The sequence below is a fragment of the Anas platyrhynchos genome, chromosome 13 (genome assembly GCF_047663525.1).
Source record: "Anas platyrhynchos isolate ZD024472 breed Pekin duck chromosome 13, IASCAAS_PekinDuck_T2T, whole genome shotgun sequence".
In the NCBI taxonomy this organism is placed as follows: domain Eukaryota; kingdom Metazoa; phylum Chordata; class Aves; order Anseriformes; family Anatidae; genus Anas; species Anas platyrhynchos.
Window position 1 is genome coordinate 19,057,129 of NC_092599.1, and position 288,358 is coordinate 19,345,486.

The 288,358-nt window shown below is 41.0% G+C and overlaps 1 protein-coding gene and 2 long non-coding RNA genes across 16 annotated transcripts; 2 read left to right on the plus strand and 1 right to left on the minus strand.

Moving 5' to 3' along the window:
• Positions 1–28,181: 28,181 nt before the first annotated feature.
• FBLN2 (fibulin 2) lies at positions 28,182–139,778 on the plus strand. 13 transcript variants are annotated; one of them, XM_038185839.2, is made up of 18 exons: positions 28,182–28,313; positions 62,821–64,288; positions 103,532–103,643; positions 108,123–108,252; positions 111,983–112,169; positions 113,675–113,881; positions 116,768–116,884; positions 117,332–117,433; positions 118,852–118,992; positions 124,828–124,962; positions 126,818–126,955; positions 127,273–127,416; positions 130,383–130,511; positions 131,030–131,155; positions 132,561–132,677; positions 133,501–133,629; positions 137,678–137,801; positions 138,853–139,778. In XM_038185839.2, exons 2-18 carry the CDS (start codon positions 62,908–62,910, stop codon positions 139,208–139,210), a joined length of 3,777 nt encoding a protein of 1,258 aa, XP_038041767.2. In that variant the 5' UTR covers positions 28,182–28,313; positions 62,821–62,907; the 3' UTR covers positions 139,211–139,778. The 13 variants fall into 13 exon arrangements, with proteins under 13 accessions (XP_038041767.2, XP_071900525.1, XP_038041764.2 ...); XM_038185836.2 differs by lacking the exon at positions 28,182–28,313 and adding an exon at positions 35,422–35,557; XM_038185840.2 differs by lacking the exon at positions 28,182–28,313 and adding an exon at positions 36,049–36,179.
• On the minus strand, positions 113,876–116,842 carry LOC119718212 (uncharacterized). Of its 2 annotated transcripts, none has more exons than XR_005269043.2 (3): positions 116,706–116,842; positions 115,730–115,848; positions 113,876–114,015 (listed from the first exon to the last, which is right to left on the minus strand). It is a non-coding gene; the product is annotated as an uncharacterized lncRNA (long non-coding RNA). The 2 variants fall into 2 exon arrangements; XR_005269042.2 differs by having other exon boundaries at positions 113,876–114,425.
• A 47,755-nt stretch (positions 139,779–187,533) lies between the features above and the next one.
• LOC140003609 (uncharacterized) lies at positions 187,534–213,270 on the plus strand. Its single transcript, XR_011812553.1, has 3 exons — positions 187,534–187,553; positions 199,640–199,781; positions 211,843–213,270. It is a non-coding gene; the product is annotated as an uncharacterized lncRNA (long non-coding RNA).
• Positions 213,271–288,358: the final 75,088 nt, after the last annotated feature.

Genomic DNA, 288,358 nt, shown 5'->3' on the forward strand with positions numbered 1-288,358 from the left:
AGCTTGTGAGCAGTGACCGGTTAGTTATAAAATTACTCGGGGAATCAATAACGCGGCATCGCCTCTGTTTGTGAGGAATTGTTAGCCCAGCCTCAGAGCAGGGTGTCTGAAAACACTGCAGCACAAATAGCAGGGAGTTCACAGAGGCAGCAGAAGATTTTCTGACCTTATGTAGCCTTACATGTTCACTACACTTCTTCACTTAAAACCTTGGTGGGAGCACTCTGCCCACAGCGGAAGTCCATCCTTCCCCCGCTACTGCTCTGCAAGAGGATGCTCTCTGTTTTGCTGCTATATGCTGCGTTCTCCTGGGTCCCTACCATTGAAGGAAAATAAATCTGTTTACAAGAAACAAACAGCTTTGCATAAACTACAGCTACGAGCTGCCAACTGCATGTTCTTCCAGCACAGAGATGCATACTTCCCCACCGTAAAGGGCTCAGTTAACAGCAGCCACGGTACAGCTCCAGGGGCGTGTGGTTATGAGATCATGTCACTCGGGACTAGGAAGCACCAGACTGTGCCCCATGTCTTACAAATACAGCTGTGTGATGATTATCTCATGATAACCATCAGAGTTCCTGCTGTAATGATACTCCTAATAATTTATCCTTCAGAAGTTTTTCATTTGGGATCCCACTGTTCGGAGCCTGAGCAAAGTGCTGTGTTCGGCATCCGCTCCACAGAATAGTCACTGAGGTCCTTGTCCTGCACATGGCATGGGAAGAAGTAGCTGTGATGTGTTGCTGAGCTCCAACAACGCGTGTAACCAGAAAGTCAGATAATTTCTAGTTGGGATGATGGATAGTAATGCTTAAACCACTAACATCACTAGATATGGTTGCAAGAGATTAAATAAGAATACCCTTATTGTCAACCATGCTCCGTTTTTTATTACCAGATTATTATAGATCTCTCTGCATGTTTCTTCTTTACATACGTTCCTCGTCTAGAGCCTACGATGGCTGCAGCTGCAGCAGGAGTGGAAGTGCACAGGGAAATGACTCACCTCCCATGGGCTAGACGTGGATTTTCGACCCAGCAAACCACAGGAAAACTGACATAAAGGTGGAGCGTTGTGTTGCTCGAGGAACAAAAATGTCACAGCAAATGACTGCTTTGGGTTTGGTCTATTTTTTAACAGACTTGTAGGCTGTGAAGTAAGTGTGAAGAAAATGTACTTATTGTCTCATAACAAAAGGTCAAGTGTACTAAACACCTTAAGCTGCAAGTGATCTAGAGGTTGCTGTACTTAAAGCTGATCTCTGTGCCCTGCTCTCTTCTGCTGGAAGGGCTCTGGCTCTGAATCACAGAGTTGAGGGAAGATTTAAGAGATAGTAAGAGTCTCGCTTTTCCTTTATGCTTCTGAAAAACTCCTACCTCTCCCCACCGAGACTGAAAATGTCCCATGAGGACAGTCAGACAGAGCCTCGATGCACGGGCTCTCCTTTCAGTCCCAGAACTGGGACTGCAGGAACCTACAGGATCCAACTCTGCTGAGGGTTGGTTTTTCACCGTTCAGCCAGTTGTGTGTGAATCTTGTCCTGGCTCCGTGATGGCACTTCTCCATGGTGCTTTGCAGTTACACTCAGCTGAAACAGAGATAGTTTCAAGAATTGGTTTGATCCATCTCAAGCCTCTTTAGACTTACAAAACACCCTCCTTTGGATGACAGTGAGTGCACGCTAGGGACTCTGGAGTGTCCCTGTACCTTCCCTATATTTTTAGTCTGAGCTTGGAAGTCAACTGAGGGCCCTTACCGTCTGCAGCCAGCAGCTGAGCTGCCTTTTGCCTTCCATTTCCAGAGCTGGGAGGTAGGAAGGAGGGCACTGGCAATGGCATTATAGCAATGCACCTCGGTTTTGGTCTCCACCCCTTTCAGCAGGCCCAGCCTTTTTGGGCATTCAGCAGCTTTTCTCCCTGTGGAAATACCCCACAGGAAACCGTGTGCTCCTGCATGTGATTCAGAAATAATGCAAAATTTCTGCCCGCTTCTTCCCTTCCCAGAAGTCAGGCTGTGTGTTTGCATGTGTGTGCGTGCCAAGTTTCAGCCCAAAGAGAGTTTTTACACCTGACTTACAGCCCCCTGAAATAACTTTATTGTGGAAGCAGTGACATAACTTCACAGTAACGCAAATACAGCGCTATCGTGCAAGCAGTTTGTAATAATTTTATGAGGTGTCTGCACGAGGTGATGTCCCCAGGGCCAGCGGTGCCCAGCTGGGACCCTGCCAGCAAGGGGCCAGGTGGCTGTGGGGATGGAGGGGCTGAAGTGGAGATGGAGGGGCTGAAGTGGAGATGACAAAAGAGTTTCATAGTTGCTGCTGTTGCTCAGCTTCAGAAAAGGTCAGTAAGTTAGTAAGTTAGTTCTTACTCCTCAGCCTCCTATCAAAGGTAGGCTTTATCAAAGGAAGAGAAGAGAACATCTGCTCTGTTTATCCCACAGACCTCCATCTTCAGAGCCCAGCAATAGTGGTGTTCCTGCTGCCAGAGGCCACAAAATGTTCCTGTGCTGGTTCAGGTGTGTTTGAGGGAACCTGGGACTCATCTCAGCAGTTGGCAACCACTGGAGCTTCTCCAGAGACCATATTTTAATTAAAACGTAAAACTGGGTCTGCTGTGATCTTGCATTATTGCTACTGAGAGGAGAAAATCTTTCATTACCGTGTTACTTCTGAATGTGCAGTCATAGCTAAAGATGGGTTGATGACAAGAAAGGGAGCTTTTGGGCTAATTGGTCACTAATTGATGGATGGCATTCAGCAATCAATTTGCATAGCAGAAGATGTAAGGCTGAGGTGCTATTCAAAGCTGGAAAACAAGTCTTTGAGTTACAGCACTTAATTCTGAAATAGTCCTAGAAAAGCATAAAAATACCTCTTTAAAGACGTTTTGTTGTTCCTATTGCACTTATCACCATCATGTGGGAATGCTGGCTGCTTTGCGATATTTTTTCAGTTACTTGAAGTTCTGAAATAATTGATTTGGAAATCCTGAACCAAATACCATTATGAGCAAAAGGGCAGTTTCAAGTATGCCTTCACTTACTTTTGCAGTGTATCTATCTCTGCTCTGCACAGATTGTTCACTCCACAAATACACACTCAAACATATCGTGTATCCAGTGGAGTGATGCATCTGCAACAAGCTTCTAATTTATTTAAAAAAAAAAAAAAAAAGTGATGAAATGTATTTAAAGGTATATGTGTAGACACTCTCAAGGAATGGGATGTCCCAAGGCAGAGAGTAAGGTCATTGTAATGAGTTCAAATCATAGAATGGTTTGGGTTGGAACCCAAGCCCACCCAGCCCCACCCCCTGCCATGGGCAGGGCCCCCTCCCACCAGTCCAGGCTGCCCCCAGCCCCATCCAGCCTGGCCTTCGGCACTGGCAGGGATGGGGCAGCCACAGCTCCTCGGGGCAGCCTGCGACAGGGCCTCAGCACCCTCTTTTTTTTTTTTTTTATTATTTTTAGTTTAAACCCATTACCCCTTGTCCTATCACTACACCCCCTGACACAGAGTCCCTCCCCAGATTTCATTTAGAGACAAGGATGTCATAGAGGACAGTGTCGGATGCTTTGCACAAGTCTGGGTAAAGTCTGGGTAGATGTGTAGTCTATAGGGTGAGAAGAGGAAATGGAGCCTAGTTTTGAAACATGAAGAAAACTGTGTTTTTAAAAGCCTAAGTGGGTCTTAAATACCATCCTCTGTGGCTTCTCTGGCATTCCTGTGGTCCAGTGCATGGCCCTTGAAAGCAGGCATGCAATTTGTAATGTGGCTGGGTAGGGAATGGAAGGCAACAATGCAGTGCTGTGTTCTCAGGGATAGCCATTTAAATTCTTTAATATTTTAATATTAAAGACAAGAAACACCTGTAAGCTTTGTTTAGAAGTTACACATTAGCTGAAACTGGAGTACTGTACAAATCCAATTTATTATTTTCTAATTGCTACTGTTAATTAGAATGGCAGGGTATAAAATTGCCTGAGTAGACTCATGAATAATTCATTACTTTTTAAAATTCAACATATTTTTTTTTAAACTGAAATTTGCAAAGTGAATGCAAACTGCTAATTAGAGAAAGGTGCTAGTGCCAGCAAGAGCTTTGATGGGGTTTTGAAGAACATACACCTGTTTTCATTCCTTAAGTGTGGGACTGGGCTTTGAGCAGGGATGTTGATGCTGTCTTAAGATGTTCAGTCAAGGATGATTAATCTTGTACACCCGTACTTCTTTCCTGTGTTAGTACTCGTGCTCCTGTGTGCTGTGCTGGTAGATTGTGAAGTGCAGAAGCCGACTGGAGGCTGGCTGCGGTGCAGAGGGCCGTGCTGTGGGGCAATTCCCAGGCAAAGTGAGCTGCTGAGCCAGGGACAGTACATAGGTGAAAGCAACTGCGCCAGACTGGGAAGAAATCAAGCGACGTTTATGCTTTCTTCACCTACAATCTTGTGTTTTTTAGTAAACTTCTAGAAAGCTCCTGGCTGTAGAAGAACGCAAACTCTTGCCACAACATTGTCTGGACCATGTTTTCCCACATACGCTGGCACAAAACGCTGTATTAAGAACAGTTGTATTTGAAGTAATCTTTGCATCTTTTGCTGCAGATCTTAAGACTTGTTTACTTAAGTCTCACCATATGGGAAAAGCAAAATACTGTGCACATGTACTGTGGTATTACAAAGTTACTTGTTTAACTCCATTTCTCTTATGGCTCCCATCTCTGCAGTTCTGCCAGCAGTTCATTTATTTCCAGTACAATGCAGTATCTCTGAATAACAAATTAGCTCTGAACGGGCCACACTTTAGTTATCGCATAACACACAGACCTATGGCTGTGGTTCCTCTGTGCAGCTGCTCATCTCTTAGCTGGGAGTGACTTACCAGGGTTTTAGGCACCCACGTGGCTCTCTTTGCATTGCTGGTGCACACATGTCAGAGGCCCTCAAACATCACCTCTTTGCAGAAGGGAATTTCCAATTCTTTACCTTAGCATTTTTTTGGCAGCGTGATAGGTAATAACAGGAGAGGTAGGTTCCAAAGTCCAGCTATGTAATTTTATTGTAAGACTAGAATGAAAATAATGAGGAATAATTTTGTTTTTTAACATGTGAATAGGGAATATTTTATAATCCAATTTGATTAATTTATAAAAAAATTGAAATAGATTAATTATACATACATAATATTTCTTTTCCCAGATGATCATTTAACCAGATAGCTATGCAAACCAACAATTATAGCATCATTTCCAGTGTCTTAGTAATATTCTCTAGTGTTCTAAACCTTGGCCTGCTTAGCCAAATGCTGGTTTGTGCAACAGCTGAACACACAAAACAAAACTTTTAACAGTGTCACGGAATGATAAAGCACCATCAGCGAGCGCTTGGCCTACTCCATCCAAAAGGAACTTTGCCAGAAGCATTTTGATTCAGACCAAAATTTGTAACAAACTGGTGCTTGTCACTTCCATAATCTTTTCCTACTGGCTCTTAAATAGTGTCCAGAGGATGGTGTTAAAAGGTTGTTGTGTGGTTTGCTCTGGCTTCAGTTCTCAAGTAGCATGTCACTGAACAATCTTGTGAAGCGAGTCTTTGCTATCATTTGATTCTTTAGCTTCTCCTAACTATTAATATGCTGGTCACTTAATTCCTAAGTCTTGTACTTTTACTCTTGGAAAGCTTAGGGAGAAAAAAATGCCATTTGGACTCAAAAATGACCCCTTCTTGGCCTCAAGGTGCAAACAGAATATTTCTCCCTGCTCTTCCTATTTGTCTGTGGTGTCACGGCTGGACCTGTGAGTCCCTTCCCACGAGGTAGCTGGTGCAGTGAGGACGTGGTGCCCGCTGCCAGCCTGCCCGGGCAGCAGGAGCGGTGGCGAGGCTGCTTCCAGGGGCTGGCACCTGTGAGGAGGCCTGGCGATGTGCAGCAAGAGCTTCTGATGGTTCCCTACATGGTGGGTGGAAAGGGGAAGGCGAGTACACAACTTGCCCTCCTTGGTCATTTCTCCAGTGGCTATAGACACCAACCTTCTCTACAGTTTTACATTTTCAGTCTGTATTTTTAGAATTACCTACACCAAGATGAAAAGTTTACCTTCTTTCACCTCTTAAAAAACATTTCCTGGTCGTGCCTGATTGTTGGTCCTGCTGTAAGCCCCAGCCCTGTCTCTGGCATGGTGGGAATGTGGAGGATTTCTGCTGGGTGCTTGATACCTGTACGTCTTAAATTTGGGGGGCTTGTGCAGAGCCATGCTTGTGCTGGAATGTAAATTTTTTCTTGAGTCAGCAAGATCAGCAGCAAGGATTTGAAGCTCCCCGTGGCAGAACCTGCATCTGTTTGGCATCTACAGCCATCTGAGGGATGAATATCAAGTTTCGATGAACAGGCTGCTGACACAGTGTTAAAACGTCAGCTTTTCCACAAAGGTTGGTGATTTCCATGGCTCAGCTGAGCTGTCTGTAGGTAAAGAACCACATATGAATTTATATTTTCAGACTGAGGCTTACTTTCCTGTGAAGTCTGTGCTTTATTGGCAACAGCAGCCTGTTTGTTTGATGGGGCCTCAGCTCACTGGAGGCACTCTTGGCATTGACCGAATGTCCACGTTCAGGTTGTGACTGTTGAAAAGTTTTTGGAGAAGCTGCTCGATGCTTTCTCAGTAGCTGTTTTGAATTCAGTGCTAAATAATGAGAGGTCTGCTGTGCTGCCATTTTTTTTCATGAGGTTTCAAATGGTGTGCTTTTGTGCTAAGATGAATTTTAATAATTGCTGTAAGTATGCCATTAGTCAAAATGAAACAGAAAGAAACCCAATTATTGAACTAGACTGCTGTGACTGGAATCTATAGCTGATATATTAAAGCCCTACTGTCATGCTTAATAATTGACTTGACCCGCTGGCAATTCTGGAAAAGAAAATGAACATTAATAATGAGTTAACTGGTCATTATTTCTTTTCCCCATACCATTTGAACAATATCCTGTAGTATATCAACTAAAAAAATACACTAATTTTACATCACATACACTCTGCTTTCTCCTGTGCTTTTCTACCTCCCCCATTCCTAACACCACTTTTATGCAATTACTGCTATTTTCAGTCTCCATTTGCTGCCCTGGTGTGCGTAAGTATGGAGAGAGGGAGCCTTTACGGGATGCAAATAGTATTTAAAACAGCTTTGTTTTCACCTGAATCAGAGAGGAATGATCAACATTCAGACAGACACGCGCCTACTTGAAAGCACTTTCTGTGCTTTCAGCGTGCTCTAATTCCCCAGACTGCTTTCGCAAAGAGATGGTGATAACAGAAAGAAAGGCCCAAATGAAGCTATCGGTGTATTACAGCACGTGAGCCTCTCTCTTATTAAGCTCCCAGCAATCGTGGTGTCTCAGTGAATTCTGGAGCGATTGCTGATGGCAATCATGGCAATTAACTCGTACAGGGCCCTGTATGCACCAGAGATTTTCTGCTCTCCTGGTGCTAGACCTATGGCCCAGGCTGTCTCTGATGTTCTGGCACCAGTTCTTCAGCCTGTGCTGTGAGTCTCTGGGGATGGCTCTGTCACCAGCCTGTGCTGCCAGCAGCACCAGCCAGGCATGGGCAGAGCATGTGTCCAGGTGTGGTCAAATCCCAGACTCTCAACACAGCTTGCTGACATCCTCAAGCCAAAATCCTGATGCTCAATGGCCACGCTCTTCCCAATTCAGTTGTGAAACAAACTTGCTTTTTTTGATGATAAATGTCTCTTGCAGGGAGGATGGATAGGCTTTGGTTAAACACCACCTCCAAGTACAAGTCTGCTGGAGCTACCTCAAAGGAGTCATTTTAATTTGGATCTTATCTCCCTCATCTCAGCGGTCTCTGCCAACCTCTTCTTTCAGTCCTTTCAAAAATTGCTGTTTTGGCTCTGAACTTGCTAATAATTGAGAGAATCTGAGATACGATAGAAACATTGCCCACATTCAAGGTATTATCTTAGCTGTTGTGAAGATGATGAATCCCTAGCCTGTGCCCAGGAAGAGGAAAGTGAGCACAGGCAGCAGAGGAGAGCTGCCCTCTGAATTATTCACAGCTCTTCAGTGCCCACCTGAGGCCTCAGGATAAGCTAGATCCTTGTGTACATTTACCTTTTCTGTTTGGTTTTGGTTTTTATCCGAGGAGAAGACTGAACTATTCAAACAGAAACGTGGGCTTAATGACGTCATAAGAGCTTATCAAATCCAGGGTAATGCCCGCAGCTGATTATTTGTCCCTCCTGGATTGATTTCTTTTGCTGCTGTTATTCATGATTAAGGGACTGAATTTACAGATATGCTTGTCTTTGAGGAATGGCTGAACTTCAAAAACATGTTTGTTGCTTGTGTCCTACAAAGGGTGGTGTGTGTTTGGGCAAGAGCCGTCACTGGGCCCTGTGTCCCTTTGTTATTTCTTTGCCTCACGCCCAGCCTGGCCTGGCCTCAGCTGGGCCTCGTGTTAGTAGGCCGATGTGGGGAGGTGAGGGCAGGCTGGGGCTGGACACTAGAGAAGAAGACAGAGATCTCAGCCTCCTCATGTGGGGTCGTGGAGGAGCCCTGCTGCTGGGGCTGCCACAGGCGGCATGTCCCCATGTCTCCCACCACCTGCACTGTGTTGCTCGCCCCTGTGGGATAATCCTGCAGGCTACTCTCGCAGTCTCAGGTGACAGAGACCTGCACAGTGCAGAAAGAAGATAAAGTTCATCTGGAGGCTTTGTGGAATGGAGACTTCTACTTTTTTTTGCCTTTTTTTTTTTTTTTTTTCCTAATTTTACCTCAAATTGGTTCAAGGAGCGGTTCTAATATGAGTGGTTCTTGAATGGATTACTTAAAATGGAGTCATAGACCAGATCAAAAGGGCTTTACTAGTACCATTATTAGTTAGAAAAATGAATCAAATGCAACTGCAGAGAAACAGTTTTTAAAAAAAAGAGAAAAGAAGAAAAAAAATAGGGGGTTGTGGGCTTGATAAGAAAAACAAAACAACAATCCACGAACAAACCCTCAAGGTGGAAGCATTTAGTTACAATCCATGCAAGAGAAATGCTGGGAGATGTCTTCTGATGTTTCCATCTGGTCTTGCAACTGAAAAGCCCCAAGCCCCCGCATGTGGCTTCCAGCAGAGCTGTGCACTCGCTGCCATGCAGCTGCTGGGACAGGGCTTCGTGCCTGATCCTGGGGCTTGTGCGTGCCCCTTGTCTGCATGTGCTTGTGGTAGGAATCAGTGCCTGTAAACTATCTCCTTGTGGTGATAATGATCTAGGTACAATTCTGTATGTGCGAGACTCTTTTTCAGCTCAGCACCTACATGTTGAGCTGTGTACATATTTTACTTTTGTATTCCTGGCTTAAATTTTCCTTTCTGTGGTGTTTTCTGAGACCTGATGCTGCAGACCTTGCTCAAACTGATAATTTTGAGTAGGACACATGATGGGACTTGTAAATAGAATTTTCTGTATGGCAGGGCAATTGTTTTAAATGTTTATTAAAAAAAAAAAAAAAAAAAAAAAAAAAAAAGTTGTCTGTGGTGTGCATTAAAAATGCAAGGATTTAAAGGGTTTTAGCATATCACATCACAATTTGATCTAGGTAGCAGGCATTTTTGTATCGTACTGCTTCTGGAAACCACATTGAACATCATTTGTTTGTGGTAAATACATCCATGTTGGACATGCGGAGCCGAGCCATGCTGGTGCAGCCCCTTTGCTGCAGGCACAGCCCCCTGTTCCCGGGGAACTGGCTTTGTTTGTGTTACATCGGTAGCACTTCTTATGCTTCATGTTGATAGAGTTGTCTTGGTCTCCCACCACACAAGGTCCTGAGCATCCTCCTCTGCCTTTTCCAGGTCTCCTCTAGGGCTTAGCCAAGGGGAAAGGGACTTGGAGTAGCAGCAGGGAAATGCAATACAGGGAATGTTGCAGCTCCGGGAGGGAAGAGCTGAGCTTGCTCCCAGAGCCACAGCAGCCCCCCTCTGCAGCCATCAACGAGGGGGTAATTTAATCAGTTTTCTGAGGGGCATTAAGCTTTAGCTCAGAGTTTCAGGTTTTTTCAAGGAAATCTCTCTCCCTGTGAGAGTGACCCTGAGGTCAGCTTCCTGTTAGCACAAAGAGTAATAGGAAAATGATTTCCAGTGTTCACCTTCTATGGTTATGATAAATTAAGTGATGAAATCCAAGAAAAGCACTTATAAAAGATGTTGTCCTGCACTTTGAGAAAGAAATGCTGAAACAAATTCCTGAACTTATTAATTGGTTGTAGGGCTGAGGGAGGAGACGTGTGGATGGATGTGGAGGATGTGCATGCAAGTGGAGGAGACATCAAGGTATCTTTAGAATGACCAGGATTAAATGTTACTTCTATGAAAAACTTTCTTTATACTGAAATTAGATATATTAATATCCCCAATGGTTTGAAGCAAGTAAATGACTCACTGCATTGGAGGGTATTTACTCACTAAGTTTCTTTAGATAAATCCCCCTGATGCCTACGTTATCTGACACTTTTTATTTTTCTATATTTAACAGGAACCAAAGTACAAGCCTTTACTCTGGGAACCATTGCCAAGGAGATGATTATTCATTAACTATGGGTAAGGAAAAATGGGCTTATAAACATTTCAGATCTCTGGGGGGAGTCTCTATGTTAATTTCCTGTCAAATTCCTCTTGGTATTCTGTGTAAGCATTACTCCAAATTAATAATGCAAAATAACTAGAAAGTAGCAGAAACCCCGAGGAGAACATTGCATTATTTTAAGCCAGAATGGGTTTAATTGATATTGTTTGATGCATCCATTGCCCCTGAAATCTGCTGAACAATTCCTGGTGCAGGTACCTGAGAAATTGTTTCACTGTAATTTGTATAGAAACTATAACTAAAGGACATTTTATCTCTCAATTAGAATTGGTAGAATAGTAATTGCTAATAGGGTGTTTGATTAATTTTCACCATCATCATTGAATATGTTTCTTATGAATAAATGCCTTCATTAATAAATCAGTTTTGTAGAAAATAAATTATTTGGGATCCTTCCCTCCATCAGTCACGGAATTAATTGTTCTTAAATATTGCTATTCATTAAGCCAGCTGCATTCTATTAGGAAAAAGATATGAACCATAGTTCAGGGAAAGACTCTATTTATTGTTTTTATTTTTTTAATCCACAGGGAAGGCTTCTCTATATCAAAGTGTTTTTATTATTATTATTATTATTATTTTTTTTTTAATAGATGTCTTTCAACCTGGAAGCCCTGCACTGTGAGTGCAGTTTGTGGAAACCAGCAGGGCTCTGGGGATGAACAAGTGTGTGTGTCTGGAGCCCAGCACTGTAGCGCGCTGGGTCTCGTCCCCAGTGAGAGGGAGGTGAGGGATGTTGACACCAGCCAGGGCTTTGCATTGGCTTAGTGGTCTAAAATAAGTGCTTTGCTCTACGGGGACATTTTAAAGTGCCTTCAAGTGCAGCAGAACTTGAACACATCCTTTTCTGTGGGAGGATCGTGGGAACTTGGGCTATTCAGAAATATGGGAGGGCTGGTGCTGTGTCCTTGTCCATCCTGGGGCTAGATTTCATCTTCCTCTTATATTTCAAATTCCTGATAGTAACTGTACAAATTAGTGACTATTTAGCAATAAGGGACAAAAGCAATTCCCCCTCATTGCTTAAAATCTTGGAAGAATGACTCGTACTAGCAGTAGGTTGACAGTATCTGCCAAGGACTGAGACGCATTGTAATTTTTTTTCCCCACAGTTAAGCAGGTTCACATTTGAATATTTCACAGTCTCCTCTAAATTTTGCACCTAACCTCTTAAAAAGAAGTCAATGTCATTTTTTTTTAACAGTAGTAATTCTCTTTTAATTTCAAGAATCTGTTCCTTCATTTTTACTCCTGTGACTAATTGTTCATCCATTTCTTGTTAATAAATGCCAGTTAGTGTGGTTGGTGGGAGGAATTAATGGAAACTATGAATTGTGTCACATCTGTTGATTCTTCACTTTGCAGCCCATCTGGTAGACAAAATTCCTTGGTGCAATGTTTCAAGAGATGGGAATGTCCCCGTTCCAGACAGCACCATGACCACTTCAAAGGTATGCAAGGGGTGAGCAGGACTTACTGCCCTGAGCTGCTGCAATACACCGCGGGAGAGCACCGGGGCTCACCAGCAGTGTAGGCAGGATGTGGTGGTGAGGTCAGGTACGAAAAGGGACAGATACCATTCGTGAAGTCAAATGCTTTTGGTTTACTGCAATCTCCATTCAGTTCAGTTAGGTAACTTAAGCAGAGGTGATTGAAAAGAAGTAATAGCCTAACTAAAGAACAAAACCTTGTATCTTATACCTAGGATGGCCCCTTAATTAGCAGGGGTGGGGGTGAGTTGAGCTTCGTCCCTGAGTTGTGTTTCCATGTGCACTGACTGGTTGCTGCAGCAGTTCCCTGGCAGCTCCGAGTGTCCCCGCAGCCAAAACAGGGAATCCTGTCTTGGTCTTCTAATGTTTATTAAAACATTGCTACAGCTCCCTGGGCACTGGCAAAATAAGTTCTTGCTGATGCCCCCTGTTTCAGTGGGAGCTGCTGGGAATGAACCTTGCCTTCCAGGCTGTCTTCATAAGCCTAACTGACAGTTAGAAACAACCTGGCTGTGGATTAGTTTTTTAAGATGGATGGTTGTTCAGGCTCTAAACACTTTCCCTTGTGCTCCCTTGCAAAAGCAGGGAGTGCTGCTGCAGCTGAGGAGCAGCACCCAGCAGTCAGGTCTCTGGAGGGTGCAGGGTTGTGTGGCTGGAGGAGGTAAAAGAAATTAAAAGTAAAGAAAGGCCCAAACGACTCTTGTCTATGAAAAGCTGTCTTGGGATCTCTAATACCACTCACAGCTATATGGGATGCTGGCTGCATGGACTTCCAGCTTTGTAGCACAAAATTGAAGTAGAAGCCTTGAAGGCATTTCATGAGCTACTAACTCAAAAGGAAGTGTATAACTTTTTTTAATCATCAAGGTTTTTCTCTTACATGTTTCTCATCCCCTAGGTACAATATGTTTAATATAAAACTAGACAGGAACATGGAGTGTTGCCCAAAGGTGGTAGTTAGTGATGACCACAGTCCTGTGCTCTGGCAGGTGTCTTTTTGTCCCCAGGGATTTGGAGGTTAGGCTGGTACACGTGTACACAATAGGCTCTTACAAACTGTCCTGCTGTGGTATTGGAACATGAAGTATCACTAGCCATGCGTTAATTTTTTAATGTACTTTCTACACAATTACATTCTATGAAGTATTTTTGTTATATCTCATTTGGATTGCTGTAATCATTCAATGAACATACTGAGGAAATTCTATTTATAATGGCCTTAAAAATTTAGGGAGACTACACTTTCTAGTGGATCCTAACATAATATTACATATGAGAGACATGAATCCCATCATTATGTCACTGTTACTGATCAGTAACAAAATCAACGGGACTATTTTTTTTATTAAAAAAAAGAAAAAAAGTCTATGTTGCATCTGTGTCTCAGGAATATCAAATAACATTTCATAAACAGACAGTTTTATTTATGTGTTTATCTTGCGTTTATCACTGCTGTTTTGTGACCTTTATTTGAATTGACATATCAGTGGAAAGAGCAATCAGCCACGCTGAAAGAGCTGATAGTTCTCTTTACCTGCCTACCTTAGAGAGGACACAGTTATTAGGTGCTTCACGAGGAGCTTAGGATATGTGATTATTATTTTCTTCACTCAGTTTTTTATAAGTGAAAAGGTTTCACTTATAAAAAGTGAGTGTTTCTCCCAAGTTTAACAAATCAGAATCAAAATTTTGATTGCTGGGAGAAAGTAAGGAAACCCCATTCTGTCATCTCTGAAGGTGTTCGCTGTGCAAAGAGCGCTGTAATCCAGGGACAACTTGTGAATGTGGGAGAGAAAGCAACCACCTAACTATGAATATGTAGTTGGCTGGCATGAAATTTCTTTGAGGACTGGAAGATGTTAAAAAAGTATCTGCTGAATAAAAAGAAATCAATTAAAAACAAAGCCCTTCAGTTGTATAGAATGCAGTGAAACTGCATTGCCCTCACTTTTTGAGGGGCAGGGAGGTTTAGGAGGCATCGCTTCTGCGGCATCCAAACTGTACTGCATGCTTCCATTTGTGTCTTCTAGAAGATGTGGGGGGAAAAGAAAGAAGTCTGCAAGATATTGTGGGTTATGCTGTCCTGAGAACTGCTGTAACAATAGTGTGACACAGACCTTCACCACCACTCCTGCTTCCCTCCTCTGCAGCAAGTGAACACATCCCTTGCCTTGTGGACTCGGCATGACCTCTGCTCCTTAGAAGCTGGGAGGCTGAATTTCAGACAAGTGCTGTCGGTCTGCTGCAGTCTTCTTTTTTGGGTAATGTCTAAAAAAGGACCTTGCTGACATGTTAATTTGATGAAAACTCTTAGACGAGTTTCCCAGGCAACAAGGAAACGGTTGTGCTGATTTCCAGTCACTGAAGACAAACCAGATATTTAATGGATGACTAAAACCGAACAAATATTTTAAATTCGTAAATACCACCGAGAAGAAAATAATTATGTAAAGTAAAAAGGCAAATTAGCATAAAATTAAGGAAAGAGGAAATTTACATTTCGTATCAGAAACATATTCACAGACTGACATATTGGGCTGTGACTAAAACTGATCAAAAGTCAGCACTTCCACTGCAGGGGAGGCAGCACAGCTCGAAATTCTTTTTTAGCGCAATTAACAGTTTTTTTTCTATTTCTGCATAGGCAGGAAAATACCAGAGACACCCAAAACATTCCATTTTGAAAACTGTGAAGGAAGACAGTACTTGTTGGGACCAGGACAGAGCTCTCATTGAAATACAGCACTGATGCTTCTCAGTCAAGGGTTCCTGCTTGCCCTGACCTGTCCGTGGGAATTAGGGCTCAGAAGTGATGGGGGACCGAAGCTGGCCGTGCAGGAGGCTGCAGCAGCCACAGCTCAGGATCAGTCCATAACACATGGCTGCCCCAGAGCCCAGGGAGCTGGGAAGTCACGGATGCAAATGTGTCTGTGTAGCAAAGCTGTCTTGAGGAGCGAGAAAAGCCTGAGGTCCCTCCCACCAAGCTTCATAGGTGAACTGGTGGCAGAATGGAGTTCTGGCTGCAGTTTATCCAGACAGGTAAATTTTTTACAAAGTGGATTGGTTTTGACAGAGAAGTCACTTTTGGACTAAAAAAGAAAAATGAGATAAAGAATTTGTTGGGGATCTCTGTCAGGTCCTTGCCCATGGTCCTGCTGAAGATAACAGGGGAGGCTGAGGGTTCAGATCAGCAGCACAGGGAGCGTGCTGACGGAGGAGAGAACTGTGGACTCATACAGAGATACTGCAGCAAACCCCCAGAGGCAGAGGCGTACACTTTTCACTGAGCCCTGCTCTGAGGGGGACTTCAGGAAGCTGGCTATTTGAATTGCCCACGTGGCTGAGCACCAAGCGCTGCTTTCCTGCAGGAAGAAGATGGGTTCGATGGCTTTTCCTCACCAAACTTTGTCACACCTGGGTGTGCAGCTCTCTTTGAGGCTTGCTGCTGGTTTTGACTGACTGCTAAGCTTTGTTGAAACAGCATCGTTAAAAATATAGCTGTCTCAGATTTCAAGTAGATGATATGCTGGATTAGTTGTTACGTGCCAACATTTGATAGCTGCTAGTATGGGAACTTGGAAGAGAAGCTAGAGATATACCCTCAGCCCCATTGTAGTGTTGCATTAAATGGACTCTTGATAATTTTTTCAGAGTGAATAAAAGTGGGAGGAAAACTGGCTTGCCAAGAGGAATAGTTGGCAATTAATGAAAAATAGCTTTGCTCTTTGTAGACTTCACAGATGCAGGGATGGGACAAACATTTTTTTGGTCCTGATTCAGCAGGTTCACGGGGGTCACGCAATTCACAGCGCACAGCATCAGCCTGACCTGCAGAGCACCATCCACTTGAGAGCCACGGAGCCGCAGGAAAGCCTTTGATCTCTGCGTGCTCCTGCCAGTTGGCCACTGCTGTGTCAGAAATGCCTCTGTTGTTAGTGGGGAATGGGAATGTGAGGAAGAATTTCAGAGCATGCTGAATGCAAAGCCTCAGCTGTCTCCTGCCTCCAGAAGCCGATGTGGCTCCAGAACCAGCTGTATGGTAAATCTTTCTGTAGCCACCTCGTTCCCCCAGACGTCACCCTCCTCCTAGATCCCCTTTCCAATATACCACTTGAAAAAATAAGCAGAAACAAACCCAAAGACCTCAGTCAAGTTGTGTTAAACCTTTTGCAGCCACAAAACATTTCCTCTGGCTGCCTGAACCCCAAGGGGACACTTGTAATTTATATGGCTGGGCTGGTGGCTTCACCACCAGCAGTGACAGTGGCGAGCGTGTCCTCCTAGTGCTGCCCAGGATGAAGGCTGGCTTGCAAGGATGGCCCTCAAGCAATCAACCTGCAACAAGAAAAACACAAGAAGGTGCCTGAGATTTGCCAGGAGGTGTAGGGCCAAGCACCACGTGTGCCCAAAGCACGTCTGAGAGGGGCTTGCTTGCAGTATTTCTGTCGGGGGCCCCACAGAAAGCCAGGAGCGCTGCTGGCAGCTGAGCACTGTCCCACGGCGTGCCAGGGAAGGTCTGATCCCGAGAGAGTGGTGAGGAAAGGGAAGTGCAAAGCACAGCTCACGAGGCTGCAGGTCTGATGAGGTCCCAGCACCCCACGCAGGATGGAAGCCTGAAGGCAAAAGAAGGAGCCCTGGCCTTTTCTGAAGCTGTGAGTATTGTGGTCAAATGCAACTGCTAATAAATACCCTTAATAGGGAGGAATGGCAAATGTCTTTTTTTTAATCTGAGTTGTTATTTGCTAAACCAACTTCAGTGCTAAATTGGTCTTTTGAAACTCTGTGACCGGCTGGACAAAAGGGTTGACAAGAGAGCCACTGCTGCCACTTGGCAAAATAACATTGGTATTTACAGTAACGTAGAAAATATTCTTACAGGTGTGGGTGAGAGGGGGGTTGTGCCTTTGAACCTCACCGCAGCAGGAGCTGCACAGCCCCGCAGGTGCTGGAGATTTCCACGCTGACACCAGAAGAAGATGTGAATGGCTGGATGGGCTTAACTGCAAAGAGGAGCACCCATGGCTAAAATTTTTGCCTATGGAGAGCAGCTCTGTAGCACAGCCACCCGTGTCTCCATGCTGAGTTCCTGCTTAACAAATCTGTTGGTGTCCAAGTGAAAGGTACATGGCAGGAGTGTGTGTCTTAGGTGATGCAACAAGTACCACATCTTTCATCTTTCCTATGCAGAGGTCTTTAGCCTGTCAAGTCATCAGGGTTTTGGGTACCAGCAAAGACTTCTTTTTTTTTTTTTTTTTTCTTTTTCCAATAAGGTTGGCATTAACCATGAAGCCTAAAGAAAAAATATATATATATATATCCAATTCTAGGTTTACGGTTGACTGAAATTTCTTTCTATTGCACAGTAGTATGGTGAGCTGCACTGGGATAGAGATGGAGCAATTTTTCATTTAGCTCTCTAGGAGCAGAATAAGCAACATATATTTTTCACATCACATAAGGTTTTATGTGAAATGTTGATGTGGTTATGTCTGTCTGTCAAGATTACAACAGCAGCTTCAGCATTTTTTGGACGCACCAACTTAAAATACAACTGTTTTCTGATTTGTCATTTTTGTCTTAGCACAAGGGATGGGTAATTTTGTTTCCCACCTCAGGAATCTATGCAACTCATCTCCCCGTTTATGAATACACTGAGGTATGATTTTCATACATATGTACTCGAAACCACCATCATATCAAGTGGTCATCTTATGGGAGCAATATCATCAGCTGATATACTGAATTCATATTTTTATGTTTTTTTATAGTAATTTTTATTCCGTACAAGGTACAAATCCTGAACTTACTTTCCTGTATACTTTCTATTGTGATACAGAAAGGAACTTTTTGCTCTGGAGTTTAAATTCAGTTTACAAAACTCTTCCTACTTCAACCAGCACTGCCAAGCAAAATATTTGCTGATGTACTGCTCTGACAGCCTGGCAGTTGGAGCAGAGTAGGTGCTAGCAGAGCTGCAGCATTTACCTTTGTAAAGGGTAAAGGGTTTGGCACAGGATTGCATATACAAAATGTCTTGCAGTCAGGTGGAGGCAGACCAGAGGGTCGAGAAGAGAGGGCTGAAGATCAGGGCAGTAAATGGCCAAGAGACTTGCTGCATTTAACTTGGTTAGTAATAGAGAAAGGAAAAATCAAAACGCAGGTCAGCATGCCACAGGTACAATCCCAGGGGAGTGGGGCAAAGGCTGTGTGGCTGGGACCAAAGCAGGGACACAAGGGAACTGAATGAAGCCTCTGGTTTTGCTCTGTTAAAACTTCTGCCTTTTACCCAGTTCAAATAACAGCGGAGAATCTAACAGTGACTCGGCAAATCTACTGAAATCATCTGAACTGTGCCTAGAAACAGTTGACAGTTCTTTCTTCCTTGCTGATAAACCCATGTTAAAAAAATATTTAGGATTACTTAAAACGCTGCCTAGTTTTCAAAGGTGGAAATTGAGTGAAGGCCCAACTTCAGTCAGTGCTGCTTGCCCTGCCCTCTCCTCTCGTCCCTCCGAGCTGCTGAGCACAAAGAGCTTCAGGAGGCAGAGCTCTGCATGGTTTTCATTAGGCAGAAGGGTTAAGTGAGTTTTTTCTGCAATTTTTACTGCTAGAGTTTGACAAGGAAGGAGTCCAGCTTGCCTTTCAGATCCCCGATTTGGTTTTGTAGTCTTAGCAATAAATTTAAAAGAAAAAAAAATAAAAAATCACCCTGTGAACTGTGCACACATTATCATTTCCCATGGATTTCCAGATCATTATGAAACCCCACCAGGCCAGCCTCCCACCATCAAGCTGCAGAGTGGAATTACACTGGAAAAATGAGGTTGGGCAGGCGAGCACCGCACTGCGGAGCAGCACCGAGGGCTGGTGGCTGGTCCTGCCCTAACCTGGGGCTCCTCAGCCAGCTTGTGTGGCCATCACCACCAGTTCTGCCACTGAGCAGTGTCAGATAGACCAGCCTAAAGAACTGCAAGAAAAAAAAATACATAGAACATTGCTAATACCTCTCAAAAGACCCAAATCTGTCCATTCTTCTTGAAAATATGCGTGCCAAGTTCATGCAGACACTGCTGCTGTCCTCACCGCAAAATTTAGCAACTGTCAGTGATGGCTGTGAGGGGAAAGAGGCTTGCAGCTGAACTGGAGGGTGATCGGTTAGTGGCTGTCTCTGCGGTAACTTGTGCTAAGTAATATTTCTCTTTTTTTCCTGGTTTCTACAACAAAGAAAGCATGTCAGGCTTCTGAAGCATCTTCTGCTGTTCTCCTGGTAAGAGACTTCAGGTTTTACAGAATTTGCATGTGTTGTTACCACAACCACATTAATGTTCTGGTGAGAGGCACTGCACAGCTGACAAACTCTATTGAGTGAGGCAGCCTAATGAAAATTATCTTAAAAAAAATCAACCAGCAGAAGCAAGACAAAACATGCAATTCATTAAGTAACACCATATGATCGTCTGAGTTCCAAAAGCTCTCCAACTCCAAAAAAGTGCAGATTAGGAGGAGGCTGTTAGTTAAAAGAAATCCTGTGGCTGACAAGACAAGAAAGCAGGGCTGCTAGCTGTCAGGCGGCGCGGGGAGAGCCTGGAGGCACCGCTGCAGAAGTGGTGCGAGCAGGCTGGCGCGCAGCTTCCCGTTGGGCTGTGTGGGGAAAAGCTCCTCTGCAAATTCAGAATTAATGCAAAGGGCTTGTTCAAGTGCGTTTCAGAAACCCCACAGCCTCCAGCAAGGTGCCTGTTATGGATGTGTCCTCCACGTTGCCTCCCCTGCACCTCCGGAGAGGCCGGGAGGGCTGGGGGCAGCCGCTGCTTCCAGGCGGGCAGCTGCCTCCGAGGGCTACCAGTCGCTTCCAGCACTCTGTGGGTAGTTAGGGAAATTAGGTGCTTGGAAAAACTCAATAATATGAAAGTATACTGGAACATTTCTTGGATCGGCCTGCTGCATTACTCATGCATCATTAATTCTCAAAATATTAAGGGAACATTTCTTAGTATTGGGCCCTAGTCCGTTAAAGAGACACCAAGCAGCTTGGGCTGAGCCACGATGCCGCGTGTGCCCACGGGAGGGCAGGTAGGAAACCAAGGCCGGGGTAGGGAAGACTTGTTGGACTTGAACTCAGGGAGAGCTTTGGGTTTTCTGGTATGCGCCGTGGCGTGTACATGTTTTATTAGTCCAGGACTGCAAGATCTCATTGTTAATGCTCGTATTGCTTAACTTTTATGTAGGCTTTTCTGTTGTCACAGCAGACCCATTTCAGCTCTGTTCGGCATTCCTTGAATAACTAAAACCACTGCTAACTTTGCCTGCGAGTCTGAGTTTGAAGAGAATGCAGCCTCAGTGCTCGTGGTATTGGGACTGCAGCTGCATTCATTAGCTCCATTTTTTAGTTTCTGCCATTCCAGCAGATCCTCCTCTTTTCCAGGCTTAAAGCTGCCCTGGCATTTTCTCTGCATTCATTACCGCCGTGCCAGCAGCACAAACAACGTTTTGGGCGAGCCTTGTTTCCCCTCTGTTCTCTGCTGGCATCCAATTGCCGTACCTGCTGCCTGACGCTATCCCCCGTGCTTTAAGGTCGCCTGTTCAGATGGAGCATGCAGGTGGCAGGAAGGATGATGGGCGCAGGCAGCGGCTGCTCTGAGCTCAGCGAGGCTCCCGAGCAGTCCCTGGAGGTCTGCGTGTGTGGCCGAGGCAGCGGCACCCCGTGCCCAGCAGCACTTGGTGCTTCAGCACAGTCCAAGCTGTGGGAATACCAGCTGGAGGCTGCAGCTGCCCTTCCAGTGCTTTCCAAACCTCCGTTCTGCTGCTCCTGAGCTCCACGGGGTGACTTGGCTGTCGGGGTGACCCTTGTGACACAAAGTGACTTACTGCAGCTAGCTCCCACAGCATTTCTGTGTATGAGCAGTGTACTGTTCGTGGCTTTCTCCAGGAATGACTCTTATGGATGGTTTGTGGGTAGCGAGACCCCATTTAAAACTACAGCTCAAGATGTACGCGGAAGGCTACAAGAATGACAGGGGCTATGTCCAGCTAGAGGATACGGATAGTGCCGAACAACGCAATGCCCAGGATGGAGGAGACCTGCGGTGCGTGTCCTGCTGCGCCCCTGTGAAGGGTGGGTGGCTTCTGCCCCTTTGGATGTGACCATTGATTTATGCAAACCCCAAAGCCCTCTAAAGAAATGCTCACATTTCTGCTTTATCTTCCAGAGCTAAACAGAAATTACTCTCTCAGCATCCCCCTAATTTCCATGGGACTGCTCAGCAGGGGTCGGACACAAACTTCTAACCCAAACTCCCCGAGCTCTGATGGGGCCTCTGCGTTGGAAGAGGCAGAAGCAGGAGGGAGCACGGAGCAGGATGGATAAACCAGGCAGTCCCTGGGCCCCGGGGACATTCATTCTGCTGCAGAGTGAATTTCCCTCTAAGAGTTTATCAGCTTCACTTTCTCTTGCATACAGAGGGGTTTATCTTGGAAAGGTTGTTTTTTGTTCTTTTATTTATTTATTTATTTATTTATTTATTTATTTATTTTTGGGTGGAATTATTATAAATATTCGTGCTGGCTATACACGGAAATTTGAAATGAGACGTATTTGCTTTTGGAAGCTGATTATTCTTTGTCACGGAACTGACTTCTTGAAACAAAAACATTTTCCTATTTAATCCTTCTCATATTATTTCTCTTTCTGCAGCATGCAAAGTAGTTCTGCACAGAAATTAGGCTCTTGTGTACAATGCAAAAGGTAGATTTTAAATAAGAATTTATTTTTTGAGTGGCCATGAGATGGAATTTGGTAAGGTGAGCTCTGGGATGTGTTGGGAAGCACAATGAAGGCAGGTGAAGAGGGTGGCTGATGTTCAGCAAGCCCTAACATCAGGGGCCTTACGGGAGCTTCAGAACAAGCCCCCTGTCCCCACAACCTTCTCGGTCTTTAAGGCTTGTCAATGTTGATGGAGCAATGGAAAGATAAAGCGAGGGACTTTTAAATGAAATTTGAAGAGGGGAACGCTGTTCCATAACGCTTGACAAGCTGGAAATTCAATTGCGGTATTTTTCAACAATTTTCTCATCTCTGGCATGCCAGGTGGGTGTTAATACTTTCATGTTGCTACCACCGCTGGGAGTCGGGATGAAGAAAAACCTCAGCATGGCACCGGGCTCTGCCAGCAGCCCACAGGTGTGAGGGACTGCGGGCACCGTACGGTGCAGGACCCTGGCTGGCAGGGATCCTGTGGTCCCACACCAGCCCATGTCAGTCAGTCACCCCTGGTGGGAGAACACAGGAAAGAGAAACACGAACAGCACGGGAAGCACTAACGTAAGTGTTTTACAAGGGAGGTAAAAAAATGCTTCATTATTTTTATCAATTAGATGGGAGTGGAAAGTAAGATGTACTCAGGGTGTTTCTGCAAGAATCTAGCAGGGCTGAGGTTGTGAACTGCTGGGCTTGATACTGCACTAATACATGGAAAGTGATAAATTTCCTAGACGTGTGAGCTCAGCTCGGAGTGTTAACTAGCTGCTGTACTATTTCCTTAGCACAGACAGCTACTCCCTTTTTCTAGGTAGCTTTTCCATGCAGCACTCCATTTCCCACCTTCTCTCTGAGGGGCTCAGAGGCTGTTGAACATCTCCAAGCACATGTTTCTTTTCAGTGTCCCAGGAGTTGGGCCTCAGTTCTCTAATAATTTTAAATAAATATATATAAATTATATATATGGATATATTTTTCCTTCAGAGATGAGAAAAGGTAAAAGATGTCATATTTTGACACTGTACAGGGTTAGAGGGAAGTTCCCAATGAACTCAGCCAGGGGATTAAGAGACTTGCACAGATTTCTAAGGAAAATTGTGAGGGATCTGAAATGCAAGCTAGAGGTGGCCATCGGTCCTACATAACAACTGCCCCAACTGTCAGGCTAAGGACTCCCAGCACTGATGGTGGGTGCTTCTCCTCTCTGGCATTTTGCCTGGTCACTCAAGCAGGGCACATGCTCTCACTGTCTGGTTGCAGAAAGAATACTTCATATGCTTGTAACTCTGTGGGTCTGTATGGACCCAAGACAGCCCACGTGAACCACAGATGCTTGGAGACTACGAGTTCCTCAGTCGGTCTCATGAAATATTTCCAGCTGTCCCTGTTGGCCTTCCCTCTCCAAAGCCTCTGCTTAGCAGAAAGATACCACCACACCTTACCTGAAAAGGGAAAAGTCAAGGTGAATGTCATTCATGAAGGTATTTAGCTAGGATCAGGGAATTAGTAATCAGGTTAGCCATGACATGGAAAATTTTGAATATAAACATAGTTCACCTAGCCCCCTGCTGCAGTTAAAAGCTAAAAAAGTGCCAGCAAGTGGATGAAGAATAAATAAGCTCACCATTAAGCTAATGAGACCCATATGCTTTTATAGTCAAATAAAAATGAGCTAAATGTACTGAAGAGCCAAGAAGCAGATGAATGAACCACAACAGATATCCTAAAATCATGTTTAAAATGCAAATATTGATATTTCTCACACACTTCTTTCGTTTATGTAAATCACACCTAAATAAGGCATCTGATAGAAGAAAACATATTTTTGCCTTTGAGCTTGTACTTGAATGAATGCAGCAAGCTCAACTTGAGAGAATACCTACAGGCTGCTACAGTTACTGAAGACTGCAGACAGTTGGGAGTCACAAATGAGATTTGCCATCTTGTTGGAAGCTGAGCCTGAAAGTAATTTATATCCAAATCTACACAAATTCATCTGAGAATCTTTTCCTTAAAAATGCAAACCACACACTTTTTTTTTTTTTTTTTTTTTTTTTTTCCTGGTATGAAACTGCAAATGAAGGGTTTGAGGAATCCAGAAATAGTTTTAGTCAGAAAGCACTTTAGCACCAGAGAAATTATTCTCTTCCTTTTCTTTTGTTTCCAGGCACTTACACAGAAGAAGAAAAAATAAAAGAAAAGAGAAGTCAAACCCCAGTTTTTATGAGCTTGATGTTACTTTTACTGAAAAGCTGTATCTCCAGGGAAAATTGTGGTTCCCTTGCTAAAGGTTTGGGCTGCTTACTGCTGCACTGTTGCTGGTCTAGCTGCTGCTGTCACCAGCAGTTATTGCTTTGCAGGTCTGACAGATTAGCACATCTTTCTCCATCAGTGATGTCATTTAATTGGGCACGTTACATCTTATAAATACTGCTGGCTGAGGGCTATGCATTTCAGGCTTCTCTCCAGGGAAAATGGTGCCCAAATTCCTCTCCTCCCTTTTGAAGGTGCCACTTTGAATCAATGAAGATACCAACTTGATTTGTGAGGGACAAACCAGCCTTCCTGCCTCTTACCCCAGATCAGACTTCTCACCTTACCACAACAGGCTGTTCTGGCTGAGATGCGAGGACAGAGCTCGTGGTTATGCTGAGTTTGGTCATTATAGCCTGTGCTCCTGGGTGACAGTGGTTACTATTTGGAGCAAAGTGACTGAATGGTGAATTTGGGTCCATTCCAAAAGGAGACAGGGGAAGAAGCTCTGTGTGGTGGTGGCTGTGTGGGCTGAGGAAAAGGGCTCTTGGTGAATGAGATAGTCATGGACTTGTGTAATGGATGTCATCTTCCCTAGTGATACTGCTGATTGGTCTGGGAATTAGCATTAATCTAGTGTCAGATAGTTTTCTTGTGACACCCTCAGATACCATGATGGACATGTAATGCACCAGGCACGTATCGCATGCCTGGGTCATACACACAAGTATGTGACACTAAATAATTCTTGGCTGAATGACCGTCAGATGCACTTTCTTATCTGCTTTTCTTTTCATATATATTTCTTGCCTTTTTCTGATACTCTTATTATTCTGACATCTCTTTTAGGGAAGAGAAAGAAAAAATACACACTTCCTGTGTTTACCTGCCTTCTCTGATTTTCCCCTCCTTGGATAGTATGGATTTCAATAACTAATCAGGATAATGCTCTGTTTTGCATGTCTGGGTTAGTGCAAATATTCTTTACCCAGCTGCAGCAGAGCATTGAGCTGCAGCACTGAGTCAATATGTTGAAACTGCCCATGCAGTTTCATGTAAGGCACTTAAAAATGCCTAAGAATTGCCTTGGAAAATGTTCCATCGCCAGAACTTTACTTGCCTTATCACTGTCATGGTAATTCTCATTAGGCTGACTTCCTTTTAAACTGTCTTCCCAAAAGCCAAAAAGCTGTGTATGTTCATCACTTTTACTTTAATTAATATTGAACCCTGAGGTGGAAGGCTTAAATAACCAGCAGGTGCCTTCCCATCAGAAACATACACTATACCAGTCCAAGCAGTGTGTCCATATTTGATGCACAGAGGCAAAAAATGACACTTGAGGGTTCTAACCAAGGATAGATTTTCACAAAACACAGTTTTAAACTTGTAGCTCAAAATTTTCTTTTTTTTTCTGTACCTTGAAGTATGAACGTAGACCTTTGAACTATGAACATTGAACTATGAAATAACAAGAACTGAACCCAGAAAAGAGATAGTGAGTGGTGATGTACTGAGCTAGGCTAGTTAATGCCAGCTGAGGATTTGGCTTTCAGCTTCTATGTATTATCTGCTTACACAAGTGGTTGTTTTATAGCTGGTCTGGGTTATTTTTGTTTGTTCGTTTCTTAACATTTGTTACAGGATGAAACTGCATGGCAACATCTTCAACTAGAAGCCTGTCAGAGCCTGCTGACAAAGGTTTGGTTGTGGTCCGCGTTACACCCATAACATCACTGAAACATAACCTAACATTTCTGACTGAGGAGAGTGCCCTGAGTGTAACGCAAGGGCTGATTACGTGACACTCCTCCTCTAGCTGAAACATGGCACTGTCATGTGCTGACATCAGCTGCCAGACTGTTACAAGCCATAATGACAACTTCCCTCATACCTGACTGTAAATGCATCAGTAGATCCAAACTGTAGCTCTTGTCTTGCTCACCAGATGAAAGGAAGTCATTCTCCTCCAGATTGACGGAGTTAAAATGGGAATGCCATTCCTGATTCACCATGACTAAAGCAAAGCCTTATTTTATGATTCAACTTCGAGGAGAATATCTGTATTTTCCTGTTTCTTTGCAGTAACCAAAAAGGTTCAGTTTGGGAGATCACACTAGCCATCCTCATGAGGTGTACCATATGCTTTAGTCTTTTTTAATTACTGTAGCCTTTACGATCTCAGATAAATGTCATACTTAGTGCTTTGCTTTACAATTAAGTCTTTCCTGCAGGGAGATCTAAAAAATCTCTTTCCCTCATCATATGTGAAGTGTAAAGGAGAATTGCAAATTTACATTATTATGGGCAAACAACAGCTCTGTTTAGAAAACAAACTCTAAACTACTATTATATCAAGATGCTTTTCAGTAACGCTGTGTTGATGCCACATAACAAATGCAGGAGATAAGACGTTCTTTTTATAGCAGTGTCTCACAAAGACAAAGCACTGGTTTATTTCTTGAAGGTAGAGGTCTACTTAAATAAAAAAAGACAACATAAACTCAGGTCTCCATGCATTTTTAAGATATCTGTATTAAGGTCTAACCATGAATTTACATGTCAGGCAGACTTTCGGTAACCAGTGAAGAACTCGAATCTATTCACAGTTTTCTCCCACTTCTCAAACCCACACGCACTTTGCACAGAGTTCTTTGCGCACAGATCTCTTGCATTAAAATAAATAATAAAAAAAAAGTAAATAACATCTTGCAAGCTTAAATTTAGCCCTGCCAAGCTGCTTGCGGAGACAGTTGAAGTTCTACTGGAAAACTTCTAATTGCGAGGCAGCACCTCGGTGCAGGGACAGAAGCGTGACCTCCTGCACCACAGGGCCTGGTGCTGAAGGGTCTCCAAGCGGTTCCCAGGCCCTAGTGAAACATCGCAGCTCCCTGTGAGAAGCAGAAGGGATCATCACCTCGGGGTGAAATTCAACAGCAGTGTGCTGAGAGGCAAGCTGCAAGCGCCTGTGGCTGGAGGGTCATGGCTGCCTCGCAGCAGGCCGTGCTCCCCCTGCTCCGGTTATTTTACAGAGCTGGAGCTGTAAGTGCAGCTCATTTCTCTTGGGAGACATCATCTTCCCAGTCATCTTCCCTGTCTGAAACTTCCCCCCATAGCTGGAGGCTGGCAGCTTCTGGCAGATGCTCCTCTCCTCAGTCAGCCCTACAATGCCTTCCCTTCATTCATTTTCTTTTCATTAATTAGTTCCCTGTTCTCCTACTCCAACCTGAAGTACTTCACAGTGGGCACCTCACTCCCGTCACCCCACAGAAACCCGAGTGAATCTCAAGTTCCCATCTTTGCCTGGGGCAGGCACCCAGGGTCACATCTCCTTATCCACAGCATTGAAACTGGGGGAGAACCAGATCCTTCTCCTTGCTCTGGTGGCAGAAGCTGACACAGGCTGGGCTCCAAGGTGGACTCCAGGTTTTTCGCTCTCCTCTCCAATTGACAGATCTCATCTTAAACTTACATATACACACATATGAGTGTATACATATACATATATTCCCTCTGTGATCTTTTCTTTTCCCATTCCTGTGAAGGTGCATGGCTTACTCTGGAGACCACCGGAGCAGGTTCTGCGGACAGCTGGGGATCTGCCCACTGCTGCCTGAAAACTTCTTCAGAGCAGCACTTCCCAGAAACCACAGTATGCTGAGGAGACAGACCCATCTGCTGCAGGTCACAACATCACTGTAGGTTTTTTTTTTCTTTTTTTTCTTTTTTTTTCCAATGGCTGTAAAACTAACGGGCCGCATTTCATTCTCTCTGGCATTGTTAAGGAGAAACAGGGATATCCCTAAATAGTTTACATCTGTGTTCTGAATCCTGAAGAAAGCACACAGCCAAATTTCAGGAGAAAAACTGGAGACAGCTGTGAAGGGGGCGTTGCTGCTGTCTGTTTTATGGGGTCATCTATTCCCTTCCGTGGTAACAGAAGAACCATGTCCAGGGCAATCATGAGTTGGTCTTTGGGTACAAATTAACCAGGGCCTCATAGCATTAGGGCCTTGTTACTTCCCTACCCAACAGCATTCATAAATTCAGGAAAGAAGTATGTTCTGTCAAAGGAATGCATGTTGTATGGACCCAGCTCCAAAGCTGCAGTTTCAGCTAAGGTGGAAAAAAAAAAGGAAAGAGCTCAGCTGGATTTTCCATAGCAGGTAACATTGGGACTACTTTTTAACTTTTAACTGAGATGATTTTGTTTGAACTAGGTGTATTTGTGCAGGATGACATCTCCAAATAGTCCCCATGGGTCTCATGAGATAGTTTTGCTAAGAACTTGGCTAGCTGTGTGTCTGTGCTGCCCAACAACAGGGATGTTTTGCCTCAGTAGATGATAACTTTCACATGTTGTTAGAGATCCATCATGGTAGAAGTCAGTACTAACCGGCTCACATGGCCCTCAGCTTTCCAAGATTTAATCATCGGGTCTCTAGGCTGATTCAAGTTTTTATTAGCTCCACACCTTATCCAATTTGGGAAGCCTCTAATATGAGGCCTTGTTCCTGGCTGGAGGAGGAGCATGGTCTGCCAGCACTCGGTGACAGTTGCCTGTGTCCGCACAGAAGTCACAACATGATTTTACTTGTTGCTTTGGATCATTTGCATATTAAAACAAGGGAGAAAAGCAGAAGTGACAATTGTATGCTTAAATAACAGCAGGTTAGTTCCTAACCCAAATAGTTGATTTTAATATAACACTAATTTTCTGAGGAGAAGGTGTCGAAAACCAGAGGCTGATGGTTTTTCTAGAGAATAGCTTTGGGGAAAAAAAAAAAACAACAGACAAGTACTCCGGTGATGCCTACAGCAGCCTGGTGGGATCATGAGGCAGCAGTAAAACCAGCAGGCTGTGCCACATCTGCTGCTGTATTCATGTGCTGCCGGGGGGCAGAGCCAGGTGCTGTGGCACGGCTCAGCCAGCGTCATGGCTGTACTCACACCTGAGCTAGGGCAGCCTCAGCTGCTTAAATGGTAATGGCTTGCAACAGCCACTGAAACGTGTTATAGCAAGGAATTGTCTATCATGCTCCTTCAGGAGAGCAGTGCAAACAGCAAGTGGTGCCCGGGGTAATGCTGAGGGAACAGCTATCTGGGCAGTTTATTTGTATAGCAGGTATACAAGTCCTTAGGAATCCAGGATGGTATTAACGTGAAGAGCCTGGTTTCTTGGTCAGCATACAAATGTTTGTATTGGATTTAGCCACCAGAGGAAAACCATGATCTTTGTGAACTTACAAGGATTTACATGCTTCTTTATCAGAGAGGACCATGGAGTATTTGGCATACCATGGAGAGTACACAATCGCAGAGGCTCCTCCTGCTCACACAGGCAGTAGCCTTGGCCTGTGTGGGCTCAGCTGCGGCCCCCGTGAGGTGTGGGGTCTCTGCCTTGTCCTGGTGGGCCTCTGTGACTGGGGTTATGCCAAAATCCTCACAAAAACTTGGGTGCTGGTTAGGACAGGCTCCTGTGTGCAACTCGTACGGGAGGACTAAGCAAGGCCTGCTGTGTGGAGCAGCTGAGACAAAGCAACAGCTCCAGTCAACAATGGGAAGTGACACAAAGTGCTGCTGGGATTTGAGATCGTAATGGAGGCTTGAACAGCATTTCCCTCTTTATTTGTGAGCACTAAAGATGAGACAGAGGTGCTTTTGTCTGTGATTCTGCCTGGTTTTGAAGGCCTGTGTGTTTCTGGCAGTTTTCTGATAACTCAGGGCGAGGGAAAAGTTGGGGGGGCAACTCCAAATAGCAAAGCAGAAAGTTGGGAAACAATAAAATGGTACTTCACATGCAATGAAACACAGAAATATCAGATGGAAGTACTGCCTTGTTTTGGGGATGAGGACACAATCTTCCCATGGTTGTTAATGGAGAGAGTGATTGGGACCTAGCTGGAAGTGTTCAGGCATACAATTAAATATCAACAAAATTCATTTATAATTTGGAAAGGAAAGAAGGGGATCCTGCATAGGCTGGTGCATATAAAAAGCATACAGATAACTAATGTTGTGGAGATGGGAGTGAACCCCAAATTTTACAAGAGCAGAAATACGAATGTATGAGAACATGCCTGCAGGGCTGTGTGTGCCATAGCATATGCTGGTTTTGGAAAAATTTTGTCTTGTGGGCACTGTACATGTGGGCAAAGACACTTGACTCCAGCAGCAGCAGCTCCTTCTGATGGTGGCAGGAGATAGATCTGTGCCCACCTTGGCAAATGGAAGAACTGTTAATTTGAAGGTGGTTGTGCAAATGTCAGTCAGCAAGCTGCTGGGAGCAGAAATATTAGTGTGAAGGGAAAAGCTCCTGGTAGTAGAAGATGAACAGGTAAAATTCAACAATTGGGAAGTAAGTAAACTAAACATGTAAGTAAAGGAATGACAGAAGATGCAATTTACTAAAAGCCTGGCAAGTCCTCACTTGCACTAAAGGGCAGGGGATTGGAAAAAAGCTCACACAGTGTTGAGGGAGAGCTAAAAGCTAGCTGCACTGTCTGCCTGGGGCTGACTGCGTGCCCCTGCAGCCTCTCCAATTTCATCCCTTCTCCTCCGCTGGAAGGTGGGGGTGCATCCCCCCAGCTCGGACTGTTGCCTTTCCTCCTGGCTTCACAGTGGCTGCTGAGGGCACGGAGATGGGGCAGACTCCTCCCTCAGGAGAGCTCTGCCCTGAGCTCAGGTCTTGGCCGGACCATGAGAGGCGATGGTCCCAGGCAGCCCAACGGGCACTTTGCTGCCTGTGTTTCCTTTGCCCTCAGTCCCTCAGCTGGGGTTACTGCCTGCCAGTTGCTCAGTTGATGCTCTTTGGAAGTTACCTGATGTTTAATTCCTCCTGTGCTCTGAATTGCTCTTGACTGTGCCACCTATTTGCCCTGTTAGTAAGTGCTCCCAAGTAAATGACCGTCTTGCAATATTAATTTGTTCCACACACCAACGTGGGACAAAACCACAAGGGGACTCCAGGCTTTGAAAAACGAAGTGGCTCTACAAGAAAAGCAATTCAGAGCATGTACAGCCTCAGAGGGTGTTTTGGCCCTGCTCACTATTCAGCTGCTGGACTTCTCCACAGTTACTTTCTTCTTCCAACCTGTAGCCACCCGGGCTTTCACACTGGCTGCCCTCCTGCATCCTACCTAGTGCTATATCCAGCAAGGCTGGGTGCAGTGCTGACAGATCTCTGCACCCACGGAGAGACCCGCTGACGCTAGCAGAGTTGGATGTGGGTGCAGAAACCCACATAAAAGGAGCCCACACAGAAAGAGCCCACAGGCTCTGGGTCCTAGTTGGCAACCTTCAGTATTTGTGATGTTCTGCTGACATTTCAGTGCTGTTACCCCTTCTAAATTAAGAGCATGCTGCAGAATCCAAATACAAAGCACCACTCGGAGGGTAACATCACACAATGCAACATGCTGGTGGTCATTCTTATCATGGGTTTTGTTTAGTTTACAGCCTGCATGTAATTTGCTGCAGCAAATCCGAAGTGGATTTTAACAGTCTGCATTAGTCAGTTCATCCACCACCAAAAGAGATAAAGCTGCATCTGTTTTCCACAAACTTTCAAGGTCATTACTGACACACTTTCAAAAAAGAAAACAACAAAGAGGAGTTCATTGTTTCAATTGCATCCTCGACTTCCTCACTGTCAAAATGTTCAGGTACAGAAAACCCTATGAGAGGAACTGGGATTGCCAGAAGGAAATGGGAGAGGCCAGCATGAGTGAGCAGGGAAAATTAAACTCTGCCTGCTCTCTGCACACATGTATGAGTGTCAGATTTGAGCCAGTACTGAGTAATCAGAAATCAGTCCAAACTGACCTGTGTTGGACATGCTGAGCTGGGGCTTCTCAGGAACTTTATCACACGTGATGACAATGAAGGTAACAACCCCTGGAAGGGGCCATGCCATACCTGCCTATGGGATGAAGGAAGAGGCTGACCTTGGCAGAGGATTTGTCCTGGTAGCATCCGTGGTCCAAAAGCTGATTAATTAGGTGACATTTGCTGGTGTCAGAGTGCTGACTTTGGACAGGGGCTCTGCACCCTGCGGAGCAGTAACTGCAGACATGCTTTCTTCTGAAAGGGTGCTAGCAGGACAAGCAGTCATGTCTGCCATGAGATCCATGCTTTCTTTTATTTATTTATTGATGGTGAAGTCTGAGAACAAGGAGTAGTTTCAAGACAGGTTCCAAGATAAAGATTGTTTTCCTACCATTTGTCTTGAAGAGCCTTTTTTTATTTGGTTTGGGTACAACTCTCAGATACTTTCATTAATCTGAAAGAATGGCTCATTGAATGCTGCTTATAAGTGCTCGTGGTTTGTCAGTACATTAAATTAACAGCAAGTCACTGTAGGGCACAGTTGCTCTTCACTTGAAGAATTATGCTCTACGGTTTCACATGTGCAACTTTATTTCCTCCAAGGGCACTGAATGGGTATAGCAGAGTAGTGAATTTGGCCAAATACCTGCAGAAAAACTGGCTGATGAGAAAGAAAGGGGGATGCTGTTTTCCTCCTAAACTCTTTGGGTAGCTAATGCTCACATCACATCTTCTAGTAAACTGTTCCTTCAGCATTCCCCTGCTAGGAGTTCAACCATACAACCATGGCAAATCTTTGTAAGCCCTGGCGATCAGAAATCCCCAGAACAGCATGAGCTTTTCTCCTCTGGGATGGTAGAGCAGACGCACATTGTAATTGATTTGTTTGGATTGGGATGGTTTTAAATTGTGCAATTTTCCTTTCCTTTGAAATGTGTTAGAATATTGACACTCTGGTATTTCAAAGCAGCCACGTCCACTAAAAGCTATTTCTATGTGACCTGCATGTTTCGTGTGCTTCCCAGCTGTACACTGCAATAACAGGCATGCTGCTGGATGGCCTGACTTTGGTCAAGAAGGCATTGTTTTCTGTTGCTTTGTGACATCTTCCCAAATTCTGAAAAAAACGTGGTTGGATGAGAACATGTGAGAAAATATTTCAGTCTGGGTCTGCCCACACTTGACAATTGTTCGGCTCTGTTCTGTGGTTATTCAGCCAAAGTAGTAATGCTTTAAAGTGGGAATGCTACAGCCACGTGGAAGAGATAGTCACGGAACAGATGTGGGGAAAACAGTTCCTACAATCTGCAGTGGCAGGAAGAAAGGGGCAGAGGATGCTGGTGATGTGGTTCCCACTGGTCTGCAATTAGGTAAATCATTGCTTAGGCCTTTTTTTTTTTTTTTTTTGTCTGGGATTCAATAATGCCACACCTTCTTTCCCCTGATTTGATTCCTCTTCTTTGGAGCTTTCATTTGGGAAAGCTCCCGCTGCTTGTTAGCGGGTCGAGCTCTGTAGGCTCAGCGACAGCATACAGAGAGGTTTCCCTGGGGGCCTGGGTTTCCTGCCCGTCTTGTGGAGGAGAGACTGCAACACCAGCTCTCTGCCCTGTGGTGCCCTGTGCAGGGCTCAGAGTTTGAGGATTGCTGAAGATGTGAAAAATGGGTGAATGCAAGTCCAAAAGGACATTTTTCCGCCCTGAGTCAGACTTCCAAAGCGTGAGTTCAGCTTTCCAAAGCTAGTCCCTGGGTGGGTATGTGCAAATCCCCCCAATGAGGGCCGCTCTGTATCCTGTGTGGATTCACACGGCCTGCCTTACCCTTTCAGTCCCCTAACAATGTTTTTTGTCAGCTTTGTTTCATTCAGAAATGATGGATATTTCCTTTTAGCTTCACTTTATAAACTCCTGGATGCATTATTTCTTCACTGTCACTTGGAGTCAAAGCAAAACATTTTAAGTGATCTTACAACATTAGAAAAAAAAATTGCTCTGTTTCTGAGCCACGACTTGGGAAGACTGAGTGAAGGCACTGCCTGAGGACAGGCCACCAACGTAGGACTCCGTCTTTCAGTTTGGGTTTAAGACTTCCCAACTTTATCCAGGTGAGTGGTGTTGTGGCAAGGCATAGCAGAGCTGAGCTGATGGGTTCATAGTGACCATTTTGCTCTGCTCTGCTGAGGAGATTCTGCCCTCCCTCTGGGGCTACGGGGCATCTGTTATTGCTGGTTTACACCCGTGTGTACAGGGACGAAGTGACTTGACCCTGCACTATGCCCTGCTCTGCCTGTGATTTCCTGACAGAGTCTGGTCCTTCTGTCATGGGTCTCTGCCCTGACAGTGCTGTGGCTCCACTTCAGCTCTGTCCTTGGGTGTAAACTTCTGGCTACAAGCCTGAGACCTTGTGCACAGCTTCCCTGCACCCTTCCTTGCCTGAAGGTGCACCAGTGAACGCTGTGTCCGTGCAGCCCCTGCAGCTACTCACTCATCTCTGGACACAGTGAGGGCACTGGGAATGCTGTTGTACAGGTGTTAAGGAAGACGTTTAGCTTCCATCTAAATGGGTCTGGCCATTGGGATCTCCTGGTGCCGTTGCCTGTGTTGGCAGAGCACAAGTGGAGGTAATGGTCCTTGGGTATTTTGGGGAGGGGAAACCTGAAAGATTTGACAGAGCCAGGGGTGCCCCTCTTAGACGTGACAGAGGATCTCTGCTCCTGGCTGCTTGTTGAGTGTCCTCCATGGGCGTGAATCACTCTGATGGAAGACATTAGCCCTACAGACCTGCTGAAGCTATCACAGCTGTTAACAGCAAAAACTGCTGCTGTGATTTCGGGAGTCCCCTGTACCTCCTGTTTCAGATTATCCCAGCTGTAGGGTGGACTCCAGCGGACTCTCCTGGTGTTTCCCAAAGCAGTGCGATGCAGGGCCTGGGGCGCAGAGCCAGCAGATGGGCGCTCGCACCCAGCCCAGCCACAAACTGAATGTGCAAAGCCCCAATGAAACGCTGCTGCTGGCTCTGCTGCTTCCCATCTGCTTGTGGCGCAGCTGGGTGGCAGCAAGTGGCACTCATGGACTGTCACCAGATGATTTAAGGGGGCAGTAAATGCCACCATCAGAGCAGCAGTGCTCACATCGCATCTTTGCTGAGGTGGAGAGAGATCCAAGTCCCCCGGCCTGTTATTCCCCTATTCTTTCTGTGCTTTCCTTTCTCCTTGGGATGAAATTCAGGACTGTGTAAGATCATTTTTGGAGGGTTGATTGTTTCCTCACAAAGTAAATAGCATTTTTTCCTCTTTGGCTAGAGTTACACAATAATTTTGTATAGTTGCAATCGCTTGAGGGTGTCCAGCAGCGACTGGCAGCGCCCCCGTCCCCACGCACGTTGCCACATTGCACAATAAGACAGTCCCACTTTCCCAAGCTTTGGCCGTGTCAGAGACAGGATACCACATTATTCAGAAATGGAAATTCTTACACTGCTACTTTTCCGTAATTGTGCACACATTTTGCCTGTGCAGATTTCAAACTTGCCTGTGAATGGGAGCTGCTGAGGGCCGGAGGCAGTGCACAGTTTCTGCGGGTGCCAGGTAATGCCGCGTTCTGCCTCTCACAGGCTGCGGGCTGGGCGGCGACTGCTGCGAGGAGGAGAGGAGAGGGCAGGAGGAGGAGAAGGAGGGCGCAGAGGGACCTCTCCCCTGCCATGGCAGCGATGGGAGGAGGTGACCAGGCGCTGCTGGGAGCCACCAGCTCTGAGCATGCAGTAGCTGCTGCTTCGTCTCCTGGTCCCTTGGAAGGTGAAGCCAGCAGCCAGGCGGTGGATGCTCAGCCCTCTGTGCTGGGTGGCTGTCCCCATTGCCTGTGCCTGGTTTGTGCCACCCCGGGGGCAGCTGGGCCCAGCGTCCCCATCAGGGTGCGATGGGTGCCCAGGTGTGGGAGACAGCTGTGCCTGAGAGCCTGCCGAGGGGGGAGGCACCTGGGGTTATTCTTACAGCCCTCTGAGGGGTGTTTTCCCGATGACACGGTGCTGTGGGGAACGTGTTCTTCCCAAAGACTTCTTCCCAAATAATTCTTCCCAAATCAGAGACTTCCCAAAGTCTCTGATTTATACCAGGACGGGTGTCAGTGAACAGTCCGTGTGGTCACATAAATACGCCAGCTGGGCCCTGCTGATGTAACGAGTGGGACTGCAGCCCCCGGGGCTGCCGCCAGGTAAGCGTGGGGCAGCTTCCACCCGGCAAAGCAGCCCGGGACAAAGGGAATCCAAAGGGAATCCCAAACCCTCCCTCGCCCGCCGTCGAAGCCCCTTTGGCTGGCCTGAGCGGGCTTCACCGGGGCAAACGGGGGGGCTGGGTTAGCAGCGGGGGCTGTACCCCCGCTCTTTGCTCACCGTTTCAGCTGGGTGCTGAGCCTGCCCCCGCAGGTGAGCGCCGCACACGGGGCGCTGCCCGCCTCCCGGCCCGGCCCGGTGCCGGTGCTCGGCGGCCCCCCCGGGCAGCCCCGCCGCAGCTTTCCGGCCCCTCCCTCTGCCTCCCGGGGTCCCCTCGCCCCTTCCCGAGCGGAGCGGAGCCGTGCGGTAAGTGCGGAGCCCCGGGCGCGGAGTCCCTGTCGCGACAGAGCAGCGCGGCGACAGCTCGCTGTCGGGGAGTCCCCCGGCCCCTCGGAGCGGGGGACGCGCTCCAGAGCCGTTTCCAGGCTACCGGGATAAATAGGCAAATATTTCCTTCCACTGCTTCTCTTCTCTCTGCCTCTCTTTGTTGTTGTTGTTGTTCTGAAAGTGGCAAATTGTCAAGGAAAAAAAAAAAAAGAAAGAAAAAAGTTGCTGTAGATGTTTCGGGGCTGTTGCTTTATTGAAAACAACTCCCTGGGTGGAGGCGAGAGCAGCCTGCGGTTCGGTGGGAGTGTTTGCAAATCAAATGTCACTTGGAGGTGGGGGAAATCTGGCAGACCCGTTCCGTAGGAGCCTTCTCCAAGTCGTGCAGGCTCGCTGGCCTCATGTGAGCTTAACGAAAACCAACGGGAAGTTTGAAAGGAAAGGGAGAAGATGGATGGGAAAGCAAAGGAAAGTGCTTGCTGCCTGCTTCTGCCGGCGTGCTTGGGTTCCTGGAAAGAGCGGTGCCGGGCATGAACTGGCTGCCCCCTTGGGAGAGCAAGGCAGGGTCTGTGGTGGGGACATTCTGGGGACCAGGCTGGGAGGTGGGCGCAGCAATGCAGCCCCCAGCAGCAGAATTGCTCATGGCATGGTCAGGGCTTGAGCAAGCCCCAGCCTGTTCCGTGCCCCCGTGCCTCCCCTCATCGTATCGCTTTCTCTCATCAATCCAAGCCCATTGGTCTCTGGAGCCAAGGCACCCGCGGGAGCGAGCCCGGAGGTGGCTGGGTTGGGCACACGGTCTGTGCCCCTCCGCAAGGCCCTGGGGGCTTACGGGTGTCATGCAGCGCTGGATTTCTCTTGGGACTTTTGGTACCACAGGAAAAGGTGCTGTCATTGCAGAGCTGTAGCAGTGCTGAGCCTCGCTGTTGCTTTCCACCCAGAGGTGATGAGTGGAGAGGTGGTGCTTGGGAGCTTGTCAGGTCCTCTGACTATCTAATAGGACCCCCTGCAGCCACATCCTCCCCTTCACTGCTCTTCCACATAGAAGTCTGTGTTTTGGGCATCCTTGCCCTTCTGCTGGCAGCGCAGGCTGTGGGCACAGCCCACATGCAGCTACACACAGCTTTACAGGTAGCTTGGTCAGGCTGTGTTTTAATGACAACAACAACTGGTATATGGCGAATAGGTACCCAGTTATTTGAGAAAGATGCAGCTCTGTAGTTAGAAAATACTAACTGCAGTAGTGGAGTGGATGAAACTATTTTTAAAATGAAAGATTTTTCCCCGAGTGGCAGAATGGGGCCTATAGAGGATAGAGGCCAAAAAAAAAATTTTTTTTTTTTTGAAAAAACAAAACAAAAAAAACCCTGCTTAGGTTCCCAAGGTGCATCAGCTGGACCTGTGGAATCGCTTTGAAGACACAGCTAAACCAGCATTAATAGGGCTGGTGTTGGCATAAAAATGTCATCCAAAAATCACACCCTTAATTGGCATTAGTGTGTTGGCAAACCTTTTCCAGTGCTGCTTTGTCTTTCAACAGCCATATTATTGTAACCGTTTCATGTGTTTTGTCTTGTGGCAAAGGCTCAGAGCAGGATTTGTTGAATTCAGTGCGGCAGCTGGAATCACAGAATGGCTTGGGTTGGGGGACCTTAAAGACCATCTAGTCTAACCTTTTACCTTCTCCAGTGAAGACAAGAAACCAGTGGCAAAGCAGTTGAGGCTTTCAGTCCTGGTGCCACCTCTGTGATTCCTTGTCTGTGGGCCCACTGCAGTAAGCTGCTTTGCAGGCTATGCTGGGACAAGGAGTAGGTAAATGCTTGCTTTAACTTAATCTTTTAATTCAAATTGGTTTCCATGATTGTAAAGATCCTTCACTCTTCTCCTTCCTTCTGTCCATTGACCTCTCCGTCCACTTTAAAACGTTTTCAGTTGCATCAGGTCATTGTGTGGGATTATAGACTCCTAAATTCATCTGACCTACGTGCAGCTGGAAGAAGCTCCCTTTACTTGGATTTGTGCACTGAGTGGTAGGTAGCCTTCCAAGGGTGATGGTGGGCGGTGGGACGGACATTTCAGTGTCATCAATACCCTCTGTCCCGCACAGCTGTGCAGCATGGAAGAGCAAATTTAGTTTTGCTGGACAGTTCCCCCAACAAGAGAAGGGCCTCACTGGGGCATTTCCATGTGGCCAGAACTGCCCAAGCCCTTGTTTTACATCCCTTGTGAAGCAAACCAAGCTTTCTTTTCACAGCTGCCTTCTCTCCTTTATTCTGGGAGGCGACAAATATTTACCATGTCGGTCTCTTTAAAACTGCTCTTTGGGAATTTTCTCATGCCTTGGAGTTTCTTCACCTGGTCTGTGGGTAAGAGCTGGCATTTATCTGCTCCTGGCAAAACCAGAAGTGTCCCTTAAAATATTCAGAGACTTTTGTGGTTGGTGAAAGGCTTGAATGAGTATGTGCTTTCCTACAGCTGCCTTCAGGCTTTCCAGTGTCATACCCTGAAGAAACCAGTGCCACTAGCTGGCCCATCAGTGCCTTGGGGCTGCTTGCCTCCTTCCTGCATCAGCAGCCCTCAGTCCCTGGCCGTGCTGTGTTTGTTCTGGAGGCAGCCCTTGTTTCAGGGCTGTAAGCTGCCCCGGGAGATGGCAGTGCCGTGCCTGCTGGGGCTCCCCTTCCTCCTCTGTCCCGAGGCTGGGCTCCATTGATGTGTTACTGGTCTGTATGCAGATCCCAAGTGGCACAAAGAACCTTGACCCTTAATGACTCTGCCTCTTATCTCTTCTTAGAGGCACCGACAACCCCTGTGTTTAGGATAAGGCTCTGATATAGTGATACGGTCCCATGCATTCACTTTTGTGTGGCTTTTCCCCTTATTCACTTGCATTAGAAATTTGGATTTCCTGCCAGCTCATTGGCATAATATTAACCTTTCTTTGCTGGATGTGACATGTTGCCTTTAATAACAGGGGCTTGGGTTTAATATCCCAGGAGGTCTTTCTCAGTTCTATGTTCGTGTAGTTCAGGAGCTAAAAGAAAGAGTCTTCTGAAAGGGGCTTTCCAAAGGCTGGTTTGTTTTCTCCTGGTTACATTGCTGTGGTCTTCTCTTAAGAAATAAAATGGTTGAAACAAACACATATCCCACTTAGATATGAAGAAATTGCAGCTCATTTGTGGCCTGGATCAGCTCCTTCTTCTGAACACGATTAGAGCAAGATCAGACCCTTTGTGTTACCCTTTCATTCTGGCATGTTACAAACCTAATATATTGTTCATGAAAATTAAGTTGTGCTAATTACATCTCCTGGTCTGCTTTAAGAGTCATACATTCCTGTCTGACTTGCTTGCTAATGAACTCTGTGGATCGAATCCAAACTCGGGGAGAATCTAAAGCACCGTCGATGATCTGAGCACGCAGCTCACCCGGGCTTCGTTGTCCAGATGTGACCCCCAGCCCAGGGGCAGCTGCAGAAACAAATGTTAGACTGGGAGATGCTGCTGACATTCACTGCTGGGTGCTCTAGATCCTGTGGCTCTCATCAGCACGGCCTCCTTTCTGTGAATGAAGGCAGGCAGCGACAGCCGGGCTGGCCGAACCGGTGCTTGAGGACAAGTCATGAAGGAGGGTAAGCCATGCTCCTCAGCAAAGTGAAGCTTTAAAAGTTGTCCCTCCTCACTCCAGAGGCTTCTGTCCTGCCAGTTTTGGTGGGAGTTTCTTTGTTAGAATTAAACTTTGGTTCAGTTCTTTTTTTTACTTGACTCTGGTGAACAAACCTTGGAGACAAGGAGCTCGTTTCTTCCTGTATCAGCAAAATGTTTTAGTGACTGCTAACCCCTTACACCTGTACATGGCTAGGCAAAGAAGGGTCCTAACCTGGTTTTGTCTAGACTGGCGATGCAGAGAGAGAGAGAAAGCAATTCCTGGGGCTCAGATACATGACTTCTTGGAAACAGAAACTGTAACCAGCAAAGGCGGTATCCCCAACAGAGCTGCAGAAGGGGTCTTGTGGGTGTTCTTAATCTACCTCACTGCAAAGCCAGCCAGGTTAGCTCAAACCACCTTTGTTTTGACTTAAATTAGCTGAGTCTGCAGTACAGCAGTGAATGTTCGCTCTGTCCGTCCTGCCAGACGTGTGGCGGGGGACTACCAGCCGGCTGCTGGTCCTCAGCCAGCTCCTGCTGCAGCCTCTCCAGGAGAGGCCATCTGGGCGTCCCCTGGGCTTCTCGGAAACGAGAGCCGAGCCCTTTGTCCAGCATCAATTTAAACGTGTTTGTCAGATGGGATCGGTTTAAGATGTGCCCCACACACTTGTGTTTGTGCTGTCCTTAATTTCAGCTTGACTCCTATTCCCCCTGCTCCTGGTTCGGGTCCTGTTAACAGTTCCTTCTGGGAAATTTCACAAGTCACCGGTGCCCTGCAGCAGCCACCAGGTCTGGGACCAGCTGGGCTCCTTAAGGGTGTCTCTGTGGTGCAGACAGAATAGCTTAGACTTTAATTTGCTATTTTACCCATGAAAGGACAGGCCTGCTTAGTTACCTGAGGGTTTGTGAACCGTTTAAGATGATACTGGATATGCATGCGTAGGAAGAGATTTTGACGATGCCCATGAGATTTTTATTCCCTTTTAAATTAAAATGCAATTTGTTGTCCATGTTTCTGTGACAGTCCCATCCTAAGTGTTTTATAGAAACAACTTCCAGGACTTTTGCTTTTCTTTACTATGCACGGGACTTTGGAGACCAGATTACTTACCAGAAGAAGAGATGGGAGCTGGAAAAATACTGTTTTGTTGGTGTCATAAATACTCTAGATACGAAGGAGACAGAATACCTTTAAAACTCTGCAGTGTTGCAGAGCCTGAATCCTTTTCATGGGAGAATGCTACTTTAAATATATGTCTGGAAAAAAAAAAAAAAGACAAAAAAAAAAAACCAAACACACAACTTCTGCAAACGATGTGTTTTCTTAAGGAATTAAAAACAACTGTTTGGAAATGATTAATTATTGTAACATGTGAGCACTGTAACGTTCCGTCCGTTCGCAGTAGTATTTCAAATGATTTAAAGTTGTTTGCTCAAGGTTTGCTTTTACCATGTCATTAAACGTCGTGGATTTTTTCCAGCTGTCCTCCACAAATGTATCACCCGTGATGGATTTTGCATGAGAACGGGCTGCCAGATTTTAATTTTGATATCAATTTTGTTTTACTTTTGATACAGTTTTGCTTTGCAGAACATACTGCTGGCTGGGACGATGCTAGCAGCAATAGTCGGGCTGAGATTTGGGGCCTTGTTTGCACCTTCTGAAAGCCCCGAGGATGAGGTCAGGCACGGGCAATTACCTGTCCCCTCTGACTGCCACCAGATCTCCCCTGGCAGTGGTTGTGGCCTCCAGCAGGAGGTGGCAGCTCTCCTATCTGCTGCCTGCATACTCTGAGCACTTCCTAAATTGCTTTGGGCAAAATCAAGTGGATTATCTCAAGCCACTGCTTAGACTATTGAAGATAATCCTGCTGGCTTTGGGCTTTGTCTTTTTGCTTCTTGAGGTGAGTTAGGGAAGACAGGAGGAACTGCTGTGGGGTGCAAGGCTGCTGGCAGGGGTCTGCTCTGCAGCACAGCTGGGAGGCAGGAGAGGCACGGCGGGTTTGCTAGTGGCTTGATGAAGTCATTCATCAGAAGAGATCTTTCTTGTTGAGCTGCTGAGGCTTGCCAGGGGCTCTTCCAGGCCCGCTGATTTTTTTTTTTTAACCACCCTTACTCAGTTTTTGTTGCCAGAACATTTACGTTTGGTCACGTTTTTCCAATTCTAAACTAATCCGCCTCAAGTGTGGAGCTCCATCAAATAATCAATGTAATCTAACATCCGATTATCTTGAAAGACTGGGTATGATTAGTGCATAAACCTTGGACGGCCACTTGGAAAAGATATAACCTGATACTGCAGAGAGCAGATTGATTTGGGGGATTACCTCTCAGCCCTGAACGGGTAAATAGCATAAATGGAGCCACTCGCTAAGAGGAACTGCTGCGTGCCCTGAAACATCACAGCGTGCCTTCAGAGCAAACCAGAGCTGCAGCCTGCTCCCTGACGTGCTGTTTGGTTTCTGGCACAGCTGCTTGCTTTGAGCCAGAAGGGTATGCCCTGTGGAAAGTGTATGAAATCATTCGTGGGCCTTGGTAAAATGCAGACGTTAACAGCAAGAGTGTGAATAAGCAATCTCTCTCTCTCTCTCTCTCTCTCTCTCTCTTTATTAAGACTTTTGCATTCTTTTCAAAGTGTTGACATAGTACACTATGCCCTGGGGTGTTGCAAGTGTCTGAATATTTAGGATGTGTAAAAGACCATGATCATGCAGTAACATCTCTTCAGTCTGGGCAAACAGGTTCATTTGAGTGCTTCACTTTTGTTCTTAAATTTAAACAAAATGAACTAAGATGCTGGTAAGCAAAAAGGAAACTCACTGGTATATACTTACTTTACTAACATCTATCCTGTTAACAGTGGAAAAAATAAATGAGCACTTTATGATGATAATCGTGAAGCTGAAGCATACCTCTAGACTAGACAGTGTCACAGTTGATTATAATTTTGGTTACATTGCTGTAGTCCCTGTCTGTCTGTCTCTGAGGCCAGAAATGCCTTTTTGTTACGTGACTGTGCAGGGCTGGGCACTGAGATACCCGCTGTGCAGCTAGGCTCCAGGTGCTGCCGTGGGTGAGGTACGTCTCTGCACTGGAAAAAGGGTTTTAATAGGCAGCGAAGTGTGTGTCAGGCAAGCATGTGTGTGTTTTAAATAAAGCAGTCTCCACTGGGTTTAAAATGAAATGTTTCCATTTCTTTTTAAGCCTGCTTTCCTAAAACTCATTTAAAGAGACTCAATAACATCTGCCATCAGTGACATCCTTATGTTTGGGCTCTAGCCCTGTGAGCACCAAGCCCATTTGTATCAGTCACTGGGACGGGGCACAGGGTTAGGTGTTCGCAGGCAAGCGTTCGGGCAGCAGCAGAGCCCATAATTGTGCAACAAGGCCAGTAACTTCTTCGAGCTGTTGTTCAATGGCATTTTTCCTGATGGGCAAGTTAAGTAGGTCTTGTTTCCTCACGAAAAGAAAAACTAAGTTAAAGGAGAGAAATGCTCTCTGCAAATCACATCCTGTTTCTATCCTTCAATTAGCACAGATTTGGGATTGCAGCCTGACTGCAGTCCATCTGACCTGCTTCCCCTCCCCTCCTTATTGACACTGATATTAGAACTATGGGAAAACTTAGCCTGCTGGCAAAATGGGTGGAAAATCAAATGTTTAATGTTTTGCTTGAACATTTTGTGGTTTCTCCTGAAATTCTTTGTCTGAAACAAAGGATGTTCTTTGTTCTTTTTCGGGAGGTTGTTTTATTATTTGAAAAAATCTGCAGTGTCATTGTAGATCGCTGAAGTTTCTACAGAAATGGTATCAGTTCTTCACATCTTATTTTTCTTTTATTTTTATTTTTTTTTAAATACCTGAAACAAGGAAGGACAGTTAGAAAAGATGAAAAAAAAAAATTGTCTGATTTGACAATGAAAGATTGTTCATTGGCAGATTCTTACAAATGCATTCAGAATCAAAATGTTAGTGATTTGGAAAAATCTTGAAATACAGTAATTTCACATGACCTCCCTCTTGGAAGCTTCTATGGTTTTGCATTCTTTGCTCCAGCACTATTCCCACTGAAGAAATGCTTTAAAAAATAAAGAAAAAAAAAAAGAAAAAAATGTATTTTTTAAAAAACATCATTCCTTGCTTCTTTGATACCGCATTAAGTTGTGTTTATATAGCTTAATCTTATCCTGATTTATATGATCAGAATTAAGCTTTTATGGGTTTGTTTGGAGTCTGGAGAAGATACGAACTGAAGCACAAGACAGTCACAGTCCCACGGAGCCGGCGGGCGGTGGCTGCCTGGGGACACGCTGACCCCTGGCCATGCAGCACTGCAAGCGCTCCCAGCTCCTCCTTGCCACTTGCAGGCCTGAGGAGCAGCGATGGGCACAGGGACAGGCTGGAGGCAGCAGCTGGAGCCCTCTTCAGAGCTGCAGCTGGGATGGGGGTGTCTGCAGCCCCAGGGTGCAGTGAAAAAGAGCGAAGCCCTGGGTGCCAGCAGTGGCAGGGCTGCGGGGGCTGCCCCTATGCCTGGCACGCTCCATGCCTGCACAGTGCTCAGAACAGGGTTTTGTAGCCCTAAGGGGCTCTCTGAGGCAGGAGAAAAATGGTGGCTTGGTGACAATGTGGGTGAAGGGACATCCTGGTCGCACCTTCTGCCCTTTCAGTCAGACTTGATTTTACCATTACGCTAGCTGGAGCTGTTAAGTAGCTATTAGTTAGCACTCAGGCAGCATCCTTTTGTTATTTCAGAATTACTGAGATACTTAATTAGCTGTTCATTAACTGCCTTAGACAAAAATAAGATCTGATTAATCATCATTTCAGCAAATTATAGCCTGTTCTGCAGGCTACTGAAATTAAGCACTGAAGGGCTGGCTTCCTGCAGCGAGCTGTGACCTGCCCCGGCTGCGCAGTCCTCTCTGCCTGTCACTGACCCAGAGGGCTTGAGGTCCGTGGAAATCGGTGGGGTCAACACCTGGGGGGCATGGATCCGTGTGTGAATGGGGTGAGGACCACGGAGCACTGCCTGTGACACAGCAGACATGGTGCCAGTGCTTGGCAGAGGGCCGCGCTCTGAGCGCACACACAACCAGCCAACAAGAGAGATGTCTGGTGGCCACCATTCATATCCTTTGGGATCACTTCCTTTTGCTTACTTTTTTTGTAAGCAATATCCATTGTAACTGATCAAGATCAAATTTGCAAGCTGATTGAGATCTTGAATGCATAATCGAAGACTATAGTTTTCTTTAAAGTAGTTCTATAGGGTATGTTATTTCTTGTTTTATCTCACATGCATTCTGATTTCAGACATAACTGATTTTAGTTAATTATTCACCGGGGAAGATGGAACTGGCACCTTTGTTTTAGAATAAACTTGCTTATCCAATGGCCTAGAGTTTGAAGAAAGGAAAACTTCAGAAGCATCATGGGATCATTAAAATCCCACACAAGGTATTTGCAGGTATTACAAAGCCAAGCCTATAAAAAGCAGGTTCCTTACAAGAAATTGCTTTGCATTCTTCTGGACAAGAATTAAAGCTCCCCCAGAACTTTCCTGTTATTGGCCATCTTTGTGTCTTAGATTCTTCCTTTTCCAAGATCCCTGACTGTTGCTCCCCTTTAATCTCTCCTAAGGGCTCCTTCTCAGCCTTTTGAAAGCAGCTCTAGCTGTTCCCTCCCGCTGCCCAGGCTTGTCCAAGACCGTAAATAGAAATCACCCATTTCTTTAGTGAGCCCTTGCCAAGTGGGGCTGGATGCCCCTTCAGCCTTCCTGTGTAATTTGATTTAGGAGCGTTTGAAACACTGACAGTATTGACACTGGGATTACATGTAGATTGCATTCAAGGAAGTTGGGAAATAACACAACCATTGACTGCTTGGGCTTTTCCCTTTCCAAGGCCTAAAAATTGAGGAGAAAGTTGCGCCAGGTCAGTACTGGTTGTAAATCACCCGGGTTTTGGTGTGCTGTGCTCAGGACCTGATGGTGTGGTTGGGACTGGATGAGCGGGAGTGACAGGGCTCAAAGACTGCTCTGTCTTCTGTGACCACGCTGCTCTATGTGTGTTTGGCAGCTTCACTGCTGGTTTAACTCTTCCCAGTGCAGACTTTGGGAAGGAGAGGCATTTTCTCCCCCTCTGCAGTGCAGACTTCTCATCATTAAGCATGGAGTGCCCGGTTCTGGGCTCTTCTCTACAAGATGGACATGGAGCTCCTGGAGCAAGTCCAGCAGAAGGCTATGAAGATGATGAGGGGACAGGGGCATATTCTACGAGGAGAGGCTGAGAGAGCTGGGCCTGGTTAGCCTGGAGAAGAGACGGCTGGGCAGGGATCTTATCAGTGTGTATTGAACTGGGTGGTCCTCAGAGGTCCCTTCCAACCTCAGCCACTGTGATTCTGTGATATGACTGCAAATACAAAACAAAAGTAGACCAATGAAAATAGAAGAATCTTAACAGAATAATTAACAGAAAGAAGTTTTGTTGCTGTGTGTGGAGAGCTTTCTTTTGTTAACAGAAGAAGCTGAGAGGGTTTCTCACTGAGCTGATGGCAGCACTGGAGAGGAGTGGTTGGGAGTCTTGCAGCATGCCCCGTTTAACGTCTTCATTGCCAGAGGTCCCAGACCAGATGCCCGAGCTTCACTGGGGCTCACTGGGCCTTGCCAGAGTTGTCTCTATGAAGGGCCCTGTATTGGTTGCGGGGACAGCGGTGCCCCCAGAACAGTGGTGGTAGCCCTGGGCAATGGGACTGGCTCCCTTCGATGTGGGGCATTGTGGCCCCTCTGTGTGCCAAGCACCCCAGGAAGGGGAACCGTGGTCATCAGTGGCTGGGTGCAGCCCCTGTCCTGGGATTTGCAATTTGGGAATGAGCTCTTTAACAGCCCCGTGCATGTGAAGGAGGCAGCCCCGGTGCTGCCCTGGCCATACCTGGGTCAGGCGGTCGTAGGCAGAGCTTTGAAATGCGAGGCAGCTTCCTCAGGCATCGCGGGGGGTAAAAAGTGAATTAACCATATCATAGGCACATGGTACTTCCCTGCTCAGATTACACTACAAAATCTGGGCAGTTCCTAAGATAGAGCTGGAAAAGGGGATTTGGGAGTGTGAGCAGCACTTGGAGCAGAGCACAGCTGACATGGCTGGGAACAAAAGGTGATAGGAAAACTCACTGCATCTACAGTGCTGCACATCCACAGGTCAGCAGAAATCTTTCCTAACTGGACGTTTGTTGCAAATTTGTTGGGAGAAGCGTAAAATAACTTTGTTTGAGGGCTGGCTTTGCTTTGTGCCTTATTTTCTGCTAGTTGCAAAGATTTTATCTGGCTGTGTTTACTCTTTGATTTTGTACTCTGTTTTCCAGATTTACTTTCTAACTCTTCGTGATACTCTGAAACTTTTGCTAAATATCTTCGGTTTAATTCAATTTAAAGACTTAAGTAGGTAGAGGCGGGTTTGCTTTGTTAGGTAAGACTGCATCTGCTCTGCGTATGGACAAAGCTTTTTGCAGTACGGTTTTCTGCGAAATACTCCATAAGCAACACATGTGTGCTAGTGCTGTTAGGCAGAACTTCACCGAGCTTTTTTTCACTTCTCGTCAGAAGTGAGCTTCTTACAAAAGCAATTATTTTTAATGCCGCTTCTGGCCTTTTGACTGTGGATTCGGGGAGCATTTTACCTCACATACTGAAGCAAAAGTTAGGTTTGTTTTTGTTAATGCAAGTCAAGAAGTAGCAATGATTCGGTGTGACAGGCTGAATGTGAGCCATATGAGCCGAGCTGCACAAGCATAAAGGATGATTGTGCTGCAAAATATCTCCAAGTAATTTGGATTTTGACACACTTACCACTTCTCAGGTTGCATTTCCCCCTCCCCACCGCTCCTGCCCTTCCCCCACCGCCAAGGACCTGATGGGATGGAAACGTCTCTGCATTGTCTCTGGGAACTGTAATGCTTGGGCTGGAAGTGCGCTGCTTCTGCAAATTTCATTGTAGCAATGTGAGAGCTTCACAAAGAGATGGTAGTAATTGTATAAGCTTACGGATGTAGTCTTAAGTAACAACTCCACAGACACAGCTCAAGCTTTAGACGCTAATTCTTACCGCTTTTAGAGTTTCAGGGTCGGTGGTTTCTCCGGTTCCCCAACAAGTCCTGAAGCACGCTGCCATATAGCACTTTTTTGATTCAAGAAGTGCAACTTGTGCACTGGGACGGAGAAGCACAGCTCACACGCAGCTCCCGGCGTGTGTGACGAGAGTTGCATGTTAGGGAGGACTGCTTGTCCCCAGGCAGCCCGGAGCACCGGGCACGGTGCCACTCAGCCCCTCTCTTGGGCGGAGGATTTTGCAGTGCCATTTTTTTCCAATTAAGCACTATTGATTTCTTTTGCGTGCTCCATTTTTTTTTTTTTTTTTTTTTGGTAGACTTCTATTTAATTGTGGTTTCTCTGTATGGATGGCAAAATAAGGCTGTTTTCATGTTAAATGATACATAGCCATAGTAGGATTTTATGCCCAACCCTTTTATTGATTAAACTTCTGCATTTTGAAGTAGAAAGGAATAACAAGTAACAGTACATTTCTGGCTAGGGTTTCTTACCAATAAGTGAAGTGGTGTGTGTGTGTGTGTAAGTGCAACATATGTCATATTTTATAGATGTTGCATTGATATTTTAATGGCTCTTAAACTTAAAGATTGAATTCTATTCTCTTAGGAAGTTTATCATGCAGATGCAACAAATGCAAACCAGGTTAAATGAGAACAGAATCTGTTTTTTCAGTGAATCTGTTCTAACCCATTGGACCAGTGCAACCCCCCTGAGGTCATTAGAAAGGATCCTGCTGACCCTGATGGAAGTGGGGATAAAGTCAAGCATTAGGATGGTCCTGGTTGTGACATGCCTTTGCTGCTTAATGTAGTATGTGATGTTTTTAAGGAAGCAAACCAAAAATAATACATTGGATACTATTTATAAGGCAAAATCCCAGCAAAATATCTGTCATCAGGTTCCAAATTATTCCTTGCTTCCCTTTAACAATGAGCTATCCATTATATGGTCTTAATTTATGGAATGTTAAACAGTTTTTGGCGTTACTGTGCCCCTGTAGGAAGAACAGATGGTACTCTGAATGAGTTTTGCTATGGGATAAAATGTTCCAGGTCTTCAACGGATCGTATCCATCTGTAAGAAAGGAATAGAATTTGTGTAAAATAAACAGGGTATAGTCAAACAACTTGAAATCCTCTGCTGAAGGAAAAACAGCGTCTGTAGGCTGAAGTGGTAGTATGCATTGGAAGGTAACATGGAAAGCTATTGCTTAACATTGCTTTAAAGGTGAACTTTTACTTTACTTAAATATCCCAAAGGGAAAATCATATTTCTGAGGATTTGGAAGGCAGTGGTGAGTATATAACATGGTCAATATATACTGACAGCAGACTCTGCATAAAAAGAACATGTTACGTTTATAATCAGATAGATGGGCAATGTCTTCATCTTGTCTCCATGCAATGCAGTTCTGCCTTATCTGATTTATAGAGCTTTGGCTCTCTGAGAATAGTGTGGAAGTGATGAAGACTCAAATCATGACAGTCATCACACCAGTGTGTAATATAGCTAAACTTACAGAACCGAGCAGAACATCTCCATCATGATCCACATCTTGCACCCCCCATAAAAGCTAGTCATACAGGTCAAACAGTGGATTGTGAGAATTGCCAGAAGTTGCACCAATTTCATTCTCCATTCTTCTAAATGACAGGATCTCTTAGGATGATGAACCTCCATCATTTTTCAGAGCTCTACTGAGATTCTGGCTGCTAGCATTTTGGGGAATGATGGCTTTCTTCTCACTGGCCTATGCACTTTGGTGGCCCAGGTCTGGTGAATGAATTTCACTTTCCCTTTATGTCTCTCTCTCAATTCTATAAACTTTGGTCTTGTTCCTTGTAAAGTTTTCCTTTGCAGATTGAAAAATCACAGGTTCCTCAGCTTTATCTACCCCAAAATAAGGTAATTAATTGTCTAAGGTCCTCATAAAGTGAATAAAGACAAGCACACTTCTAAGGGGCAATCTACACATCTTAAAATGGACTATTAGTAACACTAATTGCCCTCCAAAGTTTTACCCACCTCTTCACTGACTGTAGAAGAAGCTTCATCAGTTGAGGTAACTTCTAGAAAACTGAATTTAAACTAAAGCCTTGTTCTTTAGAGAATTTAGATTCATGGACCCCTCTGTTCTTGTTCTTTGCACTTTGAGTAGCTAAGATCACTGTACCAGCAGCTTCCATTTAGAAATGATTCTGCAAAATTTCTAGTACCCTTATAACGATTGGGTATCTGATGAAAATCCTCCCTCTCCCAATCTCCCAAATCAGTCAGATGGTTGTGAACGTCTGACTGGGCTGCCAGAGTGTTTAAAATCATCCTGGGGAGAGGTGAGGTCGTGCCACAGGAAGGCTCTCTGCAGGTGCCTTTTTCTGCTGGATGGCTGCTTGTTACTGCAGGCTCAGAGGCCGTGTTTGTGGCAGCACTAGCAGAGGAGTCTGAGGGAAGGCTGGACAGCTGGAATAGCTCTGCTCTCACTGCGAAGAATATGTTGTAGTCCTAATCACTTGTGTTTACTTTTTTTTTTCTTCTTTTTAACCAAATGTCATGTGATTTTTAGGAGACTTTGTTTTATCTTTTGCATATTAGTGACTTTGTCATCTTAATTTTTCTTGCCAGCCTTGTGCTGGACTGTGGAGAAGGGAGTGATTATCAGCTCATTCTTCATCCTTTGTGTTAATGGTTTCTTTCCCCGTGCATAAATCATCTTAGAGTTGTAGATTTTCTTTAGCTGGAAAATAAAATAGCTTCCTTCCCTTACAGGAGAAACACTGACCAGAGTACATATATAAATGTTAATGTACCAAGAACAGCATCAACAACAAATATGTTGTCAAAGGGAATGAAATATTCTTGTTACTTAAATGATATGCACCTCTGCAAGGTAACATACAGAAAATTATTCAGACTGTATTTTATGTTAGTGGGAGCAGCTGTATGCACATAATTTAATGCAGAAGTAGACCTCTAAGCAGTAGATTGCTCTGGATTCTCTCTCCAGCATAGGAGAAATACCTGGATGTCACCTGGCATGAAAAGCAAAGTTTACATCAATGTTTACATCATTTCCTCAGAATTCTATACGAGGAGATGGAGATAGGTTACCTTTTCATATACTTGAAAGGATCTGACTTTTTCTCATAAATACTGGAGAAAGTCTGGTTTGTTCCTTCAAAGGATGTTTGTTCCATCAAAGTGATGAGACTTGTTTTCTTCAGGGCAGCAGTTAAAATAAAATTTCATTTTTGCTAAATATCTTATAAAAACATAGCATGTTTCCTTCTAGAACAAACCCAAATTTTGTAGTATCAGCATTTCTGGATTGCTGAAAGTTTTAGTTTTTATGTTCTGCCTTTATTTGCAATTTGTTATAGGCTAACTTGTATTTGTTGATCATCAATAACTTGAAATATTCTGGAGTATGGGTTGCATACTTACACAGGAAACCATACTAGCTTCCTCTGGTAATAGAAAATGTAATGTATAACTTACAAAGTAAACAAAATTTGCTCTTCTAATATCATTCTGGTTCATAGGGTAAATATTGTACAGAACCACAAATCATTATGACCACAAGAAGAACTGCATACGTGCATCTGAGAGCAGAAGTTGAGTAAACGTATTTAGATGCAGAGCAAACTGTTTGTCATCTGAGTGTGTCAGTGTGAGATTCTCTACAGACTACCAAAAATAGACCCCAAAACAATGCTCTTAGCTTCAGGAAATTATCCTCATGTGTCACAGGAGTACAAGAAATACATGCCTTTATATGTTCATATGTATGTGTGTATGTTGAGCATGAAATAATACTAGATGCTTTGCTTTCATGAGTTTCAGAGTACCAGTCAGTGCTTTCTTTTTATGATGAACCCTAAATAGCTTTAAATCTGTTTGGGGTTGGTTATAAATGAGTTCTGATGAGGCTACCTCACCCAGAATGCTTCTCTAGGTTTTAGCCTTCAGTAAATGAGGTAGTATTTATTACTGGCCTTAGCATCTCTTGGAGGGTAAGCAGGGCCCAGGGCAGTGTCCATCCAGATGCTCTCTGGCAGGTCTGTCTGTAAGACACGTTCCTGGTCAGCATCAAGTTCAGTTCCTATGGCTGAGTGCTACAGCAGGTATGATTAAAGCTCTCAGGCAGCTGTACATGTGTTCTGGGTGCCTGTGACATGGGTTGCTTGTCACGTTGCCTCAAGGGCTCCCCGGCCCCACAGGAGCAAAGCTTTCCCTGCCCTCGTGCTGAGGCAGGGGATTAGGGGACAGGTTGGTGCCCAAAAGCAGGAGTCAGGCAGCAACTCCCAGCTTCTTTTACACAACTCTTCAGTCTTGAAGGATCAGCGAAGAATAACACAGGGTGGAAGATGGGAGGTATTGTGAGGGTAACTTCTATTAGTTACATCTGGCATTATTGTTGTCTCTGAATGGGGGGCTCCAAGATGAAATAACAGAGCAGGCATCTTTTCACGTTTCAGTATCCAGCAAACCAAATTAATTCCATTATCTTTTATGGAAAGTTTGCACAGGAACGATTTTGATTGATGGATTACATCTGTGGCTGCTGACTGATTAGCAGCATGATAGATGTAGGCTTCATTTACAGGGATTTGCTTTCATTCATGAGGAAAAATTGAAGGTTTCTTTCAAGCACGTTTTTTGCATTAAAACTTTTCAAAGTGCTCAACAAATGGTAGGCTTTGATTTCCGTTTGCTTAATGCCTGTGGTAATTAACATTTCTGTGAGAACATTTTAACCAAATGTTCTAGTTTTTTCTCCATTAAAATAATATATTTTTTTTTGCTCTAGCTAAAGAATTTAATTGGTATATATAATGACTCTTATTTGGGATTTCTTTTGTCACCATATGAGAGGAATCTGTTCCTGTAGGATTGATCGTTGTTTCTTTTTCTGGACTTTATTACTTTCTGGTTGGCAGTGTGCCTCATGGTACGTCTAGTCCACTCCGTACAGATGTGCTCTGTCTGCTGTCCGGTGTCTCGTGGCATGGGTGGAGAGAGGGCATGTATGTGAGTGCCGAAATAAACCCAAATTCGCCTTCCTACCAAAAGATGTCTGGGCACATGCTCTACCAGATTCAATAGCTGAACAGTTTTTGGTGGAAAGTTATAAGTCTGTAGCCCAGCCTGTCTTTGGGGTTGATTGCTAAACTCTGTGTCCTCCTTCATGGCTTGTAGAAACCCAAAGGACAGGGAAATCACAAAATGGGGCTGAGCAGAGGCAGGAAAAGGGAGATGACTGTTTAGCGATACTGGTACCAGTTTCTGTTGGGAGATGCATCCACCTTCTTGTCTTTTATGTCTTCATTTCATCCTGTATCCACGGTCCTTGTGTGCTGGTCTGGGCACAGACTGGCATCTGGCAGCAGAGGCCCTGTGCACCCTGTCCTGCATTGAAGATCTTGGTTCATGCCAGCTAACTCCTGACAAGCCTTCGAGACAGAAGTGGTGGTCAGGGCAGGTGTTTCTTCTTGCGATACTGATTCTTGTCCCTTCTTTCTGACAGAAAGACTTTCTGCTCACATTAGAGCACAGAAAACTCACAGAATACTCCCAGGAGTAATGCTTCCAAAACCTGAAAAGGATCACAAGCTACAGTGTGCTTGTGATGGGTAAATTTGAGCTAGCATTTCATCTGCTCCTTATTCCAGTTCCCCTTCCCCTCCCCAGCCTTTATCCAGAGGAATAGGGCAGGATAATGCCCTCTGTGTATGGAACAAAGGCAGCGATGGCCTTGTGTGCTGCCTTGAAGTGTTACTTGAAAGCTGGAGCACAGGCAGCTCAGGGTGTGCTGAAGTTCACCTACTGGCACACAAGTCTCAGCTAGGTGCGCTCTGCAGCTGGGGGAGCAGAAGATGTATTTTCTCAGCTGTGGAGCGGAGCATAGCTCATGAAAGGAGTTGGTTTGTTGCTACAGTTGGTTACTGAGAGTATGTTTGCTCTCTTGAGGGACAGATTTGGATCCTGTTGAGTCATAAAGGAAAGGAGTTTGATCTCAGACCCTTCTGGGGGATTTCACTACAATGTGAAAAACCATTGTGCATTTTGAGGGGAAAATGTCACAAGTCACAGCCTACTCCTAGGGAAATCCTGACTGGAGACAGCAGCTATGTGTGTGATGGACCTAAAGAGCTACGTTGACAGAGTGCTGTATAAATGTTGTGGAGGAACTGTGAACCAAAAATAGTAAGAGACTATAAAATGGTCACCACACAGTAAGGGTTATTTTCACCATGGCAGATAGAGATCCACTATTCATCATGACAGTGTCAAGGCCAAGACACGTTCACTGAAAAATTATTTACTACAAAATTACTGCATTGACATTTTGTTGTGACTGTCATTTGAAATTAATTGGTGGACTGAAGCAACCCCCCTGAGCTACTCCGGAGAGTTTCCAGTCAAGGTCCTCAGTTCTGAGGCTGAAGTTCAGGCAATCGAAGAGCTGCCATCCCAGCAGGGGAGCAGTTTTGCCTTGCGGGTATACTGCAGAAAACAGTGTTGCAGTTCCTTCAGTCTTTCCTCAATGGAAGCAGTTGTTAGTTATTTCCGAGGTGGCACATGGCAGTAGGCAGGTCAGGAACTGCCACTTGCTAAGCTGTCAGTTAAAAAGTGGGCTTTCTTTTGCCTAATTTCTATCTTAGGGTGGGGGAAACCTTTTTTTGTATCCTAGGGTTAGGGAAACAATGGGTTGTGAGGTGCAGAGTGCTGGCTGGACCCCTGTGCAGTGGAAGATTAAGAAAACAACTGGATTAGAAAACAAACAAATAAATGCGAAGCTTGAATCTGTTACTTAAAGAAAGTTGTAAGCAGCATTGTAGGCACTTCACTGAAGAAAGAAGAAATAGTGAAAGGGGGTCGGGGAGTGACTGGAAACAAGATGCCCAGATCTTGCATGCCGCTGTCCTTGCGACCGCAGCTATTTTGTGCCTTGGTGAGAGGAGCAGCAGCCCTGCAGATATGTGAGCTCTGGGGGACAGAAGCTGGATTATCTGGGAGGAAGTTAGGGAAAGACAGGGGAGAGAGAAGTGTAATCCAGGACCTGAAAGGATACTTTTTGAGGAGCAGGGTTATGAGACCAAACACAGGAGCAGGTTCTGCTTTGGTTGCTTACGGTGTTCACCAAAAAGTACTAAATAACAGGGAGTACTATGGGAAGCAGGGATTTATTTATCCTGAGTGGGAAGGGAGGAGTGTGACTCTTAAGGCAAATGAGAACAATTTATTTCCTTCGCTCATCAGCGCAGAGTATTTACAACGTTCACCTGAGCCTGGAGCACTGAACCCTGCTGGTGTCATCCCCTGGGGCACGGCTGTGCTGGAGCTGTGCTGCCACCTCCCCTGGGGCTGTCTCCGCATGTGTGCGGCTGCTTGAGGTGCCGTGGGACCCAGGGACACGCTTTGCCTGTATGCTGCCAAAAGAGCTCTCTCTGTGCAAATTAGTTCATAACTTATGTGCTTTGACAAGTTTTTGTTGGCTGCGCCTTGGGAAATGTTTTTGAATGGCTGTCGCTGACTTTGCTTTAATCTTTTCCCAGATTTTTTTGGCTGTCGTGGAAATAGCTGGATTAGTTTATTGTGTTTTGGAGGTGCATATACAGTCACCTGAAACTTGGTGATGTTAAAAATGTGTGTATATATATATTTATTATTTTTTCACTAAAAAGAAATACTAAGGTTTCTGCACAACCCTGGCCTGGCTGCAAGTGTGTGCCGAGCCTCCTATGCGTGGATGCTGCATTTGCATCGTCCTGAGGGAAGCCACATCTTCCCTGCTCTGACAGTCTCAGGTCTCTTGTGCTTGTTCCAGCTGCTCCAGTCCCTGACCATGCACAGCCCCTTTGCTGAGCCATCAGCATGTCAGAGCTGGGATGGGGACCAGCTCCTCCACGTGCATGGGGCGGGATGGTGTTCCTGTTCCCCTCCTTTCCCCCATGTGAGTCGTTTCTCCCTCACTCCCTGCAGCTGCCATCCTCCCACTGAGTCACTTTGGATCTGCTGCAGTGGCGCCTCCCAATGACACAGAATTTCGCTGCTCAGTGAGCCAAATACCTGCCCTGGTATTTTGGGCTGGGCTGGGGCGAGGGGGAGCACTGACACTACACCCAAGACACAACTCTCCTCTCCGCAGCTTTCTTTGCCCCGCCATTCGCTTGGAACAAGGCTGCCTTTACTCCCCAGTTCTTCAAAGATGGATTAAAAAAGCTGCACTTTCTAGAGGACCGGGTCCCAGAGCTGCCCAGTCACTGTTGCTAATGCTTGGCTACTGCAGCTGAAATGCCTTGGGTGATGCTTTTCCATTACTGCGGCGTGCCGGGTTCCTGTTCGGATTTGATGTGGGGAACGTCCTGGAGAGTGTCGGGAGCATCTCTGCCTGGGGTGCGTGTGCAGGGAAGGGAGGTCTTGTCGGAGCTGCTCTTGGGAAACTGCGTGAGTTTTGATCTCTTCTGCTTGCTCCTGGTCTGTCCCGCTCTTGAGTTCTCTGTTGAGTTAAGTAATGATCCTCCAGGCTCCCAAATGTCCATTTTTAAGCTTTTCCATGAAAAGGGGGTTTACGGTAACTGATTTCTTATTGAAAATAAAGCTGAGGGAAACCGTCTGCAAAAGCTATGACTTCTGAAAATTGGCTGATTTTGCCAAGAACTGGAGCGTTGACAACACTGAAGTGACTAAGCATCTTGTGCTCTACTTTCGATAAGAAAAGGCAAATTATTGGATTTGGATTTGCACTGGGGTTTATCCTACCCCTCTTTTCCTTCCCCCCAGCCCAGGTGCCCCGAGCGAGAAGGCTGGCTTCAGCTCATCTCAAGTTTCATTAATTAGCAGGCAGAAAGGTCTGGCTCTGCGCACTGCGTATTGCATAAGAGCAGCAAAGGAAATCTCTCCGCTTTTCATTCATCCGTCTGGTGAATAGCACTTCAGTTACCTCTGCTAGCGAGATGGGCTGGGAGCAGCCAGCAGCAATCCATTCCAGTGCTTGGTGAGATCACAAGTTTCCGGATTGAGAGGGTGTGAAAGGAAGAGCTAATCCACTGGCTGGCACAGCCGAGCCAGGAGTTACTGAGCTTAGTTTTTTTTTTTTTTTTTTTTCTTTTCTTCTTCTGTTTTTCATACAAGAACAGTCTCTCACAAATTTCCATTTTTCTCTTGCATTTAAAAGGGATTGTTTTAAAATTGATGTTTCCTTCCGTCCCCTCCCTCCTTCCTCCCTGAGTCTCAGCTATGACCGCAGCCATTTAAGAGCTGCTGGCAGCTGCAGCAGACCAGAGAGGTCTGGCTGGGGAGAGGTGCTAAAATACACAGACAGGCGAAACGCGTTAGCCCTGTACAGTGCGCCTGTGCACATGTGCTTCAGCTTCCCACTGTGCTTTTTGGAATGCTTTTACTGACGTGATAGAGAAGAGATTCAACATCACAGACCAGGGCTGTGGTTGGTCCCTCAGGTTGCACCTGGGAGCCAGTTTGGACTGGGTAGCACTGGGAGACTGGGAGGGATGGCATCTCTGTGTGCTGGTGCTTTGTGCACTGGTGGCGAGTGCCACTACTACATTCCTCATTTGCTGCCAGCTGTGCTAGTGCACGGGCAGGCTTCTTTCTCTAAGTGCATGAAACCTGGGCGTAGGTGAGTGGCCAAATGGAGTGGCCAAACCCCCCAGCTCCACCCTGCATGGGGCTCAGGAGGGACGGTGCAGCTGTCTGCCACCTTCTGCTTTCACAGCAGGCTTGCATCTGGCCCTGCACATTGTTCAAAAGGAGATGGATATCAGAACAGCCTTTCTGTTTTTACTCTTGTAGCAAAGGGCAATTTAGTGGGGAATTGAGAAGAATAGTTCCACCGAAGCCTGTTAGCAAGGATCTACAACCGGTTAAATCACAGATACTTCTTCAAAGCTGGACATCAGTGGGATCTCATGCAGTGGGATGTTCTCTGCAGTGGGCTGAATTTATTCTGTTTATTGGTTTTTGCTTAGAAATGTCTGCCTCTCTTTCTTCACTGAATGTTTGATCCTGCAGTATCTCTTTCACACATGCACGCCTTCTGCAGTTCTGCCATCTCTGGGACAGCCTTCCCAAGGAAAGGTGATGTTCATCTGAAGTCTTTGAAGGAAAGTGCCTCTTGTCACCTCTCCTTACCTAGAATAAGCTTTCTGGTTTAGTGTTGAAATGAAACCATCTGGAAAAAAAATCTCCCAATAAAATACTCCTCATAATTTAAAGATGTGGCGCATTTAAAATGTCTGGATCTTGTGTGGGAACACACTGGTTTCATCAGCATTTTCAAGTAATACTGAACTGTTTTAATCAAGTCAACATTCTTCATTTTGACTTTATGTTAAGACTTTGATTCAAGTAAATCACTTTCTGAGTATATTGTTTTGCAAAAATCTCTGAATTTATAACTTTCTGTCCCCAAATTGAATCAAAGTAAGCATTTTGAAATCTTATTTTGTTCTACCCACTTCCCCCCCTCAGGAGAAAGGAATTGATGGTTGCTGTCATTAGCCTTTGATGCCCTGTCACACAGATACTGGTTTCATCTGCAATGTGAAGCATTCTCATTTCCTTTTCCATGAAGACATGTGTCTATGCTTCATGTCTTACTTTTTTTTTTTTTTTTGAGCTGGTTCGCTATGAAGTGTATTTGTCTTGTTTCTCCTAGGAATTGATTTTAAAGAAGGGACTGACAAGGAAGGAATGCCGTTGTGGTCTGACCATCCTCTTCAAGCTCGCAGTTTTACCTCTGTTGGCTTTGATCTTAATGCCATCCAGAGCATTGTCCCTCTGTTGTGTGGGCACACATGCTTTCTCGGGATGCGCTGTGTGCAGGGGGCTGGTAACAGCTGCTTTAACAGGGGCCCAGGGGTAGCTAAAGCCAACACCAAAGCCAACAGGGGTAGCACTTGAACCAAAGCAGAGCAGGATGTGCAGCCCAGCAGGTTAGGAAGTTCCACGAAGGACACAAATCGAAGCCTGCTGGATCATGAAGCAATGCGTGAGGACTCGGGTGATGTTGGGTTATCTTGCTTTAGTGCTCTGTAAAAACACCAACACAGACTTTGGGAAAACCTTTGTGTTAGGTGTGTGGGGTTTCATTTGTTGTGACATCCCACCAACACAGCAGCAGCAAAAGCCAGTGAAATTACTAAGAGTGGGTGGAGGACAGAGCTGGGAATAAAAAGACCAGCTTGTTGTTCAGATGAAGCCCTTTCTTATCGTCCCAGTTACGTAAAAGGACATTGAAAAAAGCATTAAAATAGTTAACGGAAAGAAATTTCTGCATTAATATTTCCTGGTATTAAAACTCCTCTATCCTCTAGAGATGGTGCATTTTTTTCCCTCTTGGAACAGACACCTTCGTTTCGCAGCTCCAGCTCTTGCTGCCATTACCAAGTAATTAGCTGCTCTCCCCAGGGCCCGCTCGCAGCAGCGGGACGGGCGCAGATCCAGAGGCAGTCCCACAGCACTGCGTGGGCTGGGCAGGGCACGCATGCTCCACTCGGAGCTTGTTCTCAGTGGGGCTCAATGTCTGCGAGCTCTGCTCAAAGCTGCCTTTCTCTGTGCCTGGAGTAGGGAATCTTTCTTTGATATGCAAGTTTATGGGTTGGTGGGGGGGGAGCCATGGGTGTGGGGAGCAGATGGAGAAAGCAGAGGGAAAATGCCGTGCTTTAAAGGAATAAGAGATAGTTTTGTTGGGATCATTACACCAGAAACAAGGAGTCTCTGATGGAAGAAAGCAAGCCTGAGGATAGGGAAAACTGTGGTGTTATCAACGGAAAAAGGGTTTATAAGGATTTGGGCCTTATCAATTTGGGGTCAGCAGCATGAAAGCTGGATGTTCAGGGATGTGGAAACAATCAAACAAGGAAGGATACGGGAGGCTGACTGAGGCATCGAGCAGCAAGCATGACAGGAGGAGCAGGGACAGGGCTCACTGCGGGACAGGGCCCCGAAATCTCTGGGCCTCCCTGTGGGCAAGAGGAAAGGGAGCAAGGAGAAGAAGGGAGGAAAACTGGAGGCGCGTGGGACAAACATGCAAACCCTTGGGCAGAAAGGAGGTGGCAGTAACTACGCCAGGGAGGGTGGTCAAGTAGCACCCTCCAGGAAGACAGGGCTGTGCTTGTGAGGTGCTAGGAGGAATGCAGAAGGGGAAGAGCCCTGCTGCGGCCGGGTCCTGTGGTAAACCTGCAGCTGGATATAACTGTCGGTGGCTCAGGACAGGAGGTAGTTTGGGGGCTTCTTGTTTGGAGTTCAAGTTTCTGCCCGAGAAGAAGGTGTTTGTTTTGGGAAGCCTGAATGTACAAGCAGGGTGGGCAAACACCACCCACAGGAGCATCCTGCTCCGTTTACCTGAAGGGCTGCTCTGCACCAGGACAGCATAGTTGGCTGTGAGCAGGTGCTGTCAGGATATGAAGTGAATGAGGTGCTCGTCCCTTACATGAGGCGGTGCTGTGCCCTAGCTTCATGCACACAGAGGCTGGCCAAGCATGGGGCTACGATGCCCAAACTGCCTCCATCAGTGTTCTGGGGCTGGGGGAGCCTGGGGAGCATCCCAGGGGAGAAGAGCTGTGCCCAGCTGTCCCAGCAGTGCTCCAGCAAGCAGAGTTTGACCAAAGGACTTAATGTGCTGAAGCGCTGCATCCATAAGGTACCGCTGGGAGTGGATGGTGACAGCACGCCGCTCTGGGATCCTTACAGATGGAGCTTATCTTTAATTGTCCTTCTGTTCATTATTCCCCTGCTACCGAGATGTAATAATTACAAATTTGGATTACCTGGAAAAGCTGCTGAAAGTAGGATAAATTATTAATTCTCAGGGTGGACTCTGAAGAATTAATTTCAGCACCACATATTGAAAAATTCACCTTTGTACAGAATATCCTAGTTTGGGGAGCAGTTCTGAAAAAGTGAGATTCTTCCAAGCCATTCGCATACTTTCTGGTACTTTTATTTTTCATTCAGGCAGTATTCTTCAGCATACTGAACTAATATACTTAAATTAGTAGTAAAAAAAAAAAAAAGAAAAAGAAAAAAACACCCTACGTTTATAAGGCTTGTATCTTTGTACAACGTACTGAAGTAATTCAAATTCCAGGACAGAACTGTGGAAATTCTTAGCACAGTTTGTCCATATCTTATCAGAACAGGCACGCTTTTCCCACGGCCTGGCCGCTTTCCAGCAGTGCCTAAGCAGACTTGCTGGAAGCCCAGTTTGAATGGGAGAAGTAATCTTTCTGAATGGATTTTCTGGCAAGATTCCTGTTGCGTGTGTGGCTTATTGTTCTTGGTGATATGTCTACGTTTAACCCCCTAGATAAAAGATGTAGGGTCTTTATTTGTATTTTTTTTAATGATGGGAGGGGTTCTGGAAAAATAATCAGGTCACAAATTCTATAAAATTCTATACACAAACTTTTTTTTTTCTGTATTATCTACTTTTCCTTGTTATTTGTATATGTTTTTGAGCATGCTTTTGATGTAAAGTACAACGGCTGATTTCCTTTAACTGTTAAACTTTTCTATGGTCAAAGGATTTAGTAATTAAAAAGCAAACAGCTTTCTTTTCCTCAGCACAATTTAATGAATTTTTGTTATGGCAATTCATTTAATTTTTATAGGGAGATATTCTGTTCACAGCGTAGCAATTCTCCGTAAAGCAAAGTTGTACTTGTGCTGTGAGAAATAAAAGAAGTGGTTGCCACCGGTGGCATATCCTCAGTTGGTGTAAATGTCTGTTGTGTATTTACTGTAACTGCAGTGTGCTCACCCGATTCCCCAGTGCACTACAGGCCTGCTGTGGAGCTGAGCCAACTTCTGTGAGCTGAGGATCCGGCCTCTAATATGTATTACAGGATAGCTAATACAACGTTTAACCACACAGTAACCGCAACATACAAAGAAGTTCTATTTTAGCACTGCTGGGGCAAGAAAAATAACTGTTAATGCTGAAGGCTGAAGTGCAAATGATTGCTAAATGAAGGAAGGAGGCAGAAGAAAACTCTTATTTTGAGTTAACATGTGTAGAGACAAATTCTCAAGTCTCAAGGCTAAATTTTGGCATGAAAGATCTTGAAGATTTGGGTCTTTGTAACTATAACATGAAGATTAAATATCTTAAATTTGCATCTATAGAGGAGCAAGTAGGCATTTGTTTATTATCTGCAAAAAAATCTCTCTTTTTTAAGCTAGAAAGAATGATTTAATGAAAAGACATTGAAGTATAAAGGCCTTCTTTTTATTTTTAAAATATATATGTATTGTGAGCAGATTAAAAATAGAACAATAACAGCCTTTTTTTTCTTTTCTTTTTAAAAAGGGAGGGTGGGGGGGAGCATGCAACTCCAAGCTTTGTGCCTACAATGCTTGGAAGGCTTTATGATTAATTTCATACTTAGGTTTCCAGATGTTGGATTTCGTCCCAACTTTTAAAGACCTCTAATGTTTAACAGGATATGTGCTGAATATAGTCTTTAACAGAGTTTTCTTTCATAACTCTAGGATCTATGAGAAAAGGTAACTCGGGAAAACACTGCAGATTCGGAGCTGAGTCTACAGCCTTCTAGGAAGAAAACGAACAGCTCTGAAATGTGCAAGTTTGGACTGCAGCTGTATTCGTTTGGGAAGACTATGGGTAGGTACCAGGGCTGGCAGCTGAGCTGTTTGAACGCCATCCTTCTCATGCTGCTGTGCAGCAGCATTTCCCATGCACAGAGGGACTGCACGGGTGCCGAGTGCCAGCCCCTGGACAACTGCATCGAGGACGTGCTGGAGCCCGGCGAGTGCTGCGCCACGTGCCTGCAGCACGGCTGCACGTGCGAAGGCTACCAGTACTACGACTGCGTCAACGTGGGCTTTATCAACGGCAAAGTACCCGAAGGGCAGTCTTACTTCGTGGACTTTGGAAGCACCGAGTGTTCGTGCCCCAAGGGAGGAGGCAAGATCAGCTGCCAGTTCATGCTGTGCCCGGAGCTGCCTCCAAACTGCATTGATGCGGTGGTGCCAGCGGACGGATGCCCTCAGTGTGGAAGAATAGGTTGCCTCCACGAGGGCCAGAAGTATGTAGCAGGGCACACCTTCCACATGCCCCCGTGCAAGGTTTGCCATTGCCCAAATGCTGGTGGTGAGCTGATGTGCTACCAGCTTCCAGACTGTAACACATTCGCCTTAAATACTGTGAGTCCCATGGACACTGAAGACAACGAACCAGAGAGGCACTACGATGATCCGTACAGCTACGACCAGGAGGCTCCAGAAGGAGACAACACCCAGGTGGAATCTCCAAAAAAATACAGGAGCTACTCTTCCCATCTTGAGCAAGAGAGCATCAGCCAAGAGCAAAGCGAGGATTATGACTACTTACCAGCCAGCATTGCTCCTTCAGTTTCAGCTCTGGCTGATAGATATGCCGAGGAAACGACCGTACCACTCACCACACCAGCACCTAAGATGCCTTCTGAATTTCGCAGTGCCACAGAAAGAATTGAGCGAAAGAGAGTGCCCCGCACCACTGCAGCAGCCCCCCAGCAAGTGACGCATAAGGAAGCACCAGCAACCACCAGTGCTCCTCCAGAGCACACCACGGCCACCACTGAGACCCCTAAGCACCTGGGGGAGCCAGAGAGGAGACCCAAGGGAAAGCAAGGGGACAAAGAGAGGAATGAGCAAGAAAGAGCCCCACACTCTAAAATGAAAAAGCATGCCAGAAAAGAAGAACCAGGGAACAGTATTCATCTAGGCTTGAAAGAAGTGAATTTAACAGAGCCAAGTCCAGCAAAATCTTCCCATGAAACACAAGAGGGAAATGCTTTCCCCAAGGTAAAGTTCAGTGCCACAACCTCTCCCCCCGTTGCTCTAAAGGAAGATCATAGTCAGTCATCCCAAAAGCAGTCACAGACACTTTATCGTTACCATCCCGAGGAAGATGGGGACCCCAACTCTATTCATGCCAACCCTAGGTTACCAGAAGGTAAGAACTACTTCTAGTGTAGATGTCTACATAACATTTACGCATAATAATGTTGGTGCATATTCATTATTCTTTTCTTCTTTCTGCTCCACATGGACAAGAAATCAAGCAAATCTCCAGTTACTTTTTTCTCTTTCCAAAGATGGTTTGTGTTTCGTCTGACATTGTAGCTACTGTTTAGCTATTGCCTGCCTTGTTTTGATTTCACAGACTGGAGGGTATTTTCTGATGTTTTAGCTTTATTTCAGGTGATGAATTGTTAAAATCTGACCTTTTCCTTTCATTGTTTGCTCTTCTTCATTTACAATGTGATGTTAGAAAAACATTTTACTATATAGAAAAGGAATTGGATTTAATTAGTTATCTGCTTGGATCCTCCAGCTTCCAGCTGAATGTAATCATATTTGTAGCTTTTGTCTTTTACTGGGGGAAGGAGTGAAACAGTTGTGCTTCTAGGAGACAACATGCATGCTACAAAAATATTTACAGCATTTGTTGCAATATTTATCCTATGGCTGAAAGACTGTCTAAGCTCGTTAGTGCAAGAATTTGATAGATACATTCAAACACAACTGGGGACCAGTAGGGAGAAAAAGGACTGCCTCTTGCTTTGTCTTTTTTGGGGGCTGGAAGTTTATGATGTTTATGATCAACTGTGGCAAGTGTATGTATTTCCTCTCTGCCTCTGGATTCTTCTTGACATCTGCAGTGAATGCTGATTATACGCTTTATGCAATGCTCATTACTGTAATGAATGCAAACTTCATCGCTATAAATTAGCACATATACAGCTCCTATTTCCAATTCATTTTTCATCAAATCAAGAGTAATATCTCCTTTTTCAAGACATAGCACAAAATGTTCTCATGAGAACTCAGACTGTGAGTAAAGAACTCAAACTATAAAGAATACTGATTGCTCTCTAGACAGGGATATTTCTTCCTGTGTTATCTAGGTAGCCCTTACACATCTTGAGCTGCCTAGTCTATCTACTTGAGAAGTTTAAGGGAGATGGGCAGATTTGGAGAAGAAGGAGCTGAGGTTCTAGGTCCCCACACAAACAGCATGCTGTGTAAATTAAATAAAAGATATACAGGATCCATGAAAGGAGATGGTAGCCTCTTTGTCTTCTACTTCAAGTTGTGTTTTTATTGTAAACGTCGACTTCATAAGTCAGCTTGAAAAGAGCTTCAGCTCTAGAAATCAGTCCTACCTGAAGAACCTCACTGCATTACAGCAGTGTGCCAGGCAGCCTCACAGAAAGCAGGGTTTGAACCCAATGCCTTGAAATGAGAAACATGAGGTGAGCACACATACCATCTAGAGGGATGTTGTTAGCAGATATAAACTGCTGAAAGTGATTCGATGAATAGTTAATGTGTTCCAAGCCTAACCTCTGGGCCACCTTCTCTTCATGGATACCCATTTTATTTCACATTTAGATATTTTCACTTTGTGAGTGATGAACCTAACAGGAGTGGCTAGCTGATGATGCAAGGGGGGAAGTGAGCTGATTCCAACCTTCAAGTTGGTGTAACCTGAATAAAATGATCTGTTTATAACACCTGTGTCTGTGCTAATGTAAATGGCAAAAAGCACCTGCCGAAATTGTGCACTGAGTTCAGCTGCAGTCAGTATTACCTAGCAGATTGTGTTTAAAGCTCTTTCCTTATATTTGTTGCAGCCTAAGGCAATATCTGATCTGAGCTGTGCATCAAGACTTTGCATTATACTTAGGTCTGAGGTGGGACTAATGAAATTTAAACCCAATCTACTTAAAATTAAATTGCCTCCCCCCCCCTTTCCTCTCAAAAATGAGGGATTGGTGGAATGTCCTTAAATTTTCAATAAGGGGGTTTAAGAAAGCCTTTTTGGGGTGAAAGTGCTTGGCTGAAGAGCTAGCTGATACATTTTGGAGTCTCCTCAGGATGTTTTCAGTCTGTCATCCACAGGAACTTCTTGGCTGATAGAGGACTGGCTGTGATCTAGATTAGGTCGTGATTCCTGTTGGACAGTGATAAAATATGATAGATGTCTTGTCAGGTGCGAATCATCTAGCCTAGAGAAGCAGGTTTGAAAACCATCAGATGTCATTTTTGCCTTAGTTGATATATATATATAATATACATACATAAAGAATATTTAACAATATTCCTATAAATAAATAAATAAATAGCTCTTAGTGGCACAGCACGCTGTTTAGCTGTAGGTGGTGCAGCTCTAAGGGTGCTGGTGCTCTGGACCACCCCAGCCAGGTAGCCCCAACCTTCTCGAGGGAATAGCTGGTGGGAGCAGGTCTGCCAAGCATTGTAATGGAATTGCAGGACCTCTCCCAAAACCAGGAGTCTCCCTTGACATGGCTAGCTCCAACACTCCTGCCTAGGGACTGCTGTATTTTCACTTGTTTTGTTGTTGTTGTTGTTGTTTTAATTGACGTGGCTTTGACTTATGTGAGTAGATCCATATGTTTCACGTAATAAAACACATCTTCTGTCTCTTTGGTGACTGCTGGGCTGGTGATAGAGGGTGAATGACGATATTAGTCAGACTTGAAAGAAAAATTAATTTTGCCTGCAGGTGTAGAATGAAAGCATAAATTTTGTGTATGTATTCTAACTATATAGTGGCATAATCTGCCAGAATTGCCAAATACATTCTTTTCTCATCTTTAAAAACCATGCAGCTGTATCGCTGTTTTCTGCAAGGACCGCCAACCTCGCAATGAAGCTGTACCGCACGTCTGGGGGCCCTTGGGCATGTCCTTGTCCTCAGAGGCTGCATGCAGGCAGCCCCAAGATGGGTTTGGGTCCTGCCCAGCTATCTGGGGTGCAGCGTGAGCTGGCCCCCATTGCTTCCAGCTCTGGGAGGGTGTTTAGGACGCTGTGAACAGAGCATGACTCCAGAGGGCCCGCAGTGTGCAGGGGCGATGCAGGCAGCCCGGGGGGCTGGAAGTGGCTGCACCTGTCCAGCAGTGGCTGCCTTGGAGAGGAGGGTTGGCTTAGGGGATTGTTTGGGGTCTTTTTGCACTTAATTGTATTTTCCTTCTTTTCTCATCAGTCTGCATTTGGGGGGATGAACTTTATTTTAGGTTTTCATTCCTTCAAACCATCAATACCATTATTAAAATTTCATCTTAAATGCCTTCCCTCCCCCTTCCCCGAAACACAAATTTCTTTTGTTCCCGAGTCCCTGAGAGATACATTTTTGTGGCTCTAGGGATGTTCTACATATTTTATTATTTATTTTAGTATTTCTTTTTCTCTGGAGTTCAGAAAAGTATAAGAGGTTCCACAGAAACATTTGTTGCCACTAAAAATTCATCCTGAGGTAGATGGCTATTGCATTTGTTCTTCCTATTAGCTGTGTCCTGGCACCAGAATTCAGCTGTGGTTGGATCCCTGATGCCTTTGGTTTAAGTCTTGGCTTCTTTATGTATATTTTATGTATCTCACTTTGGTTTTATATGTAGTTGAGCTTTCATCTCCCAAGTCTCTGCTGCCTCATATGTAATCTAATGGTAGAAACGATGTGGAGTCCTTTGGTGCTCAGGAAAGGTAAATTTTACATTCTGATGCTCCTTCTCCTTTTGTGCCTCACTTCTGTCTGTGTTTCAGCCCGAGACTGTGAGGCTGGCATGTGCCTTCTCTCCTTGCTGAGGCACAGGCTGGGCCCTGGGAGGGGGGCAGACCCTGGCAGGGCTGCCAGGAGGACTGTGCCAGCCTGTGCCTGGCCAGGGATGGGAATAACTGTGTTCAAAGGCTGCCGTTGTTGTCAGATGCAGGTGTATACAATGAGGTGTACTACTGAGCCAGCAGTTTGCCTGATTATCTGGGTGTTGTGTGAGGCCGGGCCTGCGCCATGGCTCTCTGGGGCAGCAGTGCTCGTGGCCCAAGGGAGGACATGGGCACCACCGCAGTCACAGTGACAGACCCCACAGCAAGCCCACAAGTAAACTGGTGACTCTGGGGAGCTGGCTTCTCCATGTGCCAGGCAGGAGGGGTGGAGGCAGCGCTGCAAGGCTGTGTGAGCCCAGCGGGCGCTTTCCAGCCTGTGACGGGGTGACGTTGGCTGCTGCTGCTGCCCAGGGGGGTCCGCCACCCTCAGCTCTGTGCCAGCCTGCACTGCTCTCTGCTGAGGAAACTTTCCTCTCTCCGTCTGTGCACTTGTCATAGATCCTGCTCGTAGACTAAAGAGCAACATTCTTCAGCAATGTACAGGCCTATGGAAGTTTCTGTGGCAAATGCTAATTAATCCATTCCTAAAGGAACAGTAACTGCAAAGTAGAGGTGATTACTCAGCTGAGAAAGTGTAAATTAAATACTGTAACCAAGGGAAGGGATGAGTTTTACGGAGACTATTGTCTTCATACAGTCTCTTTCCAAACATTGATCTTATCCTGTCATTTACTGCAAGAGCAACAAATAGAGAGAGTTTTAATTTCTCTATTTCCTCATCCTTAAACTTCCCTGAACAAGGGAGAGTTGAATAAAAACATCTTTAAAGATCTTACTGTAAAAATTTATTATTATTTTCCTACTCGTTTCCATTTTGCTATGCACTGCCAGTAGAGTGCTGTTTCTTGGATAAATGTAACTCAGGTAGCAAACAGCCTCGTTATGAATGTTTTATGATTTGCATTCTGGTTCTGGCAGGCCGAATAGCAATTTGCGTCTAGCTAGAACCATTGTGTTTCAGAATAGAGGTATTTTTCCACTTAAAGAAATCACCAGTTCTGGATGAGTTTATCATGGTCATTTTTAGAGATAAGGATAATTGCTCTCCAACTGAAGTAAATTGCACCAAGTAAATATTTGTGAGACGAGATCAGTGGATTGGAAAATAGCATTCATTGCATGTGAATCCTGATCAGGTAGGAGGTACTGGGAGGCTCTCGTGTAACTCCTCAGGATGTAGCTGTGATTTCAGCCGTCTCATCTACTATGCTTGCTGAGGTATTGAGGCTGATGAAGAAAGATGTCTTTTACTTCCTAACTAAGGACAGATGAGGAAAAAGAGATCCGTGAAGCAGGCCTGCAGTGAGGGTTTCTGAGGCTTTCCCAGAGCACACCAACACTTTGTCCTTCCTACCACTGCTGTAAAATGCACCAGAGGTGCGAGAATGCTGTGGATGGAGCTTTAGAAACATGAAGTCTAATTTCTGTTTTTTTGTTTTGGTTTGGTTTGGTTTGTTGTTGGTTTTTTTTGTTTGTTTGTTTGTTTTTGTTTTTGTTTGTTTGTTTGTTTCTTTTTGGCATTAGGTAAAGTGTTCTTTCATGTTTACTTGACCTACCTCAAACTTAATCCTGTATTATATGCTCAGTCCCAGTTCTTTCTGCAATAGGAAGAAATAAGCTTTGAGCCCTGAAACTAGGATAACTGAAGAATAAAAATAAACCTCGTGAGAGCAGGCTGAGGGGAGAAAAAGCCTCTGGGCCAGCAAGTATGAATCAGCATGAACTACAGCCCTGGGCAGCAGTGTTCAGTTGTCTCTTTGGTAGTTTTGAAATGGTAAGATTATAGAGTGAGATAGCATGAACAGGGTATAAGGCAGGATGAGATACGTACAGAAAGAGGGCTGAAATACTGTAAAATAGAGGAGCATTTTAAGAGAAAACCGCAAAATAGATCTAGCTGTTCTGCCAAAGATAGCATTCTTACCTTATTAAGTATCTGGATGCAGTTTAGTGGGAAAAAAAGAAAATCAGGATTTTCTTTCCCTAATAAAAAATACCAAGTATGTGGGGGCTTCTAGTGCCGCTTTGCAGACCCCTTCCCTCGCTTATGTCGTTGGTGTGACCCCAGTGCCTGCGGCTGAGCGCTGCCACCTCACCCTCACCAGCCCGGTGGCAGCGGAGCCGTGAACGGTGTGGGGACCACGCACAGCCCAGCCGGCAGATCTGGGGAGGCCTCGCACCTCCACATTGTGCTCAGGCAGGGCACAGGGGCATGAAACGTGGCTGGGGCTGCCTCACTGCCTGCGAGGTTTTAAGGAAACCTGTCCAAGGTGCAGTATTTACCGCAGTCGTCTTTCCCTGTCCTTTCCTTTTATTTGTCTTCCTTCCTGTATCTAACAGCACAAGTAGGCCTGGATAGCCCTGCCTGTGAGAGCAGGATGAAGGGAACCACTGGTGCTGGGCTGAGGCCCCTTTGGCACTTTGCATTTTAATGAGACCAGTAGTTTCAAGTGTGTGTGCGCTAAACACTGCTTGTGGCATGAGCCTGTGAACACAGGGTGCAAGGGTAAAGCAAGCCCTGCCCCAGCGACATAAAGGAGTGCATTCAGCCTAATTGTTTGCAGACTCTGAAATAAGCAGTAGCCAAAGGTATCAAATCTCCAGGCTCTGGACTGCCAGATGTGGCCTGGGTTTTTCCAAAGCTCTTGTTTTCAGTGGATGCAACATTAGGCCCATATGAAGTGTTTTGAATTGTCTCTGTTAAGGAATTTGAACATGGATCTGGAGGGCTGATCCAACCTGCCAGCCCAGGCTTGTAGGTAGCAGCTCAGTTTTGAGTATCCAGACTTGCCCTGCTTAGGGACATACTTTTTGGGTCAGTGTTAATTTTTTGTGTGTGTGTGCTTGTGCCTAGATGATCTCTCTAGACAAGTTTCTGCATGACTGCTGCCTGCTTGTTTGTGTTTTGGGAACTGCTACAGGCCAAGCCACTGCTAGCTTTCCAGCTGGCCAGGCTTCAGCATGCTTCTCAAAGTCTGGTGCATTACTCTTTGTTGTTGTCTTGTTTTTGCAAGAATTCCCCTAGTGAGCTCAAGCCCAAGCCCTCATCACCTTGTTCCATTCATCGTGTCATGTCCCTGAGTCCCCTTGTTGAAGTGGAGATACTAACCAAAGGACATGAGCTCCTGGAGAACAGCACTTCTGTGTGGCAGGCTTTTATGGTCTTTTATGGTGCAGGAGCTCATGATCTTTAGTTAGAGATAATAGTTTAGAGAATTTTTTTCTTAAAGATGTGAAGGCCTGTGAAGTGGTGAAAGCATGATCATTGTATGCAGAATACCAAAGTTCTGCTCTATGCTTTGCTAAATACTTTGTTGTAGTCAGATGTATGCAAATTTTTAAGAACCTAAGCAACTTACAGAAATGCTCAGGGCACAGGTCTTTTCTTTTTAAACCCCTTTTTAAACCTGCCAATCTAGAAACTAGAGATGTTTGTGAAGGTGGTTTTCTGTCTTCTTGTGTAACCCATAAAATGAAGATGGCAGCTTCTCATTTTGGTGTGATCTTATGAATAAGGATGTGAATTACTATGGATGATTGCTGGCAGGTATGATGTGCAGTACAGGGTGGGACAAACACGCATGTTCCTTCAGATCTTGCTAGTCTTGCTTTCGTTAGATACACCCTGAAGAGCAGGATCTATTTCACAGCATCTGGTGCAATGATGTGGTGTACTCAGAGTTTTCATCCACTAATAGCGCATATACTACACCAAGTTGTTTTCCCTGCAGCACAAGAGCTATTATTCATTCAGTTGGCTGGAGCATTCATTTTATAAGGAAATGCACTGTGGTAAGTGTTGGCACCAAGGGGAGTCTCAGAGTGTTTCAAGAAAAAGTGAAACAGGATGAAGGTTTTGCACCCAGCTGGGGAGTGTATGTTGGCACTACTGGCACAAGCACAAAAAGCAGTGTTTGCCTGTGACAGGTCTTCCACGATGATAGTGGACACAGTCAAGGATTTTCAGACATGAAAACTTAATGGGATTTAGGTACAAAGACAGTTTAAATCCTGAATGTTGAATTAATGAATCCAACTGGGGTTGGGCATCTATCCTATGATGACATGTAATAACCTAACCTAAAAATCCCTAGACATCAAAATATTTTTGAAAACCCATGCTGTGTACCTATTTTGTAGAGCTAAACATCATCCATCTTTTGTGATGTTAGTTTCATACATGTTTTGAAGAACATTTAATCTCAATTCTGAAATTAAAACATGCTGGAGACAAACTATAGAAGTAAGATGGGGGTCTTCTTATATAAATTAATTAAGCACTTGAAAAGACAAGGTTGTTGGGCTCACCAGGTTTCTCAGAGGTGTGATGTTTGTTGTTTATTTATAGTATATACCTGAGAGTATTTTCTGTATGCATGTTTGATACTTCTTAAGAAAACAGAATTTAAATGAGACTTCTTTGCAGTCGTGTTTGTAGTGTTATAATCGATCACTAAGGAATTAAAAATGACACAGAGTATAGCTCCTTGTTAGAGAAGCAAATAGAAGTAGTTAGTAATTTCTGATCCAGATTTTTTGAGACAATAACCTTTTGAACAGTTTCAAATATGTAGGCCAAATAAATGTAGCTTTCTAGCATATGCTTACTCATGAAAGGATTTGTAATTTCATTACCCTGGGCCTCACAGCAAGCAATATCTCTTACCTCTCAGGGATTCTTAGGTAACAAGCCAGCAGTAATTGGAATTTTATAAAGATCTCCTTATGTGCGAGCAGGTTTTATGTTTTATTGACTATTCCCAGACTATCCGTGCTGTGCCTGAGATGACCAATTCTCTTCCAAAGTCACCAAAAATCCTAAAACACCAGCCCAAAGAACTGGTGTTGTTGACACCAAGCCAAAGTCTGAGTGAGGGACGGGGCAGGGAGTAATTGTGCTATGGTTAGGCTCAGCAAACCTCCACTGCCTCCTTTGCTGCCTTTGCTTGGAGGCCAGGGAGCTCCCACTGGGGCCACTTGTGTTTGCTGTGCCGCTCTGTGCCTGTGACTCCAACAAGCACATAGCGGCGAACGAATTTGCAAGCAGTGACATTACAGAGCCTTGGGGTCTGCAATTGTTCACTGCCTGGTGGAATGACTGGGTTTTACTCCATCACTGGGACCCGCTGATGATGATGGAGTACCTAATTAAGTGGTAGACAGTTGCTAACGCGGGTGCTCTGGGGCATTACAGGGAGGCAGCTGCCTGATGCAGGCAGCTCGGGGACCAAGGACTCTCAGGCTCACGGGGGCGTGTGGGTGGCGTGCTGAGGCTACGCGTGCCCAGCTGCCTCGCCTGCCCCTTGGCAGCCTGGTCATGCTGGGCACAGTTCTGACTGAGACTCATTCAACCCCTTTATACACCAAAAAAGGAGTGATTTAGAAAAAATGTGAACCAATAATTCCTTCTCCCTCCTTGTTATTGAGTGCTTGCTGTTTTGTGAGCCATAGGGATGCCGATTGTATTCACAAGTGCTCAGAGGTATTTGATTGTAGTTTTGAATTACCAAGTACTAAAATAAATGTTTATGGCTCCAACAACTCTGGGTTTAAAACCTATTAACAGTATAAACAGTTGCAAGAAAGGGGAGGACTTGCTTCAGTAACTTTTAAAAGATGTTATGAAAGTTGATGCTCTTGTGAACTGTTGCTCTGTGCGTGTATAATATAATCTTAAAAATAAAGAAAATCATCACACAAAACCTTGTAGCCTTTACTGTAATCAGTCATGTGCAAGTTATTGCTTACACCTCCGGTGACCTGTGCTGTGCAAGAAATAGGTTTGTATACAGTGTTAAACGCCTTTCCACTAAGGTAGTTGGTGAATATGTCTCAAGGGTACATAAGGTATGTGTTTAGGATGAGCTTTATTCTGTATGAGGTCACTATGTAAAAATTTTATTTCAAAAAGAAGAATTTACATCTTCTCCCTCGTGTTACCTTCCCTGCTCTTGGCTGTCACAGAACACTGTAAGGGATTTACCCCCTCCACCTGTGCTGCCTGTTGCCCCCTTCCTTTTCCCCTTCGGTGTGTTTTTTATTTTTATTTTTTTGAGTAAGAAGCTCAGTAACACAGTCTGAGGTCTACAGTCTGATGTGGAGCTCTCATGTTTTCCATATATTCACTGTGAGCAACAACTTCAGCAGCGTTTGGGTCCGAGGAGCTGGGAGTCTGACTGGAACTGGCTCATACACAGGGAACAGAATTGAGAAGAAAATGAATGAGTTCTTGCAAAAAGAACATCTAAGTGTACTTCAGTTTCCTTTTCTTCTTACCTCTCACTATTTGTATGTTACCTTCTGTTTGACTTTTGATATATATCGTTACTTACTGGAATCATTTTCTGAGCACAAGTTAAATTGATTAACATTATAGGGTTATACATCTTGTATGAAGTGAAGTATCAGTTTCTGATTGAGGCACCCCAAAAGGGTCTCAGGAAACAATTTTATTTTGCTGCCAGTAGTTTGTAACAGAATTTGTTGTACTTAATACCAAACCTACTGTGAGATGATAGCACATGACACATGCAAAAGAAATTCCAGACATACAAACCTCACTTCAGTTGGGAATAGAATTTCCTGCAAAGCAAAGACTGAAGTGAAGAGCATGACATCTTCTCCAGTGAGCTTGGTGGCAAAAATGGATGGCCTAGTGAGCCTGAAACAGATGTTGGTTTGGACAGATTTTCTAGAAGACTCCTGTTCAGGCTTGTCTTGTTTGTCATTACAAAAATTAAGTTCATTACTGAAAATGTGTCTTTTTAATCAAATGGTGATTACAATATAAAACAGACAATTTTTACAAGTTTTTCCATAAGGTTAAGGTGCTGTTGTGTGTTGAAAAGCAGAATGAGAAACTCTGTTTAATGAAGTTTAGAGAAGTTTAGAGTGGTCTTTTTTTTTTTTTAATAACAATTCTGAGAACTTACTAGAAAGACGACTTTCAGATAAGAGCATTAAGTCGATGCATTTTCTGTTTGGTGGCATGGAAAGCCTTACACCCGCTGAGCAGCTCTGCCAAATGTGTGAGTAACTAGCAAGTTGATGGCTATTTCTCTCCCGTGTTCGAGCAGGAATTGCAAGTCTACAGATACCTCTATAAAACTTCTTGTTTATGGCCTATAAGCTCCTGAAGATTAGTATATTTTTCCCTCTTTTCCAAGATTTTTTCCTCTGCAATTTGCATTAATTTTCCTTGTGTTGGAATTGCCTTGCATGAAACTAGTAATTTTCATTTCCAAATTCAAAACTACAGTATTCTAGCCAACTGATTTTGTAAGATATTTACTCTGAGTAACTGTTTTTATTGAAGATAACATACACTTAAGTAATGTCTCATGTGTTAATGATAAAAACTTGTACTTTTACTGGTTCTGAATCAAAGCTGATAAGCATTGTCTTAACTCATGGCATTGAAATCAAAAGAGAAGTATAGTAAACATCAGCGATGTCTGAGTTTTACGTTAGAAGGTTACATAAATGTTTAATTTCAATCAGTTTGGATTGAATGCAGTCACAAGCAAGTTCCATTACTGTGTGTATCTTTTAGTGAGTTTGGATATAAATGCATAGACTTTCTAAAACACAAATCTTGTAAGTTTGCATTGTTGCATTAAACTAATGAATGTGCTTTAAATATGTTCATGAAACACAGATTTTTGCCTTTCCTAGCATTTGGCCCTGGGCAGCAATGATTTCAGTGTTGCATGTTCTCCTTCCCCCTTGTGCTCATCCCCAGGGACAGGAGCTGGTTTGTACTGTGGCATGCCCAAAAATCCATTGCAGGACAGGCGGAGACTCTCACTGCCTTGGTTTTAGGTGAAAGCTAAATCACTCTGGGTGGAAAAAAAAAAAAAGTTATGCTGTTGGTTTCCTTACTGTTTTTGTTGGATTTAACCAACCAGTTCAAGTGAATAGAAGCTTTTGGAGTCAACCAGTACTTATATTCACCTCTCAGTGTGAATAAACTGCTATCCTGAAAAATTCTGGTACATGGCAAGGGAAGCCAGTTTAGGTTTACTATTTATTCTCTCGCTTGTATACTAAGGTTATATAAGTTATACACTTCAGTGCTGAAACGAACCTTCCTTTAAACTTTGGTCCTGAAACCCTGTTCTCTCCTTGGTGAGTGCTGACCTTGCAGCATGCCCAAACAGCCTGGCAGAGCAAGCAGCTGGTCTGTAAGGTAATGGCAGTGGTCTCAAAGGTGGAATGCTTCACCAGCACTGTTGTTTGCACTCCTACAGACTGGGATCTGACCTTTATTAGGTCTTGAAACCTGACCCTGATATTTCAGAGAGTTTACTCGCTATTATTCAACTTCTAAATGGAGTCAGTAACATTTCTTGAAATAAGACTTACAAGGTCGAATCCTGTCCTGTCAATTGTGGTATTAGCTCCATTAGTTCCAGTAAGCTATACACTCTTTTTAGGAATATTACTGTAAAATAGTAAAGGGCAACCGTTAGCCATTAGAAATCCTAGAAATAAAAAGTTATCTTTAAAGAAGATCTCCTTATGTTCTACAGTGTGTATTGATGAAGTGAGTTGGTCTCACTTCACAAGGTTTTCCTTGCAGACAAAAAAATAAAAAAAGCTTGTTTCTGTCTGTTATGTTTTCCTGTCAGACTCAAATTCCTCTCCCAGATTTTACAGTTAATTTACAGTAAGTGAATACCTCGTAAAATGTATGATCACTATACAAATATATTATTATAGCCATTTGTCTTCTTGTTTGTAAATTCCACCACTTGGGTGTCTGGGTACTGGATGTTTATGGGGATGCAGTTGATAGCGCCGACTGAGCACATGGTGCAACGTGGCACTGACAGCCAGGAATGAGCTCTTCCTGTGACAGGCACGAAGGGCTCAATGCCTTCCAGTCCAGCATTTCAAGCCAAGATGTGTTCCTTTAGGAAAGCAAGAGCTGGTGTTGATCGATGAATATGCTTCTCCCATTCCTGCCAGTACATCAGAACTGTTGTTCACACTTCTGTGTTTTGAATCTCATGTAGAAAAGTCCCCAGAGTTGATCATGCGCCTGACCACAACCATATGGATTGAGGTCAGTTTTTCAGATGACTGTAGCTCTACTTTTTCAGATAGTAGAGAGATACCCATCAATGATTCCACCATTCTGCAAGCCTAGTGTAACTGCGTTATCTCATAAATACATTAGTCCTTGTGTATTGCCACCATCCTAGCTCAGAATACTGTTGTTCCAGGAGCAAAATTTGCCTTGTGTTAGTGCAATTGCAATGCAGGTGGGTCTTCATACGAGTGAAGAAATCTTTACAGCACTTTCATATTTTATATTCTTTAATGCTGAGAAACTAAAATACGTATATGCTGCAAGATGAAGGAATTAGTCCATATCCTGGAAGGCCAGAGGGTCACACTGCTGAAGTGGTTCTATTCTCAGCGATGAATTAGAGAGGTTTTCTAAACCTGTCTTGTTTGTTTTGGCTGGCTGTTTGCTGCCACCTTGCTGAGATTTTCTTTTGCTGCTTGAATCTGCTCCAGACTTCAGAACCTGGAAACTACCAGAGCTGATGACAAATACGCAGTGAGAGTTGCTGCAGTGCAAAGAAAATACAATTTAGCAATGCTGTTAAGAGGAACGAAATCTCTGTCATCATAGCCATAGCACGCTCAGTACCATGGGGCTGTGTTGCCATTCTCCCAGGAATGGAAACCAAGTTATCTGGTTTCATAACGTGCCTCTCCTTCTCTGCTAGAGCCAGTGCTACAGAGCAGGATTGTTCAGCAGTACTTCACATGGGACCGAAAGGGTAATGTTCAGGCTTTATCTATGCCCTATCTTAATCTAGTTAGAAGACCATATGCAGGCTCCTGCAGACCAGTTTTAGGGCTGCTCTGTGTGTGCAGCTGGTGAGACAGCTGTACCTGCATGCATAGGTGTGCGGGCTGAGCTAGAGTCTGAAATTTGAAGTTGGTGTTATTTTACATTTCTGTTCAATTACAGAATTACGGAGAGCATGCAGAATGAATGTGTAAATACAGCTAACACTGGTATATGGATTGTGTGTGCCTCTGTTGGGTGTCAAATGCCTCTAAAAGTGCAAAGTAACTTCCAGCTGTGTGCTGGGGAGCTGTGATCAGACTGGAAAATGCTGTTGTCTTGGTTCCCTCCTGGTTTCATATTCCTTGGTAGAAAGACTTTGTTTCTGACTGAAACTGCTGAGCAACTTTCAGCTACTTGTATATACATAACAAAACACAAACAAACAAACAAAACCCCTCTGTCTGACACTAAAATACTTCCTAATGTGTTCTCTGAGTTGGTCTGTCAAGAATGGGGCGTTTGGCTCTGCACCAGTGATGGCCACTGCCACCATCTACGTAACTGCAAATGGATTTATAAGCAGGAGTCTTTAACTGGCAAAATTACTCCTCAGATTTGCGTAGTGCCACAGGAGTGTGCACAGGAATGTTTAGACTTGCTAGCTCAGTGTAAAGACTTAAGATACAAAAAGATGGAAAATTTAATCATGTTCTTTGAAAGTGTAGTCTTGCAGAGATCCCCATAGGTTTGGCTGTTGGAGGTCCACTGTATCATAAGGTATCCCTGGGGACACAGGAAGCCTTTGATTTGGTAACTGAATTGAGCCCAAAGACTCAGAAAATCCTCAAAGTAATGCAAAGTAGCTCCTGGTTTGCAAAACCAACAACACATGGGGTTCTGCATTTCTAATTGCAGCTTGATAATGAGAGTGAATATGTAAACAGGCTTCACCTGGCTTCGCGTTTAGCTGTGACATTTCTCACAGCTCAGACTTGCCTGCATTTTTCTTCTGTAACTACCAGTCATGCAAACGGTTTAATTTGACAAATTTCTGCCTTTTGCAGCAAGTATTGTTCAGAACAAGGACACAGTGAAAATCCAGCATGTGACAAAGTTGCTCATCAAGCATTGTGCCACACATGCTTGCAAAGGAGACGAATTAAAACCATCTTGTACTCCAGCATAGGCATGTATGCCTTGGATGTCACCTACAAAATGAAGGGAGGCATGTCGGATCTTAAAATTTATTTCAGATAATCTGATATGGGAGGTGATTTGTAAAGATTTCATCCCCTGGAGTCATATAGCTGCCCAAAAATGCCACTGTTGCAAAGAGCACCTGAAGAGGAGTAAGGCAAATTTGGAGTGTGAAAGACAAATTAAGGCATTTATCTTCCTCAGACCCACGGAAATCACTGAAGAGGGAAAACAGAGCATTGTTGAAATTTTTAGTACGGGAAGGTAAATCAGCTGACAGGTATGCCCTGCTTTGTCACACGCTGTGAGCTGTTAGAGGAGTGGGTGATAGGGTGGGCTTGGTATTTTTTCTATTTCACTTTCAACCTGGAGGCGGCTAAATAGGAATGGTTTAAAATAGTACCGGAGTTGCCATGGATACTTGTCTAAATTGAAAATAGAGGTCTGGACCGAGCTTTCAGTCTGTCCGCCAAAGCAAAACTTGGACCTGAGTGATGAAACCTGAGTGGGTTTGAGGAGTCACGCCGAAGCTCGCGCTGCCGTGGTCGGTGATTCAGGCGCGCCGCAGAGGCAGAGGATGCGGGTGTGCTTGTCGTCACTGGGCGGCTCCAGCAGGGCTTCACGCGGGCCTGGAGACTCTGGGAAGGGAAAAAATCCTTCAAGCTTCATAAGTTTTCCTCTTTTATGTCCCAGGGGGTCCGTAAAGCTCAAAAAATGCCATGGAGTGCTGCTTTCCTGGGACTGAGCTTGATTTTTGTTTTGTAGATGTTACTGTGCAACAAAACAGGAGCAAATTTAAAGTATTTCAGCTGGATAAAAGCATTCTATTAAGGTAAATTCAGTTTATTTGTCCCAGGAATGTGTGGCAAATGTGTGTCTAATTATAGATAAGGCCGCTAAACCTTTCATCTTCTTTCAGTGAAAAAGAATCTGCAAATAAAGTGGAAACATGAAAACGTTTGGTGAGAGGAGATGAAGGTCTTTTCAAGGATTTGGCTATTGCAAATGAGTCCCACTTAAGGGAATTGGAAATGCTTCACCCTATCCTTCTGCTTTGTGGGTGGCATTGGATGTATCAGGACAATTTCAGTTGACACTGGGAATCTTTTTACTTTGAGATAAAAATCTGTGGTTTTTGCCTTTGGAGATTCCTGTTTTCATCTGTTCATTTTTACAGGGGAGGGCAAATCAGTACTGGTCCGACGAAGACGATGGAGATGGACAGAATACATCAGTTGAGCCTGGCCTGAAAAGTGCATACTTAGCATTGTGTCATGTTTCCTCTCCAATTTCTTGCTCAGTAGGTGGTAGAGAATTAGTGCTTAATTACTTGCAGGCTGCGGACAACAACCAACCCCCTTAAACTGTTTACATTTCTGGATAAGGCTGGAGCTGAATGTTCTTTGTGGTTTGGTCTTTCTCAAACTCTATGGAAGACTTTACAGTGCTTGTTTATCTTTTATACCATATATTGGGATTAATGTTTGCATCTAAAGAGTTTTTATTTATCTATCTATCTAAAAAAAAAACAAAAAACTCTCTTCCATGTCTATATCACACTGTGTATGATAAATCCAATTTATAGTGTTCAGCTTCCCAGCCTGTGAAGAAGCGGTGTGTGTTGTTTGTGAGGCTTGTGTAACTCTGGGAGATCATAACTGAGCCGAAAATCAGATCCAAGTCTTAAAGGTGGAGCTGGAGTTCTAGACTTGCTTGGATACAAGGAATTACATCTAGCAAACATCACTTGAATAAAACATTAATTTCCCATTAAACAACATTATGTTGCTGTGATAATTGTTCCTGTTTTGAGTGATCCTCATTTCCTGCATATCTCTGGTGACTCATCACAGCAGAGATCTTGTCCATTCTGCTTTGCAGATGCTCTCAAGCTGTCTATTTCTGATCTGACTCAGCTTCTTTATCATCAGCATCTTCTCTTGATGCTATTGTGCTGTGAAAATGTATGCCTTGCTGAGGACTTCATTCTCCCTTCAGTGTAAAAATGACTGGCAGCGCTAGCTACACTTTTAAATTTAAATCAAGTTTTAAGAAAGTTGTAGGTTAAAAATTCATATTTCATGTTGGTGTAAGTTAAAAATTCACAATTCATGTTTTCAGGTTGTCTCAGATCTTGAATCTGCAGCTCAGAAGCTCAGATTGCAAAACCGTAAACTCTTTGAGTCCTTATCTCCATCTGTAATAGGAACAAAACTTTCTTCCTTCCAGATTTTCTGTGAGCAGTTGGCCAGTGTAATAAATTCCCAGAGTGATCTGTGCATCCTATTTCAATTCAACTGTACTCTGAAGGGTTAAAAGTGATGGGAGTGGGTCTGTATGGAGCCTGCATGTGTCAGCTATTGCCTCTGTAACAAGGTCTGAGATTGTTACTGACATTTATAGGTAAATAGAAAGTTTTGAGAAAGCTGACTGGTGGGCAAAGCACTGAGGAACAAAACCACAGGATTCAGAGAGCTCCTTGTTGACTGCGTGGGTTTGAAGGTTGCACTTCCCAGGTGTGTTACGTGCCCTCATGCAGGATGCCCCAGTGTGGCTGCATCCAGAGCCCTCAGGGCAGAGGCAGGGCTGCAGACAGGTCTCACTGACGTGGGCATTGCTAACACAACGCTGGGTGTGCAGCACAACCTCTCTCTTTGCTACCTCAGTGATGCACTCCGAATCAGCACTCTGGTTGTACTCCTTGGAGTTACACTCCAAGATGACTCGCAGGGTATATATTTATGTGATACGCAATACAAGATCTTTGGTTTTAATTGATTTTCCTATTCCTTATGTTATTGGCAGTTATTTAAGCTTCTTAGATCATATTTGGGTAGTTTTCTTTCCATTCTGACAAAAGGTTCAAGTATTACAAGTTGCACACTGATAACAGGTTACTCTCAATGAACAATGATAGAGAGAGGAGTTTTGGTATAGTGCCATGCTTCATACATGGCTTTAGATATATCTGTCATTTGAGGTGGTTACCTCAGCTGTCAGTCTGGTAAAATTACGTAAAGTTTTTAAATTATCTCCTCTTTGTATGGCCAAAAAATGATTCAGCCTTATTGCTTATTGTATTACCTCAAGCTCATGGTATTTATTACACATCCAATCAAGAAATTAAGAGTCTGAGGTTTGTGAGATTTATTTAGTGGCATTTAAAAACTATGTTTGCTAGAAATTCAGTTCGACAAGATGAGAAATTTATTTCTGAATTGCCTTTTAATAGCAGATAAGCAGGTTTCTCTATCACTTTAAAACTTCAATTTGTCACTTTGTGTCTGTGTTTTTACAAATGTAATGAATATGTTATCTCTTGGATAGGTAGCTGTGGTAGTTTCACAGGTTTTAAGGAGTTTGATCTCGAATACCCTTGTTAAATAACAGAAGAGTAAGAAACTTTTACTGTATGTTTGATGCTTGGTGGAACTGGAATAGCTAGAAGGAACTGTTAGATGATTCCCAGCTGTATGAGTACCCATACATTATTTTTGTCATTGTTTTGGCCGTTTGCAGAAGCAGTCATGTAAGAAGATGCAAGAATATATTTATTTTTGAAGGAGTTACGTTATGATAACAGTTTTGAACTTGTTGAAAAAGAAACACACACAAAAAAAGTGGCCACAGAAAGCCTGCTGCACAGCACAGTGCAGTGCAAATCCACTCAGTCCCCTGTCATCACCAGTGAAATGTCACCGTGCCGTGATCAAAAAGAACACCTGAAGGTGTGTCGAGAGAAATATGTATGTAAATAGAGAGAAATATGTTATGTATACATAAGTATGTAAACATAATGCTGCTTCATTAAGCAAACCCCGTGATGTGAGAGCTTGGTGCCTGTGCCACATCTGTGCCCAGGTAGAGAAGGGCTTGCACGGGCTCAGCTCTGCGGACCTGGAGGGTGGGAAGCCCTCTGCCCAGGGCTGCTTCCAGGCTGAAGGAAGTTTGATACAAAATCCTCCCACTGGGAGGGGGTGAGAGGATGGCTCCTGGCATTGTAAAGCCTGATTTTGGGAGGGCCAAGGCAGACAGAGTTATTTCCTATGTGGTCAGGTATTTCCTGTGATTGAAGCAGGGTGAGCAATGTTGTGTGTCTGTGTGGAAAATGAACATAGCTTTAGTTAACTAATGAACTTACACGGTTCGTTGTGGAAACAGTTCATTTTTGCAGCTATGGAAACGGTTGATATTTGCAGCTGAAGTTTTCTGAAAGGACAGGAACTGAAATGAGCTGCACGGGGAAGAGCCGGTGTGTGGGTGCTCAGCACCTGGGCTCTCCCAGCAGCGGGTTGGTGCCAGCCACGTGCAGGGCGTGCTGCAGGGCTGGGAAGAGCGGCCTGCCCAGCTCAGATGAACCAGTTCAGGGCGAGCACCCCTTCCTTCAGGGCTCAGAAGGGGTCTCAAAGGAGGGAGAGGGGGGTATCTCAAAGCCTAGCAAATCTGTTTTTCCTCTCCCAGTCTCTGAACTGAAAAAACTTTGTGTGCATGAAGATGTGGATCTGCTGGTTTTAAAAACACCAAAACCTACTTTGCACTTAAATAAGGGTGTTAGTTGTCCTAAATACTGGCTGTGCAGGCAGAGTTATGGGAGGGTAGATATTTCAAAAATATACATATGTGTATTACAGGGAAGGGTTTGTGTGTCTAGCATGGCCGTGCCTGGCATCCTCTGGTCCTCCCAGGGGCACCGTGGTCGGCTGCCTCTGCCCTCTTAGCATTTCCAGGAGCTTGGAGCTCCAGCTATCTCTGTCTTCCTGCCAACTTCCTCCAGAAATCTGCCTAACAACTTAGAAAATGTCTAAGATTGGAAACTGTGAGGAAGCCATGTAATGAGGAGTCTGGGGGGCATTTCTTTTTGGCATGAGGTATGAAAGTGGGGAAAAAGCCAAAAGAACGGAGGAGAATCTGCATGCTGTTCCAGTGGGGGCCCTAACAGCATTTAGTGTTGCTTGTTTTTAATCAGGAATTTAAGGTTAACTCAGTGGTGAGTGTCACAAGGAGGCCAGCACAGGACTATCTGGATTGCTTGCACGTTAGTACAGCCAGAGGTAAGGTCATCATCCATCAAGGCTCTTCAGGCAGGAGGAAAAGGGAAAGAGTTACCTTTGTCTTCTTACTGTCTGGGAAAGCAAACAGCTTACAGCAAACATTCTGACAAAGCAAAAGTACAGGGCTTAAAGCTGCTATGAGGCTTGCAGAATAGAGATTGGGGTGACTGGAGAGGTATTCATAATCCCTGCTTTGTCTGTCATGGTATTTATTCATCACAGGTTTAAGGCTGGTCTTCCTATTAATAATCAATGGACAGAAAAGTGACTTACCTTGCACACTGTATTATGATAAGCAGCATCAGTCCGTCCAGGTAAAGATCCCACTTATGTCATTTGCAGTTTGTGAAATCCTATAAAAAAAAAAAAAAAAAAAAAAAAAAGAATAATACAGAAGTGTATTTTGTCAAGGTAACAGAAATAGGTAAGTAATTGCTCCTTCATCTCCATTTTGCAGGCATTGGTATATTTAGCACTGAAAATTCTCGGGTATTTATAAAGAAACATAAAATAGCAAGGAAAATGTGGAAGGTTTTTGAAGTTTTTATCCATTTTTAAGGAATTCAGAAAGAACTTATGTAGTTCTTGCATTGACTTATGTCCTGGAAACCCTGGAAAGCACTTTTTTTTTTTTTTTTTTTTTAATCCTGTGTCCTTCAGTTTGCTCCAATTATGGCTTATTTACAGTTATAATCCTTGGCAATGTCATTCAAAAGACATGCACTAAAAGACAAGGCAGATCTATGCCCTTTTCATTTTTCTTGATGTCAGATTAAGCTGTGCAAAGTGCAGTACTCTAGATCTAATGAGACATATGGCTTTTTATCTTTTTTCTTTTTTTTTTTTCCCCACTGAAATAAACTTGTAACTATGCAAGATGTTTCTTTTGTGTGGAAGTAAATCATGGCTAACACAATTCTCATACCTGTGAGCTGGAGCTAGTCAAGCCAAGTCTCCTAGGGGGAGGTGGGAATGCCTTGCACAGTGGTAGTAAATCAAGAGAACAATGCACACAGTTTGTGTGAATCCCTCAGGGTTAGCAGAGGTGGGATCACTCAAAGGATAACTTTTGCCTTGAGCAGCTGATCTGTTGGCTCCTTCCCTGGTGGAAGGGAGAGGTGTGGGCTGCTCTAGAGCAGAGCCAGCCGGTGGCCCTGGAGCCTCCCGTGGAGCCCCCCCTCAGCCTGGGGCCCTGGCCCTCAGGGACAGCATGTGGGGCTCCCGCTTGGTGTCAGGGGGACATCCCGGGCCCCAGGGGTGCTGCTCTGCCCCTGAAGCTCAAGGAGTCTGCTGGCACCTCCCATGCAGGAGCCATCCTGCGGCCTCCCCTCCCTTTGGCATCTGTGCAAGCTTTGACATGAGGGTCAGCAGCCCTCTCTTGAGAGTGATGGGGAGTGGGAATTCAGCCTTGCCTCCTTGTCTAGAGGAAGTCTTTCCCAAGCTGCTGTCAGAATGGGGGGACATTAGCCCCACATTTTTATCTTCTGTCATTATCCCTATAACTTAGTTTCCACAAATCCTGCTGGTTACAAAAAGAAAATGAATGTTTTTTCATAAATCATGAACACTTACATAATCTCTTTTATGAGGGAAGAAGGAATGGGGAGGGGATTTGTACTGCCCCAGCTCTGGTAAGTCAAGACTGCCACTATTAAGGGAAAAATACTTTGCTAATATGTTAAAAACAGAACAACAGAAAAAGTTGCATGTTAGCTTGGATCCTACTTTTAAAAAAGCAGTCCATAAAGATGATGTGTGATGTTTCAGTTGTTTCACTGAGGTGACAAAGGAAAGAGTCATAGGACCAGAAGATCTGTATGAAAGGGAGATGACATCAACCATGCTGCATATAACTTCATGAATGGGAACAGTACCTTATTCTAGCAGCCAAAACAGTTCTTAAGGCGTTGGGAAAAATTTCAAGATATGCATGAAGAGAGATTATAGTGAGTTAGACTGCTGGGATTCAAATTTATGGCTATTTTGAAGGGAAAGTCTCTTCTGCTTGAAGTCATTCTAATTAGTGTCAGTCAGTCTGTCCTTAGAATTTAAAGAAACAAAAGCAGAAATTGGACACACAAGAGAGGTTAAGCACTTGCTGGGCTCCGACTGTGGTTATAATCAACAATCATATTTTTTTTTAATTGCTGATTGTAGGCATATCTTTGTCAAATTTCAGATCACTTACATTCCTACAACAGTTGAATGGATGGTGCTGGGTATACGGTGTGTAAGTTCAACTCGTAACTTGTTTTCTTATACTGGTCTGGATTGTGAAAATATTACCTCAAGGGTTAAAAATGTTAAGTCTTTCTTTTCAGCAAGTATCACTGGATGTCAAGCCAATATCAAATGTAATTGATTTCTTAAAAATATGAAGCATTTTGGAACTATTCCATGGAAATAGCATTTAGAAAATCTTACCTGTCAGTGCTCTTTCCGTTCAAGTTGGATCTGTCTGTTGCTGGCAAAAAACAGGGCAGTTTGGGCTCTTGCTCATCTTGGACTGAGGTTGTTTGAAGTAAGATGTCAGCTCCTGGGAATTAATGTAATCTTCTGTGTTTAAATGCCAATGCATTTTCCTTGCTTGCAGTCGCTTTTTATGTATTAACCCCAGTTTAGAGATGTTTGTGAAAACTTTTTTCTCATTGATTCTCAGTGATGTTATTAGACTTTTTTATACATTGACACAAAACGGTGAAACGTTGCAAGACAAAACAGTTTCCTGACTCTAGGCAATTAAGCAACTATAACATGGGATTTTTGTTTTTAGAGAGGAGGAGAGGATGGAAAGCAAAACTGTATTTGCAAGGCTTCTCCTCACTTCTGTTGGTATTTAATATTACTTCCTCAGTAGATCACTGTAATCCACAGATGTGAAGTGAATAGAATTGCACTAATTATTACTGCAGTTTTGCTTTGTACTTCATGTGTTGCAAAGGTAAGTCATAATATTACTATGAATACATGAAACTGTTAACTTAATTTTCTATGTTCTTCCAACTTCTTGAAATGTTATTCATTCAGTTGTAGTGCTAGTCCGTTTGTGTGCAGACAGTGGAGATTAAAAGTCATATGAAGATCAATGAACCACTGCACCTGAATAAAATCTTTTCCAATTGCATGAATTCAGTGCAAGCATTGTATTACTTTGGTTTCATCCATTGGCTTGAGGCAGTTGCAAATGGGAATTGTGCAGTGGGGGTGGTTCATGGCAGACACGGGGTGTGCTGGTGCTGCCAGCAGTGTGATGGATCTCCTCTTCCAGACCATTAATACCTGCTGAACATGAGGGGAGGGCTAACAGCACTTTTAGGAGCACTTTGAATACTCTGAGCACTAGGAGCCCTGATGGAAATCAGCAGCTTTGCTCAGTCAGGGAGCAAATACACAAAAAGGTGTGAGTTTAAGACTGATAAAGGGCTGAGGGAGGATGTGGACCAGGTAGGCAGTGCAGTGCCCAGTAACTGTAATGTCAGTAATTGTGGGCTAGCTGGATGCTTGTTTGGTTCCTGTCCTGACGTAGAGGGGAAGGGTTTTATTTTCATTTATTTATTTATTTATTTTCTGTTGGAGAGTTTCCAAAAAGACGTGGGAAGAATGAAAGCGTTTTCAGGGAGATAAGGAAAAAGTATGAAGTAAAATGGGTGGAATGTGTACAGGTAGCAAAGGGAGAAGACTAAGGAACTCAGAGACAACAACTAGAAGTGAGATGTAGAAACCCGCCAGGGTAAGAGCTGCAGGAAACCAGCTGGGCTCAGATGGCATCACTCAGTGGTGCAGGGAGCTGTTGCTGCTGTAGTTACTTCTGTCTGCCCCTGTCACCTGGGCTACTGATGCTTTCCTCAGTGTGGTACAGAGCCACGTGAACAGCAGACGTGAGTCATGGTCACAGCTGCATGTACAGTACTGCCTTTGCACGGTGTAATTTGGGTCATACAGAAAGGTTGGAAAGAATGGTCCTAAACCTGAAACGTGGATGGTGCTTCTGTGTTTCAAAAGCTGAATATTCACATTTTATATGAGAGCTTTTGTAACAAATTGCCTAGAAAGCTTGTGATCCCAAGGGGTTTCTTATTGCCTTTTGCCAGATAGCCAATCTTTCATTATAATGTGGTTGCAGTGCATTTAACTTGAATTTAAAAACAAACAACGCCTCCCTAAAAGCAGCCTTGCCAATAAACTCTGTTGGTGGTCCTAACCCTTGCTGAAGGGCGTGCAGCTCGGGGCGGGTGCTTCTCCCAGTGGCTTCGGAGCTCCTCCTGGCATGGCAGCTTTAACCTCTGGTTGGGCTGCCCTTGCAGAAAATCCTTCTCCTGTGCCCTCATACCGAGCATCAGAGTACTAGGCATGGTGTCACACCTCAAAAGGTTTCTGTCTCATCTGCAGCAAGTATCAGAAAATCCCTCAGAGCAGGTATCTGCAGCTTGGGCTAGTTGGCTAGGTGACCTCCCGGTGCACTCTTTTGGAAACAGGTACATTTGTCTTCAGTTTTTCTAAGACTCACCTGTCTGAGGCAATAATGATTTCTGGCTTTCATTCTAGTTTGCAGACACTGTGGAGATGTGTGCTAATACTCAGCCACAGTCATATACATGTATACTTCATCTTCCCTCCACACCTCTTCCTTTTAATGGCAGGCTTACAGACATTGGTGAAGCCCCCACCAGAAGTCAGATTTTGACCCCATATTTCCAACTGTACAGAAGAGGGGAGCAATTCACCACCTCTCACCCCTGCTTGGCCCTTGTACTGTGTGAAAGATGATGTCTCACAGTGATTAGGAAACAGCTGGCAGCTAACAAAGAGCGCTTGTCGGCTGGGAGAAGCAGCAAGTTCAAAGTTGAACCTCTGCCTTGATGAAGAAAGATGCATTCCTTACTGGGGGAGGGACCCGGCTGGTGCCCAGGCACTGCCAAGAACGTGCTGTACCGTCCTGTGCCGTGCCGCATGTTTTTCCCTGTCTCCTTCCCACTGAGGCCTGCACCAGCTTGGTGGTGGTGGGTGCAATGTGGGGCACAAGGTACAGCAGCAGCTTCTGGACCTTGTGGAAATGTGGCTGGCGCAAGATGAGGAGTTCTCATCTCATAGCTGTTGTCAGGCAGAAAGCAGCATATTCTGGAGTTCGTGTCTTCAGATGTCATCTCTGAAGTCTTAGAACACTTGAGATTTAGCTCTGTGTTAGAGATGATTTCTGCTTACACAAGTCAGGCAGTTATTGGTGTTACTGGTTTATGAGGGTTAAATGTGGCCTGGGCCTGCTGGAGGTGAGGGGTGTCCTTGCCACAGGAACTTTCTTCCTTTCCTGCCTCCAGGATCCCTTTTGGGATGTGCAGGGTGTGCTACTTGGTTTGTCAGAGGCCTTTCTGAGGAAGAGAAGATTCTTTGGAAGTTAATGGGAAGCTGCATCTGTTGAGGAAGATGAGGGGGAGAACACAAGGGGATGCTGCGGGTACCTTACTGAGCTCTATGGATTTCCTTTGGATATTCTCTAGTGCTGCATTCTGCTTTTAAGATTGATTTCACATCCATTTTAGATTGCCGATACGGCATAGAAAGGTGTAATTGGCAAATGCAAGTAAAAGCAGATTAGTCCTTAGAGAGAAGCCATCATTGTAAAAGTGCCGGAGAAGCCAGCTATTATGTGTAAAGTCCTGCTTCTGGGGGATAGTTTATAAAAGAGCTATTTTGTGCTGATCACCTTCATGTACATAACTAACAAAATAAATTAGGTTGTCAGCTACAAAATTAGAAATCTACATTATAGGCCCTTATACAGAACGATGTCAGTGTGTATAAATAGTACAGCCAATATGCCTAGACAGCATATGACAACTCAGCACTAAGATGTTTCTCTTCTTGACCTGAATCTATTAAAAAAATAGGAGGGGGTGAGCTTATCATCACTGGTCTTCTCAATGCTCTGACCTTATTTAAGGAATCTGTTTTTCATGAGGTGCATTGATGCAGAAAGAAAAAAGCAGTGACAAAAATACTTGCCTAGTGATTTTGGTCTCCGTGCAGGATATAAATACATCCCTCTGATTTCAGGGCTGGTAGTGCAGCTGGGTTATTGAAACACAGTCAAGGTGGTAACCACACACTTCAGACTGAGTTCAGGCTGAACACAAAGTATGTAACCATGCTTTTAATGATGTCAGTAGTTACCAGGATTGTGCTTGTGTTTGTAGCTCCTCAGCATACAAGGAGCTCTGTATGAAGTAATTACTGGGACTACACGAAGATATAATTTATGCTTTACTGGACTGTGAGTGTAATTTTTCCTTCCTTCAGAAAAAAAAAAATGGGCAGATCCCTTCTAAGTGAAGTTGTAAGGATTGTGGTCATTTTCCTTGGAAATTAATTGGCCACTGAGAACTCTATAGAGGTGAGAGAAAAAATTTTATTTTAAACACATGCAAACATTGAAAAGCTTGACTCTGCATCAACATCCTGCAGCCCAAGACTATAAACAATGTCTCATTTGAAGCTATTGACCAACTCAGCTAATGGAGCACAGTTGTTAAGCTAAAAACTAAAATCCAGAGAACATTGTAAAAGACCCAGGCCTTTTTCAGCATTGCGTTTGTCTTTGTGGGCCTGTACAATTTGGTGGTGCTCCAAAACCTCTCAGTCACCAAAAGCCTGGTGTTTCAACCACTTGGATCCCAACATCTCGGGTTATGACTCAGCAAGTTATTTTCCGTTTGCAGCTATGGCCAGATTTTTCTGGCTTTCAGCATACAGACGCTTAGTTCCTTTCCTATGTGCTCCCCCAAGAGGTTTCTATCACCATGAAGTGCTTTGTACAGATCATTAAATTAACGGCCTCTGGCATAGAACTAAGTCTGTATACCTATTGCTAGATACTGACAGGCTGAATTGAACTAGAAACATGGATAAGAAATTTCAAAATTGAACCATCCTGATGCTTTGATCATTCAACAGTAATTTGATCTTTAAGCAGAGCACAAAACCCACTTCCCTGCCCTGGTTTCAGTTACTTCTGTTCTCCATCATCCCCTCCCTTATCTAGCTTTACTTATTTGTATACAAGTAATAAAACCTGTATTTTGGAAAAGTATTGCTGAAGCAATATATAAAGTTCTGACTTTTTTAGAATTCTTTTCTCTGTTTCAGATGTCTCTCACAGTAACTGTAAAGAGCCTTTGTGGGAGAGATGAAGACTCCTCCACCCTTCATTAGAATTTGCCGTCTTATCCCAAATGCTCCAAAACACATTTAAATCACAGTCAGAGCTTTTCACAAGTCAGTCTCTTTTCTCTCTCTTCATCTCTGGTTCCAAAGTAAAATATGTTCAGGAATGTAAATTCCTTTAAAATTGGCTGCAGTCTGTAGTTTCCAAGTAGGAAGTGTAGCCAGAGCCCATTGCAGCAGATTGAATTCCAGCTGAGATTTAACTTGCGACTGTCTCAGGTGCTGCATGCGGGGTGCTGGAGCCCTCCCCAGTGCCGCTGTGGCATGCAGTCCTCCTCCGGCTGCTTGGCATCAGAAAGAGAAATTTCCTTGGTGCTATATTGAGTGGATGCCCAAGCTCTTCCTTTCCAGTTGTGTTTGTGCTTATTTCAAGCAGCGTACGTATAGGATCTTGCAAAGTATTGTGACTATCTCTCCAGCTTAGAAAACGCTGAGACTGCTGAAGAAATATTTTCTGGAGAGACAGATACAAGCTGTCAGCTAATGAAATGCTAATCAAATCACGACATTCTTATGATTATTTCATACTTCGTAGGAGACAGATGTTACTTGTTGAATGTTTCCTGTAGGAAGCACTGTCATACTTGTTCCCACTGTGCCTCATGAAGGACTTGAGTCAGCAAAAGGCTTCAGCATGTGGGTAAGTTTCATCAATGCCACTGAACTATGAAATTGCTCTAATACAAGTATGCTTGTGGTCATTCTACATGTCCAAGGACTTTGTGCTCTCCTTTTAGTAAAGGAGCAGATTGGGCATGTAGGCTATCATGTGTACAGGTTCAAAACCCAGAGAGTTAAAAGAAAACATGCACTTCTGACATAGTTTGCAATAACAGTGACCAGTTCTGAAGGTGATTTCAGTAACAGTGCTTGCAAGTATTCAATAGTATTTTTTGTCTTGATGAACATGTGGAAGTGCGACTTCTTCATTTTAATTAGGGACATGGGTGAAACAAAACATACAACTTGGTTGTGCGATATGAGTGGTGCTGATCTTTGATAGGGAGGAATTAAGGAATTAAACCCTTCATGTCATTGTATTTCTCTTGGTATATGATGGCCAAAGGCTCCAGAGGAGGTGCACTGAGCTACACTATGGGAGAGCAGGTAGCTTGAGCTGGAGATAAAGTCTGAGGTTGAGATGAGCAAAATGAGTTGCTCAGTACGTTCTGTGTGAAACCACAGTAACAGTATCAAATGAGGTGCTTCATTTAGTAGTTGAAAACACAGTTTTCTTCATTTTCATTCCAAATCATTTACTACTTAGGGAATTTTAAAATCTTGTTTCTAACCAGATCTGGTTCTGATGCAGACTACATGGCAAAAGAGAAATTTCCAGCTGCGCTTCCTGCTAGCAGCTGCTGAATTTCCCTGAAACACTCCAAACGTCATTATCCTCCCATCCAAGTTAATATTTCCTCCTACATTAGCGAGGGATAAAATGAAGTTTGTTTTGTTCTTGTTGAATGAAGTATCCCACTGAATTTCCATCGCAATAACCGCTCTGGCACTGGGTGCTTCCTGGAGAATTGAAACCTCCTTGGGGTTAATGGATCAAGGCAGAACCATGGGCCATCAACTCTTCCAGCCTATCATTAATCCAGGAAATGCCCTGGGCAGCAATCATTATTACTGAAATTCTTGCACAAACACTGATAGCAGAACTTCATAAAGAAAAGCCAGAGGAAATGAGAGAGCTCTTCAGAACACCATAAAATAAATAAACAATGCAATTTATAATTATAGACCTGACAAGGACTAGCAAGGAGTATAGAATGCCTCAAGAAGAAAGGCTGGAGTCCTACAACTCTTCTGCTCAGTTTAAGCATCCCTACACACTGATTAGAAACTCAATGCTTTCCTTCCTTATATGTTCAGAATGTTTTGGTCAGCAGCCCTCAGTCTTGCCCAAGCAGAGTTGGAGGGTGTGTATTTGAACACAGCCTGGCAGGCTCATGGAGCATGCAATCTCACCTTTTCTTACCTTTTCAAGGTGTGCAAGACTGCTTGGCTGGGCCTGCCACTTCTGTTGTTAACGTACTTTATTAAGCTATTTTGAAATCTGTATTGAAAAATGTAGCAGAGAAAATGAGCTGACACCAGCAGCTGGGGAATGAGTCAGTGAGTCAATCTTCCCAGTTTGTTTCAGTAATGTCCTTAATAGAGATGAGCATTCACTTCGCAGTGAATGACTTCTCTGATGAATTTCACTTTTTTTTTTCTTCTGTGTACGAATTGGTCATGAAGAGAAAGAAAATCTTGGCCTTGGCCATCTTTTCCCCAAAATGATCCGAGAGGGATTTTTTTTGTGAGCAATTTCTTCATGATCCTCTCCTGCAGGGCAGCTTGGTGCGTATTCCTAGTCGGTGCTGTGTGCAGTTGTACTGATCAAAGCAGATCAAAGCTATCTAGTTGTATTTTTTTTGGTTGTTGTTGGTGTTTTTTTTGTTGTTGTTTTTTTCCAACTCTTGGAGTTTCAAAACTCAAATACCTAACAGCTTACACCTGCAACCCAAAAGAATAGTGAATGTGTTGTTGGCTTCATGTGGCTATTCCTAACCAGTTTGTGGTGTGTTAGCTCTGGCAGCATGCGTGCAACATCTGGGCCTGTAACTGTGCCCCGGTGAAGATGCAACTCGGATACAAATGTAAAATCTCCCTTGTTACTTTCAACAAAAGTACATTTTCCGCAGTGATTGGTATTAGATCAAATTATGTCTTTTTATGAGTTTCATTATTAAGGTGTGCCTGGCATTGTTAAGTAATTGAACTCCAAAATGGCATGATGGCTTGACTTGTCAACTCCCAGTCCAAAACAAAGACTTTTTTCACTGCTTCACTCCTAAAATTTCAAGCAGCGACATGTTTTGATGGATGGCTGTCCCTAGTATTGCAGACATTGCAATAGCTCAGTGTAAATATTCAGCTAACACTGAATAGTTATGTGGTGAAACAAATGACTTTTTTGTGTCTGTATATGTATATATATATATTTATTTTTTTTGGTTTAGATAAACACACAAGTAGTGGGAGTACATAAACCGAAATTAAAGCCTAAAACAAACATCTATTTGCTGCTTTATTTTTATTTGCTTTTTTTTATTATTATTAAAAGGAACATTTTTTCTGTAACTTATTTACCATTGCAACCTTAGCTTGATCTGTAACTGAGAACACATTTGAAAGTGCTTTTGTTACTAAATGCTTGAGTTGCAGCAGATTCAGTGACCCTAGCTAAACTTCTCAAGTGCTTTGACAGTCAGTCCCTGACTACATCCCCTGATCAATGCTACACCTCTTAATTTTAACTTTAAGTATAAACAGGGCTGGTGGAAATGTGGGTTTTGAAGAAAGGAGCCTACCTAGCCACAAAAAGCAGCATGCAAAGAGCAAGATAAAATTCTTTAGACAGGAACTGCGAGGGTAATCAGAACCAGGCTTTCCAAAGCTCCAGCTCTTTTGAAAGTTAATAGACAGTATAAATATACTCTGTGCAATATCTGGGCAAGGAAAGTTGAGGAGATAAATACAGCCAAGACTATGCTGAAGGGCAAGAAACATTATGCCTACGTTGAGTTATTATAGCAGCTAATAGAAAGACGATTGTGTATGAACTGTTTCAGCTTAAACTCAGTGACAGAAGGGTTGATCCAAATGAGCCAAATGTTTAAAAGGCAGAAAGAGAAATTGTTTTGGTTCTTAGCTGGTGAAAAAGGTTAAAGAATGTATTTAGTTGTTTTTTTGGTCCCCCTCCCCTTTTTCAACCTGGAGCTAATAAAAGGTGCTGTCATGGAAACATTAAAGACCAAACATAGTCTAAATTATCTGACCTCTGGCACAGGTAATACAAGTTTTGACTTACAAGGATTATCCAGAACTAACGCCAGAGGGAATATAAGGTTGCTATTCATTCACACTTCGAACAAATTCTGCCAAACAATCCTGGCTGAGGTTATGTTGATGTATGTCTCTATTGTACAGTGCATAGTAAAATGAGAACATTCAGTTTGTTTTATCCAGTTTTTCATTGTGCCTTTGGGCAGACACAACACTTTATATTTTGCCAAGCGAGCCAGCATAAGGAATTTATGAAAAAAAGAATAATGTAGGAAACAGAGCATTTTCAGGTTGAAATGGAAAGCAGATGCCTCCCAAGGAGTGAAGGCAATATAACAGGAACATGGGTGGATAGTGGGATGGATTTCTAAAGAGACACAGGTGACTTCAGAGGAAGTAGGAGAGAGCAGAAAAACAATTTGCTGTATGAAGTTTAAAATGAAGGCAGGTTGCTGCAAGTGTGATGGACTTCACTTACATTACTGTGGTGATGGCATGGCAAATTCACTCCAGTATCGATGGAAGAGTATAAAGGAAAAGAAGATAGAAAGATTAGGTACTGGACTGAAGCCATGAGATGTGTGTTGAACTCTGGGCTCAGCCTATATTTCTCCTGCAATCTGCTTTATTCGTTATTTCCAATAAAGGAACCTAAAAGTCTAATGAGCGCAGGTGGGTTAAACCTCTTCCCCAGCAATGAGCTAACTGAGGATTTGATCATGGAAACACTCAAGCACAACTTTCATTTCAGTAAGATTTAGGGTCAAATATGCTCTTGAACACTGAGCCACTTTGAGGAGCCTGCAGTAACCTGCACAGGATAAACCATGCACTAATTTATCTGGGAACAGGTCCTGAGGAAAGCTTAACCAGTCCTCATGACGTAAGTGATAGCTCAGTTTCAAGTGAAAGCAGCTGGTTTCAGGGCTCTGTTGTCACTCTCCCTTACCTCCCCTCCCCTGTTTTTGCCAAGATAAATGTTCTTGTCCACTTTACCTTTAGTCATTAAAACGTCTTCCTGGCTGTCTCAGGTAAATCAAGTTAAGAACAGGTTACACTGCATAACCAAACGGTGATATTCAATGAGGGAATTTAATAAAGACTCTCAAACTATTTATAAGAAATGAAAACCTACTAAGGGGTAAAGCTCCAGTACATTTTTATTATTATTATTTATTAAAGCTTTGAATGAGGAAGAGATTGGGCAGATAAAATACCACTGGAAACAGGTATTTTTCACTATTTGAAGAACTACTTCAAGTTAATCATTATCTGAAGTTCTTCTTCACTCTTTGCCATAATGTATGGTTTTGTGTTCTCAGACAGCTATTTGATAAGGAAGTGCAATACCTTATTTCTACATTGCAAGAAAACAATTCTTGTGAAATGTATGTGCTAGGTCTACAGCAGGTCTAAAGATATCCTTTCCTTTAAAAGAGAAGGTAGATATATATATAATTTTTTATTTTTTTATTATTTTTTTTTTAATAAGGGAGCAGGAAACAAGTCATGAGCATTGGCTAGACAGCGCTCTGCTTTGATCCCTTCCTTGACGACATGTGCTCATGGAAGGGTGATGGAAACTGTTCCTGTTCTGCTCTGGTAGCATTTCTGTTCTTTCTTCACACTTTTCTGGTGGGTGAAGATGATTGCATCAAGTTTTGCCAATCTATCCAACCAGATGAGCTGTTACACCAAATAATAGCTTTCTTTTAGGATGTGAAAAAAAGCTAGCTTATTCCAGTCACTCCGGAGTCAGCCTTCATGCTTTGCTACTTAGGAACTCTTTTTCAGCCATGATTGTCAGTGGGAAGACTCATTAACTGCTCTCAGAGGCTGGTTCATTAGCCTGGTGTGTTGCAGGCTGCTGTACAGGTGATGCTGAGCCATGACACTGCTCCACCAAGCTCTGGGGGGTGGCTGATTTATATCCTCCCAGGATTTGGGCAGTTTGTGAAGATGCTTTTTCAAAATAACATTGCAGCTTGAGAGTCACGTCTCTCGGCTTCTTGCGTGGATGAGCAATGAGATCCTTCAAAATGGAGACATGTTTTAATGGAGTGCCATAATTCTAGAAGGGTCTGCATCAGAATTAATCTTAGTGAACAAACTGTTTTCCTTACAAGATCCTGTGTTGTTTTGTTTCTGTTATTGTTTATGGTAGGGTTGTTGTTGTTGTTGTCTTTCCCCTCAAAAGAGTAAGTACTATAATTGTAGGGAAGATAATTTTCCTCTGGTATAGCAACTGAATAACGTGCTTCATCATAAGAACATGAGCTCAGCTCAGTTATGGGAGCTATGAACATTTCCTCTTTCACATGTTGAGTGCCTGAGTGACAATCCAGCAATTAACAGCATAAATTAAAGCCAGTAGTGGAGAAACAGAGCTGCCTTGGGTCAGGGCTCAGCACATTACTCTGCCTCTGAAATGTTGCTCATCCCACTGATTTGTGCTTCAGCTGGAACGTGGTACAGTGGTTTTCCCTGGATAATAGGTAATTTTATTTGTGAATGATGTTAGTATTGAAATTTATATGTGTCTTGGATCAAATGGATGTACTGAAGCCCCTTGTACTGTCTGCTGTGCCTCTCTGTGGATGAAAATGCCTAAGACTCTTTAATGTGTTATTGCTCACATAGTTATTTTTAGTAGGAAGAGAAATCATTGTTTATTTTAACTAAATGAAATCTTGATATTAGTACAGTTAATAGCCAAGATTTAACCCGTCAGTTGCTGCTCTTGGGTGGAAAGGTTGGATGAATTGGTGTGACTGGTCACTGCTCACATCACGTGATGAAATGCTGAAGTCCTGAGGTTCATCTACCTGTGTTCTGGGTAGACAAAAAAAAAAAAAGTGAAGAGGAGAATGGTGAATAAAAATGTTCTAAAAGCTTCACCAGTTAGTATTTGCGTTACCTCAGAGAATGGATGTTTGCACGACAGGGGGTTAGTCCATTGTTGCAAGTGTTCTGCGAAATTAAAGTGAGAATGGAAGTAAGTAATGGAATCAGAGGTGTTAAACAGCATTAATGTTTTGAGTGACAATTTAGGTGCAAGTTAAATCAGTGAAACTTTAATTTTATGTAAAAAAAAAAAAAAAATCTGGACAAAAAAAAAAAAGACCTGAAATATTCTATCCCTCCTTGACCAGTCATACAGCTGGCTGATGTTTTACCATTCTTGAAACGCACTGGGGAATGAAAAGATGGTAGGCAGGGTCCCTCAAAAATCCCTTTTGTCTACTTTACTGTTCTTACAAGCTTATTGTTCATGGTGTGGGATAAAAATAATCTAGGAACCTTTAACTTTGTTTTCCTCAGTGTAATGTTTGAGGCTCAGTGAAACTTTCTAAAAACCACACACTTGCCAAATTTTTCTAGAGGAAAGATGGATGTCCTGGGTTGCAGCACATAAATGCTGTGTGTATACGGATGTGTGACCCCAAGTCAGTAGGAGGCCTTCCCACTGCTAATCAGGCTTGGGTCGTGCTCTGGGACAGCATGACATTTTCAGGCACGGTGAAGGATGAGTTAAAATTCTCTGGAGGGAGAAATGTTTCTTTAAATATTTGCATTAAATTTGAAATGTCACTAAAAAACAATACACAAAGTTTTGAGATGAGGCCAAAATGTGCTTTAGTTCATATCTTCAGAGTGATGTAGAATGATAACTGTAGGAGATAAGTTAGTAAATTGAAAACAAGTGAGGAGACATGATGCCATATTATAGCACAGTCTGAAATAAATTACTTTTTTCTTCCAGAGAGGAAATTCATAAAGAGTAATTTATCTGTTAATAGGTGTCTTTTTAAATGGCTCTATGAAGTATTAAAGATGCACACATTATAGCAAATATTCAGGATTATGGTTTTCTCAAATGAAATGGTTTTGCATTCCATGAGAGATGCAAATCTAAATCTGCTAATATTGTGAAAGCCTCAAATGAACAAAGCTCTGATTGAATGCTTAAGTATTTCAAAGTCCGTTATACACAGCGCTTATAGTTTCTAACCAGCATGGAAACTATGTGTTCTTCAGTCTTGGGCATGTATCTAGTCGTATATATTTGTTCTTGCTAATGTCTAATCAAAATCTCATAAATCCACACTAATGACTGCAAGACCTGTTATTAATTATTCAGTTTTTCTAATTCCTGATTAAGATAAAATGTAATAGTTTGTTCATTTTATTATAACTGCATTCTAGCTTTAATTATTCATAAGATCGTAACAAAAGACAGTGTATTTTGTAAATATGACTGCTTAATAGTATGGCACTTCAGTAAAGCAATCTGATATTGAATCTTTGGTGAGGAATGAGTAGCTCATTTTTATTTGAACAATAAATCATGTAGATTACTGCAATATAGATTTGTAAATTCTGCCATATTCTTGTGTTTTAAAATTAGTAATACCAGAGCTATGGATGTGTTTCAGCACTAGGTAAAATGAATGGAATTTCCACCAGAGACTGAATTAAAACTGTGTTGAAAAACTCTTTTATAGCAATATTTTGCAATTATCTGGTACCAGCCGTATTTCCTGCCTAGTTTAACTGCAGATATCATTCCTCTCATGTCATAAAGCAACTCTTACACTTAATACAGCTTTCAAGACTTTCCAGCATGTTAATATGGTGCATAAAAGGAAACCATTGCACAGACTGAAGTCCGGTTGCAGTTTGTTAAGGTGCTGTGTGATCCTGCATGGGGGCCTGAGCATGGCGATGTGGGAGGTTAGAAATGGCTCCAGGCATCAAAACCCCTCCCCAGTGGTGCTCCACTGGGTGAGGGTGCCATGAGGATGGCATTGGGACTGTTTTGAGTTGTCTCTCTCCTAAGCCTTCAGAAAAACAAAGGAAAATTTACAGAAACATGAAGGGTAACCCCTTTTTCCCCTCAGGGCTGAGGGCTGAAATGAAGCTGTCTGTAGCAGGACACAGTCAGCTGGCATGGGATCTTTCTGAGGCATTCGCTCACCATAACACCTCTCAGAAGTGTTGGAAGCAAAGCTCTGCATTTCTGCTGATAGCAGGGCACAAGGCCCTCATGTCCACGAGCAGCTCAGGCTCAGCTCCAAGGTCAAAGTGGGGCTGTCCTCCCCATCCTTGGTACCGTGGCTCAGCCATGTGGCGAGACCATCCCCAAGCTGTGTTACTACAGGCAGCCAGAGTGCGCGATGCTGCTCAGCCCTGTCACGCTCAGGTGTGCTAAGGCACAGCCATACCATGTGTGAAATGAGCCCTACGGGGTGTCAAAGCACACCGAAGGAAAGGAAATGTGGTTGTTTTCCTCCCATGAGATCTCAGTAATGCAATGTGTATTCTTTCTTTCTCCCCATCTTTTTTCCTTCTGTTAAATAACGTTTCTTAAGGTGTGGTTTTCTCATGAGCAGACGTGCCATGGTAGCGAGCACTGTATTTTGAATGTGCATTTAGTTTTCTTATTTGTTTTTCTAAAGCAAGTCATGCTGGTGAGGAGAATATACAGCTTCCAAAACGTAGTGTTATCTCCTAAATTAACTGCAGCAAGTACAAAGGAATAGTCTTCCATTGAGGAAGTTTCTATTATTTGCAAAAGTGCCTTTTTTTTTTTTTTTAACATTGAAGATAGCACTACATTTCATTTAAACTTCTTAATCTTGCTATCTAGTAACTACTTAGCTCGGTAAGATTATATATGAGGTTCTACTATTGTTTGAAACAGAATAACTGCTATAAGTATGTGACTGTAGAAATGTTCTGGTAATGTAGGCTGTCTCCGTTCCTTGTGAATTGTGCACCATGGATACCCAGATGTTTTGAATTGTGGTCATTTCTGCAAATGTCTCACTTAACTATAAGTGGTAGAGTTTTGAAAACAAAACAATAACAACAGAAAAATTCTATGAATTTGCACCATATCCCAAATGCAGATGAAAGAATTCTGCTAACTTTTTCAAGAAATCTGGCTTATTGAAGGGGCTGCCATGTAACACTGTTGTCAATGTGCTGGAGGAGGGGGTCCTCATTTAAAGTGGATGGCTGCAGAGGCGTTCCTATGGTCTGGTAGAGACTGTTTTTCCACATCTTTAGTTTTGTTGCTGAGTTAATCGGAGGGCCGTGCATCTTCAGCAGTGCCATTCTGCAGCAGTGGCATTTTTCCTAAAACTCTTGTAGAGAAGGAGGTCTTCCTCTCCCACTATAGGCAGGACTGATATAGGAGGAATTTACCTAAAAACTGGCTGAGAGATAGCCTTGCAAGTACATGGAGGGATGACCTTGAAAATACTCAGAGTGGGTTGCTGGATGTTGGTCAGGGAGTGCTCAGCTGTGGAGCTACTCAAGGTCCATCGCACCCACACATCTACATCTCAGCCTTAGGTTAAGCTTTGGGGTGCTTTTGTCTGGTTTTCTCATAATGGTAACAACAAACCATGCCAGAGACAGGCCTGGAAGGATTAATAAAATGCTCCTTATCTCCATATAAATGAATTTAAAAGGAAGTGGAGCACTTCAAATGGAAGAGAGCAGGCACTGCTCCAACTCCTCACCGCTGTGCCACTGCCTCTGAGTCTGAAATGTCTTTATTATGCGTACTGACATGTATAGCACTACTGCGAAATCACAGCCCCGAAGCATTTATAACTTACCTTCTGTCCTTCTAAAAAGCATCACTTCATCATATTTGTACCCTGTTAGCTGGTGAGGGGGAGGCCGCCTGCTTTGTGCAACAGAGCCCAGCGGCTGCAAGAGAGGTCAGGGGAGAGATCTTGCTGGCGACATGGTGCTGTCCTTGCCAGCTGCGGCCGTAGGGAAGGCTCCTTGCACTTCAGCATCAGTTCAGTCGGCTTATGATAGTGTTTGGTTGGTGTTTGCGCCCCAGTAGCGTGGCAGATGTCCCATCACAAGTTAAACGTCTGTAAAGATTCCAAAAAATACTGTTTCTGACCAGTCTGATGTGGCTTGGCTCAGTTCTATACAGCAGGTACCCAGTGTACTGCAAATCCTCTAGTTTGTCCTCTTTCACTGCAACCTGAACGTTTACATCTAAAATGGACAGTCATGGAGAAAAACATACAAAACAGTGTAGCACTTCATATGCCCATCTCTTTTACTCCATCTTAGTGCCTGCACATGTATGTGAGTGTGTTAGAATCAGGCCTATGTCTCTCAAGCCCTTTCTCTGATGGTTTAAACCAGATGAAGCCCCAAATTCATCCCTAGGACACTCGAGGTGTATGTTGTTCTCTAGGCAAGTCCTAGGAGTGAAATTTCTTAATCTAACTGATGGAAACAATTTCTTAACACTACATGTACCAAACCTACTAAAAATATGCTTGCTAAATACTGAGAACTTTAAGGGACTGTGACAAGGAATGTGTTTCCATTTGTTGTCACTCGTATGTGGATCTCCATAATTACAACTGAGTATAAGAGAGCTGCTGAGGCTTGCATATGCTATATGCCTATTTGTGCATGCTCCGTGTGCTGTAATTCATTTATTGTGAACTGTGAGCTAATGATAATGAAGGCCTTGCTACAGCAGTCTGGTGATTTACTAAATTAACCTGCATCGACTGGCCGAACGTGATTTTTCAGTTTATTATTTTTTCTGAGGTGTCAAAGACAGGGTTGTTTTCAAACCAGTTATACCTTTTTTTTCTATTTAAAACTCTAACTTATTTCTGCAATGCCTCACTAAAAGACATTACCAGGTGGTCATGTAAGTCAAGGTACTGCAGGTATCAATGCTGCCTCTGTCAGTCAGTTGTTTTGTTTCTGTAACCTGGAGCTGAGAACTGGTGGTTCTACGTCTGCCACTAGTAGAATGAGCTTACAAAGTATGATACATAAGTAAGTACAGAGCATACTACTAAAATATCACTTGTAGTAGTATAGAAGTCATTCTGGCATGTTAAGAATTATGTCCTTGTACTGACACTTTGCTAAATGATTTTTCTGTCCTATATTATTCTTCTGCAGTTAGAAAATTTACACCATTGTAAAACTGAGAGATTAAAATCCTGTCCAGTGAATTTAAATGTAAATAGTGTTAAAGATGCATTCCTATGTAAATTGTATTCATTTTTTTTCTGTTTTAAATAACCTGGATTTTGGCTTTCTAAGGACATAGCTGAGTACAGTCTGATATGAGCTTTGATACTTGAAGACTGAAATTCTATTGATTCTAATGGAATCAGTCAACCAAGGGCCACTTGCTGAGAACCCTCTCCCTTTCCTTCCCCCAGCAACATCGTATCATTCTTTGATGTTGGAAAATTAAATTATTTTGCATGTAATGAAATAAAATATGTAAAAATCCTGAACTATCATTATTTTAAATATCTTTTCAATTAAGAAAACAAAGTCACACGTGACAGATTTTACACAAAATAATTGCTGTGTATGTTTTATACAGGTTCTACAAAGGAATTGATTGAGAGCTGCTGTGGAGCTGGACAGCAGTGGGCTATCGATAATGGGGAGTGCACAGAAATTCCTGTAAGTGGAGTGGATGGTGATATTTGCAGGTACGTATATCAAAACCAAGCATCTAGCATTAACTCAGAGAGCAGTCTTTTAGAATGTATCAGATAATTGTTCTATTTGTGGAATGTCCAGGAGACTGGGAACTCTTTCATTTTGCTGTGTAAATTATTGGTAGACTGGCAATACGCCGTGACAAAATAGGAAAAAAGATCTCCCCCTCCCTTGCCTCAAAATCCAGTCTAAGCAGAAGCCTTTTAAGATTTCTTCTTCCTCTCTCACATGAGCAGAACATGAATTTTTGTTTCCCAGTTTTATGCGCATCTGTGGAGTTGCAGATAAATAGAAGGGCAGAGTAGCTAAGTGTGTTTGTATTCCATTTGGCAAGTGCTAAATGCAGCGATTATCTGTATCATTAAATGATGTGTTTATTGTCCTATGTGAATGGCTGCCGGTTCTGATGTCTGTGTTCAGCTGGAGGGTACCATACGCCTTGATAATGCTGCTGGTATCAGTAGCATCTGGTCTGAGCAAGGATGCCAGGTTCGAACTCATCAAGAAAAGGAGGATGGGTGCAAAGTGACATGGATGATGTATCGCTCTAGCTGCAATTCATCCCATCTCTCTGTCCTCCCACTGAGTCTGTTACAGGCCTTAGGGAGGGCTGATGGCAAAGTTATCCAAGACTCCAAAGATGCAACAGAAGCAGAGTGATCCCAAAGCTTTCAGCATTAAAGAAGCTTGACATAATCAGCTTTATCAAAGTTTGTATCGTTGCACCTTTGCGAAGTTACTGGGTGATTAAGATCCCCCACTGAGAACTGGTGTGACATTGCTGACCCATACCAACTGTCCATGAAATAAAGACAGATTAAAAAATTCCAGCCATACCCTAAGTAGGTGCAAATCCAATACATTAATGAGTTGCACCTGCACATCTGAGGCTGGGTTTAGATGAAAAATTCAGATCCGGTATGTTCCAGTCCCCGTGAATCCCCTTGGGATTTAACAGAATATGAGATTTGGAGTTCACTTGTTTTACTTTCAAAATTTCAGTTGTGTCCCCGATTTAAAGATTTAAGAAACACCTGTAAATATTCTGTGTAAAGCTACATTTCTTGTTGAGAAATGTTTGGAAAAGCTTGAAAGGATGGACAAAAACTTACTGCTCTCATTAGGAGATGTGCCAGTGTGCAGAGCTGGTCACCATGCACATACCTATGTGCTGACTGTGCTATTTCATGAGCCAGAATGCCCACAAGTACTGCAAGCTCCTGAGAACCTGCTGCTAATTTGACTTGGGATCTGAAGATTTTAAAAAGCAGAAGATAGATACTAATTGCACGAATTAGTCACTGTTCTGCCAGGATAGTTGACTGTCAATACCTGGGCTTTATAGGTGACCTCAGTGCCCTGAAGGATCAATTTTTCTGCCGAGGCAAAGGATTGAAGCTCCCACTGTTTTTGTAGAGGCTGTAGGTTTTTTATAGAGGCTGCAGATTAAGGGATCTGTTGTTGCCATTTTTGAGTCTTCAAGTGGCAAAAACTTAAATGTTAAAGCTACTTTTTGAGGTAGTTTGATGTCTCTGGACATTTTCTATTTATGTGCTGAATTGGCCTATCTCTGTAAAACACTAACTACAAGATGGGAAATGTATTAATTGGAATGATCAAGGTCTGGGTGAGCCTATAGTTATACAGGTTGAGGTTAGCATAGAGCTTGGAGGCAGGCAGGCAGGCAGTGTAAAATGTGATGCCCCACTTTGAGCAGAAGAATGTAATTTCTTCCTCAGCCATGGACATACTGATGATCTTTTGATCCGCAAAAGGGTTTTATGCAAAACCCCATCACACAGTGGTATGAATTTTCTGATCTTTCCCATTTCCCTAGAATTCTTAAAATGCCATGCAGTAAAACAAATGTTTCTTATCTGAAGTCCTCTTTTTAGATGTGATTTGTCTATTTCCATGGTCGGTACAGACACATCGGTGCTGTTGTACAGCTGGAAGAAATTACTTCAGAATGACTTCTACACCAGAGAAGTTTCTTTCTGGGACTACCAGAAAGAGCTCATCTGTAGCAACTAGATGAATGAACTTAAAATAAAGATAGTTACAGGAAATCCTTAGATAGTCAACTGATAGCCAGATGTAAAAATATTCCCAGAGCATGAACCACTGGCTGTTTCAAAGACAGGATGTTAGGCTGGGTGAAATGTCATCAGACCCAGTTTAGTTGTTTTTATCTCTTGAAATGTGTTTTATCAAACAGAGCAGTGTTTATCTGTGTGGCACTTACATCAGCTGTACAAGTATGAATCCTGCTTTTTGCTGAGCCTCTTCATCCCAGTTAGAGACTCATATCAGTTTAGTAAATTGACATCACTGCTCTGCTCTTAACTCATGAACCCTTTCCTAATGCAGAAATATTCTGAACAAACAACTTGTTTGTATGGCCTGCTGTCAATAGGTTTGTGAAAAAGAAATGCTATTTCCAATTCATTTACCAGTAACGCAGTAGCTAAAACTGGGTTGTGCTGATACAAGTTAAAAAAAATCTAAAATATAAAATGGCCAGTGATACTCCAAATAATACTGTTTCTATTATGCATTTCATACTGGAATGGAATTTCTCATGGACAAATGTCACATCTCAGAAAAACGTGAATGTATAGAGATTTCAGTTTATTAATAACTTTGCACATATAAAAACGCTTCTAGCAGCATTTTCCCAATTCTAGAAATGATAATCACTTTTTTTTTTTTTACAAAAGTTTTCATGTCTTATGTAATCAACAATAGTTACTGGTTCTTGAATATATTTGGGTAATAACCATTCATAGCTCAAATATATATATATATTTCTGTAGTTGGCAATTCATACTGGATTAGAAAGGTAACTTTCTTGAAACAAAGGACATGATGGTGGTAATCCCCTTCCTGTAATCAAATTCAAACTCCCACTTACTGGTTAGGCTTCTCTCATGCTGTCCAGAATAAAAATATTAATTTACAGCTGATGAAAGAGGTCACTTGCATTGTGAAAGTGGCCAAGTAGCTGTCACTAGCTGTTTCCTACTAGAATAAAAGACATCTTTTTTTTTTTCTTTTTTTTTTTTTCATTTTTAATTGAGGCATTAGAATGAAAACTTGGAAATACTTTATTTTCAGAAAATAAAAATTTTTGTTTCCCAGGACAACTGTGTTTGGTAGGATTAATAATAGTATCTGATAGACAAAAATTGTTTGCTTTCTAATATTTCTCTTGCAGGGGAGTTGCTTTGCTATGAGGCACTGGCTGATAAAATGCATCAACCTTTCGTTCATCACTATGAGGGCACCCCATAAGGCAGTGTGCTTTGTGACACTGCATCAGCAAAAGATTGTTAGACATCAAGGCTATTCTAGGGAAAAGAACAACTTTGCCTAATTCCTTCACACCACCAAATCTTCCCCAAACAGAAGTTTGTCTTTACTTGTGATCATAATACATATTTCAGCTGAGGTTTGACAGGTTCCTCAGTGTCATGTATTCCCAATCTATAGTTCACCTACTCAATATAATCCATCCAGAAGGCTCCCTGTGGCATGCAACCCTCAGTCCTCACCCTTCCCCACCATAGGTCCTTTGATATCGCAGATGTACGTCCCCCCACCCCAAGGTGTTGCGAGCCTCCGTGCTGCATGCATCTGTGCACAGGTTCATGGAGCAAAGCCAGAGGGATTGGCAGATCATTTTGCCTTCCCTTTTGTATATGAATGAAAGAAGCAGATATCTCTTTGAAGGGGGTTGGAAAATCCACTGTACAATTTAAAATAGTCAGTAGGCAACAAACATCTATTATATATCATTTGGGAACTTGCTGTTTATGATTTGAAAGTTTCATTTCAACCTTCAGTGAATCTCATTAAAATGCTTGATTAAAAAGCCGTTTATAGGAAATGGATGTTCCAAAAGTACTCCATATAGTGATCAGGTCAACCTTTCTCCGAAGTCAGATGAAAGCTTAAATTCCAGGTTACAATCTGCAGGGGCTATAAAGAGTTTAAAGGTGTTTTGTGATGTGACACTGTCCTTAAGTACTGTCCAGAGCATCAGGCCTTTGGCTGGGGAAGAAGTAAGTTGTGTATGAGAGCATTTTCATTTCCTCACTTTTTAGGGAACAGGTTTGTCTGTTTCTGAAACCTTCTGATGGCTTCTGAGAAGCAAAGTGTAGGGATGAAGGACTTTAATGCAAGTATAGATGAGCTGTAAGGGATATTGCTGACCAGACTTTGAGAGACAGTGACCCCAACACTTGATTTCCTGAGCCTTTATCAGTGCTTTTCATGAAAAATGAGAAAAAAAAAAATATCCTGCAAATGTCATTGGTACAAGCTGTATTATATTAGTATTGAGACACGTTAAAGAGAGCTCAAATGTATGGGATGTACTGTGAATCTGGCAGCCCTGGGGTTTTTTATATTGCATCCTGATGTCCTCTGAAGGTCAGTGAACACTTGACCTCCTTGATCCTTTGCAGAATTGCTCAGAAGCAGTGTTGCATCTCCACCATCAAGGAGAACAGCTGCCTGGCTGGCATGATTGCAGCAAAGGAGGGAGATGTGTGCGGCCCAGAGGAAAGCGATACCTGTGGAGGATCATCATATAAGGTAAATTGGGATGCTTCTGTAGTCTTTGTTCTGAATATGAGTTGTCTTCATTTCATGCATTTAGCAGTAATTTCTTCGTGCATTATTACGGAGCTTGGTAAATTATAAAGCTGCAGGAGTGAGGCCGGGAAATTACGCAGTTACAGATTTTTGCTTTTAGTGTTTAGGTTTAAATTGCCTGGAGATGTAGCCCCTCTTAGAACTTCACAGTAATGATGATTTGAATGATTTCCATCTCCATTTGTAAGATTTAACTCACTGTATTACTTTTGCCTTCTCACTTTGGAAGTAGCTGAAAAGACCATTTTAGTTTTTGTATCTGTGCGGTAGAAGACTTTAGGAAATGCTAGGGCAAAACTCAATCAAAGATATAATGGGAAAATTTACTACCAAACAGTTTGCTTGGGTACAGTATTGAATTGCAGCCTCATTCCTCAGTTAAACAAAACGATGGACTAGAGGAACAAGTGTTTTAGATGATGATGGAAGCTTTTGTTCATAAGTAACGGCAGACCATTAACCAGCGGTACAAATCACAAAGCACAGCCTCAGCTCATGTAAATGAGATTTGCTTTATGAGAATCAGTGGAGCCAAACCAATTTAAACTAGTTTGAAGATTCAGCATCTTGCTTGTTGTATTGTTTTTACCAGAAGAGTGCATTTCAGAATTCATTTCACTCTGATAATAATTTACATAGCTATATCTAAGCTTAAGTGCAGCTTCTGTTGGCTCAGCAGGAAACTCATTAGTTGTCTGTTCTTATACATTGGTGATTCTTGTGGATAACTGTTCACTGGAAAAGCAAAGTGCGTGGATGTCTACTCTGGAGTTTAAATTTGAATTAGCTATGCCAATTTGTCATTTTCAGAACTGCTATCTACTTGGGTCTGGAGTCTACCACTAGTATACAAAGAGAATCTGTGTCTGGAAATGCAAAATATTTCTGAAGTATGACACAGTTATTGTTCGTAAATTTTCACCAAGGGTCTTTGGCATGCCATGTAGAGCATGAGACATAGAATAAATCTTGTCATACATGCCATTCCTCGGAAGTGGAGAGAGAAAACTTCATCATTCTTGTCTTAGCTGAAACAAGTTGCAAAATATTCTCATGGAATGGTTCCTTGTGCTGGTCCCAGTGTAACGTTTTCCTTTCCAGAGGATTTACTTGCTGGTAACAAATGTGCATATGTCCTCTGCAGGCATTTCAGCGGTGGGGTCCTTACTTTTGCTTCAAGGTAAATGTAGCAATGCCAGTTCTTAAAATCCAGGTATTCATCTTGTGATCAATGCAAATTAATCTTAGGCTGATTGTACCTGCTATTTAACACAAAAAGCACATGCTTAAGGAACATTTTACTTGTGCATGGAGGCACCAAAATGCTGTCCAGTTGTACAGGGTTCTAGGAATGATTTCTTTCAAGAGGAGCATAGAACACAGTGAATGAAACATTGGCTCTCAAGGTATGATTCTCAATGTCAATGTGAAAATAGTCATATTTGTTGTTAAATGATTTATGGAATTCTGGTGAAATTCAAAAGGTGGCTAGCAGAAGATCAGAACTGCTCAATTTTTTTTGCATTTTAGAAAAGTTTTTGGTGAATATGTTTTATTTTTTTTTCTGGAAAATGAGACACTTATATTAATCTGGAAAATATGTGAACCCGTGTGTGACTGATTTAATACCCTCTGTGATGCCTGCACGAAGGATAAACTATGAATCAAAACTGAAAAAAGCCATATTTCTGGTGGCAAAAATTCCAACATTTTACAGCCCTTTGGTAAAAACATATTTAACATTTTTTGAATATTGAAACTGAAAAAAATGTACCAGAACTAAAAAATATTTACAGAAAGAATTTTCAGTTGATGAAATTGAATTAGGGAATTCTGGATTTGGGAGGATGACAACAGGATTTTTCTTATTTCTAGCATGACCATAGTTTATTATAATTAGATTTTTTTTTTAAATAATTAGTTTGAACATATGGCTTTGTCCCTTTAATATCAAAAATAATTCAGCATCTTCAGGAGCTGTATTCTAGACTGGTCACAAACATGTTTGGGTGCTGATGTCAGGCTGTTTTGGGGGGAAAAAAGCTAAATCTTTGTGCGTATATTTTTGCAAATGTGAACAGTGCATAACTTCTATCTGTGATGCTTGGGGACCTTTCAGATTAGAAATTACATACAGAAAATGAGCTATTATCAAAGGACATGTGTGAAAAGCCCAAGAAACCCTAAAGCTACAGTGTTTGTCTCTGGAAGTGACTCGGCGAAAGCGTTTCTGCAGCCTGGGTTGCTAGCAAACAGGTTTTCATATCTCCTTAGTGGAGACAGGCTTTGTTTTAATGTGAACACCAACCTAGGATTGCTACTTATGAAACATGATTCTTTCGTAGTTCCATACCGCGTCCAGCCCTTACAACACCGCTGCTCTTGTTTGCTCTCCTCAAGTCAGAGTTCTCTCGGGAAGTGAGAGCTTAGTTCAGCTTTCTTCTGTTCGGTCCTTGGACTTTGTGTTGACATAGCTAACTGGTGCCAGGTTGAATTACGACCTGCATTTTATGCGTCCGACGCCTGTCCATTCACAGACTGAAGATCTGAATGGGTTGAAATCGCTTTTCTGGGTTCAGAGAGGCTCTGTGAGGCTCTGCAAGCTGCAAGTGGGTGCTGCTGAGCTGGATGTCTTGATTAGCACAGGACTTGCAGAGGGGAAGGGACTGCATTTTATAACTCTTCAATCAGAGGAAAGGCATCTTAAATGTATGTATTAGGGATGCCAGGACACTCGTATTTAAATCCAGACAGGCATTGTCAATTCACATATGACCTCTGTGTGTCTCTGAAGCAGACACAACTCCTCAGCTGCCTTGCTTGATTAGATATCCACTGTCCATACACAGTATGGACTTTTTGAAGTGTGTTTAGGGTTTGATATAACTTATCTAATACCTTTGTGGCCTAAGTGTGCAATAGATTTTATGTGACTGAGTAAAGCCCAAGACTGTTTTTGTCTGCAGCCTGCAGCAGAGGAAACTGCATGAGAGACTGCCTTTAAGGGTTGCCCCATTGCATCGACCTAACAGTGAAGCTGATGCCTTAGATTCACTCAGGAAAGAAAAGGAAGGCAAAAAGCTCACAAAATACAAGCTGGCCTTCCTCTAGGCACTGTCTAGGCAGGTGTCCAGGACAGTCAGGTAATTAAAGGTCACAGTAGGTTTGCAGGGCAGTGGTGCGTAGAGGAAATGGTCTTTACTTACATACTGACAGCTTGGGGGCTGCTGCTGATCCTTGTTTATATGCAAGGTATTTGCAATTCCTTTCACGTTGCTTCAAGCAACTAGCTGTTTTTCAAGATCTGTGTAACACAGCAACATGCAGATCTGTGTTGTTTTTGCTTATACGAAAAACAATGTAGTGGCTGGGTGCAAGAGCTGGAGGGAGGTGATCTGCAGCACTACTGCATCCCTCCGTGTGAAGCCGCTGAAGTTGGTGTCACAGTGAGACTTTTTGCTTCTCCTCATTGTGATCGACCCATTTGTGCAGGAATGGCAAAAACTAGCACAAGTAAAGCTTTGATGTTTGCAACTGTCTAAACCTTAAGCACTTTTCCAGATGTTCCACTGCTAAGGACAGTGGAGATCAGTTCCAGGTGTGTGTGTGGGCTCATCCTTGAACCAGACTTCATGAAATCCTTGTTACTAATGGTCTCTTTCTTTTGCAGCAATGCTGTGATTGCTGTAATCTGGGCCTGCGATTGAGGAGTGAGGGGAAAACCTGTGAGTCCAACATAAATCTGGGCTATCCCTGCAGCCATGTGATGCTGTCCTGCTGTGAAGGGGGAGATCACTTCATCCAGCCAGAAATAAAAAAGCATCCCGAACCTTTGCCAACAGTGACACCTGAGAAGGGTTAGTGTCCATTTTTAATTTGAAGACGTTGCAGATACAGTCTGTGTCTCACACTGATCCCCAGAACATACCTTTCCTGTAGTGTTTGCATTCCCCACCCCCCTTCCACTCCCTTGATTGCATAGTGCAGGGACCTGCCAGATAACAAACAGAAGTGCTGCTGCTTCTGGGTGATATGCAGAGTATGCCGTGAAGACCAGCTAGATGAGAGATGAGACCTACCTGTCAGTTTCTTCTTCTTTTTTTTTTTTTTTTTTTTTTAAACAAACAAACAAACAAACAAAAACCTTAAAGACCTTTTTAGACCACTGGTGGGCAGGAAGCCACCACCCTTTGTAAGAAGCAAAGCTGAAGCTGTTGATTTTCTTTTAGCAGTCCTGAAAGATTTTGTGTGAAACAAGCCATGAGTTTTTTCCAGACAAAGTAGGCCCATGCTTTATGTTAGCAATGAAACCTCCAGGAATTAGATTTCCTATTGTACTCCTGAACGTTGCAGGACCTTTCCCACAGTATACACTGGAGAAGCCCCAGAGCACTGCAATTTAGGTTTTATTCTTCCAACATATGAGCATGGTGATGCTGAAGAGCTAGGTCAAATCCCTGCTGTAAAAGAGGCATGACAAAGGGAGCATGACAAATCTGGAGCTTGGACAGCTACGCTTCCCTCAGCCCAAGGCCACGCTCCTTCCAGCATCATTCTGTAGCCACCTGTCACGCATGAATTGCTCGGTAACCTCCTGGATATGCAAGGGTTCAAATTTTGACCATTCTCCTCTCATGAACGAAATGTGTATTTTCTCTTGCCAAAAAGAGTAAGGATTTATTTCAACCTAGCTGAGACTACACTGACCGAGGAAGTTTACATATATGTGTTTAAGAAAAGCTGACTGAGAAACTTACTGAACAATTCATTTAATATCACAGAAAATCTTGTCAAACTTGGTCAAGAACTGAAAAGAAGGATAGTGCTTTTGCCAGTGTTCAAAAGCAGTAAATGGGATAGCCATGTCAGTATGGAGTGGGTCCTGGAATATTTGTTATGCTATTAATATTTGCTATATTGTTAGCTGCAGAAGTAGCTAACCAGTTAACAGTGGTTAGTTGAAGAGTCTCCAAACTAACTGGTTAACTTTTTCTTCTGAAATTTAAAAATTGAATGTGGTGTTGCAGTGGGGACAGTTTCAGATGAAACTTCAATGTGATGCCTTGGTACAAATAACAGCAATGGTGTTAGTGAGCATGAAAGTTGAGCTTGTGACCTCTCAAGGTCTTTTCCTCCATGGCTCCTGTGAAATGTCTGTCCGTCCAGCCTTGCAGAAAGAGGTAGTGGATGTGTCCAGCACAGTGGTCTTATCTTCAGGATGGATGGGTTTTCTCTTGTCCTTGAAGTAACTGTTTTGGGTAGATTTTACTGTATCTGGAGTTTGTGTGAGCAAATGCTCCATTCTTACAGAGCTAATGCCAAAGCACCTGTTAGAGAACCAGCATGTTTTGTTCTCTGTTAGTTTCAGAGACGGAAGATCACAATGAAGCTTTGTCCATCAGCAATGAAGCTGAGCTGTCAAATAACCTGCCTGGAGATGACCTGGATGAATGTCTTCTCTACGGTGGGGAACTCTGTCAGCATTTGTGTATAAACACTGTGGGGTCCTACAAGTGCTCCTGTTTCCCGGAATTCACTTTGCAAGAAGATGGGACCAGCTGCTCTCCAGGTGAGGAAAACGGGGAGAAAATCCATGACTGATGGTGTCTTTCTGCCACCTTTACTGATCTACGAAGCATTTCTTCAATTTTTCTGTAGTTTCTGTGAAGTTTTTTGGTGGGTAATGATGCATGGATGTTTTCCCTGGAAATTGGACAGGTTAATAATGTAAAGAAAAACAACCCCTCAGGAAACTTAGATTATGCTTAATTTTTGTATATCTATAGTATGATATCAAGGTGGGTATTAAATTTATCCAAATCAAGACCATTTTAACTTTTCAGAAGAGGATTTGTAAAATTGTTAATGGAATACCTTTCCTTTTTAGAGTCATTTTCTATTTTGCAGTTAGCTTTCCTTTAGATAAACTTTATTCAGTTCAGACACACAGCAGTGCTTCCTGAACTTCAATTTTTATGTAAAATCATTAACATCTTTCAGTGATGTAAAATCCAAATATATAGTGTAGTGGAAGTCTTGAAAAGAATGTCTATTGTGTAATAATCATATCGATGTCTGGAGTTCTCCAATGGCGAGATTTCAGATCAGATAATCTGAAAAGTTGAAACCTTAGATTAGTTACAAGTGCTTTCAATTATTTAACAAGCACATGAAGCATTGCCATCCCATGACAAAATTCCTTAGACTTCAAATACCTCCTGCCCAAGCCAAATAATGAATATTCATTATGTCACTTTTCTCAACATGGTATTACAGTACACAATAGTGTGTTTGACTGTTTTCTGCAGCATCTGATGCTCTGTTTATATTAAAATTCTGGGGAAAGAGCCTAATCCAAACGTGTTAAAGAAAAATGGTTCTTATTTTAGCTCTGCAAAGTTTGGCTTGATCACTCACCTGGAGCATAGCAGTGTTTTTTGTTTTCCTTTGCTTTGCTTCTCCCATTACTAACTCTGTTGAAGTGCAGATTTGGGTTAATACATCTTGTATCTGAGTAGTCAGTATTCTTGGCAGTCCTGCAAGGCTGCTGTGCCAAGAGGTGTTGTCGGTTGAGGCAAGGGTTGAGACTGGATTGAGGCATCTGAGACACATAGGAAGAGCGAGGCAAAGCAGGGCTGCTACTGTCATTCTGGAGTCCTAGGTCACATTATGGGCTGGACAAGAGAGATGGTGGAGCAGGGCACTTCCCTCACTGTTCATGGCTAACAAATATGTGCTCTGCCTAGCAGTGTGGCATTCTGGCCTGTTGTTCCTTGATTTTCCTCTGTGCACATGCACGTCTCTGTCCTGTGTTCTGCGTGTGGAGACCCACACCAGGCAGTTTTAAATCTCACACTGCTGGTAATTCTTACTCCTATGATTAGATATAATACTTTGTTTCTACCTGTCCTAGAGCATTTCCTGCTCTGTGCAGAACCCTGAATGTTTTTGTATTTAACTTTAGCATTCTAAAAGGTGTCACTCTTTTCCATGAGGCTTAGAAGTGATGTTCTTGCAGCTGCTCTGTGAGGCAAGGAGAATGTGTACGTTGCTGAAATATCAGCTTCTCACTTCTCTGCTCTTTGGGGAAATCATTTTAGATATGCCACAATAAAGAGTCTTGCATTGACCTTTCCGGTGTTACAGTCCACTGTATGCCTGTGGTTTGTTTTATTTAAAATGAAATCACTCTTCCCTATACTCCAAACCTATATAGCAATTGCAGTTAGTCATTTACTGTTGCCATTGTTTGGTGTCTCATGCTTTGCTCCAGGTGATGCTTGAACTCAAATGAATGAAAGAATTTAGCCTTATGGATTTAGATTTCCATTCTAATGATATTTAGAAACTAGATTATTCTTATTGATATAATAGAGCTTCTCTTTAAAAACAAACAAACAAAACACTATTCACATACCTTTAAAGTTACTGTTTGTTGGAAATCTTAATAACAGCAGCTGTCATGTTTACCACTTGGCTTTGTAAAAGTCATTCCAGAGTATCCTGTGCTTGTAAAGGTGAGCGTCTGCTTTTCATCTGTGTTGAGATAGGATAGACAGAATGAGTTTGCTGAACTTGTTTAGAGTTCTGCTTTTTTCCCTCCCGTGCACCAAAAAAAAAGACACCCACTGTCTTTACAATGTAACAGCTTTATAAAAATTTAAATTAACACTTGGTTTGACTCGGGTCCAAAGAAGGGCGACAAAGCTGGTGAGGGGCCTGGAGAGCAAGTCCTACGAGGAGCGGCTGAAGGAGCTGGGCTTGTTCAGCCTAAAGAGGAGGCTCAGGGGTGACCTTATTGCTCTGTATAAGTACATTAAAGGAGGCTGTAGAGAGGTGGGGGTTGGCCTGTTCTCCCATGTGCCTGGTGACAGGACGAGGGGGAATGGGCTAAAGTTACGCCAGGGGAGTTTTAGGTTAGATGTTAGGAAGAGCTTCTTTACTGAAAGGGTTGTGAGGCATTGGAACAGGCTGCCCAGGGAGGTGGTGGAGTCACCATCCCTGGAAGTCTTCAAAAGACGTTTAGATGTAGAGCTTAGGGATATGGTTTAGTGGGGACTGTTAGTGTTAGGTTAGAGGTTGGACTTGATGATCTTGAGGTCTCTTCCAACCTAGAGATTCTGTGATTCTGTGATTAGATGTTGACATATTTTGCTCTATGGAAGCTATTTCCAACCCAGCTCCCTACTCTATCCATGACACTTGTGAGCATCTCCACTAACTTGCAGCACTCTGTGTACATGCGTGCATACTGTCACAGTTGTTCTCATCAAACACGTGGCATCTTGCAAAACCAACTGTTCGGCTCCGTGCACAGACAGTTGTCCACATGACCAAAATGTTCCTTACTACAGACCCGGATGGAATGGAACAATTAGGACCAGGGCTCTTACCATGGGGTGCCTGGTGGGTGTGATGCTGCCCCTAATCCATCTCTGCCCACCCTGCCTTACAGACCCTGATGGAGGACAGGTGACAAGGCTGGAAGCAGAACCCACTGCCCCTCCAGCAGCCTCTCCTGCTCAGCCTCTTCTCATCGTGTCCTTACAGGAAGAGCAGGATAAGTGCAAAGGTATGTCAGAGGGGAAAACTGCAGATGCAAATGGGTGAGGAATGTTCAGTGTCAGAATAAAATTCCACATCCCTTCACCAATGTGATTGCAGTGCACATCCTTAACTTGTTACCGCTGGCATGAGCCTGAGAAGTTGTCAGGGGAAACCCGAGGAGGTAATTTGAGGCTGTACTCTGATTTCAGGGTTATTACACACCTGCTATTTAGTTTAAGGTAACCAGCACAGCTGTGCAGTGTAAAGTGCCCAATAGAGGTGGGATTGGCACAGGTGTGTTTCTGTGTGATTGGAGGGTTGCAAGCAGTGATTAGGGCTGCCTGGACAGATTGTTTACAAACTGCGCTCCCCATTGTCTGAGATGGGAGTGTATGGGATGACCTAGAGTTTTGTAACTTCAGCTGATCTGTGTTGTGAATGCTAACGTATTTTGCAATTTTGCTCGGTATAGATAATGGTCCCTGCAAGCACATCTGCAATGTTGTGGAAGGAAATGTTGTATGCTCGTGTTTGTCTGGATATACTATCATGGCTGATGGGATTTCTTGTGAAGGTAAGTGGTTATGGTTCACCACAGAGATGTGACTAAAACATTATTATGTAGACCTCACTGATTGCAGACCCCAAGGTGTTTTCTTAAGGGTTCTTTATTTTCAGTATTGTGCATTGCAAATGGCAGTACAGAGACAAAACTGCTGCCTCTGAGACCTTTTGGCAGAAGGAATAGCAGGTCTCCTTTATAGGTGACTCCTGAAGCACTTCTATCCAGTCTACCTATTACCTGGGTGAGGGCAAGCCTGGTTTTGTGCTTATTTCCTCTGATGTCCCAGACTTTTCTTCGGCCCTCTAAGTATCTGCTCCCACTGCTGCTTCTCCCAGATCCTCACTGTTTAGCTATGGACTTGCAGCCTCTCTTCCTGAGAATGGAAGCAGCTGACAGGACCTGGGCATGTCTGCTGCCTTGGGGAACCATCTCAGAGCTACAGATCCGCCCAGTGACCTGTTTTTTGTTGGTGGTGGGATATTATTTTATTTCTGCTGCCTTGAAAATGTGAGGTTTCACTGGTATGAAGAATGTTCCACTGTGGGTGGGTACAGCTCCATGCGTTTCACTTGACACTGAAGTTCAGGCCTGCACCATGACAAACAGCGAATTTCGAAGCTGAATTTATGATCCTTCACATTCTATACATTTTAAATGGACATGTTTGGTTGGTCACAAAGGATATCTTTGCACAGCAAAGACTTTGGGGGTGAGAAGCAATGCCTTGTGACATACCTTTATTAGAAATTTGTAGGTATGGGAGCAGCAGCCAGCAGTGAAACGCGAATAGAAGTTTCTGATGCTCAGAATTGCTCACAAGTGATCCACATCCCTCTTAATCTCAGAACTTATTGAATAACAAATCATTTTGATGGAATTCCAGATAGCCTGTGAAGAAAATGGGAATTTAATATCACCAGATAAATATTCGCTGTGCAATGCTTACTCAAGTGTGGTGGAAGCTAATTTGATTAATGTTGGAATCAAAAGGGGACATTTCAAGGCATTCACTTTCCTGCAGGAGGTGAAGAAATTCAGAAGTGTCACTGGAAGTAATGAGTTTAAATTGTAGCAAGATACATTTATAATCTGTGTTAAAATAGTTATTTGATGATAAGGGTGGGTATGCACTGGGACAGGTTTCCTGGGAAGAGTGTGTGTTGCACCTGCATCACTGCCCATTTTTAAGAATAGCTCCTTCTGGAATGACAACGGTGCAGGGGTGTGAGCAAGGACTAGATGATCTCTGAGGGTTTATCCCAGCCGTATTTTCAGTGTAACACTGTATTTATTATAGCACATGCTGATGTGGTAGCTCCAAGACACTTCATTTAGAGATCTCCAGCGTGAAAGAAATGTTGTTTCATTTCAGAAATCGTTCTAATAGCATTCTATTTTTCCCTTTTGGTTGCAACATGTTGATATAGATTTGGATGAGTGCCTCACAGGTGCTCACGCTTGTTCCAGAGGACAATTATGTGTGAACACATTGGGATCATTCTACTGTGTCAACCACAGAGTGATCTGTGCAGAGGGCTTTATACTCAACAGGCATAGAAAATGTGTTGGTAAGATGATAGGTATAAGCCATTCACCACAGCATCGTAATTCTTCATGCTCTGCAACGCATTTAAACCATTTGTACTAAAAGGTTCTCTAGCCATCTTTGCATATGACATTTCAATACAAGTTAGTAAAAACACATGTTCACCATTTGCTCAGCCACTTAACATCATGAGTTGTATGCTATTTGGCTTTTTCCCTAGCAATACATTCTCAGGATACAAATAACTGCTTGAAAGTCATAAAAGTTCATATGTATGATGACCACAGCAGTTCTCATGACTGTTAAACTGAACTGACTATTATAGCAGTTGATCTCTCTGGACAGTGTCAATGCTGCCAAATCCCCAGACATCACAAAACAGCAAAGTTCATAAGAAATCTGCCTATGTCGAGGCAGTGGAAAAGATCTGTTAAAAAAATAATGAAATTTTAAAATTCAGATCAGTCCTTTGATGATTCTGGCACAAATTTCTTTGTATAAAAGTCAAAGATGCATCATAATTTTACTGTGTCATCCCTGCTGTTTAACTTCTTGTAAGAAACTAATCTATTTTTACAAACATATTTGTGAGGATTTCATTTGCTTTAAGCAGCTAGTGCCTCAGCTTATGAAAAAGTTTCTATTTGGAGTACTTCTCTACAGGCCAGTTTGGAAGGCACTTGAGCTGCAGTAGTGTTATGTGATAATGCCTGGAAAAACCAAGCACCTGAAGACCTCCAGCCGCTAATGAAAGCAGTGGTGCTGGGGCTATAATGTCATGGGTGAATACATTTACCTTCTTCCATTCCTGAACTTCTCCTAGTGTTTTTAACATTATGTTTCTCACTGTCACAATCTCGCAGTATCAGAGCTTTAGTTTTATTCCTGTCTTTGAAAGCCCTACGATCTCATTGTAGTAATGAGAATGTATGGCATTGGGGCATAGTGAAATTTGTAGAATGTCATAGTTTAGAGCAGAAGTTTGGTTTCCTGTCTTCCGGGTGTTCCTTAAATTGTCAAAATTGGATTCTTATTTTTTAATCAGAGATACTGATGAGCATGCAAAATAATGAAGTTATTTAGTTTAAATGAAATGGCTGAGAGAACAACATTGGAAGGAAGGAAGCCTCTACAGCTAAAATACCAGACTGTGAGATGGACTGTAGTATTTACACTTGGCCACAGTTTGGGTGGTGCCTTTCATGTCTTTCACAGAGCCCCTAGCACGTACCACACTTCTGAACATACTGTCTGGCAAGTGAGCAGCTGAAGGAGCTGCCTCACCTTGCTTTCTTCTTCTGGAAAATCTTGCCATTAATCCCTTGCTGTTTTTTTCTGCACTATGCAGTAGGGATTTATCTGTCCTTTTCTGCATCCCTCAGCAGTGTTTTGAAACTAAGTTAATGCATGTTTGTAAGCAACTTTGGCAGAAGGTGCAGTAGAAGATTCCAAGTGCTTCCTTTTATTCACTTTCTACCTCTCCTGTCCTCTACCCCATGACATTATTTTTACAGTTTTATTGTGATTGATGAAAGATACACCTAAGGCATTGCTAATAAAACAGAAGATACAACTCTCATTTGTAAAGCTAAAAGATCCTCTTCTTCCTCACTAAAAAACAAAGCTCTAGATTTATCTAATGCATTTTTTTAAACAGGTATCCTTGTTAAACAGTCTAGAATACTTCGATATTTCTCTTTCTGTTGGTTAGAATAGTAGGGAGAATACATCCTGTGTTCTCCCTACTTGTATACAGCCCTGCTCCGTGCATGGTGCCTGGAGAACATTTGCTGTATTTGACATTTTTGCTACTTTTCTAGTCAAAGGGGAAAGCCACAAGCATACTGTGGTTTCTGATTTGTGCAACTGCCTCATTTGCAGCCATATTTGCCTAAGTTATCCTTTTCCAGCTTAACTGCTTCTGTGTTCTATCTCAAACACCATAAGGAAAGCTTTGGTAATTTGTTTGCAAACTATTGTTGTTTTAATTATGTTGCTATTTGCATATTTTAGGGATGGGAGGAACAACCCTTGCACAGCAACAAAACAGCTGATAACCTTTTATCTGTTGAATTTCCTTTAGTCAAACTGTGGAAGATTATAATTCCAGGTGCATCCAAGAGCAGATATCCAGAATTCCTGAAAGCCAACCACGCACAATGAAGAGTCACCAGCTGTTTAAACAGCTCGCACACACTAGCTTTGTGTAACTGTGAACAGATATTAAAATGTCTTTAGGGCTGAAAGCTCCATGTTCTCCAGAGATAAGAGCCAGCTTGGGTCTTTTTTAACTTGGATTGTTTTTCCTGGTGACTTTCAGGCAAAGTCATTACCACCACCCACGTGCATGCTGATGGGAGACTATGGTTTTATTTTCTTTGCTGTTCTCAGCTAAACTTTTCCTCCTGCCAGAGTGACCAGTAACTGGTCATTTTATTGCTGGACCATAGGGACTGTGCATCAGCAAAGCCACTAAGAAACAGGATAGATGGTGGCAAAATAGCGACAGGTCTAAATAAAACAGATGTATTCCATAAAATAAATTGACATGAAGTGATTTGAAGAGAAAGAATTCATGAGAAACTACAGATGCAGAACCAAAAAAGGTCTGCATTTCACATTTGTGTTTAAAAAAAAAAAAAAAAAAAGGAAAAAAGGAAAAAAAAAGTGCAAAACTATTACTTGGATGTAGAAGTATGTGTTGAAAAAATGGCACTAGGTAGATGTTGATATTGCTTTGCAGAAATGTCAGTTTCTTACATACAACAGATATACTCAGGGTTCATGCATATGTTTGCAACAACAATTCCAGGAAAAAAGAAGTGTTATGTGATTAAATTTCATTCTGGTTTTTACTGACACAAAGTATGGAATGTTGTTGCTACAAACATAGCCCTCGTATTTCTCCAAAATTAACTTTTGGACTTGTTTTTAATGTATTATTAAATTATTTTTCCTTCTTTCCTGTTTTTATAAATAAAATCTCACCCTACCTCAGTTTTAACTGTGTTGGGTGAAGACAGCAGTTGGTCCAATGTTGAGCATTAACTTTCCTTTAAACTGGAGATATAACTTTTTGTTTTCCGTAGTGTTCTGTCCATCCTCTGATTGACTTGTCGAGTTGGTTTCCAGTACTGAAGGCAGACAGGTTATGGACACTCTTGATTTTATGAGTAATCAGTAGGAAGGACAAAAGGCCTTAAGAAAATGTATTCTGTCCTTGCTCCTCTCTATCTTGTGCCATGATGGTAGAGCAAAATAACACTAGGAGCGTCCTGGGCTGAATGGAGCCACTTCAGGTGTTCGTGTGCCTGCCCCAGTGCAAACTGTGGCTGTAATTGCCAGGGATGCCTTTTCCTACCCTGATGCTGAAGGATGCAGTTTTGCGATAGGCATTGATAGTGACAGCAGCAGCATGGGCTGACAGGAACACATGGGAAAGGTGCTGCAGTTCTTCTGAGATCCCCTTTTGTGGCATAACCATTTGGGAAGCTACTCAAAAAAGGGGGGGGAGGGGGAGAACACCAAGAATTGGCATGTATGTTTAATGAAAATGAAGCAGTGGTGGGCTGGTGATCAGTCCAATATCAGAAATGGAGGTTCATGCCCTAACATCGGGCAGGGCAGGGCTAAACCTTGCATCTCAGCCGGTGTCACAAACATTAGGTGCTAGCGATTGTCAGTGTATCACTTGTACACAAACCTTTCATTGAAAGCAAAGATCTGGCATACAATCTTCTAGTTTCTATAATTTTAATTCCCTAAAATGCTTTCTGGCCAGCTGCTCTTATTTTTTCAAGTACTTAGAATTTTGGAAAATTAATAAAAAATGCAACCAAAACCCTTAAATTACACGTATTTTTTTCCTGCGAAGTCTTAATCCTCTTTTTACCTCTCTGCACTTTCTGTTCAGGTGGAATACTTCCTATAGTACTTAAGTACTTAAGTATTGCAGACAAAATTGCTTTCCTCCTAGTGGCTTTTTTGATATAGTAAAGTGACTTAAGTTCCTAAGATGCAGTGTAGTGCTGACAATTTGTTTATATGAGAAGGCCCTTTGTGGTTTGCAAGAAAAGATGATAATTGCAGATCTGTTGTATAGCCTCTTAAACCATTGGAAAGACTTGCACTAATTTGTATCCTGTTAAGTGGCTATTCACAGCCATTTTCGTCTTTTTTTTTTTTTAAGTATCTCAATTTTATTTAAGATCTAGTTAGGTGAGAGAGATTCCCAGCAGCTCATATTCTTCTCCCAGCACGTGAGGTTTTTTGATTTTGTTTTTTCCCCCCAAGGCCAGTTAGGAGAGTACTGTTGTCCATGCTTCACGCTAATGTGTGAGGCTGGATGTGAATTAGGAAGACATAACCCTGCAAAAGCTTTAGAAGGGGGCAGTACCTGCCTCTCCATGGAAGTGCACAAACACCCTGTGGGACAGGCGGAAAGCTATCCAGCTGACAGCAGTGACCCTGCCATGGATTGATTAGGTGACTTTGGAAACCAAGTGCCCAGCACGTGAAGAATAGCAGTAGCTAACAAAACCAAAAACCGAATTGACACAAAACCAAAAATCAACCCAACAAATGAAAAGTGAATGGGCACCAAGTTGGCATGCTGGCCTTACAAAACTCCTTGCATGTCACCAGTGAGATGACTTCAGCAGGAACAGAAATATCTTGGTGCTCTTCTTCATCTGTTTGGCAGAGAAAAAGCTGACACATTATTGAAGAAGAAAAGCTTTTGGAGGGGCTTTTCCTGTTTTCATACTCTGCAGGGGGAAGTAATATCTCTGATGTGCTTATCTGGGAATTATGTTCTATGGCCAAAACAAGAATCTTATTTAAACAGCGCTTGCTTTATTGTGTGATGTGAAAACAGTTCATGTGCAGAGAAGCCAGATATTGGTAGTGGTTATGGTCACATGTGGCTTTTGTTTGTTCGAGAAATACATCTCAGCTTTATCCAGATCTGTGGAAGTGTCAGATTCTGTGTGGAATAAAAAGAAAGTTTCTCTTCCCAAGCTCTACTTATTTTTGTTGTTTGTACTTGCTCATCATGTCATTCCTTGCTTTCATTATTAAGCAAAATCTGAATTTGAAATGATTTTATCTCAGCCTATGTATGGCTTTTTTTTTTTTTTTTCCCAGATTGTGTCCTACAGTCCACAAGTATTTAAGTGTGTTTTTTTAAATAACCTTTTTAGTGCTCTACCTGCTGAAATTAGATCTCTTAAAAGATGTAAATATCAATTTACAAACTTGACTGAGCCTTCAAGGTTTCTCTCTCCCTATTTTCTTGCGTACCCGGTTGTAATGCTGTTATTCCTCAGGAAATAAGTATAGTCCGTGGCTCCACCTGCAGTGAGGCAGGCAGTTTCAGTACCTATCTCTTCCAGCAGTTTCACACCAGCGGCTCCCGTCTATCTGGCACGAAGCAGCAGGACTGATACGTAGCCCAAGCTAGGAAAACCTGGTAACGAGCAATGAGCATGAATCATTTTCTCACTCAGTTATCCAGGAGGTTTCTATCTGGTAAATGGGAAGCCGATTATCATCCCTCTGCCCACTGCTGCATTTCATCAGTTCTGTCCGTCCCTTGTCCTGCACCATGCACTGCACATTTGGGGAGGGGTGGGGGGAGGAGGAAATCTCTCTGTGATTTGTATCTCTTGAGTCACTCGGCATTAACAAAAGGTGCTGAAATAAAACATCTTTCATCTGAACACTAGCAAAGTCTGTATCAAATATCTTTTGGAAGAAATGGTTTCAATTGAGCTTTTGACTCCTTCCAAAAGAGAGCAAGAAGAGGCAGACTTCTTCATAAATATGAGGCACTGAATTGTTTAACTGTTTCTTGTAGACATTAATGAATGCGTAACAGATACGCACACCTGCCAGCGGAGGGAACACTGCGTCAACACGATGGGATCATTTAAATGTCTCCAGGAATTGAGCTGTCAGCCAGGTTATGAACTTAAGGATGGAGAATGTGTTGGTAAGACAAGTGTTTTTCGGCTGATGCAATTGCTGTTATCAGGAAGGAAAGGAAAGGGATTACAAAGCATTCTATTCTTGCTGGTCTGTGATAATGAGGATTGAACTAAAAAAGACTGAACATTGTGGAAACATTTGGCTTCATAAGCCCCTTCAGTACATTCGTTTATTTGAAATAATTTCCAAAAATAATTATAAATAATTTAGACAACATATGAAACCTTGTGAATTAGGATTTGCCCTGTTTTTAAGGGGGTAGGGTAAGATCTCGCTGATGGAGGAATTCCTGTTATGCTGGCCTGGGCAGCTCTGCTTTCCTCTGAAGGGGCCAATCCTGTATGCTGCTGGAGACTGAAACACAGCCTGCATGGATCAGGGGGCTGACTCAGACCGCTCCTTCCTGTGTTTAGGATGTCTGTCTGCATTTATTTACATTTGGAATGGTCACGGGGTTAAGAAGCTATTTGTCACCTCCCCCTTCTTGGTCTGTGTAGGGCTCTGGTAGAGGAGTGAGCCCCAGCAGTGGCAGCTTAGCAGAAGCTGCTCTGCAGCGTGTGCATGCAACAGACACGTGCCCTGCCTTTCAGGGCAAAAGCCAGAGCTATTTGCTGCTAAATCTTATACTAAAAAGAGCTTCCTGGAGTAAGAGATGCTGAGGAAAGAGCTCTTGACATGTAGCATAAGGTTATAAAATAGAAATAACCTGAAATCTTGCTTTCCATACAGCTGTTTACTCATTACTCTGTCATGAGTAAATCTTGGGTTACTTAAAGAGGCTGTCTGTGAAAGTCATCTTCTGTTTGATTCTCTGGCATTTCTAACATTTATTAACAATCTAAATGGCTTTCTAATCGTAGAGTTAAGTTAGATTATAAAATTCACATTTTTTTTAAGTAGCCTTAGAATTAATGGCATACAAGACTAAATGTTCATGGTATCATTGGACATGTTCATAGCTGATGTCTGATCTTAGGTGGGGCTTCTTCAATTGGGAAATTGAAGCAGTGCCTCAATAGCAGCTGATCTGTGCAGCTACTCAGGACAGATCAGTTGGGTATAGATTTGTAAGTATGAAACTAAATTTATAACTTAGAAGCTGTATGAGTTTGAAGCCTTTTCCGTAAAAAAGGAAGTGTGTTCAGTGTACCTAGGTAGTAGACATTACGTTGGTGACCATGATTACAGGAGTTCATATACATAACAAAAATGAGAAAGCTGTCCTGAGCTCTGGCTGCAGTGCAAGGAAGAAGAGTGAAATTTGTTACTAATAGCTAATTTTAATTTTTAATTGTTACTAATACCTTGCATTCTTTTTTTTTTTTTTTTCCAAAATACTTTTCTGAGTTGGATAGTATTTGTTCTGTGTACTTAAGTACATACATGTATTGCTATGCACAAAGTGAAATCCCAGTCCCGTCCAAGCAAGGTTCCCTTTTATTATCAACTTTAGAGGAGGCCAGTTTATACCTAGAATTCTTGTGGTACATAAGGTACAAGAGACTATTTTGCTTTTGAAATAGTCTAGTATACATTTTGTGCACCTTTATTCCTTGTTTCCGTTTGTGCCTTTAGGATTTTAAAACCGCAGATGTTTCAGGATCTGTGGTTGCAGGAGATGCTGTGAGCACAGCAGGAGGGCTCAGACTTGCGGCAGGACAACCTGCCACGTTCTGAAGCCTGTGCAGAAGTGGGTGCTCAAGAGAAAATACCCAAACCTCAGATTTCCTAAAGGCAATTTTGGGTTCTCATTTAAGTGATGCTTTGTTTCTGAGAAAAGAAGTTCTAAACTAGTCAGTACGGCTACTGGCAGTGACAGTTTAACTAGTCACAAGTTGGTATTTTGATGTGATTAACAGATATTGATGAATGCGAGAGAGGAACTCACAGTTGTAAAGTGAACTTCGTTTGCCAGAATACAGAAGGATCATTTTACTGTGAGTCAAAGCAACGTTGCATGGATGGATTTTTACAAGACCCTGAGGGAAACTGTGTTGGTAAGTGTGACCGGCAATATGTTTGTAATATGTGCAGCAGTACTGGCCAACACCTGTTTCTTTTAGACTGTCCAAGGCTAAAATTGCATTGACCACATGTAATTTTCCTTAAATCCTGCTGCAAATTTAATTTAAACATTGCTGTTCTTTTAAAGATGTGTGTAATGAATTTGAAACTGGTACCATGGCAGACCTTCATCAGCATTTATCTTTGGATTAATGATAAATTAAAATGAAGAAAAAGAAGCAAGAGCTGAAAACAGACCAGAAGGGTTAAATAGCTTCTCTCACTATTCTAATTCATTTCTTTTCACTAGATATTAATGAATGCACATCTCTCCCTGAGCCATGTAAACCAGGATTCAACTGCATCAATACTGTTGGATCTTACACCTGCCAAAGGAACACACTGACATGCAGCAGAGGCTACCACTCCAATGAGGATGGAACACGATGCATCGGTAAACTCAGGTTTCAGTCTCTGCTAGGGTGCCTTCCTAGAGGAAAAAGTACATTTCAGTTCTAAAATAACTGTTTTGCATTACCTCCAGCTTCATAAAGTTAGTTGAGGAATGGGAATTTGCTGTCCAAGCAGTTCAATGATTTGTTTGCGCTCCAGGATGCTTCACTGCTGCAAGGAGTTCCTCTGGGTACACTGGGTGACATTGCTTTTGACTGCATATGGGATCATATGGGATTTACTGGCTTCCCTTCTGGAGTGAATATAATTTAGTTACTTTTTAATCTCATGCTGTCGGTCAAAATCATGATCCTTTGCTGTTTTGTACAGTATCTCACTGTAAGCAATATGATCTGAATCTGTGGGAGGCAGCAAATTGGAAACACTGAATTTGTGGACTCACAGGGGTAGCAATAAATGGATGCTCTTTGTAGCACTATAAATGGTGTTTCCCTTTCACATCCAGTTGTGCACATTTAGGATAAATTCTCATTTTCTTTTTGAAAAGAATCTTGAAATAGTCACATAGGCTGGCATGTGTCTCAATACTGGTTTGTATTTGTTCCAATGTATATATGGAGTTACTGACTCAAAATAGCAGATTTCATGTCTTATTAACATTTGTTCCATGAACGAGCCCAGTAGGCACAAGGGAACTGGAAGCTTGATTCTTGGTAAGGCTGGCTATGTACTTTTGAATGTCCTGTGTTACATGGGGTAGGAAATCATAAAGTGAGAACTGAAAAAATAAAGACACAGCAAATCAGCACTTCTGCTAGTGATGATATCCTAAAGATTTCTACTTAACTTCCCATTGAATAAAAGGAAGGGTAGAAAATAAAAAATATGCTTTTGTGATGGTGGAAGAAGCTAAGTTTGAGGCTGTCTATTAATTTGATCACAGCTATTGACCTGCAGACAAAACTAGTGGTGTAGACAGAAGACTCCAGTCAAAAAAGCTTCCACTTTCTGCTTTTTGCTCTTTTCTGCCCATCATGATTTTTCTCCCAGGGCTCTCCAGGCTATCCTTTGCCAGTGAGAAAGTGAGGAAGATTTGGAAGCAGTAGAAGACAGGGACAGTTCGCATGTAGCTGAAGAAATTGAGAAACCTTCCTAATATAGTTCCGGGGGATTGTTTCCTAAACTTAGGACATAGTAGTGCAGTCTCATTTGCTGTCTTATATAGCAGCCTGAAATATTATGGCTGTTACAAAAGGAAGGTCCAAAAGACCTGTCTGTCTCAGCTCTTGTATAGAGACATTTCTTAAGCTGACTTTAATCAGGCCTGTTTCAGCAAAATCAAAAGGACAAGGTAAATTTGCACCACCAAGCCTGGTGAGCCTGAAGTTTTTAGGGTTACCACCATTCCAGCATCCAGTAACCATGCAAATTGAGCTGTTCTGAAGAAGCATGTCACAGAATCACGGAATTCATTTCTCTTGAAAATGTTCATTCTTTCTGATTCAGTAAATGAGTTACTAAAAAAACTACCTCTTACATTTAACTGAAAAATACTGTACCTTTCATGAAATTTAGTGTAATCCGGATGAGATAATATCTGAGAACTAATTAAAGGCTGAAAGCAATGGAATATATAATTTTGGATAAACTCATGAAATGGTTGCAGTATGAATTAATTGCAAATAAAACAATTTACAGATGTTTATTTGCATTTTAAAACTTCCTTGGTCCGATGCTACCTGTGCTCTTAGAAAAAAATGAGAGGACAGTGTGTCAGCAGAAATCTGTGAGCCTGTCAGGAATCCCTTGCTGGGCGAGTGGTATCCCTGCCATCGCTAACCCCAGTGCCAGCAGGGACCGCATTGGCAGGAATTTCAGCCAAAGTATGGAAGAAGATATTTGTCTGCGCCTCTCACCAGGGTTGATAGTCCTCACTTCCCCAAATCCAAGTGTCTGTGATAAGTAACTTGTTTCCATTTCTCTGCCATTTACTCAGCAAGTGACTGCTTTCCTGAGCATTCTCCAAGGCTGTTGCTTGATGTGGAGCCACCCAGGAACCCTTTGAAATGAAATAGAATTTGAATTTATGGCTTGAAACAGGGCAGCGACTGAAAGCACTGCTGAAAGGAGAACCCCCCAGCTTTAGACTGCCATCCTAATTAATTGGACATGAACAGGGGCTTGGATTGTCAAAGTAGTTGAAGATGTGGATAATTGGAAGGAAGCAGGATCTGGTGGCTTAGGAAATGGCAGCACTCAGAGCTCGAAGAAATACCAGTTTCTGTGGGTTAATCAGATTTTTTGATGCTTGTCACAGATGGTAACAGGGATTTGTTAAATACTGATGAGCTATTTAGTCATGTTGCAAGTCCTGTAAATCAGCCTGTATTGAAAGCTCTCATCTTTATCTGAGGATTTGTAAAATGAGGTTGGAAGTGGTGCATGTGAGTGGAGGAGCAACTAATTTGTTTGTATTGCATTTCAGATGAGAGACCATGAGGAATATAAAAATGTGAGTTGATTGAGAAAAGAAAAAAGATCAACAGTGGGAAAGAGCAAAAGGTAGACAGCAGAAGCAGCATTGAAAGGGCAGCTGGAGATGAAAATAGCAATTGCTTTAGTTCAAGGGATGAGCAGAATTTCTGGCTAGTTCTTGTTTTGCTTTAAAAGGCTTGAAGTGACTCACACAATGGCAGAACATCAGAATAGGATGTTTAAATGTCATGGTTTGATCAGAATCAAAATGTGTTTACATTGAAATGCAGAATATGCTGGAAAGCTCCGCTGCATTTCAAGTTGTCATTTTGACTTTAAAATAATTTATTGCTTTTCAGAAGTTTAACTCAGAGATATGTAAAGCTGACTCAGAATAGCAGAGTGAGGAAAAACTGATATTCTATCTGCTTTGTCCAATGGACGACCCTAACAGTTTCTGTTCCTGTTACTGAGTTATTTATTTATTTTAAAAAACAGCATTTAAACTAATTGCTCCCTCTGGTTCTGCAGATGTGGACGAATGTCAAACTGGTGTACACCGTTGTGGTGAAGGACAGATTTGTCATAATCTTCCTGGGGCTTATCGCTGTGACTGCAAGATGGGCTATCAGTATGATGCATTCAGCAGAACCTGCATTGGTATGTAAGGCACAAGATCAGATGAAACAACTGATTGATTGAGCCTTGGACCTCAAGGCAGTATTTAGCACTATTGTAGTGTGCAGTTATTAGTTCTGCAATGCAGTGTCTCAGAAGATAATGGAATCACCTCCAAAAAGCCGTTGTTCAGTCAACCAGCCACTTAGAGCTCTGCCACTCTGTGCTATGAGTACGGACCAAGTGTCCTTGGGTTTAGTTTGGCTGCAGGTTATCGATTAAAGTCAACTGCAAAATATTTTCCTATAGGTTACGTTTCTCCTGCTGTTTAAACTTATCTTTCTGAAGTCTTAACAACTTTCTTCATAAGAGACCATGATACAGCACTTTGTATTTTATCACTACTGTACACCAATTAGAGCACAACGGCAGACAGCATAAAACCTGTGGTTGCAGCATTTCATGCTCTGCAAATCAATCTCTGACACTTTTTAAAAACACCCTCCTGCATCTCCTTTGATGCTTTTGTTTATAAGGTGATTCATTTGTTATCCTGGCAGATATAAATGAGTGCTGGAATTACCCTGGACGCCTGTGTCAGCACACATGTGAGAACACCCCTGGGTCCTACCATTGCACTTGTTCTTCTGGTTTCCGCCTGTCTTACGATGGGAAGCACTGTGAAGGTACGAGACGTGTTTTCCATGAAGTATTTGCGCTGTAAACTAAGGAACTCTAGAGAAGTTGAGGTGAAATGCAAATATTAAGTAAGCCTGTGATGTATGCGTGCTGAAATTTGTAGGTGCTGAATTAAACATTCAGACTGTCAGATAAGAGTTGTCAGATCCTAGTGCCTTGCACTCACCCAGTCAGCAATGCACCTGAAAGGCTTCCCCATCGCTCCCAAGCAGTGTGTGTGCCCCAAGTGGTGGGCAAAGCTGCTGGGTCCACACAGCTGATTAAGTGTCAGTACGTTATTACAAGGTTAAGACACAAAGATTCATTCTGGGCACCTTTTCTTTCTCCCTGTTTTCTTTTTACTGTCAACTTATTTATAGCAGTAGTCTCTAGCTTCCATGTTTTCTCAATAAAACGGCTAAATGATTGGCTGTTAATGTTCGACCTCTGCTTTTGAGCAGCTGTGCCTTCCCCAGCACAGTCACCGTTTAGAAGCTATGTCAGATGGTTTGTTTAGGTAATTGGACTTTGGAAAGTACTGAAGTATAAAGAGCAGAAGGCATTGTGGTTTTAGTGTATGCTGAGACACTCTTCTGGAGTTAAAGAGCATCTCTTATGAGAAGCCTTCCAATATATGTGGTTTGGATGTTTACAGTGTTTACAAATTAATCAGCTCTCACTGCAATGAAAATCTCTCTTAGTCTTACTTTATTTTCTTTTATCAAAATTTTGAAGCTGATGTAAACTAATGTTTTTAAAATATATAGAGTGTGCAGCAATCAAAATATTATAGTGGCACATATTTTCTTCTGCAGTCACTTTTGCTGTGATTTAAACACCCAAAAATTCTCTAGGAGCTTTTGGATTTAATTTAAAATATTTCATCTAGAACGAAGCTTTCATTATTTTATCTTTGCTTCTCCACTTTCTTCCTTTCACTCACATACTTTTTCCTTTCCTTCTATTTGAGAGAGAAAGAATATAATACAGTTGAAATAGGAGACTTTTCATTCAAATTTTATTAAAAATGAATCTTAGTAGTGACAAAACTTGAAAGAAAAAGAAGATTTTGAATTGAATGGAATTTTCTGAAGCTTTCTGTGATTTCTTAGGCAGTGGTTACAGATTTTTAAGTAACTGTAATGGATAAAGTCTGAAACAAATGTTTATATGCATATATATGTTTACATTGGCATATACAGAAATGAAATTTAGGTGGAATTCACATCCTTATGCTTCTTGGCATCCTGCCTAGGGAGCAGACACATCTCTGGGGGACAAATTCAAATTTGGGGGACATCCTTATCCACAACGTCCAGAAGGATCTAATAGCTGATCTTAGGGGCAAGAAATAGTGAAAGATTCTGTTCTGAACTGTTGTAGCAATTTCTGTACCTTTGTTTTTGGATACAGATGTGAATGAATGCGAAGCAAGTCCCTGCAGCCAGGAGTGTGCCAATGTTTATGGTTCCTACCAGTGTTACTGCAGGCAAGGTTTCCAGCTAGCAGAAGATGGTCATTCTTGTAAAGGTAAGGCTACTGCTTGGTCAGGCAAAATTAAGTGCGTGCACACTCTAACAGCAAGTGCTGTCCAAATTTCCACAACATCTAGTGCTGCACAGGTGATGCCTGAGGATGATTGTGAGTTACACCCTGCTGCAGAGAAAGCAAAAGAGAACTTCAGCTATTGGAAAATTCATTTTCATGCCTACTTGGGGCTGGAAGATGTCGGTGTGACCATATAACCAGTGACACTACTGATTCATGGGGCTACAGCTAATGACTGAAAAAGTTAGGAGGGAAGAGATATTTATTTATACTGCACTGGCTAAAACATTTAGCTGAGACTGGGTGAGGGCTTGCTTTGCTGGTGGTGGGTTGCAGAGTGATCAGAATGGAGGCAGGAAGGGCTTTACCTTTTCCTCTTAAAGCTACCAATACTGACACATGCTTTGGAGAGTCTCTGTTCAAGAAATGCTGAAGAAACCCATGTTCTTCCAAGCACAAGGCAGCTCCCCAAGCAATCCTACAGGAAGAATTTCAGAGGTACCGCGATGAGATTTTCATACCCAGATGTGCTAAGACTTACTGTGCTCTTCCATGAGTCCATGAAGCACTCATGTTCAACATTTCAGAAAGCACAATCAGCCATCCAAGACCAATATCAAACCTTCGTGGTTGCATTTTTTAAGAATATTCTATAAATGTTTAAGTTTATTTTATAAATTTGCCATATAAGAACTTCCTGGTGTTCTACAGCCTCACTTTTGAGGTGACTGTTCTTTCTTTCTTTTTTTTTTTAATGTGTTTGTAATTGTGGTGTTTTTGTTGTTGTTGTTTGTTTGTTTTCCAGATATCGATGAGTGCACGCAGAGTGCAGGCATTCTTTGTACTTTCCGCTGTGTGAATGTTCCTGGTAGTTATCAGTGTGCTTGTCCTGAGCAGGGATATACCATGGCAGCAAATGGAAGAACCTGTCGAGGTAATGAGGAGCTTGATGAACTGAAAGCATTATGTCATGAAGGTTTAATCCTTGGAATGATCTAAGACATTACAATTACTCAATCAAGTCTCCATTTTGGATATTAGTCATTGTTAAAAAGCCAGTATTTGACAAAATTGACAGATATTGGTATCTATGATGTCTTTTTTTCTTTTTTCCCCGTGCTAGAAACAAGTAGTGAGGCAGCTATAGATGTGAGCTGGTTGTTTAAGTGCATTCCTAAGAGATCTCCCTTCATCATCCAAACAGGGGCATCTGATTGCTTGCACAGGCAGTATGTGCACCTTGGCTCATCAGATCTGTTTATTTAGAGGTGCCAGATGTTCAAATCTGTGGCTTCATTAAAAGTTGCAGTTTCCTGCCCCAGAAAACTAGGAAAGAGAATGCAGGAGCTGTAATGGGGATTGGAACATTCAGGAGTCTGCCACATAGGCTTAAATACGTTGGTATTCGGAGATGTTAGTGTAAATGACATGTATCCTCCTCCCACACACCCCTTTTCTTCAGGATTATAGAAACATATTCTGGGTGCCTCGTGTTTTTCATCTGGTATGCAGCTGTCTGGTTTTGAAGTAAAAATCCCCCATTTCCAGAGGATGCACTGACTGTGTAATGATGATTGAAGATCTGATTACCTTTATGTACTCTACATGCATTCCTGCAGTCGGTTACGCTAACTACCAGGCATTTCCTGCTTTTAGTTTTTCAGGAACCCTTCACATAACTTTTGGTTAGGTATCTCCTATTCTCCTATGCTTAATTTATCTTCTTAGTGGTAACTGCAGTGAATTTGCGCTGTGTAAATCATGAATGGCATAAGCATACTTGATCCTGCCTTTGGAGCAGAGAATTAAACTAAATGACAAAGAGAATCTTTCCAAGCTTTTTTTTTTTTTTAATATGTTTTTGAGTATGACTTCAGAACCCAACTCCAGAGGTATCCACGTGCATTTAATCCTTACGTAAAAGTCACCTTTAGAAAACCTGCAGCTATAACTTTCCTGTATTTTTTTTTTCTGTTAATTTTCAGTGCTGGCAGGTTAGTTGCCACCTCTGCCAGCACTGAGATTTGAGACGAGGATGTCTTCCAGAGTTAACAGTGTGAGTCACTGCATTAATCCGCCAGCACAGCTCTCCTGAGCTGGAGGTACCCAGGGTGCTCCAAGTGCTAGAGGTGAAAGAAAAATGTTTGCCGTATGGACCTAGGGATTGCAATTGCATTGTCTGTCATGTGAAATCCTCACTGCATGCTTATCCTTTGTGCAAATGGCTTCTATTGTATAGACTAGCCCTGCTAAGAGTTATATGTTAATGCTTGCAAAAACTTTTCAAAGATCCTATACCATCCGGGACATGCACCCTTCTTAGAGGGTGCTGCTTACTTGCAAAACTTAGCAGATGTGTAGCAATGTGTAGCAGCTTTGTGGATGGCTGGGTAAGCTGGCATTTGGTCAGGCCTTGGAAGTAACCCCTTGGGTATGTGGCCCCCCTCTTTTTTTCTTTCTTTCTTTTTTTTTTTTTTTTTTTTTTGCATGCAGTCATGCAAAAAAGTCACTGCATGACTTGTGAGCTTGTAGGGCTCACAGACAGCAGTGCAGACTTGTGAGCTCTACAAGCATGTAGTTACAGGTTTGGGCAGGCTTATGCACTGAGGTCTTCTGAACACATGCTTGGAGAAACAGTCTGAGCTGATGTCAGCTGGACTAAACTCAAGAAGATTATACTGGTTTCCACCAGGTGAGGATTTGGCCTCACTTGCTCATCATCTGACCGGTTCTGAGGAGTTACGGGTGGTATGTTCTTTGTACCCCTTTTTCAGATGAACGAGCTGAATCTCATATAACAGTCTCAACATATGGATCTTTTTGGAGAAACTGTGTATGGTATTTTGCAGCAGAGCCAAACTGGTGAAGTGAGTGTTTTCATGACAATGACTGCAATATGGAAGAAATTTTCTTTTCACCTAGGGGCACTTCTGAGAACCAGCATGGGATTTAATTTACTTTGATTCTCTCTTATTTCCTATTGTATACTTTTCTTTGCAAGACTTTCAAACCAGTCAGTGCAGTGAATGAGATCAGTTCTCATCCCAGGGGAATGGAGGCAGAGGGAAGTTATAGTTTTCCTCCAAAGAGTCTGTCTCCTCTGTGACAACTGGCAGAATTGTGGAGTCCTACACAGTTCACGTGGTTTGTCTGTTAGCATTTATTTCATTTTAAAGCCTCCGTGCGTAGTCTAGACATTTGGGAGTACACAATGTGACTGTGAGGTCTTTGCCAATATTTTCTGCTCAAGCTGGATTCTTGTTATTGCATCTGGTTTTCAGCATTTTAAGGTCCATGGCTTGGGCTTGTACATATGTGTTATTTAGGTAACCACACTTATGCTCCAGGCCATTAAGTGTCTTTGAGCTTTAAATGTTCTTCGTTGCCTTCTGCAACTTTACTTATAATGGGGAGATACTTCTATATACATATATATATATATATATATATATATATATATATATAAATGTGACTCTTGTTCTAACGTTGTTCTTAAGTTCCCATATTTCATAATAGTCAGGCTGGTGGAGCTTAGGTCTCCTGGATTACGTAGCTGTACAGCAGTGGTTACTTTGATTTGTATTTGCCCCCTGCTTCAATCCAGAGCAACCTCCGTGCATGGATAAATCCTTCTGCTGACATAGCCCGGCTTCATCGACTCTCAAAAGGCAGTGAGAAACCCCAGTTTGCTTTTAACAGCAGTCAGTTATGTCCTGATGGCATTTGTTTATTCCTGAGGGATAACTTTTTACTTATAACTTAGCCAAACAACAGGCTGTGAATGAATAACGTGTAGGCAGGCATAGGGTGTCCCTCCCCAGTCAGTTTTATGGGATCCCTTTGGGGAGGGGTGTCCCCTCCTGCAGGCTGGGTAACCTGGGGGATGCTCATTTGAGTGGGGTGTGTGGGTGTTTTACAACCTCCTCCATGAAGGAGGATCCATTACAGTCACACACACTAGGCAGTGTGTGAGGGGTTTCTAGCAGTGCCCTTTCATCGAGGACTGTCCTTGGTGCTCACACACAGTGCCTGCAGTGTGCACAGGTCCATGCAGAGCTCTGCCATGTGAGACCACTTAGCTGCTTTCCCAGCTACTGACTTACAGCACGTGCGCTGTGCTCATGCTGAACAGCATATGAGCGTTGTTTAGAAACACCTTGCAAGACATAGCCCTAGGCAAGGAACTGTGGTTCAGGGACTACCACTGACCTGTGAAGCTGGTAAAGTTGGCCCATCACTTTCAGGAAACTGTTTAAAAACTATCTTCCGTCGGAACTGCTGAGGAAATCTTACACAGCAGCTGGGGGGTGAACAGCAGCTGCAGGGTGGTCTGAGGAGTTTGGGTTTCCTCTGTCTCAGACTGCCTCTATCTGGTTATTATTCTGTTCCCTTTCAGCCTAGCTTATAATATTCCTAATGACAGATCTCTGACACATCAGGAGCAAGAGAGAAAATAACAACACAGTTCGACAGTTCTGTCTGGATGTTCGTGTTTGTTTTGAACCTTCAATGTTTTGTTTTATTGCAGAAGGAAGCTGCAAGACAGGAGGATCTTGGGTTTTAAGAACTTTTATCCTTCTGATGCTTATTCTCCACTGAAAGTTAAACCCTGTGTTGCATCAGAAGTGTCTGGAATGAGAATAGCTAGGTTGTAAGGAGTGTGGAAACGTTTGCAAAGCACATGTAAAGAAGCAAACCTCCCCTGTGGCAGAAGGCCAGCCCTGGCCATGCCATGGGTGGTTGCAGTTGGCCACGGCCTCTGCCACGCAAGGGAAGGTCTCTGTCCCAAAGCATGGAAAGGATCACATGCTGCTCACAAAGAAGAGTGGGCTCCCTTGTTTATTGCATACAACACTGAATGGTACTGTCAACTTCTATTAACTGATAATGTCAAGGAAGGATTTTTTTTTTCCACGGAAGACATATTGCAGCCCACAAGTAGTGATTACTTACCCTATCTTTTCCCTTGGATTTCTTCTTAGATATCGATGAATGTGCAATAGGAACCCATAACTGTTCAGCTGCAGAGTCTTGCTATAACATCCAGGGCAGCTTCCGCTGCCTGTCCTTCGAGTGCCCTTCCAACTACAGAAAAGTGTCTGACATGTAAGTACCGGGGTGCAGCAAACTGAGCAGCCTTGTCCCCTGGCTGTGGACTGTTACGTAGTGCTTTACCTTGGGGGTGGTTGTACATGGTTAGAGCTTGAGCAACAAGACTTTCCAAATACAGAGTTTCTGTCCATTTTTCCCTCTTCTTCCAAACCCTAGGGCCTCTCTGCTCTCCAGCTGCTGTAACAACAGCCACTGGAGCTTCAGTCATGCTTTTCCATGCTTGCCACATCTCTAAAAAGACTCTGTTTGCATTTAAGTTTAAGAAAATACTCCCTGTTGCTTATATTATTGCAGTAACTGCTAGGCTGCTCAGTGCACCACTTTCATAGTGGTTTTAGGGTTTAATATACAAATTGCATTTCCTCAGGGGTGATTGAAATGTTGAAGGGGGGCAGGATAAGAAGCTTGACAGGTTCCAGAAACATTGTAACTAGTAGCACCCGGTTCCTAAACCACTGAGAGGTCTCAGGTCCCCAAAATCTTCCTGTCTCAATGGCTGCCAGCACTTTGGAAAGCCAGAGGAAAGCCAGAAATATGGAGGAGCATGGAGAGAATCTCCTTCCTTCAAAAGTGCAAAGCCATATTCACCGTAGGAAATCACAGTTGCTTTATGACTTAAAACATACTTTTCCTGCCTTATAGAATTAGAAGCTTTGTTTGAGGAGCTTGCTTTCCATTCCCTTGTGTTGATTTTCTTAGAGCACTGTCCCAAGCTTGTGCTGTCAATGATGTATCACAGACAAGCTCTGTGCTGCTTGCAGCATGACTCTGGCTCTTGCTGTGGAGCTTCCCAACACATCTATTCCTGCCCATGATCATTGTCTTCCACTGTTGTACTCTGACAATTGTATCATTTGCCAATGCTTTATGGGCACTGTAAAAGCAGAACAAGCAAATAGTAATTACACAGCTGAAGTTTGGTGCTCCTCTTTGTTTAGCACAGGATGAAGACTTTGTTGACTTTGCACTTCTCTGAAATGCATATATTTTTACCTGCTATTACAAGGACACTGATTTATTTTTTTTTTCATTTTGCTTCTCTTAGGAGGTGTGAACGAATCAGTTGCTTTAATTATCTGGACTGCCAAAATACCCCAGTGCGCATTACCTACTACCAGCTGAACTTCCAAACTAATATCATGGTCCCAGCTCATATTTTCCGTATTGGACCATCGCCTGCCTATGCTGGAGACAACATAATCCTCACTATCAACAAAGGAAATGAAGAGAACTACTTCAGCACTCGAAGGCTGAACTCATACACAGGCATTGTCTATCTTCAACGACAAGTGAAAGAGCCCAAAGACTTTTTGTTAGATGTTGAAATGAAACTGTGGCGTCAGGGAACATACACTACTTTTCTTGCCAAAATTTACATTTTCATCACAGCTCATGCATACTGAAGCATGTATTGACATTGGAATTTATTGGTGCTATGCTCTTTACCTGTTCTACCAAAGCTTAATACTGTTGAACTGGCATTTAATGTATCTAGCCTTTATATTATTTTTCTATCATTGCTTTAAACTTTTTTTTTACTGGTTGTGTAAATTAAGTTAATTGTTTTCTTTTGTTTGTTTGTTTGTTATGTAATTCACATCTTCATTTGACAATGAATGAAAGAAGGGTTAGAAAGGCAGTACATACATTATGTTAAATGCTGGAACCTTTTCTTAGAAATTATTTTTAGGTTTAGTCACATCGGCAAGGTATTGCACTAGAGAAGAAAGTTGTTCACTTGGGAGCATTGCTGTTTGCCATTAAGTTGAAAAACCTTGAGCAATTTCTCTTTGCTACACAAACTTAGTTTGGCCCCTGAGGTTTCTCTGTGTTGAGATGCTGCATCAAGAGCTATGTGCGTACATTGATGGTTAGCTCACCTCATATTACAGGTTTGTTTCCTCCTTCCGTCTTTTATAATATGTTGCCTAAAAATATATATAAATAAAAGAAAACTCCACGAGTGAACAAGCCTATGATTGAGCCTTGCTTTATTAGGACTATTCATGTGCTAAGTTTTTGCAAGACCACAGCCTTCAGAGTGTATCATGCTTTAGGGTAAAAGCTTGCTTTGCCATTGCTAGTAGTTGTCATAGGTTCTTGAATTCCTCTCCACACAAACCCATTCTATTTAGGTTACTATAGGTGTAGATTAGATGTATTGTAATTCTTAAAGGAATGTTTTCCAAGAGAAAACAAGGAAATAATAAAATAATCAACTACTGTCCCTTATTTTAAATCTTGGGTGTACCACTAAGGAATTATTTGCAGTTTTAAATAAACAAAAGGGGAGTTGCTTCTGTTCTTCAGGAAAATTACTTCAGTTGTGTTACCAAATCACACAGAGGAAAATGGTAGTTAAATTGGCAGTATGTATTATGCCATTTAGAAATAGCACAACTTAAGTTTTGAGCTGGATTTCCTCTAGTTCCACAGGAAACTGGATGAAGTCCAAAGCTCTCAAGGCCAGATGTGGTAAAGCTTAGTATAATCAAAGTATTTGTTAGAATTTAGAAATGAACATCAGACCTCTTTTTTCCAAAGAAGAAAAAAAGCTCCAGTGTTAAAATTTACTGAGCTTCCTTTGTTCCAGCTATAATTACTCTGTAAAATGTTTTAACGGAAAAACATAGCTACAATATATTGATGTTTACTACACTGCGGTTTAATAATCTATTCTTTTCTACAGTCAATCTTGTTTTGAGCAGCATGCCCGTTTAAAAAAAAAAAATATCTTTTCTTCTGGCTTTTTATGCCATGATCAACACTTTTATTATTTTGTAAAATATTTGTTTGAAGTGCATCTTAAAATCTTGTGATCACTACCTGTAGGCTGAGAGGAAAGATGTACTGTATTCATTATATCCCAAGGCCAACTTCTACCACTTCGAGTAAGTTACTTCTTTAATTTGGTCTCCCTCATCAATAATAAAGCAGAAATCTTTCTGTATCTAACATCACAAAAACCCATTACTAGAGAAAAATCATTCCTATTCACCAGTTGTAAAATATGGGATATCTGCAAGTTTGCATACATCAAGCTTATCTCTCTTTTTTTATTTTTTTCCTATAAAAATAATTTTGTAATAGTGTTCTTCCATCTATCTTTTGTTTTCCATACTTAACAGTTTCATAAGCTTTTAGCAAGGAAGTGCCAACAGAGAAACATATTTATGCAGTTTGTCATCTCAATTAATACATATCTTACAGCTACAGGCCTGGCAAGATGAAAAGGCGACTGCAAGAAGGAGTAGGAGAGCCTTCCAGATTCATTACACAGTATACACGTTAAGTGGTGAAACATTTCTCCATGCCCCAGTGGGGCACATCAAGAGTCACTGAAACCCAGAGTTTTCCATCAGCATTAGTATTTGATAGACTGTAAATGATATTCAAGCCTTGACAGTCTTTCTTCTCAGAGAACAAATGGACAAGCCATTTGTTACTTGGAGACCTTCTGCTGACTAAAAACAACCGTAGTCAATCATATTAAAGATCTGGCAGTTTGTAGCACAGACTTTTCATTTTCTAGACAGGTAGTTGATGAAGAAAGTTTTAGGAAAGGCTTTGCATATGATTATAAGAGAAATGCTATGTTGTTTAAAAAAAAGTCTTCATCAGCACTGTGTGCAGCAGGCATTCAATATGGGTATAAATGGTTGCTTAGTGCAATGGGTCAAAGCAAAGGAAAGGCTTGTGGTAGATAATTGCACATGTTCCCAAAATTGGAAACATGTTTTATGTGACCTTTCTGAACAATGCACATTCTGTTTAATTTTTCAGGTTATTTATTCCCTATCTCTTTGAAATCTGACCTCTTTGTACTTGTCATTAGTATTTCTTGGGAGATCCAGTGATTCCAGAGACTGAGGAATTTCAAACGTACCACTGGAAGGAAGAAGAAATGAAAACCTGTGTGTGTCCTGGAGGCTTGAGTGGGTCAATTACAGATTGACACATGAGGTTTTCTTTTGACTGGAATATAGTTAACAAGCAGTTGAAATGCTGTAAGTAGCAGTAGATGTGTGAGAAAGATATATGTAGCTAGTATTTGGAATTATTTCCTTTTTGCACCAGGGAGGAACTATTTTCCTATCTCTTTGTGTGTAAAAAATACATATATGTGGATTACTCTAGGTGCTGACTAGTTGGGGCTAGCTTTCTTCTGTGAGCCTGTTATAGAGAAGAGGCAACAAAAAGCTCAGCTTGTGCCCTGCTTGTTGTCCTCGCAGTGGAAGACAGGAGTATGGCTGTCCATCACGGAGAGCAAGCTGTAGACTTCAATGGTCCAAGCCTCTACGATTAGCTCTAAGATCCCACAAACAGAACTTTATTCACCTTTATTTCTCTCCTCATTTATATCTGTTATTCCTTAATAATGATTTAGGACAGAAACATATTTCAGACTTTTGGATTTTATGGTTTGGATCATTCTTTGAGGCTAAAGCTGTAAAAGAGAATAAACTGCAATAAGTTTTAACATCAGAGCATGAGAGTCTCCTGTGCAAATGTCCCTTTGAAACACCTGTAGCAGCACAAGAGCAGGTATTCCAGAGAGCAGAGGAAAAAACAGAGCTTCCTTCTGATTATTCTGCTGTGAGGAGGATTTGGTCAGGGAGGCAGCTCCTTTGTGCACACACTTCACTGGAGGAGGCAGGACAGAAGTTCAAGAGCCTCCTGGTGATGGGAAGTACATGGTGCCTCTGTTCTTCTATAGACTGCCTCCGCATGCTTGTCTCAGCTCTGGGAGCCCTGTGTCATTATGAAGCTAGCAAATTGTCTTCTGTGTCACAGCTGTTAGGCTTTTGCTGATACTGACCATCTGCCAGCAATTGGCTTTTGGGTGGAGATGGCCACAGGTGAGGGCCATTTCCATTCTGTGCCCACTGCGGCACAGGTTGTGCTTGCATTCTTTTTCTGGTGTATGGTATCAGGGGCTGTAGTGCTCTGAAAAATGTTTTTCACAATTCAGTCAGAACCAAGAAAAAGCTGAAAACTGCATGCACAAGAGGAAAAGCAAAAAGGAGCAAGGTTTAAAAAAAAAAAAAAGGTATGTTTTTACAGCTCTTTGGTACAGTGATAAAAAGGGTAATAAAGTTTGTTTTCTATGTGGTCCTAAGTAAAGATTTGTGTATGTGATTAAAACTGATGTCCTTTATGTGTGGGTAAGTTTTTTATTTTCCCTCAGAACTTTGCAGGGTGAGAATTTGATTTCATCTAGCTTGGAGGATCTGTGGAATCTGTTGCAGATTCTTTGTCTCCCCCCTTATTCTCTATAGCTAATTTTATTTTCATTTTTTTCATCTTTACATTGTTCCCACCCAGGCTATGAGGAAGAGAAAGTTCCAGCTGGGGAGAATTAGAATTCTGGGGTAAAAATAGATTTTGAGGTTAAATAAAAAATATCTTCCCAATTTCAGTGTTCTCTGCATGATGGAGACATTCATTTTGAAGTGGCTATTGAAAACTAGGATTTAATTATATCCTGTTCCAGTGATGTGAAACTGAAGTCACAAACTTGAGCTTTTTGTCTTCTAAAACTCTTTTTTTTTTTTTTTGCATTTGCATTTGTATTTGCTCTCTGAATTGTAGTTTATGGGTAGGACCATTCCAGAACTTAGGAGCTCTTTAGATAGCCTTCACCCTTCAAGGGGTCCTGCTCGATGTACCCTGGCATGTGCTGCCTGAGATGCTGGTTGGCAGCAGCGGGCCAGCCTGGTGTCAGACCTCATCCCTCTGTGGGCTCTTCTCATTGCTGTTTGCAGTATGGGAAGAACAGCTTCTTCCAGAGCAGGGTCTTCCTTGGCCCAGGGGGCTTTCTTGGAAAGATGGTGACATTAGCTTCCCATAAGCCAAGGCTCCTGCTGTAGGAGTGTTAAAAAAAATATATATATATATATATGTATCTGTTAACACGTGTTGTGGATTTTCCCTTTTTAGCTGGGACTGGGGAGGGATAAGATGCCAGTGTGGTGCCCTGTATCCTGGGAAGGGAGGGATAGGAGGAGATCCTTTGTATAACAAGTCTTCTGAGTGGTAGCCAAGAACTGTCAGCCACATAAATCCCCAGCAGGATGTTTTAACTGCTTGGGGCTTGGGGTGGGGTGATGATAACGGAGGGCTGGAAGAGTTTAAAAGAAAAAAAATCATTTTACTTTGGATTAATGGCAAGACATGTGGAGTGACAAACTCTTCTGTGTGCCACCATTTCTAGAAAGCAATTATGGAACTTGTTAGTAACAATAACTGACTCCACCTAAATTAAGGAATATACATCCAAAATAGAGATGTAAACACCTTTGAAGAATGGGAGTGCGGAGATGCCTTTCTATGCCTTAATGAGGGTGACTTATCATAAGCTTTACCAGGCTACACTCCAGAGAGGGCTTTTGGCTCATTGTGATTATGGAATAGTTGCTGCCAGATATGCCACAGAAGAAGGTAGACTCTCCCCAGTATCAACGGCTGGGGTCAGAGGGGAGAAGAACCTGGAATACTTTCAGTATGGAACAAACACAATCATAGAATGAGGTACGTTTGAAGAGGAGCATTGCTGCTTTTGGAGTTTGAATGATTGATGTAAACAGTGATACAGGGTTGACAAACACATCTTTTAAAGGCAACGTACCATGACAAGAAGTTCACTTTTGTTAGTGCTAACAGAGCAAACGATCTAATCAAAGGATAAAGATCATAGTACTGAAAGGTCCTTGTTGTGACTTGGAGACTGGGCAGGCCACATCTGACTGGCTGGAATAGCAAATGGATGCAGCTTGCTGCACCTTGAAAGTGAAGGAGGTGCTCACTGACTTCATGGTGCTGGGACAGTCAAGCTCTACTCTCAAACTTGTTTAAGGGTAGAGGAGAATATGTCTTTCCTTGGATGTATGGGAAACTTTGTGTCCTGTAGTTAAGATGGAGCGTTGTACTGCTGCAGACATTGAAGTGTAACATGATTTTTTTTTCTTTTACAGACATTATTCACAGTAGGGTTATAAAAGAGTAATCCCAGTTAATTTAAGCTGTTGCAGAGGTCTATTATAATTAATCCTATTATCTTTCAGTTGCACCTTGGAGAAATAACTTTCACACTGACCAGGAATATTTCAGACAGTGCTTAAGTCTGACTGTCATAAGTGTATAATTGTGGAGTAACCATATAGTTTAGTCTAGAATACCTACTAGGAGCAGGGAGAGGACTGTGCCTAGCCATTTGTATGATCATGGGCTACATGTCATATAAACTATACATTGTAGATATTTTTATAGTTTATATGTAGGGCAAATATGCAATATTTTACCAATACATTTTAACACCTAACTTAACGCAAGTGAATATGAAGGTTTTTCATGGTGGTGTGGTTGAGAGTGAAATGTAGTCTTGTAATGACCAGTGCTTGGTATCACTGCAGTTGGGAGGGCACAAGCATGGAGCTTATTCACGAGCCAGGCAGCATAACACTTGAATTGCATTTGCAGTTCAGGGGAGTCTATAACTGTACTTGCAGATATTTGTAAACTTTTCCATAGCAGACACTCTCCTGTATTTTCCCATATATTAAACAATGCTCTTATGAACTACAACTTACGTGAGCAAGAGTCTACATTTGTACAAAAGTAGAAGTTACTGATGATCCCACTAACTGGGAGTTAATGAGTACCGAGTACTCAGCTGGGACTTGGAAATTCTAGAGTCTCTTATGGGCTCTGTCCAGATGGGTAACTGGGTGCAAATCAATATATGTCATTACAACCTCTTCAAGTCTTTGCATTTGATGGAAGAGTTACAAAGTAAACCCTCTCTTTCATTCTGTAAAAGTAGTACCAGATGGGTGCTTTGTGGTCATATATCTGTTGTTACAAGGTTAGAGACTGGAATAAATCCTGCTGAATGTTTGTTCCTCATCCTGCAGTTGTCTTGCGTACAGAGATGGTGCTGGTAGGTAGAGGGGTTGAAACCAATTGGGTTCTTGGGTAGTGCAAGCAAAGTGTTGTTGTGGGCTGTGCCATATACCACTAGGCATCTTCTGCTAATTCACCACCATGAATTAAAAAAAAAAAAAAAAAAAAAAAAAAATTCAAACCCACCAAACTCAATAACCTTGAAAGTAATAATTCCCTAAGAAAAATCCTTTTAAAAAAATTTACAGTGAATTAGGTTCTCAACAGCTGTTGATGCAGAGCTCCACTGAAGTAAAAGGGCTATGTTAAGTGAAGACACAGCTTTAATGATGACTTAATTTTCTCTCTGGGGAGAGGAAGACAGACACTCATATGACACGCTAGTCATTTTGCGTGAACCACATCTGGATGATTCTGGCGTATACAGTGATGAAGTCTGTTTAAGAATATGGTTATTCTATAAAGGTGCCTCTACTTTTCTTTAAGTAATATCTTTTGCTTTGTAAATTTAGTGGTCAGAAGAGGAGAAAGGCCAGACCTTGAGTTCAGAAGAGTGCTAAGAAACTGATAGCTACTACTAGTCAGACAATGCAAGACCTCCAATTCCTTCCATCAGTTTTTTACCCTGTATGACAATGGTAAAAAAAAGACTGAAAAATTAAGTTTTTAGTTTTTCCCTCTACCTCCTCCTACCTTTTTTCTCCTCATTTCTCATCTTAGCCACTGAAGAAATATTTTCTATGTTCTCATAGAAAATAATGCATTTAGACTTGCCACAGCAGTTCAAAAATAGCAGGAATATATTTTTATTCTGCTGGTAATTGCTTTTCTTAGACCATTAGCTGATCAAAGTGGAGGAACCAGGTTAGGGGCAGTCAGACTAAATAATAGATGTCTGGAATAGACACTGCACTAGAGTTTGTTTTGTTGTTGTTGTTGTTTGTTTTCAAAATGCTAGATTATTCATTCTCTGTACATGGTTGTCATGTTGGTAAATACCTGTGTAGTAACTGTGAAGGTAGTAGGGTATTTCTCCATGGTGTAAAAGAAGGCTCTGACACATCAGATTGTGCAGCTGTGCTGCCTTCCACCAAGTAATCCATGGACCGTGCTGTTTCTCCAAGATCTAAATCAAAGTTTTGACCTTGCTGCAATCTGACAAAGCATGTGGCTCTAACTCAGGTTTCCCTTGCAAACAAGTTGAACCATTTCTTCCAACTGTATTATAAATAATGAGTAGTAAAATCAAAAAGCTAACCTGTCCTGCAAACTACTCAGATTGTAATGAAATATCTGGGAGCAGAGTTTGGGTTTTATTTATTTATTTATTCTATTTCTTTAAGATTAAAGCTTAAGATCAGTCTTCCTTGTTTTCTGGCACTGTCCTTGTTTGAAAATGTTGTATGGAATATGAAACTGAAACTTTGTGCATAAACATTTCATGATCTTTCATCAGATCTGTTACACTTGCTCTCCATGTATTTCATCATTGTAGCTCTATAATGAGATTTGCTGGTACTGGCTAGACAGACAGTCATAAGTTCACTCTGTTGCTTCATTTGGGCCTTTGTGGTTTTTTGTTTTTTTTTTCTTTCCTCCCCTCCTGTGTCTGCCTTCGTGAGTTTTGGCGGGTTTGCTTGGCTCCAAGAGTGCCGAGACAGACCAGTTTCTAGATTTCTCCTTATTTGGAACAAGTGCACTTATTGCTCTTGCCAAGAATATCCCGCGTTATGTGGCAAAGGTCCAGGAGCTCACCGCAATCACTTGGAGGTTTGATGTTCCCAGAGAAAATTTGGGCAGGGATGATTAGTTCAGAAGTATAGCCTCTGACTGAAGGTGTTGGATAGTTTATATGTAGTTTGGATTATTTTCTTCCTTGTCAGTTCATAAACAGCAATTTTCACAGAAATGCTGGCAGCTTTGATAATCCTCACATTTTAATTTGATGTTGTGATGAAAGATAATTTTCTACCTCAAACAAGGCTTAATTTTTTTGGTAGAAATCTCTCTGTTTTCTTGTATGGCATCTCAAGATGTGTAGTACATGTAAAGACTCGTGGAAATGTTGGAGATGCTCTGATTTCTTCATTGTTTCTTGGAATTGTGTTCCTAAAAAGACAGACTAAAAGAGGATTTCTGAGTTCCCTGGGGAAACTACTGTCCTCCCTTCTTGTTCTGAAGGGCCATCTTATAAACGATGAACAGCTACTCAACATGGAAGAAAAAGCATAGAACATCCGAGAGGAGTAGCATATATTCACTGGAAAAGAAGGTGGCATAGAAATAGTATATTACTGATGAAAGATGACACTGGTTTTCTTTGAGTTTAGAGGAAGGTAGTTTAAGTGATGTGACTCAGCTTCAGCTGGGATTATTAAAGATTCATACCTGCCCTGTCCTACATTTCAGGTTGGCTCCTGTGTTCTTCAGGGTGTTGTAGTACAGTTTTGCTGTGCTCTGAACTGCAGTTACACCTTCTCCTGTGAGCAGTGGCGGGGATTTGGGGACTGATAGTGCATACGTGTATGAGAGCTTAGTTTGCATATATGAACAAGAATATTCATTTATGGATATTCTGGGAAAGCACAAGGACTCATTTCTGATACAATGTTGTTGAAATCAACAAACTGGTGACAGAAGTGAAATCAATGCAGTATTTCTACCTTTAAAAGAGAAAAAGCAGAGAGATCTGGGAGTAGGTTGGTCTTAGAGTGCCCTTAATCTTGGCTTTCCTCGGTTCATGGAAGAATGGCAGAGGAGGAAATATCGCTCTTTGGAACAGTTGATCTGAACTTTATCAGCTTGCCAGAGAGAACCATAGTAAAGGAGTAAACTGAAAAGCCACATACAAAGAAAACAAATACAGGGTTGTCCACAAAAATAAATAAATAAAACAATTCCACAAAATTAAGTCTTTCTTTTAAGCACAATTGGTAAAAGCACTGACTGAGCTAGTTGCAGTTATCCCAGTCATGTTGTTAGCTAATGATCAGCTAACAGGCACAATAAATGTTTAAAACTAGCCTTAACAGCGTAAAATTTTAAGGACCCCAAAACAATAAACTGTATGGTTCATAACCTACTTTTAATTAGAGACAGTTGGGGAAGTAGCCCACCTCCTGGCTGTTCCATTTGTTCTGCTGTGGCCATCTTATGGAGAGGAGGAACGCGCAATAACAAAGCTATGGCTGATCTGTCCGCTGCATGGTGAGCCTTGGCTCGACATGCTGCCGTGTGAACATCGGAGACAGAAAGCTGGGACAGACACATTTTTGGAGACTTTCCACTATGTAGAATTGGAAAGCACCGTTTGGGGACATCACTGCAGGGAACTGCATCCATCAAACTGTAAGTGCTGAGGTTTGCCATGGTTCAGTGGATGCAGTTCAGTTCTGGGTTCTTGGCAAGATTAGCGTGTAGACTTCCATGAAGTCATCACAGTGTGGCATGTGGCTGGCTTAAAAAAACGGAGCAAAGCAAAAGTCCCCCTTGCTGAAAGCTGGCAGGAACAGAAGGGAGGAATATTTTAGATTATGAGTGCAGGGCTTTGAGCGAGGAGCTAGCTGGCTTTGCTGGTTTATAGCAGACTGACATAATGTTGAAGAAAGGAGCCAGAAGAGTGGGTGGATTTCTTGCTGGCGCTCTGAACTACGTAAGCGTGGTTGGCATTTGTAATATGAGTGCACAGTGCAAGTGGGCTGCTAAAGATTGGGCTGCCCCAGGTAGCGGCTGTGGCCAAGAGACTGTGTATTTTCCATCTGTACCTAGGAGAAAGATAATGATCTTTCCTGGAGATGCAGGAGTAGTTTAACTTACCTGTGACCTTGTCCCCTTGTACTTGGATGGTGGCACTACCTGTACGCTGCTGAGATGGAGACTAGCCCAGAACATGACAATTGAATTCTTGGGCTTCGTTTTCTTCGATGTTGAGGCCACCATGCAGCATCTCAGCAGTGTGTAAATTACTTTCAGTGGATACAAATTGTGTCTGTATTCACTGTAAGACCACCTTACCCTGGCAAAATGATGCAAACTGGTTTGAGTGTAAATGAGGCTTTGTTAGACAAAGGCTTTTCCTCCCTCCTGCCCTTTGTAAAATCATGGTGGGACTTTACCCAAGAGAGCTATTTTGGCTTTGTACCCTTGTGGGAATGCTCTTCCCAAAGGACAGGGACCAGATGTGGTATGGGAACCTCCTTGGGAAGAGACCAAGCCTTAATTCCCCGTGATGCTATGGACTTGATGTGACTGGGCAAATCAGCAAAGCTCCATCTACCTTGCTTTCCTCTAAAATTGGAAACATACAATTCCTTAACCCACACTGCATGAACACATGAAAGGCTGATGTTCAAACACATGAAAGACTGATGTTCAGATCCAAAGAAAATAAATGCTACATAAGCATCAGAAATGTGACGTTAGAGTATTTCCTGTTTGCTTTAATTTTTGTTTCTTTTGGCAAGAACTGAAACTAATTTCACTACGCCCATCAAATATTACCTCTTAACTCTTTTTCTAGTAAAAGATTTTTCTGCAGGTTTTCTGACTGATTTTGCTATGCACATATTGCACAAAACTGATAACTTTTTCTTGTGCCTTCTTGGAGAGCTGGGTCCTATAAATAGCTTTTCATATGGCAAGTGTGCAAAACCCATGCTCTGTGTTCTCTGTCACTAGTTTTGTGTATGGAAATGAGGTTCATGCTATTCTAGAAGTAATAAATTACTTGGAAACTATTATCTACAAAAGTGCTGTGAGAGGGGATGAGAAGCAGTGATAGGCAGCAGCTTCATCTCTGCAAACAGCTGGAAGGTGCAAGGCAGACATCTTTAAGAAGAGTTGACATTTTAAGCACTATAAAGTCTGCAGGGAGAGAGAACATCATTTTTGAGATTCACTGATATACCTGGGGAAAAAAACAACCTTTAGAGCACACAAACTGAAACAGCATTTTTGAGCCTGAATGCTTACTGCTTTTTAACATTGTATCCTTATGTGCAATAAAGATACTATCTCTCCCCTCAAACCTTGTCTTGCTTGTATCCCAAGACCTTCATGACCAAAATTATACTAGTATGTTATGACTTTTTATCTTGCTTTCCCATGCTTGATGTGCTTGTCTACACTTACCCGCCTTTAGGGCACATTGTATTTCCTGGATGCCTTGGGGAGGATAAGCAGAGGATAAGAGTAGAGTTTATTTTGCTGTCCTCCTTGTTTTTGTTTCTGAATATTTATTTATCCATCAAATTGGAATAAACAGTCATTTGTACCAGATCTTAATTTAGATTAGGGATAACCTAAGTACCGAGTAATAATTTCATTGTTTGTTATTAGGTTTTAAGTAACAGACATGAGTAAATAAATAGGCCAATATAAGTATAAATCCACTTAATAATCTGAGTCTTTAACACAAGTCAATAAAGCCAAATCATTTTAAAAACCAAAAATGTTTGAGTTACTAACAATTGGAAAGGCTTTTGAAATAATTTATTTAAGTTCACGTGGGCAAAGTTCTGTATCTCCTCAGTACTGAGAGGTTTGTCTAAGGATGATAATGGTCTGTACTGTGATAAATGACAGCAGAAGGTGGTGATAAATGCAATGTGTTACTTATTAGGACAGGCACAGTTACAATAGTAAGTGATGGAGGCTGATCTAATGATTTATTTGAAGATGAATTGAAAAACATTCAAGCCCTAAGTAAAATAGATGTCTTTAATGTTAGCTGAATGTTGGGATATTAAATGTTTTTGGAAAAAATGGACATTATGTCTGAGTACTTAGTGTCTTTTTTTTTTTTTTTTCTTTCAAACGTAATTTTTTAAAAGCCTTAAGAATACTATTAGGCTTGCTGAAGCAACTGTGAGACTCACAGGAGTTCACTGCTCAAGGTTCCCCCTAATGTTTTGGTTTTGTCTTCATGTCCTACCACGGCTGGTGGCAGAAGGTGTAGGGGCTTCACTGGGTAATACTGTGTTGCAAAGGGAGAAATTGGCATTATCGTATCTGTATCATAGAGCAATGTAAAACAAAACTTAGGCATTGTTGTTCTTAGCATATATTATGTTCATCAGTTTCCTGATGGAAGACAGTCATCTAATTAGTAGAGGAAGGGGTCACACAAACTTTTCTGGGGCTCTAGGACTGTTTCTTACCCTTTGCCTTCCTTCAGTCTCTGCCGACTCCTGGGCTTTATCTGAATGAGCTCTCCAGGTGCTGGTACCAAAGAACACGAAGTGTGTGTATTTTCTTGGAGATTGTCTTGATTGTCTGTCCTGTGACAAACATACCGTGTCTTTTAAAAGAACTTGCTCTAAAGTAAGAACATAAGTACAATCCATAATCACCTGTAAACACTGCTGTGCTGATACATTTACAGGGAGGGTTGCTGTGAAGTTGGCTGCTCCCAGCTGGGTGCACCATCCACCCTAACAAAGCTAGAGCAGCCACTGATCTCACCCCATAAGCTTTGGAGGAGCATAAGCTGAAACCAAAAATAAACTCATGCTATCAAGGACCATTAGCAGCTTTCACGAGGTATTTCAAAACAGATGGGCAAAAAGACAGTGAGAGATACTGTGTTTTTCTTTTAAGGAATACGTACAGAAAGAACACATTTTTTATATTTTTTTTTCCTTTAAATGTTGTCCCTTAACCATATGTGTGAGGCACGCTGTTAATACAATAAGTGTTGATTCATTCTATTTGTAGAAGACTGTCAAGCTAGATGGGTAACAAGATGCTCACAAGATTCATAAGACCTGAGCTTAATGCACTTGTGGAGACATCCAGAGTAACCTTAGGCAGCTAGTATATGTTGTAGAATGTTCTCAAACGATTATTTTTCCTATATTTGTTAAAACATTCAGTCTCAAGAGTGTTCATTGTCAGTGAAGTCCATCAGCCTTGCTTTTTCAGATATACAGTGCAATGTAATAATGTTCTTCTGTCTCATACAAGTGCTGTGGAAATACATGCAGGCTGTATGTTAAGCTAGAGAATTGTGTCATAATAGTCAAATCTTACATTATCCAACTTCTGTAGAACAGAAGCAAAATTAATACTAATAAGGAATAACAACGAAGAGCTGGGCTAATTGAAGTGAGAGTCTTGAGCGTTCTCTAAGTCAGAAATGCTTCAGAACATTGTAGGAAAAACTGTAGTGTTTACTAGATGTTTTGCATTGACGTGTCTTTGTGTGAAGCACTAATAAGTAGGGTAGTAAAGTGGAAAATCAATACAAGTCTTCTACTTCTTCTGAATTGCAGCACTCTAAGTTTATTCTGTAGTAACTCTCAGCCCAGCCTGCTGGTCCCCTGAAGCACCAGTAGTACCAGTAGCGAGCTTCATTATGGAACTCCTGACACGGCTCCAGACTGCAGAGCTCAGATGCCCCAAAGAACTGACACTGCACAGGGGTTTCCTTTTATTTTTTATTTTTTATTTTTAATGGAAGGAATTACAAGTAGTCTACAGCCAAACCCCTTTCAAGCATTGCCTGTACTCCTTCAGTAACATGGGGAAGAAGAGCTGACTTGGGAATACATTTTTTTGGACTTGTCTAAGGTCTTAAATGGGTTGATGGTTGCAGTTGTGTCCAGTTAGTGTTTTCCAGGACAAAAATGGATTATGGTAACTGGAAAGAAAGAAAAGGCAGCTGTAGGTAGGAGGGAAATGGCATCACTTTGCCAACAGAGGAGGGAAAGCAGATTGGGTGAGAGGACAGGAGAGCAGGCTGACCTGCCTGAGGAAAGGAGACTTCAGAGAAGAGAGGGTCCTGCCCTTGGGCAGAGACAGCTAAGATCTGTTATAAGATATATACAACATCTCCAAGACAGCATGTCTAATGTATGGTAATGCTCCTAAAATTATTTTACTTTTGGGGGGAACCTACCATCGAATTGTGTCAACAGTATGCTCTTTACCCCACAGGTATGTGAAGGGAAATGTTTGGTTTTTGCCCTCTATTTCCTTGATATTGGGAATCTGGAGGGGCTGTCATAAATGAGAGGGAGGAGAAGGGGTGGCAGGACAGTTTCTAAAGATACACAAGCCATGAGGACAGGAGTGGGAACTCTGCTGTGTAGGATTCACGGGAGTACCGCCACATATGGCTGAGCTGAGAGATGATTTGCAGTTATCTCATTCTGTTGCTAAGATTAAAATCTTGGAAGCTTTCAGCCAAATAATGCAAACAGAGCAACGTCAATGCTGCAATTTGGCTGTTTAAATCTGCATGGATTACCGAAGCAGTCTTCTACCTAAGCAAGTATTTTGGTATTTGAATTAATTAGCAGTTCTCTTGCTGCAGCACTTTCACAGCAGCTCCATCCCACACCTGCACCTCTTCACCTTGTTTGGCTGCAGCCCCAGTCACTGATCCAGTCTCAGAGTGTGCCAACGCGACTTCCACTGGTCCCAATGTATTCCTGATGTAATCCACCGTATTTAGGTATACCCCCAATGACCTTGCTCAATTATCTGGCTGCATTATGTAAATTGGCACTGCATCAGGTTGAGCAATTTGATTGGTACTGCACTAAAATCTGGGGTGGAAGTTGTTTGTTGTCAAGGAACAGATAACGATGGTCTCACAACGTGCTCATGTACTGTGCAGTAAGGAGAAGGCAACGTTACAGCTGTCACTCCCCTTCCAGTTTCAGCATTCCCTCTAGCTGTGCAAATGTTTTTTGGTTTTACAAGTCACTGAAAATATGGCTTTTGGCCACTGCCTTTGGTTATGGCATAAATTTATGTAACTAATGTAGTCTGGCTGCAGAAGCAGGCATGAAACTGCTGGGGTGGAGCAAAGTGCAAGTCAGGGTCCGTGCTGAGCCAATACTACTTTCTGAACTGAGAGTGCAAAAATCATCATATGTGTAACAGGAAACAGCTTTCAAAGGTGATGGGCAACACAACTTGCTAGTTTACGTTTAATGTTGCAGATGGCCAATTGTTCCTATTCATCTTCGTTCCCAAAGTTCTGTCTTGCTGCTTCCCTACACCAACCTCACGGCTTTAGAGGCAAGACCAGGCTGCCTGCAGAGATCAGACAGGCTGTGAGGCTCAGCTTCTGTGTTTGTGGTCGCACCCCTAAAGCCAAATGATCCTGCTCTTCTCAGATAATGTTCTGAGTGAAAACAAAATCTATTATTGATAGGCCAGAACAAGAATAGTATTTTTACAGGCTTCTATCATTCATGATAAATCATTGCAAGAACTTTTTTTCGGCTTCAGAGGATAAAGGCCTCTTTAAAAAGAGGACCATCAGCTGATGTAAGGCTAGATAAAATTAACAGCAGCACATTACATTCATCAGCAGAAATAGAAAGATGATCAGTACCACTGTAGTACTTAAGGCTAAGCAATATCAAACGCCATATCTCAAGGTCTTCTTTCAGAACCAAAATCTTCCATAAAATTTCCAACCAGAGATTGATTTCTGTCATGATCACACCTTCCTGACAAAATACAGTTACTTGCAGGGTTTTCAAATTGGGTTACCTCAAACCTTGAGGGCAATGTAAACCATGCATCCCTCTCCTTAGGACCAGCTTGGTTACTAGGGTGGTCTATTTTGCATAAGCCAGGTCAGCCTCTCCAGAGGCACAACCTGGACAAGAAACCAATTTGCTGGAATTCTTCCATCTGCACTGTTCAATAATTCATTTATTCATGTGAGTAATCTAATTAAAGTCAATGGAAATACACAGTAAGGTCTCCGCAAACAGTTCATTTTTAGCATCTTTTAGAATTGTGCAGCTTTGCAGTAGAACAAAAGGTAAAGGGGGGGAAGGAATATGCTGGAGACACCAATGAGTAATGGTTATTGTGATGAATGTATTTCAGTCACCATAAATACGCAACTTTAAAAGATCTGTGAGGGAAGGTAATAAAGAGCCAATCTGAGGAATCTATTACTTTTTAACATCCTCCAGAGTGGTTATTTGTTAAAGTTGTGCTCATTGTGTTCCCTTTTATACAAAAAAACAGTACTTAGGCAGGTTTCTGAGAGACTATTTATTTTTATTTATTTTTATTTTTACTGAATAGCTTCCTACAAAATTATGTTAAAAGTAGGAGAAATACAGCCTTTCCCCTTTGTGGCAGCAAGGAAACTGGCAAAACCCCTCATCTCAATATATTTCAATCTAGTACTAAGAATTGTGTAAACTCTGCATCAAGATAATGAGCATGCGTATGTTACCATATAAATGGGGGAAAGGCTGCAGAGAAACTGTACTATGAAGCTATTAGGTATAGGCAGAAAGAAGAACTTTCTCCTCTATAAGTATCAATTTATGTAGCCAGCTAGAACTTTTTCTTTTCATCTTCTTGCCTGCCTTTCAGTTATTTATTTATATATATATATATATATATTTAACAGAAAAGTTGGACACAAGTTCTCACCTTTAACTTATATACTATCTTCTTTCAGCATGTAGGCAGTGTAATATGGCAGTTGTGCTTCTACCAGCTTCTACTATAAAGGAGCCTGATGACTGAAAGATTTTGGAATGAAGCTGTAGTGATACATGGCTCATAAATCTGAAAAAATTCAGAGTTCTGATTTACACTTTAATTAAAGTGTGCATCATACATATATTAAAATTCAAATACTTAACTAATGTAAAGGTCAATGGAACGCATAAACTCTTCTTTTCCTACATTTTTAATTTCCACATTTTGGTTCACTCAGGCAAATGTGCATATAGAGGAATCAGGAAACTTAATCCAACAGTTTATAAGAAAGTTATAACAGTGTCTTAATCTAAATTCAAATTAGTTTCTTCTGTAGAAAAAAAAAAAAAAAAAAAAGAAAAAAGAAATACTGCAGCAATGTTTTTGAAAGCTAAGTCTATCACTTTTGTTTCATAATCTTTGGGGAAATTAGAGATTACAGAGCCTGCTTCTGATTCGTAAAGCCTATACAACAAACAAGAAAAAATGCCTTGATTCAAAACCAGCTATCATTGATTTTAAAAAGTGCAGTCTAGAGATTTATAAATAACAATGACATTGACATAGTTTCATTTGCAAAGAAGTTACAGCCATAGCTCTGCATTAATCTAGATGCTTATGAATGAGAAGTTATTTATAAATGTTAAGGAAAAATATTTGTAAGATTTACAAGTGAGATGTGATTTATCTTAGAGAGTTTATCATTCCAATTATATACAATTAATAGCAGTCATAATTCAAGACTTCTGGTTCATGAAAAGCTGTTATATTGATTAGCTCTCTCTTATTTCTCAGTTAGACATTAAGAATGTTGTGCTTTGAATAGTACTTTGCATGATGAAAACCTACAGTCTTTAATAGAAAATAGTGGCACAGATCTGTTTTATATGGTGTAATATGCAACTCCTAATTAGCTAAGTACAGAATTCAGGATTTGCAATAGCAGAATACTAACGTTATAGCTAAAAACTTTTGCTCTCTCTCTCTCTCTCTTTTTTTTTTTTTTTAGTGAATGTGGAAATAACATTTTGTAACTATAGATACGTAGATATCAACCCTGGAATTTCTTCTGGAGTGTAATAATACCAGTACACAGTAGAATCCTTGCAGTATCTGGTTCAAGGCACTCTAAAGCATCTCTGTACAGGGAAACAATGTTGGGATGAGGCAATTTCTAGTCTAGACTACATCAAGTTGCCTGGATGCTAATGGTTCCAAAGGTCTATTTCTTGCAACATGGATAACCAAAGAATAGAGAATTTTCTGTGGAAGCAATTCTTCCTGCAGCAAGAGCTAGCTACTAGGACGCAGGTGCTGTGCTAGTTCCCTGGAGAACTGAGTTATATCTGCCAACAGATTTTGTTCTATTTGTATTTTATACCTGCAAAAGCACCAGGCAACTTTCCCATTCCAACATCATTGACCTTGTTTCTATCTAAGTCCTGAATTTGAAATAGGAGGAAGGATGTCTGCACAGGAATGTTTTAGCATTCTCTGGGAGAACTGGGCAAGGATATGAAAGCCTGTCCTTTGTGGTTTTTTGTTTGTTTGTTTCAAATGTATGATCCAGAAATAATTACAGTGTCTGAATGCTTTCAGACTGCTGTCAGAGGAGAAAGTGGGTCTCCAGGCCTAGAAAGTCTTCAATACAGGACAAGTACCAGCAATCTGAGTTTTCCTAGTTTGACAAAGTCCCTCAGTTCTCTCAATGTCAAATCAGTCAATGCATTGCTAAAAATACTTTACTTATGCACAAAGCCAGCCTACATGAAAGGCTGGCATTCTTTGAAGAGGAAAGCATCCTAGCTGTCTGAGCTGATTGAGTACTCCAAAAAAGCATTCTGCAGATAGCTGTTCAACTTTCTGAATGGATTAGCTTTAGCTATGCTTGCTTCCTCTTTGTATTTTTCCCTTGCGTGAATATATAGTCTTTTTTTTTTTTTCTCCTTGCACAATGGGTATTCTTGCTGCAAGCTAAATTTAACTTGGAAACATGGACACGAGCAAATGATTACTCTTAGTTTTACTCTTGATGTCTGTTTTAATCAAGAATATTACAAGTTATGTTTATCTTGTTAGGGAAATGCAGCAACCTGCAAGTCCTGGCAATAACTGAAGCTGCTGTTACCTATTTGCTCATTAGTACAGTAGTTGAACTTGGCAAATAATTTGTTTATTTAATGGTGTTAGCTGATGTCAACATCTATATAGTATTTGATTTGAAGTTAATAAAGGCATGAACAAAACAGTATTTAACCTTTGGGAGCTTCCATTTCTCATTTGCAGTGGAGAATATGCTCTTAGGTACAGCTGCAGCATTTTGGAGCACCGCAACATTGGAAGGTGTGCAATTACATGACAGAAAGGCCATCCATTTGTGAAGCATCTAGAGTACAGGTTATGACATGATACAATAAGCATTTGAGACAGATTGCAAGAGGAAGTGGGGATGCTGAAGCAGTGAATTAAGCAAGTGATGCTGCTGTTGTCCTTAGTCTCAAGTAGCTTTTTCTGTAGCCGTCACCTTTCAGTGATGCTGCAGTAGCACTGTGAGAAGGGTGACAGGGACTTTGGAAGAGGGTCATGTTTCAAGCAGTGGAAATGTCCAAGGTTTATTAAGTTTTCCTGAGATTTTTGTAGAAGTTCACTATTTATGGAAAGGCAAATAAGCCATAACTCAAAATGGCAAGGTTTTGAATATGCTTTAATTTGATTATAATGTGAATTCATCTTTTTTTCAAAGACAGGACAAGGTTAGGATACACAGAGAAGGGTGAAAATACCAAAGCAGACTGGATCAAAACACAGCTGAGGGAAATGTGAAACTAATTCTCAAAAAAAAAAAAAAAAAAAAAAAAAAGATTTTTACAATCTGAACAAATTACGTTCTCATCTGATCAGTGCTGGAAATAATGATATAGCACTTGGATAGCAATGCCAATGTCCTGAGAGCTCTGGTTCAGCAAATGGCTTTCACATGAGCCAGTCTAGGCTAGCATATGGTTCAGCTGAAAACTATTTGCTTGTTGAAGTACTTGGCTATGTTGGTGGTCTTGTTTTCATATTCCCTGCATCTACTTAGGATGACACTTTCAAATTGCAGCATTAAATACCTTTTAATGTTGACTTCTTGAGTCTCTGCTGAGGACCATTACCTCTTTAGAAACTCATGACATTACAGTTATTCCTAAAGATAATCCTTCCACTGTAGAAGCTTAGCTTGATCCAATTGTTTCAGTTTTGTGGCTTGCTATCTTGATGAATTTTAAGCCCTCTTTCGACAACAGCCTGTGGTTACAGTAATGTCACTGGGTGAACTACGTGCATTAGGTTCCATAGGGACAAAGGCAGAGGCCAAAGTAAGTGGGAACTTCCTGTCTTTTTCATTTTTAGAGACTTCTAGTGTCTAAAACATAGGCCTTCCTTGCTAATACATTTACTAGCCAAGCCCTAAATCATACACTTGCAATCACTGTGAATCCTGAAGTTAAAATAAGTGGAAGTGTGTGTACTAGGCAGTGGCACAACAGGACAGCATCCTGTAATGCACAGACCTACGCGTGCCCTTTATGGCATCCATATATGCTGTCTGTTCAAGGCAGAGCTTCAGAAGCCTTCCTAACTTTGAAGACATAGACAAGCCCCTGGTGCATTGGTAGGTACTGACGGCTGTTCTGCAGTGGGGACTGACTGCTATGTCCTGGAGGGAACAATAGACAGCCTCTCACTTCCACATCTTTAGCCAGGTTCTCAGCCAGATGAGGAGTCTTTGACAGCCAAGATGCTGAACATGCTGAAACCAACAGCTGTGTTACCAACAAGTTTTGTATTTCTTCTTTAAAGATCCTTTCAGAAAATGTTGATGAATCAAGATGCTTTTGAAATCACAAAAGAAAAAGCATTAGCATCACTTATGTATCTCTCAAAAGAAACTGCAGTCATTACTAAGAAAGCTAACACTTGTCTGCTGGTGATGGATGTGCGCGAATGAGAAGTGAAAGTTCGTTTTATTCTTAACAGCTTAGTGCCACAGTCAGAGTTTCAGCCTCTTAATCAATCAATGTCAGACAGAGTCACAGTCGCTAAGCGCCACAGTTAGCTCTGCATTACCCTATTACTCCCATTACTACTCCTGCTGTTAAACGGGCTCCGCTTTAGAATTTCTTTCATCAGAAGATAAGCTAGGAGTGTGTGAAAGACTGTTTTGCTGAAAATACTTGCTGGGCTTTGAGGTATCCAGATGTCTGCTCTCTTCTCAGCTGGCTTCAGCAGGCAGATGGCTAGAAAGTGAATACCTCTGAGAGGGGGGTGCAATCAATAAGGTTGAAAGGCAGTGCAACAACTATGTGAAGGGGGTAAAAAATGCAAAAGAATAGGCTGAAATACACCATGTGGGTGATTCAGAATAGTGATGGAAACTCCCTTTCTGGTCTAATTTCAGCCTCTGTTACTGCAGTTACCAAAGCAGGGTGATGCAGGGAGGGATGGAGCAGCTGCTCCATCACCTTGCTGTTCTAACCCTGATGGTGTGTAACAGACAGGCTATGGTTTGCCTGTCAACAATGCATATCTGCTCCCAACCTTCAGTTTATCATTGTCTCTAATGTGAAAACTGAAATTTAAATCAAACCAAATGGATTGAAGCATAAATTTAATTGGGGAGGAAAAAAAAATCTCACTGCATTGCTCCCACCTGTACCTTTATTTTTATTTTTATTTTTATTTTTATTTTTATTTTTATTTTTATTTTTATTTTTATTTTTATTTTTCTGTTTGGACTGATTTCCCAGAGGGAGTTAAGGAAAGTATCTTTTTAAAACACATTTTCTAGAAATAGGAACATGGTAGAATTCATTTTTTTTAAGGGCTTGCTGCCAAGTATAGTCTAGACTTATTTTTCTTTGAAGAATTGAAGGTTTATGTGGTGGTCTTAAAAGAACATAGTTCAAGAGTAGGGGGGGAAGGATAAAGTAGGGGGAAGTTAATGATGTAAAATATTTTTTCTACCCAGCAAAAAAAGCATTGTTTGCTACTCTGAATGAAAGGCTGAGGGATACAATGAATACCTGAGTCTATTCCCCATTAATACAGGGCTGCTAGGAAAACATTGGCATGCAATTTATATATGGTTGCTGTAGAAAATGGAGAGTTTTGACCTTGCATAGACCTTTTTCAGATGCAGACTCTGTACCAGCATTTCTTTCATCACGTTTAGCAGATTTATAGCCCTGAAATGGCAAAGAAAACCCTGGCATCTTCCCCTCAGCCCACACTATCAGTGCTGGAGTGATGCTCTGATAGAAGCCTCAGGAGAGCACCCATTGCTGCCAAGAGGCAGGTGGGTGCCTTTAAGTGTGTACCTGCACTGGCCCGCGGGGAAGATAGACTCACCATCTGTAAAATGTATGCTGAAATAAATATCTCTGTGTGTACCAGCTAAATGTCATTACTTTACCTGCTCAGCATTTTTTTCCCCCTGTGCTGTGGTTATGCTCTGCTCAGCAGGCAGCACACAGCCCCCCCATCCTGCAGAGCCTCATGCCCACTGCCTGGTGGCCTCAGCTGCTCAGGGAGGTGTGGGGCTTGCACAGCGTGGTTCAAGCACTCTGTTTGCTGTGGAGCTTCTCAAAATTCTCAGTGCATACAGCAGAATTGCTTTGATTTTCTATGTTGGAAAATGATGAATTGTAAAGGGAAAACAAACAAACAAAAAAACCTGAGCCCTTCATACAGCAGTAGTCCTGCTTATGGTAGCTTTGTTAGGAGATCTAAGAACAGCCAGAGCAAGTATGTATTAAGGTTTTCATGAGGTAGCAGTAGATCCGTATCTATCTCTGTAAAAACGTGCTGTAAATAATACTTCCATCACAACTATTTTTGCCCCCAAATGTGTGTGGAGTTTTTTTGGCATCCTTCATTTGTTCATACAGATGACAGAAAACCAGTGAATGTTACTACAGCAGAGATTATGAATACCAAGAGTGAATAGTGCACCACCTTGCCTGTTTGTGCTGTGCTTCTATGCCTGTCAATGTAGAAACAGGAGAATGTCAATACAGGCAATAACTTCATCCTCTGGATTGCTCTGAGGTCCTTGTCCATTCATGCATGTCTTCATTCCTGAGTGAACCACTTATCTCTCTGAGATACAGCCTCTGTGCAGGCCGGGTGCCCTCACTGCAGGAACCGTTCCCCATGTGCACACTGCATGACAGCAGATGTCCAATGACCACAAGATCACTGTGAGTGGTCCAGTGGAGACTTGGACAAACATTTGACCTAAACAGGGCTGTCCCCGAGCATTGTGCATGAAAACACTGACCATTTCGCATAGAGACGAGGTGTCAATGCCAGGGTGGCTGCATTTAGCAATAAACATGAGGATACACTTGTATCTCCAGCTCAGATATTTGTAGTCCTTTCCATAGCTTCCAGTAAGTAGAATCAGGCACAGAGGTCATCTTTTGCCTTCAAGTGATGCATTAACACCAGAGGCTGGTTAGCAAGGAGTATCTGTGTAGTAATCCTACAGGTATTGTTAGTGTTGAAAAATGAGATAGGGATGTGAGGAGAGCTATGATATATTGTAGAGCATTGCTAAAACAGAATTTACTTCAACTGCTGCAATGCTGTGACAAATCAATATGAAAGGCTTCTGAAATCAGACTACAGTGAAAATATTAAGATACCTAGAACGGTTGTTTGGAAATACTTTTTTTTTTTTTTTTTTTTCTCCTTAAAAGCAAGTGGAAGGTTATTTCTTCTAATGCATTTTTTTTTTTATTAGGAATACAAATTCATTCCTAACTAAAATCTGTTCATAATTAGGCCAGGTACTGTAAAAGATGTTTAAAGACTGTCTGGATCCCAAACACAGTTCTATTTAGATGAGTCTGATGGGGAAATTGCCACAGATAAGAAGTAATTCGAACAGGGTCATAGAGAATGAGTAGCAAAATGAGATACGGAAGCCTGGTTTATGAGTCTGAAATCTATCAATCTTAAAATTTTTCAAGGTAAATTACTTAACAGGTGCATGAACTGGGTGAAGTGTAACTGCAGAAGTGCAGTCCTAGTCATTTGTTTCCAATGAAAAGTTATACTGAAAGTGTATTTTAAAGAATGAGGGTGAGCTGAGATATATGCTCCCCTGAGATACAAAGAGGTGCAAGTTATATTTACTTTCATGCTTAGATGACAAGAGATTTATAGTAACTCATTAAACAAGAGCCACCTCAAATCTCATTGCTGAAATATTTTACTGAGGGGAGTTTGATTTCCTTTGGTTTAGAAAGAGATGAGGCTGGTGCAGAATGCAGCTCAGCACTCTCAGCTCTACTTCATGGTTTAGGCAGGTTAATCATGCCTTGGGATGCTAGCCAACCACTCTGATTATTGAGTTACTTATTTATGTAATATTTTTCTAAAAATCCCAGGCAGATTAAAGTTTGGCAAGCATTGGCTGCTAGAGTGAGTGATGCACAGAAGACCATAAAGAGAGCAAAGTAAATCCAACTTCCTCTTGGAAACTTTTCAAGTATGCATATTAAAATATGCTTAAATCACAATGAAAATTATGCCCATGTTTACCAAAACACAGTGCCCATTTATAATGTACATGCCCTATAAATCCATAGTTTACAAGGTCTGCAGGTCCACCTCCATTGTAATTCAAAACTAAAAGAATTTGCTATATGCCAGAAGCTACTCAGTGTCTTCCTACAAGCCACTTTGCTGTAAAGATATCCTCCAAGAGAATCTGCATGGTTGGGCAGGTTGTAGACTCATTTGAACCTTAAGGAAGGACAGCTTTATAAATATTTTATTTCCCTGAGAAAGGCCAGTTGTTCCATTCAGAAACTGCAGCACAGCTTTGCCTCTTTGCCTTGGCCTTTCATAGGCCTTGAGATGTGCATGAAGAGTTCCAGGTTCACTGCACCTCTGCTTGTACCTCCTCAGAGGCCTCCTACTCCAGCTCTTAAAATTGTTCCAGGGAGTAGCTGTCATCCTGCCTGCTAACTGCTAACACACCTAGCTGGGAATATATCTGTAGGCTTGGGAATGGAAATGGGGAGCAGTGCAACAGGCAAAACTGTCTTTCTGCTTTGGCAGATCAGTTCCCCTTGTTCAAGCCCTGAGTGAGCACAGCTCCTCAGAGACATACTTGCACCATGCAGAGAGTTGTGCCCTTTCTTTCTGGTTATTCAGTCATTGTTGTAAAGGGGGGAAAAAAAATAAGCCTTCTCAAGAAAGACCTCTAAATTTCAATTTTAATTAATCAACTTCTGTGTTTGTACATTCTTGCAACCTACAGAGACAGGGGATTCTTGTTTTTAAGCATTTTTGAAGAGCTTCTGGGCTGACAGCCTACATGTCAAGCTTTTGTCTACGTGATTATCATTTTTTTTAAATGTTAAAAAATAAATATATGTGCAAAACAAATTTGAAATATAAATACTGAGGTGGGCTGGAGTAAACCAGGAAGATGTCCCAAATTTTGCAGGGTGTTCTTGCCTACAAAAAGATGAAAATTTTGTAAAAGTAAATACCATGGTGTTGTGTCTGTGAAGGCAGTATCTGAGTGCATCATTAGCCCCTTTAAAAGTCACTAACATTTACATGGTCCTTGTGACTTCATTGCTTGCATGTCTATTCTGTTCTTGTTTTTCCCCTTAAGTGGCTCAGTTAATTAATCCTACTGTCTGCTACAATATTTGTCTGGTTTGGGCTTTGGTGCAGGTTGGTTGTTGTCATTTTTAATTACCCCAGAGGCTGAGACAGTCACTACTATTGTCATGGCAAGCTTTCTCTGATACTCCTCTGGGTGCTTTGTAACAGCTTCAAAGTAGCATGGCCATGCTCTTTTTGAAGACAGTTTTTCAAGTAGGATTTTGATTTGTACCAAGTTCCTTGTTTTTAGTAGAGGGTGAAAGTGCTTTTCTACACTCTTCTACCTTAGGTTAACACCTGATTTTTCCATTTGAAATACTCTTTACCCCCACTTGAGAGTCAGTCCAGGTGCCCTGGCCATATAGATTTTTTATTAGTCCTGAATCTGTTCTTCATGGTAGGACAGGTTCCAGGAAAAGTGAGAGGCCTTTCTGCAAGAGGCTGATGCAGTGTCTTCCTTCCACAAGTATGGGAAGGAGTGTAAATGGAGTAAGGAGCCAGGCAGCAACTGGTCTGAATAAAGCAACGCGGCTGAAATATGGAGCAGCTTTACAAATAAATTTGTAACTGTTCATTCTCTTTCTTCTTTCCATGAAACCAAATTCTTGTTGGTAATGTTTTTTTTTATTTGTTTTTTGTTTTGTTTTGTTTTGTTTTTAATGTGTATTTAAAAAAAATCTTATTTATTTTTACTTATTTTTTATTCTATTTTGAATTCAAACACCGGGCCTCTTACATCACAGCCACTGCATGGACTGTTCAGTTAGGTTTAAATGGCGCTCAACAGTGTGACTGCCTCATGTGCAGCAAGTCCTGAGCCAGCCTTGAACTGGGCAGCTTGCACAGCCACAGCAGCACAGAGGTCCATGCAGGTAAATCACGTTTCTGCATCTGTGATGTTCTGGAAGGATTCTGGAAGCTTCAGAGTAGAACGTCATGCTGTTTCATACAGAGAAATCAGCTTTGCTTTCTGCCTGTCACTGCATTGTGGCATTCACCATGGAGATGGTTAGTACCCCAGAGTAGTCTCTCAGTGCCTGTTTGGCTACATGACCTCAGGTATTTTGATTCTAAAGTTATTTTTTATGGGGAAAATGAGCCCCTGAGGAGCACAGTACTCTTGAGTAACATTCAGCTTGTGCTGCTTTGGTGTGCACTAGTATAAAAAATGAGCACAGAGGATTTAGGAATCTATTTCTTGCGCAGATGAGGAAAACCTGTACTTTAGGCAAGAATAAGGGAAGGTGTTGGGGAGAAGGTAACATAGTTAAGTTAGGACCTGGGTAAAATTCAAGAACAGACGTGTCAGTAAGGTGATTTCTGCCTGTCTGGGTTTTGCCTTTGCCTTTATTTCACATATTTGTATGAGGAGTAAAAGCAGAAGAGAACTGGGGTGGTCAGCAAGTAACAAGGAAATGATCTGTTTGAAATGCCTTTTGGATACTTATGCAGCAGATGCCATGCTCTGAAAACTTCCCAGTTTGCATTATATCGAATTCTGCATGCTAAGTTGGGGGGTTGTTTCTAGCCAACACCTTTCAGCCCAATAGCGAAGGAAAGAGGTAGGAGAAAGGTAACCAACTTTTAGCATTTTTTTTTATTTGTTTGTTTTCTTATAAAGGCACTGCTTACCTGCCTTTCAGTTGCATGGAAAACTGACTGGTTTTAGTCTGCTGATAATAGGCAGTTCTCACTCAGCAGAAAGCTATACCCGCTGGCAGAATGGGACCTCAGGGGATCTCTGCCAGTGGCATATTGCAAATAAACATTATGGATTTTAATGAGAAGTTCAGTGCCCATATGAATCGAATGTCTGGAAATAAAATTGCTACTGCTGCCACACTTCACCCATCAGTTCAGAAGATGTCCATTGGCAAAGTGGTGTGTTTCTTCCAATCCATAAACATACTTATCCTGCAAGGAACGTGTCTCCCCAGTACACATTTAATCAACCTCACTAATTGGTAATGCAAAAGGAAGTTCTTGTGTGTTGATGGTAAATAAATTATCTTCAATATAAAGCAGTCTAGCGCAAAGTTTAAAATTGCTTTAGAAATATACTCATCAGTCACTTTTCATTTTTGAATCTCTAAGCCAGTCCGTGAACTTTTCCTTCTATACAACCAGGAGAATAATAAAAGTAACTTCTGCATTTAAATCACTCAATTCTTTTACAAACATCAGTTCCTTCCTGCTTATTTCTCAAGAAGCTTCCAACCAGAATATGACATTTTACTTGGTCAGTTTTAAAAGTACAACCCAGTTCATCTGTTTAAAAGTAAATAAATAAATAAACATAGTATTACCGAGTATGTGGTAAATTGTGTTCTAGGGGAAAAAAAAGAAAAAAGAAAAAAACAACCAACCAACCAACCAAAAAAAACTAACAACCCCACACTGGCAATCCTGATATTACCAGCAGCAAAGTGTGTTTTGTGATCAGTGTTGAACTGAGTTGCTGTGGTGTTTAGAAAAGAAGCAAGAAGGGGGCACAACTGTGCTAATAGCGGCCTCTAAAGGATTTTTTTGGCTGAAGAAACAGTGATCTTTGGATGTCCTTTTATTTCTTATTATGGAGAAGGATATTATGAAGGGAAAGGGTAAATGCTTGTATCTTAGGCCGGAGCCTTACAACAGCTGTTTTGTGTACTCTCTTTATGATACTAAATATGTCAGTGCTTCTTAAAGCTCAGTTAATTTTCAAAGCATAAAAATTCAAGTCACCAATTATTTTCAGCATGATTTTTCCAGTGAGATGCTTTTAAAGGCAGAGAATTCCTCGTAACACTGAGCACTGCACCCTTGTAAGTTTTAAGTCAGGATGCCTCAGGTACAAAGGCCTAAAGCACCCAGAATCTGTGGTTCCTCAAAAATATAAACCTGCTTCAAGCTTCTGAAAAACATGAAGCTGTCCTACCAGCTTCAAGTTCCTACCAAGGCCAGACTTCATTCGTGCCTCAGACCGGCATGTCTTGCTGCTCCTACTTCTAATGTGCTTGTGGCTGATGCTTCAAACGGAGCCTCAGCTATCCGTGAGCCAGTGGCAGCACCTAGGCTAGTGAGAAACCCACACATCAGAGAGAAGAGCATGTCGTTTTTGGACTTTGTCAGGGTCAAATCATTTGTGTTCTCCTGCCTTTACTGCTCTTTATTATAGAGCATAATAGAGAAGCACAAAGAAGGTTTATTTCTCTGTGAGTTGCAGGTGCTTCTAGATTCCCTTCACAATGCTCTCTCCTGGAGGTCTTGCCAGGCTCGTTATGTATCCACATCTTCATCTGAGGTTTTTGTTCCGTTCTTACTTGTGAAGGCTTTAGGATCCTTTGGGTGGAAGGGGATACACCAAAGAAGCAGTACATTAATGAATCCAAATATATTTGACTTTCTAGGCCCCATGTTTAAAGAACCTCACCTTGCTTTTTTTTTTTACAACATGGAAATTGCAGGTTTAAATACCGGCCTCCCCTACTTTCAGAAGAAGATCCTTTAAGATTAAGAAGATATATCTAGTGATGCCTTCTCTGATGTGTCTGAAGGGTGTTTGCATCGAGGGTTAAGTAAAAGTGATGGTGCTGCCCTTCAACTGAGCTATGTGAGATACCTGTCAATTGTGAGTCCTCTAATTCCATTACTCAGCAAGCTGCTGAAATTAATGTTGGTTCTCCAGCTGTTAGCAGGGGGAAATTTACATTTTTACTAGATTTCCGGCTTTCAGCAAATTAATGTGCAGCCAATCCAGATTCTTCAGAGAAGAATAGGAATAGGAAGCAGAACAATTAGCTAAGTTATAAAAAATTAACTTAAAAAAAAAAAAAAAAAAGGCAAGGCCAATTCTTTCTTTAAAAGTTTTATATCAGTCTAATTCCAGTGATGTGAAGTACTGGTGTAAATGAAAAGGCAAAAGATCTTGGTTCCCTTTCTAGCACTAACTTTAATATATTAAAAACAGTGTGTGTGTATATATAAATATGTTTTAAAATAGACATTTAAGTCTCCAGATCCATGTTTCTCCCATATGGTAGATTCTTACCTTACTGAGCCTTTTAATGCCAAGCTTAGCCTTTACTACTTAGGTCATTTCACGTTTAGGAGGTACATCAAGTGCCACCTTGTCCTTGTTTCCAATGTAGAGATGTCAGTGGAGCTGCCAGAACATAATAATTTGTCTGCTGTCACTCCTCTACCTGCAGCTTCTGCATTTCATCCCCACTTTTGTTGTTGTTGTTGCTTTTTTTTTTTTCCTCTCTGCTCCTTAAGGCATATATAATTCTTCACCTTCACAGACCATTTAGGTTTTGCCTCTCTTTGAAAAATCATTTCTGCAAGTTTCCCCTGCCTCAGCTGTACTCCACGAAAACAAAAAGAAACAAAAAAAGTAATAATTTCTTTATCTTCCCCAGGGATGCACACTACCTGAGGGGTGCTGGGCTTAACCCCATTTTAAACAAATGAAAATAGTATGGTGGGGATGTTGAGAATGGGTCAGGTAGTGTTGCAGAGAAGCACATCAAAAGGAGCAGAGGGCCCTGATACAGCAGCTGCTTTCATGGACAGCCTGAAAAGGCTTGGGATTCAAGTTCCTGAGAAAGCAGGTTTCTTTTTTACCCAACGGTCATCTGAGGTCTGAGTGACAACTGTAGTCTTGCCAAAGCACATTTAGCTGAACCAGTCCAGAAATCCTTAAAAGCATTTTGTCCTTACTCCCAGATCCGGGCAGGGTTACAGTGGAGGTTGCATTTCATCATCCCACATATGCTAGGATACTAGGATACAGAAATATCTTTGGTAAGCTACTTGTCTCTAACAACATTGTTATGAATAGGCAGTAATTTTCCTTAAAATCATAAGGCATTTTCAGCCCAAATTTTAATTATTTTTTTTTGCTTTTTGTGCATCAACAATGACATCTAGTGGTTTCTGATGCTCTTTGCAGTGCCTGGCATTTCTCTCTCTCTCTATCCCTCTCTCTCTCACTACTCACTAGCTTTTTTTTTTTTTTTTTTTTTTTTTTTTTTCCTGTATCTTCTGCAAAAGTTATTAGGTCTTTCCAGGGCTTTCCCAGCAATTTCCTATCTCTGTTCTTTTTAAGAGAAAGGAACAGAAAGCATCACATTTATCCTAAGTCAGTGATTTTAAAACCTCAAAATATGTGTTCCTGTAATAAGGGTTTGGTGTCTGTTCTTATTTTATTTTTTAGGTTTTAGGCAGCGATTATTTTATGTTTTGTTTGTTTGTTGTTTGTTTTGTTGTGTGTTTTTTGTGTGTATTTGTTGTTGCTTTTTGACACTTTCTGGGTATTTTGAACCTTTTTTTTTTGTGAGGAAGGCAATGCCAAAGTGGGCAGGGCTGCAGCTGAAAGGCTGTAGACCCTGAATTGAGAAATGGCACAAGTGTGAGGGGAGCTGGCCTTGTGTGTTCCCCTCAGTGCAGGACAAGCCTTCCCCAGGCTACTCACCACAGAACCCTTGTCCAGTATGGGGCTAGGGCAAGGAGTGAGCTGTCCCCAGGGCAGGAGCCAGTGGAGAGCATCACAAGAAGTTGGGACATGATGTGAGAGGCCTTATCCAGGTGCATGGGGGGAACTGGCCAAACATTGGTGGGCTGGAGAAAGGAAAGTGGGACGCAGGTCTCTGCACTGGGAGGGTTGGGCTGGGGAGCATGGTCGAGTGCTTAGGGAAAAGTGCTATAAATCTGTCTTCTGAAAGGTTAAAAAGGGATCTTAGACTAAAAGTTTTGAGAGAAACTATGCCAGTGTGCGCTGTCCTGCCCCAACAGGAGTGGGTATCGCTGCGGTGGGAGCCACACTGCCCCACCACCAGGTGTCGCAAAATCCCACCAAAACCTGCGGGAGCTCCTCACTGGGGCTTGGGGAGCCGTGCCCTGAGGAGCTTGGTGCTTCTGGAGCACTTCAAACCTTAGCCGTGCCTTTAACGCTGCTGTGAGGAGTGAAGGTGGTGTAAACTTAGTGTAAAGGACTCTGGCCTCCTCAAACTTGGAGGAACAGGGCTGTACAGGTCTAGTCAGAGCTGGCTGCTATCTCCAGAAGAAGGCTGTGGTCTGCTGCTTTCCATGCTGCAAGGCTTTACGTATAATTGCGTCATCCTTTTCCTTGGAAGGACATGTGTCAAGTACATTGCTGACCCTAAGCACATCATTTTTTTTCATTAATAAATGAAAATAGTAAGGGGGAAATGGAGGTATTTCTGAAGGAAACTTTCACTATAAACTTTAAAAGATGAAATCCGCTGATTCAAGATAACTGATGTGTCCTGCTTCCTTACATCTGTCACCTTGTGTTACGCACAAGATGTGACCTGTGAGCATGCGTCACCAAAACAAGCCAGATTATATCTAGTCACGTCAGAAATTTCAGGAGTTGCTCTGAGACGGGCAAACCCAGACATGCTACACAGCCTCAGTGACACACAGCTGGTTGCACAGACCTGATTCCCTCAGTGTTTATGTAATCTTTGCTTATTCAAATATTTGTGTTTGAAATGATACACGTTCAAAGCTATTCCAGATTTCATATCTAGAGTGTCCATTTCAGGAATAATATCTCAAACAGAATCCCCTTGGTACTGTTGTGTTTGCTAATGCCCTCTACCTTAGTCTTCCCAGTAGCATATTGACCTGGGAGAGGAGCTGGGCTCTCTTTGCTCCCAAATGTCACTATCCTACTGCGTGAACCTACCTTCTCAGTGCTTATCTTACAAAATGCTATTGTTGAGCCTGGGCTGGGTTGGAGTGGGTGAATGATGACAGTTCAAAGACTCCTTGGGTTCTTATTATTTTTATTTTTTCCTCTGGATCTTTCCATTCTCAGTTTGCCCAGCAGGGCAACAAATTTAGTTTTGCAAGCCACAATAAAGAGCTGCTTCCAGCATCCTGGAGTCTGCCCAAGGAACACCCATTCCTTGCTTTCTCTCCCTCTCCCCGCCTCCCCCCCCCCCCCCCCTTTTTTTTTTTTTTTTTTTTAAGAATTCAGAGGGTTCAGCAATGGTGGCAAACAAGATGAAAACCGGTAACTCAAGTGGATCGGTCCCACCCCATTTCAGGTTGGACTAATCAAGATCATTACATTACAATGCAGACAAAAAAAAAAAAAAAAAAAAAAAAAAAAAAAAAAAATTCTGGTTCATGTTTGCTTTCTGTTGCATCATTTGGGTTTGTCAAAAAGCATTATTGAAAACCAAGGATACTAGAATACTTTATAGTGTAGATACCATATAATGTAGAATATAGTAACATAATTTAGTTTGTAGTAAGAAGGCAGCTCTTGGAGGCTTGAAAACAGAGTGAATGATGTTCAGTCATGTATGACAAATGGAAGGTGAGGAATATACGCTATCAAGATCAATCTGTTTTTGTCAGGTTTTCCAAGAGGAAATTTAGAGAATTTAAGCTACTTATTATGGGTAGAAAATACCTTTCCACAGAGACTGTGCTCTCCTTCGGGAAAGTTCTCAAAGTTTACAAAACTTACAAACAAGTTTACAAAATTCAGCACACATTAAGAGGAGCAAAGAAAACTCTTCATACAGGTAAAAGAATCAGCATACAAGAAGTAAAATGATAATGGGTTATAAGAACTTGCATTGCAATGTATTTCTGTGACCTTTAGAGATGGAAACAGTTATAATTACTTTTAATGACTTGGTCATTCACAGCAGGAATAACAGTGAAAGTTAGGTGCAACTATGGCAGCATTAAAGTATGTACACAGCCATGATGATTATGTGCATGCTTTACATTCAGGTCCTGTTAATGAGGAGCTGTTGGAGGATGCTCCTAGGTAAGTGCTATTGTGTTTAGAGCAGGTGGAGCTTTGCATGTATACAGCATTCAGCCAGTTATTCTGCTGAACTCATGGAGGCCAATACTATTTTTTTTTTTTATATACTTGAAAATGCTATTCAGCGCCTATGGACTCTCTTATTTTATTAACGTACTCAAGGCCACCATTCTGTATTGCTGCAGTCATACTGTAGGATCTCTGCTTATCAAGAAACCAAAAGAACACTCATCTTTGAAAGCAAATTCTCCGTACCCACATAAAAAACAGTTAATAGAAAGCCCTCCATATGAAGTCATTTACTATTTGTGCCATATGTTGGGTATACTGGGCAAATGTAAACATGTCTAATTTACAAATAGATCATATGTCCAAAGAATTTCTCTCATGCTGTTCAGATCTACTGATAAATGTGACCTCTGATCATAATTCATTTTGCAGGAGGATTTGTAACCACTATTTAACTTACCTAAGTAATTTCTCATTCTTCCTGAGGCACGTCGTCAGAAGACTTCCTCCTTAATTATAAATATAGGAAAGGGTGTGAAAAAGACTTGGATGTTGATATGTATGGGAATGTATGTTTCATTCAAGATCATTGTCTTTTGGACCATTAAAAATAAATTATAACTAGTTGTAAACAATTAATTCAATTTCCTTTATTACAGTGTAATTTAATTTCTAATTGCCACGTGTTTCCATTATATTTTTTTACTCTCTCTTCATAATATATTGTTTTTACTCCACCACCTCCTAAGATCCCCTTCTGTTTTCTCTCAATAGAAATAACAGTCTGCAGACCATCGCCTTGTAAACATTATTATCTGTTTATCGCCAAAGCCTGCTTTACAGGTGGGGCTTGCCCATTGTAATGTTGTCCCAGTGGAAAAATAATGTTTCGTTTGCTCTAGTCTGTGCTATTTTCAGGTGATCTTTCATGAAGCTTTTCTGTTCTACGACTCATTCAGCACATGATGTGTTTAATGTAAGCTGATAGGCAGTTAGGTAGTATAATCAAATCAGCATGCGTTTCCATATTTATAACCCTGCTGAGGTAAACTCCAAATCTGGGGCACTATGGTGCTATGAGGGACAGGAAAAGGCAGGTTGTATTTGATTTCCCTGGCTAGCTGTCTTTCGCTAACCATGGAGATAAACAAGGACAAGTGCAAGGTCCTGCACCTGGTCTGGGGCAATCCCAAGCACAAATACAGTCTGGGTAGAGTATGGATTGAGAGCAGCCCTGAGGAGAAGGGCCTGGGGGTGCTGACTGATGGGAAAACTCAATGTGAGCTGGCAATGTGTGTTTGCAGCCCAGAAAGACAGCTGTATCCTGGGCTGCATCAAAAGAAGCATGGCCAATAGGGCAAGTGAGGTGATTCTCCCCATCCACCCTGTCCTCGTCAGACCCCACAAAGAGCACTGCATCCAGATCTGGGGCCCCCAACATATGAAGGATGTGAGGCTATTGGAGTGAGCCAAGAGGAGGGCCACAAGAACTATCAGAGGGCTGGAGCACCTCTCTTATGAAGAGAGTCTTAGAGAGTTAGGGTTGTTCACTTTAGAGAGGAGAAGGCGCTGGGGAGACCTTATAGCAGCCCGCCAGTACCTAAGGGGGCCTAGAGGAAAGCTGGAGAGGGATGCTTCATCAGAGAATATAGTGATAAAACAAGGGGTAATGGCTTCAAACTAAAAGAAGGCAGATTTAGATTAGATATGAGGAGGAAATTCTTTACTCGGAGGGTGGTGAGGCACTGGAATAAGTTGCCCAGAGAAGCTGTGGATGCCCTATTGCTTGAGGTGTTTAAGGCCATGTTGGATGGGACTTTTAGTAAACTGTTCTAGTGGAAAGTGTCCCTGCCCATGGCAGGGGAGTTGGAACTAAATGGGCTTTAGGGTCCATTTCCAACCAAAATCATTCTGCAATTCTTTGGTTTGCTAAAGACTTAGGGACCTGCTATGTTGTGAGTGCTTCCTTCCTTCCTCTGCCCCGGCTGGCCATCACCCTTGGACACAAGTTCACTTGGCAGTGGAAGCTGCTGTCAAACACTCCTGCTGTGAATTCTCCTCATCAGTTTTTCAGGGGCAGCCTGAAAAAGTACAAAATTACTTTTGTACTTGCAGAAGTACAAAAGGCAGATGGAAGGCTGGACCAAGTGGTGCCATTTATGCTTTTTGGAATCTCTTCTTAAAATGTCTTAGTAATAGTCTTCATCCTGCCTTTCTTGACCATGAACTCAGACCTCAGAGAGTTTCCCAGATATTACCACTCAGGGTAAGTGTGGGCAAGAAGCCATACATCAAGTGCATTTATGTGAGAAATGCCATAAATTATCTACCTGTTGAAGCTATAGACTTCTGAGAAAAGTTAGTGTTCTAAGAAATGTCTTGGTTGCTCTGTAAGGAGGGAAAAAATTAAACCACTGGGTTCAGCTCTATCTTGAGGTGTAAATTTCTACCAGGTGAGGAAGCATCTATGTGTTAATCCAGCATAACTGAATGTGAGGTAAAGGAGACCTTTTCCAGCTGATCATCTGTGCTGTGCATGTTCCTCTGCAGTAGTTTTGTCCAGAAGCTGTTTTTAAGGTTTCCTCTCTTGTTGATGCTTCTTGGGCAGTTATGACGTAAGCTCTCCATAGTGGGCATGCTTAGTATCTTAATTGCAGACAAATTATAAGCTTCAATAGCTGCATGTTTTAGCCTAGTTGCATTTCAAAACCATTGTAGTCTTTAATTCTCCATGCTCTGAGACTTCCTGTATTCTGTATTGTGGGGTATCCTGAAGAGTCTACTGGGTACAAGAAAGATGTAAACACTTAGAAAGCAAATGAAAAATACCAGTAGGAAACAATGGGAACCAAATGCTCCCAGGGAAGCTGGGTATATTGTTACTGGGATGTTGCCCAATCCTTTTACTTAACTCAGCCATTTTTAGGGCTTCAGAGACCTACCCATGGGCATGAATAATTGGTTCCTTAGCAGTGGTCTGCGTTACAGCATTAAACATGAGAGCAAAGATAGCACTCACATGTGTCATAAGATCCAAGATATCAGGTGAGAGCACTTTTGCCCTTTTTGCTAAAGACTAATGTACACACTTTTTGTTGTTTTTTTTTTTTTTTTTTTTTAAAAAAAAAAAAAAAAAAAAAACCAGACAAAACAACAACAACAAAAACTTTGCTTTTGAACAGGACTAAGACCACTGTGTGCTCCTGTGCATGACTGTCCCTAGCTGAAAGAGCAACAAACCAACCCTGTCAGCTGATTGCAAAAGGACAGGAAGGGAGTTTTCTTGCACATGTGGAACTTTACTGCTGTAACACAGCTTTGCAGAAGCAAGGATAATTTTCTTTATTTTTAGCAACTATTATATTTCTCTAATTCATTGTTTCTGTATATATCCAGTCACAAACATGTGCATATGTGAAATGCTGCTCAAATGAGTGATTACTTTTCATTTAAATATTTGCCTGCTTTGCCACCTTAGCAGGTATTCTTTAAGGTTGTGCTGCAGGAGCTCATGAGCCAGAATTTTGTCATCAGTCTGTGCACATGATATGCAGCAGCAGCTAGTCATCTGGCCTGTTGTGTGCGTCATGTAGTCCTCTCTTGAATACATAAGCTGGAGATGAAAAACATCACCTGTTACTCCTCAGTATCTTTGGAACTGTGATTTGTCTTTGCGATACATCGATTAAGACAAAGGGCTGCATTACAGTGCTCCAGGAAAAGAAATATTGACTAGAGTTGTGGATACATTATCTCACTTTATCAGGAATGCAATTGGATGTGAGTATAAACTCAGCCAGAAATGATCTAATATCTGAAAGCATGACAGAGAGAGACCTTTAAATTCCCTATTTAAACAAACAAAACAAACTACCACCAACAACCAAAAAAAAAACCTGAACTAAATTTTCTCCCCCAGGAATAGTTTCCCTTTAATTGTAACTGCATAGGAAAATATTGTATCTTTCAATTAGATAATTAGGAGAGTTGAATCCATTGACATTTGTTTACATCTCACATATCATCTCTCCTACACTCCCTTTTTCTGCTCAATATGTTCCACCCCAGGTGGATGTGTGTGGTGCAGGTAATGTTAACGATCACACTGAGGACTGTGTCCTAGCTTGCACTGCCAGAGCAAAGCTGTAGGAGCTGTTTTCTGCATACCCTTCACATGCTGCACGTGGATGTATCAAGTGTGCTAGTACTTCCCAAATACAAAGTTTGGGAGAAGAGGCTGAAAATGCAGGAAGGAGTTGATTTATAGTTCTGAAGAGAGATGATGAGCCACCCATTACTCTTACCCAATCCTCTTCTGGTGTGTATGAATATGATACCTCCTGGCATATATTAATGCCCCTCTACTAACCTATTTGATGTCATTTATTCTGCCTCTGTTGCAATCAGCAAGGCGATGGACCTTCCTCCTGCCAGAAGGAAAAAGCTAATCTCACTGCCTTCTCCTCCCAAGGCCACAGTCAATGTCTCTCAGTGAATCAGCTGCCAAAGGATGTTCCTGTGAAAGACTGTTCACGCCCTATAACTTTTTGTCTGTTAACTAAATATAACATGGGACTAATTTTACTGGCACAAGGTAAAGGGGCATCATTTTTCTTTACAGAGTCTGTTTGGAGTGCTGTATAATATATGGCTTTAGAAAGGACACATTTTCCTAAGGTATATCTTGAGGTCATATTGCACTATGCTGTTATACATCAAATCAATACTGCAATGCAGTATTTTTTTTTTTTTTTAATCAGTTCATCTATTTTGTTTTAAACAAGATTTCTGTGTACCTACATCTGGTGCCATCTAGATCTATGTCACTCATTCATATTTCATTATAAACCTTACTGTATTCATGTCTTGAGAGGACTTAAACTTAGGGGGAAAGAATTACCTATATGGTAAAATGATTGTATATGTTTAATATAGAATTGATTGGATGATAGAAAAACATTTAATGAAGCGCTTTCAAGTATGGCTCTTCAGCAGCTTCATCTACACTGTGCATGCTAAATCGCCTTTCTTTCTCTGAGCTTATAATGTAAGTTTCAATGTTCCTTGTCTTCATGCAACTCCAAACAGACATTAGATTTCTTAGTTCAACCAGTCAGAAAAATGTTCCTCCTTTCACCAGTGTACTATGCTGCAACAAGAAAGTTATTTTGGCTCAGGGTTGAAGGCAAGTCACATTCAGTTTTGAAGGTTAGTCTTGTGTAGCTGAAACTGAGTGATTTTGTGTTCTAAAAAAGCATCTTCAGATATGGTTTCAATGATTTTTGTGATCCATTTCTGTCCTAGAAAATGGCATTTATACTAAGTGATGTGATTATGATGGTCAAGAAAATACCATCTCAAATGGACAGTTTGTCCTACGTGGCACAGAAAGTATCAGGCTTCCAGCAGAAAGGCAAGAGTCACAGAAAAAAAAAATATTGCTTTGCAATCTGATATTCAAAGCTCTAAGGGATTAATTTGGAAGTAAGAGATACAGAATTCCCTTCTCTGGTTGCATTAACATCCTCAGTTCCCTCCTTGAAATAGAAAGCTTAAACTGGTAGACTAGCCTAGGCACAGGCAGGACCCCTCAGCTTCTGCTGAACTCTGTAGAAAATATTTCTTATTAGGCCAGATAGAGAGGAAGGAGTGAGCATGACTCTTAGGGAAGTCATTTAGGAGAAGAGATTTCAATTTCCTGCTCCCAGGACTAGCTGCGTACCTCATAGCACTAAGTTATCTATCAAATAAAGCATCAGTCTTAGAAGTAGTTAGATCACAGGACTTTACCCTTGCAGGTTAAGTGCTTTAATCTCAGAACTGTGGACTCATCTTCCCTCGCTGTCTCAGTAAAACCTTTTCTGAATTACACCATGGCTCCAGCAGACGGGAGGTGAATGTGACCACTCAAAATAAGCTGCCATATGGTGCTTACGGCATGATGCTGTGAGGGAGAACAGCAGCAACATAACTGCTGCTGGGATGAACGGTCTAACTACCTGCATTTCCACCTCCACTTTCAATGAAGTGTCCAGTTCAGGTTTTTGAGAATAAAGGTGTATGACAATAATTATTTTTCTTATTATTATTATTTTTTAGAAAGTTCTGGATTGCACACCTAAGCAGACATCATCACTTTGGTGCAAAACTGATTTATGCGTCATGGGAGAACTGAGAACTATAAACCAAGCACAACTTTGGGTATCTTCCTGTTCAATTACTAGCTAATTTTGGGCACTGAATTTTTAAGCTCTTGCACCACATACAGAATCTATGTACCCAGCTCAGTGTTTTTGATTTCATTCTGTAGATCTATCTTTGTAGACAGGTGTGTCCTTTTTGCATCTAGTTGAATCCAGTGCTGCTGTTGGGCTGTGTGTTTACCCTGAAATAAACATGGGTACTGTTCTGCACCCAGTTAGGTTGTTCCTAGCCTCAGAGAGACTCAGCTGTAATCTCTTGTTCTCAGTTATGGTTAGTAATAAACAATGGAAAACCTGAGTAGGCATTTAATTTTCGTAGTATACCTAGGACCCTGCAGACAGCTGCTTCCACCTATTTTTGAGACAGACTGAAGGTCAGTTATCTTGGGTGTAAAGCTGTGTAGATACAGGACTTAACCAGCTCAGTCACCATGCCATGTTAGAATACTTACACATCTCTGAGGCTGAAGCACATTCAGTCAGCGCAGAGCATCAGAGTCCTTAAAGAATCTCTGTAATTCACATTCATAACAGTCACTTTTAGAACAAAACCATATGTCTCTGAATCTTCTCATAATTATTCCATGCCCTCTCTCTTAAAGAAGAAGGTGTTCAGGGTTTTTTTCCCTGTCAGAGTACAAATGTAAACATCACAGAAAGGGAAAATTTCCTTAAGAAGGTGTTACTTAGTGTGTTATTAACTCTGGAGTGCTTGCCCTGGTGGAGGAATGAGGATTAATTGGCTGGTTGTGAACTGAGAATGCTGGCACTAGGAGATTCTTTGTCGTGTCAAAGGCGATAAGCTCTGATATATTACACACTGCTACAACAAAGGATTTTGGGTGAAGGAATGGTGGTTTGTGTGATAGTTTTAACATTTGATCTAGTGAAATGTTTTTTACACATGCATGCTGGTTTTTGGCTTGTTTGAATGTTTTCAGCACGTACAAGAAAATACAAAGGGAAGGCTGTTCCTGCTGAAGCTTTAGGGTAACAGAAAAGTCCACATCCATACATGTCAAAGGGCTTATGTTAATTTGGCTTCTTACTGTTGAAAGATTGCATAGATCCTGTGCTTTCTGGATAAGCACTGTCTTGTTCAGGCAGGCTGCCCATCTCTGCTTACATAACCACGTCCACAGAACCAGCTGTCGGTGGTGAACTAATGCAAAAGGAACACGAGCCCACCTGATCCTGCTTCTATCTTCCAAAGTGTATCTGGTGATAGAAGTCCCTGTCCTGTACTGGGGGCATCATGGGGATGGAGCATGCTGTCCTCAGCTAAGGCAGGCCAGCAGAAAGAGTCTTCTGGCTGCTTTCCTACGATGTAGGAGCCTGCCCAAGGTGAAAAGAAGCACTAGGGTAGCACTGAGTAGCCTAAGGGGAGGGAGGCAAACTATCCAGAGCAGTTGGGAAATGAGCCTTTAGTAGAAAGGTTAACTGATCACAGAGAGGAGGCATGAGCACATTAAATCTTTATCCAGGCAGAGGCCCTGTGTGTGGACAGTCCCAGCAGGACCAGGGGGGTGATTGTCCTCTTGTATTCTGCTCTGGTGAGGTCACGCTTTGAGTGCTGTGTTCAGCTTTGGGCCTCTCACTACAAGGACATCAAGGTCCTGGAGCATGTCCAGAGAAGAGCTACAAAGCTGGTGAGGGGCCTGGAACACAAGTCCTATGAGGGGCGGCTGAGGGAACTGGGATTGTTTAGTCTGGAGAAGAGGAGGCTCAGGGAGAGTTTATTGCTCTCTACGACTATCTGAAAGGAAGGTTTGGGGAGCTGGGGGTCGGCCTCTTCTCGCAGATAATTAACTAGGGATAGGACCAGAGGGAATGGCCTTAAGTTGTGCCAGGGACGGCTTAGATTGGAAATGAGGAGACGTTTCTTCTTAGAAAGAGCAGTCAGGCACTGGGATGGGTTGCCCAGGGAGGTGGTGGAGTCACCATCCCTGCGGGTGTTTAAGGAGAGGTTGGACCTGGTGCTTAGGGACGTGGTTTAGTGGGTGACATTGGTAGCAGGGCAATGGTTGGATCAGAAGATCTTGGAGGTCCTTTCCAACCTTAATGATTCTATGATTTGTGCATGCCTGAAAAATGTGAAACCATAACAGATGGAAATTGGTTTAGCTTTTTTTTCAGTGGGCCATCATTACAAGAAGGAGAATTAATGTACTTGTGTTCCTTTTTGATAGTAAGTAACAGCCTTGAGACATCAAGAGGAAGCAAAAGTACAGGAAAGTGAGATTCCTTCACTGCATAGTTTTAGATGATATAGATATAACTGTCAACACTGCAATCATGTTCTCAGAGTTAGTATTCATGGGAGACACAAAATTGACCTCTTTGGGATAACAACAAACTTGCCAACAAACCTAAACAAGTTATGACAATCCACTTCTGATTGACTGACATAAAATTTACCTCCTTCACTGTCCTTTCAGAAATGGGAGGGCTCTCAGCATGGTCTTTGGGCATGTTTTAATAGATTACCTCTAAATGGAGAGGTTGGTAAACATTCCACGTTGTAGTGTTAGTACACGAGTTGGTAAAACGTTCAGATATGCTAGACACCGTAGTTACAGATAAAAATATTAATTTACAAACATGAAACAAACTTTTTGGTGAATGACATCAGCAAAAATTTGGAGATTTGAATGTTATTTCAGGAAATGCACTGTATGTATGCTTTGAGTTTTTGTTTCTTACAAAATGTTGTAAAGTAATAGCTGTGTCTCATGATACCATGGAAAACAGGCAAATGCATCTAAGGATATCACAATGGATCTGTATTTTAGTAGCATATTTATAAATAATTTTTGAAGTTTAAGTTAACCAAGGGTTGTTGATGAGAAATTCCCAAATTCTTAATCCATCAGATGGCATGCAGTCAGCTATGTCTGCATAGAGGAGGGATAGGGGTGTTCACCTAAGGAAGGTGCAGTTCAAGAAAATTTTTCTAAATTCTCCTTTCTGCCCCTTGAGTTTTACACAGTATCTTGCACATTTCCTTTCTGCTAAGAAGCAGATATGATGGAGAATGCACTCTCACTCAATTAGTGTGGGGACGGTGAACACGGTGCTGCCCTTTCCTCTCTGCAGTCAGAAGCAAACTGAGAACACTTCCGTGTATTGATTTGCAGTGCTCTTTATGTTTAGGAGTAGCAAGATTTGACAAATTATTTGCTTCCCCAACTGGCTTTATCAGTAAAACTGTCCTAGTTTGACTAAATGCCAGGCTGTTTTTCGTAATACCAAGTGATGGGAAATGAACCAGAGACATTCTGATTGAATGGTTGAGAAGATTCCCTAACGAACTAGAAAAGAATAATCAGTGGATTAGCTGGCATTTGCAGAATACTTATGGTTTGTGAAAATTTCATAGACTACAGTATTTTACCATTATATTTAAAAAATCAGTGCTGATTTCTGTAGGAACCAATATTGACATCAGCACAGACTGGTTTTTGGGAGTTTGTTGTAGTAATTATTATAAAATTTATTATTTAAAAATTATGTAAAACTAGTAAAAAAAATATTCCCATCTTTTTCTCCTTGTCTAATTTCAGTATGACAAATGAAGGGAAAAATATTGCAGGAGTTTATAACTAATTTTAGTAATGTAATCATAAATTCTCTTTTTTCCTTCCCCTTTTCTGCACATCTGTGATTAAGCATTAAATAAAGAATGTTTAAACATTCTCTTTGGAAAAATGTGTGTCATGTGGTGGGACAGGAATGGGAACTGGTTCCCAGTTCTCCGTTTCTTATTGTATTTTGTATAATCTTGGTTCCGGACACAACAGAAGTTTACCCAAAACAACAATTGTGTCGGTACACAGGTACTGATGGCATTTCCTAACAGCTCACAAGGATCAATCAAAATGTTTTAACATTTTCAGCTAGAGCCAAATGCTACCCTCCCTTCATAGTTAGTTGTGTGAGATCAGAGAAACTCCCTTTACTATTTCAGTTGCTTTGGTGACACGAAGAGGAAAACTTAGCTCATGGATTTCACATCTTTGTGCTGTAGGCCTAACCAAGATTTCAGCTGGACTGGTTTGGTGTGCTCTCGTGGAGGAAATGTTGAATAATTTAATGCAGTTGGTTGAAAGTGAAGTATTCTGATAGAGCAGAAAGTGAAACAAGAATAAGTTTTGAGCCCTTTTAAGATTTTTTGTACTGTTCATCACTGTAGCATTGGCAAGTCCTCCACATAATATCAAAAGTTATGCTCCGGAATGTATAGGTATATAGGGATCTAACTTCTTTTAAGATACATGTCACCAGGCCACTGTAGGGCTTTGAGCATGCTTTTTTTTTGTGCTTCCTTTTCATATCAGATCGATTATAATTGTCATTGTGGTCATGTCAGTCTTGCCCCAGGTATCTGCCTGTTCTCTGTGCAAAAATCCTCCTTTCACCTGTGCAGCTATTAACAAGTATCATAAAGTCATGACATCATGAGGGTAAGCAGGGGTGGCTAAGGCTTGGCCTTTCCATTTTGAATAGGATAGCTGTGTTACGAACTAGACGTATGTTTGAGATGATCTGGATTGTCTGTTGAAAGAATAGTTTAGATACAATTATTTTCCATACATGAAGCAGAACTGATTGCCTGTTTCATTAGAATAAGCTCTGAGCCCAATTTTTTTTATGTGTTTTCTCAGAGTCTTACTCATAATTTCATCCCTAGTCTCCTCTAGCAACATCTGAGCATCAAGTCTCTGTCTCAGCCTTGTTTTTTTGTAATCATTTCAGTCTTTATCAACTCACTTTTAAAATTTGAAATGTATAACAAACCTGGGAGCTGGGAGCAGAACTTAGGTTAACCACACTTCATCAGTGGCCCTAACCTCTCAAAGTGAACATCCTAAAAAGAGTTTATCTTCTACTGAATAATGAATTATGTACTGCTTAGTGAATTTTCCACAGACAGGACAACAGCCAAACAGCCAGTTCTGTGGGACGGTGAGGGATAGCACCTTGTACCCCTCTGAGAGAAGACTGAGTTTATATCTCCCACTTCTCAAATTCGTGTTAATATAAAAATAATATCCAGTGCTGCTTATCAGAACTTAACAGAAATTGGTACTTATTTTGTAAGTTCAGCCTCATTTCTGTGTTATGCATTCCTTAATAATACCTGCTATCATAGGTCTCTTGCAGGACATGGGCTGAGCTTTAGAACCTGTTTAAGTGCAGGTCTTGTTGCAGGGCTGACTCTGGTTTTATGCTAAAGCAGAAATATCAACTTCTAAGGTTTTGTTTGTTTGTTTGTTTGTTTGTTTAAAATAAAAAAAACACGGTAGCAATGGAATTGAGGCAGCTGATATGCAGGGGAGAGAATTATTCACTTTTTTAGTCTTAGAAACCAGAAATCCACAAAGATCTTTGCTTAGTCTATGAATGGCAATTGAGTCACTGAAGATGGAAGGCCAGCATCCAAAAACAGGACATGGAGTCTCCACGCAAAGACAGCTTGTTTTGTGCATTAAGTTAAAATGTATGGATGCTGGGAGTGACTAACACCCCCTGATCAGCAGAATAACAGTTTTTGTCCCCACCCTACATAAGTAGTTATATGGGCTGAACACTACAGTAGCAATTTTTTGTTCACTGTGCTAGATGGTATGAGTAGTACAGAACTTTGTCCATAAACTTCAAGTGAAAGGGAGTCTTCCACACCCATTATTCTGCAGAACCAAATTAGTATTCTCCGAGGACTTGTCAAAGTGGAACAAAGGTCCACTGGTGTAGAAATGATTACCATTCATCTGCTTGCTGGGGCTGAGGGAAAGACGTGTTTTTTTCTTTTTTAAGCTCCTTCTCAGCAGGTGAAGTAGCCATAATGACAAGGAACAAACATGGACTGCTGTCTTTGCATGTGTATTTTTAAAAAATCCTAAGTAACTGCGTATTTAAGAATTTGAGTTCTCATAGTATTATAAAGGCTTGAAAAAGTGACTTAGAAGTTGATTAAAAAAAAAAAAAAAAGTAGTATTTCAACTCACCTTTCCTTATTATTTGGAAGCTAGTTCATATAATTATGAGCCAGGTTAATATGGGGGACAGGAAAAGTAGGTTTGGCTCATTAATTTTTAAGGTGGTGCTGTGGGGAAGAGCAGAATCTCCATATCCTGGTAGGTTTCTGGACTCAAGGGGACCAAGAGTCCAAGAATTGTCATTTTAAAATCTCTCTGATTATTGACTATTGTTTGAACGAGGGGAGGAAGGGTCTGCAGCGCTGTTCCTCACCCTGGGCTTGTAAAAAGGATTTTCTACCACTCTGTAATTTGCTGTTGAGTTGTGATATAATGCCTCAGAAGTGGCTGCACTGTTGATTTTCCTCAAGTTTTAGCTGTGACTGCAAATCCAGTTCAGTACACCAGTCTATGAAGGATCCTATTGGTGCTATGTTCCCAACACTTTCACATAGAAACAATTCTTCATCCACTAACCAACAGTAAGAGGAGATGCCTAGTATGAGATCTGGCCTTCCACATGGTTAGGAAGGGAGAGGAAGGGCAGAGTGATGGAGAGAGAACAGGGAAAGTTATAACAAGGTGAACTTAGAAAGCACATTGTCAGAGGGGAAAAGTACATCAGAAGGTCAAACTACAGCTTGATAAACAGTATCTGGGAGGGACTGAAGAAATCCTGAATGAAACCCACCTCATGCATACATAGAATACACTACCATCATCACAATTCTGTTGTCTATGGATAGTGATGCCATAGCAAAGAACACTGAGCCCGTTCCCAAATACAGAGTACAAGATAAAGCCACTTTGGGAAAATGCACTATTACAATCACTTTGAAAGTGTTTAGATCAGAACAGAAGTTTCTTCCAAGAAGAGAGGTTGTTTTTCATAGGAATAAACCAAGAGCAAAGACTGTGGAGCCTTTGGCATCAGTAGTTAACTTAGTATATTGGTAGGTATGTACATCTCTGACATAATTCAGAAAGATTTGATTAAAATCTGTCTTCTCCTTGAGACTTTGAAAATTATATTTGCAAACTGATTTTTCTTCTGAGTGAACATAAGCAGGGTTGAGAGTTAAAACAAAACAAAAAGAAAAGAAAACAAACAAAAAAACATTTTTCCCATTCTCTTAAAACAGTTATTTTAGGAATTTTGTTTTATTAACTGTATTACCGTATGTCAGAGAGGAATTGATTTTTTTTCTTTTAAAAATATTACACTTTCAGTGTTTGACCACTTGTGTTTCTTGCATCTGCAATTACATTAGCCAGACAGAAATAGGCTTGTTTTGATCTGTCTTGGCCTGTCCCAATTTTAAACCACTGGAGGGCAGAATAGAGACAAAGGAAACCTGTTTCAAAACAGGACTTTCTGTGTGTTGCAGAGATTTATGCATGCATATAAATTATTTTCAGTATTCTGCAACTCTGTTTCTACTCGTGATTAAGGCTGTATACAGTGAAATCTTGGCACAAATAATTAGGGGAAAACTCCAGTTGTTTTGACAGTTCAAAATTTTGCCAATATTTAGTAAATTCTTTTGATTAATCTAATAGCATAAAACTCCTTGAGCTCTCCAGTTATATTACAAAAACATGCTGCAGAAGAAACAATCTTGACAGTGGTATATGCATAGACTTCAGCTGAATGGTATCATCAGGCACAAATTTTGGTTGTCAAAAATAGGCATCTCTTTTTTGAAATTCAATTTATTTTGGGAAAACACATATTGAACAAATTCCATTGTTTTCTTTACTTGCATAAATAAATGTTTTTGTATATTACCTTTCTGTAACTTTAATACCGTTGTTGCAGTGCAGCTTTAGAAACTCTGTTGTCTCAATGTATTTGGTAGCTTTTCTCTCTCATTGCTCCAGTTGTTTAAAAGTATCAAGACTTAGGTACTGTGGTGAAGTAGTCTTTGTGGCTTGTTTGGTTTTTGTTTGGTTGTATTTTTTTAAGGGAACTATATTCTGCTCAGTAGCAGTGACATGATTAACATTAGCAAAACCCTACTATCACTCTTGCAGTAGTCTAGGAACATAACTTGACACAAATTAGTGAATGTTTGTATCACTGCAATGAGGTAGTTGCTAGTATAAATGAATATGCCTAATGTATGCTATTGATTCCCCTACCACCACCCATGACTAATAGAAGCAATAACATTTGAAGTATATGTACTAAACATAAAAGTTCTTGTGGGGGAACAGGCAGGAGCAGCAGAGGTGGAGTGGGACAGCATTCAGAGAGCATGATTTAGACTGGTTTAAGGCCACTAATTCAGTATGGGTTCTGCGTGTGTCACCCCTCAGGCAGGAAAGGCCAGTCCCCTGCATGTTGCTTTGCACCCATCACAGGGACTTCCACTTTCCTTGTGGTGTGTTATAGCTGCTTTTTCTTGTTTGGTTTTAATGCCGCAAATGTAGTGCGTCCCATCATGATGCATAACACAGTAGATGCCAGTGGACATACGTCATAAACAGTGAGCAGAGATCTGTTGATATTAATACACAGTGCCTCCTCACCCTCTCAGCAGCAATAAAACACCTGGAGTCAGTGAGCACAGTGCTGTTTTACTCAAAAGTCAGCTCCTGTTCTTGCTCCCATATAATTTTGATTGAAAGAGAAACAAGCTCAGGCTCAGCTAGGAAGTAAAGCACTTGGATAAAAATGAGTGCAATATTTACCTTCATAAAAAAAAAAAAAAAAAAAAAAAAGGTGGGGAGGTGGGGAAGACGTATAGACTGGGAAAATAAGTGGATTTTAACCAATATATTTAAACAGTGCATATACTAGAGACAAAGATGTTCCTATTGTGTTCCTATTGGTGAGTACTTCTATTGGTCCCAGTAAGTAGTATTTAAGTCTTACTGTTTCTTCTGACAGTTTTTTAAGACCTTGCCTAATTTATGTACTAAATGGTATTTAAAATATGTGAGTTAAGTTTTTGAACTGACCTATTTTAAAATCCCACCCACTGTTCAGCCAATTCTCCATCCTGAATAGTAACCCAGCAGCTTCCATGAAGTTGATTCACTATTTTGCTTTCCCACTTCTACTTTGATCAAGGGCTTAGTGCAGTTCAGGTGTCAAGTGGCTGGAAGACAGGTCATTCCCAGTGAAAATATATATCCTACACATATCCTATATTTCAGTTGTCTGGTTTTGTTTCCATACAAATAGAAGCACCCCTTTGTAGCAGAACAGCTTTTCTAAAGAGTCTTAAGCGATCTGATTCCATGCTGTAAAGTGAATTTGGAGAACATATGCCAGTCAAAAAGATAAGTTGATAACAAGCTTGCTTGATAACCCAAATCAGCTGCAGAAGCAGCAATCCTGTTTGCACCTGGCTCCATGTTCCTATGTCTACCAGGTGGAGGCCTCAGGCCTGGACTAGCTCAGGGATCTCCCCAGGCACAGTGCAGCAATGGAGAAAAACATTCAGAAGAAGAAAGGTCATGTATTTTAGAAAGTGAGTCCTCATTTTACTGTTAGCTAGGCCAAAATTTTCATAGCTAGCCTTCTGTTAACAGTTAATATTTTTGTCTAATATTTCACATAAAAATATATTTTTATATAAAATATATATTTGAATATATAATTGAAAGCATATTTTTGTTAGCTAGCTAATTCTATGCTTCTGGATATCCTGCTTCCCTTATTAGAAAACCGACTGCTTTTTATGACCTATGAATACCAATTGAGTATAACAATACATTTTCCTTGCAGTGAAGACAGCATTTAAAGTACAGAACAGCCATTAAAGACAGTAAAAAATGCAATTTTGATGCTTTTCAAATTTTTTTGATGGTAGACAGGTAGTTTCATGTTAGAGATAAGCCTATCTGTAAGTGAAATAATTACTCTTTAATTAAGATAATTATAAAAACAGGAATGTAAATACTCAAGGTATAGTACGCCTGAATGTTTTTTCTTTCACATTATCCACAAACTTATCTTGCATACCTAAACCCTGTTTTTACTTGATGATTACAACAGCGTATGCTCAGTTTTGAAAACAGAGTAAGCTAATAAATTCTATATAGACTGTTAGGTTAAATAGCTGAAAAAAGACTTGTCGTTTTTCTAATTTCCTCGACATTTATCTTTTTAGCTCATTTTCTGAGGATCTAGTGAGATTCCCCCTCGAGTCTCCAATACTAAACTTATTTCTAGCTACATTTGGCAATTGGCAATATTTTCCAAGGTCCTTCAGGAATGATGGAGGAATTTCTGTTCCATGAAAACAGATGGCTAAATGTAAGAGAGACTTTACCAGTACAGGAAAAGGCAACAGCAGAAGCTGAACATTTTTGGAGAAACAGTTGAAAAATGTTGTGAATGCCCTAGCTACAGGAAAACAATTTTGTATTCTGAGACCAGGGAAAGTCCAACTGTAAACAAGAAATCAGGGGCTATTCAAACTTCATTAGGTCTGCTGCTCATGCATTTACTTCCGTATTTCACCTATTCTGATAAATCAAAATCTATGAAAATACCATAAATCACATCTTGACTGCACCCAGGCAATTGAATGAATTTCGTAGAATGACAATTTCAGTTTGACATTTCCTTCTTCATATATGGGTCAGTATTTGGAAAGCTAGCTTGCACTGCTGAGTTATGAATCTATTTTCTACATTTAGGGGAAATCTCCTGTGTGCCTTCTTCATGTATAAATATAGTGATTTCTATAAGCAAACACAATAATGTAAGCAAATTCATCAGTCCATTGCAATCAAGGCAAAATTAAGAGAATAATTGACTCTCTACAGGGCACAGAGTCCATTATTTTAGTCTATTTTCTGTATCAATAGTGCATCCCGTATCCTATACTGTAGTGAATGAGGGTTATAATAGACTGATGGCAGTCTTGTGATGGTTTAATGAAAAAGGGAAATTTGTATGTAGAATTAGTGTACCAGGGGAATACTTCTTATACCCAAATGTTATCTAGTAAATCTATGAGCATTTGTTTCACCTATTTCTTGTCTTTTTTAGTGAAAGATCTTCTCTAATTTGTCTGTGCAACACAGGGACACATAGTGTTCCTGTTTGGAATTTTTCTAACTGGGTCAACTGTTTGATTTTTTTTGTTTACCTTTATTTGGATTTATATGACACTGCAGAGTTTGATGTGGACAAACAGTCCCACAAGTCCAAAAAGCAACATCCTGGCTTGGTAGTTGAGTTGCTGTAGGAGAGTAGTTTCCAAATACTTGGAAGCTATATTGCACATTCATAATGTTCTATTATCACAGTTTGTTTTCTCTCTGATCTGCCTGTGCTTGTTTTAGACAAATATAGTAGTAGTGTGGGAGTTGCATGCCCTAGTGCTGGAATCTCTATTATGCACAATAGGTGTAGGAAATCCCTGTGTCTCCTGTGCAAATGTGGAACCGTAAATGAAAGGTCTCCGGCCCTAAGAAAAATGAAACAAGTTAAAGATACACATGGAAGAAAAAGAGAAGGCAAAACAGTATCTGAATTACTTTTCAAAGAGTGTTAGTATCAATATGTATTGCTAAACAGCACCTATTACAGAACAGTCATAACTGTTTGCTGCTGTGCAGAACTTCATGGATCAGCACGATATCTTCTTGATTTTGTAAGACGCCAAATGAATTAGGAAAGGTGTTGTGTACCCTCAGCTCCCATTGAAAAGGAAGGCTATATCAAATTAGGGAAACACAAGAGCACTCAGCACCTTAAAACTGAGGGTATCTGTTGGCTAGCTCAAAATGGGAAACAAAGTTAAGCCATGCTCAAAGTTTAAACTCCATGAGCAGTATTAGCACCTATACAGAATTAACACCATTTACTCCTGAAACAGAGAATTGATAAGGCATTTATTGCACCTGACCAAGTGTAAAAAGTATATTCAATACTGATAGTTAAGTAATACAACCTCCCCGTGTTTTTTCTAGGAGTTCAGTTTCACTGGGAAGAGCACTAAAGCCTTAGAAAATGGAGGTGTCAACTTCTAGTTCTACCTTTGCCTTTTGTAGAGCTTAGAGGATGAGTAAAGTCTCCTGGACAATCACTTGACTTCTCTATCTCCCTTTCAGCACAAATAGAACAGTACTTTGACTGCTTGACACAGTTAGACTGGAGATTGTAGCCACTATTACCTGCAAACATTTCTAGTATCTCTAATATTTCAAGTATCTCTAATTGATGATGCAATAACCCACTGAATAATGGTAATGTACTTTTTTGGAAAAAAAAAAAAAAAAAGAGAGAGAGAAAAAAAGAAAAAACAAAGCCAATTCAAATGAAGTGCACAATGATAGGCCTATCTGTGCAAACACTTCAGAAACTGGTGCATGGCCATCTCAAATGCTGTCTGCCCAAGATCACCTGGGACTTGATTAAAATCAGGAAAGACCTTACCTCAAATTCGGAAGTATTCGGGTTATAATTTAGGATTACACGAGCTGTTTTGGTCATTGATATGTTGGTTTCCAGAACACCTTTAAAATCGGAAGTGTTTCTTTAGAAAACAATTCCAGTACTGTATGTTGTCTTAGCTAAAATGAGGAAGTATTCTTTATCTCTGGAGGGTCTTTCTTTGGAAAGTTTCCAGTGTAATTACTGCTTTGTTGAGGGGAAGGTGTTCTTGAGCATGTTATGTAGAAAAATCCAAACTCACTTTCTGAGCTTTCGCAGTCCTTTAATTTACTTACTAACTTAATAATGAAGATAATCGAGTGCCTTGTTATTAGAACAGTATTTAGACTCCCCAGTAAGCAAATTGTTCATCAGAGCAAACTGGTTATCCTAACCTTTGACATCAGTGAAGAAAATTAAAGAAACTTACGTGTTTTACAAAATTCACGATGATCTCCATTGGTCCATTATTTGAACGTAATCTTTCATATCATAATTTCATCTGCTTTTTAAAAATAGGTACCTACGTTCCCTTAGTTTCAAGCAAAAAGTTTGAAAGTTTTAAAATGAATCCTTGATTTGATATTCCGAAGGGGATATCAAATAATCTGTGTTTGTATAGATAGACATACTTACATACAGAGAGAGACCCCATTTAAGACTCTCTGAGCTTTTGGGGCTTGACTCATGCCTTTTGAAAGAGTTAGAGGCTGGCAATACTGCAAAAGCAGCAAATTAATCATATCTGTTGAAAAGAATTTTTAGGTTTATAGCTAGAACAGTGCAAATACTTGTTAGTGCTTTGCTTTGTTGTGAAATGGCAGGTTCATTTTCTCATGAGATCATGAGTGTTAACATTTTCTGTTGCCATTGTCTTCAGTTTAAGTTGAGTTGGTACGGGATGGCATGCATAATCATATGCCACATCAGTCTGGCCCAGAAGATAACACGTGTCACCACTGTATGTCAGTACTCTATCAGCATGCTGCTGAGATTTGTTCTCTGACATTCATTAAATACCGTGACTTGTTAGTACGTGCCCGAGGTATGAATGAAGGAAGGGGGAATCTTTTCCAGATCAAGATAATCCTCACAGATTCCAGTGACAAAATTCTTGAAAACCAAGTGCTGCGGCAAAAATATAATCTAACCCTTTTTCTGGAAAACCTTACCAAAAAAAAAAGGGGGGGGGGGAGACAGGAGGGGAGGGCAGACTGTAAACAGACTGTTAAATTTAAATCAGAGGAGAGAGTCTGAATACAGCACGCAAAACTTTGAACAATATCAATTATGCACTGTCCTAACCTGTTTATTCCATGCTTTTACAGAAGAATGAGTCATACATAAAAATAGACACTCTGTACAAAATTAGTCCAGGTTGGTAATAACAGAAAAAAAAATACATTTTAAAGGATGTTTAGTGACTTCTGTAAGGCAGGCCGTTCCAGATACTGTTTGCAGATTGCAGACGTCCTAGCATAGCCCTTGCTAGGACATCTATAAATGGCCCCTTCAGTAACACTGAACAACGCAGCCAAGTAGAGAATGCTTTCCAAGGTGTGTGTGCCACACAGTTCTTGGGGACAGCCAAAATGTAGCTTGGGAAACTTCTCCTCTCCTGTTGCCTTCAGTATCCCTTCTGAGTCTATAAACTGAAGGAGTTTCAGACTTTAGGGCTCTTACTACGCTGTCCAACGAATGGGCACGTTTTTTGCAAGTTGGCGATTGTCTTCCCCTACATGCTAAATAAATAAGCTGGCACATCAGAAAGATGTTGTGCTCATGGCACCATTCTGGATACATTTGGGGCTTGTTAAAGTAGTAATCTCACAGAAGTAAGGCCTCGATCCTTTTTAAAATCATGGTAGTTTTTACACTTCAATATATTATGATCTGTTTCATTAATAAGAAAGAAGCAGTCCATGTTAGAAGTCTTCTAAACTGGGCGTTTGTATTATTATTACTGCTTTATCTTTTCTGGAAGATCTCATCCAGTTTGTTTTCCATGCAGCTGACTCTGTGACAGCGCAGCCACCTTAACCCTTTGCAGCAGGTTCACTTCCAGTTCAACAAGATAATTGATCAGCAAGGGTACAGCAGGCAGGTGGGAATAGTCTGGAATTTGCCTGAAAGGAAAAAGGATTAAAGAAACCTGGGTGCATATGTTGGACTGTAGCTCCTTTCCTGTTTATAAATTTGTGGTCATGATGTGATTGGTATCTAATTGCTGCAGGGTTGCCTTTAAACAAAACAAACAAACAAAAAACAAACAAACAAACAACAACAAAAAAAGAAACAGCCCAGTAACTCGCTTTCTAACAATCTGGTTAGGATAATTTATTTTACCTCAGTTGTATGTATCTCCAGGTGTTGGTGGTAAATGTACGTAGCATCCTCTTTCTTGGTAAGTTTGTGCTTATGTTTCTACTTCTTCCAGCTTTTGTCTGGAACTGATCCTGCAATAAGTGGTATAGTTTCATGGTTCTTTGCTGTATCTTCATAGTAAATAACAAGAAGGGTTATCAGTATGTTTCCCATTGCATACCCAAAGTAGGTTGTTTACCCTTTGTTATTGACCATGTTATTCACAAAATACATGACATCTAACAGTGGTTTGTGACACGGACTCCTGGATCCTATTCCCCAAGGAGCCCTAGTTCCCTCTGGGAAGTCTTTGTCAAGTCTTTCTCCTCCATATGCCTCTCTCTCTCTTTCTCTCTCTCTCTCTCTTTTTTTTTTTTTTTTAATTGATATTCCTTATGGATATCCTTTTAAAAAGCTTCTGTTCCATGGTTGCTGGCAATAATAATATCCAGCAGAATGAAATAATGACTGCTAATATCTATTAAATTTCTCCGTACTGTATTTGGGGGATAACAGATTTGCCCTTGTACCTTCTGCAGTGGAACAGGAGATGAGGTCCAGGTCATACCCTACATGGGCAAAAACTACATGTGCCAGGAAACTTTGAGTGTTGATAAATCCAAGGAAGTGCTTTGAATTTGCTTATCAGAGGGGTGGCGTTGCCTTTCTCATTCTGGGCAGGGTGTGGCCCTCTTTATCTTTGAGCATCTCAGATCCTGGAGGGAAAATGCATCAGTTACAGGTACTGCAGGAGGGATATGAAATTTAGGCAGAATTCAGATCCTCAATCTCTAATTTGTTACTCCACTTTTATGCCATGATTGACCCCAATAATGGCATGTCAGCGCTGTAATGCTGATATAATAGTGCCTTTTCCAGATGCTTCTCCAGCTCTCAGCTTCAATGGCAATACAGCTGGCAGCCAGTGACAGCTCGCTCCAAGCACCACCACTCAGTGGGGGGGGGAACGAGGAATTAAAGCCAAGAGGCAAAGCATTGATTAATGTACTTGAGAATTAACCCAGTTTCTTATGCCTGCTTGGGAAATGATTCAAATTATATTCCTAGTAGATGGCATATCTAGTAATACGATAGGAAATATATGTGATGTAAAACAAAGTTTAGGAGCATATGTAGTAGGTAAATTGACATGTTCTACAACCTCAGTGTAATACCCTAAATACCCAGCTCACAATTCAGATTCAAATGTTATAGAAATGTGATTTTAGTAGTTTACAGCTTAACAAGATTGTGATACAATGTTTTTGTTAAATTGGAATCCAACTGGCTGAATCAAGCTATCCTTACACACTTAATGTATGTGAGGCAGAGGTGGCCAAATTACAGATAGCAAATTCCAGCTTAGCACTCCCCAGCCCTCTCTCATTTGATCTTATCTGATGTGTCAGGAGGTGACAGGCTACATCAGGCCATATAGAGGTCAGGGGGTCACAAGAAGTCTCATAAGGTGGAGAGAAATATTGGGATACATAGGTCATTTATCAGGGGAGAGGGGAAGCAGGGTGCAGCTGGGGTATTTGCCTTTTGAAGTAGAGGCAATTGTCCACACAGATCTCAGGTAAAGGCTGCAAGACTCCTGATATTCAAGCAATTGAGTCTATGCAGGATGAGACTGGATATATATACATTTTGCAGGATGGTGACAAGTATGACTTGTAAAAAAAAGAAAGAAAGAAAGAAAAAGAAAATTAGAAAATATGGGAACCTGGGCTGGGATCTTGACTTTGAGAGAGATCAGAGTATTGGAGCAAGAGTGAGAGAGCATAAGACTCGGGCTCGCAAGGGCCTGATTCTATGCCCCATTTAAGTTCTGGAAAAGGACTGGAAATTTGTTCTTTCCCTACAGCTATTAATCCCGTATTTGTAGGGGAAAATCATTAAAAAATCACACCTTTGCTAAAAGGCGACAATTGATTCTAAACGTAGTTTCAGACTGATTACATCAGGATCTATAGTTTTGTGCATCTTGCTGATGGAAGGCAGTGACTGGTTGAAAAAGGAGTGGAAATGGAAAATGATTGATCTGCCCATGACTTTTCAAAACTCCAGAGATTGTGTTAGAATGTGACTGCAGAGAAAATGATGAGAATGAAACTTCCAGTGGAATGATAATCACGGAATGCTCCAGCTGCTCTGGGTTCTTATGAAATCTTTTGTGGCTTGGGCAACATTGAGATCACTTGTATATAACTACAATCTTTCAAGTCCTACCTGACCCTGTGGTTGGAGTTAATGCAAGAGTCATTAAAAGTCACCATTGTTCACCTTTCTCTCTCCCACCACACTGCTGAGTATATTTCTGTCTCTCTGGAGGAATTAGCCTTGACTGTTATTGTTTTAAAATATTCTTTTGTTCTTTTTTTTGCAACAATAATTATTAGGAACTCTTTTACTGTTTCAGTGCCTGTCATGTGTTGCTCCAGTAAATAACTTTAAAAAATCAAATATTGATTTATATGTTTGGCTTCTCTTTGTTCTATACAAGAGCAATGATTTCACTTAACTATTATGATGGATAAAACTTCAGAGATAATTAAATACATTAAATCCCTTAGGGAAGACTTACTTCAGGTCTGAAATATTCAGACTTAAAAGCATTTTGAAAGTGTTAAACACACTATGATTTCAATATTGTGACTTTGGGAAAGAGAAAAACACACACACACACACACCTAAAACTCAAAAGAATATATATTCAATACAAATAATTGTTAAAAGTATCTTCCGGTATTCTAACAAAAATAAATAAATACATCACTATAACAAGGCTATTTCTTCGACTAACTGTATATTTTATGTCACCCTTTAATATAACCACACTAGTGTATAAGACATCTGACCTGAGAGACTTTTTAAAATTATATACAACTGTGGCCAGGGGCTAAGACTCTTGTTCATTCATACCATTGGTGCTGACAGATCAACGCTGCTGTGCAAGGACTAGTAAAGGTTATCAGTGTGTCTTTTTTTCCCTTTGCTTGAAACTAGCCTTTCCCTTTTCTAATACTTAATAGTTAACATGGGCAAGAACAGAAGAAATATTTAGAACTGTCACTTTATTGGAACATACCAAGTTAGTACTTCTACATTTGTTATATATTAAGGATTATTCCTGTGGATGCAGTATATTAGTTACTTGAGTGGATATCTCGCTTCTTTTGCATTTTTTTCTGGACAGACTTGGGTCTTGCTTGTCATATTATGTCACTTGTCACCTGGTGGTCACCTGACCTCACCATGAGATATTGAACCAAGCAGTCCCTACTAGGAAACTGCAAGGAAATCATTGACTGAAATGACTTTCACTGTAAATTATATTCAAATCAAAATATGACTTTTCTAAGTTTCTTTTTATGTGAAAATACATTTCTTACAACTTTTGTTGTAAAGCTGAGGTTGACAAGAGACAAAGCATAAAATTGCCCCAAAAGCACAACAAGTTCTACATGCATATAAAATATCAACATTTTACATCAACATCTAAGTCATTCTTGAAAATTGTTATATAGCAGAACTGAAATAATGATGGTAGGAGTGTGTCCAGGTATGAGCAGAGCAGGACTTCCCTGAGTCAGGCATCAGTGCCATGCAGTAATTACGTGTCCTGAGGCCCCCTGTAGGATTAGAGTCCATCACACCAGAGGCATATCAAGCAGTGACTGACTTTTTGCTCAATTTCTCCTGTCTGTATTAATCACACAGCCATAGATGTCTAAGGTGTATATCTAGAAAGCCCAGTTCTGCCTTCAGGTTGGAAGAATAACGACATAACAGCTTACTGTCATGTGTTTGTGAGGACAAACTTTGGACATGAGTTTTTCATGTCGGATACAATTTAAAAATTACTATACAATTTAAAAATTACTATACAATTTAAAAATTACTATATTTTTGTATCTGTACAGATATAAGGGACATCAAGGCTGAGGGGTGTTACACTGGTCCTTAATTTTTTTGTCTAAGATATAATTGTGAACAGAAAGAACAGACCCTAAAAATAATCATTAAAAAAAAAAGTTATCCAAGATTTTTTTTTTAATGAAGAAAGAGATGTTCATGCTGACTATATTGATCCAGAAGGACCCCACATATTTTATCTTGCTTTTTGACAACAGATCTTGACAAGTATTGGTCTAGGACAACCATTAACCATTTTAAAGCAACCCTTCAAATCACTGTTTGCTTAGTTGTAGTTATGGTACAGCGTCATACAGTGCCAGCAGCCGAGGTAATCTTTACAGAGAGGATGTCAGCAACCCTAGCCAGCAGGGCAAGACATTATGATTCTGTAAAAAGATTATGTGAACTAGAACATTTATTAGCTAGAGAATGAATCCAGCTGATGACAATGTGGGAGACTTGGCATCTCTGTTTTGTCTGCTTCATGAACAAAATTCTGTATTCGTAAGTTTAATGAAAAAAAATAATATTAAAAAGGGTTAATTCTTAACTCATTTCTCTTTCACAGACAAGAAATATTTTCTGTAAGTCATAAATAACACATTTTAATAAACTGAGACTTTGATTACTTCATGTGGTCCGACTTGCATTGTAATTTTGCAGACACTGTTTGACACAGTTCCAACATTCAGCTTCTGTTGCACGTATTAAAAGATCTACATATTTTAGACATGTACAGGTCTTCATGGTCTACTGGTGAACAATGTTATTACTGAAAATATATTTGACCTTCTAGCAAAATAATTGACTTTTAACGGAAAGTGATTTTATTTAAGAAAAAAAAACTTCATTGTTTTCATGATTTACCTTTAATTTATGTTCCTATGCTATACAATCATTTTTCTCAAACTGCACTAATTTTATAGTTCAAACAAGGCTTCCATTTCACCCCTGAGCCAGGATCCCTGATTTTTCTTTCAACTGGGAGTGCACAAGCCAAATTTTTGGAATCGGTTCAAGGTCAAATTCAGTTCCTTTGAGTTTTGTCTTGAATTTGAACTTCAAGAAGGAATGAAAAAATGTGTAACTTTTTCATAGTGACAAATGCTAGCTAATATGTTGATGGTGGTGTGAAAAGAGCAAGAAGACTAATGCTGGTATTTGCTCCATTCCTGGAAAGGGAAAGATGGTAGCAGTTACTTTTAACTGTTCCTAGAGCCTAACAACTAATTCATATAGCATCTAGTTTGTCCTCCTTTAATTTGCTTTTCTTGATACTAGTCACTAGAACAAACATTTTGTACAGAACATTTTTAATGTTATCATGTGTGTCTCCCTCTCCCCAGAAAAAGAATTGAGGGATTAATGTATTTATGATGAGTTCAGCAGGTGTGTGTTGAATTACTTGAAATTTTGATTTAGTTTAGATCGGAAAAATGTGTCTTACAGACTTGAAAAAGTAGTTATCATGATTTAATTAGGAGTACAAGAAATATGGACTATAAGCTGTTACATTTAAGTAAACTATTCTACAGGGTTAAAAATGTGCAGTATGGTTCAGAGTGACTTAAAAGTTTGGCAGGGGGTTGCAGTCTCTTTACACTCAGTCTGATCAGTGAGGGTCAGAAATGACTGTACTCTGACCCTTGCTCACCTAAATGAATCAGTGCTTTCCATCTACTTCCTTACCAAACATATTTGCATAGCACGAACCAGTATCAGAAGCCATATCAGTGAATCTTTTGCTAGTAATTCAGAACAGAGAGGCATATTGTGATAGATTTTTCACAAATGTAGGAGATTTCATAGGAGAAATATTAATGTATTCACTTAGTTTAGATTGACCTTTTATTATCCAGTGTAAATATACAAAAATTACAGAAGACAACTATTTACTAAACTTCACTATCTGCAGTAAGGTGGTTGGGCAGCCCTAAGCACTAGATGCGACCTTGTTGCATGCTTCAGCAGTAAGAGCAGAAAGCCTTCTTCCAGAAAGTCTGAATTCTCTGTTCACAACAAAATATTATGAGCTTTACCCCATAACTCTGATATTTCATTATCTTTAAAAACAAAGAATTTTTTAAAAAATGGTGATATTAAAAAAGTCTGCTTTTCTGTCATTGTAGGCTCCGTGTGGCATTGGACAGCTTTCACTTGAGTGACCTGCTCTCCTTCCCTTAAAAAAAAAACTTGTATTGCTATATGAAGTGAGGAGCCCTACCCACTTCATTTTCTGCAACACATCTGTTAGAAGCTTCAGCCAAAGAGGTAAGTGGCTGTTCAGAACCCATACGATACACAGTTGTGCCACTGTTTGGCATGCTGAAGTTCTGAAGTTCTGCAAGGGTCCTAGCTAAAAAAAAAAAAAAAAAAAAAAAACCTCCAGTGCTGCTGAGACTGTAGCCATGCTTTCCTGTCTGTGGAATTCCTTTGTTCAGATCTGACAGTTCATCTTTAATCCTGATTATTTATGGTTTACCTGATTCTGGCTGAGCTGAGTTCAGGTCTGAGCAATTTTCCAAGGTCTTTGTACATGATAAACACTTCACTAAACTTGCTACCAATGCCTTTGATCAATGTTCTTGTATAAAACTAATTATTCCAATCAAAACAGCCTACTGATGTAGTTTTTAGCTCTCTTTTGAACTGTTGGACTCAAGGATAGCGTATATATTCTAACTGTGAATGATAATAGTATTTATTGTTCCTTATTTATTGCTTTTACTGAATGGTCTGTAGTAATTTGAGGTTTTTCTATTAACTTATCGGATGTGTTATTCAGTTGTGCAGTGTCAATGAAATAGCTCCTGCACAGCAATATAAAGAGATACCAAGACTGCTGAGGAATTTCCTATGGGAAAGGGACAGGGCACTTGTAAAGTCACATACAGAACAGCAGACAGAGTGCCAGAATCACTTGGATGAGGTTGCAGGAGTTGCAATAAAGTGGTCTCAGATAACTTCAGGAAAGAAGGGTGTTTGAAGGAAAGATGTGAATAGTTTGAAACTGGGGAGGTTGTCTCTAGGATAAGTAGAAGGACAGAAAATGTAAAGACAAGGAGGAGGAGACAGGAAAAGAAAAGCTACAGGGAGAAGGCAACATTAGGGGAAATGTTAGATTAGAGGGAAGATGAGCAGAAAGGAAGGCAGAGAGGAGAGCCCTGAATGCGGTGGTGGAGGGGTTAGCATTTGGGCAGATATAAATTGGCAGAGGAACTGATGAGTTATACCATCAAATATTTGAAAAATGCATTTCATACGAAGACCAAAAGAAATCTAGGAGAGCATTCACAGGGAAGAGTCATATGGTCATAGAAACAGAAATGATTTTTAACTTCTTTCACAACATCTTGTGCAATAACTGGCCTAAGATGTCCTGAAATTCTAAGTTACAGCTGGCAATTCCCTTGAATCCACTATTTCATTGATGCAATGTGAGTGAGGACTGTAAGAAACTGGAGAGAGAACTTTTCCAGAAATAGGCCTGACAAGTGCCTTTTGTAGATCAGCCTTCCAGGGTAAGGTGAGTCAGGACAAGATGAGTCAGCTCAGTAGTCAGAATGAGCTATGAGCAAAGCTGCTTCTCAAGCAGTTGATCTGTATTTGAATCTGAGCTTGTAAAACCTTGAGCCACAAATCTTCTGAGGCTGGAAGAATAACCATGTACTTTTTCAGCCTGCTGAGTAGAAGGTGGTTTTATATCATGTTTGTTTATTTTTATGAACAGCTTGGTTATTTTATTTTATTTTATTTTATTTTACTAATTCCATTTTATTTTACTGATTGCACTGGAGCCAGAAATCCAAATATTGAAGATGTACTCCAACGTTTGAATAGATAATATTGCTATGTGATATTTTTACTCATTTGCTTCCACATTTTTATTTAGTAAAAAATAATAATTATAGAAATTATAAATACATTACAATTTGTTGTGTTAAAAATCTGTAAAGTCTGCCTTTATATAACTTGTGTAAACCTAATTACAAGAAACTTCCAATTTTACAATAGAAAATAAGTAGTTAAGGTATTTGGGCCTATCATGCCACAGTTTGATTTCTTCTGTTGTCCAAATTGTAGCATTGTCTTTTGGTTGTTTATACAGGTTTCAGTGGTGCAAAATTTTCACTGCAAAATGTACACAAACCATGGCTGGACTGATGAAATTATTTAGTGTTTGCACATGACTATGTCCATGTCAACAAGAGGAGTCACATATGAGTCTCTCCCTCTTTTTTTTTTTTTTTTCCAATGCAATCAAAAGTTGTTTTAGATTTATACAAAATGTGTAATTAGATTTCTGATATTTGGAGATAACCTTCCACTTAGACCTATCAGTAAACAAAATGAACCTCTCTGCTAGAGAGGGTTTTCATTGAATTGTTCTGCTGGCTGTTTTGTTTCTTTTCAGTAAATTCATAAGGCAAATCTGACTGGGAAAGCATGCAAAGGGCATCACTGGAAACTTCCCTATGGGATGGAAGCCAAATGTAGTGGAATGCAGTGGTTCATAGATTTGGCAGTAAAGACTGACAAGTGCACCCAGGCATGCAGTTTGTGTACACTCTTTGGAGAGTGCCAAATTGCCACACTTGGTACAATCCAACTGCAAATTTTATGAGATTGCAGCTGAGCCTTTAATATCTACTTCTTCACAGATTTATTTATTTATTTATTTATTTTCAAGAAGTATATAGAACCCTATTACAAAATACTACCAGACTTGTTTCCTCTTGCTATTGCAAAATGTTCATGAAAAAGGAAAATAAATAAATAAATAAATAGTGCTCTCATCTGTACTTCATCCAGATACAGGCACTTCATTACTGTTCAGATCTATGTTTTCATTGCTTTTCCTGTGTACCCAATGAATTCATCTGATCTATCATCATATATTTCACTGTGATGATTTCACTACGAGCTTAGCTGCTTTACTTAGTATTCTGTGTAAATTGCCATCCTTTTCCTTCTCGAATTGCCTCTCCCTTCATGGACCATAGAAGATGGCTTTTAGGTATTTCATTTAAGTCAGGTGGGCTGAATATGGACCTGACACCCACCCAGTAACCTATGGGTGCCGTCTATTTCTCTTATTCTGGTAGCCCTTACACCAGAATAAAGTCTCCTTTTGAATTCAATAAAATCACGATTTATTAATCCATGTACAAATGAGAATAGGAACTGGTCTGCAAATGTTGAATTATTCACTGTATGTCTCCAGCAGGGCTTTATAAGATACCCAGTATCTTTGATCTATGACATCATTAGTTGTGAAAGCCAAGTGGAGACATTCTACAATTGAAATGTAAATTCCCAGATATGACCTGAAACATAAATTCCAGTAATATTCCTCCTCCAGGTGATCTCTTATTACATATAAAACCCAGTTTAACAAATGGTTACCACCCCCCACTGCTGTCAGCATTGTGAAATTTGAAAGCAACGATGCAAAAGTAATTGCTGGTGCATTGTGCTTAGTTATAGCAGCAGTGAATGATTTCCAGAAGTTGGTTATTCTTGGATGAATGATTTTCGTAGCTCTAGTACATCCAGAATTGCTGAAGTATAACTTAGTTTTGCTGCTATGATAAACAACTAACCAAAAGTTACACCTCAGTGATACATCAGTCTGTGGTGGTGAATCTCATTTCACACATTGCAGCAGATATGTTCTCTGATGTTTTTTGACATTGATGTTTTATTCCTGCATGGTGTACATATTCATCAGACCACATGGTCTGGAAGAGGGAAGGCCAAAATGGAATTTAATACCTTTAAATCTGATCCAAAGTCTTCAAAGAGGTTTCCAAAAAAAGAATGTACATGTATTGCCGGGAGAAAATGGTTGCAGAAGTAATGCTCCTTTTTGATAGTAGAACATGCAAAAAGCAAACAACACCAAATTCATTCTTCATGGCAGCCAACTAACTTCAGTGGACTTTTCAGAAGACTGAAATTAGTCCTAAACATTAAAGCTAATGTAGCTACCAACGCATCTGTCTGTTAGCTGGTCAGTAGGGTTACTAACCCTAGAAAAATCTCACACTTAGTTTCTCACACTAGGATGACCAGGAAGTAGTGGTTCATCCAGAAAACTCAATCAACCTCTTTTAGATTTGACAAATTAGCTGAATCTTTTGTGTTCTAAGCCACCCTCAGCAATGAAGACCAATTCTCAATGTTCATCCCTAAATTCTGAAGTAAATGTGAGAAGTATTAAAGAAGATTAACTGAGTAGAAGCCAAAATTTTTATTCCCAGAAGAATTTGGGAATGGATTTTCAAAGAGGTTTGGTAACTAGAGACCGTGAATGGCACATGTGGCCTGCTCACCAGCAGGCAGCATTCCTTAGTGCTTTCTGAAGCTCCCATGGAAATAGGAGCTCTTGAAGGGCATGGATGCAGAAAGGTGCTGCCACTTAACAGATGATTCAGTAAGAGTGCAACCTTCACAGAAGGTGGATGAGGCAGGTGAACAGTGCCTGTTGAAGTCACCTGAGATACTAGGAAACACCTAGCATAGTCACTGAGGTGTCTTAATGGTTGTGTAAACCCACAGCATTCGGTTTTATGCTTGTTGGAAGTCAATGGGATTTGGCTCTCAGAATCTCAGCTTGTGGGTTGGTAGTTTGTTGTGTTGGTTGGTTGGTTTCTGTGGCTTTTATTTTTTTTAAAGCATTTTACTGGATTTTTTAAAACATAGTCCAGGGCGCATTGTTATCCATTAAGTTAGGAACCTGCCAAGACCAGATTCTAATGTGATTATTTAGACAAAAGTATCATTGAAGTTCTGGAGTTTTGCCCAAATTAGGACTTCAGTGTCCAGCCCTTCGTCTTTTCTGTCATCAGCAGTCATAATGAGGTTATTTGTTAGTGTTCTCAGCTAAATAGGATCTAACAACAAATCATCCCACTTGCTTGACAGAACAAAATATGTTTTCATGTTAAATATGTTCTTCAAAATTACAAGCACTGTTTACACCCAGGAAATTGCTTCATTTGTAGCAATTTCCTTTTCTTTAATTCCATTTCCAATTCCCATTATGAAACTCCCAGGCATGTAGTATGGCCCAATAAATAGGTGGAGTAGGACCAGAAAGGAGGAAATACCTGCCCTTTTGTACATTTTACTCCCATTTAGCAGAGGAAAGTAAAAGAAACATATACAGAAATCCCGAATGTAGGCAGTTAATATAATTAGCAGTAAGATTAACATTTGATTAACACTGTTTTTTTGACTTATCCCTATCTCCTCTCACAACCAGATAGGAGGGTAATATTGCAGCTGATAAACTCATAGGCCTTCTAATGTGAAAATTCCAGTGCAAATTATGAAATGACGCCTCTCCCCTCAGCTACAAACAGGGAAATATCACTCTACTCAGGTTTCGGATGGAGGAGAAGCTGTGTGGCAGCAAACTTTTCTCTAAGGCATGTGCCCAGCCAGTAACACAGCTGCGAGTGAATGCAAGCCAGCTGGATCCCACCCCATGTTTTATTCCATTTACATACTTCCTACTTTAGGATAGAAAATGTCCCCAGCAGTGGGAGGCAGTTCTGTGTGTAAGGCCAGCAGGGCCCTGTGGTTACCCAGACCTGTCTGTGGCAAGGCGCTGCCACAGCTGGCTTTGCCCCCTCCCCCGGGACACCAGGGCACCTCCAGGGTGCTTCCCTTCCGCTGCCACTGGGATGATGCTTTTGGCAACCTGCATGTTCCCAGACCCAGGGTAGGAGGTTGTCTGTTTAAAAACTAGGTAGGAGCATTGCGTTTGCTTTGTTTAGAGTATGATCACATGAGCACGAGTATTATTAGCACAAGTATCAACAGCAACTGAAAAGGTGGTAACAAAGAGCATTGCTGGGCAGGGAGGAGCAGCGTGTTTAACACAGAGACAGGCACTGGCATGGAAGTGCAAGAGCCAGAACAAACACAAGAAAAAAGAAGTTGATATATATTTTTCTTCCTTGATAACAGAACTGGTTTAGCAGATTAAGGAATCAGAATGCTAGGAATTACTCTCCTGAAGAGAGAAGTTCAATTGAGTTGCATGATAGCCCACCTCTCCATACTCTCTAGCCCTGTTTCTGCAGCTGTCCTTTAGTACTAAATTCCAGCTTCCCTCCTCTTTAGGAAAGACTCTTGTTTCTATTGAGAAATGTCTTCTGGTAAAATGTCGCTGGGAGTTTCATGTCCATATTTATAACAGGGTGTGTAGCTCTTTAGCTTCCTACAAATAGAGTGAGATATGATTGCAAATCCGAATGTGCTAAAGGAATGGGAACTTTTTTTCACAGCCATATCATCTTCAATGTGTTTCCTTCTCAGCCTTCTTCATCTGCCCATCAGCTTCCCCACAGCCCCCATTGCAATCAAGAGGGTGTTTTCCCTTTGAGATCTCTTAGCAAATGTTATTACTATTATGTGAGCTCTGAGGTGAGTACTTACTCTTAAGCACTGATGCAAACAGCACAGCTTTGTTCAGCCTCATAAATTTGGCTCAGTGCTTGCAATTAAGAGATAGCTAATGAAATTGGAAAAAAGGAAGAAAAAAACATGGTTACCCTCAATGAGATTCTCACAGCAGAGCACTGAGTTCAGAAATGACATTCCAACTTAGTGTTTTCCATCAATTTTTCTGTAAATAGAGCTGACTAAATCCAGCTCCTGCGAATAGAAAATACAAGTGTTCTTTTATTCTTCCTGCTCTTGTAATTCACATAGTCAAACGTCAAATCCTAGGATTTTTGTAGGAGGTTGACTTTAGACGCCAGTTTCTGTAGCTAATTGTATACAAAGAACTGTAGTGACATTCTGGCTTCACTTGTTCTCCCTGGTGCTCTACAAGTCCTGCTTCTCCTGGCATTGTTGCTGGCAAAGAGATTGATGAGGCCAATTTCAAGCTACTACTTGCTAAGGTTTTCTTACTCTCTATTCTCCAATCTCTTTATGAGCTAAAGAACTTGGAAAGCATTAGGAAAATACTACCACAAAAGTACTAATCACCATTAATGTAGGGGGAAAATATATATGCTGAAGACTTGTAGTCCATCTCCCATGCTTAAGAAGATATCCATCTGTCCTGTATGTGTTCTGGGTGGCACATTTTTCTTTTTTCTTTTTTTTTTTTTGGTAAAAAAAAATGCCCAAAGTACATATTTTGCATCATATTCAATGCTTTATATACTTATTTTGCTCTGTTTCCAAAAACAAACAAAACAAACACATAAGCATTTTCACTTTGAAGATTCCAAAGACTTCTGTTTGTGCTACAAAATTTACTAGAGTTTTAGTATTTGAAATGTTGACCTTGCATTGTTAAAGTCAGAGAGATGATGCTTATTAGGGTCAAATACCTAGGCTGTCCACCAGAATATTTATCTTTTAATACAAGGAACTAATGCAACAATGGGTATATCTGGCAAACTGGCATACATGACCAAATACTTCTATGCTCATGTACAGTTGTGTTGCCTGAGTATGACTTTCAGCACAAGTTTCTTGCAAAGCTGGATTTGTACCTTTGACTAAATAGCTAGAGACCTTTGCCATTCTTCTGCTGTACCCCAGTTCAGGAGTTGTCAATAAGAAACTTGCTGGGAAATGAGCCATCAGCAAGTGAAAAGAGTAAGGCAGCTCTTCAGTAGAATAAAAAAGATCATTCTGGGGCACTTACAAGGTGTTTATAAGCAAATTTGGAGAGGTTACCTAGTTTGTAAAATGTCCCTTGGCCATTGAAAATAAATTAATAATAAATACAGTTATTAATGGATTTTTCCAAAAACATATTACTGAATCACTAAGTAACATGTAATCAAGAGCCAAAAATATATTTCAAGTGCCATGATTAATTATCAGACATCCTAATCGTGGTGTTCTGACTCAGGTGCAGTTCTGCATTGTATTGTGTAAGAATACTACATGACACAATACTGTTCAGGTGCAGTATCGTGTAAGGAAGGAGAGTGTCCAGTTACATTCTGTATTCTCTTATCATCAGCTCACCTTTGTCCCTTGTTGTATTTTATTCTGTGGTTTATGCCCTGCTATGGGTTATATGCAAGTGACAGTAAAATTACAGATTTGAAAGCATCTTTTTTTTTTTGTTTGAAAACACCATGCGTATTAATTCCTGCCTTTTCCAAAAATAATAGTCTCACTCAAATGCAAAGCATTCACTGTTAATATCAGATCTGGTACATTTACAGATGCCACAATTTTATCAATCTAAATTCAGATTAATCTAAATTCAGATTCTAGACTGATCTAGAAAAACACAATAATGAAAAACAATTTTCAATATGCTCATGTAACACATGGTCTTTTTTTATCACGAAAATATAGTATGCAAGAAATCTTGTAGGGCTTTGAAGCCAATAGTGAGTAGTCTTGAGCTAAGCATCAGTTTTAAAACAAAATATTTTTTAATATTTATCATGAGAAACCTGAAGCTCTCATTTCAAGTGAAGGTTGACTGTAATGAAGCCACTGGAAATTATATAGGCAGAGAAAACTATTTCTCTGTGTATCACATTTTTTTGTTCTCCTTTCAATTGTTTTACTTATTTTTTGCAATTATGAGAAAACATTTCTGTCTGCCTCCTTAAATGAAAGCCAAGAGGATGTAAATAACACATCTGAAGAGGCCTGAGGCCATGGGGATTTGGTGGATTTTTGGCACAGGTGCTGCTGGGTGCAGGTGGAAATCAGTACTTCTTCACTGCCTCAGCTGTGTTTCAAAATGAGGGTTTTCAGGGTTGGGCAAGTATCTCCAGTGCTTGGGGCAGGCTCAACACAGCAGCTGATGTCTTCCTGTGGTGAATAACCAGACTTCATTTTGGTGGTGGTGGAACAAACAATGTCCTACAGGTTGTTTTCTGTCTGAGCCCTGCCTTTCAGAGAAAAGGTTTGACTGTCAGATACTCTTTTGAGTTAGAAATAGTTGCCAAATCCTGCAGTCTAGTCCATCCTTATTTACCCATACCTGTGGTTAAAGTCAACGGTTAACTAAATCTGAACTCTTATACCTCAGCCTGTTGAGAGTGATAATAAAGCGGAGGTATTGGATTATTCAGTATTATAGTTTTTGTTGTTGTTGTTTTTCTTCAGTTTTGCTAGGTATCTGTAGTTTTGAAAAGCTCTCTGCTCTGGTTACATTGAAAGCTCAGATTATGCAACATACAACTCTCGTCCTTTAAAAGGAAAACCAATAATTGTGAGAGTCATGGTCAGCTAATGGTTGTGGTTAAGTCATTTCACTCTGTGTGTGAAGGGAGAGAGGTCTCTGTGATGAGCCTTTTCTTATGCTTGTAGTCTTTTGCCATGTAATGATGCTTGGAAATAGCTCACATGAAGACTGAAGTGCTGTTCTTTGCTTCTTTGCTTTGTGGTTATGGAGACCTGCATAGCTTCTGAACTGATATAGTCAGAAAAGAGTTAATTTTCAATGAGATCTGGCTTTTTTGAGATTTTATCTGTTGTTTTGAAGGTCTCTTCCTGGATAATGATGCCTCTTTTTCCTGGTTTCTGTATATGTACTGTTCTTAGTGTCTGGGAGTTATAAATCTGTGTATGTCCTGTGTGTATTTGGGGATTTCTATTTAGTTGGCTTTGTTTCTTTGTTTTTCTCTTCTGTAAAGTGTAGTTCTTTGCCCATGCAAAGGTGACTGTTAGGATTAAGCAATTTCATAGCATTAGAGGGTATCTCAGATCTTTTTATCCTGCTCCTGTGCTTTTTCTTCTTAAGGACAGTTTGAGTTTCCTTCCCTGTACTGTGCCTTTTCTTGGCTCCCACCTTTCTTTAAGGTATTATTTACTATTGAGAGCAGGCAAGGCAGCAAATGAAATAGCTGTGCCTTGTTCCTTATTTAAAAAAAAAAAAAAAAAAAAAAAAAAAAAACACCCAACTTTTGCCTGCTTGCTGTCTTTTCTGTGATCCAGCAGCCTCTTCTTTGATGTAATAAGCTTTGTCCTCTTCTTTGAACCAACGGGTCTGCATGCAACTTTTTTACAATATTGATGTTAAACAACCAAGAAGCAATTAAGTTTGGTAGCCCTACCACGGTATATTATCTGTGCTTTGATGTGTCAGTGCTGCCCATGATAAATGTATGTTCTATTTTTTTCTAAATAACAAAGCTGATGTGTATTGGCACTCATGCTTAGTTTTTGTGCTTTGGTGTTAATAGCAGATTGTGAAGCCAGTGACTGCATCAGGTGTTGTTCTGCATCAGTTACTCCTGAAGAAGTTTATTAGCCTTTGCATACCACTTCAGTAGATCTTTAAGGTCGTACGGACTTCCTATAGTCATTCCTAAAACTTCCCAAGTAGGTGTCTGTACTCTTTTTTAATCTGGTTCTTTTATACAATACGTGAACTTGTGAAAAACTTATTTTAAAGTGACTTTCAGTGGAAAACAATGCCAGATAAAAGTCATTTCTGTGAAGAGAGGTTAATTTTTAAGGATTCCTAACAGGCCTGAAAACAGATTTGAGTGCAATCCAGTGAAACCTGCACAAATCCTCTATTGACTCAGGATAGGCTTTAATTTGACTGCAGATTTCTATATAGTACCACAGAGAAGTATAATTTGCTCCAACTTTTCTCATGTTGTAATTTTTTACTAGTCAGACTAGTTGTTCTACCTGGTTAACTTCTGGCACATATTTCATGAGCAATGTAGAAGGTCCTTATTGCTGTTCTAAAAATACAATGTATTCAACGATCTTAATCCAAAAATGCAAGACACTACAGGTCTTTTTTCATTACTGGATTGTGGTAGGTATTGCTGAATCTAGTTCAAACAATTACTGTTCAATTTCATGGCTGCAGGCTATGTAATAACCTGGAAATATTGTTTTCACTCTGATCAGTCACGTGAGAAATATCTATTTACTGTTGCATACCCTTAAGCATCTTATTCATCCATATATACTTTCTGACAGTTGTATGCTTTCACCACCGTATTATGGAAGGAGTTAAGCCGTGGCTCATTATTTTGTTAGGCGGCACCTTGTAATGTTCAGTTGAAGATGCACCCAAAGACAAACTCTGAGACTGATCAGCTAGGTCATAACATTTGACCTCGTATGTGGCAACTGGAGGAGTTGTGTTGGTTTATGTCATCTTCAAAATTTGATGGGATTTTCTTGTACTGTTTTCAAATAACTTCATAAGGAATAGGAGAAAGTGGTGAAAGGAAAAATTATTAGACCCAAAAATAGACTTTTATTTTTGGTCTAAATTTATATTCTGACTTCTTTTGTTTGTTTTTAAAGCCTCCACCTTATGGGCATGGAAAGTGCAGCATAAGCTTATCCACAGGTGAAGATCAGTGCCTTTTTTGGAGATGACAGCTGCATGCTAAAGTCTATAGTAGTGGGCTTTAAAAAGAACAGTTAGGCAAAGTGTGGTCAAGGAAGTTGTATTAATATAAGTCAAAAAGCAAGAAAGGGAAGAAGTCTCCTAAAAGAATTTTTAAGGCTCACATAGTTCTTTGCAGAACATATGAGAAATTCTTGATGAAATCTCTTTACATTTATCTTAGATTAGCTCTACTATTTCTAATTATGTATAGATAGTACAAAATATGACATAAAGACAAAAAAAAAAAGTCTGAGAGGGGATAGGCAGGCTGAAAGAGGAAAGAGTTCAGATTTTGTCTGTTAATCTCAACGCCTAATCCTGCTGTGAAAATGCATCATTTTGTGCAAAGAAAACAATCCTAGTAGTGCCTGCTGCTAAGTTAGCTTTCCTGCTTTGAGAAAAGAAGGTCATAACTTGTGGCAATGAGAAGGATCTCTTTGTAGATCACAAGAAGTAGAGGATTATCTTCATTAAGGTCAAGAAGTAGACTGTCCTATTATGTTTTTACTTTGGAGGTGTGGATGTAGAATTCAAATAATGTTAATGAATCATGTAAGAAAAAATCATTTTAAGAGCTCAGGAAGATTAAAACTACATTAACACCTATTGAATACCTATGTTCAGTGACTGTATCGAGTGACACAGTGTCATTGTGGTGTTGAATGTTAAACTGTGAGGTTGAAGACCCAGTGCTGTTTCAAAATCTATCATGAACTAGTAGTAAGGTAACTACAGATAAATCTTTCCATGGGTCTGTGCTTTATAGATTTGCTTACCAGTAAATGGGGTAGTGATGCTTAATTCTCTTTTAAAACTGTTTTAAAATCTGTGATCGTGGATGTAGAGCAGTCTCCAAACTGTTACTTTTTTCTTTTTTTATGTCTTTATTAAATGTGCAACTTCTTGGAAGTGCTTTCTCTCTGGTGATATTGTGTGTTGACCTACTGCTGCTTTGATTCAATTCAGGTAATCTGCAATCTTCTGACACTGAGCTAATGAGGGCTGACCTGTTCTTTAACCTTTGCTTGATGCCATTGATGACTGGTCATGACTTTATTGCCTGGTCACTGACTTAACTGCACAGTCACAAACTCAACTCTAAGCTGCCTTCATCAGGAGAAATGGCACTTTTCCAAAAAAGAACTTCCACAAAATACCAGGAAATGTTGAATATTTCTGTGTGTGTATTATATATATATAAAATGTGTATATATATTTATTTCTATCTGAGAGCTTGTATGAAAGTTTAACACAAAGGAAACTTTATGTATGTACCAGCTGAACATACATGTATGTACTCAAATGAGCTACTTTTCTTGCAGAGAGCGTGTAATAAAGGAAGAGAGCAGATAGACTCCAGAGTAGATCTTCATAACTAGTGGTTTTCTCTTTAAATATGAACTGTGAAAATTGGCTGTAGCACTCCCTATGATTATAGCTTTGCCTACTACAAATTTCACTAACATTTGGTTGGGAGAGAAATAGCAATTACGCAACATGCAGGTGCCCTGATAGCACTTAAAGGTGTGTTGATGAAGTAAACAGCCCTGCAGGATCAATTTTCCTATATTTCAAAGCAGAGTATGTATTCTCTAAATCTGCTGATGCTGAAAGATGCATCTCTTCACATGTCCATATCTCAGCGCCAAACAACTACAGAGAATACCAGCAAACGAGTGACCTTGTTATATTTCTTGGAGACTGTGCTGTAATGTGTCATGCAAAGGTAAACAAACACCACAGCTTGCTATAAAAATGCTCCATGCTCATCATTAGTGCAAGGATTTAGACTGATGATAAGACGAATATGAAGAATTCTCATTTGTGTTTTATCTGTGGATCTACATTGAAACTGCTATAAAAGAGAGATTACAGCATGGGAATGGGGGAAGGTAATTATATTCTCTATGCTGCTTCTATATCACTTTTTCAATAAATACAGAATGCAGAACCACTTCAGGTCCAGCTTGTGCAATTTGAATATTACTCTATGATGTGCTTATATGAAATTATTGCATAATGAAGTATCCCCTCCCTATGGAAGACTGATCTCTGAGTTACTGTATGTGACCCCAAAAGAGCAGAGAAGCTACCTTCTGTTGTTCTCCCTCTATCACCTGAGACATCCTGATTGTTCTCTGTAGTGCAGACTTTATTGTTTCACATCTAGCATCTCAGACAAGTTGCTATCTTATGCCAATCTAGATCTTTATGGATCTCTTTTGCTCTGTGGCTATGTATGTAAGCATATCCACTTCCTGATTATACCATTATCTTCCTCCTCTTTGGTGTTGAAAACGGTTCAGTTTTGCAGACTGTAATCAGACGTAAGAAGTAACAAAGCTGAAGTTCTACTGTGAACAGCACCAACTGAATCCCTAAGGGATGCTTCAACACAAAGACCAATACTAGATTTTGATAGTTTTGAGTTATTGAAAGCAATTTATGATTTTACATCAAAATTGTTAAATATTTCAGCAAAGAAGTGTTGTAATTCTTGTTCTGAAGTAACTTTTTTCTTTAATGAAATATTTAAACCACCCAAATAGAGATCTTTTATCTCAAGTGCACTTCAACTCATTTACCACCCATTCTTTCAACCAGAAAAATGAAAATAAAGTTATTGGTAAAATGAGCAGTAAAATGGGGGTGTCCTATGAACAATGTATGCATGAAGATGGTGCTGTGCACTTAGTGAGTCCTTCTGATATACTGTGCTGGTTTCTGAATTTAAATTGAATTTAGAATACCTGAACATGGTTTCAAGACAAACAAGTACATCGGTAGACAGAAGAGGGCACTCGTCAGGAGGCCTTCTCTAAGAGACAGTGAACAAAAGGAGTTGTCAAGGCTGGGAGTCTGGCAAAGGGGTAGCTTTTACCAAAAGTGGACAGGAGAACTGGGGAAGTTATGGGGCAAGGCAAGCCTGGGCCTGGGCAAGTAAGACAAGGAGCCCTGTTCCAGTTCAGAGGTGTAGATGAAGGACTTCTCTCAACTGGAATAGCTTTGAGAAGATGATGTGGGTGCATTCAGAAAGAAATGGTTAACTGTATTTACTCAGAAAAGTCACAAGCTTGCTTTTTTTTTTTCTTCTTGTGTGCGTGGAGGTTGGAAGGCATTTCTTTTATTACTGACATTTGTTAATGTGAAAAACTACTGAGCTTGTGGCTGAGCTCCACTTGAGCTTCCACTTATGGTTATTGAAGAACATAAGCAACAACAATGCAAAACTGTTGACAGTCCATTAAGGATAACTCATAAGGTGATTGTAATATGATGATTCTAGTTTGTAGCTTGCTCTTTCACTTTTTTTGTTTGCCTCTCAGGAGGAAATACAATAGTGTAGCTGTGTGACGTCTGGGTTAGCCGTAGCTCATGCCCAGCTAGCTCCAAGTACAAGTCATTCTTCACAGGCCTGTGACTTCTGCACCATCAGACCAACATACCTGAAAATGTGCCCTGCAACAATGGCGTTTGAGCTCCCAACTGGTTTCTGGGGGATGTGAGAAGAGAGGGCAATCTCATTTTATAGTGGGACCAGGAAACCCCAACAAGGTTGTTATTTTTAGGTCACCTGTATTGCAAATCTGGTGCAGAAAGTAATTGTTTGAAGTATTATAAATAAATAAATAAATGGTACTATTTAGGGAATTGATTGTGGGTTGGTTGGTTGTTTTGTTTGTTTTTTGACCTCTTCCTCCCCCTCCAACCTCTGTATACAGTATTAGTAGTTATGAAAATTTGGAGTTGCTTTGTGTTTGGTACTGCTTTTCCTTAAAGGAGGATGCTCAGTCTACTCCCTTCTCAAGCCTGATCAAGCCTTTTATTTGATCCCATATAGCCCAGGTTTTTAGTTTATAGAATTAAGAATAAAGGATTCATATGCCATTTAAGATGCAGGTTCTGTCTCATTCAGAAGTGTTTGGCATTTACACTTCTTATTTAAACATGTTAAAGCGCTTCCATTATTAAATTCTGCTTGAGGGAACCAATGAGGGAGAAGAAATTTGGCATAAATCCCAGTGCAATTTGGAGGTGAAGGACTGAGGATGCTCACTATCCTATTGAATGACAGTAATTAAAATTAATGAAAAATCACTGCATAACACCCACCACTTGACATATTTCCTCAGGTGTTTTTTGCAAAAATCTGAGAGACCCGTGGCTTGGGTCTTTGAAGTTCTCCCACCCCTCCTCCATTTCACCTTTACTTTCATATTTATAGATAGATAATTGAACAAATATTCTGAGGAAAAAGTTTATTACTTAAGACTCTTTCATCTTAAGTAACTTAAGTTTTATTCTGAGATGACTGTAAAATTGCAGTTTTGCATGGATAGAAGAATCAGAATTTGAGGTGTAGACCTATTCTTCTCTAGTCTTGTAGAAACTCTGTGCTCCTGGGGATCAGCTGTGTGCACCCCAGGAGAGTTGGTCAAGGTGTGGATGCAGCAGCCCTAATTGGGTTTTGGGTGTGGAGGAGAGGGGAAGAAAAAAAGGTAATCGAAATATCTTCATACTTCTGGGGCAAGGGAGATGATGAAGAGAGAAACATGTCTCAAATGGGACAAGAAACAGGCAGAGAAACAAACATGTTTTTCAGCAGAAACAAAGCCATTTCTGGCTGTCTTAACTACAGCCATTCTGCAAAAGCCCACCAGAGCTGCAGGTGAAGAAAAGTCTCTGCAGACTCCTGTTCCTCACAAGCTTGACCTGGGGGCAATGGAGGTTTCCTAGGCAGAACGAAAACAGGCTCCTATTATCCTTCAAATAGAAGAATCTGTTGACATGATGATTATCTTAAGGTGGCATTATCTGTGGATGAATCCTTATGTAATTATTTCTTTATTTGTTTAACAAAATATTTCTTTAATGAAACAATTTCAGATGTTGACCAAGTTGCTCAGAGACAGCAACCAGAAGTGGAAAGTTCATCCCAGTGCACCCCAATCAAAGAGCTGATTTTGCTGTTGTTTTTTTTTGTTGTTTTTTTTTTTGTTGTTTGTTTGTTTTTTGTTTTTTTTTTTTTTTTGTGTGTGTGTTAGATGCATTTATCTGGTTTCTTTTTGTTGTGCATGCTTTTTTCCTTGTTTCATTGACCAAGAATGACTTACTCTGAGGACCTTTCTCTCATCTGTAGCAAAGATGAGTTTGGTGATACACCTGTGACATTTCTGTCAATTCTAATGGTTACAAACCCTTGGATAAGGTATCTGTGCTGGTTTAGGAGTTTGGCATGGAAGGAAATTTCAGCTAGGGTTATTGAAATGTAGATAAGAAGAATCTTCTTATTTCCACCTCACAGTACCATTTGTCTATGGGTATGGATTCCCTTCAGGATGAAGAAAACTTCCTGACTTTTTTTTCCAATACAAATACAAGAAAATTCTGATCTATTTGTACTTTTTCTATTCTTGCTTGGTAAAAATAAACATCCATTTATTAGGCGTTTACCTCAAAGTTTTCAGTGACTCAAACAGACACTAAAACATTTTCTTGAATTAGCAAAGCACGTAATATACAAAATCTTGATACTTTGCACTCACAGTGTTCATTGAACAGTCCAAGTCTTTACCCTAAGGAAAGAGAAAGATGTTTCTGTCCTTGATGGTACTTATTGTGAGTTGTTCTTTGGTTTTTGTCATTTTGAAAATAAGCAATTGAGAAAACTCACTCAGCAAGCAGTAAAAACAGCAACAAATGTTTACCCTTTGGGATATGTACTCTGGAGAGAACTCCCCACCCAAAATGTGCAGACACTTCAAGGTCTATGTGTACAAGTTTAACTTGACTTGGAGTGCAGGCAGTCAGCCAATTAACAATTTTTTTTTATTTTTTTTTCCATCTAGCAGGTTAATAAGTTATCCATGAAACTACAGAAACATCAGAACTGGAGTTTAGTAAATCTGTTATTAAATCTCTAAAATAAACACTGAGAACTAGAGAAAAATTGCTATACAAAAGATTCGAGTAGTATTATGATTTCCCTCTTCCTTACCCTTTGAACATACATGTATTGCTTAATCTATTGTGAAACTGTAGTTTCTGTCCTGAAGAAGGATATGCATGTGGGTACCTTTGTGTTCCTACTATCTATTTTCTTTCTAACAGCAGTGAGTTGCCTTTCTGCCTTTATTAGTCCTCAGTGTTTATTAATAACCAGAATTTGGGGCAAGACTTCTATGTTACTTTCATTACAATGAAACCTGGTTATAGTGAAGTTGATAGTAACTCTGTCACTGGGTTGATGAAGCCAGGCTTTTAGCTTTGCAATGCATGTTTTCTTCTAATATGCAATGGAAAAAGTGATTCAAGCATACTCCCTTCAGCTTTTTCCCTAGCAATATTTGAGTTCCAGGTCAGCTCCTTTGTACCTTTTCTATGATGACTTTACGATCTGAATTAGAGCAGGTTGAATAAGAACATTGTCCAGCAGTCACTCATGTTTTTGCAAATATACACATGGACTTCGTGTAACTTATTGGGCCATGTTATCCTCACTTGAGAGTTTTTGGACAATGGTTAGTTGTTGATGTGGACATCGACTAATGAAATATTGTTTTTCTGGAAGACGATAGCAGAAAGTGTCAAATCTATGACAGCAGTATGAACACGCCCATAGTCTGTAAACACTTCTAGATAGGGACTCCTAGATTTCATGGAATTGAATAAACCATAGTCTAAGACACATGAATCTGCTTTTTTCAGGGCGTATGTATGACTGCCTGATAAACGCTTCCAGGAAAAAGTGTAAACAACTTGCGTTCCCAGAGCTATTCAGTAGAAAGTTTGGTTTTTCTTTAGTTAGTTCTGGAATTAAATTTTAAGGCTGCCGTTCTTGCTTGTTAGATTTTGTTTCTTCCTGTCTTGTCTTTTAGCTTTTATGACCATTTATTTATAGGTTTGTTTCTTCCAGGCGGTTAAATTGATCTTTAATTTTATTTCATGACCACAGAGGAAAACAGCACAAGCTTGAGCAAGTTTGGAGGCAGTCAGGTATTGTGTGCACTTTCCTGAGGCTAAACAGACCTTTACTTTAGTGTCTTGGCTGTTGAAGTGTGCTTTTCTAAGGGAGAGGATGTTGAAGGAAATCTAGGGGATTTGCTCTTTTATTAGTTTAAATGAGAATAAAGACATGTTGGTCACTCAACTGTGTGTGTCCATTGCAGAGTCCATATGTGCTTGGTTACTGATCTCAGTTGAGTCAGCCTCAGAGTATACAAGTGGGTGTGGGAAGACCAGGAAAAAAAAAATAATAACAACAAACACCTCTTGGTGGCAGAACAAGCTATCACTGTGTCAGGGCTCTGACCTCCAAGATTTGTTTTGGGATTGGAATATAGGTCCTGACATAAAATATATCTGTAACTAAGGCCTTGTTGTTACCTAAAATGTGGTTTTACTCTAAAGAGCGGTGGATTATAGTGATGGTGTTAGAGAGCATTGTGCAGTTTCAAGCTGTTGAAGAGGAAAATGAGGCTGACAAGCACCTGAACAATGATTGTTCCTAATGCAATGGGATTTGCCTTTACTTGCCAGGCAGCTGTTTCACAGATGCAGAGATGCAACATTATTTTGGTTTTGCTAGTGATCCCAATACTTTGGTGAATGGGATTTGCCACTTTGTTCCTATGCCTTGAGCAACTGTCAAGTTTTCAAAAGGAAATTGCTGTACTACAGTTTTAATTTCCACCTTTTAAATAGTTTTTCATCTTCATTTTCTTTGCTTTCATGGAATGGAGCACATCATTACTTTTAAAATACACGACAGTTTCTTCACAGACAAGAAGGGTAAGGCACTCGGCAATGTGACAAGTCCCTCCATCAGGTTGCCTGATGATTTGAAAAGTTCCGCACCAGATGGCTACATTATGTAGCTGAGTCCAGAGTCCTAGTACTTGACTTTGTAATTTAGTGTTCATAGAAGGTATGTATATTTTATATGTGAGAGGATACTCCTTTATACTGCATTACGGAGTTCAGTCTCTGTTGAAGGCTGATTTTGCAGTGCTAGATTTTTTTTCTTCCCCTTCCCCTCCCCCCCCCCCCCTTTTTTTAAATGCTAGAATATATAGGCACTTCTTGGGTGCTTCTATTGGAAGTTATTTTTCTGTGTGTTCAGTAAATTCTCCGCAACCACAGTGACTTTCAGGAATTGTGCTCTTTGTCAAATGTCAGTAGACTATGATTACAGCCTCCACTGCATGTTACCAGAGATAGGAAAAATAAAATATGCTTATTTCCTGTGCTGGAATGTCTTGTGGAGTTAATATTGTGTATGACTTGGGCTAGAATCATAGGGTCTCCTGTCGCTTGTCTATTCTGCTGCTCTTTCTGTGGAGTCTTCTGGGAAAAGTTTATCACTTCAGGACATCCTGAATCGTGGCACGTGACCCAAGTATGGAGCTGTTCACCAAAGCTTGCAACACTAATATAGGAAATGCATTAAAAAAAAAATGCTAGAAGACCAATTTAAAACAACTGAAAATGGCAATATTTCCCTACACAGCAGATAGTGATCTTCTGCCCAAAGCAATAGTGTAGACAAGGAGCACTGACTCTTTTTTAAAAGGCAAAGAGAAATTCATGGACACTGAGGACAAGGCAGGGATGTCTCCTTAACAGCCTTAATACAAGAGTCTTACACAAAAGTTGTGGGTGTCAGGGATGTGCAAGGGGAATGGTCTGCTGCGTGAAGTGGCTGGGCTTGCACTAGTAACGTGTGTGAATAATATCAAGTGAAACCTAATATCAGTCAGACCCACCGGGCGTTTCGTGCTTTCTACTAGAGGTTCTGTACCTCAAGTCTGAATTTCTGTGGTCTTTGCCTGCCAGAGACTGAAACTGTGAGCAACAAGCACTGCGATATTACTTACGTGGAATCATTAAGGTGGGAAAAGACCTCCAAGATCATCTGTTCCAACCATCCCCCCACCACTATCACCCATTAAACCATGTCCCTAAATATCATGTCCCTACATGTTATAGATCAGCCAAGCAAATGGCTAAGCAGGACTTCTGTATAGGCCTGGACACCAGATGTTAACAAAAGACAAACAGGGAGTCAACTTTAGTTTCTTATAAGCTATAATAGAACATCCCCTAATTCTCCAGCTTTGATAGAAATAAAACTCCAAAGCTTTTCTAGCAGAGCACGTTGTTGCTGCTTTGTCATCTTCATGGGTTGTGTTTTTTTTTGGTTGGTTGGTTGGTTTGTTTTATTTCACATTTGAAAAGTTTTTGAGAATGACTATAATGGCATTAAGATCTCCACCATAGTATGTGACAAGCACCCCTTTTCTCTTGTCATGCCAGTGGGAAAAATATAAAGGGAGACTTCTACATATGAACTGATTCCAATGAAATGATTGAATGCAAAAATTTGGGATTTAATATCAGTTTTATTCAGCATTTTGTTTGTTTGTTTTGTTTTTGCGTGTTTCTTTTTTTCTCTCCAGGTTGAGTGCAATAATAAAGCATGGAATACGTTACATAAAGTTTTACAGGATTTATATTGCTCAGGTTAGAGAAATAGACCTTACATAGTATTGACTTTTTCTTTCTTTCTTATCAAGTTTCAAGCATTTTTGAGGGTTTGGCAAGAGTCCCTAATCCCTGAAGCTCTAAATGATTTATCACCTCCCTATACACGCATTGAAACAACCGTGTGCCAGCTGCATTGCGTGCTCTGCTGTGGCATTCCTGCTCCTCACTCCAAAAACATATGTGCACAGGCAGAGGCACACCAAGGGCTGTGCAGCCAGGTCACTTATCTCTGGGAAGTTTACTGTTCTAGAAACTGTGGGTTTAGATGCACATTTCCACATTCAGGAAACCTATTTGTACAGCAGGGATAGATGTCTCGCTTCAAAGTCATTCTAAGATTACTGCAACTGTTTGTAAGCTGTATGCGGTGTCTGTGGGTGCTGTTGGGTACATATCCAGCATAGCACTATTCTGCTGCCTCCGGAGGAGATGGCTGCAGAGCATTTCCTTCCAGCCTCTCTGTCTGGACTTTCTGGTGGTTTATTTAACCAGTAGTAGCTCTTGGTCATTTCTGTATCATCACCAATTTAAAACAATGGGGAAAACACGTAACAAAGCAATGTATTTTTTTTTATAATAAATCAAGTTTTCCTGGATTTTTTTCCTCTCATCTTTTCTGGACTGTCTTTTATCAGGCAGCTCTTCAATACAGGTTCTGCCCCAAGTCAAAGTCCTGGCTCAGTATTTCCTGGCCATGCCTGAGCCTATTACATGTCCACAGAGTCTTTCTGCAAACAAATTAATTTCTCCTTATGTAGAAATCCTAGAACCTTTACTTTTTTCTTCACTTTTTTCCTGCCTATCTCCAGAGGATGTTAAAACAAGTCTGTCTGAGGGCTTTTCAGGGCACGGTGTATGGAAGTGGCAGGTGCGCCTTTAGATGCAATAGGAGCAAAAGTGGTTTGAAAAAATAGGACAGGAAAAGTGAATTGTTGTGGTGGAAAAGTTATTTGTTTTACTTGTGCAAGGGGATTCAACTAAAATTGCTGTCATCCAAATGAAATCCTTGTCCCTTCCCCTACTCCTCTTTTTGGAGGATACTTCAGGAAATGTTATGTAAAAGGTGTTTTTCTGTTACCTCTCCATATTGAAATGGTGAGAAGTTTTCTTCCATGCCTCTTCTGCAGGCTTTACCAATGTATGTCAGCATGCTATTGCTTACCAGCTTTGGAAAAGTTTCTTGCTCTCAGAATCTAGTATATCAAATATTAAAAAGGGCTGCATCTTTGGCTTTTTAGTCTCACCTATTACATAGCTCATCTCCTCTTCTGCCCTCAAAAATACCTGTCTGTACAGTACAACAGCCTTCCCCCCCCCCTTTTTTTTTTATTTTCTTACTGCTGAATTCTGACCATACACCCAAGTCTGCTTAAGACAACTAGTATGGAATTGGTCCAAAAAAGAGACAGATATAACCAGCAAAAAATTTATTGGCACGAGGGGATCTGGTTTAAAAATAAAAATGAAGATTCCTCTAGCACTGGTAGTTAACTCCAGGGTTTTATCAGCTGTATTAATTTTCTACTCTGCTAGAACTGTGAAGAGATCAAAAGTTTAATGACCAGTGGGGCCTGAATTGTAATGCATTATCTTGCTTCTCTTAAAAATATTGCAAAACCAGAAAATGTTTTTAACGTTACATGATGTGCCATTAGTCAAAATGCAGCCCTTAATAAACTTGCACTCTGCAGGATTGAGTGGTGGTGGCAAAGGAAACATTACACTGCTTATGTCAATGCACCCCCAGACTAAAAGCTTGCAAGAAATCCTGGAGCTGATGACATTAGGATCTCTGCCAGATTCATTTTAGTTTCTGCTCCTAGGTTTCTTACATTCATGTACATAGTTTCATCTTTTGGACATTATAAGCCTTCTCAGAATAAGGAAGAGAGAAAAAAAAAAAAAAAAAAAGAAAGAAAGAAAGAGTTTTATATTAAGGGTTCCATGGCATGTTGTTGGTACGTAGCTGAACTACCTGGTTGAAAACAGAGTTTAAATAGTTTGAATGGATGCATCTAAGTTGGTTTTGTACTGGGAGCATTTCTTTTGTGATGTCGTACGTTCCTGGGTCCATGATCAAGATGTTCTTTTCAAAGATCATGAAAGAAAGACACCTACCTATACCTAACAGTTCAGACCAAGACTGGCACTTTCTGTGAGGGTGACACTGTCTATATTGCATCCTCTGGGACATCAGAAGGCTAACACTGCAGCATGGTGACCAAAATTGTTGGATCTCTTCCTTGTTCTGTCAATCACATGCTCTAAAGAGAACTTTAATGTCTCTGCATGTCAGTTAATTCTCCTCTGCCTTCCCTTAAGATGACTTCCTGTGACATGGAAATGGAGCACATAAACTCTCATAGCTATCACTTCCAAAAGAGCCTATAAGTTAGCTCTTTGGGACAGAGACTGGGCCTTAGATTTTCTTGTGCAATGCTGCGTGAGTTTATGTACTTGATGAATTTTTAATAAGTAGAAGAGCAGTTTGTGGGAAGGATGTATACTACAGCTAATGCTGCACTTTGCCTATTTTTAGGAAAACACTTGCTCATTTACAGCTGTAGCAATCAGGGACAAATATTCTCCATCAATGCACAAATTTAAAAAATGTTAATGTGTTGGTCTTGATTCTGATGTCATCTGGGCAGGTGCTGTTCTGAAATAGCTCGATTGAAGTTAGAGTAAATCTGATCAAAGATGACATCAAAAGCAGTACAATCTATAAAGCCATTTTGTCTGCATGTAGAACAGATTGGTTTGCAGGAAAAGAAGAGAGCAGTATTGAATTACGTTAAATTGTTGTCAGTATGTTAGCAGTATAACCAAACCTCACTTCTGGGTTTTCTAAAGTGACGAGGGGAGGGAAATGGATTGCATTTCTAACAAGAAGTGTTGGTTTTGAAATTGTTGATGGAGACTTTTTCTACAGCAAGGTCCGATATATTTCTGAGATTCTTGATGGGTAAAAAATCAGAATTTGGTTATGAGTGTGATTGCTGGTGATAGTCTTCACAGCTGACTCACACTGCAGCTGACACGCTAAGAGATGCTGGTGCATTTTGAGTGCGGGGAGACAAAATTACTGATCTTAGGGGTAAGAGCACAGATTTTGCATTCTCAGGATATGCAAAATAACTATCCCTGGAGCAATGCATGATAAGAGTGAATATGACAACCTTTTCCTGTTGTATTTGCTTGCTCTGTACCTACACCCACTCTTGCATAATTACGCACTTTACATATTAGTCCTTCTCACTCTTTTGACCATCTGCATGAACTGAGTGGATCTCCAAGTCGAGGAGATTCTGCAGAACTGCGGATTTAGAGCACGGTGAGATCAAAAGGCAGAATACTACAATGCTTCAGGCAATGGTTATCCGTTTATCCGTGTGCTTTTCACTACTAAAAATCAGTCTTTCCTGTTTTGTGTTAAGGATTGGTATTGGTTAAACACGGAGGAGGAGAAAAGTCAGCAATGCAGAGCAGCGTTAGAACTGAGGCAAGGGAATGCTCACACTGCATGTTGCCATCTAGTGGAGCTGGTGAAGTTTCAGTGTGCCTGCTAATACGTTGCAGCCCCTTAAGGTTTGATTTAAAGGCTGATTTCAAGTATGCGGGATTTTTTTTTGTTGTTTTTCCCCATCTGTTCAGTGTAATGCCAACTGACTTCAGTTCTAAAGAAAAAATTGAAATAAAATAGAGACATCTTGGTTGTGCATTTGTTAACTTGTATTTTAATTTTCAGCACGCTCATTATATTATTTCTTTAAATATCACTTGTCTCTGAAGTAAGGATAAGTAGGTTTGGGGGGAGGGGGGTTCTGTGGGGAGATATTTTTGTCTCAAGCTTTCCAATATGTAAATGTACTCTCTCAAACATACTAAAATACCACGAGTACATATGCTTTCAGTACAGACTTCAGTAGGAATCAGGAACATGTATAAGTATCTGCATTAGTATCCTCATTGCCTTTGAGTAAGAAAGCTTGAATGCTCTGGCTTTGGCTTTTATTCCTTCACACAGGTAGAGATTAATTTCCCAGGCTGGAAGATGCTGGGGCTGAGAACTGTTTGGAAGCTGGGCTTTAAAAAAAACAAACAACAGAAAAAAATAAAGAATCGGAGTGGAATTTCCACATCATTTCTATGTTTTATTGTCATCAAAAAAAAAAAAAAAAAAAGATAAGAGATAAAATTAAGAATGATATATTGCTGTTATTTCATGTTTCTTCTGGTTAGTTTGTTCATATTTAAGAAAGCCTGTTTTGTAACAAAGGTGTGGTAATTCTTAAGATGAGTCTCTGCTCAAGGCAAGTATAGGAAATTCATTTAAACATTTTCAACTAGAAGACTTAGTATTTCAGATCCAATTTCCCTGGTCCTGTCTACAACATGAGAAAGAGAGGGGCAGGCAGTGACTGTTACTTTTTTCTTCCACTCTTGCAGAAAGAGAGCAACTATGGACAGAATGAAGATGTAGCTTTGGGCTGGGCTTTCATCCTGTAACGGGAATGGATACACTTTAGGGATTTTTATTTCATATAAATATAATAGGAATTATTATTTCATATATGCTGTATGTTTTCTGTGTTCAGAGACTTATGACAACATCGAGATGACCATAGACATTTGAGAACAGTCTTTGGACAAGCTTATTTGGCAAGGAACACTTTAAATAAGATGGTGACAGTAATTCATCATAAAATAAGCCCTGTTCAAAAGTGTATTTTAAAATAAAATTTTTGAGCACAGCATGCTCAAAAGAGTTTGCTTATTGAAGATGAACTCTTTTGTAGAACAAGGCAAATCCAATAAGTACTGGATGTGCCTGAAGTTAACACAGAGTAAATATTAAAAAGAATTAAAATGTAAAGCCAAGGTGGGTGAAAAGGTGCTGTCATCTATAGCAATCACACATTTAAGGTCTGTTCCTTCTCCATCCGATGCTTGTAACAGAACATTCATTAACATTTCAAGGCTAGTTTTGAATTCTTTAACTACTTCTGTTCTGATACTGCTCTTGAGACATCATGGGTTTTACATAAACATTGCAACTTCCAGTCCACTTGGTGTTTGGAACAACTTGGTTGTACTGTGAGAAGGCCCCGTGCCAGGTCCTTTGTTCCAAATGAATGATCTAAATCATTTAATGTTTCTAAAACATGCCTAGAAATCAATAGAGGAGATTAGAAAATTAAATCTATTCAAGTTCAATGTAGATCCGTAACAGCTGAAAAAGTGTTAAAGTGTGCTGAGTCAAACCTGGTGATGAAGGCTCAGAGCAAACCTTAGGAAAAACAGAGTAGGAGCCAGAGCCCGTGCCAGCATGAACCTGTTTTGTTCTGAGTTAGCTGAAGAATGCAGACTAACACCAGCTAACAGCTGAGGAGAAAGTCTTGGCTTTCCAGTATGAGAGAGCAGTGTTCAATTTATTAAGCTATAAACCCCAAATAAACCAAATTTTCACCTCCTTGTGGGAGAATAAACAAAAATCTCTCTTGAACTTCTAGCTCTCGGGTAACTCTAGATTTAATCTTTTTACTCTCTATCCATTCCTGCAACATAAATTGCTTGTACAAGAAGAACAGAAAGAATAGTATTTAGAAGAAGAAGAAAAAAAAAAAAAAAAAAAAAAAAACACAGAAAGCATGCTCTCCAAGCAGAAACTGGGAGGTATTACCAAAGAGAGAGAATTTGATGACCATATGAATTAACTTACTTTCCTGAAAAACAGTGTCAAAAACAAGCCATTCCTATAAATGGAGACCATTGTAAATGGACTGCATGAACCAAGGTAAATCTGTTAGTAAAGACAGAGTTGAAGAAGTGAGGAGCTTCTCTCAATAGGTTGGAACTGCATCCTCAAAGGAAAAATCCAACTTGGTTTCCACATCTGAGCTCCAGTTTCTAAGGCTGAGCTGGAGATGATGTAGAGGTAGGAACAGGTAGAGGAGAGGAAGGGTAGGGTTTTTTTTTTGTTATTTTTAAACTTGTCAAGTCTTTCAACTTGGATATGACTTAATCAAAATCCATACTTATTATATTGCAGCTAAAGATCATCAAGCTATCACACTTCCTGTCCCCTAAAAGAATCTCTGAATGGGAGTTTGAACCGAGATGCAGACTTAAAATGAAGACAAGTGGATGCTCAGTTGGGGCTTTTATTGAGGAAGTTCTCAGGACCAATTCTGCAGAGCTCTTCTGCTCTAATGCTTTCAGCTTGAACCCTTGTCTTCTACATTCTAGTCGAACGTGCAGCAGTAGAGATGTCTTCAGAGCAGAAGGTATTCTGCCAAGAACCACTATGCTCTTTGAGAGGAAAGAATTGGGGGTAGAGTGGGAGCCTATACTGGGTACTTCCTGACTGTTTTGTCTTATTAGTATTCTGAAAGTTTATCTTTTTATCTATTTTAGATCAAAGAGAAGATATGAAAACACTCTAGATTTTTTTTCCACTGTTTTGTTATTTTATTCCTCTTTTTTTTCCTCCTTCCCCTTCAGTTACTGTGTGGTCAACCTTGACGGGCTTTTAATGCTCTGCCAGATTCTCTGGGAGATGCAGAGACCATCCTTGTAATGGATGTATGATGTAATTATATTTCAGCATCCTCTAAATTGGTCCCTTCTACCACCACAATGCTCATATGTACATGCAGTTAAAAATTTTGCATTGTGCATACGTCCTTAACAAGGATGTGGCCGTAAGCTATCAGAGGGGGCCAAGGGAGACAGTAGCACAAAGCTTTTGATAGTCAGAGCTGACTGGTGAACGATGAATGTTTCTCACTGGTCTTGTTAAATAATTTCTCTAAGGTAGTAATTAAATCTTCTTGCTTTCCTCATTCTACTACAGTACTAAATGACCAGAAATAATAATCGTGGGGGGGGGGCGGGGATAGAAAGCCCTTCAGGACTTCAAGAGTTGTCCTTTTAACCTGCACTTTCAACACCTAGCTTTAGTAAGGCTTTGGTGCAACAAAGGCTGATGACTGATCCTTCTGCTGTCGCACTGTGTGGTGCTGATCCCCGCCTACCCGTCAGCAAGCTACTGCTTATTTAAAAGCAAAAAACTTTACGAACTTGTTTGTTTTTGAAACTAGAAACATGTTCTTTCGACTCTCAGTTTACAAACTGCAGCTCAGCATTAGTCACGGAGCTAAAGGGGGGGGTACGTGGAGTACTTGACACTACAAATTGCAAGAAAGAACTGAAAGCTTGATTTCTATTGGAAGTGTTACTGCATTTTCCTCATCTGAACTTGCAGAGGTTTTTATGCTGTGATTGGCTGGAAATCAGGAGTCAGGGTCATACACTTACCTTGGATTTCATGCTCTCTAGTAGCATTTTGTGTTGATGTATGTTCTTGAATCACGATGTTTGTATTCGCAGAGCTCAGGGAGTCAGTGTTCTGGGCTTAGACTGTCTCCTTTGTGTTTGCATCAATTTACAGTTCATAACTTGCCCTTGTTTAGAAATAGTCTTTAGAACGTACACATGCGCTGTTCACCCAGAAGCAAAAGTCCAAATAGGTTATTTTGAACTAACAAGGCATTTTATTTATTTATTTATTTATTTATTTATTGAGAATATATTATCTTCCCTGAGAAGTAGCATTACTGTAAGGAAGCAAAAAACAGCTTGTATGGGGCTTGATACTGCTTACAGTTACTGAGGAGCTGGATACAAGCTCATTTGAAAGCCGCTCTGGCTCTTATTGAAGGTAAATGTTTGCCTGTAACAGAGTTAGTTAAAACTCCTAAAGTCCCCAGTTAACTTAATGGTGTAATCTGTGTGCCTAAATGAACTCATGAAGGCCACTGGTAATTTCCCTTGGATGAAGACCATTGAAGACCCAGCTCTTCGTGGTGGCTTTTAGGAAATAGTCTAAATGTTTGATAATGATGATTTATTTATTTATTTTGCCTAATACTTCATTCTGCAAGTGAATCTTTCAAGCAAAAACTGTAAAACAAAATGTGTGTTTTGGGACAGAGCAAAAGACAAGACTACTTAAGCTGAAGGAAATGCAGGTTTTTTAATGTCTTAAAAAAAAAAAAATCCTGCAGTAGCAATTATGGAATGAACCACGGGAACATGACTCCAGGCAGAGTGACAATAGATAAAGGAAGCCAGATGGCTTTTAGTTTGATCAGGCCCAAGCAGGATTGTGAGAAGTCTTTCTGCAAGAGCAGCAAGCCAGAGTGTGTGGTGCTGGGTCTCCTTTCAGTCCCGAGGCTGTGACCACACAAGTAAGTTGCAAACACCCACATTTTGAGCAGGGAAGAGCACTGTCACCTACAGACACCCCAGTTACCTGCACCATCAGTTACTCAAAATTGTGCTGCATGGATTTGTTTTCTTTTCAAAGCAGCTCCCTGTATTTTGGTCATACAGAACTACAGGTGATTTAAAGCCTAGGTTGGCTTTAAATAAATAAATAGCCTAGCTATTTGGATATGCTACAGCTCAAAGAAATACAGGACTTTAAAAATACTGATATGTCACTGCTGTATATTTCTATGCTACCCTTCACTTTTTTGTGATAAATTAACAGAAAAAGACTCTTCCTGATGCGAATTTTTCAGTGATTAAAACAAAACAAAAAGTCCCAAGAATTGTCTCTTAATTAAAGGGACTATAAATCAAAGTATGGAAGTAACTTTCTGCATCTCAGCCTTCTGCATTAGTTCTTTGATCTTCACATGCAGATGTTCAGCCCAATGCTACAGTTGAGTCCAGCACCGGCCAACTCCTGAGCCGATGTCACCAGCTGCAGGTCGGCCCAGTGCCCCGTGCCCTCTGCCCCAAGCAGCATCAACCTCTTGCAGCAGCGAAGGTTGCCCCGTTGTGACCTGACAGTGGGCTTGAGCATGATCTGAGCTCACAGGATTGGGGTTCTTTGTGATTTCCGTGACTTCTTACTCCGCTTGAGCTGGGTTTATCTCATCAGGTGCAACACACTCTGATCTTAGGCCAGGGAGGCTGCTCTTATGCTGCAGTGGCATCCCTAGCCTGAAAAGGACTAAGGCATTTTAATCAAATAGTTCCTCCTGCCCCAAGTGCTTATTGTTGCCTATAAAAAAAAAAAAAAAGTAGAAGCAGGGTAGTGCTGAACATATGTATTATGTTCTGTACTGCAGCAAAGTAAATAAATGATGCTTATGGTGTAAGCAGGTAATAACATCTCCCAGGCAGAAATGTTCCTGTGTTAATCATGTTTGACTTCTCTAACTCACTTGTTTCTCCCAACCAAAAAGCAGGTTGATGAAATTGTGACAAATGGTTGCACACTTCATGAAATAAAAATTATATTCCATCTTTTTTCCGTAGTTGCCTGCGCCAAGAACACTTGGAATGAATTGTATGGCCATGTTTGTAGGCTTCCTCAGCCTGAACTTTTTAATGGAATTCCTCTTAAACTCATCTCTAATATGTGTCTTGTTCCTGCTCCTTTCCTTTGCACAGTATAATGGATTCTTTAAGCTTTGAAAGTGAGTTGTTGTGGCCTAAAGTAACAAATCAGTTTTGGAATGCATGCTGTCTGTTGTAAATGATTTGGGGGTAATAAATTTTCTGGTACAAAGCAATAGGCAGAGTTTTCATAATGTTGAACAGTTTAGACTTGTCTTGCAGGGAACAATGTCGCTAGAGCAGTGCGCTGGTTCCAACTATTTGTTATTACAAAAGACATTTTTTTTTTCCTTAAGGTAGAATCCTCATCAAATTTCATGCTTTGCTGTAACTTGTTTTATTTCATATGTTACACAAATAAAAATATGTGAGCACAGTTGTGTATCTGTTCCATCTTTTAATACAGTCTTTTTTTAGGCTGCTTAGGAAAGCTTGTACATGTTATCTTTTATACTAAAGGCCCATTGAAGTGAATTTGATTGCTTTCAGAACTTTTGATTTACTACATTTGAACCTTAAAATCTGAAAATTAAGACAACTGTGCAGAGCTCTGTTACCTTAAATTTAACTTGATTTTTTTGGGGGGAGTCTCTAGGTTCTCTCCTTGATACACATGCAGATAGCAGTTTCTAGAGCTTTCCCTCCTAAGGACAAATGGGACAAATTTTGGGTGCTCCAGAAAGCTCCCAAGTTAGAATTGGATTTTAGTAAAACCAGATGTGAAATAACTATCAGCAGAAACAAACTCTTCCACTTTTCCTTTCCAGTATCTGACTCATGGGTACTGGGTGTTACGCAAGCTATGTGAAGCCTAGTGTCTTTATCGGTCTATCGTTCTAATGATTGCAGTGCAAGGAAAAAAAAAGACTTCCTCCATATCCAGCAGTGAGTAATTTTCCTTTACTGACTCTCCCTTCACACCTCCTTGCTTGCTGCAATGCTGTAGGGTACTAGACTAGAGAGATACTGTCAAAGTACCTTCTGATTGCAAACAAGACAAGGAGTTTCAAGGTCTTCTGTGTTAGGTGCTTGCATTGTGAGTCCCAGTGTTATTCTCACTTACTTGGACTTTACTTATTTTACTCACTCACTTTGGACTTACTTTTGGACTTTATTTTACCTCCTGTATCAAAAACCTTAACGGGGTGATTCCAAAAGTGAAAACTGATAACTAAACCAAATCATTGGTTTAGTTAGCAAGCAACGGTCTGTATTTGTTTAACAATTGTTTAGCAGGTGTTTACAAAGCCACTACATTATTTTGGGAGAAAATACTATTATCAGCTGCTTTTTGCTCTAAGTTGAAACAAACTTCTAAGCTGAAAGGGAAACGAAAGGTAGCTGTGAAGAGGCTGGTATCAGTAAATACTCTCTGGATGATAGCTGCAGGAAGCAAAAGGAGGCAAGGAGCAATATCTGGTGGAGTGCAATGAGTCAACTTTTTCTTCCTGAGAGCACTGGGGAAAAAAATTGTGACTGTACCTTAGTCTAATATTACAGTATTGCTATTGAGACATTGAACATCCTGACTGATTGCTCTTACTTCTGAGCAGGAAAAACTGATGATGTGTTGATATATTGGGTTGGTGGAGTACTTGCTCCTCTAACAAGACATACCAGCAGTGCTAAAAAGACAGTGTAGCAGCGTCTATAGATGCTAGAAATCCAGGTGCTTTCAAAGAGTCAAGCAACAAACTCTGGGCTATTCCTACTGAGGAAAGTGATGTAGTATTCTGTTTCTTAACCCCTCCCCAGCTTTGGGACAGGCAGGAAGTTCTGGAGTTGCACCAAGACTTTGTCATTCAGTCTGCATGTACTTAGTATAAAAGAAACCATAGACCTGCTAGATGGAGCACATCACGTAAAGAAATATGTGATTTATGCATTTAAATAAATGAATGTTTGTGTCAGCCAACAAATGTGGCTTCAAGGAAAATAACACCTAGGTATAAGTTCTGTATGACATAACAAGCTTTGTTAATCAGGTATAGAGTAGGAAATACCTGTTTGTTGTGGGTAAGGTGTTCCACGATTATAAGGGAACTGGGAGGAATTTGTGCATTTGAGATGTGTCTGCTTAAATGTGACCTCTGGCTGTAAGCTAGGAAATAATCATTGAGTAAATGTGTTTCTAAGGAGATCTTACTAGGCTTGACCTACGCTACTTCATTTTTTTTTTTGTTACTCTAGAAAGAAAAGAAACACTGAGAAACGTTTGACACGCAGGACAGCGTGTTGCTGAGAGCCAGCTGAACTGAGACAATCTCTAACTGTGAAAGTAGCCTACAGTTTGTTGGCAGTTGCATTAAATTCCCCATAATAAAAAAATAAAAAATAAAGATAAAGAAAATATGGCTATGGTGACATATTTTACTGTACATGAAGTTGAAATTTGTATGGGAAACTTACGGGCAAATGGAATAGCGAGAGCTCTGTCTGTTGTGGTTGCAGTTACGCAACTGATGTCTTCTATCTGGTGATAGCTGTGTGTACCAGTATTGTGTTTGGTTAGCCAGACAACAGTGATAGTGCAGACATGTTGAAGACTGACAGTAACAGCACTTCAGCTGTGAAAGCTTTCTGAATGGTCACTGCAATCTGTAGCACATGCAGTATCTGGGGCGGCCTTCCCATGAGTCAAGAGGGTCACTGAAAAGGTAGGCAGTAGGTCTTGGTTAGTCACAGGAGAGGTGGTATTTGTTTCTGTTTGAGAACAGGGCTGAGCTCACCAGCACAATGTGTTGGCTGCTCTCTGCAGTTGGTCTGAGGCCAGCTCTCAGGAGAGAGAGACCCAGCCAGAGTTTGCCATTTAAGGGTTGCCTAACCAGGCTCTTAGTTGAGGATGAAGAAGAGCTGTCTTTGTAGGGCTGGGAAAGCCCAGGAATATCTTCATAAAAAGGGTGTAACAGTCGTCTCATTGTCTGGAGTACTTCCCTGTGTGTACTTTTCTGTGGTCTGGCATGAGGATACCAGAGTGACCGCTTACCTGAGTGATCTTTCCCTTTCTCTGTGATTACTTCTGTTTTTGGCATGTTATTCTTTGGAGTGAAAATAAGTGTCCATGAGGGCAGAAGCAGTCAGTCTGAACAGGAGGGGTCTGGCTGCTGTATGGTGCAGGTGAGATTGTATTGCACCAGACCAAGCTATGGGAGGTGGGAGGCAAAACCCACCCAGCTGTCTCTTCCTCACCTGCTGTCCTTTCTTCTTCCCCTTCTCTCCCCACGTTTGGTCCCAAAAGGTGTTATGCCAGGCATGGGACCCTTGCTTCGTATTTCTAAGATGCAAGTATGCCGTGGTATGAAGGGAGAAGGGATGCTACCTAGCATTAACATTACAGGTGACTACGTTTGCAAGGGATCAGATTAGCTGTTGGAACTGTCTCTCCCTAGGCCCATATTTCTGTGTCCTTTAGTCATTTTCCTTTCTTAGAAACCAGGAGCTCTATGGCCACTCAGGAAATTAACTTACTTATTGATCTTTCTGAGAGCTTAGGGATGTAATTCTGTCTTTATTACATCAGATTTTAGAAGATATTTTTGAACAGTGGCAAAAGCAGAAAAGTTGCAGGGGGAAAAAAAAAAAAAGCTCTCTTTTGGGAAAACAAACAAACAACAAAAAACAGCAGCAATTTCTTGCATCTCTGACCCAGGTCTGTGCAGATAATCGAATCAGTATGCATACATAAGAAGAGAGAAATAAATTTAGGAACTTGTATATTACAACAAAGCTGATAGTAGAATCAATTTACAAGTCTGAATTTTTCCATGTCTTACCTCACAAGAAGAAGTATAGGGTTTATTGTGGTGTTTTTATTTCTGCAGAATATTTTCAAAGCTACTAACGTTTATCATTCACCTTTGTAGCCTAAAACTTGAGTTGGAAGCTCATGAGGTATTCCATGAAATTGCTTGAGGTGTTCACTTAACCACCTGCACTAATTTTCATACAGCAACAGTCTTTTATCCTCCTTTCCCAAGAACAACAATGGGATGTGTGACTTCCACAAACAGCACCAGCAAAAATCGACACTGAATCTGCAATGATCAAATCTAAAACAATTAAGCTATATCAATTGGGTTACAACATGAGAAAAAATGAGTAGTGGTGATATGTTCTTTGCAATTCATGCTCTTAACTTTTTTTTTCCAAATTTCCAGTATCATGTAGTGAGAATTTCTAATGGTTAAAGCATTAGAAATGCTTAAACATTCAATAAATGTATATATATATAGTGTGTGTATATGTAGTGTGTACATATATATATATATATATATATACAGTATAAATGCTTAAAACATTCCTACATACTTCAGAAACATGATTTTGCTGAGACAAATTTCTTAGGATGCTATTAAAAGTAGTTATTTCTAAATTAAGCTAGATTTGATGGGTTAATAAATGAAAGAAGCAGTGACTGAGTGCTTGACTTGGATTTCCAACTGATTTCTAGGTAAACCTGGGTAATCAGTTAATCAGATTAAAAGATCAAGACAATCAAAACTGTATTTTCCTGAGGATTTTTTTTTTTTCCAGAACTTACCCTTGGTTTCTTACAATACCTTCTCAATACAGGAAGTGAAATGAGGCCTGGCTCAAGAAGAGGTAATACCACAAAAATTTTCATCACACACAGTTAAAACTCACTTTGGAACAACAGAAAACATTGATGAGGCTCACAAGAGATGAAAGTCCAAGATGCAGTGATGGTGATGAGTTTTTTTCCTTGTTAAAGCATCGGCAGATATGTGTATTGCATTCCCAAAAGGCAAAGGATTCCAACCTTATTATAATGTAGCTTCAATTTGAAGCTGTCAGATCTCAAAAGTGAGAAAAAGCAGAAGACAGTCTGTCACTCTGACATTTCTGTTTCCACATTTTCCTTATCACTGAGTAAAGAATGTATTTTTTTCATTTACACCTACCTGTAACTTCATGTAGCAAAACCAACCTTTCATGCATTAAAAAGGAGTAGAGGTGTCATGCTAATGATATGTTCCTTTTTCTGTCTTTTGAAGGGCAATTTAAATTGTCTTCCTGAAGCATGGCTTGCATTAGTGATGCTCAAATGTATGCATATAAGTACTGTAAATGGACACAGTGTAGGAGTGAAGGTATTTCTTTCCTCAAGGTTTAGCAGTGATTTTTTTTGTCTTATTGAAATACAAATTACCATGTCTGTTTAAATTTGAAGTGTGGGGTGTTCTTATTAGCACCTCTAGCCTGAAGTCTTTTCATATTCAAATGACTTAAGTGTTACAAGGATTACACATTAGTTGCATTTTAAAAGAATGGGCTGAAGGGCTTGTTTCAGCTGTTCATTGTTCATTTGAGAATATAGTAAGTGTGTTTATTTTTTAAACCATATTTCATATTCTGATGTCTTGGTAGAGAAACAGAAAATGCAGGTAAAATTTAGGCCTTGTGTTAACTTAGATTATCCTATATTTTGATCTTTCCTTTATTTTCATATTGGCTAAATATTTAAAGAATAATTGAGCAGGAATGGCTGACTACTTCATTTAAGGATTTTTTATTTTTATTTTTTTTTTGCTTTTTATTGATATATCTGCTTGGCTTTAGAAAAAAGGCCATCTGTAAATAGATATTTGATGCCTGAGTGGCATCTTTATAGATTTTTGTAAGTGTATGTTCACATACTAAATAAGTTTTTGTCTTCTCAAAATACACACAGTGCAGCTTTAGAAGAGTGTTAAGAACTGCACTCCGCATGTGATTCTGGAGTCCATCAGCAGTGCTTGGACTAACTATATGATTAAATGCTTTCAAGAAAGCTTTCAAATGTGCAATAGCTCCATGCATTATTTTGATATGTAGTCTACAGTTCAGAAAATGTTGTGGCTACAGAAGCCACTAAAAATGTCAAATTACTTAAAATTTTTGGATGAAGTAAATATCATGACCCTATGATTTAAGGATCTGTGAATACCAGAGCCTTTTCAGTGGTTTTAGGATTTAGAGCATACAGAGAGCAACAGTGCAACTTGTTAGCTGCAGAAAACTTTTCATACTGACATGAAGATCAGAGTGTCTGTAACATGGGACCAGCTTTCATACTCTCATATAATTACCGAGCTATTTTGTGAATCGGCAAAGTAACTAAACTTCTTGTGAAGACTTTAGGTGGCCAAACAAAGTCCTGTCAACACCATGTTCCACTCCCATTCCATTGCTTAATCTTTCTGACATCACTGAAAAGGTTTCCCAGAGGCATGCTTTACAATGCAGAGAGCTTCCATTTGTATCTTTTTCCCACCTAAACTTATTTATCATTCACTCATCTTTAATCTTCATACTTTAAAAATATTTAGAGATGTTTTTGAGGAATCACTCTTCTTACATTAGTTCTGAACTAGTTGTCCTCCCAGAACTTTTGAAAAAGCAGGTATCTTGCTAGTAGCATTCATTATAAAAGAGCCAAAGAGAATTAGGTAGATTAGAAATTTCTTCAAATGCAGTTATTTCCTTTTTGCATGCAAGGTGCTGGGCTTTATTTCCCCCCCACAAACAGAGCAATTTTAGGGTGACTGAGGTAGGAGGTGGTGTTCTGTTGTTTTCCTGCAAATATTACTCAAAGTACTCTTGGGAATGAATTTGGCTTAGTGGATTGTTTCTTTGCCAATGCTTGAAGTAATTCACCAAATACCTTTCAAGAAACCATAAAACATAATTTTACCATAATGTCTCTGAGCCAAGATGGAAAATAGAGATATAAACCTTTGAAAATAAGCACGTTCTATTTCCATTTTCACATTGAATAGGCTCTTATTCATTCTTTTCTCATTCGTCCTTTGGAAGAATGTTTATCATTCATGGTGACATCCCCACCGATGACTTTTTGCTGCTCCTGTCAGCCTTATCGGCTCATGCAGGTAGCTCCAATAGCTGATGTGTTTCTCAGCCCACAGCCCTGCGTGGTTAGTGCTGCTTGGGTCCTCTTGCACCAGGCCAGTGGGATAAGGAGCAGCAGAAGGCTGGGGAGGAAGGCCCTTTAGTGAAAGAAACCCAGATAAAATGCAATTCCTACTGTCAGCCTTATGCTGCAGTCTCACTCTTGTTCCAAGGCTGTATTTGTGTCCATCGTAAGATGTGATGTACCCTACCACATGGCAACAGGCACTGTCTGCACCGCTCATCAGACCCAGTATCCTGCTTGTTGAACATGTGGGAGGGCTGCATCATTTGTCACCTGTATAGTAAAACATAGTTTTGTACAGTGGAGTTGCTTGTAACACAGAAAATCTGAGATAATAAAGATATAATAGTATTTTTCTAACAGCCAGGTGCTGTCTTGGGAAGACTAGGAGAAGAGATAAAAGAGCTGGTAGATAAACTCAAGGATGGTGGGTCTGCTTTGGGTGGTTTAAACAGGACAATGTAGATAAGACTTTTGACATGGGTCATCTCCAAAATGTGAGTTGCCGTAAATGAGAATCTACTAGATAACAATCCTAAGCTAATTATTTTGTTCCCGGTACATCCCCTCCCTGAACTACTTAACGTTTGCTCCTGGCAACTTTTGCAGCTGGAATATTGTGCTAAAGGACACATCTTTGCTTTGTCTACTGATGGCACTGGGTTAACTGAGAAAATAGATTTGTAGCAGAAATACGATGCTTTTCTAAGTCACTGGGGGAAAAAAAATCCAACAAATGTTATTTTGGGAGCATTTATGGGGTTTAAGCACAGGAAAAAAAAAAAAAAAAAACTGTCTTTATCACTTTGCCAAGTGCACGTGCTTTAACATCACAAAATTTGTGGTAGTTGGAGTTTTCACATGTATAAACATCTTGCTTCTTAAAGATGGGTGTTTGCCAGCTTGTACAGAATACTGGAAGAAAGGGGGAAAAAACTCTAACTGGCAATGGAGAGTGTGTGGCAACAGGAAAAACTCATCCTTAGCTGGCTTGCTGTCACAGTGCACTGCTTAGAGAGCAAGAGCGCTGGCTGCACTTGTCTGTGTCTTTGTATGAAGTAGCTGGTGTCAAAATGACTTCTTATGTGATATCACCTAGATCTCCTATTTAATGTGTTTTGAAAACCTTCCTTTTCTTCCTACCTTTTATGTTATGTGGTAGTCTTATCCAAAGATTCCCTGGTGATAAAGTTATTGTTAGCTGGGTGCTGCAGAAGCAGAAAATGAGACAGGGGGCATTGTGATTTGGGACCAGCAATTTCAAGTAATGTGTCTGGGCTTTGTTCTCTGTGAGATCTCTCAAAGAAGCTACAGGATTTACAGGACCGTCATGTCAAATCACAAAAAAAGATTTTCTTGGGGTGTGAGATCCTAGCCCATCTTCTGATTTTTTCCAGGAATGGAGAAGAGCAAGTTTTGGAGAGGGAAAGCAAGGGTAAATTAAAAGGAGAAAAAGTTACCTCCCGATATTGGTTTAAAAAACAAGCCTTGGGTTCAAACCTTGGGCAGAGGTTCAAGTCAGTTCTTTATCTAAATCTGCTCACCTAACCCTGGTTATCAACGTTCTCCTTGTAGGCACGAGTTAGTACATAGCCAATCTTCCTGGTTAAGACATACCAAGGAACTTGCCTCAGCTAGTTACAGTAGTTGAAAAAAATTATTTATTTAGACTTCACTGATGCTTTTCACTGAAGGTTTTTGTTTTTTGTTTTTTTCCCCTCAAACATACATCTTACAGTTTTTGGGCTTTTTAAGTCTGTTTTGGACTCCTGAGGCTTTCCAATTTTCTTAGCTTGCCAGCAGGACTCCCACAGCTTTTGTCTATTGCAATACATATTCTGCAAAAAAAGCATGTGCCTTGAGTGTTTCGGTGACCTTGCATTTTATTTGCAGACTGTGGTTAACTCTTATTTGTATAATTCATGGGAAGTACTAAAAAGGGTGCTGTAGATTTTTTTTTCTTACTACAGCACCCTGCCCTGAAAAAACAATAGAAGTAAAATGAAGCATTTATAGGAGGAAAAAAAAAAAAAAAAAAAAAGCCATCTGTCCAAACACTGCTCGATTTTTTGTCCAAAGGCTATTTTACTGAATTTGGTGTTGAGTGTTTGTCTGTGCACCTGTGGTTGCACACAAGGACACTTTTTCTTCCTTAGATAAATATTTGTACGGGAGATACTTGCACTTAATAGTGCTTATTTTCATTTTATTTTAGTGAAAATATTAATATTAAAACAGAGTAGGACAGAAATACAATGCAGCTCATCTACACATAGCAGGTCCATCTGCTTCAAGATTAACATGTTTCACTGATTAGTCACTTCAGAGCTTCCCTAACCTAGAGGAGCCTGTAGCTGTAGGCTACTGGCAGCCTTACTGTGGAACAGGGCTGGCCTCAGGGGACCTAGGAAATAGCAAGTGTTTTACCTCCTCCCTTTCTGGGGCAGTCAGGCATGCAGCAGCCCTTCCTCTAAACCCTTGTTCAGTACATTTGCTGCACGTGAACCACTCGTTGGGTTTGAATGAGATGGAGTTCTTAGAGGTGGAATATATTGCAGTGCAACGCTTTGATGTCACAGAACTCTGCAAATGTCACCTGCCAGGACATCCAAAACTGGGGCTGAAGTGTCAGGCTTGCCACTTTGGCTTGTTGCTTGGGCACCTCGTGCTGCTAGGACAACACTAGGGTTTGCTCCTGGGCCTTGCTGTTTGCTCCAGCAGTACTGCAGTGGGAAGGTATTGTGATTGAACACGCATAGCCTTACCCAACCCTGAATAGGGGGCTGCCCCTTGCTGGTCATTCCTTCAGTCCTGTGGTGCTCTAGAAAATGGGAAATAAGTCCTTTATCCCTTTCTGCTGTGACTACGGGAATCTTACTGGATGTCTTCTAAGGATAAAGGACATCCTTAACAAATGAGTTGCAGATGGAGTTTGTTCTGCTTTTTTAGGAAGGGTGATTTAACAAAGCGAAATCTGGATAAAATTCAGTTCAGTGGTTTAAAATTGAATTGCAGACCTAAAAGAAAAACTGTGCTGGAATAAACTTTAAATTCTTTGTTTGTTTGTTTTGTTGAACAATGCTGTGCTTCATTTGTAACTTATCTATGGCCTATCAGAAGAGAGGTGAATCTTCTTGCGCTGCTTTGCTTTATGAATATGGTGATTCTGCAGAATTATTATATGCTTTGCAAATAATTTAAGTCCTTTTTATAGTAGTGCAGTGTTCATTCTTGGAAATGAACAACAAATAGCACACCTAACAATATAATACCTATACTGGGAATAAAGCAACCTCTGTAACACCATAAAGTATCAATGCTTAACAATTATTTCTTTTATGTTCCATGAATTTCTATTTTTTGGTGCTGCCCAAGACTATATCCATTTTTTTCCAAATTACCTAATTACCAAATTACCTGTTCCTGTATAGTAGTCTGCTTTTAAGCAATTCTTAATCTTTCCTTTTCTTATGCTGTCATCTCTGAGTGCTCTTTCTGCAATGATTAGAAACCTTCTTTACCCTTTAAGAATGGTATACGGTCACAAACAATATATTCAGATGAAAGGGAAATACTTGACCAGCATGTCTTAGCAGCTCTTTGATCTCCTTGTGGAAGGCTGGTGCATCTTCCAGCCATTCTTTTCAGAAGGTGAACAAGTGAAACATTGTTTTGTTGGGGGCAGAGAGGTCTGCATACTTCACATAGAAAGGAAAACACTGACCACCCTCTATAGGCTGCACTAGAAGGAAAATTTAGAAATTAAGGTGGGGTGGGGAGTGTAAGATAATCAAGCTGCTGTTAATTAATTGCCCAGCCAGTCCTGGGGGCTGGTGTTGGGAGTGTAAGAGAGGCATTTGTGTGTGTGCAATATATTTATTAGTTTCACAAAGAAAAACATTGTTTTTCTTGAACTAAACTGTCAGAGAACAGGACATTCAGGGTGCATTTTGAGAGATCTACCAACAGCAAAATGATGGAAGGGCTTCAGTTTGAGGTGGTAATCTTCTCACAAAGATAGCACATTTTTAAAATGAAGCTTCAGTTTTTAGGAAAATAACTGAAAAATATTGTTGGCATTTACAGCAGAAGCTCCTCATGGCCAGCCTGCCCAAAAGACAAATACCTATTAGTTCAGATTATTCTGAATTCATGCTTTGATAGTTTGTGTATTAAGTGATTCCAAAGTATTTTATGAACACTTGTTGTTGTTTTTTTGTTGTTGTTGTTTGTTTAAGGTGCTTGATAGGACAAGAAGGACATGGGCATTGTTCCACTTGACAGTTGAGTCAGCACTAGGATCTGGGGGCTTGTCAAAGCCTTCAAATTATTGGACTTAGAATTTAAGCCTGAGTAGTGTGGTCAAGGTCATAGAGAAAGCTCATGATAAGTTGACAGTAGCCTATGAATCCTGATTCAAGGATTCTCATCTAAAATGCCAGTTTATGCTGCTTTGAGAGAGCCATGTAATTATCATACTTGAAATTGCAGCTGGTCAAATGCATGAACCAAGCAGACCTGTCAGAAACATTCGGCAGGCAATTTGCCAACACCCATTTCCATAGTCTCTGATAATATGGGAAAAAAATGTTTCCATGCCCTGTACAACCCAAGCTGCAAGCTTCTCAGTCTTGACTTTTGTTTGTTCTTGCCAAAGGATGGAGGCAAGCAGAGTTCTTGGATGTGTTTTGTTTTTCCCTAAACCCGCCATGCCTATATGACAGAGGCTGTCTAACTTCCATACATTTTGAGGTGCTGGTTATGCTGATAGTGAGCAAATAATAATTTTAGCATAATGAATACATGCTGATAGACAGATAAATCTTTTTCTTGGATTTTTGCATACTTAAGAATCTGGCCCCACTCCCATTCCATTGAGAGCAGATGAGATGCCTGTAAGATTAGTCCCATATTAACGACTACAGAACATTATGTCATATAGATGTATAACAAAAGATTGTGTCATAGAGATTCTTTAAAAAAAAAAAAAAAAAATGGTTAACTTCCTAAGGCAGTGTTTAAAAACCTGTTGGTTCAGCAGATCTTGCACTAGCATAAACACTTTTTTTTCTGCTCTTTAAAACGTTTGCATTACTGAAATGCTGATTGATTTCTGCTATGCTATTGTCCAACATAAGACCTTCTGAAAATAGTGTGATATTGTTTTCCCTCTACTTCTTTTGAAGTAGTTACAAAATGTAGAGATGAAACAAGATATTGTAAAATGCAATTTAGATAGATTCTCCCTGATCCGGGGTAATGAAAGGGATGCTGTTTATGGTCTCAAGAGAAATAGAAAAGTTTGGGCAGTATGCATGACACAGTTTGTAAGCTATATCCAGAGCATCAAATACCCAAAAGCTAGTCAAGAATGACTCAGCCTACTGATGGTTATTCCAGGTCAAAACACAGCAGATATCCTAAAGTGCTTTTGTATAAATGCGTATGTTAGCACTGTATGTGCACATAAGCACACGAAGGAAAAGATTGTTTTCTAGAACAGTTCAATGTATAGTTATATCTAAGATTACAGCTCATGGTGGATGTCTTCAGAATATTGCTATCGTGTTACTCTCTCCATCAATCATATCATTTTTGCAACTACTTTGAGAATAAAGATCTACCAATTAAAATGACAAATAGGGAGGTAAACAGGTCTTAAGGGAAGTTGTTGTATTGCTGATCAGTGAGAGCCACCACCATTAAGTTTGAGATCCACTGTGCTGCTCTAGAACCAGTTTCTGCTGCATTGGTTCTGACTGCAAACTCATCCAGCATGAAACTACAGCCAACAAGAGACCTGGAAGTATAAGGACCCTTCTCTTTTATTTAAAATATCGCATCCATGACCTAAGCATCAAGCAGTAAACATGAGAGACTTTTGAGAGACTTTTACTGCTTGCAAAACCTTTAGGCAACTATTAAAGGCACTCCAGAAGGTGTCTTGAAATATTAAGCCATTTAATTTTGGTAATTTACTCTCTCAAATCAAATTCTGTTTTACCTCATTTATTGTGGAAATAATCAGGGATTTCTTCCTTAGAATCATCCAAAAAGCTGCTAGCAACTGCCAGTTATCTCTTGCAAAGTTCACATTAGCAACAAATAATTGAATTTCATATCTTTAACCACATAATTGCAACAAAAAGGCCAAAAAAAAAAAAAAAAAAAAAAAAACACCAAACAACCTACCTTAAGAGGTGGGGGAGGGCAAAGAAGGATGCATAATTGAAGAGACAATCCCTGTCTCGCACATGTAGTGACAAGCTTTACGTGACTTTTATTGCAATAATTACTGTATCCTGCTGATCAGGAATAATTATCATTACCATGGCAACTTCATACAGAAAGAGTGATTGGGGGTGGGACGGGGTAGAACAGTTCCTTCAGAGCAGTATTCAACATGCTCATTTGGTGTGGTTTTGTGTGTGTCTTGAAATATTAACATTCATCCTCCTGTTTTTATGGGGGATGCTGCAGCAGCATACAAACTCAACTGTTGTGTACGTACTTGCACTTTAAAGCTGGTCATCTGTTCATTTTGAGTTCAGACGCACAGAGTCCAAAGAGTCTAGATTGAAAGAATTGCATCCTCTTTGTGCATGTGCTGCCCTTCATCTTGTTGAGGCAAACAAAATGAAATTCTCTGCATGTTGCTCATTAAGACGGGGAGACTTAGCTGAATTTTTGCTTGCTGTGCATCCATACTAGATCCTTTTTTAATGACATACATGTACATTTATTTCTGTATTTGGCCAGTGTTGTTCTCTTGAAACCTTCTGTCCTCATTCAGTGCATGTTGATTTTTCATTTTTTATAGCAGCATTTCACCTGTGCAGAGATAATAATGTTCCTAAAGCACTTTTCAGGCTATTTTCACTTTAAAAATAATAATATGAAGAATGTCAGGTGACCTGGACACTTGTGATCCATTTTTCAAATATCAGTCTTTAATTTTATTCTTTATTACATGAAACATGTAACAGCCGTTTAATTGTTTAAATGGACAATGAAAACAATTCATAAAGTGAAGATTATGCAGTATGAGTTCATAAAGAGAACTTATGGCATTCCAGAACAACGATATATCTTCACTGAAGATTCCAGACTCCTGATTTCAAGAGTTAAGACAACACAGACCCAATGTTTTGGAAAAACTAGAAGAAGATTTAAGATACACGGCCAGTTTGCAACACAAGTCTTTCCAGTCCTGAGGGTATAGGCAGTTGGAATAGTTCACTGTGGGTACTGTCAAAATAACTACTTGTAGGGAAGGACTGAGATGAAGACATTGTTTGGCATTCTGAAATTTTGAATTTCACTACCTTGTCTGCATGTGTACCTGGTGTCTGACGTTTTCGTAGTGACACCAGATTGCATCATGGAGTGATTTGTTGGTGGGAGCAAAGGAACTTTTTCTCTCCCACTCTGAGAGAGGCTTTTCCATTTTTGTACTGAGATATACCTTTTATCAGTACCAAATTAAATTGGGTCAATTATGATGCCGTGGATGTTAAGTGAAGGCTATGTCTCCACCTTGTAGGTGGGTGATGGATAGTATCATCTTGCTAATCTGCAGAAGTGGACCGGGTGTAGATAGCTCTTGTTAAGTTGGCTTGTCGCTGATGCTATAGCTAAAGGAGTGACAGCGCCGTCCTTCAGAGCTTCTGAGTCCTGTCCCAAAGCACCTAGGTGTGTGGGTAGAGTGAACTTCTGGCACCACAGGAGTTGCTTTACTTTGTTTGCTTGTCTTTCTTTTTCTTTTGTGCCTTGTTTCTTCACTCTCTCAATCCTTTAAAGAAAGATGTGGTGTGAGGTGCGTGTCTACCCTGAGAGATCAACTGTATCCTGTTTCAGGACAGAATTTCATAGCCTGTCTCAGGAAAAAACAAAACAGAGTAATGTAACTCATGGCTTCACCAGCTGATAAGTGAAAGGAATGTTTTAGGATTTTTCTGAAGCAGAAAAGTAAATCTACGGTGAGAACAGGCTGGGTGTCAGCCCAGTCCTTATTATTATGCTGTCATGGATGTGACTCGAAGCTCCCACACCTCAGGTGCTTGGAAGGCAGAGTATTTTTACTCTGCCCACTGGAACATTCTGTTGGGTATTGACTTTTGGCTTCGTATCAAATTAAAGCATCAGTGTGCACATGGCCGAGCGCTCTCCTTCTGCTTCCTCTTGTTCCTTGGCAGTGCATATAACTACTGGAGAAGAGGCTCAATATACAGCATTCTTATGCTGCTTGCATCCTTTTGATATCCATCTCTCTCTGCTTGTTTAAGAATATGTTCTCTTTTCCCACAAACAAAAGGGCCTGAATTAGTGAGCAAGCTGAGTGCTGGGCAGAGGATGCAAGGATTGCAAGGGATGTCCCCATGAGCAGGAATGCAGTAAATCTCAGATAAAAGTGAAGGCACAGCTCCTGTATTCACCTTTTCTCATCTTTTTTTTTTTTTTTTCTTCCTTTTTCCCCCATATGCTCTTTTCCTTCCCTTGGTCCTGTAGAAGCCACATTAGAATTATGGCAGTTCACAGCCCCAGGGAGTGAAGTTCACTGAACAGACGGCAGCAGCCCTTTGGCACCTCACACTCACAATCTTTTACTACTGCTCTTAGCAGCCCATCTCCCCTTGCTCTGCTTCAAAAGATTTGTTTGCAAATGTTGGGGTCTGACAGACACTCAGGATTCGAGCTTCTGTTTCTCTTTTTTTTTTGGCACTCAGTTCCATGGCCAAGAAATGACTGGTGTGACTGATTCAAAATTATACTGCTCTCAATCCTTATTGAAATCTTTCATCTCCCTGTCACTTACTTCTCGTTATACTGCCTCTAGGTTTGTGTGTGGCCTCCAAAGCACTTTTAAAGTAGTAGTCCTAATCTGTAAATCGGATTTTTATTTATTTATATTTTTTGGAGTGGAACTGCCAAATGAGGCCCTTGGTGTGCTACAGCAGGCAGCAAGATGCAGTGTGCAACTTGGTGTCCTCTGCAAGCCATCAGTGGCACGGCTGGGCTTGTAGCACCCTCCTGCTGCTCAGAAATACTGCTCGCAGCCTGGAGGTGCCCACGTAGGACCCCAGATGCCCTGACTGGGCAGCAGGGGCCTGAGCATCCTGGTGGCAGCATGGTGGCTGCTCTTTTTGGTTAGTTGATTGTGCCAAATCTAAAACTCAACTGCTCTTTTTGTCCTCAGTTTAAATAGTAAAACAGTTCTCAGACTGTGTTGTGGTAGACGCCCTTTTAAATGAAAAGCGAGTTTGTCTCAGGCTTTGAAATCTGGCAAAATGCAGTTTTCATCACATAAATCAAAATCAGTTGTTCTTCTAGAAGCTGTTTTCCTGTCAAAAGGTAAACATGGAACTACTAGGGAAGGCAAGATGAGCAGGAGGGTTGTTTTCTTCATGTTAAGGGTCTTAACAGTGTATGAAACGCTGTTCTGTAGAACTTGATATGCTCTGAACATGAAGCCCATAGAGCAAAAGTGCCTTTTTCAGCTTTAATAATACTGGGGTTCTTATGTATAAGGCTGTCTCTCTCCATCCATAAAATTGCTTATGAGGACAAAGATAGGATCATTTATGTTCTCTACTAGATACAGGAACTTCTACTTTTTAACACATCAAGTTTGATGTGAAAGAACTTATGCTCACGATAGCTGAAAGGCTGCTCCAGTGATGTACTGTCACACCAGGCTGTAGCAGCTTCTATGGCAAGTAAGGCTACTTGGTTACATTTGGATGGCTTTGAGGTGAGTTTTATAACACAAACAGAAGTCGTAGGCTGCAGGCAGAGATAAACGGGTGGAGTTCAGGGCCTGGGGGGTATAAGAGGTCAGGATACATGATCAGAATGGGTCCTTCTGTTTCTAGCAGCTTCTAGTTTTAGCTACTGTGTCCTGACAAATCAGTAATAATTTTGCTTATAGTTTTTCTAAGTAATGCACTTACAGGCTGATAAGTTTTCAATTAAAGCAATCTTGGTTACTGCACTTTGTCTTGGTTTTCCTCTTGTTATTCTAACTACTGGACACTACAATGACAGCAAGAAATGCTTGGAGAGTGTGACCGAATATCACATAATTAAGCAATTTGACATTGGAATGCAGAAAACAAAATGTAACAGTAAAAGACTGGTCTAGATTTCATCTGCTCAAAGTAATAATAAAGACATCAGCAGGGAAATCAGTCATGCACATATATTATTTGTGTGCACTTAAGTTGGACAGATAGGATAATGGATGTGGTATACACCAGATGTTACATTTCCTGAAAATAGATATGTTAAAGGAGCTCACAAGTGGTTGTCAATGCCCCTTTCATTACCCCATCAGTCTAAATTTATCCAGTTGAAATAAACATCTTAGTTAGTCTGAACTTGGGCTTCACCTTTAAATTTTCTGTGCAACTTTTGCATATACAAGATAACAGTTGTTAAACTTTTACATGCTACAGTATATAGTTTCTCAAACCCTCCTGTAACAGGTTAAAAAGATAACATCTTTCTTGATGCCACAGTTTAAAACAAGAACAAGCACCAAATAGGCACACCAGTGGTTAAAGCACAGCGAAGGACCACACTTTCGTAATAATTCTATCTTGTGCGTTGAAACACGCAGAAATAATGTTCTAACTGCGTGCACAACTAGTTTGTAGGTGGAGTTGTCAGCGCCCAGAAATGGTTGTTACAAGTCACTTATGGAAATTCCTACCATGAATGTACACATAGCTGTAGCAGATTTCCATAGGGTGTTTTTTTGTTGTTTTCTGTGGAGCTTGCACTGAGAACTTTCACGATATCTTTGATGTATTATAATAAATCTCCTGCTGTTTGTTTTTTGTTGTTGTTGTTTTGTTTGTTTCAGTTGTGAGTTTGGGGTTTGTTTTTTGGCTTTTGGGTTTTTTTGGTCTTATTTTTCGTTGGTTTTGTCCTGTGTTTTGGTTTGGTTTGTTCTTTTTTCTAGGTACCTTTGTTTTGTAAATCCAGTGCAGGCTTTTCAGTGAAGCCGAAATGGGCTTTAGCACTGGCTGGCACGGTACATCATGTCATGTCCTGTTCAGGAGAATAGACGTTCCCATCCCAGGCAGCTGTGGCTGTGTCTGGTTGTGACATCGTGTACAGTCATCACAGAACGTAATGGGACATCAGTATGTTTGCTTCTCTGGCTGTTTATGTAGTACTAGTTCATACTCGGACAAATTTCCTTTTTGCTAGAAGGAAGCTTAGAAGGGAGGTGTCTTCAGAAAGGACCAAGTTGGAGAGTAACTCAATGTTCAGATAAGTCCCATTTTTAGGAAATATTTCTCTCTCAGAATCCATTAATAAAGAACTTGAGTGTTTTATCCTGTAGAATATCATTGTTCTGGCAGTTGAGATGCTTCTTTATGAAACTATACAGCCTTTTACTGAAGCTTTGCACACACACCAAAAAAAAAATTGTTTTTAGAAAAAAATCACGGAATTGTCTAGGTTGGAAGAGACCTCAAGATCATCGAGTCCAATATCTTAAAAAGAAAGCTAATGAATTCTACTGAAAGCACAGGTAATCTCAAAACTAAAAAGCATGTTGTAACGTATGAGATAGTTACAGAGGTAGGAGTTTTTCACACACACACAAAAAAAAAAAGGTAAATAAGGAATAACAAAGTGCACTTTCAGTATCACACAAAATGTCAGCTCAGCAACACACTGTGTAAAGCACTAGAAGCACGCACTAGCATTTACACAGTTATTTATGGAAAAAGATGCATCTTAAAGTAGGTAGTTGCTTCCGTATGTAACATTGTGTGGAAGTGAATTTTGAGAATTCACAACTGAACTTATTTCCTACAGTGACTATTGCCCTGCTGACAGTAGTGGTACCATATTAATTTCAGTGAACTCACGGTTCAACCTCTAATGTAAAAACACTTCCACTCAACAGGAATTTGTGTTCCTGTTGACCATTGTTTTCAACACCAGGAATACTTTATTAAAAATGCTAGCGAAGAGGGGCAATGAGCTTCGGTTATTTGACCTTCTGAGCAATCGTCTTCTCATTTTAACATTTAATCTGATAAAGAATTGCCTGCTGTTGACATCAGATTGATAAAGGATGCAGTACTTTGACACTATTTCCATGTGTTTGATGTCTAAATGACATTCAGCTCTGGTCCAAGGAAAAAGATGCCTTGGGCCCTGAATAGTATTGATGCTGGTATTATCAGAGTCTTTGGGGATGCTGAGAAGTACTTCGCTGGACTATGGAATAGGAAGTGAATAAAGGAGGACTCTGGAAAGGAGGTACATGTGAGCTGGATGGGGTCTTTGGAGTGTGTGGAATGCACTCATCAGCAGTTATTTTTGTGCCAATATGTTAGATAAGTGTTACTGTTTACATACCAATTTGCTCTGTTATTTAATAATTCCTGTAGTAACCAGGGCAATGGTTCCATCACGTGATATGCTCATTACCCCAAAGATACAAATCTTCATAAAAGAACTTCATTTCATCAGGTTACGTAGATGCTTGGAGAATTTACAGCATTTCTTAGGCAGACGATAGGCCCTGTAAATGAACAAGAACAACTCAGGCTTGAGACTTGGTCAGAACCCCTGTGGGAGGTACTAAAAAGTCTTCCCACTGACTAGACTGGATTTGGATCTGATTTTAAGGTCTGCTTAACAAAACCAAGCTCTTTATTCATTTATTTTTTGCTGTTTCCATTCATATGTATCTGTACAGAAGCACCTGGGCAAGATACAACTCTGCATCATAAAGGCAGAATAGTAGAGACGAAGATTTTTCTTTGAAATCATCGTGAAGACCGTGGTACAGGATGAGAGGAAAGAGAGAGTGACTTCTGAACTTTCATTTCTCATGGCATATTTTCTTGGAATAAAAGCCCTCCCATACCAGTAAAAGTGATCTCTGGTTACTCGCCTTTGAAGCCTGTGAAAATCATGGTATCTACTCTGATTGTACAGAGGAATAGTGGCTTCCAGAGATACACCTTGAATCTCAGTTCAGGTTCCAGAGAGTGCTGGAGATTTTTAATTGTTTAATTTCTACAGTAAAATAAATAAATAAATAAGAATCTCACTGTTCAGGTTGTTTTAGAAGGGGGAATTAGAGCTAAAACATGACAGGAGAGCAGAACATTTGGCTTGAGGAGTATTAATAAAGATCAGCGTCTGCAGTTTGAATAAAACAGTCTGTGCAAGTTAGGGTGAGAAGCAGTGCAGTTGGAATAGTTTATATGTCAGGAGATTGAATTTATCTTAATTCCATCTGTCAATAAATGGTGGACACAGAACTGTCAGGCTAGGCAGCAATGACTTACCAAGAGAGACTGTGCTCTGTAGCACTGCTGGGTCTCTCACTCACGATTCTATAAGTTGTATGTGAAAGGGAAATGCAAAATATTGGGCTCAGTGCAAGAATCTGTTAGTGAAAACCTAAATCCTGATATTAAAGGGTTTCATTACATTATTCTGTGCTTGTATTTGGATTTTGTGCTCTAGCTTTTATGTGCTGTGTGACCTAGCTAAGAGTGTGTGCTGTGGCAGCTATAGCTATGTTTGCAGATTCTTGCTGAATAATTTGCTGACATACCATAGATAAAAATCTCCCAGACAGTTAAAACTTGATTTCAGTGTATCAAAGCAAATTAGCCAACTACTTATATTAAAGAGATAAGCTACTTAATAGGTCTAAAGTTTTGTGTTTGGTTTTTTTTTTTTTTTTCACCTTTTTGGTAAGGGTGATAATTCTGGAAGTCAAAAGCTTTCATATAATCAGTGGAAGAACTTCATAACAATTGAAAGCAAAGACTTTGTGTAGCATTTACAGTGCACAGCATGACTGCGTGCTGAAACTGCTGCAGCGGACTGCCTCACATGCATGTGCAACCTACACTACTATAGGTCATTTTGACGGCAATATAGAAAACATGCTGTCCAAGGGAAAGGTAGGAAAGAGGAACATAAAAGCTAAAATCAAGAGGTTCAGGATGCTAAATCCTATGCAATCTGTGAAGAAATATGTCTTCAGAGCAAAAGAGAATGGGGAAGCAGCTCTATAATTACCCCAATCAGATAGTATGCCAACAAAAAAGGAACAATTAGTGATGTTTCCCAGTCAATAGATATTTCTCCTTAACTGAGTGATCTATTGCAGAGATATGTAATTAGGACTATGTAATGATAGGTTTGGTAACTCTATCCCTGTCAAAAAGGGAAGAAAATCCATCCTATTGATAATTGCAGGTTTCTCTGTGTCTCACTTCTTTCCATCCTCTTTTCTCCCCCACCAGATTCTTTAAACAAGTTTGGCTTTTGGTTCACCATATTTTAGTATGAGTCATTGCTTGCATTTATAGATGGTACTCAGTGAGTTAACCCTCCAAAACAGAGAAGGAGTTAACTGTATAATTCAGAAAAAAAAATCCTACCTCATAAGATGTGAGTGAGTGGAAGCTGAAAAAAAAAAAAAAAAAAAACTTAGTTGTGTTTGGTGTCTTTTTTTTTTTTTTTGGGGGGGGGGGGGGGGAAGTACAAGAATTACTTTTTGGGACCTAGATGGTACTGTAGGAAATAGAAACAGTGTGGTCTGATGGAAGAAATACTTCATCCTAGCTGTTTGCCTTGTTCTGTATGTCACTGTATGCTGAATGTCACTAGGAAATAGTACAAGGTTTGAGATTAAGTTCTCTTGCTGATATAAAGAAAACATCTTCTCTAATCTTTTGCTATCTTAGCAAATGCTTTGGTTAAATAAAGATGTAATACTGCCAATGAAATATTCCTTCTGCAAAAATATAAAAAGCTTTTCGAGCAGAAGGACTCTGGTCCCAGTTGATGCATAGCCAAAACTACATGATTTGCATGTAAACTGATGACATGATGGCAGATATTTCATTGCTTAGAAAAAATCCTGACTGGCAGGTGACATTGAACATACAAGAAGTGTCTTGAAGCCTGCTGTAAATAAATGTGCACAGGAAGAACTCTGTACGTGATATTTTTTTAGAGTCTAGATGTCATAAGAGCTGACAACTTAAGCGACTGAATGCCTGAATTCATAAATGTTTGAATAAAAGTGGTGCAGGTTTCTCTAGTTGTCAACTTCAGTGAAGTTGTGTGTTATACCTAGGACTCTGTCTACAATAGGATTTTAAAATTAAAGCACCAGAGTAAAAACACAGGAAGAGGATGGTGCCAATTCCTGGGTAAAGACCTTAACTGACTTTCCCAGGAATAATAACCATTTTGCTATGCCCTGGTGACAGGGATGAGCTGCATGGCTCCTTGAGGATCAGCAGGACGCTCTGTTGAAAAAATTAAGAAAACTGTCTTCTAACTGTAAATATACTTTTGAAAAAGAAGTTACAGAGCCTGGTAATAACTATTATTCTTTCAGAGGAAATTGCTCCTGCTACAAGTTGTACTTGATAGACATCAGTTATACGTAGGCAGGTTTACTGCTTGCTTATGTTGGAGTTCTTGGCACCTCTTCTTATGCTGTCCATGGAAGACAGGCCTGAAATGTACCAGCTTCATACCTGAATTCACCCCACGCTGATAGTGTGCAACAGATGAAGCATGGTAACTTCAGCATGCTTTTTAGTGATGCTTCTGTAGGCACGTTATACACAACCCCCATCAAAACATGCACACAACACCACAACAACAAAAACAATTTTTGGTGGCAGTTTGTTTTAGTAGTTTGAAAAAAATAAAATAACAACTATTGCAATATCCTGACTTCATTCATTTTCTGCTTCATAGCTGAGACTCGCATACAGCCCAGGTTCCATGACTTGGAACATAGGAGGTGCTCCCAGCTGTGTACATGCTGCTCTGTATCATGTTAATGGTGATGGTGGTCTACTGCTCCAACATAGTCCACTCTGGTACTGGGGAAACAACGTCTGTTGACTTCTCTTGGTATTCATGGAAAAAGGTGTCAGAGGAAGCCATTGGTAATGCACATGTATCAGTGCTACAAATCACCTGAGTTGTGCCGCATATTCTTCAGCACCATCTACTGGTGCTGTTTTTTGAATATTAATAAATATTTGAACACTTTTGTGAGAGCAACTTGTTTGCCTATATCTAAAACCTTAGGCTGCATCTGCAGTTTTCCTAAGCAAGACCAGGTTAGCAAAACTAAAAGCTGTGATTGTTACATTACAAGCTAGAAATGTGACTTGAAAGGAAAGAAGACCCTGCATTTGTATTGCTCTTGCCAGTGAATTTCTTCCTATTCCAGAAATAACATCTCATTTTCACTTTGAGGAAGACATGAGGCCAACTATAAATAAGTAAAAACCTCAAACAATGTCAGATTTCAAGCAAAAGTCAATTTTCACCTTTGCAGATCCACAGGCAACTGGTAATGCAAGGGACCTCAGGAGGCCCTGTATGCCACTCTCTTCTTTCAGAATACAATTAATCTTCAGCGCTTTTCAGCCTGACTGTGAGGTCTCGAACAAAACAAGCAAAGAGTTTCATGTAAGTCCTACTGTGATTAGGAGCTGAAGCCAGCTGTTTGTTGTAACACATACAAGCTCTGCCAGGTTGCTGGTTGGTAGGTTTGCCTGCTGGGTGTCATAGCTGCATTACACGTTACTGCTACTTCCATAAAAGTCCAGCTCTAGCACTGATTGCAACACAAGCTGGGGATTCAGCAATCCTCATTGTATTTATTCACTGTCTCATTCATCTTGTATCTGTTTTGCAATCTTTTTACTAAAAAATAACAGTTGACATTACATTTCTGCACATAGAAAACAGTTGTGAGAGTTGCAGGTTGATATATCTAAAAGAGATTATTGGCCAGGACAGTTATGACTTGTTCCCCCCCCACCCCCCTTAACACATTCTGATAATGCTATATATTGAAAGCAAATAAATATTTTCACTTTTCTAATCTGCCATTGACTCGGGTTTATCTCAATATGTTCTTTTAACTACAAGTGTCATCTGTCAACACATCAAGGGCTTTTTTGTTTGTTTGTTTGTGCTTACATAACAAGCTAATAAGTGAGGGTTTTTTCTAATGCTAATATAGGAGAACTTGTTAAACAAGGTGCAGAATTACACTGGCATTAAAACAAATATCAACTCTTCAAAAATTTTAAGAACAAGACTTCCAGCTATGACCTAAGTCTTTCCTGAAAAGATTGATTACCAATTAAACAACTTTACAGTGGCTTCCAAAATAAATTATGTAAAGTTAACAATTTGTATTCAAGTTATACGAAGTGGCAGAGAAGCATAGGGGTTTCTATTCACACATTAGTTTGCATTTTGACTCTTAGTTTACCTCTGCATTAGCAATCAGACTATTGTAAGTTTGAAGCCAGTAGCTGCTAGCTGTTTTCAGGAGGGGCATTAGACCTCCTGTTACATGACCCAGGAGCTAGGATTTCCCTTGGCAGGGGCTGCATTCCCAGAGAAGTACCCGGTTGTGTTGGGCATCTTCAAAATGTGATTTCAGATATACATAGCAATGGAGATGCAACTGAACTCACTAATGTCCAGCAGCATGGTGATTTTAGCTGCCTGAAAGCAGTTTAGGACTTCCTAAATTTGTTCAAATAAGCAAGCATCATCTTTCAGAAAATTACCTACAGAATTCAATATAGATAATTAGAAGACAGATCATATAAACAGCATAATAGTGTACCTTTCATCCCATAATCTTTGTCCCTCCTGTGCTCATAGATAACTGACTAAATACAACCATAACTGGCTAAAATCTTTTCAGAGAAAACCAGGATCTTTGTTCCTAGGGCTATTTCTTCCTTTTTTTTCTCGTCACCAAAAAGAACTAAGCCAAGAATAATATTCTTATGAATTCCCAAACTTCTTGCTATGAATGTAATTCCTTCCATTACTACAAAGATAACAATCTATACTTGCTCTCCTACTGTCAGCAGTAAAGCTCACCTCTGAAGCATTGCAGCCTGCAGAGATAAAATTTTGCCATCTTGCTCCACAATCCATACTTTGTTTCTCCAAACAGGCATTGGCTTACTTGAAGAAGCTGTTTTTTCAAGTGTGTTCAGTGAAGATGTTGCATTTTCAAGTGTGTTTGCTTTGCTTTTATTTTTTTCCATGTAAATTATTTGTGACCTAAGAAAAACAACCAAACTAGTAGTCTTGTAGTAGCTTGCAGCTGCAGTTCCACCTAATGACATCTCGATCTTTCCTTTGCCATGCGTATCCATGTGTTTAAGTTCTATAAAAACTGTTCCGTTCTGTCCTCTGACTTTGAGATTCCAGTTGGTAGGTTAATTCCAGTGGTTCTTCTTGACGGGAGGGTCTTGCATTGATTGCATCTCCTAGCAGAGATTCGGCTTGACACTGAAATTCTGGGAGTAACATTTGGCAATGCATGCAGCATGAAAGGGAGTGGAAAGATCCAGCAGAGTTCAAAGAAAGAATAAAGCGGTTGCAACTCCTTCAAGTTCAGATTGGTCTGTCAGCTTCTGCTTGCTGTTTACTGTATGTTCTCTCTTCTTTTCCTATTTTGCTTTGTTTTTGATATAAAATCTGCACTACATGCAGAAAATAATGCAGAGGTATTTATAGAGAAGATGCACTGATAAGAAGCTGATCAACAGTTGATGTCATCATTTCCTTCAGCTCTTACTTAAGCTTTACAAGTACACTACTCCAAATAAAACATGCTGTGGTGAAGTTCTCTCTGACGTACCATCATAATGTTCGGTTGACTGTAACACAATGTGGAAATCATGAGAAAATCTGCAGGACAACATATAATCTTGGAGTTCTGGGGAAAAGCTTTTTAACACCCAGTTGAAGGAATGTTTGTCATCTGTTTTACATGTGAAGAAACCAGAAGAAACTGAGTTAATATAAATGTTGTTCTTTCAAGTGGAGCACATGCATTAAATCTTGCCCTGGCATGACAAGGAACAGCATCTTCCAACTGAAGTGGACATTGCTACATGTAGCCCAGCTGAGTTCAGTGTGTGCTGTAAGGTATTCTTGTTCATTGAAAGTTTCTAGGGAGAAATGGAAAAATGCTAACTTTACAGATTGAGAACTAATACAAAGCAATGCTAAAAGCCTCCAGGGAGCATCTACCAAAGCCTGTAACCTTGCTGGCTTTTTACTGTTTATGTTTTCTGCTATTGCTTTATGTAGGGTCTTCCACTTCCAATCTTTTTTTTTCTCTCTTTTTTTTTTTTTTTTTCCCTTTACTGTCTACATCCCAAGACAACTTCTACAAGGACCCTGATCCTTTTGTGGTTAGAACTCATCTGTGTGTGTGTGTGTGTGTCACCAGTGTGTAGAAACAGATAGATGGAACAGCTTGCAATGGGGTGAGCTGTAGAGAAAGCTACTGAGATGAAAGAAGGGTTACCAGACTGCACAGTTCAGACTTTTTTGTAGTGTTAACATGCCCTTAAGTTCAGTTGGCACATCTGTTAGTCTTCCAGTATTGTTCTAGTAAGTTCCTATGCACAACATTGAGGAACAAGTGATGCATGGTTTTGGTTTTTTGTTCATTTCAGGTTTTACTATATTATTATTATTATTTATTTTTTAGGATTTATATTTAACTGAGTATTGGATTTTTGTTGTTATTTTCTGTGAGCTTTCTGGAAAAGTCAATGCTGCTACTTCAGGTGGTGAATCGTAGAAAATGGAGAAATATATGAGACAGCTTTGGTCTTGGTCTGGTAGGGTTCACTTCCAGATGACCCCACCGCAGTCGGAGCCAGCCAAGTGGAAGTGGTCACATACAGAGGGCTGCTGCACAGTGTGGCTGGAGTACCAGCGTTATCAGAGGCCTCTGCCGAGACTGGGCATGCTGGCAGCCCTTGAGCTTTAACCAGCACTGCCTGCCAACTGGGTTACCTGCCCAGAGTTGTAGAACACCACTTCACTTAAGTTGGAAAACCCTGTGTACAGACCGTGTCAGATTAAGGTCATGTCTGAGTACTTTATGGGACTTGAGATACTGTGAGACCTTCATGAGAAATAGTGGCCTGTGATCTGTCTGCTTTGGGGGAAGGAGTATGCAGTACCACTGCCTTCGAGGCACTCCAGGCTACTGAAGTTTGTAGGTCATAACCTTTGCTGTGCAGTGGGCATTACCTATTTGTAACCCATACTAGGGTCAGGAAGTAAAATCTAATCATTTGGTAGGCACCAACTTTCTCACTTGAGTCAGAAGATGGGTTAGAGTGAGTTATGACTGTTTTCAGTAATAGAAATCTCCACCCCTTCCACAGAGGGAAAAAATAAGACAACTGCTCTTGCACTTGCCACCCCAATATTTCTTAAAGGAGAAAGCAATTACTGTGAAGTGAATGGAATCTTAGGCTCTCTTCCCCCCGCCTGTGTGCAACTATAACCAAAATAACTGCAAGTAAAATAATTAGCTGCTGGTGTACTGGAGGTTGTTGGGTGCCAACTCCAAAGTTCTGCCAGAGCCAATGCCAAACTTTTTGTTTATTTATTTTCTTTTTTTTTTTTTTTTTATAAAGAAATATTTGTGTGAATTTTAAACTGAGCCTCTGAAACAATTAAGTAGAGCTGAACAAGTTCATAAAACAAAGACTAATGACAAGTCCCCCACGCTGCTTGGCTGTGTGCCCCCATTGATTGACTTGTAGAATGTTACAGGTGTTAAGTTGGTATTTTTCATTAGTTGCGATGAAATATGAGAATCTCTTACCATACCCTCTGTTCAGTTCTGCCTTATTCTTGTAAGCAAAGCTACTCAGTCATTACAAGAAATCATTATTTATTTGTGAATAGGAAAGAATCGAGGTTACTCCACAAATTCTAGTCCTCCCATAGTAGCTGAATTCCTTTCACCATTCACCTTTTCACTATATATTATTTAAGTTTTCTTAACCATAGAGGAAAGGCTAAATGTGTAAATAATGCCCTTGTAGGCAAAGGGGAAATACCAGGTTTGTTTACAACAAAAGTTTTTCCTTAATTACTTTTCACTCTGTTTTTCTTCCATGTGTGAATCAACTGTAGATTGTATGCAAGTACCAGTTAAAAGATTCGGTTTTAGCAAAGCATGTTCTAGTGTCCACCTTAAATTTTATTTAGAATAACTTGAAACAATGCTGTGGATATAACCCTGAAGGCAACTACATGTGAAGTCATTTATCACCAAAAAAAATGTGAGGAATGCTGAAAATAAAGTTAACGTTCATAGTCATATTTTCATTTTTTAACCTGTAGTGCTAGAAGGCATTTTTCTTCATTCTCTAAGCATTTTCCTTCCTTTTCATTCTTTTTGTTTGATACCAAAACTCTTCTTGTATCAAAAAATAAAATAGATTTTATTTCTCAAAAAGTAAGAAGTGTGTAAATGTAAGAATAAAACCGTCTATCTTCCCCTTTCCCCTCACCTGCCCCTAGCCAGAGGTTTTGTTGCTGCCTTGTGACACATCAAAAGTAAGCTTGTCCGCAAAAATTGTCAGAGCACAGCCTGCTCCTGTTACTTGTCACGGCATAAATGCAGATTGGGCTGTGTGTCTGCAGTTGCAGTAGTCCAACGCAGAGAGGTGATGGGACAGTAACATGCCTTTAGTCTACATACATGATAGCAGTTCTGCTTTGCAGCTGGCAGCTAGCTCAGCAGTCTGTAGGGTTTGTGCTATTCTTTCTATTAGCTCAAAAAATGGGAGAGCCCCCGCAGGGCAAAGAGGGTATTTTTTGTTGGTGGTAGGTTTTTTTGTTTTGTTTTATTTCAATTTTTTTGTTGTTGTTTGCTTTAATGTGATTCTGCTTACAAGAATTGCTGCTGTTAAGTGGCTAGTTGTTAATATTCACTTACTCTCTGAGTGTGTGCACATGTCTAGTTGTGCATCCTAGCTTATCAACAAGACTCTTCCTTTCCTTTTAATCTCCTAAATCCACTCCAAGATGGATGGAGGAGAAGTACATTCTAGTCTGCTTGGTGTATATATAGTTGCCAAGTATGTTCTGAACTGTGTATAAATAGCACGAGTGTAAGTAAAATCAGTGGTAGGAGGAGGCGTAATATCAAGCTGAGTGGAACATGAAGGACAAGGATCATGGGGGGGGGGGGGGGGGGGGGGGCGGGCACTGAAACCTTGTGAAACTGCAGTGACTTGATTTGGAATGAGTATGAGCAGTAACCACAGGCACCAAGCTGCTTTTTAGGAGCAGTGGCTCTTCCAGGTGGACATGCAGTGTTAAAGTGAAGCTTGCCGTGTGCTCTCCTTGCTGCGAGGCTGGCGCAGAAAGACACTGCAGCCTGGGGCTGTGTTGCAGTGGCTGAAGAATAGAAAATTGGTTGTGCAGCCATGAAGGCAGAATTACAAATCAGAAAGCCTCAGGACTGAGATTCCGTAGGAGCAGAGTTTAATTACAACAAGCTCTCTCAAGCATTACTACACAACTTGTAGTGATACGCACAATATTAATATATGCTAACAGGCTGCTATACAAGTTGTTCTACCATTTGGCAATACAATTTTAGAAACCTTTTTTACTGACTGAGCTCTCTCTTCAGGAGCCAGCTGAGGAGAACTTCATGTGGCTCAGAGGGCTTGCTGAGCCACCTGTGATGCCATCTTGTCTGTGACTACGGCTTTTAATCTTTATGATAATAGAGATTGTTAACAAGAGACACTGAAAAACTGTTCAGTTGTCTCAGGATTACTAGGTATGTCTGAAGAGTGCAAAGCAGTAGCTGAAAAACTGGTGGCTTATAGAAAGCTTGAACTGACTGTGTTCCAAGTCAAACACAATAAGCAGTAAACCCGATGGAATGTGAAAGAAAATTCATACCTTGGTGAACCATAAACAGAATCACTGATGATAAAATTTAATCAAAACGTAACATTGCCTTCGGGATTCAGATCCAGTGTCTTTTGATGATTAGCAGGATTATCAAATGTAGATGCTCTGTTGAATACCATAATGTTGTAATGTTGCACTCTATGGAACATCAATGCCAGAAATAATTTAACACCTGCACATAAATCATTTTGCAATTATCTTTTGGGAATTATTTTATCTTAATCTTTTTATTTTGTTCCAAATAAAATTAGAGAGGAACACTGAAAGATGACACTAGGTGAAACAGAGGAAGGATAGGAGCACTGTCAGGTTATATAAACTAAGCTAAATGTCTGTTTTCCATTATTTAATTTTTAGATTGACATGCAGCTTTGGCTAAGGATTGTGAAACAGAATTGGTTTGTGTGTATGTGAATAGAGTTAATTAAATTAAACTTTTAGCAACAGCAATATTGAAAATCTATGTTCTGCACACTTTAGCATTAAGAAGAGGGATATTAAGGTTGGAAAACCTTGAGCCTGTTGATCCTCCTTTCCCTAAAGCAAAACAGCCATTTAATTTTGGGACTTAGAAAATTATCAGACAGAAGTTACAAAAAACTATTCTCTGATCAGGGAACAGAAAAGAGACAAACTTAATTCTTCATAACACTAAGAGGAGCTGGGAGTATAAACCCCCGTGCAATAAGAGAAGGATCACCGCCCCGGGTAACCTTTCAAAGCGGTGCTGAGTGAGGCATTGATGTTAATGGAAACTGTGTGGCTAAATCCCCTACCCAGTGCTTTGAAAGCCTAACCCCCCAATTTAAGAAGCATATAATGATGGACCATGTTTATAGAACTATATAGGATAGAAATAAATTATTACATTTCAGTGAACTTTTTTTTTGAGCAGCTTTGTTTCAGCAGCATTTTGAAAGCTAATTCTTCTAACCTTATCGCAAATAACTATCTATTTTCTACTCTGAATAATCATTTTGTAGTAAAATCTATAAGTGCTTAATAATCACATTAATGGTAAGAAAGTAAACTGCAAAATTGGCAGTATAGGTAGATTTCATTTTATATTATGCCACAAAAGCGACAAAATGCCTCACCTGGAAAGTGTCAATAAATAGCAGGCCAAACCTTGCCCAACGTATTCTCATGCAGGCTTGTACCACAACATTAAATGCCAGCAACCAGCTTTTGTATTGATTACAAATTCCCTGTAATGTTCTGCACCTATATTTCATAGCAAGTGCTTCTCTTTAGTGCAGGAGGGAGCGTACAGGCTGCACAAGTGTACCTGGTCACCTTCCTGTTTGTGAGCAGGAGGTAAAACTTGAATGAATTTAATGACACTTGGTGACTAGCATACTTCTAAAAGAAAAAAAATAGATTTCTCTAGTCTATCTACTATTATATATAGCCTATTTAATAATTTTCAAACTTTGCCATTCCAGGCAAAGTTAAATTATCTGTGTAATTTAATTTTTAATAAAAATTAGCTGTGTAAATTGTGAAAACTGTGAGCTCTCACAATTAAATGTCTTTTCTGGAGGTAAGGAGGCTGCTCCTAGGTGGCTAGCACAGCCTTTATCTTAGCATTGTGTTTTCTGTTGTAGAACTTTGACCAAACTTACAAATTTTCAAAGGTGAAAGTAACTAAGCATTTTTTGTGCCATTTAGCAGATTATTGTATTATTTTTTTCTTCCTAGAATATTTCCATCAAAGTGTCTGAGTCTTGTCTGGGAAGATGAGAAACATGAGCTACACAGTGGAGTGAAAATTTAGAGGGAAAAAAAAAGATTCTAGTGCTTTTTTTTAGGTTTTGTGTATTTAAATATGGTTTTCTACTGTTTAATCATACATTTGCACAGGAAAGGTGATTTACAAATCTTGGCATATTTTACCTTGATTATTAAATCAAAAGATCTTAAGTAATAATCCCTTTATCTAAGTCTTTCAGTAGTTATTGTATAGTGTTTTCTTTTCATATAGGCTATTCTCAAAAGTCTGGAGAAATATTAAAGTCCTCTTTTCTTTTCTTTTTTTTTTTTTTGGTAGCTGTACGGCACTTATGGCAATTTCAGCACTACATAACGTCATTTCTTCTCGAGGGCCTGCTGGTGTCCTGTGCTGGATATGTGCTGAAGTATTCAGCATGTTTATGTTCATCAGCTCAGTTCTGTGTAGGTTTTAGCTGCTTTCCTTTGGAACAATTGCTTTCAACTTGAATTGAGATACAAAAGTTAATGCTTCTGTGTCTTCAGACTTAGAGAAGGGTTTTCACAGAATCACAGAATTTCTAGGTTGGAAGAGACCTCAAGATCATCGAGTCCAACCTCTAACCTAACACTAACAGTCCCCACTAAACCATATTCCTAAGCTCTACATCTAAACGTCTTTTGAAGACTTCCAGGGATGGTGACTCCACCACCTCCCTGGGCAGCCCGTTCCAGTGAACGGTGTTTTGGTGTTTTAAAACTGACTTCTTCAGCTGGTCTACTGAATATCATTTTATCTCCCACAAATGTTGTTTTGCTTGCTCTTTTAAGTAGCTAGTCAATGTATTATGCGATGAAACACAAAAATTCAACAAAAAAAAAATCAAAAGCAGGGGAGAATAAATAAATAAATAAATAAATAAAAAGTATCCCTTAAAAATAAAATAAATGAATAAATAAATAAAACCAACAATAAATAAATTACATGATAATAAAGTAAAAATTGCCAGAGCAGACTGAACAACAGACAATCAGCCTGTTAGTTGCTTCACAGTGATCCTCTCTACGTCCCTTAGAGGAAGGGAAGACTGCAGATTAAGGAATCTAATGAGTGCTTCTCCTGAACACTGGACAACTTCAAGGGTTAGATCCCTTGACTGTCATCCTCTTGAGGTTTTAACCTCCCTCTTTCTTTCTTTCTTTCTTTCTTTCTTTCTTTCTTTCTTTCTTTCTTTCTTTCTTTCTTTCTTTCTTTCTTTCTTTCTTTCTTTCTTTCTTAATAGTTATGGGTGTTCTATGTCATCTTAGAAAATCATCAGGATAATTTGTAGAGAAGGTATTGATCTCAAGCCTCATGGAGCTTGAAGTATGTTTTCTTCTGCAAGTGCCGTCCTTAAGTTCTCTGACAAGGAAATACACAAGTATGGAAGATAGTGGTTTAAAACATGAGTTGTGCAACAGTCTACAGGTTGTTCCCAAGTTAAGGTAGTGCGTTGGCCTTTGGTCATTCTCAGAACTGCATGCATGTGGTCTGTGTTGTACTCTGGCTTTTCCAGCCTGCTGAACTATTACTCTTCAGTTACAGATTTTAAAATTAAGTGTGTAATGTCAGCCTAACACTTACTAACATAGCTTATGCAAATGTCTCATCAGTGGTGGAAAGATTATGCTGTATTCCATATAAACTAAGAGCAGAGAAAAGCCTTTTTAATTTGAAATGGACATTAAACTAAAGAACACTGCTGAATATGCTCTATACCAGAGTTCTTCACAGCACTGATTACGGTATTACTTCACATTTTTCTATATCTCTTTAGGATTTTATTTCGTAGAATCATAGAATCATTAAGGTTGGAAAAGACCTTCAAAGATCATCTGGTCCAACCATATTTCTTTGTTACTGGATTTCTAGCATAGGTTCATTGTCAGGATTTTGTTTCCCTGCTATCACTTAACATTTTCAATAAACTTTAGAGGCACTGCAGCATGGAAAATTTGTGATTTAAGTTTGAAGGAGTCTGCCTGACCTCTGAAACATCTTTGAACAGTACTTGAGGGAGCCAGCAAAGGGAGTTAAGAATAGAACTGGAATTCCCTGAATTCCTCTCATTTGCCACTTCCTCAGGTTAGTCGCTTTCAATGTACATTTTCTGCAAGTGTTTGCTTGACTTCTGTTTTAAGTACACTATGTAGGGCTCTGACAAGGGGTTCTGGCAATTTTGCTTTGCAGCATAAGGCTATGCCAACCCCACCATACCAGTGCCCAGTCCTCTACCCTTTCAGTTGACAATGACTTGGCTTGCTTGAATGGATGACATGGTAAACCTAGTTTTAAAATGCCAGAAGAAACTGTAACGTTTGAGGCAGTAATACTTGTTCTGTTAATTATGGCATGTCAATAGGCAGTTTTGATGACTGGGTGGTAACAAATAACTAAGGGGTTCTCTTCAGCTGGCAGTTTGAATACAGAATTGTAGACTTGATTCAAGTTTCCTGTTGTTCAGACACTTCTCATGATGACTTGCAGCTAGAACCATGTGTGCTCCACCCTCTGGAAGGAAATTAAAAGGTGAGACAGTAGAGGGGGAAGAAAGAAAAAAAAGACATGCAGAACTCTTCTTTCTTTACTGTAAAGTGAAAATTTAAGATTTAAAGCAAATTTTGAAAATTATCTAATTACTGGTCTGTAAAGTGGTCACAGTGCACAGATGAATTATGAGATCCTCTATAAATGATGATGTAGTTCCATTTAGCCATTGAAGGTGGTATTTGCATTTTTATTAACTTGGGATTTTTTTTTTTTTTTTGGTAGGTTATTAGAACAAAGTAAATTATACAGAAAGCCCATTTAAAACTGTGACTACATTGCTTCTGCTTTTATGCAGTTTTTGAAAGAAGTTCTAGTTAAATAATGTCTAAATTAGTTGCCAGGGCTCCAGACAGATAAGTAATTTTCTTTGGTTTGGGCTAGTATGTGTCTGTATTATTGCTCAATTATTTTTCCTATTAATTAGCAGGCATACTCAAATTTAAATAATATTATAAAAAAATAAATTTGAGTTGTGTCTTGTGAGATTTCAGCAGCCATTTAGACTTAGTTATCAGTTTTAGAGCTTGGTTGATAGTGGTAGGATCTTCACGTACTCAGAGGTTTCAGATGCCTTGAAGTTTATTTGAAATGCTAAGTTGTCCCTTTAAAACTTTTAATGGAAATGGTATTCCTCTTGCTGGTGAGCTACAGTGTCTTTGATTGAAATCAGCAGATAGAGACACTGGGACTGCCATTTAGGAGGTTTGCTATTCAAAGCTGGATATATCAGTGTGCTTCCAATTGCTGCAGTACTTTTGACACTAATATTAAAGATCAGAGTTGGGGGAAGTTTCTCAGCACTTAGATTTCATTGACTATGATATACAAATCATTTGATAGAAGGAAATGAAGGTATAGGAGGATCTATTAGAACTGTTCTTGGAGAATACTTGCTGAACAGAAGCATTGAGGAAGAGAAGTCACCAGCCAAATCAAAAGCAGAACTCTGTATTTATGTGTGTGCATGTGTGTGTGTCCATGTGATGCCTTTCTATTCAGCCAGCTGTTTGTGGTCAATTTGCATACCTCAGGTATATAAAACGCAACAGTTTGTTCTTGCTCCACTTTCTGCAATGTGACAGAAGGCATCAGGGCTCCTCTTGAAATACCAGCCCTTCAGAGTGATGTGCTTGGGCACCTCTGGAGTGTGTTTATACTGATTTGGCAAGTATGTGAGGCAGCAGTGAGGCAGTGAAGAGCTCTACGAAGAGCTAACAAGTTGTACAGAGGGGAGATGGGGTGACCTTACCTCATAGTTCATCTGTGTACCACACTGAACACTGAGTTGTCTTTTCAGACTTCCTAGAAAACAGTATGACTTTTTTTTCAGAAACCTGCTGGGGGTCTACCAGGTAGCGGAGACTTGTTTTGTGGCCAGTACTCTGCCTCCTGAGACAAGCATCCAAAAACAAAGAAGCTATGGATACCACTATCCGCACTATGGCTTCTCATTTGCATTCTGTTTGAGGAAAATGAGTACACTGAGAGCCACAGACAGATATAGACAGTAAATATAATTTATTAAATTCTCAAATCATTAAAATTAAAGACATTTTTAGTTTCCAACTTAAGGAAGTAAAGTAAATGTAAGGAAGTAAAGTAATGTAAGTAAAATGTGTGTAAAACATCTTTGTGTTTATTCTAGAGTGAAGTGTTGCCTCACTTGACTCCATAAAAATGCACTCCTTGAAACAGAAAGCTAAACTGAACTGGTTTCATTTATTGCATCTGTGACAGTGTATTGCATTTCTCTCTCTCTTCCTCTGTCTCTTTCTTTTTTCTTAGGAGAAAATAGAAGGAAAAGTCTTGATTACAGGTTAAATAGCGTGTATCCTCCAACTGTTGCACCAAATTGTTTCTTATGTGCTTAATGCACTTACTTTGAATCCAAAGCCTGAAGGTTTAACTTCGGATGCCTTGAAATGAAAGCACACTTCTATGATGAAGAAGGCATTTGCCTTCAGGTTGGGAAAAACTTAAGCTAACGTCATCTCGGTGTGATTAGAGCTCGTGTGTACTACTGACCTAGGGGCATGCATCAACAGGCAAGAGTCAGCAAAGACAATAAATTCATTCTCTTGCTTTGGAGAATGTAGTTATAACAAGGTGAAAATCCCTCCAACAAGAGTATGTATGTGCATAGTAAAGGTCATAATTATTAAGAACCCAAAGGATAAAAAAAATGGGAGTGCCATTGAAGTACTTATAGTATTTAGAGTGTGTGCATTGATATAAAAATAAATTATTTTGAATAAACACAAAATTAAAGGTCAGTCCAAGGAGTAAGGCTCTTTTTAAGGATATTATATGGTGCTTATAGGCAGAGTTTGGACTTTGAGTAACTGGGATAAGTCTGGAGAACCTGTTTTTTTAAACTGCAAAACCTAGATCCTTGTGTCTATTCTTAAAGTACAGGACATGCCTGTCAGTGCAGACTTCATCAGTTTTCCAAAGAAGGACCATCTTTTGTTTTGTGGTTGTGTGGTGGTTACACCTTGGCTGTCTACCTGGCCAGGCTAACTAGCAAAGTAACAGCATTGTGCTATCTTCACAGTAGACCTGAATCATTATTTTCCTGGTTACGCTATCATACTGAAAACACATCTTCGTACAACCTGGATATACTTTCCTGATCTTTTCCCTTTTCCTCCTTCCCACACTTCTCAGTAGTTTTTTGCAGGCATCAGACAAGCTGGAGGGGGATGAGAAGGCATCTGCTCTCTGCTGGTGGGGTGAAGGCCATTTGTTGACCTCAAACATTGAGTGTACTAGCTACAACGACTAGCTAGGTCTCAGAAATACTGCCCTTCCTACAGAAACTTGCACTCATTTTCCTGTGTCATAGGTAGGCGTAAGTTGGCTGATTTCCTTTCTGTGTGCGTAAGATGCCTGTAGTTCTCCGTCAGGAATGATGCAGTGACACACATTTGTTTCCGCAGGGAAGTTTCAAAAGGGTTTTGCTAGCAGCCAAGTAACAGGGAAAATTTAAGGGTTCAGGGGGGCAAAGGAAGAGCCTGGTGCTCCAGTGAAGCTGAGGCTCCTGCATGCTCCCGATGCCCGCTCAAAAGCCAGTGCAGAGCTCGTGTAACCCATAGCAGTGTTGTCTTCTCTCAGCAGCCAGCGCAGGGCCTGGTGGGAGGTGTCAGCGGGTTCAGCGGGACCTTTTCTCTCTGTAACGCAGGCTTCTCCTGCTTTCGCAAATTTGGCAATTAACAGGCCTCACGTCTGCAAGGCCCCAGGCTGCCTCTCTTGGCAGCGCTCTCGCCCATCGGTTACTTGAAGGGAGCCCCACGTCTCCCAGCTTGTCTCCTGCAAGCTGCCTCCAACCAGGAACCGCGAGGTTCGTCCCTGGCCAAACAGCATTTAATCTCTTCAGGCTCTTTTGAGGGTGTGGTGTGATATGAACTCCTTAAGTCATTATACCAAATGCTTTTAGAGTATGTTTTAGGATTGAGAAGTGCTATTCAGAAAGAATGCAATTATCTTTGTTGCAACTAAGGAATGACTGCATGTTCCGTGTATAAGTACACTGACAGATCCACATAATGCCTTCAACACATGTATGCCTTTATGCTCAGCGTTTGAACCTGGCCTTTTTACTTCGGGTGACTCTATAAATGAGAACATACATTTTCTAAATTCTAAAACCTTTAAACACAATTTAAGTATCTCGTGTCACCAACTTTTCAAATAAGAAAAAACATCTTTTTGATCTGTTGTTTAGAAGCTCAGATGGCTTTCTTACCAGAAAAATAATGGAGATTTAAAAGTTCTTAAGAAATTAAGGCAGTGATATACATCCCTACCTTTCAATAAATTGGAATATGCCAGCCTCCAAGTGCATTTGTGCAAAGCCAATAAAGATGATAGTCCAATGGGTTTTATCATAAAATGAATACCTCCACGGTTTGTTCTTTGTGTATGGAAAACCAACAGCAGAGCTGTAAGAGTGGCAGCCTGTATAGTGAAGGAATGATGGCTCAGCAGAGAAAATCACAAGATGCAAGAAATGAGAGCAATGATATTGATCCTTTCTAATCTAGTCTTAAAATTTCCCAAACAAGTGACCGTTTGAGGCCTGAAACCCTTTTAAACTATTGTATAGGGTGCTGTAGCAATATTGCCTTCGAGAATTTCCACTTAAAATGTCTTCGTACACTTCATTTCTTAGAGCATTGGTAAGATATTGTGCTGTGTTTTGGTCCCAGCTAGCTGTCCTTATTAGCATAACCTTATTAGCACTGCTGGCCATGAACTAACCGTGAGTCAGGTGAGAGGCCAGCCTGACAGCCCCTTCCTCGGCAGGCTCCCCTGCATGCATCAGCAGAAACAGAGGTGGGAACGACTGAGGCACTGAGGCACCTCTGTGGAGAAGCCACCTGAAGTCTGGTTGGTCCGGTGCCCCGCAAGGCCCTGAGCTTTGCTGCACAGCATCAGTCTGTGGGCACGGGGATCTCCAGGGACCTCACCAAGCTGTTTTCAAAGGGGAACCAGGAATGCCAACTGGGTACCTACAGATACTTTCCCTGGGTTAAAGTTGAGATTATCCACACACACTTGCACTTCTGGATTGCCTGGTTAGTGTTTACAAAGACTTAAATGAGCTGAAGGAAAACACAACAGTAGCTGTGCAGTCCCCCAATCAGTGGTAGTCTTGGGTTTAATTTCCAAGGAAATTAAACCCAAGGAATTCCAAAGGAATATGATAAATATATTGCACTCTGGACACTTTTGCCATGCCAGGTGTCTCATCTGTCTTTGTCTTGCTTAGCACGGCCATATGCTGCGCCCTGTTCCCTCGTGTGCTACACCAGAAAGTGTTGCTTTTTACATCTCTAGATCAGTGCTGTGTATGTAGTTAGCTGGGAGAGCATCTGCCAAGCTACAGAGCTCTTCAAATGTCAGCTGGCTTCTTATCTAGCTCGGCTTTGGACATGCTTGCTCCCAGGATATATTAGTTTTTAAAGTCAGATTTTTGCCATCTGTTTGAGGTTCTATCCTTTGGAATTCCTGAACATTTTCCAAAAATGTCAACCCCACCCCAGTCAGACCTATCTTATAGGCTCCTTGCTCCATAAGGGGTTGCTAAGCCCTGTCAGGAGTGGATTTTGTTTTTTCTGCATTTTCTATGAGACTACTCCTGTGATAGCCAGTTCCACAAGACAGTAGTTTCTTGGACCTTCTAACCGATGTAGCTAGGCTTGTTGTCACTGCACATATTTAGTTCTGTAGATAGAGCAATCATTTTCTAGGAGGTGCAATAGCCTAAGATCATATTAAATGCCCGTCTTTGAAAGATGCCTAACCTCTCGCTAAAGGAGACCATCTCAAATGGTCTGGCATACTGGTGTAGAGCTCTTTCAGAAACTCCTCACATCCATAACTTACCTAAGAGTCCTCAGCACACTCCCTATTATTTTTCCTTTAGTTTCACTGCTGCTTGGAGCTCCCTTGCCCTGGAGCTGTTGCTGCCCCTGTGTGATGCAGCAGTGTGCTGCAGCACCGGCTGCCCCTGCTGAAGGGCCACAGTTCCTGGAAGTGACTCTGGTACAGGGCTCAGGAATAATGAATGTCTGTCTACAGACCGTAATGTCTACACAAAAATAAACCCCATAAATATGGACGCTTTCTATCACCCTTAACTAGTGCAAGTGCATTAGATCAAGCCTGAGATGCAAACCCCCTTGAAACAAAATGACGTCTTGTGTGTTTCTTCAGGGTTTTTATTTGAGTATAGGGAAGATTAATAGCATGCCTCTGTGTCTGTCTCTGAGGGTTAGGATCTGTCAATGAGCTGAAGGAATAAATGGTAGAGCTGTGGACAGAAGGTGTGTTTTGGTGGCCTATTCCTGCTTCTACTCAGATAGCCCCATGTGCTCGGACATGGGACTGTCGTTGATGATTCTGCCAACCTTTGACATTGTGTTTCTTGTCATGGAGAGAATTATGCTCTGCCCCCATCTTAGCCAAATACAAAAAATTGCCAGCAGGTGGCATGCAAAGGGTGCTATTTCTGATGGCTTTTTGCTTTGGTGGGGTTTTCCCTTAAAAGTAAAATAAAATAGAAATGGGAGCTCAAAAGATGGTAACGTGAAAATGTCCACTGCTGAAGCATTGATAAGAAGAACAGACCCTCCTTACTTCTCCCTCTGAAGAAGTGTTACAAAACACATTCCCATTTGAGGAACCCATTGCAGAACACTGGAGCCAGCGTCTCTCTGCCTGGAGGAGCTGGAGATGCAGCGTGCTGTCAGGGCGCTGGCCCTTGCCTTTCGGTGCTGTGCTATTGACAGCAGCGCTCGACTTCTGCATGACGGCTGGCAAGAATGACAGAAAATACAAGGCACTTTGTTTTGCGGTGCCACTCTGAATTTTTCTGTGACAACAGGTCAACAGGCTGGCCTACTGCCATTGGGAAAACTAGGTTTGGATGAAAGAAATGGTATTTTTTGTTTGTAGCCTTATTACAAATGTCTGGGTTTAAGAAACTTCTGCTTCTCCCACATTAACGCTCTAGACAAATCTTGAACTACCTTTGTGGCAGGCCCTAACAAACGCTGTCACTTTGACCTAATCCACTTTTCTGCACAGCTGTGCTAAAGTCACCTTTAGTTTTATCACATTTTAATGCAAACAAGGCCGGAAGGGTGCTTGTTTGGATTGAAGAAGCTGTGACAATTCATCTGAATGGGAACTTCAGTAACTGGGAAGAAAAATGTGACAGGGAGCTTTATCACTGCATTGTACACAACAATCTGAAAATTATTGCTTCTTTAGGGGCCTATTCTCTCCTTGAGGCCTAGCACAGTCTATGCTAAGCAGCTAGACAGAACTGTGAATAGTTTGCCAGTCCTAAAGACAGATTTTAATTCTATTGTTTGTGGGTATCCCTGACTTTCCTAAGAGGATTCAAAGACTGCAGAACAAGGCAGCCAACATAAGACTTTGGCTGATCTTTAAAATTCAAATAGAAAATAACTCTTTCCTCAGCACTCCAAAACTGGTCAGACTCCAATGGTGTTTGCTTTCAAAATTTGTTGAGTTTACTCAAAACTAAGTGAACTTGCAAAATGTGCTTTGATAAGTTGGTTTTAAAAAGTCTGCTTAAACACGAATTTCCTATAACAGTGTGAATAAAGTGGGCAGGAAAGATATTTATTTTTAAAATGTGGAAATTAGCATAGTAAGAGGAGCGTTTTAGAAATTATATGTATGAACATTTACCAAATATGGGCAAATATTTATACAGTCACAAGTCATGTTTGTACAATTTTTTTTTATACTTCAGTTAAATTCCAGGGGAAACAGGACAAGTGTTTTATCTCAGACTTGGGTAAAGCTACTGCAAACTGCATATTCAGAGTATTTGCAGAACAAAATTGAATGAATCCTCCTTGAGACTACAGAGTAAAACGTTAGGTAGAGGGGGAAATAGAGGATTCGATCTCCTAGGAGACAGCAAACTGCAGCTCAGTGGGATCAGCACAGGGCTGCCTGCCTGCCTGACTCTGCTGTCTCATGGCTGTGAGTTGAATTGGCAAAGTGTGCAATGGGAAGAGCCTGCTGCCTCCTACAGCAGCAAAAAGCCTCTCCAGGAACCTGCACACCTGCCTGGCTGCTGGAAAATATCAAGTGAAACTCATTCAGGAGCTGGACATCTTCTGTTCAGGGTGAAATCTTACCCAGATACGAAAATAGCACTTTGGCACAAATATTAGCAATATACTTGTACTTACCTACTGCTAACCTCTTGCAGCTGGAACAAATTCAGGAAGAGTGCAGACAAATATATGCATAGTTGAAAAAAGCCTTCCTCTTAATTCAAACACAAACAGTTAAACACAGATCCAAGGACCAAGCCACCCATCGTCCCCTGACAACTTGGCACCTGCTGTGGCAAAGAGCACTGACGGATAAGATTTGTGCACAGCCTGCTCCCTCTTTCCCTTTGTTGATAAGACTGCAAACCATGGTGAATAATGACAGCATGAAAAATCAAAAGTCGTATGGGAAATTCTCCTGTCAAACAGAAAGGATGTCAGCTGCCCAAGTCACTTTTGGTGACCATACCTGCTTGAGAACAAATAGCTGTTAGATTCAGTCTCTCTAACCTGCGGTGTGTGCAGTGGCTGGAAAATATTTCATTGCGAAAAGTGGCTTTTATGTCTTCTTTCTTTTGAAGGGAATATATATTTTGAGCTTTTATAGTCCTAAATAATAACAGCAATTTAGAGCAGAGTAAATCCCTGGTTATTTTGGGAAGCCATGTGTTCTCTGGAACACACAAGACAGTGAGTTGGTACCAAAGACCTTGGAGGAAGCTCTCATTAGGAACAACAGTGAAACCCAAGAGCTGTTTTTCTGACAGAAACCTGTGCCTTTTATCACCTGGACCTGAGGAGGCAGCTGGATGTTGCCGGAGAGGCCGCTAAAGCAAGAGCAGCTGCAGAAGGCATGGGCAGCCCGGCTGGTGGTGGACAGCTCCTCGGCGGGCCTGCGGACAGATCCTGTCCCCTACCCAGCAGCGCCTCAGGAGGGGCCAAGATCACCACGCTGCCACCCAAGCTCTGGCCAGCACCTCAGCTGGAGCAAATCTGATTAGTTTTATCAGTATCTAGCCAGTTTCATCACACAGCAGTATTGGGGCACAACTTTGTGTTAGAAACGGGCTGCTTCTGCTTAGGTCCTTTGAATTTTACCAAAGGAATATGCACTCCTGCAGAGGTTGGCTCTTTTCTCCAGGGCGTTGTATGCACCTCAGCCCTACCCACTATCTACATTAAACTACAGAACCTTCCTCACTATATGGGAAATGCAATTATAATTATCTTTAATTGTTATGACTTCTCTGCCAAGACTTGTCCACAGTGTTGCAATTGCTGCACCATAAATACCTTTCAGTTCTTTTTTTTGCATCTTCTTACCCCTTTCCCCAATACTTGCTCATCACCTTTCTGAAACAGCACAACAGCACATCCTTAACTTTCCACATCTTAAAATAAAATAAAATAAAATAAAATAAAATAAAATAAAATAAAATAAAATAAAATAAAATCTTAAAGTATCCACTAATTATTGCAGGTTAGCCTGGGTATTTACAGAGTGGCAAAATGTGAAGGGGAGTTTAGGGGCAGGTAAGGCTATAGAATTGGGCAAGGTCTCATCCAAAAACAAAACAAAGACTAAAAAACCTACAATACTACAAGACCCTTCTATTTCCTTATACAGGAATTTCCTTATACAGGAATTTCAAGTTGATCTCACCTTAGCACTGCTATCCATTTATAATTGGGCACTTTCCAGGGAAGGAAAAAAAGTGATCTTTCCCTTCCTCCTTCCATACCCACCTGCCTCATACTGATAGTAATTATACGAGGTAAGTTAGTAAATTCTTAAGCTGAGGTCTGCTCCTGTGCTCAGTGCGACTCTAATGGATCTGGTTATACCCACATACTCTCACACTACTCTACGCTCAAACCACTGTCACAGACTCCAGTGCAAGATAATTAACCACAAAGTGAGTTATATGTCCCAAGCTGAAAACATAATGAAAATCAAGGTCAATTACTCTCTTGTAGGAGACTAGGAAAAATCTTCTGCATGGGCCTCCATATTAGCCTTCCAATTCTCTTCAAAACTGCAGTTTTTAGTGTTTAGCAGGATTATACCCTTAAAAAGGAAGTTTTAAGTCTTTTGGTTTAAGAAGTAACAAATGGTATTTATACTGATTTTTACTCTGCTGTGGTTTGTTGTTGTTTTGTTTTTAACAGGTGGAGTCTGGAGACTCCAGAAAGAATAAAATTATTTTTCTAATTCATTATTGACATGTTACAGAAATTGGGACTTATTCCTGGGATTATAGAGATTTAGAGGTAATTTCTGGCAAACCTCAACAATTTATGGGTATCAGCTTTGAAGGATTAGATCTTCGGGCAGTGCCAGAGCTGCTCTTCCAGAAAGTCTTTCTTTGATTACTTGGAAGTAAAGCCTGCAGGTTTTGGCCAAAACCAGGAGGATAATAAAAGTCACATTTAATGACATTTGAGATCAGGGGTAGATCAGATAGAAGGAGCATCTGTACGTGTTGCATCAATGAGGAAATTCCATTTAATTAGGGATCATGATCTTTTTATTTGTGTTTTGTTAGGGGTGATGTTTTAGATTTCATAGAATGCATTTCATGGCATTGTCATTATGGAAAAAAAAATAGCTTCTGTCTACACAATTGTGATCTAATATATATAAACATTATTTTTCAAATTGCTAGTCTTATCTATAGATCAGGTTATCACATTCATAAAGATAAGTGATAGGGTCTGAAACTCTCACTGGAATACCAGAAACAATTCTGCTGCTTGGGGTCAGGGAAAATTATTTTTTGTTTAGAGGCCAAAATACTCTTGCAGTCCTGTGCTCTGTGCAATTACAAACTGGTGTCCAGGAAACTCATCTTTCAAGGGTGGAAGAAGAATATCATTAGTTCTTGTCAGAAAGGACTGTGTTGGGCACTGCCATTTTTAAAAAGAAAAATTCCAATGTGGAAAGATAGGTGACCTGGGGGATCACAGCAGCACTGGTTCTTGAAACACATCTGCAGTTTTACCATAAAACAATTCTTTCATCATCCTGCTGCTGGGACTGAGGCCAGCTGAGACCTGGTTAACTTTTGTGAAGCTCAGTGTGGGGCATTTGCAGTGTCTGTTTTGTGCTGGCTAGTGTATGAAATTCTGACAAAACGCACTTTTCTGAGAAATTGGCAATATTGCATTATACCCGTTGTGTCTGCATACTGTCACTTGCCGAAGATATTTTAGTTTGGATTGCAGAGCTTGCTACTTGTGCCTGTTGTTGCATTTTCAATGTTATTCCTTTCCAGCAGATGAAGAGCATTAGCAGTTTTTGGCTCATGGTTATACTTCTCTTACTCTTACAGTATTGCTCTACTCTGAGTTTCATCCCATGTTTTTTTCACCCCTCACAGCCTGCTTCCCTAGTTCTGCTTTATTCCCAGCATCTCCTTCCTGTGCTTCTATGCTGTAAGGAGTAAGCGAGTTTGCTTTGCCAGTGGCTTCCTTTCCTCTGTCCAAGGTAGGCTTCCTTAACTTTCCTAGCTTCAGCCTAGACAGTCCCACCTCCCAGGAATCCAGTTCATGTCCCGCACTCGAAATCTGCACCATTACTACCATTAACTTTGCTCCATCAGGATCCGACATTACAGCCTTACTGTGCTGGCCTGTTTGTTAAACCCTTACCCTTCACTGTTTGAATTTCCTTACCTGTTTCATATTCTCCAGATCTCCAAATGGTATCAAGGATTCTGTCTTTTCTCACCCATTTTCACACTGTTCATGGTTTAAACCTCCCCTGCTCCCATCTCATTTTCACAGCACTGTATACTTTTCTCTGTCATTGTAATGCAATTTACCTCACTTCACTTGCTTTGAAGTGCTTCTATTACATCCCAGTTTTCTCCAGTGCTTCAGACTCAAGTCAGCAATGTAAAAACTGAAGTGATCAACAAAAATAATCTTTTCACTCCAGCATCGTGTTGCTTCCCATCAGCAACCTGACTGTTTCTTGAGAAAGCCCCTCTGCGCCTGTCTGCTGGAAAATGTTACATGTGCAAGCAGCACAACTCTGTACAAGTTTATCTCCTTTCTTCTGCAGAGACGTCTATAATAAAAAGATGATTTGAAGATGGCTAGGCAGGTAGCTAGCTATTTTCAGTATCAATTGTGAATGTGGTATAAACATGTCTCCAACTCTTCAATTCAATCCTTCTATGTGCTTCCACCTGATTTTCAGATTTTAAGCTTTCCTGAGAGGAAACTATGGCCACATATATTTAGAAAAATGGGGCTGTTGGTTGTATACATAAAAGCCTAATTCTATGGAGCCTTATTGTGTGTAATGTTGTACAACATATGCAGGTGGAAATAGAAGTTTTGGTCTGCTTTCCCTTCAGCTTTAGTTCAGTTTGGTGCCACTGCATTTGTTTGTCAGCTGTAAGATCCTGTAGCAAATGAAACATTCCCTACTCATGCAGTAGTTTTCTCTCTGGAGAGTAAGGAAATAAACTTTGTTTTTCATTTTGCTGTGGGACTGTAGATGTTCTCTGCTCATCTCTTGTGTAACTGCACAGTTCAGGGAAGCAAGAGAGTATTTTGAGGAGAAATGAAACTGAATGTACATATTGCCTTTTTTCCGTATTTTGACTTTTACAGATGGAAGTATGAAGCTGTTGTAGTTAGGGTGATCCTGGATATTATTATTGATAAATACTGTCCTGGGACCAGCCCTGACACATTGCTAAATAGTAATCATGTGGGTTTTGGAAATGTCTCTGCAGAATTAAATCTTAAGGATTTGAGAAACCAGAGACCATCTCTTAACTCAACTGGCCTGGTATTCTTGTGGGAAACTTTCTATTAATGGACACTGTTCTGGTGCTATTACGTAGCTCTGATGCTCTTATGTACTCACTCTCTTCTGCTCTGGATGCTTATGTTGAAAATAAGCAGTGTGCTTTTCCCATAGTTTGTAAATGTAATTCTGTGTAGTACTCCTTACGAGCACCTCATTGATTCATGGCCTAGAATCCAAAACCAAAAAATTTTTCCATTTGATAAATAATGTAATTTTTTTACAAAAAAAAAAAAAAAAAAAAAAAAAAAAAAAAAAAAGCAAGCCAGCGGGATAAATACAAATGTTCACGTGATTTTCCTTTTTAGTATGGTGAACCACCTTACTGTTAGTTGGATGTAACTACACCATAGCTGAAGTGACCCATGATACAGCATGCTGACAGGGTTGGTTTTAAAGTCCCATGTTCAGAGGTTTACTGAGACTTTTAGTATGCAACAGTTCAGTCTCAGAAGGCATTCGTCTGTTCTTCAATTATCTGTTGACTTTGTTTTTTTTTAAGTACAGTTGCCATACATATGCTTCCTTTAAACTTTTCTAAAGGAAAAACAAAATTTTCATGGATATCATGGAAGTTAATTTGAAATTTTAAGTGAATTCAGATGTTTTGATGTTGATGTCAAGGTTCATTAAATGTCTCCAAGTATTAAGAAACAGGAATGAAGTTGTTTTGCTCAAGATATCATATCTTAAGAGGAGCCATATTGTATTTGTTGTGTCCATTGCAATAAGTGAATAGACCTGCATTTCAGATAAAATATTATTCTGAGCTATTTTTCTATATAAAATATAGAAAATTAAAAAAAAAAAAAAGTATTCTGATAAGCATTGTACTAAAAGGGGCATGATAATCTGGATTTCTGGTGTCCTTCTTGGGCTGAATTACTATAGCTATACTGTCCATCCTATGATGCCAAGTGAATCTTGTTGTATGAACCTGTTGTTACTTTGGTTTGTCCCTTTTGTTTTTAGCTTTTGAAAGCTCAAAGTAAAGCAGTACCTGAGGGTGGGGGATCTTGTTTGGGGCTTGTTGGCTGGTTTCTTTATTTATGGATTTTCCAGGGATCTGTCTGTCTCTGTGCTGCACACTTGTGTGGTAGCTGCGTAGCATAACTGGAGATTAATATTCTGGAAACCACAACTTATGATAGCTGCGATCGCACAAGTATCAGCTGACAATACTGTGTCACATTTTATTTCAAAGAAGTAGCGGTAACAATGGCTTATAGTAATAACAGTAATGCTCCTTTCCCTGGGGGAAAGGCAGAGAATGCTATCTTGCCACATGATCTCATTTCTTTTAAGCTTTGCACTAACCGCTGACATATCGCATAAATGCCTCCTTTATTACCTGCCAGTGATTGTCTTCTGTATTGGGAATAGCCTCCGGAACCCACGTCCACATGCCAGCAAAGTGCTTCGCTTACTCCATGTGAATTTGTCTCTGTCTGGCGCTCCGTGAGGCCCCTTTATACACCTGAGCATCCTGACTACCTCTGGTAGCCTAAATTACATTGCCTATGAAAGGGCTTTGTTCAGGTGCCTCGGTGGAACTGGGACTGGGAGTTGGCACAAGCTGGGGCTATGTTTCTGTATTTGCCAAGTGAGTAATTTGCCATTTTAGTTAGGGGTTGGGTTTTTTAAGTGGTGTCCAGCTAGTAATGTAGTCTGGCCACACATCTCTGCAAGCATTCTGGTTCTTATCATTTTGGTTGCTTTTAAACAAAAGCAGCATTCAGTCATATCACTCCCCTTATCAGCTTGCTAGCAGATAAGATAGTTATTTTTCAAATTGCCTCTCTCTTCAGTTTTAAATAGACCTATATAGATACTTTTCAATCATTTTGGTCTGCAGATACTTTTTTCAAATAAATAGAAATATATGTTCCATTTTATGTGGCTATTTATCCAAACTCCATTTCCATTCAGACAAAGCACATTCTGTCTTTCATTACATCATGCTTTAACCTGTTCTGTTCAGCCTTGCTTAAATTAAATGCAGGGGAGAAAATAGCCTGCCAGTCAGTGACCATTTTCCTTCAGTGGTGAATTTTAGTCTTCTGCATGCACATCTACTTGGGCTAGAATGTCACTGGTAGAACGGGCAGAGGGTACCATTTTCCTTCAGGTCATTTTTCCTTTATTTCTCTGCGGTTTACTGTTTTGAAAGGGCTGGTAATTATTAGGTACTCTAAGCACAGCAAAGGACTAAGCTCTTCAATAATTTTGTGCTTTGCAGATAAGTATTTTTTCTGATGGTAATAAATATAGCAATGGTAATGGCATGTTGTTGTGCCTGTTAGCTGTTCCTGTTTGCTGTGCAGCTTGCTCCCCAGCATCAGCCCTCCAGACCTCTAAAGTCTTACAGGTCCTTCCCTCTGTTCCTGCTCTTCCAGCCAAGCCTGAATGCAGATTTGCTGGAGTCCATTAGCACAGCTTTCCACGTGACTGGGAGATAAGTTGGTTGTTCACCACTGTCTTGGTTTTGATTGCCTTGGGGCTCCTGCTGACATTGCCTCTGGCTTGCATTCCACTTTGTGGGACCTCCTGGATCCCCACTCGTGGTTCCCTCTAATGCCGCTCAGCCCCTGGGTCACAGAGCTGGCAGGTACCTGATTCACACACAGCTTCTCACAGCTTTGCCCACAGAGCAGTGCAAACATTTCCAAATGTCACTTTATTTTTTCTTGCCAAAAACACTTTGTAACTAACAAATTGTATCTTTGCAAACCAATGTCAAAATATTCTTTTAGCAGGGCTGGGGATCTGCAGCCTTTTCTTTGGCCTATAATTTTGTATGAGCTATTTGGGTTTCAGATGGCAAACCACACAGCCTTACCAGTGAGGTACCATTAACAATGAATTGCTTGAATGCTACTTTTAAATATTTGGGGACAAAACTTTCAAGGGCTTATTTTTCCCCTCAATATTACATCCGTTTTAACTCCCTCTGTATAGTCTCTTCCTGATGAAATTAGGACCAAAGATGCACTTGTATGCTATACTTTCAACTGCATAAATATCTACTTCACTTCTGTTGCCACTGCTCAAGCTGTCTAAACAACGGCTGTGAATGATGGTAACAACTAACATGGAATAGCCCTGGGAAAGTATAATAATGCAAACTTAGAATGGGGGCGAGGGAAATTGTCTTATTTTCTTTTCTTCAGAAACATGAACTTACTTCCCACATTTGTTTGCTTTAGTTTGCTGATTTGCCAGGTGCACGGATCCAGTAGGCCAGGGCGTACCCAAGACATTTGCCTGGATGGTTTTCTTTCCTTTTACATTGCTCTTCAGATCCTGTTGCATAAATTAACACGTCATTTTCCCACATTTGGCAATGTATGGTTAGTGGTTTAAAGTTGTTTCATTCTCTCTTGTGCTTATGTTTAATCAACAGTGTACAGCATTGGGTAGGAAGCTGGTCTCAAGCATGGAGAGTTTCATCAGAGTCACTGAGCTGTCTCGTTCTGTTGTGTATGAAACAATCGCTGCTTCCTACTGCCTGCTCATCACTGGGATGGTAGGGAGTTCTTACACCTGCAATGTGTGCTCATTTGGTACTTTCAAAAACTTTTAAATAAAACGTGTGTTTGCTGTTGGTAATCTCGGTTTTACACTCACCATCTAGTAGCTTTTTTAATTTTTTCTGATCTCTGTGAAGAGTAAATATCACAAAATATCCCCACAATATAGGGATTGTTCTGCCTTCATTCCATGCAGAAGTAGAGGTGAGCATGTATCATTAAGAATGCTACCACTGAAAGAAGCATCAGCATAGCCAGCTGTAGTGAGGAGGTTTTGGTTCAGTGATTAAAGAGAGGAGCTGAGAGTCAGGACTCTTGACTGACACAGTTTTGTTTTTGGAGAAGAGACTGAAGCTGTCTGATTTAGCTAAAATTCTGCAGATTTGCACTTAAGGGGTGGCTGGTTCTTATGCAGCTGATTTTTATCATTTCGGTCGTTACTGTTACTTTGCATTTATAAATACGGTTGGCTGATGTAAGTATTGTCAGCATCAAAATGTTAAATGATTGCAAAGTGGTTGTCCCTTCGCTGAGGACTGCATTCCTTCCCTGAGCTTCACGAGTGCCTTTGGTTGGCTTGCAGTGGAGGATGAAGAGCTAGAAGATTAGAGTGTCTGTCCCTTGTGCTTTCAAAACGAATTTTCATTCAGTAGTGGCTAAAGCTGGTGGACAGATGGCTTCAAAAAGCCCTTTAACTAATACGTGTTGCCAGCCCTACATCCCCTCTTCTGTTAAACATTTCATTCATTATGCAGTTTCAAGAAACAGTGAGAGCCAACTCTTTCTGCCAGTGTCACCCCTGCACGTAACTCCCCCTTCTCTCCAAAGAGCTGTCAAGAGGCATTTTTCTTCGAAAGGGTGGCAATCTAAGTCTTGCTACAATCAGCTTCTGCAGAGGAAGGGCCTGCATTCAGCCAGAGCTCTAGCGTTTGCTGAGATGGAATTAAAAAGAGAAGAAATGAGAGGAGAGAAAATCTCAAAGGGTGTCAGAGGGCTCAAACAGCTTCGTTAGGTAGCATGTGTTGTATGGACTATGTTTTACAGATCCAGCTCAGTAAGCACAAAGAGAGAGCCTCAGATGCTGTGTGTAGGTTACCAACAAGGGAAAAGAGAAATGAAGATAACACTGCAGCTTTTCCATTCTACAGGAGCTTCTTAATGGCTTTGAGTAATTAGAGACTGCAGAGCAAAAGTGGCTATTTTTCATTCCAAGTCCCATTTTAATTCAGCTCAAAGTCACCTGTTGGTAGACGAGAAGAGGAGAAACAACCAACTGCTGGTTCTGCCTCTGTTAAGTGTCAGAATTGCTTCCCTTAAAAATGCAAGGAATGAGAGCTCCTCTGGGGACGGCGCTCTCGGCCTCAGCAAACAGCTCGGCTGCTGGGCGGCGGGCACGGCGGTGCCTGGGGCAGAGCACGCCGTGCTCCAGCACGCTGCCTCGCCGGGTGCTGAGCTCTGGGCCATCCAAGGCTGTTCCAGGTGCTCTGAATAGCTTGAGTGTGCTTGCACCTTGTTTCACTAGAATTTAAGGTATTCAAAAAAAACTTCTGATGAGGATGTGCTAATTTTAGACAGTACCAAAAGGTTTTTCCGGTCCTTCAGCTCTCAGTAACCATGTATTCAAGACAAAAGGCTGGGATGTGGAAGGATGGTTTATGGCTCTGGTCTCCTAGCACGCAGCCCCATGAAGGCTCAGTTTCTTGGGGGAGAGCCACCACGTACACCAAGACTGTCTGCTCTTACCCATAGGGAGAGAAAAATTCTGGGTTTTACCCCAAAAAGGAGTGAAAAACATATTTCCTTTCATATGTTTCTTCTTTCCTGTATGCATACACATCTAATATTGGTGTGCTTTGGACTTCCTTGATAACATGATGGCCCTGCTACCTTTATTCTAAAGGGAATGGAAGCAGTGAGGGAGGGAAGGAAAAACAGAATCTGAATTCTGATATTCTCTGTGTGTATCTGTTTGTTGTTGATCTTCCTGTGAAGTATAAAACATTTTAGAGTTACTTCAGCCATTCAAAGTAAACGGGAATAGAGACAGGAAGAGGAAATGCATTTATTATTTCAAAACACATCTCAAGCTCCTTTAAATTCAAGGAATTTAAAGCATTCAAGTTTTCTGGCTGCCTCGTATGAGGAGAAAGGACAGGAATTTTTCCCCAATCATAATAAGATTTCCTTAAGTTGCAAGAATCTTTTTTAAGTGTTTACAAATACAAGTCAGTTAACTGCTCACTTGAAAAGCTCTAAATGGTCTGGTATTGCTACTGCACAGATTGTGAATACATGTGAAAAGTAGTTTAGCAGATTAATTTTGACTCCAGTCATGACTTGCAATTACCTTCACTAAAATCTTGATACATGGGGCTTTGCAGGCAGAACGCACATGTTTTCAGTGGGACTTCTGTGTTTTACATGGTGTGAAGGCTTCTGCTCTTCTAGAAATCAGTCTTTGAGCACCAAATTCATGCTTCTGTACATTTCATGGAATTTAGAATTTAAATCTAAGGCTTCCTTTCACACATCACTCATTTTAGAGGAGGTAAAGTATATGCATTATTTACTGGCAAAATCAGTTTATCTGTCTTACACCAGTTAATAACTTGGGACATTCTGATTCTTCACTGTAATGTGCATTTGCTCCAGTTTTGTTACCAAATCCCTGTAACACAAAATGAAGGGAAGTGCTTTTAGTGACAACTCGACGGAAGTTTGCTTAAGTCAAAGTAAATACCTTTTTGATACCTTTTTGATACCTTATTCTGTGCTTTACACATAAAAAATCTTAATTTTTGGTTTGGTTATATAGGCAGTAGTTGTCTTCTTATCCCAGCTTCTTTCCACTAGAGGAGCAGCAAAGTTACAGATGCAGTTTCCAAATATGAAATCTGGTCAAATAAAACATTTCTGAAACATGCCTCCTTTTATGGGTGATGTACAAATGAGAGATAGCTCAGTGCTGTGGAAATTCTCACAAGCTGGCAAGGGTACATTTCATCTAAGAATTCTGAAAAAAAGCTTGCAGGCTCCAAGATAGCATGGAGTGTAAACTCTCCAAGCTAGCTGTGATAAAAAGATGCTGCCAAAAGTTACATAGTGAAAGACTGAATAAAATTCATCCACTTGTTAAAAAAAAAAAAAAAAAAAAAAAAAAAAAAAAACAAACACCAGCTTACAGGAGCAAGAAGATGAGCTGGTGGTGTTCTGGATCTGTAGCAGTTGTATGAGTTAGACCTGTTTAGCATAGCTGTCCACATAACCCCACTAGCTTTAATTGTCTTTTTGTTTCAATGAACATAGACCAAATATGACCAACCTCTTCTCTTGAACAACAGAATAAACCTTGATTAGTGTTTGTGTACTCAAGGAAATAAATATGTCAACTATCCAAACAACCTTTTCATCATGAAGAAGTGCAACCCTGTCCAGAAGTGTTCTGCACAAGCAAATTGTGAACACCACCACCACTAACAAAGTTGGAATACAGTAGCATGCTTTGAACAGCTCAGCCACCAAAAAGACTGCTGCTCCATCCTCTGAGTAGGGAAACTACATAATCTGGGGGGAGAATATGGGGGACAGAAATGCTGGGAGAGAAAGTTCAGAGGGAAACCAGAAAGGAGAACCTGAGAGTCTGTGAGGGACCCCAACATCCTGCATCATGATTTAGGACAATCTTTCCAACAAAAAGAAAAGTGGGAGAACCCTGAGATAACCCCACAACCCAAGACTGCACTCAGCATAGCTGGTGCCACTGCACTGACTTGCCAGACCCCCTTCCTGGACCTCATTGCCTCTCCCATGGAAAAGGGGAGTAGTGTAATTCATAAAATTGTGTACATCTGGGATTAGAGTGTTTTGGTATCCATTTAGTCTCCAAACTGTAATGCAGTCTTAAACCATGACAGGACTCAAGTGACAAGCCAGCAGAATGCTTCCATGGAGACTGTGGGTAGCACCTTGAAAATATCTCAGATGCTATTGTGATTTGACTGTTACTGGTTGCTGATGTTAAAGATTTCATGGAAATGAATAATGACGTGTTGTGGGGAAAACTTGAAGATATTTAGGGAATTTTTAAAGGGTGAAAACCCATGAATTTCTACAAAGACTACCCTGTTTCATCATAATTTGTAAATTTTTTCATTTGTTTTTGTCTGATGGAACTCAAAATTTTCAGCAAAATGTGTAAAGTCAGAAAAGATCCATTTTTCCTGTTACCAACACTCTTCTGAATTGTAAGCTAGTGTGAGTCTAGGTGGAAGCTGCAAGATGGGGAACAAGCAGGAGGAGGTTTCTGTTATTGAAATGTGTATGGCCATTGAGATCAAAAGAGGTTTTGAATGGTTTCAAAAGTGACAGAGTGAATAGGGAGTGATTTGGCAAAGGAGCCATCAGAAGGGTCAGTGCAAAGGACCCAGTCATTCCATGTTCCTGGACTAAATCAGAGCAAAGGAAAGACAATGAAATGCAAGAAAAGACCTAAGTGTTTAAATGATGGAAGATAATCTGTTCTGGGCCAAATCCTGCATTCCAAAACACCCAGCCTGAATCTGAATTATCTTTAGTTCACAACAGCATTAGTCAAGGACTTCATACGTGTTCATATGCAGGATAATATCAAGGACAGCTTCAGAATTTTTGCTCAACTGGCTCAACTCAGTTTCAGGACAGATGAAAATTGTGAAATGGCTATGTGCTAATTTGGTCTACAAAAATTGGGTTGGGGAGTTCAAAGAGTTTCTTGTGCTGTTCTAATATTTTGAATGTTTTTCTCAAACTCACAAGCACAGAAGGAGTTAAATGAAAGTGCTTCGGCTCCTCTGTGGAACTATATCAAATATGTGGGTCTACATCACACCAGAGCACAGTCCAGATCACTGCAACTCTGGCACATCAGTATGAACGACCATAATTAAGAAGTCTAGTACGAATTTCTTGCCAGCAGGTACTGAGATATATTTAGGTAAACACAAAGGTGTTGCAAAATGAAATTGCTGAACTTGCTGTTGCTGCAGTCATGGTTCTTCACTGCTCAGACTTGACCTTACCCTTTATAGAGAATACTGACAATTTTCCAATGCAGGTGCATTTCACTGAGTAGGGGGGGGGAATTGTTTGTTTGTTTTCAGGGAGTGAAAAATTCTTTCTGCTAAAGAATTCTGTAACCTGAACAAGTAGTCTGATGGGAGTCAGCTGATCATGCTTACAAGGTATTTGTCTCCACTCTTCCTGCATGGATGTACAGATCTTCATGTTACTTGCTTCACAGCTATGTTTTCATTTATAAAGTGAAACACCCACCTTGTAAATCCTATTTGTAATGCTTTATAGCTCAGAGTATGAGACAATATGTTCTAAATCATGAAATAATAGGCCCACCACAAAAATGCAAACCTCAGTAGTATAATTATCCTGTAATGACATTTAACTGTGTGAATTCAGCTTCCCTGTATAATACATGCCTTAGTGACTGAGGTTGTAATTTTAGTTTTTAATACTGTGTGTTTTGTGAGGATCTTTTTTCTTTTTTTTTTTTGGGGGGGGGGGGGGGGAGGAGGAGGTATTTACTGTTCTTGCATCATTAAATGTAGCAGAACGTCACTTGATTGCATTCCTCAGTTGGTCAAACTTCTCCGAAACTTCGGTCTACTTAATTGAGCTGAAACATTCATATTTTAATAAGCAATTGTAAGAATGGACTACAGAGTTATTCCAAATAACCCACAGAAGGAATAAATGTGTTTTCTCTCCTACATTGGTATGAATACTACTCTTGAAGGAAGAAAATTATCTCATAACATACAAATCTACTAGGAGAAAGTCCTCAATGTAATACATTAATGTAAATTATAATAGTTACTGGGGTATAATTTAAGGTACAATGCACTTGTTAACGTTCAGTCATTCAGTAATCCTACCTGTCTTTGACTTCTTTAGTTAATGTATTTAATCGCCAAAGCAATAGCTGAAAAAGGAGGGAATCAGTTTAACTTAATTACCTCAAAGTATTATCCTACTAATACCTCAGGCAATCCAAGAAGGTACCTGCCATGCTAAGACTACTATGGAAAGGGAATGGGGCGAGCCTAGAAACAGCTCAGGATGTTTGGGCCTTCAAGAAGGTGGAGAAGGGAAGCAGCATGCAAGGGAGAAGGAGCTGTTGGGGTCTGCCAGGAATGATGAATGCCTAGGCAGGGGCCTGTGACTCAGGGATTGCATCAGAGCAGTACACAGTGGCAATATTGCTTGCAGGTGCTCCAAATACAAAGGTCAGTGGTATTTCCTACAGCACACAACTGAGCAGCCAGCAGTGTGCTCTCCCTCTCTTTGTTGTGGTCTGGAAGTTGAGTGACTCAGCAGCGAGCAGTTCAGAGGACCTTCTGATGTCCTGCCTGTCACCTTTAGCATCTGGAAGAAAAGGGGAAGCGAGCTGGGTAACTCAGCCACTGGGGAGGGTTCCTGTATTTGTTCCTGCATTCCTCTAACTGTCATAGCTCTGCACTTCCCTGCTGTCATGTAGCCTGAAGGTAGCCTTAACCCCTCCTGGGTCTTACTGCACCCAAGTACCCTGTTTACTGGCAGCATGATCTTACCTGGCATGTTTGAAAGCAGAATGCTTTCCTTAACTATATTGGTATAAAAAAAAAAAATCTTTCCCAAGAGAATGACTTGTTTAAGATTGCTCATGTTGTGATGTGGGTGTGTTGCCATGTGGGTTTAAATATTGTAAATATTGTGTAAGTATTGTAAATATGTAGGTAAGGTGCTGGCTATTTTAGTAATAATAAGACGTATCATTTGCATGACCATAAATCTCAGTGGAGGGATGAAGAGGTATTTGGGTGCTCAGCCTTACTGTGAAATAGTGGAGTTGTAGTATTTCTTTGCTTGAGACATACAGGAACAATTACACATGTTGCAGAAATTATCTTAGTTGATTGTCTCATTTGAACACGTATGAAATGCTAATCTATGAAATGACCCAATCCCCATTCATCACTTCAAACTGCATAAATCCGGCTCATAACCTTCAACAAGATGCAAGTCAGACAGAACAGAATTTCAGAAGTCTTGTCCCTGGAAAACCAAAGACAAATCTTGGTAACAAAACCAAGACAGATAAGAATAACCTTCTAATAATTGATGTTCTTGAGCAAACTAGCAAGGAATTAGATGAGTAAGCAGTTGTGTAGCTGAGTCAATAATGACTTTTTGTTTAAGTAACTATATCACCTTTTAGGAGGTCTAATATAGTTTTGGCATGTCATTGACTCATAGATACAGCATATTGAAAACGAAGAACAGATTTTACCAGTTATCTGTTTATCCAGAATCTTTACTGGATTGAATTTGCCTGGTTCGGTATGGTCAGGCAGTGAATGGTGAGATGGTACAAGGGAGAATGAAGAAATAAGGGGAGAGGAAGTGGTATAAGAAATACAACAGTAATGGAGAGGAGAATAGAAAGGAATGGATGAGAATCCCAGTTGTAAATGCAATCTGTTTGCATGGATTGCTGCTACCCATTAATTTTGTTCTCAGCTTTGTTCTCAGCTTTTCAAAGGGAGAAATTTATTCTTTGTGGCTTATTTGCTTATTAGATTCTTCTATGTGTATATATAAACAAAGTAAACAATCTAGAACTTGGTTATCTGAGGAGTGAGAAGCTGCCTGCACCTTCTTTTCTTTCAGCAGCAGTTCTGTGCCATGTTAACTGAACGGTAAGAGAACAACCTTGTTTAAGGAAAAAAAAAAAAAAAGAAAAAAAAAGTTTGGGACCCAGTGGTTTCTCCATACTCTTCTATTTTGAGATATCTCTCATTCTGTAGTATGTGCTTAAACAAATTGCTGATGTCCTGAAACACTGTTGTAATCCAACAACTGTGCATACATTTGATGTAAGTGCTGCATTTATCCCTACTTACTGCAGGTCCTCCTTTGCTATATCTCAGAAGAATGCTGACTTTCTGAGATCTAGTGCCATGGATTGGACTCTGATGTCAAATAGCTTTTCTGTAATGAAGATGATACCACTCTTAGCATACAAGCTAATAGCCATACAACATTCAGGACTAAATTTACTATGGGTGCACACCACCACCAGTGGTTAAAAAAAAATAATCTATTTTCCACTGAAATTTCTGTGTAGATTTTAGATTGTTATAGGTGATACTAGCTATAGATATGATATAACCATATGACATCAACTTTAAGAGGTACTGAATATCTTGTTCTGGTATTGAATGTCTTCTGGAGAGCAGAAAAATCTGTATGGTTCTTTTAACTTCTGCTTTTGGTTGAAATCAATCCTCTCTCTCAGGTGACTAAAAGCCCAAGAAAAAAGCATGTTGTGGTCAGAAATACACTTTGTGGACACTACTGGTTTTGCTCATCAGAGTTTCATTTTTAAGCATATATCCAAGAAAAGGTGACTGGAATGTCAATGACAACAAGAATTCTCAGGGATTTACCTCTTTATTAGGTTTCACATCTAGGGCTGAAGCAGGAGCAGTG

Excerpts from the sequence above, each read along its gene's own strand:
- FBLN2 (XM_038185839.2), top strand. The coding sequence starts at position 62,908 with ATGTGCAAGTTTGGACTGCAGCTGTATTCGTTTGGGAAGACTATGGGT. Across the intron at positions 117,434-118,851 it reads TGATGGGATTTCTTGTGAAG|ATTTGGATGAGTGCCTCACA; the intron begins GTAAGTGGTTAT and ends ATGTTGATATAG. Across the intron at positions 137,802-138,852 it reads TACAGAAAAGTGTCTGACAT|GAGGTGTGAACGAATCAGTT; the intron begins GTAAGTACCGGG and ends TGCTTCTCTTAG.